Source organism: Aquila chrysaetos, chromosome 19 (genome assembly GCF_900496995.4).
Source record: "Aquila chrysaetos chrysaetos chromosome 19, bAquChr1.4, whole genome shotgun sequence".
Lineage (NCBI taxonomy): Eukaryota > Metazoa > Chordata > Aves > Accipitriformes > Accipitridae > Aquila > Aquila chrysaetos.
Window position 1 is genome coordinate 695,949 of NC_044022.1, and position 288,358 is coordinate 984,306.

Genomic DNA, 288,358 nt, shown 5'->3' on the forward strand with positions numbered 1-288,358 from the left:
GTGGTCCCACCATAGCATTGATGGAAAATAAACTCTTCTTGTGTAAAACAATCGCCCTTCCCACAGCAAGGGCAGCAGTGACCAGAGGCAGGGAACAGACACAGCAAAGCTGTTGCCCCTCGCTCCCACGCAGTCAGTCATCAAGTGATAAGAGGCTAAAGCTCTGTGCATGAAGACACACCTGCACAAAATACCCGGAGAGATGATACCCTGTACTACAGACGTTCACCAAACAAATCAAACTAACAGCTGTATAACTATTTTATGGTGAGTACAGTGCCAGAAAAAGATACTGAACTGAAAGAAAATACTGACCAGCTTCTCTCCTTTAACAAAAAATACCTACAAACATACACCCACATATGCAATACAGATTTTTCAGTAAGATCGTGCATGATTTTTGTTGACTTTGAATTGAGCATGAAACTCTACAAAGTGTGTGAGATAAGAAATAAGAGAAGGGTAGAAGCAATTCTTTGTGAGAGCCTATGTCATGCCTCACGCAGATGTGTGTGAGTACAAGGATGTGCACCTTCCACAGCTGTGCAATGACTGCAAATTGTCTCCAGAGCACCATCTATCGGTGCATCATCCTAAACTCTAAAACACACTACAGAAAACACACACCTAGAAACTCCACACCTCAGGACTGAGGCAATGTGGCCATATTCTCGGTATGCTTGTTCTTCCCTCTGCCCTGCCCAGCTTCTGTCACTTCTCTTCAGCTAATAATCATGGGCACAACACACTGGAGTAACTGGGGAATATAACGGTATCCATTTATTTTAGGATAAAAACAAGCTCACTCTCTCAGAATTACTCATTAAGTAATGCTCTGAAAAATCTATGCAAAAAATTATCTTGCTTTTCTGTTACATATAATCAAATGTGAAGTAAATGTCCTTCCGAGTTTAACATCTCTTGGAGAATATAATATCAAAAATGTAGCTAAAGACTGCATTAAGCAATTTGAAATCCAGGAAGCCAATTTCATACTGTTCCATCACACACACACAAAACAAATTAAAAAAAAAAAATCAGAAAGCTATGAAAGCACTCTAAAATTATAATAATAAAAACATGAGTCAATTCTCTTTTAGTTTATTTCTGCCTAGCTATATACAAGAATAAAAGATCTGGCAAAAAAATTTGTTTCTAACCATTAAAGGAAAGCAACTTCAATCTTGAAACATCCTTTGATATCTTCTTGATACCCTCTGCCTCTCTTAATGTCATCAGTACGAACTGTCATAAAAAAAATATATATGATCATTATGCTTAACTATTAGTGAGACGCAGTATGCATAGCAAGACTGTTTATAAGCAATCCTTTATACACAGAAACAATCCTCTTCCAGCACTTTACATTCATGAACACATCTAAAAAAAAGATAACTATTTTTATCTAAAATGCAGACTCAGTGCAGCATCCATTCTAGGCAAATCTCTTACTGTTACTACTTACAGGGCATTTAATGGTTTTACAGGTATTTATGATTTCTTCCTAGATACTGAGTGCACAGTCATAATGGTGTGATAAAGAAAGGTGATTGCCACATCATAAGTAAGAAAACCAAGTCTCAGAAACAACACAAAAGACCTATTTACAAGGTAGAGAGAACTGATGTCTCAAGCCTGAATATTTTCCATCCCCTACTTGTTCTAGTGTCTGTCTGCAAACTGAGTGAATTTTATACGCTGTCTCAGGTTCTACACACTTTCAACACAACCCACCACCAAGCTGAACTGTTGTTATTCTGCAGATTTTAGGAAACAGATCATTAATATACTATAAAAGTGATACATTTTTAAAAACATCTCCCTTTCTCACACATTAAAAGCATTACTGATGTATTTGTCTGGTGGAGAGAGGAGGAGAATTATGGGGTTTGTAAGGCTTGGGTAATTAGCCTATGATTTGCATTTAAAACACAGTTACAAATAGATTTTAAAGGAAAAATTTGTATGCTTTATCAAAAAGTTAGTTGGAAAAAATATGAAACTGCCAAAAAGCACCTTTAGGACAGGATTCAGCTGCCTGGTGCCATTTTAGGCACCATGGAGCATGCGGCCTGTGGGATATTCCATCTGCTCATTCGGGTGGGTATGGATCTGCTGTCAGGCTGAGGTTACACCTGCCGGCCCTACGTGGGCCTTTGGGATACCCTAAGGAATCTAAATGGTGCCTGTGGTTAGGCAGTTGAATTCCTCATACAAAGTCCTATTGTCTCAAACCACAATGGGCACAAGCCAAATTCCTGTGCTTGCACGCACTAGTGCCCTGCTGGCTTTTATGGGACTCTGCCCAAAGGGAAGAATTCCCCATTTTCAGATGTAAAGGCCAGGACAGAAACTGTGTTTGCTCTCTTGAGCTACATATGCTTCCAAAGTTGAATCACGCTGTTCAAATGGCATCTGAGAGTGCAAACAGATTGGCTGCATGTCTTTCTTAAAAGCACGAAAACTCAGTTTCCCAAAATATCATCTGTAAAAAGGGGTACACTAAGTTTTGGAGAAAAAATGTCTCATTACAGCCACTTAGAGAATCCTAAAATAGGAAAAAAGCTACTCTTAGAAAAAAGTTCACATGTTTCAAAGATATGGATTCCACAACTTTCTCATGTGAAATCTTCCAGTAGTTAACTCTTTTTATAGTTAGAAATATCCTACTTATGTATAGTTTAGGTTTTCCTTGCTAAGACAAAAAATTCATTACTTCTGGTGAATATGTTAGCTGTCTCTTTACAACTGCCTTTTACACAACTATGAACTATATAACTATAGCTTAAAGGTATCTTTTCTTAGGTAGAACCAGCCCAGTTGAAATATTTCTAAAAGGTCACATTACCTTATTATCCATGATGCTGACCTCTAAGCTCCCTGCAGGTTTGGTTTTTTTTTTTACACCACTGTCAAACATGATGTCCGAAGCTGACGTAAAGTGCTGCTTAGCTAGAGAAAAACGATTTCTCGTGTGTTACACTTCTGCTAATACATTCTGAATGACTATGGCTTTCTTGCAACTATTTTTTTTTTTTTTTGCAACAGCTTCTTATGGCTGACTCTGTCTCTGAATATACGTTCCTCCAAAACCTCCAACCTTTCCTACCAGCCATCTAAGTTTGTCACCACCTTCCTTTTTTGAAGTGCTGTTCTCTGCTGTTCTAATTCCTATTATTTCAAACTCACTTTTATCAGATCTAAGAGGCCTCCACCTTTACATTTTCAGCTGCTCCACTCCATTAGGACAGAGTAAAATCTAGTTATACTCTCTACCTGTTGAGTGTGTAAAACCACATTGTGACAATTCCAACAAAATTTTCCTTTTTCTTTTTTTTTTTTATGCTTTAGAACATGTTTAAGATGTCCAACCACCTCTTCTCCCAAACTGATTTGAGGTAGACCTCTCTTATGAAACCCTGTTTTTTCTTCCCCTAGAGACTTTTGATGTATCTGCCTTCTCTTTCAGAAGATCATAAACACATTCTTGGTAATATAATGTTGCCTTCTCCTTTTCCCAGACTTTCTTTCCTGAACAGCCTGTACCCTTCTATAACAACACTCCAATCCTTTGATTTATCCTACAAAGTCTCTGTCTTGCAAATTAAGTTATAGCTTTGTTTGTGTAGCAAGACACCTCGTTCTTTCTGTTTATTCCACATACTCTTAGGGATACCTAAACTGTCTGGCTATTTTCCCTGGCATCCAGCCTCTTGTTTCCTTTTATCTCCCAAATGAAAGATCCCATTTGTTTCCAGGATTTCAGGTCTTTTACCAGGTTACCACCCTTATAAACACAGGTGAAGGTTTAAACTCTTTCAGAAAATGAGAAAGGGATTGTTGTTTTGGTTTATGTTCTACTCTTCTTCAACAAAGTTTGCTTTGTCATCAGTCTTAATGCTTTTGCCATGTAAATGTAAGGATCATGATTCAAACATCTGATTTTGTGTGTCTATAATCTTGGTGTTTATACATAAGATAGGGGGCTGATCTCCTATTAGAGCCAAAAGGATCTAGCGTGGATTCAGGTGCCTGTGCATAGATCTCCAATGCCCTGTGAGATGTCACAGAGTATCCGGTCCAACCTCCAGAAAGGTACAGGTCATTTATAAGACAAGTTCCTTGGCAAGGCAAGGCAAGACAAAAACTATCTGTTCACCTTTTGCAGGTCTCTTGGATAGCCTTGGGAACCTCAAACAGCACGAGGCACCTCTTTGGTGTTTGCCCCCCTCAGTAGAGTGCTTAGAGACTATCTAGCTCACAAGGAAGTCAAAACCCACATTCAAAGCTAAACTTTTCTCTAAGCTCCCATGACTGTGTTGAATAGATTTCCATTGCCTCTAAAGGGAGCTTAAGACACTCAGCAGTTCAAAGGTGTACACCTAAATTTAGATGTCTCTAATCTGGAGCTGAATCCCACTCCAGCACTGGGTTTGATGCGTTAGACCTGTGCCTTCCTAAAACCCCTACACTGAAAGATTGTGCCAGAAAAATCTCAAAAATGTAACAGCTGGGTATTCTGAAAGAATGTAAGTTTTTACTGGGAAGCACAGACACCTGAAAATAATCATGGAGGACAAAAACTAAACAGCTTTGAAAAACACCAAAGATTTAAAGAATGTCATTCTACTATTCATTAAAAAAAATTGCAAAAGAAAGCAGTGAACCTTAGTGCACCAATTTCCACCCTCCGATGTCAGAAAAATAAGCTTTAATAATTAAAAAACTCTGGGTAGAAGAAAGGAGAAGGAGTTTGTAGCATGTCAGTAAAATTAAGAGACGTGACTTCTGGAGAACTGACAAATGTAGGTAGGTAAATGAAGCTTAACTGCTTGCTGTCCACTAAAAATATGAACTGTTGGGATTTAAGTTATAGTAAAACGGGAAGTCTTCCTAGAATTCTGCATACTTCTAATGTAAGCTTCAAAAATAAAATTAAACAACAATTTAACTGTCAATAAAGCTAAGGGACCTACTTCCGTCTATTAAAATACAAACCCCAAATATCTTCTCACCTGAATAACTTGGAGGTCTTGAGAAAGTCAGACAAGGACCTGCTTGTCATGACCTGAAATTAAGGTTGAGCAAATACCAAAATTCGGTATTGGAAAATTTTTCCAGTCCTTCACTTGTGTTTGGCCCTGTCCTGTTGTTTTTGTTTTGGTTTTTTTTTTCTCCCTTTTTGATGAAAACAAACTAAAAAAAGAAAGAAATACAGTTCAAGATTCTAGTTGACCTGGCGTAGAAAAAGAGCCTGAGTCCAAGGGTCCCGCAGCTGAGGTCAGTACTTGCCTGCTTTAAGAAAATTGTTACTATTCATTTGCTTCCCTGGATCAATGTCTTTACTTCTCCCTTTCCTTGCATGTTCCTGTCTCTCTCTTCACTCACAACCCTCTTCCCCCACTAAACCTTCACAAGAACAATTCTTCCGCCAATAAATGTTTCACAAAAATTGAAAGATTTCTGCTCTTTCTCCCCTGCCCCTTTCTTTCACAAATTCCTCATGTTCTTCAATTATTCAATAAAAGGAATCTCTTTTTCTCAAGTCTTGGAAACTTGAGTGTTTACTAATGGTATTTAAGTACATAAATGGCAATACACTGAGTTATGTGGAAGGAAAGACTTAATAGTATGGAATGCCTGTTGTGGGCTGGCAAGAACAATTTACTGCTTGCAAAAAGTTCTGGCTGGGAGAAGTGCATGGCCTGTTACAATAGAACTAATGGAATTAACTTGTAACAGATTTCATAAATTAGATTAATACAGAGGAAAAAAAATTATAATCCTTGTTCTTTGTAACAATGTAGTCTCCAAAACAAACACAGAAAAAATTCTAAACTGCAACGAGAGATACTATTGTGCTGTGTGATTTCACATTTTTGCATCATTCCTAATGAGTAATTGATCAGTACAAGCATATTTAAAATCACATGAAAATAATAGAAAGCTGAGGAAATCTTCCTCTATTATCCTAAATTAATAAAAAATTAATACAATTCATGTTTTAATTAATTGACTAAGACTATTCTAAATAATTGCACTAAATGTCTTTCCTACACATGTAAATCTCCATCTTAGTGAAAATTTCATAATCCTTTAAATTTTCATGCTACTAGTAAGAAAAGCTGTCATTAATACAAAAATAAAAGATGCTGAGACATAGGAATATTATGGCACCTATTACCTAGTACTAACTGAGCAAATCTGGTTAAAATTTCTGTATTGCTTTTTCTTTCCTCATTCAAGAAAATGAGCCATCTCTCCAGGTGAGCCAATTCAGCTTCACTGATTTGGGTAAAGTTAAACTGATTTAGCACCTGCTGCAGATGTTCGTATCTGTACCCATTGATGTTAGAAGGTGAAATCAATTAGTATTTTCTAAATGCTCCAACTTTCTCCTAGTTTTCAAGATGCCTTTAACCTTTGTTTTTCTGTTTGTAGCAGTTCATGAAATAAAACAAGAGATACACCCTAGTGATTTTTGCACAAACAAACTGCAGAGACAAGGGAAAGATTTAGCTGAACTGCAAATGGTCAGCTGCTGGGCATGCGTCAGTAGGTGTTCTGAGGAGAATGGTGTAACATGGGGGTGGAAATGGCAAGATCCCAAGGAGAACCTAATTCGGTGTGACACTGTGAGCAGATTAAAGGAAGGCCCAGTCATGCTGTTACCATATAACCTCAATATGTGATGCGGGTTTCACAGAATGTTTAGTTTTCCCCCTATACCTCTCTCTCCCTGCCACAGTACTTACTGCTGAGAAACATTTCGCAGCTAGCTACGTGCTAGGAATAAAATATACTAGCATACACTCAGAACGTTGCAAAGACCCAGACCCCACTGTCCTGAATCAGAGATAAAATTCTATTTACTTCATTTTCATCTGAGTAATACCACAGAGATTTTATCTGAACATTAGTTTAATTGGGAATTATAAGCATTGGCAAGACCCACAGGAGACTGCTAATGGGTTATCATATGTAAAATGCCAGAAAGCGTAAAGCACGTTGACAGTGCCATGTTGCTTTCACTCCTGAAAAGAAGAAATGTCACAGTGATACACATAAAAAGACAAAGGAAATACTGTTAATCATAGAGGTATTTGCTTGTTAAACAGTTAAAGATTACACTCAGAACTTGGCTTCTCCAGACCTACTAAGGAAATGTATGGGGAAAAGACCACTCTGCTCTGGGAAGTGAACGTCAAATACCTCTGAAAGTAAGTCTTGTCTACACTTCCAACCTGTAGTGACGCAGTGCCATCTCAGTAGTGCTGATAGCATGCACAAGGGGTACAAATACTCCAGTGATAGGTAGATGAGCTCACACTAACAATTCCAATGCAATCTAATGGCATGGCCTTTGCCATATATCCTTGCAGGCTCTCAGGGTGTCTTTGCACTAGGGTGCCTCTGCTCACCCAATTCTCTCGCCTTGCCTTGGTGGGGGTGTGCATGTAAGGGTCTACGTGTGTATACACATACATGTGCATGCACACATATGCGTGTATTCTGGAATGGCTGGCTCAGCTTCCTGAAACAGCTGCTTTTGGCATTTGATCTGTATCTGAATCAACATGAGTCGATCTCATGGGTTCGATTAGCACCTCTTCGGAAGAGCCACCAGGCCGGTTTCCGAGCAGCTCCCCAAAGGCACTATGTTTCTGCCGAAATCTTGACAGCAGCTACTTCGGGGCACGTCTGAAATACGTGTGCCAGCAGTTCACACGGTAGTCTGATGCAGAGGCGCGGTGCCGCAGCCGTGGAAGTCCCAGACCAGAATCCGCCCGGCGCCTTCACCGCTCGGCTCCCGCTGCGCTTCAGGCAGAGCCGCCGCATCCCCGCTTCCTTCGGCTCTGCTGCCCGACCAGGTCCGGTGCCGGCACCGTCGGCTGCCACCGAGAGCGGCTGCAGCCGGCGGCTCCTCCGCATCTGCCGTCACGGCACCGCCGGGCTCGCCTGCCTCGCCGGGCGCTTCGCGGCTCGGTGTGCGCTGCGGTCTCTTTTCCCGGGAGGCGGGAGCAGCTCAGCCCGACGGACGCTGTCGCCCTCGGAGCGTTTCGCCCGCCCGCCCCGGGGGGCCCGGCCCCGGGGTCCGCAGCGAGGGGCTGCCGGTGGCCGCGCTGCCTGCGCCCTCCGCCGGGGCTCGGCCGCGGCCGGCGGCTCTTCCCTGGGCTGCCCGGTTCGCCCCCGCCCTGCTCCCCCGGGACCCGAAGGTGGAAGCTGTTCACCCAGCGGGAGTCGGCCTCTCGGGGGGGGGTGCTGCAGGCAGGGATGGGGCCGCTGGGGATGCTCGCCCGGGCCGGGGGCAGCACGGAGGGGGGCCACGGCGGGGTCTGCATACGGTGGCAGGTGCCCCCCCCCCCGCCCCAAGCTCCGTGCCTGCACCGTGTCCAGAAACCCCAGCACGGGGCCGAGTCCCAACAGGTCTCAAAAAAAAAAAAAAAAAAAAAAGGAAGAGGAAAAGACATCCTTTGTCGCGCATCTCGGTCTCCGCACGTTGCGCCTTTTCCTTACTGTTTCTAAGCTCGTGCATTTACGTTCTGTCCTAATTTCTTAGGGAAAGGAAAAGTCAAGTGAGGAAATGGTGTCTAGCTTCATTCCTCCCGCTCCTCTGCCACGAATCCCGGCTGCGGCTCGGCCCCGCACGGCCTCCCGCTAACGTCCAGGCCGGCCCGACCGAGCCGCGCCGGGCGAGGCTGGGGCAGCAGAAGGGCAGGGACCGAGCCCGCCGGACGGGGCGCGGAGGGGGTGCGCAGCCCCAGCCCCGGGCTCGGCGGCCCGGTCAGAGCGTTCGCCGCGCCCCGGGAAGGAGCAGCGCCAAAGCTACCGACCCCAAACCTCGGCTCCGGGCTCGAAGGGCACCCCGAGAGGTCCCCGCGGAGGTGGACTGGCAGACCTCCCCCCCCCGCTGCGATTGCACGGAGCGGTTTCGGCCCTTCCCAGCCGCGGAGAGATGCAATAGCAAAACTTTCTCCGGAGTCCACCGGTGTTCGCTGGTGGATCCTGCCCGGCAGCGGCACCGGGCACCGCACCCAGGACCCCAACTCCGGCTCCAAGGGGGTGTCTCCTCGCCCCCTCCTGCCCCCCTCACCCCGGCAGACGTCCGGGTGAACCCCGCACGGAGACACCCCCCCCCCCCAAGGGGCGCAGAGGCGGCAGGCCAGCCCGGCACCGCGGAGGCGCAGGGCGCGGAGCCCCCCGCGGTAGCCCGGCGCGGAGGCGCAGTGCGTGGCGCGGCCGCAGGGGGGCGCAGGCGGGCGGCGGCGGCGCGCAGGGGGCCGCCGGGCGAGCGGAGCGGAGCGGAGTGGGGCGGCGGGCGGACGCCCGCCGAGGAGAGAGCGCGGCGGCGAGGACGGGAGAGGCCGGCGTTCGCCCCTCCGCGCTCTGGCTGCTTCTGCTCTGGGGTCTGTCTGCCTTTCTTCGCTCTCTCCCCGCGCTGCGCAGCCTGCGCTCCGGAGGGAGCCGTCGCATCGGAGGGAGCCGTGACTTTTTACAGCCGGCATGAGGCTCCCCGTGGGAATAAGGAGATGCCGCACTGAGCAGCCTGGGAAGAACCTGCCTCTCATCTGTTGCACCGGAGCCCGGCGGCAGGCGCGCTCCCCCCGGCTAGAGGAGGTGGTGGTGGTGGGCACCCGCTAACTCGTGGGCGGGTATCCGAGAGCGGCTGCACGTGTGGCAAGCATGGAGAGAATAAAGTAAAAAATGGGGGAAAGTGGCTGAGGTGGACGAGAGCCAGTGAAATAAACACCTCTTAAAGGGATTTAATTTACAAAAGGGTTTGAAAAGGTTGCTTCCGAGAGAAAATGTGACCCGTTAAAGCTGTTGAAGGAAGATGCCGGCTGTCAGCGCACGCACCTAAACCAAGTAAGTTCTCGTCAACTTTGATATATTCTCTTTCTGAATCTTTGATTGCCTTCTTGTTCCTCTACAAAAAGAAAGTCCCTAGGACGGTCTGAGGTAACTTTTGCGCCGACACAAGCGTCAAGCAACATCGCGCACCTCCTCGGTCACAGCCCGGAGGAGCGCTAAGATCCCGTTCTTGCGCGTAATAAACGTGGTTTTGTGGGTTTTTTTTCCTGGCAGCCGTAGGAAGCGGCATCCCTCGGCGGCCGGGTGAGGTGTGACACCTGCAGGAGAGCGGAGGGGCCGGGGGCGGCACCACCGCGGGGGAGAAAGCTCCGCATCTGCCGGCCGCTGCGGGCGAGAGGGAGGGCGGCCGCCGCTGGGGTGGGAGCCCCGCCGTCTTCCGCACCCGCGGCCGCTGCCGGCCCCAACGGGGCTGAGGGGGCCGCCGGCGGTGCCGTAGCGGGACTTCGCATCTCTCGCACGGGGGCTGCCTGCTCTCGGCTCCCCCCAGCCCCGCCGCCGTGCCCCCCGCCCCGCGGGCCGCCGCTGCTTCCCAATCCCCCCCCCCGCCTCCCCCGGTACCGGGAGCCGTAGCTGGGGAGTCCCCGCTGTCGTCGCCCCCGGCGCCGAGGGGCCGGGGCTCCCCGCCGGTGCAGTTCGCAGGGACCCTCCCGGGAAGGCTGGGGTCCTGCCAGGAAGCCTCCGGGGGGGGGGGGACCTGGAGGACGGCGACCCGCAGGTATATCGGGTGTGTGGGGGGAAGCAGGGTGGAACGAGCCGTGGGGGGGATCGCAGGGTGCACGAAGCGGCTGGTGGGATTCACCCCTGCCTTGGGTTTGCCCTGGCGAGATGCGGGCACTTGCGGTGATGGGACAGAAGCCGTGGTTCTGTTGGAAGGGAGCAGCTGAGGCTCTGGAGGCTTAAAGGCTGGCAGAACATCACACTCTGCAAAGGGGCAGAAGTGTGCAGTTGGCTGCAGTTGGCAAAACCCGCGGCGTCGTTAATCTAATATTTCCCTGTTTTTCCAAGAAAACGTCGTTTGTGCAGTTTTGTTTCACTGGACTCAGTTGAGTGATTCCCTGTTAGCATGGCAACCAAAACTTCTATTTCTCTAAGTGTTCCTTGTAAGTGAGATGGCTCTTCCAAGGCTAAAACGCCTTTTAGGTGGAAGTAAGCATTTTCCAGTCTGTGTCTTTTCTTCCAGAGAAGGGTACTTCTCAAAAAAATGAATGAAAAATGGTAAAACAGACATTGCACCTTGGTTTCATCTGAGAAAGAAATACTTCTTTTAGTAAGAGTCCCTGCACATATAGGTTTCCTACAGAATACAGTATAGACAGAACGGGAAATAGTTTAAGTCCTACACACTAAACTCAATGCCAACATTGCAGCACCTTTAAATCCAATCTACTTCAAATTTCAAATTTAATTGTACTGCAGTGGCATAGCACGTTTCAGTGTATACCTTACTTTCTCCAAAGCCCAGACCTGGATAGCTTAGCAAGGTTACCTATGCAAACATACAGATTTTTCCATAATTTAACCTCAGTTCACATAGGCAAGAGTTCTATGTGCAGTCAGAGAAGCCAGGCACCAGTGAGACTGCTTTAGAACTGTCTTAGAATAGCAGAAATTCTGGACTTACAGAAGATCTGAGTTTACACCCCTTTTTCAGGCAAGACTTAGAAATAGGCTTTGTCCTTCAGTATCAAAACAGCTGAAACTCTCGTGGCACAGTTTGGTTTTCCTTTGGTGTTGCTTTCTATACTGAAAAACCTGGGGTTTGCTCGCAGAAGGATGGGGTTCTTTGCTATAGTTTTTCTTCTTTTTCTTCTGTTGTTCAGACTTTGGAACAGATGAGACTATATTTGGAAACAGCAAAACAAAAATATGTCTGTCTTTTAAATTCAACTTCAGCCACTTACTCTGACTCTCTACATAGTAGTCATTGCCCTTAAAATAGCTCCAGAAAGAAATTCCATTTCTTCTTATCTCATCTTATTTAGAGCCAAATACTGCTAGTTGAAATTTAAGTCAGTTGAGGTCACTACAGATCTGGTATGATTTTGCTTATCTGAGTATGCCTGCTGAAAATATTGGGTCCTGAGCAATGTGGCCCCACTCTTGGTGAAAGTGGATTTGCATTACTCCAGTGTGGAGAGCCCACCAAGTGTATGTTGAAGGACACATGTAGAGAAAACTCTTCAAGGTTTAGCTTTCACCTTTGTATGTATGTGTACATTGCCCTGCATAAATGACAAGTAAAAATGAGCATGACTGCTTCTCCGAACACCTGAGACCTGTCTCCATGCCAGCACGCTGTTTAATCTGTCAGCTTTTTCTGGGACGTGATTCATTGGAGTGAGGTGGCAAAATCAACAGGGAAAAGGCTGTGTAGCATCTCTGCCTGCCTCTGGTGATTCTGCTAATCAGTGCTAAAAGGGACTGAATTCCTTTTGAAAGTGATGACTAAGTCAGCATGGCTTGTCTTACTGAAAGGCAACGTAGAAGCAGGAAGAAAAGACTGTTATAACCTGTTTTAAGAAAAAGCAGACAAGAATAGAGGAAGCATTGTTCTATTCAGATGCTTAATGGCTTTATGAGTGTCAGATTTACCATTACCTTTTCTGTTCAGATTGAAGTTGCATCGGGTTATATTCTGGTTACTTTATCAAATATAATATTATAAATTACTGAAAGCAGGTTGAAGATAAAACTTTGTGTATAAATCACTCTTCCATCAATGTGTTTTGTGACAAACAATATTTGAGAAACTGTCCCTGAATCCGTTGAGGAAGATAAAACAGACTTGCCCTTACTTTACTACACTGACACTACTTTAAGTAGTGTAGCATAGTGTTAGTATAACACCAGCAACAACTGTGCCAGGATCCTCATGTCCACTGTGATTTGTTGCTGCAAAACAAATTCACCTGTCTAAAATTATTCTAGTTTTATATAGTGAACACAGAGGAAGGTTGAGCAAATGAAATCTTTTTTTGTAACAGATATCCATGCAGAAATCCTTCATAGGTCCATTAGCTTTCAATCAAATAGAATTTGAAACTGTTGAAAGAGGAGCATCTGGAAATAAGATGTAAATGCTTTGCACGGTGAAGTTTTCAAAGAAATTAAAGGCTTTTAGTGTACCACAGACAAAAGCAACAAATAAATTAAAATTATTTATTATAGCAGGTTTTTCTTAGAGTTGTGCGTTGGGTTTTTTTCTCCCTTCAGACTGTTTTGGTTTAAAATCTCAAAGTACTTCTTCCACTCTTTTACAACCACTTACTGCTAATTTAGATAGCGACTGGTGTGAGATAAAAAATGAAACGAACCTTGGGTAAAAACTACCTTTTTTTACAGCTAAGCTATTTTTCAGCAAATGTGGACTGAAGTGGGACAGGAAAACTTCCTTAAATTTGAGTGAATTTTACATACATCTAAGAGTATGAACCACTGAAACCTAACCTCTGAAGTCTATGGCAGCTTCTGCAATTTCTTGGTCACTGAGCCTGTGCTCAGTACACTCACCTGAAAAGCTTCTCACATACCTCTGCATGTCAGATGAACCATCTGAATGTTATGATAATAATATTATATCAGGTATATTATGCAATGGGTAGAGAGGGGAGCAGTAGATTGAGAAAGATTTTTTTTCACTGGGCTTCCCTGTGACAGATGTTACGGGATTATTCTGGAGATACTTTCCACATATCATCGAACACTTCTGAGGAGCGAGCAGCCTTTCCCCAGGAGGCAAAGGCCTCCGTCCCACTGCCGGTGCATGGACAGTCGGTGAGCAGCCAAGCCCTGTGGTGGTACCCCTAAGCTCTTCCAGTCCTTGCTCAGCATGTGCTGCTTTTCCATGACACACAAGATTTTTTAAAAATTTTTTTTTAAAGCGATTCCTTCCAATACCAGTTTTAAGGGGCAAAAATATATCCTTCCTTGGCTCAGAGAATTGTAAAGCTTATGCCACCTGCATTCACACTTAAGACCAGACTGGAAAAACAGATACTAGGGTCCTTATGTCCTCGTGCCAGCTAGTCACGTGAAGCACAGTTCAGCTGGCTTACAGCTGCCACTCTGGGAGGACACCAGTCTGCTATAGGTCTTGTAGCATACAGGCTAGCCTTTGGTGGCTACATCGGATACCCTGAACTGACATGAGATACCTATTTGTCAGCTATTGAGGTGAACCTGTAGTGCGTCTCTGCTGGAAAGAGAAAGGTAGAAGCAAAGATTGGACCATCCTCTGTGGCTGTCTCTACTAACTATGCAGCAAGACCCAGCACAGAAACCTTCCTTCTTAAGCTACGTTAGCTGAATCCCAGCTGTGCAGAGCAGGCTGTGGTAGTACAGCATAAAGGTTAAGTAAGCACAGAGGTCAGTAGCTCCAGGACAAATGGTTGCTATAATCAGGCTAAAGTGCGTGTTTAAAAAAAACCAAAACAAACCAAAACATGCATACACATGCACGCGCTCCAGGCTACTGTACTAACTTTAAAACAATCTGTAAATAGCATGAACTCACAACTGCCTGTTGGATGTACACTTCTGGGAGTTTGCCAGCTGCCACCTCTGCGATCCATTTTCCTTACACAAGATTCTTCAAAACATAGAGTTTTATGCAAACTGTCAATAACTACCTGAAATATTTGTCACTTTTCAACTCAGGTGTCTGGTTCTCATGTCCGTCAGAGAGAGGCAGCGGCTGCAAAGAGCCAACAATTTTCTCGGTGAAGGCCAAGTAGTGGGGATGATTATTAACCCAGGTCATAGAGTAGGAGAGGAGCATTAATACAACTCTGTATCTAGCCCAAAATGGATGATGAGAAGTTGGCCTGGCCTGAGAGCTTTGCTGCTCCTTATGACGGAGATCTGAGCATTCTTCTGGTAAGGACCTTCCTGCAGTAGACTCCATGTGGGATCGACTGAGAATTCAAATTTCTCACTTTAACCATCATTTAATCAAAGTACCCGCTCACATCGGAGGAGGTTAGCAGTCCTAGGAGAATCAATGCAGTCCTGTGTTCATTAGATTAACAGACACACTTTGCCTGTGTTCCTTCTGTGTTGCCCTAAATCAGGGGAAGAGTACTAATGGATTCTATTTTGAAGATGAAATCTGTAATATTCCCTAGCATACAGATGTCTTTAGCAGATTAGCAGTTTGATGTCAGACCTGAGACTACTGGACTAAGAAGAGAGAGCACCAAATTTACTCCCAATGAAAACTCCATTGTCTCCTGTATTTATTTTTTTTTCTTCTAAAATTTGATATGCTTTAAATTTAGTTTGTCTTTGCTAATAAATATTTTATTTCATGCATTGATTTGCTACTATCATTTCCATTATAAAAAGTAGAACAGGCCATTTTATTTTTTGAGCAGAGGAAAGAACAGTAGGATTGTAGCAGAAGATACAGGGTCATATTGTGTCTGATTTAAGATTACCCCCAGTACATCTGTATATAGTAATTTATGTCAAAAACATTTTTGCTGACAAATCTTGAAAAGCTCTAAAAAGGGATTTTTGCACCAAAGGTCAGATTTTTTTTTCACCTAGCCACCACAAATTAGATTGCCAGTTGTAAACCAACCATCTATGTTCCTTGTGTAGTTACTGGAGGAACAGAAACCTTCAGTGCACAAACTAATCCATCTAGTTCATACACCTGACAGAGAGTGGGAGGAATTAGGTATTTATTGTTGCTGATTGTTGTTGGATTTCACACAGCTAAAGTAATGGAAGATGAATCTCACCCTAGTGGTATCAACAAATAAACAAACATACTCAGAGGGGACAGAAAATAGACGTCTGTTTTCTTCCAAGGTGTCTCAAGGTCCTGTTGACCTTCATGGTATTGATGCAGACATCATAACAGTAACCAGATGACTACAACATAATTCAAATATCCTGTTGTCTGTTCTCAGAATTTTTAGGAGTTTGTGATCGGATTGGGTAGCTGAAATACAGCTTGTAGCTGTGCCAAGGGAAACAGGAGTGTCAACCGGACCCTATTAAAAGAAGAACACACAGTTCTGGGCGCTCATGTCCCGCCTCCCGCGATGCCTCTCTTCTGGAGAGAACGTGCTGTATCTGCAGAGCAGGGGAAAGCAAGCACAGATTCTCTTCAAACGCTCTCAACATTGCCATCTCCGCAATGTACCTTAGTCTACTGAATACGTAATTACAGCAGAAATTATCTTTCAGTGATGACATAGGTGTTTTAATCTCTGTTCATGTGGAAATGTTCGTTATTATCAAAACACTTCAAAACAAATCCTTCTGCTACGCTTCAGCGCTGACTGCTACATACATCCTGCCTATCTTGCACTGGAAAATAACTAAAATATCCCATTTGTGTTTTGCTTATACTGACAACATTTTGGGTTAGATTGGGAGAGATGTTTGCCTTTCATTTTTGATGGTAATCACTTAAAGTGATTAGAGCTGCTGTCAATCCCTTGAACTTGTTTATGCTGGCATGGTGTTTGTTTTTCAGATTTGTTGTGTTCCGTAATATGCTTGTACCTGCAATGCCGTCAGTTTCAAAAACATATGCTTTCCCTATGATGGCTTTAACTATCTAGCAGATATCCTACAGAAGGAATTTTGGCCATGAATAAAACCAAAACCAAGTTGCCTACAGAACAGTTGTCTAATTTGACTCTTAGCTACAAAACTGTCATTCTAAAGGCAGCAACTGCTTGTCTTTGAATTCATCTAGACACCCTAACGTCAGACTTGAGAGACAAAGCTAGTCTTTATAGCTTTTAGAAGGAACCTAGTAACTTCGTAGCGTGATTCATGTGACCTGTCTTGAAGGAAATTAATTGTCCTGTGCAGGGGGTGCATTTCTTCCCATTTGTAATAAAGAAAGATTGGGATGACAAACCAGCCTTGGATGTCAGTGTTTTGGATTCCTAGGTTAGCGAATATGAACCTCGCCTTTATTTTTCAAATGTTTTAACTCGAAGTACATCATTGTGCCACATAATGATTAATAAAGCTTCGTAAGTCTAATATGAAGATTATGCTATACTAATTTTTTTAAAACTAGTTACGAATGTGGCGCCTATGGCACAGAGATCACATGTTGCAAATTGATGGCATAGGTAGGTATTTCTACTAAGTCCTGGGCTGTGACTACTCTTGTATTTTCTTGTAAAAGGCATCAGGCTTAGTACAGAGCAAATGCAAAATAATATTTTGGTCTGCCTACTTACGTAAAGATATTTTATTCATGATTGTTTAACTTAATGATATTAACTTTGAACATATTTGTTTATGCACTGAGGGCAGTTGTACCAAATACTGACCTGATTTGGGATGATTACTTTTATTGCTGTAGTGTCTTTGCATAGAACTAAACTTCCATATAGCTTTTTTTTTCCATGCCTTTTTTTTTTTTGATTGAAGATTTGCTTCTTCCACAATACTTAAAACAAGCACACTGAGCAAGGGTTTGAATCTCCCTTCTTTTGAGTTTGACTTTGTCCGCAGGGGAGGAAGCAGGGGATGCTCAGTAAGCTGGGTTGCGTTTCAGTGGTCGGGCACTAGTCCAGCCTCAGAGCTGCACTGACTTACTGAACTAACTGACAGCACAACACTGGATTTTGTAGGGATGGGTTAGGATAAAAGAAGGATTTCTGACTCATCCCTAGCGTGCTTCCTCTTCACTCACTTCCTAGAAACCACCCTCATTTTGCTACTGCTTCTGCTGGCTTTAGGCCAGGTGGGAGCTTTCTTCCATCTGAAAAATTCCTTTGGGTTAACTGCAGACAGGATCTAGCTTTTTAGATCTTTATAATTTAAAAAAAACACAAACAAAAAAACAGTGCATAGGATAGGATCTGGATGTAGGCCTTCAATCCGTTCTGTCATTTTATTTTGTTAAAGGAACATTACTCTCGTAACAGGCTATTTCCTTGCTGAGCACCTTCAGTGAAGCACCACACTGTTTTACCAGTGTCTTCTTACTGATGTGCTCTTGCGCATTCACCCTTGTCTCTTATTAATGTCGGATTCCCACTCACTTGGTCAGTGTGTGAAGTCCAGAAATGGCAGGTGAGCACTCAGTGGCACTGAAGAGGATTTCGTCTGGCTTCAGCGTTATGAAGCAGCAGAGTCTCTGGGGAAGAGCCAACCACCTAACCCTGAGGAGAGGTTTAGGCCAGCGGTACCCACATGCAGGTCTGCGGGTCCGTCTGACGAGATACGTTCACAGAACTCGTCAGCTGGTCAGCCCTCGAAGCTCCTGTAGTTCTTCAGGGCACTGCTGGCAACACCCAAGAAACGAGTAGCTTAGCACTATGTATCTTGCACTACCCAAAGCCCACATATTAGGGTCCTTATTTTCAGGAAGAATCATTGCGGATTAATAATTCTCCTCAGTGATAATATAGAAACAGGCTTCTCTCAAAACCAAGGTTTTGCTGACTTTGGGCAAGGTAGCAAGGGCATGAGTGGGACTTTGAGGAGGAGAGAAATAAGTTGACATTTCAAAACAAAAATGGATGAAAGAGTAGGTGTTTTTATTTCAAAGCAGTCGCTTAAATAAAGGACAATGAAGACCATGACTCTGTTCAGAGACATTAGAGCATTCAAAGAAATCAGCTGATGCTCATATCTGCATGATATTCCCATTGGCAGTTAGATAATAGACAACTTTCAAGGATTGATTTCCTTCTGGAAACATAGTAGTTTGGTAGACAAGTATACTGGGGCAAAATGACACTTTAGTCATCTTATTCCATTAGTGTTTTCTTGCCTAATTCCCTATTTACTGTTATTTTAACATTCTTTACTTAAACCCTTTGCTGAAAAACAAAGCCTACTATAAAAATTACCTAAAACACTCAACGACTCATAATAGCAAAGCTTTATGGTCAGCTCATGATGGAATTCGTTTTGAAGAAATTCATTTTGTGTTTTGTAATTTAACCTTAATTCAAGGAAGTATTCAAACACAAAGAAGTCTTGGTGTTCTACTGAAAGCAGTGCTTCAGAGGATGCTTCTTGTTAAGCATCAACTTCAGTCCTCTCCTCAGTACGAGATATTTGCCTGAATCCAGGTTTAAGGAGTATAATTTGAAAGTTCAGGTGAACATTTTATATATGATAACAAAGAAAAACACCAATACTACACAAATTCCTATAGAGAATCCAGCATCACTTTAGCAATTTCACATGTGCTAGAGTTCTATTAAAGATGTTTCTACTATGCATGTTTGCATTCTCCTTTGGAAGTGTTACTTTGGTTCACAGAGATGCAACTCATTATTTGATTTTTTTTTTCCCATTCCTTTATCATAGCTGTCTGAGAAAACTCCTTTTATTACATACTTTTATTATACAGATAGCTGTCATTTAACAAGCCCATTTTATAGCCAAAGATGCCATATTCAAAAACACTTTCAGCGGCTTTTCCATATCTTAAAGCTTCCTAAAATCCCACAAACTGCCTACTTTTTGATTTACTTGCGTACTTATTTGTTTTAGATTGCAACTGTATGTGCTCTTTGGGCTCAGAGAAATATGATGATCACAAGTGAATTTAAAATGATGGTAATGGTCAAAGTAATTTGAAATTCTAGCACCCTGATGTGAAATTTTATAAAATACAAGATGAAACAATTGTGCCTTCTCATCAATCATACATGCATTGGTTCAGATGCAAGATGTAATTTTGAAAATTTGCCCCCTTGGTTCCAAGAGAATTGTAATGCTCTGGCAGCTTCTTGTTTCTTCTCAATAATTTAGCAGTTTATGAAAAATATATTGTGTCTACTTCTCCACTCCAGTGCAGTCAATGCAGTTACAAGTTGTGGAGAATCTAGTCCAAAATCTTGCTGCTGTTGAGTATTGTAGGAAAATATGTAGGCCTAAACCATTAATCTGTTTGCCGTCATTGCCATGGTTGCAACCTGCATCTGCCTCTGCCCTGTATAATGTTGGGATGGCTCTCAATCATTTTCTCCATTCTCTATCTAAATAGTTTTTTGTGTTGCAGTTACAGACTCATATATTGAACCTTTTCATGTAAGGAAGCAGTGAATCTTTGATTTAAGTGTACTGCTGTAGTTGACAAGGACTAAAATCTCACTGCATCTGGTTATAAGAATTCCTGCATCTTTCCATTGCTGAGAAATTGGCTTTAAGAATGAAAATTAAGTAGGCAATGACACATGTAACAAACCTCTTTTTTAATAGTTTGTAAAACATTCAGGAACCTTTCTGAATAGTTTTTTTATAGAATTGCCAGAAACCTGATTGCCATTTCAAGATTATAGCACATCAAAGCAAAAAAAAGTCTTGGAAGTCTCTGTTATAAGCAGAACTCTAGTGTACTATTACATATTCAATATGTTCAAGCTGTTACTCAAACTTCCAGTAGATCACATATATTTCATTGAACATATGGTAACACGGTTTTGTTTCAACGTTTTGTCTACTTGCATCAACTGTGAAACCAGGTGTTGTGTATGCAGGAATCATCAAAATTTTTGTTCAGTTTCCTCAACTTTGCTTAATTTCTTGTAACATCTCAATAACTCTTCCAAGTAATAGCTCAAAACACTGCAGTGGACCTAATTTCCAACATGGGCATTCCACTACAACGTTTTATAGGTAAAGTAAATAATTCTGTTCACATTTTGACAATTTTGAAGGAAATAGTAGTGTCCACATCCATAATCTGAAAGATTTACAGATGTATGGATCCCTAAATTGTATTCTGTGCCAAAATATGCTTATAGATACTTACATTTTTGTGTGTATATACATATAACACACAGATCTTTATATACACACATAACAGAAGAACACATATTTATACTTACATATGTAGAGATACTTATGTGCACTATGTGACTGAGACACATTAAAGGTTAATTTTTTCTCTGGGGAGTGAAAGAGAAGAGCTATCCAGAGGTCAGGAATACAGCCCATTAAAGTGTCTCTCTTGTGTGTGTACACGCAGAGTTATCTGTATCTCGTGGGCTGGGAATATTTGCCTCTCTCTCTGCACTTGCGTATATGATTTAAATGCTAAGTGTTTGAGTCCAGTTCTTGGCCAAGTATGGCTTCTTTGCCACCCCAAGCAACTAAGAGCTATGAACTTAACTGTAATGGCAACCTACCAGGACATGGAAAATTTGTAGCTGTCCAGAGGCAGTTCCCTTCCTCAGGAGTTCAGAGACTCCCAGGAGGTGGAGGCTTCTTAACAGCCAGCAGCTTCTGGGCATTGAGCTGACAGCCCTGACACTGTGCGAACTTGGATGCTGCTCCTACTAAGGAATTTTTTTCTTAAGTCTAGTAGCAAATACAGCTTGACTAGGACTGACCCAGTATCTTTTACTTTGCTTATTATCCAGAAGGAATTTTTTTGGTATATTTCTATGTAGAAATAATAACTCATCCATTTAAAAACAGAGCAGTCTATTATCAGATTCAGGTAACTCTAACAATAACATTTTTAACTGTTTGATACTTAAATGAACTGCACATGGCAGCTGTCAGGGAAAGCTTCTGAAAGGAGGCAGGATACTCTTGTGCTAAGCTGCTTCAAAGCTTCCTCAGAAACCTGCTTCTGAGTGTACAGACCACAGTGTGCATGATATAAAAAGAAAAGGTGGTTGATCCTTCCGGATCCTGCTGGTTATTTCACAGAGAGTCATTGCAGCAGCAGAAGCCTGGGAGCTGATTGTGTTTTGTGATCTCCTGCACTCAAGTGTGAGAACTGTTATGAGAATAGAGGAGGAGGATACAGGCACAATGAAAAAGGGGATTTTCGAGTAAGCGGTGTATATCATCTAAGACAATCTAGAAAACATCAGCCTGGCCTGACAGTTTCAGTCCCCCTGTGAGATGCACCTGAATATGGTCCTTGTTGATGGGTTCAGAAAAGCAGTTATTGAGTGAGAGATCCTAAGTAATCATAGCTTATTATCTTTAGACTGCTGACAATGAATCTGTTCCTAATCAGAAGGCTGACATTGCAAAAAGAGTGACAACTGCAAGCCTCATCTCTCCCGTTTTTCTCTGCTGCCTTTCTGGGTTTCAGTAGAGGTCAGAAACATGACTGAACTAAAAGTAGCTAGGTACAGGCACCCCCAAGTTTCCTATAATGCTAAAACCAAGAAGAGGACATTTCGAAAATGTCTGTATCAAGTTTTATTTAATAATAATAATAATTAAAAAAAAAAAGAATTTGCTACAGGATTACAGGTGTAAAGTGGATTAGAGAACAAAAAGCAGTAGTAATAAGTCCAATTTAAAAGAACGTTTAACAGCTGTTCAATTCCAAAAGATTAAGAAACTGTTTAAATAAAAGACACAGAATAGGAGGAAGCACACCAGGGAATAGACAAATACTGAAGAGATTTCAAAGAGGTTTTAAGAGTAGATAAAACCACGGTTTGCTGAAGAGGGAAGAGAGAACTTGAAGTAGAAGGTTGAAAGATTGAGTGGTACAGTAAAGCCAGATCACAGTGAGCCAAAAAGCTAAGAAAATCACTTGCTCTGTCATTTGCTAGTGTAGGTTACTGAAATGGGTAGTAGTAATTTGACAAATAGTAGTTTTTAGGGTATACAATAACCAGAGCTATTGAACTGCATTTGTAGCATAGCAGTACTGTTGTACTTATACACGTGTATGTCTTCATTGCTTTCTGACCTATAATATCTGGCACATTTAAACAGAAATCCTAGATTAATGAATTAATTTATCATTTCCTTAACCCTAGCCCTGCAAAGATTTATTTCATGCACTGTGAGTGATCCCCTACCCAGCTAAATCAGTTTGCTTTGCCACTGACTTCAGCTGTGATACTACTTCAACTACTGAGTAGTCATAATGCCTTTGATATTTTAGCAACAGTCAAGATTGAAAGATACTATGAGTGGTGGGACAAACTGGCTTACTTGGGTGTTGGCAGTAGAAGGTGGAACATTTTACCATATACCATCTTGGAGATTTCACATGGAAGAAATCAAAGGGCACAGGAGAATGTGCTTAAAATTGCCTGGGAAAGCACAAAAAGCCCCAAAATAAGGTAACACCACTGGAACCTTAAATAACATTATCTGAGTGACAGCAGAAGTCAGCTATGTAGTATCATGGATATAATTGCTGAACTGTAGCAGTGCTGGCAGCTTTTGAAAATCAAATGAATCATGTATTTGGGTGATACAAAATTCTTAATTGTATTTAATTCTCAAATTATTCTCTAGCTGCTGAATAAGAAGCAACACAGACCAAGATCTACACCGAGTCTTGGCAGCCAGGTAGGAGAGACTCCAAACAAATGAGGAGTTGTAACAGATGTCTTAAAATGAATATACTGTACTTGAACAGATAGATGAAGCTGGGCAATGGAAACAGTTCTTTTTTCAAATAAAATCCACTGAAAGTGAAGGATTCCCATTTCAGCTGTCAACTGATCTTGACAATTTGTGTTTTTCAAAGTGCTGTAAAAATGGTGGTGTTAATTTCTCTATAAGTAAGTGTTGATTTCCTAAGTATAGGGTATGTAAATCTCATTACTTGCGTGAAGTAATACAGTGAACTCGTAAACTGTGGTGGATTAAGACCTGGAAGATAATAACTGAAATGAAGAAAATAACCTGTGTTGAAGTTAATGGAAGTTTTTCAACTAATTCTAATACAGCCACAGCCTTACTGCCTCCATCAAAATTCTTTGAAGCCTAGTAGCTTAAAAGACAGTTTTGTTTGACAGTGGCAAAAAGCATGTTTCTAGACAGGAGTACAGGAACAGAGGAAGCATATGCTATCATTTGTTGTAGTACTCTCCCAGACTCCAACCACTTTCAGTGCATGGTCTTTCTTTGCCAGATATGGTTTCTCTGTGTTTTGTAATCTTCTGCAGGTTTTTGTTTCATTAACTCATCCGGTCTTCTGTGTTACCCATATATACTTTTAGCATCTTCACATTCCTTCAGCAATGAATTCATCAAGTAACTGCCTGAAGACTCATCAGCTCTTGTTTTTCTTGAACCTGACTCCTACTGCCTTCTTTTGATCGCTCCTGGATCTTGTACCTGAAAAGCCGGTGAATAGTTAATCCATGTCTGTCCTCTTCTTCACACCCATAATTACACAGACCTATATTATACCTTCCATCTGTCATTCTTTTACAAATCTTCACTCTGTAACTTACTTAGTAAGTAACTAATGTAACTTAGTCATTCCATTTCTGGAAGCTCTTCTGTAAGTTTAATCATTCTGCTGCCCTTCTCTGAATGTTTTCCAGTGCTACTGGCTCCTTTTTTGAGATAAGGAGCCTAGAAATGCATGTTCAATCCTTTGTGCCACTCTGAAACTAAAGACACATATACATTTCCGTTAGTGTTACTGAAGCAAATTCTGTTTGACAGGAAGGGGGCATATTAATTAGAGAAAATTAATCTTATCTTTTGGGAACCATGACTCCAAATTCTTTGTCTTGCCCCTTGTTATAAAAGAAGAGATACTTTCAGAATACTTTCTTTTTCCTGAAGCAAACTTGGCAGAGGTAGCTGAGACATGTGGGAATATAACTGGTCATGACTCATTTAGGCTTAGACAAGAAAGGAAGATTTATAAAATATCTTCTATTTTGTTTATGGAAGTCTATTTCAATGCTGGGAGCATAACTTCTATTCTTCTATTTGAAATAAAGATCAAACAACTCTGTAAAACCTGAATCATTATCTTGTGGAAATGCTTGCTAATACTAATAATCAGTCCTTTTAATTCCTGTATGTGTGTTAAAATTCTGCTTATTACTCACTGTAGCATATGGATCTAATGCAAATTGTACAAGAACTTTCATTATTCACTTGAACTTTCACTGGTTTTGCACTCTAATGATTCTCTGCCCAGCTGAACTTGTCATTTTGCATTTGTTAAAAACATATCTCAGGCTGTGGAACTGTAGAATTTAAGAGAATAGGAGTTTACTGAGTCATTTAATACTGAAAATAAGAGCAGGGAGACTACCCACTGAGCCATTCAGAATCCACCGTTCTTTTCTGTCTTTTGCACTCTAATTACATTTATCACAAAGTTACAATCCCTCTTTTTCTTCAGACTTGAAGTATAGAATTTCAGTGTATGTATTTCTCTTCAAGACATACAAGGAAAATAAATCAGAGATCCTTTAACAAAATGTTAACAGTTAATTTGTTTTTCTAGTTTGCACGTTGAAGGGAAAGGAGTCATCATTCAATCTCATTTCTCTCACATCTACCTGGAAAATTTAGAATTTATATTGTAGTACTGTTGAGATGCATTCATAGCCAAGTTCCCACTCAGTTGGCATTGACAGAAACATAACCCAGCTGTGGGCTAGAGCGATTCTGATTTTCACCAGAGTCGTGTTTGAAAACTTCACACATGCCAAGGAGTGATGTCAATTCTTTAACACTGCAGGGTGTTGTCTTTGTTATTGTATATGAACAGCTGAAGTGGAGGATAGGCTGAGCAGGCAAAAGCCACACAGAAAGCCCATGGCTGAACCATTTCCAAACTTTGAGGAACCATTAGCCTTGGAAGTGTTTCACTGTCTACCTTCCCCAACCTGTCTTATAATCAATTTTCGATTACAAACAATACAAAAGTGATATGACTCTATCATGCATATCTGTCGCAGAGCATTAGGGATGATAATCTTGTGGTTCAGAAGTGCCACGAAGTCTATAACTCAAGTCCCTGCTATGTAATCTGAATAAAACACCCCTTTGCGCTTTTCATTTTGTTGCATTGCAACTGCATCACAAAGCTTATTCTGGTTTTGATGTGTTTTGATCTGGAATTCGGATACTCACTTGATTCCAGCAGTACCCGGCATCTTGCTCTTACTGACATTGATCACGCTGTTTGACAACATTTCTCCATGCAAACCTTTGGGACATCACACATTTGCATTACTCTTTCAAAAGGAAAAAGGCTCAGCCTGCAATAGCTCAGTTTGAGTTTTGCTGAAGATCTTGACAGGGTTACAGAACACCGCAGATAAGCTTTAGTCATATTTGACTAAAGGAAAAAAAAATGGTGAAAATAGAAATGAAATGGCGACATGTACAGCATCCTTGAGGTCCCTCAGTTTTCTCTCTTGGGCATTGATTATGAATAATCCTTACTGTTAGAGGTGGTCAGCTCTGGTTATAGGACCCAGGGGGATTCCTCCTGTCCCAACCCACTGGATGGGAGGCTGCAATTACATGTTCCCAGGTCCAACCTGTCGCCATGCTGAGCATGTATTCCCAAAAGACACATGTGCACGTGGGCGCACACACATACAGAACATGGCTGGCCATGCAGACCAACGCAAGCACAACACAGTGCCTTTACCAGCACTTGTACCCAGCACTCACGTAAACATGAACGCCACAGAAGGCCTGATCCTGTTGCTCTCTGTATGGAAGTCCCTCTGTTTGCTGGCCCTAGGCACTCAGTGTGGCCGGGAGCTGGTCCCAGGTCCCCTGAGCTCCCCGTGCTGCTGGCACCTGCACCTCTAAGCCCCTTAAGCTCACTGTCCCACTCCAAGTGCTGGTACTTCTTACCCTACTTGCATGCTAGCTCGCTTGAAGTTGGCTGGCATTCAGTCCCACACACTCAGAGTGGAGAACACACCTACGCAGAAGATGGTTAGGATTTAATGAGAAGAAGGGTCAGACTGTGGTGATCAAGTGCAGGGCTCAGTCAGACAAGTGTACTGACCAGCAACCTGCCTAAATTTGACCAGCTCCTTTTATCCCACTGTCTCTTTAGTTTCCCTATTTGTTTCTTCCCAATCCACCACAATTCCTTCTTTTCACTGCTTTTGATCATTTCTCTAGACATCCCACAGTACGTTTTGCACATTCCCCAGCCCACCCTAAACCATCCCATAAGTTCTAGACAGTCCCAACAATCTCTTCCCCCTGCATCTCACAAGAAGTCCTTTACCCTGTAGGGGATACCCCCCTCTAGTTGGCATGGCTTTCTGGGGAAAGTGTGCTGCCTTGACTCTTCTGAGTGGGTCTCACACTGCACAGTGATTGAATCATTCCCCTGCAAGGATCCCGGACAGCAGCCAGGTCCAGGTGCTTCCTTTGCATCAGGTGGGCTACTGGGGTTCCTCCACCTGACACAGTTCTTCTGGCCCTCATGGGTCACCGTGTTTACTGCCATTAGCCTTTAATCAGATAATTCAACACATGCTGTCTTCATGGTTAAACTACTAAATGAGCCAATTTGTTAGGAGTCATCCTAGTGGCTGATTTCACCTTTTTAGTTCTCTCTGTGAAGCAAAGTCCTGAATTCCCACTGTAATTCGTGCCATGTTTGGATAAAATCAGCTCACTAAAACTGGACAATGTGACAGCAAGTCTTCATTTAGGGACGGGCAAACTGAAAGAATGCAAAGCAGAAAAAAATTTCTAGATTTTGTCCTTTTTACTTCACGCTGATGCTGCTGGCCTTCTGATGACATCGGTTACACACATGGTACTCCTTTGCTTTCTTCACTGCGTCATGAAGGAAAGTGCCAGTAGAACATACCTAGCCTTTTCTCAGCAGTTTTGGGGTAGGCAGAGAAGTAGCTCTGTACTGTAGTTCAGCATAGAAGTGATACTGTTTTCTTTCAGCGTACGTTATACTAAGAGCTAATATTGTGCTCTTCACCTTCCTGGGCAGAAGATAACAAGTGCGTCATTCATGCTCTAGACGAACATCTTTGTAGCTTAATGTGTTAGCTTCCCTGATCCAGTCAGACAATTTAAACTGTCTCTGTGCCACTGATGCATCCAAGACTGTTTGGTATTTTATAAAATTGTGGTTTACCTGGAAGAATCTATTAGATGCCAGATCTTTGCTTTCTCCTCTAGTGAATATAAGTTGCTTGCAAAGAATGTTGCTGCTTCATTGTTTAAAATCTTGTGATCTTTTATTAAAATTCATCATGCCTACTGTGATGACAGCTACACACTCCAGCTAGGGCTCTGTTGAGCCCCAGACTAATCTAATGCTTGGCCCACTAAACTTATGATACTAGTTCAAAAACAGCACTCCTCACATTACATCTTAATGTCTCTACAATTAAGAGGTCTCACTTCTGATTAACCAGTTTCTCCCTTTTCTTCTTGATGTCATTGTACTTACCTGCAGTGGTCCAAAGCAGATGTTGTTTACCATGAAGAATCAAATTTCCTAATGGCACAGTTATTATGAATAATAGCACATTATACGACAGGGTTCGGTCAGTGATTAGTTAAATTTTATCTAGTTTTACAAAGTTGAATAAAGAAATAGACATCCAAAATTTTAATTATTCGTTGGTGTAAAATAAAAACTAAGCATATTTCCATTTTAAGGCTGATGGGCATGAAAAGTATTTACAAATACATTTTTGAGGTAATTATCAACAGAAATTATTATCTTGTGTATGAGAATTAAGATAAATGTGTCATTCTGAGATTCGAGGATGAGTCATAGAGAAACAGGGGAAGAGAGAAGTCCTATCAGCCAGCCCAGATAGACCTCTCTGCTCTATCAGCACTGCTAGAAGCGTAGCTAATGAAGGAACAAACCACAAAGGCAGACATTGGAAATATATTCCCAAGCAAGGCATCTGGATCTTGCAGTTGCCAAGTATGGTCTGTTTATAGTCATCATAAATGTTAACACTGTGACTAGAAAAGAAGAAGGAGGCAGAAGGCAGGACAAAACAGCAGGAGTCGTAGCAATAGCAGAACGTGGTAGTAAGTCATCCTTCCTGAAATGGACTGCTTATGTTAGGGGAGGTGAGGCCGTATTTCATTCTAATCATCAGGCTATGCATTTGCAAGGTGTGGATAATAACTACTGCCTTGGAAAAAATGATCATACTTTATAAAGGGACATAAAAATTGCAGATGAGTGTGGTTGGACTGTACATTTCTCTTAGCTGACTGTAACATGGAAAAGTACCTAAAGGAAGAGTCATGATTTGGATTTTTCATAGTACTTTTAGAGTGCAGTAGGAAAAGTTAAGAACTAAAAGACAATATATATCAAAAATATTGCCAACAGTTACTTCCAAACCAGAGACTGTACTAGACTTATAGCAGTGAACTGTATAATAAACACTGTAGTATGTGGGTGGTGCTACTTCTGCCATTCATATACAGTAACTGTTTCACTTTTGCTTGAGAAAGACTACTTAAAATCGCAAAATAAATGTCATAGTATGACCAAGCAGTGAACTTTTAGAAATGGTACTATATGGCTTGTTGTTTATACCTAGAGAAACTAACATTAAAAGATTACTTTTTAGGTACAAAATTTCTAGACCTTTCAGCCCAAGACATATTTAAATATGCAGGAAAAAAATGCATGCAATGAGAAAAAGCTTAAGAAGGTATACACCTTTATTTGAAAATAATCACATCTCTGTTGTTCACACAGGTGATACTAAGTACCTGAACACACCTGCAAATGCCAGTGAAATTTTTCATATATAACTGCCTAAGGAAAGTGCTGGCCCCTGAATTTGATAGCATCCAAATAGTTTGGGAGAAGAGATTAATTTTGTGTAGAGCTTCCTTTTATTAATGATTGTTAAGAGAAAACCATCATTTTTCTTGCATAGAGAGGTCACCTTTCAATAACTCTGTTGATCTCTGAACATTTTAACTTAATCTTTAGAAGGTGTTGCAAATGTTTCATAAGACAAGAACAGCTGTTCTGTAGTTTTGAAAAGCTCTGTGTGCTGGGCAAAGCAAAAATGCAGTAACCACATACATTTTTTAAAATTTTTTTTAATTATCTCAAAGTATTGAGGCATATACAAATACCACACAATATACATACATGTATACAATGACTCAACAGTTTAGTCGCTTAAGAACAAAATATTGTCTTATAAAGTGGGTGCCTCTCTCATTTTTTCTCAGTCACAGTGGGTGGGCTCATATGAGCACAAACATTCATAACTTAACAGAACCTTCAAACTTCAATAACTTCATTTCAGGCTGGTCTTTGCTGTGAAAACAATAAAGATCCTCATCTGCTACATGCTAAAGATGAGGGGAAAGCATTGCGGGGAACAGAACAAACGAAGACCTTTAATTACCTGCAGCTGTATGGGCCTCTATGTATTGGCATAATGGCAACTGTATGGGCATAATCTATGCATCTGATTATGGCGTAGTGAGTGCCAGATAGTGTCCAAAATTCTTCCTGTGGTATTGATCCAAAGATTTCTTCTGTCTCAGACAAGCCAATGGTTTATTGCCAGTAGGAGTCTATGTGCCACATGAAAGTTCCCTGGATGCTGCAAGATGCTGCAATGATTAGTCGATAGTGGAGAGTGAACATTTGCAAAGTACTCTGTGATATAAAAGAAAGAAGAAAAATGTATATATTTAATTTCCAGCTTTCCTAACCATCACATAGACATAAACATGTGATGGATATTTCTGGCCTGATCTAATAGCAGTCAAGACTGCTAGTGCTATTTTGATTGCCTTTAATAAGAGGAAATTGTTTTAATCTGGTGGTTTTATTTTTTTTTCTCTGAATAAGTATGTTTTCTCACTACTATTTGTTCAACTTACGGTCTTAGTTCAGTTCAGTTTCCATGAAAATTTTGCATGACAGGGTTTAAAACTAGTTCTTCACAGGTGCTCCTGACTATATGAGCTAGGATTCCTTAATCAAGGAACAGAGACAATGCCAATTGACCACAAGATGTATATTTACAAAAAGCACGCCTCCTACTGTACCTATGTTGCTAATGACGGTTGTTTATCTAAAACGTTTTTAAAATACTTTTGATTATGGTGATTCCACAACCTTTTCTTCACTATGCTTACAATTAAAAAGTTTTCTGTTGATGTCAGCTAAGTTGAAATGAGTAAATAAAAAACAGAATAGAAGTGAGGAGAATGCATATAAGTAGGTTTTACTAAAAAAGGTATATTTAAAGTAATTGCTACCCTGTACATAAATCTTTTGCAAGCAGGCTGAGAGCTGCAAATGAAGACTCTTAGAAACTTTCTGCTGTGCTGTAATGAGGATATGATGTCTCTCATTGTGGAGGCTTTCTCTATTTGAGTCTAAAAGGAATTTTAAAATATATTAGTTTTAGTAGATGTGATTTCTAGAGCTCTTAACATATTTTTTTGGAAAATGGGTAAAAACAGTACTTTTGAGCCTGTCCAGTATGCCTGTGTGCATTTTGGATGCATGTACAAGTAGGTCCAATAGCTTAATCCTAACTTCATTATAACTTGTGAATGTTGACTTGATTTTGAGTTTTGAATCAGGTTGATCTGCAATTTCTTCATTAAGTTCAGTAAGGGCAGTATTGGACATTCTTCCCCCATCAGGAATGAGAATAATAGCTCTTCTGTAAGCAGTGCTTGTCCCAGGTAAAATCAGTTTTACAATCCTAATTCTGTGAGTCACTGGGTGACATGACTCACCCAATCTCACCCAGTATCTTGAATTCCAGCCCGATGCTTTGCTCACCAGCTAACTGAACAGAAGTACAGCTATTCTGAAATCTTTTGTTCCTCTTCCTAAGTGTCTCTCCTAAGTACATTATATAAGCACGATCAGACTTCTCACTGATACAAGAAGAACTGTGACTATATATGAGTGTATATATAGTTCTGCAATGTGGAAATGCATGCATGAGTTCTTTTATTCACTCTTGTGATATCTATGGCTTTTTGTCCCTTTGAATGGAGGTGATTGGTTATTTCCACCATTCTTCTGGAAATAAATAAAACATATTTGCCATTCCTAAACAGATGCTTAGGATTTAATTTATGTACACAGTGAACTCAGAGGCACCTTTACTTTCAAAGGTGCAGGATGAACATCTTAGGGAGGAGAAAAAAAAAAAAACCGTGGGAAAATGATCTGTAAGCGGAAAAATTCCATAAAAATTTTGTTAGAGAGGCCAAAGTTAGATTCACTGACTACACATTTAATTCCTTTTAATTGGCCACACTGCTTGCATTTCAAATGAAATTCGCGTTTTATTTATATTAGCAGTTGCTTTTATACAGTGGCTCTATTAAAAAACAAATCTCTGCATGTGCAGGAAGAAATTCTCCTCTGAATACTTTATATCACCTGGCATTTAAGGATCTGAAAATGTGGCACATTTCTTGAAATCCTATACATAATCTTGTAGCTAAATTCTGGCATGTATTACGCAGCCTAATCCAGATTTTTGTGTAGCTTCCTTTCTGTCTTGGATTTTTGCTTTTCAGGATATGGTGGACAGGGAGAGATGTAAAAGTAAAACAGTAAAACAGAAAGCTAGTAAGTAAATGTAGGCAACGAAATGACCTGAAATAATGGTCTCCTTAGAGGTTCGCTTCATGTAAAGTGGTACAACTCAAGGAAAGATGAGAAGGTTTTTGTAAGCCAAATACATTCAATCTTTTATATGCCCTGTGCATTCACAACATCACTTGTAATGGCTGTGTAGTGCAAAGCCTTCAGAGTACCTTTAAACCCCATTAAACCCCACTGAGAATTAACTAAGTGCCAGAGTGCTTTCTGAATCAAGGATAGTCTTTTGCTAGCTCTGTTTGTAGGACTGTTTTTATGAAAATACATTTACTATTTATATTCATGTCTCACCTCTAAATTTAAATCCATCACAGGTGCCATTTTAGAAAAAAACCATTGGCCCTACTCGTAGCAGCTATGTGTGAGCAAATGACAGGAGATGGGAGAGAAGAGCTAAGCTTGAGTGTTCATTTTGTGCAGTGTCCTCTGTGATGCTTCAACTCCACTGTCCCTTTGCCCTTCTCTTGTCCCCAAGGTCTTGGTGCTAATACACTGCCCCACAAGATTGCACAGAGATAACTCAGGCCACAGATCTCCTGCTTGTGCGTAAATATCAGAAAGGCAACTGAGAGATGTATACTGCCCATACCTCAAGGATACAGACAGTATAAGGCTCAAGCTGTTCCTGCTGTGCTCCCATTCAAAACCTGTCAATCGCTGGCCCTGCTTTTGCAGACCTAGTTTAGATCAAGTAGGAAACATGGAAACACTCACTCAGGCAAATGTTAGGCTTACTGGCCTGAAAAAGGACCTGTTTTTTTTTCCTTTTGGGGGAAGGTGGAGGAAGGGACTTCTCTCTGCTGGGATGGCATTTCCTTTTGTTGCTTTCTCCAGTGTTCTTAGCATCTCAGCAAGTCTTGACTGGTAGGGCAATCTCTAGGGTGCCATTTGGCTTTTATGGATGAAATTCTAGTTAGGATACGATCAAATGCTGTTGACATGGTAGCACAATTATTTTGGAGGAGTTTTAGGGAAGTCTGTAGTTGGAGAGCTTTTCATGACTTGTTCAGTCTTTCACTGGTTCTGTGCTTCGTGATCCAGCTATCTGAAACCCAGCTCCTTCACTAGAGATCATTTGCAGGGTTTGTCTCTGGGCAGTGCTGTGAGTGTTTTCTAGATTGCCATGGGCATTGTGGTCATGGGAACTTGAGGAGATGGCAGCCTCACTGAGTACGATGAGTAAAAGCTTTTACCGTCTGAGTTGGTAACCATCAATGTTCCTTTATCACGAAAAAACTATATGTCAGTCCATGCCTGGTGTCCCACATTGACATTCTTTCTCAAGCACATATGCTCCTCTCTGCAGCACACACAGTCATGAGAATGGTTTCCTCCTGTCTGTCACAGTTAGTCTGCGTCCCCTCTGAGCCAGCTTGGGGCTCGCTCACTGGGGTAGTTCCCAAGTTCATGCTGACAGGCCACCGCAGACATAATGAAGATTTATAAAATCACGTTCCACCTAAAATACCAGAGGGCTGGATTTTTATTCTAAGTACAGGTCTTAAATATGCAATCTTAAATTCTTCCATAAACTGGCGAGTCTGGACAATTAGCCTTTTACGCTTTTATGTTCTCCTTTCTGAAGCTGCTTTAGCTCTGTCTGGACTGCATTGCCTTGTTTAGTGATAGCAATTGAGTTGTTGCCTCTTGTAAGATGACGTGTTTGGCAAATTTCATGTAGTGTGGCTGGTCCGATCTTGTAATAAAATATAATTTGGTCTTCTGGGCTAATTCACAATTGGAGAAACAGATCTTCTCAGGTAATAGCTATTTTCCTTTGCTGTTGCTGCCACTACTGCTAAATTGTTTTCCTCAGCACTGCATGCCCAGAGGTGTCTGTAGATCTTAAATTGAAGCAGACTTTGGCCTCTTCAGGGATCTGCTTGGAAGAGTACCATGGGCTAAAGCCCCGGAGGGAAGAGGGGCCCAAGAAAGCTGATTAATATTCAGGGATCACCTCCTCCAAGCTCAGGAGCGAAGCATCTCAACAAAGAGGAAGTCAGGCAAAAACGCCAGGAGGCCTGCATGGATGGACAAGGAGCTCCTGGACAAACTCAAACACAAAAAGGAAGCCTACAGAGGGTGGAAGCAAGGACAGGTAGCCTGGAAGGAATACAGAGAAATTCCCGAGCAGCCAGGGATCAGGTTAGGAAAGCTAAAGCCCTGATAGAATTGAATCTGGCCAGGGACATCAAGGGCAACAAGAAAAGCCTCTATAGGTATGTTGGTGATAAAAGGAAGACTAGGGAAAATGCGGTCCCTCTCTGGAAGGAAACGGGAGACTTGGTTACCCGGAATATGAAAAAGGCTGAGACACTCAGCGACTTTTTTGCCTCAGTCTTCACTGGCAAGTACTGCAGCCACACCGCCCAAGATGCAGAAGGCAAAGGCAGAGACTGGGAGAATGAAGAACCAGCCACTGTAGGAGAAGATCAGGTTTGAGACCATCTAAGGAATCTGAAGGTGCATAAGTCCATGGGACCTGATGAGATGCATCCAGGGGTTCTGAGGGAACTGGCGGATGAAGTGGCTAAGCCACTATCCATCTGAGAAGTTGTGGCAGTCTAGGGAAGTTCCCACTGACTGGAAAAGGGGAAACATAACCCCCATTTTTAAAAAAGGGAAAAAAGGAAGACCCATGGAACTACAGGCCAGTCAGTCTCACCTCTGTGCGCAGGAAGACCATGGAGCAGATCCTCCTGGAAACTACACTAAGGCACATGGAAGGTAAGGAGGTGATTGGTGACAGCCAACATGGCTTCACAACGGGCAAATCGTGCCTGACAAATTTGGTGGCCTTCTATGATGGGGTTGCAGCGTGGGTGGATAAGGGAAGAGCAAGTGATGTCATCTACCTGGACTTGTGCAAAGCATTTGACACTGTCCCTCACACCATCCTTGTCTCTAAATTGGAGAGACATGGATTTGACAGGTGGACCACTTGGTGGATAAGGAATTGGCTGGATGGTCGCACTCAGAGTTGTGGTCAATGGCTCGATGTCCAAGTGGAGACCAGTGACGAGTGGCATTCCTCAGGGGTCGGTGTTAGGACTGGTGTTGTTTACCATCTTTGTCGGTGACATGGACAGTGGGATTGAGCACATGCTCAGCAATTTTGCCAACGACACCAAGCTGTGTGGTGCAGTCGCCACGCTGGAGGGAAGGGATGCCATCCAGAGGGACCTGCACAGGCTTGAGAGGTGGGCCCGTGTGAACCTCATGAAGTTCAACAAGGCCAAGTGCAAGGTCCTGCACATGGGTCAGGGCAATCCCAAGCACAAATACAGGCTAGGCAATGAGTGGGTTGAGAGCAGCCCTGAGGAGAAGGACTTGGGGGTGTTGGTTGATGAGAAGCTCAACATGACCCAGCAATGTGTGCTTGTAGCCCAGAAAGCCAACCATATCCTGGGCTGCATCAAAAGAAGCATAGCCAGCAGGTCAAGGGAGGTGATTCTTTCTTTCTACTCCACTATTGTGAGACCCCACCTGGAGTTCTGCATCCAGCTCTGGGGCCCCCACCATAAGAAGGACATGAACCTGTTGGGCGAGTCCAGAGGAGGGCCACGAAGATGTTCAGAGGGCTGGAGCACCTCTCCTGTGAGGAAAGGCTGATAGAGTTGGGGTTGTTCAGCCTGGAGAAGAGAAGGCTCTGGGGGGACCTTATAGCAGTCTTCCAGTACCTAAAGGGGGCCTACAAGAAAGATGGGAGAGGGACTTTTTACAAGGGCATGTAGTGATAGGACAAGGGGTAATGGCATTAAACTGAAAGAGGGTAGATTTAGACTAGATGTAAGGAAGAAGTTCTTCCTTCCCTGTGAGGGTGATGAGGCACTGGAACAGGCTGCCCAGAGAGGTTGTAGATGCCCCATCCCTGGAAGTGTTCAAGGCCTGGTTGGATGGGGCTTTGAGCAACCTGATCTAGTGGAAGGTGTCCCTGCCCATGGCAGGGGGGTTGGAACTAGGTGATCTTTGAGGTCCCTTCCAACCCAAACCATTCTTTGATTCTGTGATCCTATGAAATTCTACCAAATACAGCAAAATAACCTCATCACTATCTTGTAGGCTTTGAGTGTGAAGTAAGCCAAAAGGCCTGTAACTCTCTGTGGAGATGCAGTTAGTGAGATTCTGGATGGGTGTGGAAGGAAGGGAAGAAGAGGACATGGCCTCTTTCATGGTATATGGAGAAGCATGGGGCCCAGAAGGTGCTGTTAATGGGCAGCTCCATGACACTGACAGCTCTTCTTGCCCTCCCCTTCTGCATGTAGCAAATCCATGACTGACTCTTCATCAGAATGGCAGCAAGCACTTTCAGTCAAATAAAAGATAGTCTCCTCTTTCACACTTGGACTAAGTTGTTAGAGGCAGGACTTCACCTCCACCCGGACCATCAGCTGCCTTTGTGGCACTGTGCAAGTCAATACAAATGCAGCCTCAGACTTTGTAAAAGAGAGATAATCTCTCATTCACGGAACAATTTCAACTGAGGTTTGCTGGCTTATGGACACCAGAATACAACAATTAGCTGGCAGTAAGACTGTTAGCATCGTGCCTTCTGGGGTGAGGGATGTCCTGTTGGCACTGCTGTAGCAGAGACACAGTACCAAGCACTTGAAGACAGAGCTGAAAATAAGCACATTTTGTCATTTTTATTTCCAACTGTTTTTGAAGTAACACTTCTCACAGGGACTGTGAAGCCCAGAATTGTACCTTCTAGACAACAAAGTGCTATAATTCCTTCATTATTTATCATGTTTTCTTGATTAATAACAGCACAAACTGTAGAACCTCTCTGAACGCGTGTCTTGCAATGACTGTACTTTGAAGTCATCACTGTCATGTTACTTCAGTGTGTTACACTTGAATGTCAGTGCCATGTATCACAAACAGGAAAGTAATTTCCTTTAAAAATAATTAAAACTATAGAAATGAAATTAAAATGAAAGCTACAGGCTTTCCCTTTCAAGCATCTAGCTTGTGCCTCTTCTAATATCGTTAATTAAGGGAAAGTGTTCCAATAAGTGTATCAGGAGTTTCAACATATTACAAAATTGTACCTTTATTTGAGCTGCAATATTAGACTAAATGAAGGAAAACGTAGCAGTTTAGTCAATATTTCTAGATTTGCTTTTCTCTGTGATTGTTCCTCAAGATGTAATATAAAAATGTGTCATTCATAATTAACTTTTACAGTTAAATAATGTTTAACTGTTACATTCTTCACAATAACTTGGAAAGAAAACCTCTGTCTTTTGCTGACATTTTCCCTGTCAAAAGACTTTTGTATTTACTGAGACTGTTTATTATTCCTGCTTTCATTTAGCTAATTTGCAATTCGCATCATCATGCAGCCTCATGTATCCTTCAGGCAATGAAAACCAAAGTACAACTGAGATAAATTTTTACCAAGCAAACCAAAACCACACAACCAAACAAAAAGTAATCTTCCCACCCAGGCTGTCAGCAAACACAGTGTGAAGACGCTATCCTCAGCTCAAGCTGCTCAGCACTTTGTGGATAGGAAAACTCATTTGTAAAGTCATATTAGGCGTGTGGCACCTGAGTGCTCCCTCGCCTGACGAGAAGTCTCTTGTAGAGCAGCAGGGTGTGCATTGCTTCTTGTGGGGAACGTTTAAGAGGCATTTGGACAATGCCCTTAATAATTTGCTTTAACTTTCGGTCAGCCCTGGAGTGGTCAGGCAGTTGGACTAGATGATCGATGTAGGTCCCTTCCAACAGAAATATTCCATTCTGTTCTGTTCTGTTCTAAAGACCCAGCCCAGGCAGGCTGGTTGCATCTCTTTGCCCAAAGGGAGGAATAGAGAAAATAAAATAGTATATCAATTTTATGGTGCTCTGTTACCTCAGTACAAGGCTGAATATGGCTGAAGCATGTTCTTTTACCTGCCTCTGCAGACAAGACACAAAACACCAAGGAAGATCAAGGCCTTATTTGTGTTGTAGAGGTCAAGATGCCCAGGGAGGAAGAGACATGCAATTCCTCTGCATAGGCAGGCAGAAATGCAGTGTGACACAGCCGTGTCTGGCCAAAGGTGGGCAATGTGGTCCTCAGCTCCCTCCTTGTCCTTCTGTCCGTGTCTTTGGAGCCCAGGACTCAGGAGGAGGTTGCAGATGGGTTGACTCAAGCCTCTTGGCATGCGCGAGTGGGACAGTCCATCACCAGCTAAATCCCCTCGAAGCACGAGGGCATCCTCCCTTCTGGCCTCGGCGGGTCAGAGGCTCCCGCGTCCCACAACAGGGTGGTGTGTTGCCTGTGAAAGCATTTTGCAGCGAGCAACGGCTGTCGGCAGATCTTCACAGTCAGAGGGGATGGTGGCAGACCAGCATAGTTAAGGCGCAGTGAGGATCGGTAAGCTCCAGAAAAAGGCCTGAACCGACATTTCTTGCTCTGTGGAGATTCTTCAGTGATGCTGCTGTGGTGCCTTTTGCAGTGTATCCTAGGTTCTTGCTAATTCTGTCTTCTTTATGAGAGTCTTTACATGAGCAAAACACCTACTGAGGAAATGAATTAGCATTGCACGGTTTGGCTCTTGGTCTATTTCAGGCAGTTAAACATGGCCACATGGGACTTTTTTTCAAATTTCTAGTTCCATTAAGGTGTAATGAACCTTGCCTGAGGGCGCTTTATGCAGATCACCTGAATCTTTTATAGCTGCTATTTGCATATTTTATATAAAGAACCCTGAATCTGAATGTGGCGTTCCTCTAACTTCATGAAACAAATATGAAGATAATAAGAGGGAGGCATCAACTTCCTTGCAAGAACTAGCGAATTTCCCCACATGCAAACACACAAACACACACACACACAAATCAGAGGTTTTCATTATTTAATTTTAATTTATAATGGAATATTTCTATGAAAATAGGTACCCAGGTTGCATTCCTGTTATGTGAAGTACAGACATGTCTTTTAATATAATTTGGTATCTACCTGACTTAAAGACTATGTGAGCGCTCTTAATGAAATCACATAAAATGTTATACAAGCCATATTTGTTACCTTATTTTGGTCCAAAAATCTGCTTAGTGTCACAGAGATTTGGATCTATTTCAGTCTTTTATAACATAATTGTGATTGATTGTTGTCTTTAAATATGTAATCCATAACAGAAATTTCATCACTTTTAATAGTGTATATAAATATATATGTAAGTATGCAAATATAAATATAAAAAATATAAATATCCCAGTAGGAATGCAGACCTGTTATATGGTAAGAGCATCTCCAGTAATAATATTTTTTGCAGATCGTTCATGTTACAGTTTGTTCTGTGTCCACAGATTTGGTAAAGTGTACTTAAATCAAGAGTTAAAAAAATTTACATCACTGCCTCTGAAATCTGAAGTAAAAAGTAATGAATGTAATTCATTCTGCTAATGAGATTCATGAGTTGCCATTCAGTGTAAATCAAAGTCAGTAAAACTTAGAGATGGTAAAAATAAGAAGACAGATTAAAATTGCATCCAACATTTAGCAGAATAGTTGATATCAGAATTATATTTTGGATGAAAACTTCAGGGAAAGATTAATGTTTTCAGAATGTTGAAACAATCAGATTTGATATATTTGGAAGAATGTTTCAAAAAGTTTTAGTGATTTGATTTTTTATTTCATTTTTAAATTATTTAAATGCACTATTAATGTCAAAATTGTAACTTTTTTTTTTAAGCTTTTGTTTCATCAACGTATTCTTTCCCCACACTTCCTTTTCTCAGCATTTTATCTTCTTGAGGAATATTGAAAAGGTCTCATTTGGAACAAAGCCCAGTTTTGAAACTTTGAAATCCACTGTAAAATGGCATTTTTATCCTCTGCAGAGCCTTAGTCTGTCATTAAGTAATGTCCCCAAACTATAAGACTTTGTCAGTATTTCAGCATGCAGATTTGATCCTACTTTTTGGCAGCACATTGTGTAATACTCTGTAAATTTTAAGAGTTGATTAGCACATTCATTAGCTGCTTGGACTATTGATATGATGACAAAGTTTTAATGTAATTTGGGTTATGAATTATTAGCATAAAACATGTTAAGTATGGAAGTCTGCAGAGAAGAGAAGGCCCAAATAATACACTCAGACTAACTAGCTATTACAAGTATCGTGCATTTCAGGCTGGCTTTCTGGGCAGCTGGGGCAAAGCTATCACATCTGGCATGGTCTTTGCATGTTATTAAATTTTCCTGCAAAATCGCTTTGTGATAAGTAATAGAAAAGTTAAACAGAGTAGTGAGGGACAAACTGAATGCACCTTGCTCTAAATTTGCATAAATTTCCAAAGAAATGCAATGCCTGGGGCTCTGTGCCTCTGAGTTGAAGGGTTTCTGTACTGAGAGCGCAAAGGAGAGGAGAAAGTTAAGTACACAGGCAGTCTGTTCACATTAGCTTTATTTTCCTGAACGTTTCCTTGGGTTGTTTCTGTGCTGGGGAAGAGAGTGGAGTTTACGTAGTACAATTTAATTGTTATACCCTCTCTCTGCTCTGAGCGGGGTTAAATTAAATGGTTTATGGAGCTCTGTCTGCAGCAATATTCCCTGCTTGGAGCTACACCAAGGTGGAACAAGTAGCTACACTGGGAAATGTAAGAACAAATTCTCTAATGAAAATTTAACTTTTAAATTATATGAAGAAGGAGAAGGAGAAAAAGAAATACCAAGAAGGAAGTTTATTTTTATTGGCAGATTTGACAACATGGTATCTGGGCTACAGTCTCCACAAGCTGGAATTGCATTGATAACCACCCTTTATTTTTGCCATTTCTGTTCAAGCTCAGCAGGTTCCTGCACCACACCATAAGGAGCTACATATTCACATCACAAGCTGGAGCTCCATATGTAATTCACTGACAGCAGAAAAATCCGGCACCAAACATAGCTCTGATCAAAATACAGAGGAGGAAAGAAGACGTGTGTCTACGCACTGGTCATCTGACATGTACATACACTACATAGGCACTGATACGATCCCTGGGAAAGGACCGTGCAGCCATGTACTGGCATTCACACCACTCAATGCAGGGGCACTAGATGCTTCCTGGTATTAATGAAGGACTAAACCCACCCTAAGCCCATCAGCACTGCTTTTAGTGACACAGCTCCTGAGCATGTCCAAAGGACAGGAGTAGGTTATGTTATCATGTGTCAGCACAGCACACTGTTTTCATTCTGGAAGGCTACAGGGAGCATAATTTATTTTAGATGATAATTGCTCGGTTTCTTTTCTTCCATACAAAGGAAATCAGCAAAGCAGAGATTATTACTCCAACTTTAATTAGATATTTCCACACCCTCTAGCTTTCAGGTTATTTTTTTTCCCCAGTAACTTTCTCAACCTCTGTTCCTCTTCTGTTGAAATAGATGTAGTATGTAAAAACTACTACAGAAGCCCTTTAAAAAAATAAATTCTCATCTAAACTATTAGTGCTTGCTACTAGTAGTTTATACTCTTAGTTCTATGTGAAAAAACTTTGATTTTTTTTCAAATTTGGGTGTTCGGTTTAGAACAAAAATTATACAAAATGAACACAACCTTATATAAGTAGAAAAGAATTTCTTTGTCAAAACCTTTTTGTCATAAGCTATTTCTGCAGGCAGAAATATGTTCATGCTTGTGGCAGTGGAATCAACACCTTGCACACCTTATTTAAAAGATACTGCAGCAAAGAAGAAACGCCAGTTGATTCCCACCTTTTAAGACAAAAGTTTACGATCATTAGTTTAAGGCAAAAATTAATCTATTTTACTTTTGGACTAAGACTTGCACTAAAGACCGGCTATTGGAACTGTACATAATAATATCACATTTGGTGTTCTGTGTTAATATATTTTGACTACTTACAAAGAAATTTAGTAATCATTTAGTAATCAATTTAATAATCATTTCAGCCTTGTGTCCTATTGCATTAGTAATTAAGGTGGTGCCAGTAACAGTCAGTCAGTGTTTTTAGTTGTAAGATTGTATTTTCAAGACTGCCTTCAGTGATGTTCATTTGGAGAGGACGTACTATATCCAGTCAGTGAGTAAATGTCACTAATCCATTAAAAAAAAAAAAAATTAGCAACAATCTCAGAGCAGTTTCTTAAGTATAATCTCTAATACAGATGAAAAGTAAAGAATTTTGACATGATCCAGAGAGAGGGAAGAAAAACCTTTAATTAGAAGCCTTCAGTCATTCCGCAGACTTCTTGCTTAACTTTGGAGAGATGTCATTTAAAATACTTTCTTTGCATATTTATGTCATTTAGCTGGATGAGAAAGGCCATACTCACCAGAAAACACCACTATACTTGTAAAAATGCTATGGCAACAGACAAATGCTTTTGTTGGCATGGAGTAGGTCATTTAGGGAGGTACTGGAATTATTTCGGATGAAGAGTCCCCTGAAACGTGAGACTTATCCCACATGCCAGTCTTCATGCAGCGTATTTCTATCCAGGGTGCAGTCTTCTAAGGGAAGTTGGTGATGGCTCTGGTGCTCTCCTCCTACACCATTGTCGTCTTCCTTCCTGATAGCAAAGGTTTTCTTTCTCCACACTTTCTCCAGTGTGCAGTGGATTGCACCCTTTTTCTGCCAGCTTTCTGCAGCTGGTTTTCCTGGGTGCTGGCATCTGAACTTCCCAAGCCATTGTGCTGGATCACCTGCTCCGTGCTCTGCAGGTCTCCTGGATCTCTCCCTGTCCCCTTGCAGACCTGAATTAGTGACAGCTTCCCATGTGAGCACATTTCCTTTGTCTGTTTGGACTCATCCTGATCATTGCCTGATCCCAATCCATTACTGAATATATTGTAATTTAAACTAGCAGTTCAGTAGAATTTCATCATAAAATCAAAGGTGGTTTTGCCTCCTGATTTAATAGAGGTAGATGCTTCCCACAACAACGTTACTGTCGTTGTGGAAGAGCTTTCTATGCTTAAAAACAAACAGGAAATATGCAGTGGATTAAGTAATAAGCAAGCATTTTCACAGCTTACTGTCAGGGTGCACGTCATCTGGTTGACCGTGATCTTTTTTTGGAACCACAGGGAAGAATCTGTGATATACTAGAGGTGTTGAGGTTCTGTTACATGGCAGCTCCACTTTGTGTCCATGCTGCAAGTGTGGTTGTTTCTAAACATTTTGTTTCTGTCGTTTCCTATGTGGCCTCAGTGTCTCTTTAAGGCTGTTGTGTGGGAATGAAATGTTTAGTGCTGAAGATCAGATCCAAAAATAGAAAAGAAATAGTTCTGAACATAAACAACCATCTGAAATACAAAGCCTAATGATGCATATCATTATTAAAAATAGGAAATGGTGGTAGAAGTGCTACTGAAGTATTCATTTCTAGTAACAGCTTATTTCTTCTGTCTCCAGTAAGGTAAGTGTCCTGGAGAAACTATGGAAAGATGTGAAATTTAAGGTAGTAAATTAAAGTTTCCTACCACCAGGTTTTAAAAGCTGTAGTGCACACTTCATTAGAGTAGAAGGTCTAGAGAATCCTTCCTTCTGGCTACTCTCATGACCAAATTATTTACAAAAATAAAAGCAAAATCTGCAGAAGCTGACATGTCCTGGAATTTGCTTTTTCAAAGCTATACCAGCTGAAAACCCTATTAATAAACGTATGGGTTTCTTAAATCCAATTAATTATTTATGACCACTGTCATGGCTTGAAGATGGCTCTTCCTAAATAATATGTAAGAATACTTCTGATGATGTTTCAGCCTGTGTGTCCTCTTTCTGGAGGGATGGTATGTGGGGCAGATGTTGATGTTTCAGTTTACAAGGCGAAGGGTCGTGGAATGTTTTGAGTCTTGATTTAGGCCCAGGAACGAGCCCTGCGGCTGCTTGGGAAGAATATTCTCAGCTGAGAAGCAAAACATTCCACAGTCCTTAACCAACTCAAACATCAACATCTGACCTTCACACAGTGGCATGAATGAAAGATTTAAAATCCAAGAATTGTACTGTTTTAGATCTGAGTTCTCCAGCATGCCTGGCATTGTCATATGGTGACTCCGTAATTTTAAGTTACATGTTGTACCGGGGACATTGTGTTCATGTAACAAGAAAGAGAAAAATAAGTTTTCCAAAGGGTCATCATTCCTTTTATATAGCAAGGGTGTAAATGGCTACAGGGTTTTGGGTCAAAGAAGGTAATAGGAATTTATTTTATAATAGGTGAAAATTAAAAGAAAGTTTCCTTAAAGATACTATAGTACAGTCTCCCAAAACTGATAAAACTTGTCAAGCTTCAGAGTAACTACTTCAAAACATGAATTAAACTAAGACCTATTTTAATTAAGGTTTAAGGTACAAATAATTTAAGTGTTAAAATTTGGTATGTCACACTTTTTTTACAAATATAATTGTTGAAGTTGTTGTTAATGTGAATTTCAGTATGCAGAACAACTCTAGAACTATAAAAATGTGTACTACAGATCTAAATAACCATCTGTCCAAAACACATCTTAATATATTATTAAGCCTTCTCCTGTTGCCTTTCATAACTCTTCTGTGTCCCACATGGAAAGAGTTTGTGGGCTAAATCCATTTTCTGGATGACACACAAAGAGTCTTTCTATTTCATTTAGGCATGTCTAAATCTAAGCAAATCAACATCAGCATCCCTTGTAGTCCCCAAGATCTCCAGGAGGAATTAATCTGATCCTAAAGGAAGCATCTAAGATATTATGAGGAATCTCCCTCTGTAGCGGCCTGTTTCACTACACTGACTGTAAAGGAGGACTCCCCTTAGTTAATCAACTAAATTTAACTAAGCCTGCTGTAGACAACTAAATTTAGACAACTAAACTTAGGTGGGAGGAATTCCTCCACAACAGTTTACATGCCAGTTAGAAATTACGATCTCACTGTCATGGGCAAAGATGAAACTGGCTGTTTGTCTTGGTGAGGGTGAAGGCATAGTATCAGGACATGGGGAAGCTTTCACAATTGCCCCATTCTATGTTTGTTTTGAGAAGCTACTGGAAACAGGCATCACTCCATTGTGTTCCTCATGCAATTCACTTTAAAACTGATTGATAATCACTTCATTGTCATCTTGTCATGATTAAATGATTTTCTTTGCCTGCATCCTTTCACTCAGGGTGAATAGTTTGTTATACTCAAACTGCACAGCCCTGGGTACACTTGCAGTGTGAATTAATGGCCAGGTATCAGGAAAAGTACAGAAAAATCTCAGTTCTTTTTTCCCATTATGTTACTGGCATAGTATGTGATACTGGGGATTTATAGTTCCGTTTGCTTGCTCATACATCATCTATTACATTCCAAAGTAACTTTCGCAATAACTACCATGATGGCTTTGCATTTCAGGTATTAGCTTCTAGGTATTCCAATAAGACATATTATATATTTATATAAGTAATGAGGTATTTTTTATTTGTCAACTAGACCGCTGTGGAAGATGTACTTCAGAACATCTTATTTTAGCTACATTCTTTCTTGATTTACAAGCTTGGAATGGAGGAGGTAGAAATGTTCACCAGTGGCTGACAAAAGCTTAGAATTTTGCACTTGGCAACTGATCTGTTTGAGATGGAGAGTGGTGGTCTTACAGGAGTGGTAATTATTTGTAGTGCATTAACTTGATGCAAGATGACAGCCTTTTCCCTTTAACACTATATTGCAAGTTTGATGGAATAGTCCTTGGAGTTTCATTATTCTCCAAATGTCCAGCTATTAAAAAAGTCATAACTGGATCCACTTTAAAGGTTGTTTAAGCAGCAGGAAACATCTCACATCCCCTTTACGTGGCAACCTGCCAGACTGCTTGACATCTCTCTCTCTATCCTGCACCTGCATTTTGCAAACTATGCAAGTAGAAGATTCAAGTCATATGAATGTATTTTCAGAGGAAATGTCCATGCTGAAGATGTGTTTGATCCATACGATCCCTGTAATTTTGAATACTGCCATGTCTGCTGAAGGAAACATTAAAAAAGAGCAAAGCTCTCTTATGTGAGGAGCTTTTTTTAGATTTCTTTTAGTAATAATCAGAAATAGCATCACAATACAATGTAGCTCCATTTAGGCATTTGTAGGTGGTGTGTGAAGAACATTATCTTCAGAAAAAGAATATACAAACAGTCTTTATTCAGACTCAACATAGCAGCAACAACTAAGCAGATTTGCTTCTAAGAAGGCCACATGGTAATTAATTCAGCAACTCTTATAGTTTTCTAGATAACAGAGTTGGTTCTGACCTGCAAATGAACATAAGCAATTGGAAATCTCTCAATTATTGTTCCTAGGAGACTTTTCTGGAGATATTTTTAAGCATAAAGTAGTTTTGCCTTGTCTTACCATCTGAAGCAATTTTTCACTACCAAGGTTAATTTGCAGAATTTCTGAAGGATAGTTAAAAAATCCAATGAAACTTTCATAGTATTCTGCCCGTGTTGGTCCAATATATATAAACATTTTACAAAATTAAAAAAACACCAGTGCAGAGGTTTGTTTTCAATCAAGAAGGAAAAAAAAAAAATAGAGGTAGCTAGTGACAAATCACTCTTGACTTGTTCTGGAGGTCAGTGCAAATGGTGGCTAGAATTTAAGAACTGTAATTTAAAAGTCTGTAATGCTATCCAAAATAGAATGACTTTTCCTTGTTTAATGATTATATTCTGTTTACTTGATCTATACTGTAGAATGCATAGAAAGCATAAATCCAAATTCTTTTCAATGCATGTTCACAGTCAAGATTACACACTGGCAGAGCAACATTTTGCTATGGCTAGTTATGTAATTAGCCATATAGAATTTATAGGGCAAAAATTACTTTATAATTTTCAGTTCATTTTCTCTGTTTGTAGACCATGTCATAAATTTGAACATAGTGTGATTACAGTCCTGCTGTAATTCTAACATCATGCTTGGTAAAAGGCATGTTTTGAAATCCTCCTCTCCCTGAAAGGTTTCTATTTTATGTCCTCACCCTTTAGGACTAGAGAGTCCTCAATGCAGGCCTGAACACTGACTCTTCCAGCCAAGTGCTATAAGCACTAGTCTTTGGCATCACGCTCTTGTCCCTTCTCCCTACTCTAGTCAATTTTGAATCTCTTCTTCAGTGACAAAATTCAGAAGAAATATTGAAAAACATGATCCTTCGGAACAACATTGTGATTAGGAGATATGGGTATGAACCATCTTGGGATGCTTCTTTCAAGATTTGACCCAGTGCTCTGAAAACTGAACCACTTTGTAAAAAGCAAGAATCACAGATCCTTCTGGTTTGAAAGCAGTGATCCCAGCTCATTTTCCTGAAAAACAGATTACAATGTCTTACCTTCAGGAGAAAGACTGTGAGACTTATCTGAAGAGGAATAATTTCCTCTACATCAAGGGCGGGGAGGGTGGCAACTATCTCCCCACAAAGGAGAGGGGTTTAAATCATAAAATCATAGAATCCTAGAATCATAGAATGGTTTGGGTTGGAAGGGACCTTTAAATGTCATCTAGTCCAACCCCCCTGCAATGAGCAGGGACATCTTCAACTAGATCAGATTGCTCAAAGGCCCATCCAATCTGACCTTGAATATTTCCAGAGATGGGCATCTACCACCTCTCTGGGCAACCTGCACCAGTGTTTCACCACCATCATCCATTACCCCTTGTCCTATCACTACAGGCCTTGGTAAAAAGTCTGTCTTTGTCTTTATCATAAGCCCCCTTTATATAATGAGAAGCTGCCATAACATCTCCCCAGAGCCTTCTTTTCACCAGGCTGAACAACTCCAACTCTCTCAGCCTTTCCTCGTACGAGAGGTGTTCCATCCCTCTGACCATTTTCATGGCCCTCCCCGAGACCCCCACCAACAGATCCATGTCTTTCCTGTACTGAGGACTCCAGAGCTGGATGCAGTATCCCAGGTTGGATCTCACCAGAGTGGAGTAGAGGGGCAGAAGTACTTCCCTCGACCTGCCAGCCATGCTTCGTTTTCTGCAGCCCAAGATACAATTGGCTTTCTGGTCTGTGAGTGCATATTGATGGCTCATGTCCCGCTTTTCATCCACCAGCATCACCAAGTCCTCCACATGGCTGCTCTCAATCCCTTCATCCCCCAGCCTGTATTGATACTGGAGGTTGCCCCAACCCATATGCAGGACCTTGCATGTGGCCTTGTTGAACCTCATGGGGAATTCACATGGGCCCACTTCTTGAGCTTGTCCAGGTCCCTCTGAATGGCATCCTGTCCGTCAGGCATGTCAGCTGCACTGCTCAGCTTGGTGTCGGCTGCAAACTTGCTGAGGGTGAACTTGATCCCACTGTCTATGTCATTGATGAAGATATTAAACAGCACTGGTCCCAATATGGACCCTCGAGGGACACCACTTGTCACTGATCTCCAGCTGGACATTGAGCCATTGACCACTACCCTCTGGATGCAACCATCCAACCAATTCCTCATCCACCGAATAGTCCATCCATCAAATCCATATATCTCCAAGTTAGAGAGAAGGATGATGTGGGGGACTGTGTCAAAGGCCTTACAGAAATCGAGATAGATGACAACTGTGGGTCTTCCTTTGTCCACTGATGTCGTCTCTCCATCACAGAAGGCCACAAGGTTGGTCAGGCAAGATCTGCCCTTGGTGAAGCCATGCTGGCTGTCTGGAATCAGCTCCCTGTCCTCCATGTGCCTTAGCACAGCTTCTAGGAGGATCTGTTCCATGATCTTCACAGGCACAGAGGTGAGGCTGACAAGTCAGTAGTTCCCAGGGTCCTCCTTTCTGCCCTTTTTAAAAATGGGTGCAATGTTTCCCTTTTTCCAGTCACTGGGGACTTCACCTGCCTGCCATGACTTTTCGAATATTGTGGAGAGTGTCTTGGCAACTACATCAGCCAATTCCCTCAGGACTCTGGGATGCATCCCATCAGGTACCATATGTATGTTCACGTTCCTCAGGTGGTCTCGAACCTGAATTCTTACAGTAGGAGGGACTTAGCTCCCCCAGTCCCTGCCTTGAGGTCCATCCACTTGAGAGGTGTGGAAAGAGAGGTGGCCAGTGAAGACTGCGGCAGAAAAGTTGTTGGGTACCTCAGCCTTCTCCTCATCTGTTATTACAAGTTTGCCAGTCATGTTCATCAGGAAGGTACACTTCCTTTGACCTTCCTTTTCTGGCTGACATACCGGTAGGAGACTTACTATTCTTTGCATCCCTTGCCAAGTTCAGTTCCAGCTGCACCTTGGCCTTCCTGACCCCATCCCTACACAACTGGGCAACATCTCTATACTCTTTCCAGGATACCTCTCCCGGCTTCCACTGACTGTGCATTTCCTTCTTGCTGTTTAGTTTGACCAGCAGGTCTTGACTCATCCATGCTGGTCTCTTGCCTTCCTTTCCTGATTTCTTACACCTGGGGATCAAGAGCTCTTGCGCTCTGTGGAAAGCATCCTTAAAGATCTGCCAGCTCTGTTCTGCTGCCTTGTCCCTGAGGGCAGTTTCCCAGGGGGTCCCACTGATTAACTGTTTTAACAGCTAGAATTTTGCTTTCCTAAAATTCAGGCTCCTGACTTTACTCTTCACCTGTCCCATATCCTTCAGGACTGCGAAATTCACCAGTGCATGATCACTGCAGCCCAGGCTACCCCCAGTCTTGATGTCTCTGATTAGCTCACTTGCGTTGGTGACCAACAGGTCCAGTAACGTATCCCCTCTGGTAGGGCTCTCTGTTACCTGGCTTAAGAACTTATCCTCAATGCATTCCAGGAGTCTCCTGGATTGCCTACAGCTCGCTGTGCTATTTTTCTGGCAGATGTTGGGGTGGTTGAAGTCCCACAGCAGGACAAGACCCTGCGAGCATGATGCCTCCTGTAGCTGGAGTAAGAAGGCTTCGTCAATAGGCTCCCCTGGATCAGGCGGGCAGTAGTAAACACCGACCACAAGGTTCCCTTTGTTGCCTCGGTGTCTAATTCTTACTCACAAGCTTTCAGCCTGCTCGTGGCTATTCTTCAGAGACAGCTCTTCACACTCTATCCATTTCTTGACGTAGAGGGCCACCCCTCCACCCCTCCTTCCTTGCTGGTCCCTTCTGAACAGCCTGTAGCCATCAATAGCTGCACTCCAGTCATGGGATTAGTCCCATCAAGTTTCAGTAATGGCAACTAGGTTGTAGCTTTCTAGCAGCATGGTGGCTTCCAGCTCCTCCTCTTTGTTGCCCATGCTGCGTGCATTGGTGTAGAGGCACTTCAGCTGGGCTGTCAGCCATGTCACCTTCTTAGAGGAACACCCCTTAATTCCACTGAGGTATTTCACTGGTGTTTCCCTGTTGGCTCCTATTACCTCAGGAGCCGCTGGCTCATCTCTATAAGACTTCAGGTGGGCTCCAGTGTGCTCAGCACATCTCAGAGCAACAGGTTGAGCGCTTTTGCTAGCAACCCATCCTCCCCCTTCAAATCTAGTTTAAAACTCTGTCAGTCATCCCTGCTAGCTCATGAGCAAAGACCCTCTTCCTCCTTTGAGAAAGGTGAATCCCATCCGACACCAGCAGGCCTGGTGCTGTGTAGACCATCCTGTTGTCGAAAACCCCAAATTCTGGTGGTGACACCAGCCACAGAGCCATGTATTAATAGACTGGCTTCATCTGTTTCTTGCAGTATCGCTGCCTGCAACTGGAAAGATAGAGGAAAAAATTATCTGCGCTCCAGATTCCCTTACCAAACATCCCAAGGCCCTGAAGTCTCTTTTGATCACCCTTGCACTACGCGTTGCGGATTCATCGCCACCCACATGGAAAAGCAGTAATGGGTAATAGTCCAAGGGCTGTACCAGGCTAGGAAGTTTCCTAGCGATGTCCTTAACCTGGGCTGCAGGGAGGCAGCAGACTTCCCTAAGAGGGGGGGTCTGTCCGGCATATTGGACCCTCTGTTCCCCTCAGAAGGGGGTCACCTATAACTATAACCCGTCTTTTCTTCCCTGTGGAGGCGGTTGTGGTATGGGGGTAGGCCCTTCTGACCTTGGCGATGCCTCTCATGTAGATGGACCATCATCCACATCATCAGCTGACTGACCTTCCACATCCAGAGCCTCATACCTGTTGTACAGTCACACCTGAGAAGGTGAAGTGGGCAAGGAGAGGGTTTGCCTGCTACCCCCAGCATAGACTTGCCTCTGTTCAGTCCTTTCCTTTAAGTTACTGCCTTCTGCTTGGCTGGGGGAGGATACAGGTTCCCCTTGATCTTGTGGGTTTTTTTTTCTGGTAGCTGTTCCTGTCTCAGAGAGGGCAGAGCATAGTTCCACCAGTCTATATCTTTCTCAGACTCCCTGATGCTCCTTAGCCTTTCTGCTTCCTCTTGTAGCTCTGCCACCCAGCTGAGCAGATCATCTACTTGGTCACACCTCACACAGGTGTTCTCACTACTGCCATCAATTACTAGTGAAAAGCTCTGGCATGCCCTACAGCTTGAGACCTGGATGGCTCCATGTTTTCATGGCAGCTCTGTCTGGGTTGCCACATCAGTTCTGGTGAGGACATAGATTTCTGCCAGGTAAATACCATAGCTAAGCTCTTTCTGGGAGGGTGATGGCTATCAACTGAACTCATCTTTTGAGCTGGTAGGGTGATGATGCTCTTCCTGCATGCTGTTCCATGTATGTGGTCTCCTTGGCTATATCTTTTTTGAAATGCTGCCACTTTGAGACCCCATCCTGAAGGATTTAAGCATTTCAACACATAGAGTAAGAACCTATTCATGCACTAAAGGCCATGCTATAGGTAACTGAACCCTTCCCTTGATCAAGCCAAGTGCTTCTTAGAAAATAACCAACACCATGTACCAGCCACCAGAACCTATGAAAATAAGTGCAGTACTCTAAAGTATCAATGAGCTGGGGGAAACTTTCTTAGGTACTTAATGATCAGAGAAATTTATGTCAGCAGTAGAGTTTTAACTCTGAAAACAATAGATTCAGTTATTATAGCTGCATCTACATTAGTCTGGTATCATATCAGCAGAGTATCCTCTATATGAATCTCCTGATTTTCCTCCTACCATTCTTCATTTGGCACTGGAGCATGTAGATTAGTTTCCTCCGCAGGACCCAAAGCCAGAGCATGCATTCCAGGAGCATGCCTACTACACTCTAGCTGCTAACACTCAGCTCGCAGGACCAGGATAGAGCTCATCTGAGGTAAATCTCATGAAATACAGGGCACTCAGCAATTCTTGTGTCACTCTAGAGGTCCTCTCCTGTTGCACTGCATTATTTGCTGAGGCAGGTACAGTCTTAAGAGTGTCAATTCCTCTAGGCATCACAGCAAGAAAAAAGAATGCTCAAGCTCCAGTGCACTCTCATGACCCACTGAAGGCTTGCAGATGCTTTCAAAGAGTCCAGAGCAAGCCTCAGTAAGCAAACTGGTGCCTTCCTTATGCCTTGGTTCTGTCACATACAGATCTGCAGTAGCAGGTGGCTTTCTGAATATAGCCGAGACAGCAGGGCTTTTGTCATGGAAGGCACAGGTACACCTGCTCCTGCTTCCTCTTTGGTGGTTGCTCTTGATCAGGCTTGCTTTGCACAGTTAAAAGCAATGTTGCAGTGTTTAGCTATTTTAGCAGTCACTCAGCTGCTCTCATCAAATCAGATTGGACTGTAGAGTAGAAGCAGAGCTGGTCACCAGCCAGCTTGATTCTTCACTTATACCTTCTCACCTGACACAAACTGAAGTTTGGCAGATACGCTGCTAACAGTTTTCTCAAGAAGGCTGGCTTGTTGTCCTTTACACTTGCTATTTTTGGTTTAGTCTGGTTTTGGGTTTTTTGGGGAGGAGAAATGTGGATGAAATGAAAAGTTGATTGAAGAAGTGTGAAGGTAAGGGTAAGGATAAAGACTCTTGCTTCAGAGGTGGCACATGATACTGAAGTCATCTTATGCTGTCACCCCTGAAAATGTGACAGCAACAAGTTGTGAATGCAGTAGAAAGCTGTACCCATTGTCCCCTAGCAAAAGGCAGACATATAGCCAGTATACCCCAAACCCTTCCAGTTAATAGATGTCAGATGAAAACAACTTGGATGAATGGTTGTCAATAAGCAGGCTGTTAGTAAAATTTACTTAAGTAGGTCAGTATGAGTATAATTAGAAGTAATGGGGTGAAAGTTAGCAAAGTAAAGTATCAGCTAAATATCTGGAAAGCATTTTGAATACTGAAGTGTGTTGGACTGTGAAACTTTCTCTCCTAGTGTTGAAATACTTGCATATGTATTCATCATTTATATTCTATGCTGTTTTGCCTTTCTAATGTGGTATGATAATCATGTATCTATGAAAATTATTGGGAAATCTCTGCGCCTCTGATTTAATCCTAGCAGTATATGTCTCTAGTGGGGCAAATAGCGAGCCAAATATCATAGATCAGAAATAGCCAGATGGCAGCCCAGAAGGGCTCTGACGTCTGCTCAAATGTGGAGTAACAGGGTACCAAACTGTGGGATGATGACACCTGGTTGCCTGCTAGCACTTTGTGTCAAGGCAAAACTTTAATTGCCCCAAAAGTGGAGCAGTGCCTGCAACAGCCTCATACGTGCCAAGTGATGACTGCTAACGTATTATATCTTCATTTTCTCATTGGATGTGGATTTAATGGGAGGCATTCTTGACCTCACTATTAGTAACAACAAGCGCATGGCAAACCCTAGATCATGCAAAGAGGTGCAACTGTAGAGGCATCTCCTATCCACGCCAGTATGTTGTCAGCATCTTTGAAGTTTCAGTCTTTGCTGACCTTCTGACACCATGGGGAGAAGAGATATGCTCCTTTCCATCCCTCTGACCCAGTGTTTGGCTTTTTATAGGCTGCACAGCCAGGGAGCAGTTTGACAGTAATGCCGCTGGCGTTGCAGCTGCCTTGCTGCACATTGCGTGCATTCCTCCTTCCCCAGCAGACGTCTAAACTCAGTGTGCTTCTTGGCTTTTACTAATGAGTAACCTGGCAAAGGATACCTGCTGTAGAGGCAGCCAGTTTCCTGTCTGTCATCACTTTCACCTGACCCAGTTCAGGTGAACTGACTCTTCTTTCCCTACTGATGTTTTGTGTCCAGCTGCCATTAATTAGAGGTGACTGTGGGCAGCCACAGGGAGTCTGTGAGCTAGAGCTTGCACTGGTGATCTGAGACACAGGATGGCTTACCAGCATCACTGGTTCTTGGGCAGAGCCACACTCTGGATGTGTGCTGAGCAGAACATGCCTTGCCTGTCACTCCAGACGGGCATGGGTCTTCCACAGGGTTTGTGTCATAACTGTTAGTTCCCTTTGGACATCTCTGATACCCTAATGTATCATCTGATGCCCCTACGCACCAATATTCAGGCAACTGAATTCTGCTCAGCATGTGGGATTTGCCTCCAGACCCACACAGGGTGTACATGCAGGTGTCCATAATTATGCTAGGTGAGAGCATAGCCTAGAAAGTGTTGCAGCTGACTGTCGTGTAGATACCCAAGGTGAGTTGAATCACTTTGCAAGTGCTGCTAATTCTATTGACTAAAGCTGTGATCAAGTTGCCTAAAGGTAGGTGTCTGTTGACATCTGAGATGGTATCCTGCTTGCCTTCTGCCTGTGGACAAAGAAAGGTATACTCTTTTTGGTCAGTCTGCAGGGATGTCTCGGGCACATAGGATATCTTAAAGGTCGTTAGAATCTCTGCTTAGAAAATCTAATCCCATCCTGGCTATCCACTGAGAACAGAGGGAGTTTAGGGACTTGCCTCAAATGTCGATGTCTACATTTAGACATTTAGCGTAGGTGTATTAACCCTAAACTGAATCCCACCCACAGTTTTACCCTCCAAAAAGAGGTAGTCTAAGGACATGAGATTGCCTGAAGCAAAATGCCAAGAACTTGCCGTAAACGATCATCAAATATATGCAGCACTTTGACACAGCTCTCATCCAAACAGTTGTTTGCTTTTCAGAAATAAATATGAGTATACTTTTCGGGTCCCCTACCACTAGGTGTGATTCTCAGTTCTGTGTAATTTACTGTATTCAGATGGACACATTCTGTTGTTTGATCCACTGCCCTGTTGTTGTTTTGTTACAATTTCTTTTCTGGCCCAGTCCTGCCAGTTGCTAAGCCACTGCTAAAAATGGTGAACATTTTTTACTCTTACTCATCTCCACAACATGCAGGATCAAGATACCCTTGTTCAGTCAAACCGAATAATTGTTTCTGAGAAGAGGGGTTTACTACCAGCTGGTTTTTCTACCTTGAGGTTGACCTTATGTTTTCAGACAATTAGCTTGATTAAGTTCTTCCTGACATGCAACTGTGCAATGAGCAGTGGAACTACTCTGCAAAGGCAATGTCCAAATTATACTACCCTTGAATTAGTCCCACTTGTCTCACTGTCTAAGCAACCAAGTGTGATTAGTCTAGAAACAGTTCAAACTCTGAAAAACAAAGTCGCTCATTTTTACCATGAGAATGGTTACTGCAAACAACATTAAAACTTCTCCCAGCATTTCCTTACTCAACTAGAGTTAAGTAAGCACTCAAGCAGAGCACATACCAATGGCAGTTGCGTTTTCCCCCTTGTTCCAAGCAATGAGTATAGAGGACTGAGAGATGCGTGCTTCAGTAACGTGCTATCCCAAGCACCTGATAGCCTTAAATTTTTGCTGCTGTAAAAAAATAATTTTGAATATTTTAATTCTTAGTCTTTCCCAAAGGGTATCTTCTTTCCATTCACAAGCCTTAATTTTAAATGGGATTATTCTAATTTTTTTGTCTGCTTTTCTCCTCAGAGCTCTGGTAAAACAGTATCAACTATTTTTATGGTGGATGATGTTATGTTAACAGTTCCTGATTATTTGTTAAGGGCTATTGCATGTCTGGAACTGTGGGTCTTGATGGAAAGTATGTCATTACATAATTTTAGATTTCCTTGAATAGAAACCACTGGTGTTGGCCAGAACATCAGGGCACTTCCCCACTTCAGCAGCGTGCAGTGTTCAGCACAGCTGGCTGTGGCTGGCCTGGTGGTGATGTATGTCATGTGGGGCAGCCCAGCCCAGCAGGGACCGATGGAGATCACTGCCGGGGACACCAGTTCGGTTTTAGGGAAGCAATTGGCTGGAGGGCATGTTGCTATAATGTAATGTGCTAGCTGTGCTTTCAGGGAAGATGTTACTGTCAGGCCAGAATAATCTGTCCTTGTTTAGTTAATGCACCTCCTACACATGGAATTTCTAGCAGAGTCATCATTAGTTTTTCAGCATTTTCTCTGCAGTTTCATTTGTGCCCTGCTGTTCTCCCTATATATCTATCCTGGATACTTGTTTTTCTTTTGTCAGGTCCTGATATGTCCACTCCTACCTACTTCATAGACAATTTTCTTTCTCGCTTTGCTTCTCTCTTTTACCCTACCAAGTTTTCCTGGCAACTGAAATTCATCTTGTCCTGGGTCTTTGTCTTCTGTCTTGCACTTACTTGGAACCTGAAATCAATTTATTTGGTGTTGATCTCCTATGTTCCAAAATCTATGTATAAACACTTTGAGATGTGTTCTCATTTTATAAAATAGAATTTTCTGAGAGCCTGCACTGTCTTGGATGGAACCTGATGTTATTTTTTAAAAATCATGTTAAAAGGTGCTTAAATGGTTTAGAACCACGATGCTTTGGAACAATGTGCTGATTATTGAAAACATTGACCTGATCTCATATTAACATGGCAATCTAATAAGTGAGAAGATGAAATATAAAATGCTGCAACTATTAGATAGTATCTAAACATACATTGTCTTTAAAAACTTTTTTTTTTTTTTTAATAGCTAAACCAAACTGTTCTCATTCATATTAGTAATACTCTCAGGAATAAGTTTATTTCAGAAGTTCAGTATCAAAATAGCATTATTTCAATTTCTTCCTGTTCCCTGAAGTCAGAAAGAAAGCTGGATTCCTTCTTAAAGGGAAAGTGACAATGCAGGTAGTCTATCTGTTTCTGCTAAAGATAACTTTAATCCTTCATTTAAGATGAATCCCAGAGTGACTCAGAAACCCAGTCAAAGAGCCTAAGATACTGTTTTCTACAAATGCACCATGAAGGTATATGTTGGGAAATTCAAAAAGTTATTCTACAAGCAGGTGCTAGAATGAGAAAAAATGCATATGAATTTTCTATGAGTAATTTTAGACTGAAAATTAGGATTTTAAAAAAGTGTATTTTGCAATGATATTCTAGTAGATGCATAGGGTCAAGAAACTAATTACTTTCAAGACAGAGCATGAAGATTACTCAGTAGAAGTACATAGCAGTGTTACTAATATCTGGTTTTACCTTTGGTTTGTGTGGATTGTGCTCAACTTCATATATTAAAGTCTCATCTTTAGAAGAAGAAAATATTTGCAAATGGAAACTCCATCACTAGTGACTGAGGTTGAAAGAAATTCATACATTCAGTATGTAACTGTGCAACATTAGCAGGCAGGGGACTACAGAGGATGTAGGATACATTTGCACAATGATGATTAATTGTAATAGCTTGCACATATGTATTTGAAGGTAATCTTCTTTATGTAGCTTAGGGTCAATTTCACCTCATAGAAAACTAATTTCAAGGAAAAGTAGGTATTACTTCCCTTACCAGGTATAGTGGATTGTACATATATACCCCTTGAAAATGGGTGAGCTTTAATCATTCAGGTAATTTCATGAGATTTCTAGTGGTCACCAATGGTTTGGTATGTTGGTTTAGCACAGTATCTGAAAGGGGACATGTGCCACAACTCACAGTGCAGTCCATCACCTGCTGCTATATGTATTCATACTTAGAAGGGAATTAGAGTGAGAAATAGGTTTCCTGCAAAGGGAAGTCTTTCCAAAACAAGATTGGCCCATAGCCTGCAGTTAGGTTATTGCTGTATCTGATTTACAATAGTGACAGGAACCTGCATATCCCACACATCAGGACATATTCCAGTCAAGGTAGGGGCATGTCTTCCTTTGTACATTTGTCTTCCTTTGGTTTTGACCAAATGCGATTTATTTGCAATATTTTCTTTTCAAAATGAACTTTCTGAGCATGTTTGGTTCAGAAACTTCTTCAAATGCAGGTGTTCAGGCCTACCTATGCCAGTCAAAAGAAAGAAATGGAGATTTGACTGAACTGCTTGCAGCAGGACTTTCCTTCTCTTTCTCCACTAACTCTAGAGGGAGTCCAAGATAAATACATTCCAACTTAGAAAACTTAGCAAGCTGTCTAAATTTAGGTTTGTTGAATCTCTGTACAGCACCACTGAATGTGGTTAATATCTACAGTATTCACCTCTTACATTCACTAGTATGAGATGGATGTCATTTTATTTACTTGAAGAAAACAGTAAACACTATAAACCTCTCTTTTTAGCCACTTGATGATGGCCTCTGTCTTGTCTCACTGGCAAATCTGATAAATAAAATGAAATAAAAGAAAGAACAAAAAAAATAATGGCTCATATTTATGTTCCACCTATCCTACCCAATAAAATAAAATGGTGGCAGGTGTATTTAGAACAAAGTTTTCAAGAATAAAGTTCATGTAGTTCACAGGGCACATTTGGCATTCATAACTACAAGACATCACAGAGCCAAAGACTTACTGAGTACTAATGGAGGCAGAGACCTGTGCGATGCACTTACATAAAGAGAAAACTGACTAAAACTCAAGAACTGGGAAGGAAGCTGACTGCTGCAAGGCTGGAAGAAAAAAATTCTTACATATATGCATCACTGGAGAATTGAGTACACGCATCATGAGGTTTCTTTTGCTTTGCCCTTGAGACCAGTTATTTCATTACTGCAGAAAGCAAAGTACGAAAGGTTAGTCTAATCTATCCAGCAGTGCAAATTACAAGGTTAAGCATTTATAGAGCAATAAAAAAAGGCATTTTTTTTTCCTTACACTGGAAGCTTATTGACTGAAAACAGCTGACGAGGAACAGAACACGAGTTACCTGCAGACTGAAGGTGATGATTATGATACAGCCTTGAACAAGTAGATTGTATGTCTAGAACTTAATCAAGCAAAATATCTAGGCATGAGGTAGAGAAGCATTGAAATTGTACGAGAAGGCAGGGAAGTGTGTCTTGGAGTAACATATACACTTTAGGTCACTCAGAAGAAGTGATATGGGAAAGAAATAGCGCAAATGTGGAAGGAGACTGAAGATTCAATTTGGCTGCCCACTTGTAGGCACCTTTTACCAGTTGAATGCCTGAGGGTATGAGGGGTTGGGGTGTGACACAAGAGATGGAGGGGACCCATACCCTTTCAGGGCAGCATCTAGGGCATTTCAGGTGGCATCATTGTGTGAGCAATGGGCTGGAGCTGTCAAGGACCCAGGTCTATGCAGCCTGGCAAAATGAAGTCTAAAGGAATGACAGCTTTTCCTCTAACTATTCTGGAGGAGGGATAATCCTGTCAGCAGCCCTCAACAGCTGAACCTAATTTAGGATTGAGGAAGTTATCTTGTCAGAGAAACGAGGCTTTGTCCACCACCACTCAGAAGCAGCAGAGGGGAAGGTGGGTCAAGCAGGGGGATGCCCACTACTTCTAACAGGCAGCCTGATCTGTTTGAGGAAAGATTGTCTGAGAGAGCTTCCTGTGATAAAGAGACTGGGTTTGGTGACCCAGGAAGCCTCTTCCAGTTCTGGGTTCTCAGGACTAGGAAGCAATGCTGATTTTCTTTTGACCTGCCTAATGACAGTGTTCAGATCAGGTATTTGCAGTAATCCTTAGGTCTGTGAATCTCTCATAACATCTCATCTTCTTGATAGCTAAAATAATATTTCAAAGAGCTCCTAGGATCTAAGTTTCATTTTACTGAAATTTTAATAGCACTTCCTGTTGCTTCAGCATTTATTTTATTGTCTTGCCCAGCAAGTATTCCCAAATTGAGAATTGGTTGCAGCTCTGAGTTAGTCTAGTTTGCGTTTAGATGAACTTGTCCCCTCTGGCTCTAGCTGCGGGAAACATAACACAGATGCTTCAAAATGAAGTTTCTTACTCCCAAGCTCCAGAGATAAATCTGAATGATTACTTTTTAGACTAGATGAATGAAAACCTGGCCTAAAAGAGTGCAGAATTAATCCTCTGCCAATTGGAAATCATGACAAGATGCATTTTCCACAGTGCATGTTTTCCATATTAATTGTTTCCTATTTCTGTCTCTGTCAAATATATTTTTCCTGTGAATAACCAGCTGGAATAATTGTATGTTTGAGAGAGGAGTCATTATTTAGGAGAAAAGACTTTACATAATACTTCAGAAAGCAGCTCATAAGTGAGTGTTGAGGAGCTAGCTTTGTTGTTAAGGTTTTCGGGTGATCTGTTTTTAAAGTTTTTGTGTTGTAATATGGTGATGTACATTCTTCTGACCTTTTCCCACCCAAGGAAGAAAATATAAACTTCCTGAAGGGTGCTCAAAGCATTTGAGCTATTACCAAGCTCACATAATTACTGCTAGGTCAGGAATCTATAGAGCACTACAATAGACATGCCTTTGTAAGCCAGGGAATCCACATGACAGCTTTCTGGTTTCACCACTTCTGGCAATGAGAATTCTCTTATTGTTACTATTTATATTTTTCACTCCTGTTCCCATTTAGCAGGAGACTTTTTATCCTGAATTGTGATTTGGGCATATGCATAAATGACAATTTGGCCATGCAGGCACATTTCTGGAAAGAAATGTTCCCCTGGATATAAGCAGCCTTATATAATAAACTCATCAAGCTACTCATTAGGGCATGTTCTGTGCTATACATTTAAAGGTCCTGAGTGACACAAAGCTGTCATTTTATGACTTCTGATAAATAGGAGTTGTCAGACTACTGGTTTCCTATTCTATTCTTTGAAGTCTTTATTGCTACAAGGGCAGGAAGGGGTTAGTCATCACATAAGAACAGAATTTCTTGAGAAAAAAATTATCATTATTTTTGTCAGGCTTTGGTCCAGATAGTAATTAGGTTTTGGTGTTAAGCTAGTTAACTAACCAAATTATATATTTGATTGATTTCAATCAAATTCTTTTGTTGGGGTTTCTAGCCAATGAGTAACCATCTTTTCTAGACTTGTATAACTACATTTTGTGTTATCTAACTAATTAGGTTGTGGAATTAGATTAGATTGTCTACTATGGAGTCTAACTGGTTTGCTTTGATATCAATTTGATTTTTATTTGATTGATTGTTATTATTCTTTTTACTTGAGTTAGTGTGTTATTATTGGTAGCCGAGCTTAGGTAATAAGTTTTCCTGATTTCATTTTTTTATGAAGTCTTACAGTAGAATATATTAAAATGCACTGAATCACCTGTCTCTGAATAAGCAGTGTGAGGGCAGAACCATTGAGTATCTGGGTGGAAACAGGCCAATAAATTCCAAAGACTGAACAGTTCCCCCTAATTACTTTTTATTTCTTGACAGCTTTTGTTTTATTTTAGTTCAGCCTCTTTCGAGGCTCCCCACAAAATACATACTACTCTGAGGGCAGCAGCCAGTACTAAAATGTTTACGTAAGCGTTTATGTTTGTACACAGATCTCTTCACAGCTGGCTTTCTATTGGCCCTAAACGCTAGGAAGTGTTTTAACTTATCCTCGGGGTGGCTTAGCTTGTACATCTGAAAATGGACCCACATTGGAGCGTTTTTATTAGAAAATCTTTACAGAAGGTATTTGGGCAGTCTGCGCAAAACCTCCCTTTTCTGGCCAAACTGCATGCTGCCTGGAGCTTCATCACGTGAAGCATGGGAAGACGTGGATCTGCACGTAAACGGATCCTGAAGCATAGAAAAGTCGCTGCCACTTGTAGCGTCACTCCCACAAGTAATGCTCCTCTCCTGTATTTCCCAGGCTACTTTGCCTCCCCTCCCCTTTACTCCTCAAGTGAACTTGTACAGTCAGACCCTTTCTGCCCAACCATAGTTTCATTTCTCAGCAGAAACTGTGTACTTGTTCCTTCTCCCATGCTTTCCTCATTTGGAGAAAGACCGCCCTCCCTGTGCGTGAGCAGGGGACAGCCTGCTCCCTGTGTCCCCTGAGAAATGTTGCTGTGCTGTATGAATACTGCAGGATTGCACCCACAGAGCATAAGGTCAGCACTACTGTTGGCAGTGCTGGAAGAAGGGCGTCTCTGTAGCCAGATGACACTGATGTACGTTCTCTTGAAAATTATTTTGGAGAGCTCCTTGAGTTTACCCAGGAGAATAACACCAGCCAAGGAGACAGCCAAGGGAAGTCAGCTCAACTGGATGGTGCAGTCGCTCATTAAGATCATTATCTATGTTATTGCCTTCTCTGTCCTTCCCACCCCAAACTGGCTGCCTACTGCGTGTAGGCTGGGCTGACATCATTCATGCTCCATCATTTCAAAGAACAAGTTCACGTCGGTTAGTGGAAATCAGTCTTTCTATCCTTTGCTTTCGTAGCAGGCTTAAACGCTTCAGTATTCCTGTCTGAGCAAGAACAAATAGTTCAGGCTTCAGGGTCATTCCCACACTTTCCCAAGGATATTTGCATACTGCTACCCATCAGCAAGAGGTAAACATGCATGTCGTTTTTTTCAGTGAGTATCTCTTTCTAGTTTAAATAAAACTGGGACGATGAACTAATTTACTATGTACTAGAGAGCTATAATCATTTAATGATACTTCTGTGAGCTTGTGGTGCTCATTTTTTTTCATGTGTGGAGCTATCTGTTTTTTTCGCGCATAAGGTAAGTGAAATTAGGCTCAGTTTTAGCTGCATTTGAAGAAGCAAGTTCTTGAATACCTCTGATTTTAACAATTATGCAGATTTTCAATACTGCGTACCTGGGCCCAAATAATCCTACCCCTATATGATCTGTTAATAATTTCTGATATCTCTCAACAATGTTTTTTCCATAATCTCCTAAACCTGATCTTTTGATATTTCTCAAACCTCAGGCTGATACCAGTCCTGACTGTAAAGGTCACTGTTAAAAGAAGAACCTGTCATTCTTAACTAAGATCTGATGTGATGTCAGCCCTAGAAGATGAAAGTTTCCTCCCATTCGGTGTAGCCTAAGTGAACTTACAGAACATCCTTACGCTATATATGAAGCACAATGCTTTAAACCCCCAAAATTGCTATGAAATTGCATCCTGTCTTAAAACTGACAAAAAAACATCTAGGCAAGTAATCGGTGTCACCGCAGTAAAGGTTTATCACATTCACTGAATGTCAGCATTTGTACTCTCCTGGGACTTGATCTCTTAAGCTGCTAATGTGAGACGGTGGTAGAATTTAATCTGTCATATATCCATTGTGTCTTGGCCCCTGAAAGTTGTTCTTTCTAGCTGATGACCTGCCTTGCTGATTGTGAAGCCAGAACACATATAAGCAGACAACATGACAGCCTGCCTCCCGTCATGCACTGACAGCTGTATACTATGTCATGTTCTTTGCTATACTGCAACTTGGATTATAGGGTACTTTAAACCAGAGCACAAACGAGGTTTAGCTCTATTCAAAGTTAATCAACAGCCTCATAGGGAACGTACAACATATTGTGCTTTTCAGTTTATCTCCTGCATGCATGACTCGGTGTTAAAGTCCAAATTGCTACTTTTGCTGCTGTTAGCTTTCAAGTCTGAAGCTGATCATAGTTGTAACAATGAAAAATGACTTTCAGGTGAGGACCGCATATACTGTATTGCCAGCTATAACAATTGTAAAATAAATAGTGCTAGAAGGCATGCGTGGGCAGTGGAACACCATCACCTGCAGCTGAAGGTGTTAGAACAGTTCCTGGAATTGTGTTGGCTCAAGGCAATTAACATCTTAACTGTGCAATTTCCAGGCACAGTTGAGGAGTTAGCATGGACCCCAAATTATTCCCAGTAACAGTTCTCATTCAGCTGTCCTATTTTGGGACCAAGAGGGTTTAATGGTATGGGCACAGCCTATTCAGTTGACCTCAGTGTTAGAGGCACGTTTAAGTTACTTGTCTAGACATTTGGTTATACACCAGTATCTGGACTGATGCTGGGTTCAAAAATCAAAGGTTTATCTGCATTTCTTTTGTTCTTGTTCAAATGAAACAGTCTGTCCTGGTGGCTGAAAGTGAAGGAACCTTATGCTTCATTTGGACTGGGATTTATCAGAGCTAGAGTCTTGCTTTCAAAAATTCCTTTTGAACATCATTTTTACTGTGTATCAAATGCGATTCTGTGTCAGATTAAAGCTGGTATGTCACAGATCTATTTTAGAAAGAAAATTTCATACTTTTCATGAATATAACAAATGTCAGAAACTTTCCTTTGCCATGAAAAGTGCATATAAAATAGTTTCAGAAGATCACAGAGAAATCAGCATGTTATTCACTTGTCATAAATGTTTTGGTTTCCTGAGCAGGGTGCTTCCATAGTAACTTCTTATGAAGTTTCACTTTTTTTTTTTTTTTCCACACAAATAATCTGAAGAGCAAACTCAGGAGCAAAATCAGAAGTGTACTTTTGATGACATCATAGAAGAAGCTATATAGTATAATAATGCTATAGTAAGTCTGACTGAGTGATCAGTGGTGGAAATGAAGTATTTTTAGAAGGGTAGCATCAATGAGGATTTCAGAAGCGGCACATGTAGATACTGTGGAGCACATCTGTGTCCATCCAGCTGCCCATCTGCTGAAGGAGATGTGTTGTCATTGGGTGTCTTTGCCTGTCTCTGGAAGGGTTACAATACGCAAGCACAGTTTCTGTGGCTGGCTATAGAAGTGGCTTGTCACAGAGGCCCTTGGTGCCTGCTGGTGGGTCACTGATATTCCTCTCTCTCCGTTGCACACAGCTACAATAGTGTTTTGGGGTAGGGGACAGCATGCAAGGGAAATGCAAGTCAGGGTCCCCTGGAAAAATAGTGAGGATATGATCATATATGTAGGGGAAGCAAATAAGGCAAAAGCAGAGGTTGAATAAAAGCCAAGGACTTCTGGTTGCATTTTTTTTCAGCTTTAACTTTGATGGGGAAACTTCTGTGTACCTGTGGTTATAATAGGCATGTATATACACATAGGATATAGCAGCAGAAGACAATTTCCAATTATTTATTTTAGCATCAGTAAAATTAATATCAGCTTTTCTTAAAAAATATTGAATTATCAAATAATGATAAATAGAGTGGAAATGTTAAAGGTTTGCAAAAAAGGCAAAATGTTTCCATGCCATCCTGAAAAACGGTGTATAAAAAATACAGTCCCATATAATTTGAAATAGTGGTCTGTAGCAGATGTAAATGAAACTGCCTGTTAAGAAAGAAATCTTTTCGCATAAGAATCCATTTTCTGTCAAAGTATTACAGTTTTCTTCTTTTATATATTTCTTCTGCTCAGGTGCTGATGATATTTCCCTGACATCTGCAGAGAGCAGGAAGCAATATATATATATATATAGTGGGGGTGTGTGCGTGCACTTCCGTCAGTACATCTGCTGTAGGCCAATGATAGCTGACTCTCTTAGTCAGTATCTTGTCTTCAAGTATCATAGGTGCGTTTTGGTTGTTTTTTTGTTCTGGTTCCCTTTTTTTTTTTTTTTTTTTCTTAATGCTGCATTTCTGAGAGAGGAATTGATGCTGGGAAATCCAATAACTCGGTAATTAGCAGACCCTCCTGAGAAAAGATTTAACTAAGATTCCCCCTCTTTTCAAGCAACTGTTCTTAGCTCTAAGCTACTGGCTTTTTCAGGTCCGTGGAAATTTTCTGATAAATGAAAGAACTGCTGAAAAACTGGCTCTATTGCTGAGCCTATTCACTATTTATAATTACCAGTGTATATAAAAATATACGCTTTCTGAACCTCAGTATGCTCTCTGACACTGGTTTGCTTACTTTCATCTAAAATCCACCCCAAATTTAATTTGGAACAAAGGTTAATGCAAACGTGTCTTAGACTTTTTTTAGGACAAAATATAATTGCGACTTGCTTCCAAAAAGATGTTTAAAAAATATATGGAAAACGATTCTAAACCTAATTGACTGAGTTGTCAGTTTAGAAAGGAAATCAGGAGTAACTGGAAGCCTACAGACAAGGGAGAAAGGACTGATCAATACAGTAAGCTAGGTTTTAGAGGTCACAATGTCCAATAATGTGAGAGTAGCCATAAATCAAGCTGAGGAGGCCCTTGAAAGGGAAATTAAAACCAAATTCTTTTTTAATCATGTTAATAGGAGGGTATGACTTTTCTCACCCTAATGTAGCTGTCTAAAACAAGGCAGACAAATTACGCTCAGGAAGTGCCTTACTCTCAGCTGTAAACACTGAGGGCAGCAGTCAGTTGCTAAAGCAGAATTTGGGTGTTTGGGCCATTTGAGATGCCCAGGACATTGGCACAGGGCTTGCATTAGCCCAGGGCTGGCAGGTGTGACATGGGACCCGTCAAGGAAACCTGTGCCCTTTGGTAGAAACAGTGGAAGGTGGGGTGAGGTACCCTAGGCAATGTGAAAATATGATGATAAATGTCAATATTTAAATAAATCAGCCATGCTTCTAAAATTAAGTGGGATGAATCTTCCATAGGAGGTTGGCTCTGTGCCCCATTTGGACACACCTCATGCCACCGGAGAAGCACTAAAGCATTCTGGCTAGTTTTGTGACATTGCAAATTGCTTGACTGTAGGGGTCAATAGATCCATATATTTCATGTGTTATAATTAGCTCATAGCTAAAAATTTTACCAATGTCAAGCTGCAATGTTTTGTAGATTTAATATTGTATTTTCTAAAACCTCCCTTAAGTTCTTAAAGTGTAGCTTAAAGTATATAGTATATAATGTGGTCAGACTAATGGCATGAAAGTAATTGAATATCTTTTATAATTATATAACATTATTCAATATTTTTGTTAATATTTGTTCTATCATTTCTACAGCTACGTTGGTAATGAATAGCATATTTGCAAATACTGATAAAGAAAATCATAAAGACAACATAGAATCATGGAATGGTTTGGGTCGGAAAGGAGATTAAAAGATTACCTAGTCCAAACCCCTGCCGTGGCCGGGGACACCTTCCACTAGTCCAGTTGCTCAAAGCCCCATCCAACCTGGCCCTGAACACTGCCAGGGATGGGGCAGCCACAACTTCTCTGGGCAACCTGTCCCAGTGCCTCACCACCCTCATTGTAAAAAATGTCTTCCTTACATCCAATCTAAACCTGCCTACTTCCAATTTAAAACCATTGCCCCTTGTTCTGTCACTACAGGCCTTGGTAAAAAGTCTCTCTTTGTCTTTATCATAAGCCCCCTTTATGTATTGAAAGGCTGCTATAAGGTCCCCCCGGAGCCTTCTCTTCTCCAGGCTGAACAACCCCAACTCTCTCAGCCTTTCCTCACAGCAGAGGTGTTCCAGCCCTCGGACCATTTTCGTGTCCCTCCTCTGGACCCGCTCCAACAGGTCCCTGTCTCTCCTGTGCTGAGGACCCCAGATCTGGACACAGAACTGCAGGTGGGTCTCACCAGAGCAGTGCAGAGGGGCAGAATCCCCTCCCTCGACCTGCTGGCCACGCTGCTTTTGATGCAGCCCAGGGTACGGTTGGGTTTCTGGGCTGCAGCTGCACATTGCCAGGTCATGTCCAGCTTTTCATCCACCAGCATCCCCAGGTCCTTCTCCACAGGGCTGCTCTCAATCCCTTCATCACCGAACTGTTTGACCCTGTTTGATGCTGGTTTGTTTTTTCTAGTTGTGGGAAAGTTATGCTAAGTGTTTTATTAGTTTTTAACTGTATTTGGAGAAACATGCACTTTCAAAACAGATAATTTTCAGCTGTGACATAGTTATCTAGTGAAGGTTATTTTGAAATTAATACCTCTTGCTTTTGCACGCAGTGAGGCTTTTTTTCTAGCATAAATCTAAATCCTAAAACATTTCACAGCTGGGTTTACAGTTAGTCACTACAATTTCAAAATATTCTGTGCATCATGGGGTCTAGTTATTCAGGTATTCCAGAGACATAGTATCTTATATTATCTCTTCATATGAAGTGTCTTAAACAGTAAGTTTCATCCTTGCACAGCTTGATAATATTTTTAGCTCTTTTATTGCAAGTGCTGTAACTAAGTCCCTTGTGTAGATTAATAGAAAGCATGCATTAGTAGATCAGAATACTGATCAATGTACTATTACTTCTTAAAGCAATAGTAATTTTCAGTGCTGTCAGTTGGGTCAGAGGAATCGTCAAATATCTTGCAAAGCCAGTTGTAATAGTTTGTTTTGCCTTTCAAAAATACAAACCCACCTACAGATTATGTAGAAAAAGGATATTGTGATATTTCTCCAAACTGATCAAAAGAATTTATTTTGCTTTACCAAGTTCATTATATGTTCTTTTGCAAGTCAGAGAGGGTTCCTCCAAATGTTGAAAAAATTGCGTTAGTTATGGCACGTCTTAAACACACCATCAGGATTATGGGGATGACAGGCAAGAGCAGAATAATATTGAAGATCAGTTCTTCTCTTTGTCTTGAACTTCTTTCCCAGTCCCTAATTCCCCTCACCAAGTTCAATAAAGAGACAAAACGAATTCCTCTGAGGTATGAATTTGAGCCCCATGAGTCTGAATGTTTGGATGGCTCAGATACAATCTGTCACGTGGTGTTTATTGGCTTGTGGTTATAATGAGTTTCTGATATGTGATTATACTCTTATTTTCAGGGCAAGTTTTTTTGTCTTTATCTCTTCTCTGAAGTATTTTTATTATGTGTCAGGTTTATGGACTCTGTGGAAACTATAATTCCACTTTTGCTAAGTTTTGCACCACAAATGGTTTATTGTCTTTTATTACCCTTGCACTGGTCTAGTGTACTCGACCACTTGTTTCTTTAGACTCTTGTTCCTGCAGAGGAACTCAAAGCAAATGGATACTTCCTTACTGCTGCTGGCTACTCTTAGCTCTTACAGCTCTCATGTTGTAAATCTGTCATATGCATATATTTGCATGTGACAGCACAGTACCTGTTGTCACACAACACTATTTACCTGTAGATAAAATCAAAATAAAAGTTTATTTTTGTAAACACACATGAGCCATTATCTTTGATGTATATATCACCTTCCAGGAGTATACTGTATCAGCAATCAATCTCTACTTTCTAATTGCATGTAAACATATATTTTTAGTTATGACAAAACTTTACTTATGGCTGATTATTTTCAGGAAGTGGTACAGGTGAGAGAGAAAGACTAGCAGAGGACAGCTATTTAGAAGAATGTGTGTTTAATGTGTCTCTTCTGAAAGAGACAAACTAAGCTTAGATCTAATTTTCCCTATTCCAGAATGATGAAAAGGTAAACCCAAGAGGTTCCAGCAAGTGTTTTCCTTAGGGCTTACAGTGAAGCAATAATAGACCTTCCTCAGACTTATGATAAAAACAAAGAAAGAACCCCCCCAAATCATCCTAATGAAATCATAATAGATCCCATCTGTAAATCACTGTACTCTTCTACCATAAGCATCTCTATGATGCCCAATTTCATTGATACAAGTTAATTGCTGGTTTAACTCCCAATAAATGGGGAGGCAATGATCCGTTTATTCATTTCTGTGCTTTTAAGAGAGAGGAGCTTTTAGCAATAACCTCCCAGTTACAGTCACTCGATTTTCTCCAGCGGTCTTGAGGAACTCTTTGTACATCTTAAGAAACCGAATAATGTTTGTGCATTGTTGTGGGTTAACCCAACATCTGCCTGACATATATGAAACAGACCTCTTGTGAGACTAAGTCATTCTGAGGTGGCAGCTGGAGTCAGGCAGGATGCCCTTTAGCATCCAGCACCAGATGACAATTTGTGAGCCCTAAATCTCCATGGCTGTAATGGGAATATAGCAACCCACCTTTCTTGTAGATATCTACTTGTGAACATCTACATTTAAGTCAGTTAATTTGGAGCTGAACATACACGAAAATTTTTTCTTCTTGAATTGAAATTGCAATTTTGAAAAGCAAGAATGAAAAGCAAACTGGTAAAACACAGTGCATTAACAATAAGAATGTGGTATCTCTGTTCCAGGGGTACAAAACTGTGCAATGGGTATGTACTTTATTTTACTTAGAGTGAGATTAACAGAACATAATCCACAGACTGTGCAACCTCTAGTAGCCCAGACTGCAGACTGATACCATCTTGGAGGGAGAATTGGGAAACATCTTGCAAAGGATTGCAATTGCTCAGCTCCTGTATATGGATCTGGAGAGGAATTCTTTCTAACGTGTCTCCTTTGCTGTCTCCTGCCTGCCTCAAGCCCTGTTGATCTGCCCTGGGAAACAAAGAAAACAACTTAGTAACAGCCTTTGTACTTAGCTCTCATCGCACTGCATAAGGAGACTGGAGCAGATGAATTACTATGTTCCTCACAGTGTTTAGTGAAATTTTTGATTGATCAAAACTTCACAATAATAAAAATATGTATTATGTTTTCCAAACTAGGATCTCAACAGAAATAGTTTTTTTGTTTAATTCCTGAAGGAAATGGAGGAAAAGGCAGTGGGTTACTGCAACTTGCATTGTCAGCTAAGAAAGTAACAAGAAACTATAGTTCTTTGGCTAGTAAGCTGTTCAACCTCTAATTGAAGTGCAGAAGGAAATATTTTTTGTGTACCTTGTTCTTTAAAATCAAATATTTCTCTTCCATCTTTCCATCTTCCATCTTTACCTGAGCAGCAGCAGCAACTCTGTATGAGAATACTCTTAAACTGTGGGAAACATGAGGCGGTGGAAATTAATGAAGAAATTAAGGATAAAGTGGAGCAACAGGTTTGGTGCAAACTACGTTGTATCGTATTACCTCATGCTTGTCACAGGTTTAAGGGATACATACAAGTGAATGGTATGCTGACAGATATGCTTTGAGTTGGTAAGTTGCGACAACTTGGTTGTATGTTTTGGTTTCCACATTTTACTGGTGATCTGACAAGCTCTATTGATAGAGATCATTTGTACTTGTTTCAACATCACTTTTTAGTATGAGTTTTAAATACTTACATATTGCAGATATTAATTTGGTGCACTGTACCCCCAAAATATATTATTGATTTAATCTTTCTTTTCATATTGCAGAGACAAAGTATTAGAATGGCATAAAATATGGCCCAGTTCTACTACAAAAGAAGTGTCAATGCTCCCTACAGAGATCGTATCCCTCTTCGTATTGTACGGGCAGAATCTGAACTGTCTCATTCAGAGAAAGCCTATCTGAACGCCGTGGAGAAAGGAGATTATGCCAGTGTAAAGAAAGCTTTGGAGGAAGCAGAAATTTATTTCAAGATCAATATTAATTGCATTGATCCCCTGGGAAGAACTGCACTCCTTATTGCAATTGAAAATGAGAACCTTGAGCTCATTGAGCTGCTCTTAAGTTTTAATGTATATGTGGGAGATGCTCTGTTGCATGCCATACGAAAGGAGGTAGTTGGTGCCGTGGAGCTGCTGTTAAACCACAAGAAGCCCAGTGGGGAGAAACAGGTATGTGCAGGATTTTCTCTAGGTTTGTAGTCTGCTCTAATGAAAAGAGAAGAATTGTGCAAGGGGAGTGCGCAAAAAGAAAAACAAACCCAACTGTCACAAGTATTTAAAATCAGAAAATTAATGACTTTGCTGTATGCATTGTATTCATTTGTGTTTAGACATCATAGAATCATAGAATGGTTTGAGTCAGAAGGGACCTTTAAAGATCATTAATAATTAATTATTTAAGATCATTAATGCAGGCAACACTGGGAGACATGACCTAATTGATCAGAACTTCAGCCCTGTCTCCAGTAGTTGTCCATCCTATGAAGTACAGCTAGAAAGGTACAAACTCCTCTCCTTTTCTCCCTGTCTTCTCTCAAAGGAAAAAATCATTACATACAGTCTCATGATAAATATGATACCTATGCTTCCCCTTGCACTGCCTTGAGACATCTCTAGGAGGTAACTAGCCTCTTGCATATCTTTCTCATTTTAAGAAACTAGTGGAGACAGGATAACATAGCCCAGAAATTCTGATATTCCTAGGAATCTTCCAGGAAGAAAAACCTTAAAAATAGTTATAATATTGTATTCTATTTTAATCTATTTCAATTTTCATGTATTATAGGTACTGTATTAATGTATTTCAATGAACAGTATGTTGAAATGATTACAGCCCTTTCACAGCTAATGCATACAATATACTTTAATTACAGTATAGTGTACTTGCTATGGATAGAATTGCAGATAATAGGTAAAGAGTATAATTTTTGCTGATAAAATAACATGAATTCTATGCTTTTTTTGGTTATGGAAAGAAAGAAAGATAGATAGTAGGTCTTTGTACAAATGTGTGTGTCTGCCTTCTCTTCTAGCAAGTAAAAGCAGAGCTCCTGTATAATGACAACAGATTTATGCCAGAGAAGGGGAAGAAAACTAGATTCACTATGTTTGTCTTGTTTCATTATTTCTCAACTGATAGTGCAGATGAGAATACAATGTATGGGAATTTCTCAATGCAATGTACCAGGACCTAGAAAGATCAGTGCATGGCCCTGTGCCAAGCCAGTTAAACCACCTGTGTCTCCATTCTCCAGCCTCTATAGTGGAAGTTGCCATTTGCAGAGTGAAATTCATCTCACTTGACAGTAGCCATCCAAAGCTGTGTCTCATCTCTGATCTGGTATATGCCACATTTTGGTATATGCCACATCTACTGTAATGGAAACGCGTGAATACAGATAGTAAAACTTGGTTTAGGTGAGCTTCATGCTATAGCAGATGAAAGATAGGCTTACATTTTGGGTGCATACTACAGTGTTAAATTAGCCACAAACTTCTTTGCTCCAAACTAGAAGTTAGCTCTCTGGGCTGGAGCTTAAGCGTGTTGTTTCAGTGCCAGACTCCACTGCTGGTATGACGAGTGCTGCTTCTCCTTCTCTTCCTTGGTTTCTCTGTTTGTACTTGCTGAGGGTCTTTCCATTACTGTAAAGCATGAAGAATAATCATGAATCATTTGAACAGAGACATCTCCTTTTGTGTCTGTCCAAGGCTAGGCTTCCCTATTGCCAATGCAAATATTGCTTGCAAGCCAGTGCTTGCAAAAAATGTTCTTTAGACAAAAAGATTATTTACATGCGCGTGCTGTTGTTTGCACTGGGGACCTCAACAACCATTAAGCTTCTGTGGGTGTCGTATGTGTAGATAATCACATTGGTTCATTTTTAGGAATGGGTCATGCTGAAGAGAATGTAAATGTGGATTACATTTTTGCAGTAATGCTGCAATGAAGCAGATACAACTGTGCGTATTTAATATAATCAAAAGTACCTGCTGGCTCAGAAATCATTATAATAGGCTAAAGATATAAAATCTGGATGCTTAGAATTATATACTAAAATTTATATTTTCAGTGTTTAGACAAAGATATGGTTTTTCCCTGGAGAATCCAGTTCTTTTTGAAACTCTATTTCAACCTACAACTTGACTTTTTTTGATTACTTTTATTTGTAAACATTTGCCGTATTGTTTAGATGATGATTCATTTTCAGACTCTGTGCTTTTAATAACATGGTATCTTTGCCTGTTTGGTTTTCTGTCTTTGTATAAAGCTGGTCATGTGTGGTAAAATCCTGGCCCCTTGAAGTTAGCGGGAGTTTTGCCATTGGTTCAGTGAGGTCAAGATTTCATCCTTCTGCTGTTTTTTTTCTACTCCCTGATGAAAAGCTATGCACAGAGGAGACAGATAATAAGGAATAAGAAAAATACACGTGCTAAATACTGCCAAGCTCATGAATCAGTTTAGATTCCCAAATATTTCATTAGTGATGAAAGTTATGAACATTCAAATGCAGAAAAAACCTGATACAACTCATGATTTACAAGTAAATGAACTTGCTCTCACTATTTTTTTTTATATTCACGGGATAATATACTATGTATGATGCATAGCTAATTTCAGCTTCACCCTCATAAAATGTAATTATATTTGTAAAACAAAAGAATTTTTAAGCATAGGATTTCCTACATAATTCAAGAGCTCACTGACAATGTCAGAACGCCAGAAGAAAATGTCCTCTTGTATCAACAGAAGCTACAATTCTTCAGGACAGCTGAAATGTATCTTCTGAAATAATTGATTCTTCTCCAAAGTTTAATTCTTTTAACATTTAAATGTTTAAAAAGAAAAGGGGAAAAAGTGTAAAAATATGTTAATGCTGACCAAGAATCAATGCATTTAGTTAAAATAATACATTTTTGCATTTTTTGAAAAGTTTTCCAACCAGTGTCTTCAAAATTAGGAGGTGCTACTGAATCTTACTCTTCAGTACTTCCTTCTCAGAAAAAAACCAAACAAAACCCAACAACCCCAAAACCAAGTCAGATCTTTCTTGTTAAAGTTATATCTAAACTCTCTAGTCTGCTGACCACTCAGCTATTGGGCTCTACCTAATATTCATACATGATGTGCTTTTCACTTCAAAGACCACTTGGGTTACAGTAGGTTTAAGCTAATTGTCAATATATGGATACATCTGCTGCCACCTGGTGACTACAGATGAGGCACGTGTGTATGTTTAACAGCTTTGAACTGTATTTGACTCCTTCTGCTACTCAGTTTGTGAGGTTTTTGTGGTATACAGTAATACAACTCAGGAAAAGGTTATTTTGTCACTTGCATTATATTTTCTACACTGTTTTAGCTGTACCAGCTGCTAGGGGACATGTAAAAGAGAGTAACACAAATTAAGGTAAATAAGTTGAGGAAACTTGTCCAAGTACTTTTAAATTACCAGTTCTTCAAAAGCCATATGTCCTGAATTATCTGCCAAGTCACTTGTTGCTTACCCTGATGGATAGTTGAATGCCAAATTAAGGGGGGAAAAAAAAGCTGTTTTTTAAAATTTAGTATCTGAAGAAAACATTTTTATCTAGTTAAATTGCATGCAGCATCCACAGATGGGATGGGGGTTAGGTAGCATTAAAAAAACAAGTAGAATACCTTTATCTAAATCACAGCATGCTATACTGCTTGAGAAACCCAGGCATCAATTTCTAGCTGGGTGGTTGACTGCCTAGATATTAATGTATATTCAGGGAAGACTGAAGCAGAGGTGTAGCTGTCTTCTAAGGATGCTGCAAAGCACGTAAGTGAAGCTGAAGTCTCAGTTATTAAACTTCAATCTGTGTAGCATTGTATTAGCTGACAGTCTAGATTTAGGCCATGGGAACTTAAGTGCAATGTTTACAGGCATTGCCTGGCTAGCAAAAGTACATGGTAGTGCTTTTATGCCTCCCTGTTCACTATTAGAAGTCGATCTTGTGATGCTGTGGGTATTTTTATAGGTGGACACCCTAGGGACAGCTTTCTGCAGATGTCTGAAAAAAAATACCGTACTAAGGCCAGACTGGCATTTGCAAACCTAAGGGAATTGCTAGAGGAGGGAGAACTTCAGGACAGGGAGGGAAGTGATCACAGTGATATGTCCCTGGTTCACTCCTTCTGTGCTGTGGAAGTCAATTAATGTGAAAACACTGCTGGGCATGGTGGGAGGGTCATGGTAAGAAGGTGGAAGCTGGCAGACTCCAGCCCTGCAGCTTTCTTCCAGTCAGTTTGGAACCAAAAAGTTAGTAGCCATCAAGGCAGTTTGGGAGGTAAATCTCCTATATAGCAAATTGCTCAGTCTGTGGGTGCTTTGGATGCACAGATCAAATGTCACCCTTACACTGTCTTCCCCAGAGGTGCTGTGTCCTCAGTGAGACTTCTATCCCTGTCTCGTGTCCACTGTCCAGACAGGTTTCTCTATTAATAGGAAGATCTTTCTGCCTGTAGTGCGTCAATTCCTTGTACAGCACCTCTGCATTTTCAGGGTGTCCTAGCAAGGTACACGATATCTAAATTTTTCCATTGTTTGGTCAAAATTAGCAGAATAGCCAATGCATAACAGTCAGTGCATACTTTCTGATGCCATGGCTTAGGAAACCTTTGTAAGAATTGCTTCAATTAACTCCACCTCTGCAAGAATGCTGTGAAACGTGCATTTCATTTCAGCTTGACTCCTCTCTCCTTTTGTGTGCTGTGCTGTCACACCACGTGCAGAGAAAAGAAGAAATTGCTGGCAGTAAGAAGCTGAAAAGAGATTATATCCACCTCCTGCAACTTTCACAGCCTTTTTGCTCTCCTGGGACAACCAGTACAATCACATGATAAACTACTTTATGCAAAATCCCTGTCTTCTACTAATTGTGCTAAGAAATGTTACACATGTTGAATTTCTCCATCTCATACTTGCAACTTCTGTTTCTGCAGCTTGCCCGCCCCCACAGACTCAGCTGTGGTCCCTGCCAGTCAAAGTTGAACCAGGAAGCCAGGCCTCAGCTTCTTCAATGTGTTGGCCTCTAAAAATGCAAGTCCGTGGCATAGATAGGTTTTTTTTTTTTTAATCGATTTTCATGGATTTTCCTGGCAGTGTCTCAAAGACCCAAGAAAGGATAAGTTCAATGTGTTGCCTAAATATTGGGGAAAAAAAAAAATATTTATTAGGACAGACAAAACTCAAACCTCTGAAACCTAAAATGTACAGATAGACTGAAAGACGCAGCATATTCCTTGGTGAAAAGCCAAGGGTGTAAGAGTCTGGCAAGTGGTTAGGAAGTGGTAGAAGATACTGATGCCTGAATTAGCATCTCAGCACCTTCATGAACTTTTCCTGCCTTTTCAAGGCTAGAAGTTAGCTAAGATGGAGATGATCACAGCAGGGATTGTCAATGCTATCTGGTTACAGTGGTCCTGTAAATGTCCACCTACACCAAAGTAACATACACTCACTTTGTAAAGTCCTCTTCCACCATCTCAATTCTCACCATAGTTCACATGCAAACAAACCTTGTTAGCTACCATTTGGGTTGCACTCAGAACTATGGATTCAAGTTTCCGATTTCACTACCAGGTTCTGAGACTCCCTCAGGAAGAGCATAAGGATAATTAACCATTTTGTCTCTAGACAGACTGAGCAACCCTTCTTCGTGAACATTTAAGGGCCTTTTCAGTAGTCTCTCTGGTCACGGTAGGCTTTACAGCTGGGATATTGATGCATTTAGCTGATTGATAATTATTTGGAGTATGGGAAGGTAGAAGAGGAAGTGTTGACAATACAAGTTGTCTTTCACTTGAATCTACTGCATGCAAGTCTCATCAGAATAAACAATGATTGATCTTATGCCAAAATGTGTCTCAACATCCGACTCTTTTTTAGCAGTGTTACCATGTAGTTTTGGAGAGAATGAAAGAATGTAGGGGAACAGCCAGGAGGAGGGAATGGTCCTGTGTGAGGATGTGTCAAGGATGTTGTACAGTAGTTTCTAGGCCACTGGGGCAGGCTGCTACATGGATGTTCAGGCACTCACCTAAGCTGTCTGGGAAGGGATACAGACAGCAAGGCTAGACAGCTTTGCAGGCAAAAAGCCTTCAGTCTGGCAGCATTCCCAGAAATAGATAAAAAGTCTAAAGGTGAAAAGTCAGGAAACAGCATGAAAGCAGCACAGAGCCTGAAGAGTCATTTTCCATTCCTGAAATGCTGGCAGCATAGATTCTGCTCTTCTGACAGACGTCCTATCAGGTCTGACAGAGTTCCTGTCTCCTAGGTAATTCCCCATGTGTGGCTTCATCACCCACTCTGTTGCTTTCATGTCTCAGTATCTTTGGACTTCTTGAAATTGCTCTTTGAGGAGTCCCAGGGTCCTGAGATGAAGCCAGTGCTCTTCTCTGGAGCTGCGCTCATAGCCCAGCTTCAGTCTCAGTCAGGCTCCTCTTAGTACGTGCAGAGCATGTAGTCGGCTTCGGTCCATTATTTTCCTTCTAAGCCTCATGGGATGGTATCATTTTCCCAGCCCTTCATTGCCCCACAACCCAACAGTGTACATGGGGAAGTTGCTATGTCGGGGTTGTACCTCCTCCTGGTAGCAGTGTGGGTCATCATGGAGAAGACCAGGGAAAGTATACAGGTTGTAGGCCCAGCACACCTGCGGTGGACTTTTAAGTACAAAGATGTTGGACCTGTTGTTTTAAGATGTTATTTTGAATGTTCACGTAGTTACCGAACTGGGACTTGTATTGGTGAAACAAGGGCAGAAAGAAGGAAAAGATTTTATGAGTACTGCATGATGCCTTGTAGTTTTTCTTATCTAAAACTTTCTCCGGTAACTTTGGAAAATATCAGTCATAATCACTTGTGTAATGCTCTTTGTCTGTTGAGATTAAAACATCAATTTTGTTTTGAAAATGTCTCCCACAGAAGTTCATGAACTAAGTGCCTTTTTTGAATGTTCTGATTAATGACAGTCTAGCTAGTAATGAGTATGGAGGAGGCAATGCAAAGCTATTTTGTCGGGCTTGAAGTACGCAGTCTTGAAGTGGAATGTGAGGGCACAAAGTTGGTTCTTCCCACTCCTAGCTGCATGAGTGGGTAGCTGAGTATATTTTTCCCAGTGGCAGCTGATTAATTAGAATTTTCTGGCAGGTTTTAACATACTGATAGAGAGATATGAACGGGAGAGGCTGTGTAGGGGATATTTCAGTTTACTGATGAAACAGATGTAGTAGCCTATCCACATGTTCAGTCTTTCATATAATCATTTGGGCACGTGAAAACACATAGCTTTTAAGGAAAGGTGTACCATAAGGTGGAGATGACTAATTGCATATGAGATGGAGACATGGATTTACAAAATATTGTTCTTTGATTTTTTTTTTTTTTTGAGGGATGCTGACTATTTTCAAGTTCAAAAAAAGCTTCACATAAGTGTCATTGTCTTGGCAATAAACCCAAACTGCCTGTGTTTATATGCATCGGAGGTAGGGTGGGTGGCTGTGTAGAAAAACCTGTGACAATTACTGAAGAAAGACTCCAGAAGCTGGAATGCTGGTGCCATCAAATTTCAATTTTGAGATAGGCAATGTGTACTACAATATGCACCCATCACCTTGTAACAAATGCTGAATCATAATATTCCAAAGTTGAAGCAGTGGCAAAAGAAGCATACCAAAATATGTGGAAACATGATAGTTTCTTGACCTGTACAAAATGATGAGCCATTTTTTATTGGCAACATAAAAAAAATCTGACTAGAAGAATCCTTACAGATAGATTCCTGGCAGGTAGGCTCATTGATGATGACTTACACCAGCTGTAAATCTAGTCCTCCGTTTTAGCAGTTTGCAGAAATTCAGAAAATATTGATGATGACAAATACAGATTTAGTTCAAAGACAATTGGTGAACCAAACTTCTACCTAAACTTCAAGTGTTATAGATTCAGAAAGATTAAGCGCTTTTCTGTCATTATTTGCTGGCTTTTTCACACTTCTTTTCAGCTCGTGGAAATGAAAACACTTTTCTACCACAAGGAGATGAGTGCAGATTAGCAATAAACATTTGAAAATCTAAAATAAATCAAAATCTTTAGAAAAATCTAAAATAACTCTAAATCATTAGAAGGTTAATGCAAAAATGAGGTCTTTGGAAAAGTCAGATTTCTTCTCGGGAAGTCACATTTTCGGTGCTGATTTCTTTTCCCTTCTTTTTATATTTGTTGAGCCCCACTTTACAGCACTCACCCAAGTTTACAATCAGAATAGGGAGAGGATGCAAATAAAAAAAAGAAAATGTCCAAAATCTCTGCCTTATACAATCAGTGGTCCTATACTGTCATCTTCATAAGCCTGCATGCTTGGAATCCTTTTTGGCAAACCTATCTGCTTTCACTTCCTGACAACTCAACAACTGCAAAGACAGTTTCAGCTGAAGATTTTAACAGCCTTTCAGTGCTTGAAAGCAGGTTAAGAATCAGCTCTGAAGCCAGTAGTATAAATCTATTAAGACGACCAAGAGATTCAACAAATAGAACCATTTTTGACTGAGGTAGTCTTGTCTTCTAAAGCCTAGAAATGCCTGTAGCCAATTATCTTTACATTTGGCTATGCAGTTTAACTTATGAACTTAACAAATTTGTAAACATTAAAGGAGCAATATAAACAAACCAGTATCTCCTCTGCCTAGAGCAGCCTCTGGGGACAGTTAATGATTTTGCCCTTGATAAAACAGATTGAGAAGATCTGCTCTGTGTATGTATGTAAGGGGTGGGACTCAGCTCCTGATTCAGATGCCTGAAGTTGAATGCAATGTAGTGGTAGAGGCAGGGGTCTATGCAGAGGTGTCTCCTGCGTCAGGGCAGCCTGCCTGTCCTCCATCTACGCTGCATAGCGGTGAGACCCTCCAGTAGGTCTTGTGTCATATCTGTGTAGATTGCTCTGATTCTCTAGGGTACCTTAAATAGTACTAGATGCCTATGTCTAGGTACCCGAATCACTCCTTTAGTGCTCACATATAAGCCAGATATCAGAGCTCCCAATAAGGTCAGTGAAGAGCTAGATGGTCTGCTGACCAAATGCAAGTGTCTACCGTAAACTAAGAAAAATAGTTCTCTGGATTCTACTGACTACATCAACCAGGGGCCCGGCTCAGAGGCTCACGTGTAGTGGATAAGTGAAATGTGAGGCATCCTAGTATACCTGTGAGACATATATGGGCATGGCAGTTATGACACAGGACCTGTGCGAGACCTGTGCCTGTGTGGGGTGGTGGCTGGAGTTCACACAGGACACCTGGAGGTATCTGAAACAGCACTAGGCACTTCCATGGGGGCAATTGAGATGAACCCTAGATTTGCACTGGGTATAACAGGAGCTTAAAAACCTAATTCACATATAGAGCCTATAATTAGGTGTTTAAATCTGGAGATAAATCCCATCCTGTAAGTTCATCTACAACATATCCTCTCTCTGACCATGTCCAATGCAGAAACTCCAGGAAGGATTTTAGGAACAGAACCACCAGAGCCCTATTGTTGAAAGAAGCTCTTTCAAAGGCACAGAAGGTCCTTTGATGGGCACAAACTTTCAGGCAATACAATGCTGCAAAGTGGTCCACTGAAAAATATTTTCAGAGTTCTTCCTTGTCTGTGAGCCACTGTGCTGAAATGCAGTTACCTGGAACTTGATTGTGGAGATACCTCTTAAAGAAGTTGTATGCAAGGAAGAGTAGAATTTGAAAGACTTTTTCAAAGTGAACATTAGTCTTTGAGGGTCAAACATGCAATCATACCTATTGATCTTTAAAATTAATTGCTTTCCAAACCTTCAGCCATGGGAAAAACCTATGAAAATTTAAAAAACCCCACACGCTGCTGTCGAGAAACTTGCTCATGTATGGCCCTCAACACTCCACCATCAACTTTGCTCTTGTCATCCCTTGTCAAATTGTTCTGTGAGCAGTGAAATTTATGAAATATGATTTCCACACAGCTATGTGCATCATGATTGAATTTCCTCTGGTTTTAATGTTATGAATGTTTATCAAAGCTTTTTAAGAGGATGACGCACTCATAATATCCTCTTTTTGTATGGGTTCCCTGGTATCTAGTAATATAGTTGAGCTCACACTCCAGAATTTTTTTCAGATCTCAATCATCCATCTCTTTTAGGAAACTTGTAGGAATTTAGTATCTCTAATATTCCTTCCTGTTAACATCCAGCTGGAACAGCCCAACAAATTCAAAAGTCACAATGGGGTGACTGACAGAGTCCATTAACATGATTAGAGAGGCTTACTTTTCTTACGAGACCACCAATTTAGCCTGTCAATTTACCAACTGTTCTCTGGATAGAGGATATGCATGTCACATACTGTGCTGACAGAAGTGTTCTAATTGTCCTTTATGCCAGTGCCAGGATCCATATCTTCCATATCTTCACCCCAGACTGGCAGGACGCAAAATTATTTTCCCTTTAAATTCAGCTACTAAAACATTACTCAGGGTTGGTAATAAAATATTATCTAAGTTTGCAGGCTTGTCACAGTGTGTGAGGCCTTCTGGCAGGAAAAACAGAAACCTGAAATATATACCTTCAAAGCCTTACATTTCATATTATGTACTGCCGAGATGCTGCTGAATATCTGCAGAAAATGCAAAAAATTCTGCCACCATTTTATTTGCTACCAACTAGCTTTATGACATCAACTGTAAGTACAAACAAGCCGGCTGACAAGATGAAATTTCTCTTCCCTGCTCATTTAAACCTCTGCTTATTAAGCAGCTGTTACTACCATGCACCGAACTGAGTAAAAATATACTTACATAAGCTCAAAGAAAAAAACTTTCCATATCCTAAAGCACGTTAGGACTACCTCTTTACCCATTCATTACTAGGATGCAGCATGTCTATAAGATGTGTACAGATCAAGATCTGCAATCAAATCAGTAAGCTCAGAAGGAATATAACACTAACATAAGACTAACCTGAAACAAGGAGAACTCACAGTATTAAAGGTTTTGAACCAATCCATTCCCCTTGGCACCAGTTTCAAAAGCTTCTTTCTAGCTATCTACCCTTAAATACCTCTAACTAACTATTCTGCTCCTGGTCTCTCCCTGAATAGGATAAGTTATTAATAATGCACGCCTCTCCCATTTCTCCTTTGATCTCTCTGCAGTAGAAATTCAAATGGAAATTTGTTATTTCTAGCAATCTTCTATTGTTTGCCGCTACATCTTTCCAAAACCTCACAAGCAGTAGGATTGTTCAATTGATTCTTGCATGCAGGGAGGATCTTAAAGTGTCTATCGTTAAGGAATTGAACAGAGCTGAGAATATCATTAATCTGTAATAAAATTCAATTGCGTATCCATTGCCTCTCAAAGGAACTTCCATTTTTCACTCCCAGCATGTCCTAGTGTAGTTGTGTGAGCTTTGGTCTCCTCTGTCTACTTCTGAAACAAGTTCTGGTTTGCGTCTGTGAAATATGGAAACCTTATAGCATGGTTCAAAAACTAGAGCTGCTGCTAAATAACAAACCACTGAATAACATACCAGGAATAATGTACTTATGAAACAGCTTACTATGACACTTCTTTGCATCCTCTGCAGATTTATGGGGTTTCTATGTCCCCGCCATACTCTTTTGTATTCCTTTCTCATAATATTTTGAAAATACATAGAACATTTTTCTTTAAGTGTTTTGAAAATTTGTGATTCCCACTTTGTTCTTTGAAAGTATAACCCTTTTTTCTCAGACACAAAATTTACTTACCAGCCATGAAGATATCTCAAATTACTTTGCAATGCTAAATAGTTACAATCAGCTGTAAAGAAGTTTAGCTTCCCTCTGAGACGCTCATATCTCCTAAACAGTTTGTTGATACCTAGAGAGGCCACCAATCTGTTCTTTTTCTTTCTGCAAAAGCTGCTTTTCAAAAACCATCTTTCTCATTCCTTAGCCAGTGGAATGCCTTTTCTTGTTTCTAGATCCATGAAGCTCAGGGAAAAACAAAGGATCTAGCTCAGATTCTAAGAACTCTTTTTTGCTAACATCTCTGTCAAGACCTCACTGGAGAAGCAAGCCAATTTCCTCCAACGTCCCCAGCTAACTGTTGGTGCCATTTTGGGAGAAGGCAAAAAACAGGGAAAAGCAAGAGCTTTTCCACATTTTTCTAATCAGAGCAGAGACATGGGTTGTCAGGAAATGGAATGTCAGACATAAACTTCACTAAAATGATTTTGCCTTTATGAACCATTCTGTGTTTTAGAAAAGTATCTATGCATCCATTTAAAAACATTCAGTTGGGAAGGACCCCACTAGGTCTACTTTGAACATTCAGGAAGTTTCAATATTGGCTTTGCTCATCATGTAAACATTGAGAGAGAAATATATGAGCTTTATTATGATGGGACAGAAATAATTCGAGCTCTCCTTTAATCATTTCCATAATAAGATCTTTTTTCTTTCTTAGCTCTCATATTTTTGCAAAGCATTTTCATTATCTTCTTTCACTGTCCCTGAGTGAAACCACCACTGTTTGCTTGTCATTTTTCATTATGAGCACTCAAGCAATGCCCAGAATTCTTAATTGAAAAACTCCTCTACCTAGTTTCAAAAAGATAAGTGGTGAGAGAGCAGGTATGAGTTTCAGAGCTGGAAACAAATTCAAAATATCCTGGCAGTCTTTTATTGCGTGTCTACTTTTAAGTCGTTCCCTGCTCTTGCTCAAGCTATTGACATTGACTGAGGGAAGGGCATATCCATCCACTAATAATGCTCACAGGAAAACATTAATTGAAAATGACCACTTTTGTGCATTTTGGATCAGCTACCAGAGATACAGGGAGGAGAAAAAAAAAAAAGAGAAATAAAATGCTGAAGCGTTTTGTCATCAGTCACACCCAACAAGTGCATGTCCCAAATCTATCAAATCAAGTATCTTTTCCTCTGATTCTGTCTGGAAACTGTTATAAATTCACTTTACAGCATTTCCTTTCCATTCTCTCTTCTCCTTTTTCAAATAAAAGAAATCTATACTTTCTCACAGCAGGGAGAATCCTGAGGAAAATAATCAAACGTTCTGCTTGTAAGCACCTAGAAGAAAACATAGACATGAATAGCAGCCTACCAGGATTTGTCAAGAAGAAATCTTGTCATAACAATATAGTTTTCATTCATCACCAGATAGTAAGCTCTGTGTGTTGGGGAAAAGCAGTAAGTACGTATCATATAGCTTGAGTTTTGTAAGATTTCATAAACTGTCACCCAAAATACAGTCTAGGAAAACCACTCAGAGTAGTTGCCAGCAGTACTTGGTGAAACAGGATGAATGAATCAGAGGGATAAAATGAGCAATTCTGCAGGGGTCTATCCCAATCAGTATATTCATTCCTGACATTTAAGATGAAAGACAGGGTATGTTAGATCTGTAGGCAGCACAGAGCTGGGGAGATCACAAGGCTGTTGCAGGACACAATTAAAATTCAGGATGATTTGGGCAAACAAGAGAAATTATTTCCGTAAAAAATAAAACACTAAGAAAAAGTGTAAGGTTCTAAGTAGAGCAGAAATAATCAACCAAGTATATATTGGAATTGAAAACTATGAAGATAACAGTTCTGCAGGGGGGATTCCAACAAGACTAATAGAAAAAGACTGGACAATATCATATTACTGTGCAAAAGCCAGTATAATCATATTTGGTCACATCAGGATGAGCACAGATGATAAGATATACGTGCATTTGTCCTCTGTTATACTCAGAAGCAGTAAGGAATGTGCAGAAAGAAATAAGAAAGTTCAGAAAATTAGAAAATATTCCCCATAAGGAAAGTCTGAAGGAATGAGTGTTTAAAAGAGAAAACTGAAACTATAGTAAAGAAATAATGTATTCTCTGTATCCACATTTTATAGAACAAGGCCTTATAGGCTTAAACTGCACAAAGGTGAAACAAATTAAGTATCAGAAACATAGTCTGAAAATGGTGCAACATATCCACCCACCACTGCAGGACTCTAAGAACAGATTGGTCAAATATCTATGGGGATTGATCTAGGTGGAGTTACCATACTTTGGGTTCAAGGGGGCAAACAAGACCTTCTGACAAATTCCTTCCTGCTGTCCAGTGCTCCTATTGCTGAATCCTTCTACACTGTTTGGCTTGAATGTTCTGCAGATGTGTTAAGTATATACTGTTATTTGTATCATGTGGTTATGCAAGTCATCCTCATTGTTTAGAAAAGCGATGTTGGTTTCAGAGAATTACTAAATGCTAATGTAATTCTTTTTCTTAATATGTAACATTAATGCCTTTTGTGCAATGTGGCTGGCACAGAGACTGGAAGTCATCAGTCCATGCTGTGACTATTGTGACACACAAAATTGATTCAGCTATAATAGGATGAGCATGAAAAAGCATTAGAAAACTATAGGCTCACATCTTAGGGTGGGTTAAGTGTAACTGATAAAAAGAAGATAAAAACTCTGAGGTTTTGAAAACTCAGCTTCTACTTGGAAAAAACAGAATGAAAATAACTCAAACTTGTAAATTTAGCTTTGCAAAATTCCCATATACACAAAAAGGCAAGCACTGAAGCCTCCTTAAATGTGACAGGGATTTTGTATTAGCTATGGCAACATTCCTGTTCCTTGTCATGTCCCAGCAAAGCTGGAAGTAAATTTTCAGCAAAATAAATGGACATGATATTGCATAACACACTATTCTAACTGGGGGGAAGTTATCCTTTGCTAACAATAATGCACATTAGCAGCAAATAGGGACATTTAGGCCTAATCCTTGGAAATACTTATGACGTGGTGTACACTGAGAAGGGCTTGCAATGAGGCAAAAATGGCAGCTCCTTGCCTTACCAATAGGAGATGGACAAAAAGCAAACTCCTAGAGGTAACACATTCAGCATTAACTGTTCATACTTTCTTCTCATAAACCCTGGAAAATTGGCCAGAATGACTATGCCAGTACTTTTGAAAAATACCCATCTTGTATCTTAGCGGTGCAGGTTAGGAGGCATGAACTACGATTAGCTGTGGGTTAGTATTAGCATGAGATAGCACAGCCATCAAATTTTAAGTGAGTTCAGCATATGGCTTGTGTCTGCTGAATAAGTTCTGTTGGGCTGTATGCTAAGGGGAGTGTTTACCTTGCCCAACTTTAGCTATCTAAAATTAGATACCTGTTTTGGGTTGCTTATCAAAGCTTCTCTCTGTTAGACACCTTTCTTGGCTGACTTGAAATACTGTATTTTTGTAAGAAAATATTAGGGACATTTTATAAAATTAATAGTTAGAATTGTTATAATAAAATAGTATAATCACAATAATTTAATCTGAAACAAAATGTTGGGGGATTGGTCCTTCTTATTGTTAAATTATAGGCAAATTTTGGAAAAAAGTAAGGTTTAAAAATAAATAAAAAAATAATCCAGAATCTTTTGTTCAAAAATGTCCACACAAAAATATCTGGGGTTTTAATTATTATTTTTTGCTATATCTTCCTGGCATTAATTCATAACTGGAATTACATCCTGGGTTGATAAAACATTTGCTCAAAAAAGTATACCCAACTGGGAAAAGCAGCAGAAAGAGATGGTCTGCCTAGGCAACCTAGACTTACTGGCAGAACTAGTAACAAAACCCAAGTCCTGAGTTCCAGATAAGTTGTCCAGCTGTTATTGCCTTACGTCACATTTATGTGTTTTCTTCCCCTCGAGGAATCCCCCACTTTTTCCGTTCATAACATAATTTGGAATCTCACAAAAGATATTTCCATCTCAAAGCTGCACCCAAAGAAACCTTCCCACCACAAAGTCTCAACTTGTGGCTAGGATTTCATTTTGGCTAGTCAGTCCTTTCATTTTGCTGTAAACCACATCCTATAATTTAGCACAAGAGGGATGTTTTATGGCCTTATGTGTCTAGCGTTAGAATTTTAGTTGGAGGTCTTACCATATTTTATATAAGAACCAATATTATAATTTTTAAGCACACTTCATTTAAGAGTCAATATTTTATTTAAGACCCCAAAAGATAAGCATCACTTAACCTCAAATATGTACTGTCCTATTTTTATCATCTCTGTTGCTTGTGGTTAGACTCCAGAGAAGAGAGATCTGGAAGATGAGCATTAAACACCTTGACAGCATTGAGCTGAACTGTGGGTGTGAAAATGTTAAAGGACACAACTTGTGGTGAAATTTTATCTGCTGAACTTAGGCAGCTTTTCAGATGTTTAATTAGTATTCAGAGTGTGCATTCTTAAGAGGTTACAGTATCTCTAAATTGCACATTCATACATTTACATTTAGTCCTCAGACTGTTGTCAGTTAACTTACAGTGCCGTAGAGCAAGGGTGAAGTTTTGTGGATACATCCGTTTCCTACAAAAAGAACAGACATGGAGACAATATTATAAAAGGAAAGAAAATACTTCAGTAGCACATTAAGAGTGTGGTACTCACCTGTAGGAAATGTAATGAGTCCGAGGACAATAAACAAGTTGAACCCTTTCCAAGGAGGCCAAGGAAGCTGCCTATGGAAAGCAGAAAATGACAATATACCAGATGGGTGTTGCATGGCTAGCATCAACCACGCTGCTCTGAAATGATGCTGTCCCTGAGCTCAGCTTGGCAACTTCCATCCACTTGGCTGCCTTACATGCTCGATGGCCAAACAACATGCCCTGGGATGGGGAAAAGGGCTTTTGGCCAAATCTGGGGCCACCATTGCAGGCCTGCAGTTTGTGCAGTCTTGTGAGGGTAGTTTCAGCATGGCTTTCAGGATAGTCTCTGTACAGACCCCTTCAGTGGTGTGACAACTGAATTCAAGTTATCTTGAAGTTACATCTTCAAGTCATTCAAATTATCTTGAAGTTACACCTTCAAGTCATTCAAGTTATCTGGTAGTTCATGAGTGACTTCGTGCATGTGAAAGGAGTTGGGGTAGGAGGATTTTCTGAATCCTTCCTGGTGGACCTAGTTCTATTATCATAATCAGGATGTGTTTCAGCTGATATAATAATATGAAACCAAAGAAGAGAACTCAACAAACCAGAATGTAAATCAGAAAACTGTATACGCATAGGGATATGCTGTGGGTTGTACTGAAATGTGGAGTTCAGCATTTTCAAGGTGTTTGGGTGATGACAGCTATAGAGCAATAGTGCTGAAGCAACTGATGAGCTTGATGACACACCTTTATAATATTAATTTCCTTATATAATGTGGTACTGTATAAGATGACATATGTATTAATCTTGTTATCTGTCATACATCCTTTTTGTTTGCTTTAGGTTTTTCCTCCAATCGTGCTGTCATGATTGACATGACTCAGAAATTTATTCACCTAACTACTTGCAGCCATTGCAGGATTTGTTCTCCTTTACAAGCAAAAGGCAAAATATTTGTAAATAAATAAGCAAAGACAAGAACCAGGCAAGCTATCCATTTGCCCAGGGAAATAGGTTGCTTTATGTAGATTCTGAGCTCTTGCACTTAAGGAGGAAGTAAATGGGCACTGCGGTTTTCAGTCTCCCTGTTGAGATACTGCAGTAATGAGAGCCATTATGAGAAATCTAGATGGAGAAATGGACGCATCTGGGGTTTTGGTTCCTCCTTTTCCAAATTGACTGTTATCTTTTTCTGTTTCCTGGGTATCTAAGAGATCATCAGCAATTGGTCTCTATTTTAATGTCATAGGGACAGAAAATGTCTCAGACCTAACTGGCATTAATTTAGCCTAGATTTCTCTTTCTGTCATAACAAAGGGGCTTCTCTTCACACAGACCATACAGGGAACTTAAACACGTATTGAAGAGGGCCGTTCCACTTAGTATCTAAAAAAAATTGTTAGATATCTAAGTCAGACTGACTCATTCCCACTTACAGTAAGTGCAGGGTAAAGGAATACAATGAAAAATCTCATGTCCTTGAGCAAGGAAGTGTACAGACTTTGAACTATGCTTTCTTCTTTTCACCTACTCATCCCCATACAGATATGCATACAAGTATACACAATCACCAAACTGCTTAGCTCAGCCCTATAAATAGGGTTGAAGTAGAAAATTTTCAACAAAATGTAAGAAGGCAAAAATCATTTGACTGTTCTAAGTTTAAGCAGCTTCACAATTGACATATTAGCTCCAAAGTGTATAATATAGTTACACCACTGCTAAGTTTTGGGAAGTCACAGTCAGTGACTGTAAGATCTGGTTGCTTCCCATCCTCCCAGGATTTAAGGAAGATTCACATGTTCTCTGTGAGTGTTCTGTCAAAGCTTTAGTTTGTGTGGCTAATATCAATGTGTGCTGGTTATTTGTTTTGGCTTCTTTAAAGAGAATTATTTTGCAGTAGTTTGAAAGTAAAATACATCATAAGTCTTGTGGCTTCAGAGCAAGTACTCTGGGTCAACAGTTAAATGCTGAAATATTCTGAGTGCCATGAGAGCACTCAGAACTTCAAAAGATAAGTACTTCATTATGTTGCAGATGAGGGAATAATTTGACCTTGCTGCTTTGGCATTCTGTATATCTTTGGTTTAAATGAGTAGGAAATCTTAAAATAGGAGGTAAAGGGTCAGAGGTTAAACTCATGCTGTAATTACAATTGCAGTCTTAGGGTTTGCTCTTTAAGTTTAACTGTTTCTGTAAGCTAAGGCTGAAATGATTTAATACACACTTCTATATTTAGATAAATTCTGATGGTATGAATTCCAAAATGTGTGCATTAGCCATATAGCTGAGTTACCTTAAGATGAAAGGTTTTGATAAGCTATGAGAAAAACAAGCAGCTTTTGAGTTAATGGACCCCATGTACAAGTCAATCATTATAATGCCATGCTGTTTGAAGGCATGTCTGTTAATTTTTCAGAGAAGACTGTGGTTAATGACATGGTCAGATAGCCTTCAGTTCTGGCAGGGCTCGAAGCAAATACTAGTTTAGTACTGTCAGAAAGTAGAAAGATAATGACATGCTAAATGACAGAGGAATACTCTGAGCAGTCAGTTTTGAGTTATAGCTTTGTACCCTTGAGTTTTCTGCCCTTGCAGCTCTCTCTTCTACTCCCTGGTACCCTGACCCTGGGGCCAAGAGGGAGTCTCACTAGTTGTGGTGGACACTGTCAGAGCACAATACATCCCTCACTATAAACCTTTTTCAGACCTATGATAGCCCAAAATCTCACTTCTAGTAATGCAAATTTTGAGCCTCTACTGCCATTTTCATCTCTTTCTAAGCCTCAAAAGCATTGGCCACAGTTGCAATTGAGAGAGCAGGAAAAGTGTGTGTATGCACACGTGCTCTCTTATTTTTCTCTATAATATGTAAATAAAAGAGAAGATAAATCTAAGACTACAATAACCAGTGACGTTTGGGGTTGGAAATGGGTCTCATTTTCCCCACTGATACCATAGACAGGTGAGAAAACAAGCCCCAGTCCATACTGGACAGGAATAATGAAACGATCTGGGCATGTGGGCATCCCTGGGTGGGCTCTGCATAGTGTTCAGCCTGGAGGTGACAGATGACCCAGAGGTGTCCTGGAAGAGACCTGACAGAGCAGTGTGGACACAGCCAGAGAGTCCTCTGAGAAGACATATGCCCAGGTTGTGTTTCTTGTCCTGACCACAGCTGAGATCGGGCACAGTGCACAGACTTTCCACTTGTTCTTGTACCCGAGTGTGTCCCCCATCCATATGTACCTTCAGTATATTCTCAGCTTGGTTCCTTACCTCCTGAGTGATTTTAAACCCATATTTCTGTGTATGCCTGTGTCGTGGCTTAAGCCCAGCCAGCAACAAAGCACCATGAGGCTGCTCGCTCACTCCTCCCCACCAGTGGAATGGGAAGGAGAAAATATAACGAAAGGCTCATGGGTTGAGATGAAGACAGGGAGGGATCACTCACCACTTACGGTCACAGGTGAAAAACAGACTCAACTTGGGAAAAAAAACCAAAATCAATTTAATTTCTTACTAATCAAATCAAAACAGGATAATGAAAAGTAAACCCAAATCTTAGAACACCTTCCCCCCACCCCTCCCTCCTTCCTACATCAACCCCACTCCCAGTTTTCTCTCCCTCCTTCCCCCCAGCAGTGCAGGGGGATGGGGAATGGGGGTTGGGGTCAGTTCCTCACACTTCATCTCTGCCGCTCCCTGAGGACTCCGCACTCTTCCCCTGCTCCACCGTGGGGTCTGTCCCACAGGAGACAGTCCTCCATGAACTGCTCCAGTGTGGGTCCCTTCCACAGGCTGCAGTCCTTCAGGCACAGACTGCTCCAGTGCTTTGGGGGCATCCCCCTGCTCCGGCGTGGGCTCCTCTCTCCCTGGGCTGCAGGTGGGCATCTGCTCCCCCACTCCCCTCCATGGGCTGGGGGGGACAGCCTGCTGTCTCACCATGGGCTGTGGGGGCATCCCCTCTTCCTTCACTGACCTCAGTACCTGCAGAGGGGTTCCTCTCACATTCCAATCCCCTACTCACTGCAGGTTCCCCTCCTTAAATCTGCTCTCCCACAGGTGTTACCACTGTCACTGATGGGCTCGGCCTGGGCCAGAGGCGGGTCCGGCTTGGAGCTGCGGAAGCTTCTAGAAGCTTCTCACAGGAGCCGGCCCTGCAGCCCCTGCCCTGCTACCAAACGCCCACCATACAAACCCAATCTAGCCTGCACACACTACACTATTTTGTTTGTACCTCACAACAACGAAAGCAGAAAGAACTTGCTCAGGAGCTGTTTGGCTCACAATCGCTGTTTGTAAACATCTCCTGTAAGCCTGTGGGGAGGACCATGAGGACGGCTGCTCCCTCTGCAAGAGGTCGTGAGGGTGGGTGGGCTACCTCAGGCATCCCACTGTCCTGCTCTAAAACGGACTCTGTGCTGTCCTTACCCAGTGCCAAGCCAAGCGTGCGTGTTTGAGTGCGTGAGAAGGGAGAAAAAGGGTTTCTGCCTGTTGATTCCACATAGCTTCTCAGAATTTGGCACAGCTACTCGAGGTCAGCAATATGCTATGGCCAGGCAGGGATTGTTTCCCTGGGGTTGTGTGATTACAATCCCAAACACCAGATCTCCAGTCTTGACTTTCCACCGCATTTTATAAGAATAAAAGTGGCCACCTCCCAAAGTAATTCTCTCATTCAGCTAATTAGTGCTTCAGGCCCCTGTTTTACAGCCCACACACATAGTCGCTCTTATACATGGCTACAGTGCCATTGAACAAACATGAGCTGTTTTACATGCAGAACAGCTAAAAAATATACAAAATACACAGTGTCTTCATTAGAAAGATGGAGAAAAAAATCCGTGATTATGGATTTAGATCCACAGACTACCATTTCTTTTCAGCTTAATTTCATTCTGGCTTTCTTTTCCACTGAGTTTCTGTCTGATTCTGTGCATTTCAGGTTTTTGCTCTGCTTCTTTCCCTCCCAAGGCTCTAAACATAGCTCATTTCAACTTATTCTTAGACTTTTCTCACATGCTTTACCTGTTTTCTATTAACTTCTCTTCTTAGCTATTTGTGTTTTTTCCACCTGGCAATGAGTTCATTCTGCTATCGTAGGACTTCCATCAAACATTTTTTCCTCCCTCCAGTTGCCGTATATTTCCCTAGCCTTTCCTTTTCTTCTTCCTAAAGGAGCATCACTCAGAGCATCTTGTTGATGTGGATTGAGTTTGTTCTTTGTTATTGAGCTATGGACCAAAAGCGGTCCATAAGTGATGATGCCAATACCATTTTTTTGATTGACATTGGCTAATTACACTTATATGGCTTCATCATACTAGTCTAATGATCTGTCTTGATCTGGGAAAGGCTTTAGAGTCTGGTATTGTAAAATAAACAAGCTTAAAATGAAAGAGCTTGTAGTCTTCTGATAAAATATAGAAACACACTAGAAGACTGAAAATACAGAAATGCACACCAGAAGAGGCTTTAAAAATGCTCTCTTGGAGCCCTTGTTCTACCACCTCCCCCATTTTCGTGTAAAGAGTATCTTTGTTTGCACAGGTGAATGTAGAACTGAGCCTTATGACATTAAGCTTTCTGCAGCAGGTTATCTTTGTTTCTCTACACAGTCATATTTCCAACCTTCTGTTTAAGAAAACATGTCTTTTCTTTCTCATTTACTTGCCCATTTTATTTTATAACTCTAACTTGTCTGCATCCTGTTCACCACTTCCTTCAGAGAATCACTATTGTACCCCCATGAATCTGTCTTCCCTATAAAACTGAGATTAACCAGTGAGAGACAAGAAAGCATTTCCATCTTGCTCACAGCTTTGACTTCAAGGGACCCCACAGGAGCATATGTGTCCGACTCTTCTTTGTTTATCTAATAATTTGCTCTAATTAATTGTTGCCCATGGGTTGTTTACATACAAACAGGTTTTATGAAAAATCACACCCTGTTTGTAGCAATTTATTAACCAGAAAGAGGCTGTCTTAGCTAATTGAATTGTTCTAAGTGTTTCCTTCAACTCTGGCCAGAAGCAAAGATCCATCAGTAAGTTAGTACCCGGTAAAATATTTGTAGCTTAATTTTCTATAGCTCTTGTTCAATGAAGAGGCCTGTAAGTGTTTTTTGCCTTTTTTCACAGGTGCCACCAGTGCTTCTGGACAAGCAGTTCTCGGAATTTACGCCAGATATCACACCCATTATTCTGGCTGCCCACACCAACAATTATGAAATCATAAAGCTCCTTGTGCAGAAAGGGGTCTCTGTGCCCAGGCCACACGAGGTCCGCTGTAACTGTGTCGAATGTGTCTCAAGTTCAGACGTGGACAGCCTCCGCCACTCTCGATCTAGACTCAATATCTACAAGGCTCTGGCAAGCCCGTCGTTGATTGCTTTGTCCAGTGAGGATCCTTTCCTTACCGCTTTTCAACTGAGCTGGGAGCTGCAGGAACTGAGTAAAGTCGAAAATGAATTTAAATCAGAGTACGAGGAACTGTCACGGCAATGCAAGCAATTTGCAAAAGATCTCCTGGATCAGACACGGAGTTCCAGGGAATTGGAAATTATTCTTAATTACAGAGATGATAATAGCTTGATAGAAGAACAAAGTGGTAATGATCTTGCAAGATTGAAACTGGCAATTAAGTACCGTCAAAAAGAGGTGAGTGTGCTGGAGAATATTTAAGCATATTTAGCAGTAGTAATGTGATAGATAATAGCCTGAAATACATCCTTTTAACTGAGACTAATTGCTGCTTATCTTTTTTTGTTCTACAGGGTCTCTTCTTTTTTTTATATTTTTAATTAGATAAATTGAGTAGCTGTTATAGTTTGATAGTATCGGAATTTAAAATGTTCTGTTATAGCACAGATCCAAAGAAACTTTTTTTTCTTTAGCACCTGAATAGACATAGTCTCCAGTAGTGTGCTCTGAAGAGGTCTTCAATAATAGGATGAGAAATATATACAGCATGCTTCAAATTAGCTTTAATTGTGTCTGACAGAAAAAGGAGGCTATGTGTTTAAACACCTATAAAATAGTACAGGTACCTCTATAGGGAGGTTTCTTCAAAAAATGGCTATTATAAATAGCTACTGAAACATAAGATTAATAGCAATGCATGACTCCCCAGAATTCTGACATTCAGATTCTTTTTCATAAAGAGTCCAAAATGGAGATACCTGGGTATTGGTTTGCATGACAGTTAAAAATTCATGAGTTTGCTTCACTGATATAGATACTCAGTTGGAATCAGAGGATGTCTGCATTTCTTTTAAAAATACTCAAGTTCTTATGTGCATGGAAAAGCAAAAGAATCAAAAGAGAAAAATGAGTCAGGAAGACATTTCCCCTGATATTTCCAAAACTTCACTTGATCCCTGCTCATCATCATGTCAGAATGTGTTTTATCATCTCATTTGGAACCTGTACATACAAAATCAGCTGAACTGTGGAAGTGTATAGGCAAGACAAATGCTGTTAATAATTAAATGTTACTTGTTCATATAAAATATGGCAAATGCTTAAGGAACTTCTGTGTTATATTGAACTAGTCAATCTATCACCGCTAAATCTCTGTTCTGCAAAATATAACAGTAAATGCATTAATATATTAAATATGCTAGAAAGGTTTGCAGGAACAATAACCAAACATTTAATGATGCTGTTGTCAATTTGAAATACAATTTAGTAATGAAAAGAAGTTATCATGAAGGTAGGGACCTACTGAAGTACTGCTGGAAAAATATCTCAATTGCTTCATGTCTTCATGTCTTCTAATAAGTATTTTTTCCTTCAGGAAATTTATTGCATAATTTTATATTTGATAGTATAATGTTTTAGGCAGCGTATTCACTGCCTTCATAAATTATTTTCAGATGGTACTGTTCCAGACTTTTCTTAACAACTACTATTTCTATTTCTTGAAATGCAATCCTGTCTTACAGTCATTTAAGAAATTCTAGCTTGGACTTCTGTTTTCCAAAGGATTCACAATAATGCCACAAATTCAGTGAAATTTTCAATGAAAATATCAAATCATTTCAAACCTGTCATTTCATGGCAATGTCTAAACATTTCATTTCAATTAAGTAAAGCATTTTGTTTGACTGCAGTTTCTTCTTACTTCACTTGGACTTCAACATTTTTGACAATGCAGTGCTTATACCTAATATCATCCATATCATACTATTATACAAAGAAGTATAAATGTGATAGAAAGCAAAAATTATTCCTTATCAAAATTGAATATCTCAACAATACCTAGAGAAAATAACTTTAAAGTACTGAAATGAAAAGTTGCTGTGTTCTTAATAATGTTTTAGCTGCCATTCTGTTGGGAACATTGGCTTTTTATTCAGATATGGAATATAAAATATGTCTGGAAATGCTGGAAATTTCTGCTTCTCTGGCGGCAATACAGTTTAAGAGTCTAAGTGAAGCTTTGTGGCTGTCTCATAGAGCAGAATTTTCTTTGGAACCACAGACTGATTTTGAGTAATTTTAGTAGCCATTATAATGAATTTCTCATTAAAAGTCTTCCAGATGCAAAAACCTGAATTATTGACTCTGAAAGCAGGAGTGACTTTGGAAACACAACATCTAAGAATTATCCTGTATTTAAAAAAAACCACACCTGAAAGATAAACAGAAACATGGCAGCCATGTGTTAGCAAGTCACTTTGTATGTGAGTCTTTGTCAAAAGACTGGGAAGGTGCAGTCAGAAGTGTCCATGTAAAAAATAACAAAACCCCTCAAAAAATGGACTCTGATAATATTTGGACATTTTTAACACCAATGGAAGATGTGTTTAGTCTATGAATCCCATAACTGAGAGGAGTGATGTATGCACATTTGGGTCCATGTCTCCAAAAGACCCTTTTCTGCAGACTCTCAGCCATAGTATTAAAAAAGTTTGATAAACATTTTTCCAGGCAAGAGCCAGGTACTCTAAAACAGCTCATATGTTTGCTTTGTAAATCACGTAAAAGTCTCTGTGTTTATAGATAAAGACTCCACAGACTGTTAAATAGCATAAATTATGTAAGTAGCTTATCTGCTACACATACTTAAAGTCTTACTCTAATTGGTTGTCTACCTCAGAACGGAATGAAGTGTAGGTGTCCCTTTGGAAGCTGTACTTACTGCTGCTAGAAAAAAAATGTTCTTTAATCACAGGGTAGGAGCACATCTGCTTAATACAGCATTTAATTGTGCCTACATTTTAAATGCGTGGTGAAGCAATCCTCCTAAAGTATGTGAGCAAATTCCTTATACAGTCAAAAGACAGAGGTATGCACAGAGGGAGATCCTGTCTGCTCAAGATAAGACATCTAAGTTAACTTCAGAGACATCTCTCTCTTCTCCCTTGGCTGGGTAAGGAAACAGGGCGCTTCAATTAGAAGAATTACTTCACTAGGCATTGAAAATGTAGATGCAAGTTACACAACTTACTGCTTCAACTGCCGTTTCTACCCTGTGGTAACAGAGATTTCAGATTCTGAAGGCTCAGAGCCTGCATAAGGGGAAATGAATCTCAGCACTAACTTTTTAATGATGTCTCAGAAGGCATTGATAACCTTTGAATGCTATATGCTGCACACAAGCTGCTACTCTCTCATCACAGTTCTAGTTAAACTATTCATGAACTGACAGCAATGTCTTTTTATTTTGAACACTTGCTAGAGTTAATTAACTCAAAGAGGAGGAGACTTGCTGTTAATGAAATGCAGTGGAAATCTCTCATTTCCGTTCCTTTTCTGCATCTTTCTTAAAAGAAATGTTGCTGGGATGTCTTCCTCAAGCAGGTACAACTAGTAGTGCATATCCCTAACCAACAGTGCATAACCCTTCTGTTAGGATGTGACTGGCGGCAACAGAAGTTGGCTTTTGGTTTGAAGGAGTCACTACTAATGCACCTACAAGCTTCCCTATGAACCTGGGGTAGGTTTAGCACCAAGAGCTAATTTTTTCTACTTACAGTAACATTTACTTAACAAACAAAATTCTAGAGAAAAAAAAATCTTGAATGAGGTGAATAAATAAGGTAGCACACAGGATTTAATTTTGAATGTAAACCTATAATTATAGGAATTTACAGCCCTCTTTCCTCCCTCCATATACTTGCTGGGGATCTGGCTGTTCTTCCTCCCACCCCTGCAAGAGCACCTAACCCACAGCTCAGGTCAGTTAGTTTTGGTGGGTGATGAGCCCCAGACTGAGCTGTGGTGGGATTTGCATCTGCTGGCTGCCCCCATTCCTCCCATGGCTGCCATCAGCAACTTCTGACTGCTGCCACCCCCTCCGTTGTGCTCCCCACACCTTCTGCCATAGCTGCACCAGCAGCCATGCTTCACTCCTCACTGCAGGTAATTTTGGCAAAGCCCAAGAGCTTCAAATAATTTGTATTATTTCGGCTCCAGTAATTGCCCTTGTAGCACGAAGAGCTCATACAGGCATCTAACTCGTAGAGGAGCATTTAACTCCTTTCTGGTTTTTGTGTTTCTTAGCTCCCAGGACACTCTTAAGCAACCCCTTCTCTCTCACATATCTTGTAGGAGGCTCTTGCACAAAGCCTTCTGTCCTCCTGTCCAAGATCTAACCTTTCCATGCCTGTGCTAGGTACAATTGGCCTAAGACAGAGTGACTGCTTAACCAAGGCACATTTGAACATGCTGGCTAAAACTTCTGCATGCTGTTGCAGTGCGAATTCTTCCACTGCTTGGCTGGACTCCCTCCATTAAGATAAACGTTTATTGAACAATAAAACAAGACAGCCAAAGCAAACTTGTCTTAGGCCTGTCTGCTGGTTCTTTTAATCTACCTCCTTTTTGCTTCACCAGATGTCCACAGAGCACTTTTCCTTCCTTACCCCTTGTTTTTGCTGTAGCCTTAGCTATCAAGATTAAAATAGCAAAGGGTTTCTTCATCCATTGTCTCCATCAATATGTACATCCATTATCAAACAAGAGATTTATGAGAAAAACAAACTCCTGTTGTATGAACTCACTCTTGTGCCTCCAAAGAGATCAGATCTTTATTCAAATTTTTGAGTGGAGAATAAAACTTCTGAACTTTACAACTCCAGGAGTTAAAGTAGAAAAATGAAGAGAGGTGTTGAGTATGGCACTGGTATGACAAACAGGAGCTTATGTTTGTGAAAGCCATATAGCTCTCAAGTTTGACTGTTGGCATTTGAACTCCTAGGGTATTTTTCATACTAAAAAGAAAATGTTCACACAAAACTATTAACAAGTCCTCCTTACAGAGACACTTGGCTTTCTTCTGCAAATAATAGGATGACCTTATTCCACACTCCATTCCCTCTTCATTAGATCATCATCAGTCCATCTCATTTGGCATGGTCCAGCAGTGTCTCCCATTTTCCTTTGACCCACTTCCTTCTAGCCCAAGACTTGATAAATTCTGATGCACAGTGGAGGTATCACAGGTAAGGGGAATTTGCAGCACTCTGATAATGCTCATTTGAACTTTGAGCTTTCACAATCTATTATCTCATGGTTAGTCCAAATAGTAGAATAGCTTTCAGTCAATAATTTGGATTGAATAAAACAGCTGAGAAAATAGGAACTCCCTTGGTGGTTACTTAGACACATAAAATACACCGGGAGACTCTATATTCTTTTGATACCATCTCAGTAGATTTCCTTGTGATACATTTAAACATCCTTTCCCCTTTTTATTGGCACACTCAGGAACCTCAAGATCCATATTTATTTCTTTGTTACCCTTTGTCTCCTCTTTTTTCTAACACTCTCTTTTCTTACTGAATTGCAGACACCATTGCCCATTGCCCATTCTCTATTGCCCTATCCACAGGGCCAATACTACTGCAAATATTCCTGGGCCCCATCCACTGCCACTGCTTTTGCCTCCCAAAGAGGAAGGCTACAGACAGCAGGAGGTAGAAGGAGCTTGAGGCTTAGATACAGTCATTCCCTAGGCTGAGCACCAGTAGAACGGTGTCCCAGACCCATGCAGCCTCATGCATTTCTGTTGAATCTTGTTTTCCCTAATATAATGACTCTACCTTGGGAGACAGAGCAGATCAAACAGGACTCCTAGGACTAAAAACCCTTGTAAATACACACAGGTCGTGAAAGGAAACTTCTCTCGTTTCCCAGACTCAGTTACACAAGAAACAGTATGGTTAAGTAGACAGAACAGTGGATTTTAGTCCTTCCTTTGCCACCAGCTTGCTCAGTGATTTTGGAAAGTTGATTGCATATTAGCTTCACAAATAAAGTACAGGTATCTGCAGCTACTGTCTAACTTTGTAAGTATGTAAACTCCCTAATCACTTAAAGATTTATGGAATAATCACTTGGGTTGCTATCAGTGCCTCTTGGCTATTCATCCAGTCACTGCAATCCATGTATGTTGAGTTTCCTGGTGCCTTACTCATAGCTGAGACCCAAAAGGATTCCCAAAGGGGGACATGAATTCCTTCCTCTGTCTGAAGGGGTGCTTCTTGAGGGTGCCATAACCATGAAGAGTGCCCCGATTTACCCTGCGTTGGGATTGTCTCAGCCCTTTCTGATGAAGTTGACAAGTGTGCTTCAGGTCAGATTGCAAGGTGGACTTTGGGACACAGCTAGCCTGAAGTCTATACGTAGCTTCAACATCAGTTTCCATTTCAGTCCAACTGGGCGGATCTTTGGTCTCTTGTCTTCCCACAAGAACCTAGTGCTTTGATCTGCGTGCAGTGATGTGCCTTCAACCATTTATCACCCTCTATTATGTATTGGGATTATAGGATCTTCAGGATACGTTTTGCCTGTTGTTTATAGGTTGTGTGCTGTGCTCAGCACAGTCAGGCCTTAGTTACAGATAGGGCCTGTTTGTGCTATTGTAGCACCTTGAGAGCAATAATTACATTGTAAGGCTGATTGCAGCTCCTGATGATAAAGGGTAAAGTAAATACAGCAGGAATCACTTTTTTTTTTCTTTTCATTTCTTAAGGCTTGTATTTTACTTGTTTTTTGAATAATGCACTCATGATGCTGGCAAAAGAAATAATCTAATGGTTCATTTCTGCTTAATGAATGAAACTAATCCAACCTACATCAGCAGAAAGAGGGTACGGCTAGAGCAGCCTACGGTACTCATTGACTCAGCTTCTGCTTTTGTGTTACTTGATAACGCTCCTGCTTAGACCTGCCACAGAACTGCTCTATTTCTTATGCTTCAATGAAATTTTGAGGACTTTCTATAGTTTTTATGTGCCTAAGAGAATGTCTTCTTGGGACAAGAAAGGGAATTTTACTTTGTTTCTGTGAGTATAGTATCATCCATTTCTTCACCTTAAAAGAAGTTCTTGACTTTCTTTTAAAACATGGCAACAAAGTAAAGATTGTGCCTTTTGAGGGCAAAACTCCAGAAGAAATTGCTGTTGTTAGTCACAGCTTCAGTTGTCTGGAAAAACACATCAATATCTGCTAAGTGCTGTTGTAGGGAATGAAGGAAAGATTGGAGGGAAAAAAAACCATACTGAGTTTTTATTGAAAGATTGTGAAAAGCTTGCTAGTTTTGTTGCCTAAAGAAATCAGTATTATTTCATTATTATCTCTAATGAATATAGAATATAACCAGTCTTTCTTCTGTGTTGCTTAACTTTCCTGGTAATATCACTTACATTTATATGGTGCTAAATTTACAGAACCTGACACAACTTAAAACCAGTGCAAAGGCATGCTGAATGACAATAAACAGAAGAGAGAACTGAAAGCACATGGTTTTTTTCAATTATATTTTTGTTAAATTTGGTGTCACAATAATGGAAGTAGACCATTTAGCAGGTTATATGTGCTGAATGTTGTGCTTTGCAGACACACTCAGTAACTGATCTGCTTATCTGATATGTAACCGCTTTCAGTTGTGGGTTTTTTTCTGCTTAGGCAAATGCTTAGCAAGCCCCGGACAAAGAATTGAGATTGCAGACTCCTCCTGTACACATCACATCCTGTACACTCCATGTTAGATGGTATTTCAGGGATTCAACAGATCAACAGTTTTCCTTCCTGCAATAACCTGTATTTCCTGTGTCATGTATCTCAGTCTTCTGCAGATGTCTTAGATACACTGGGGCATGTCAAATGGTAGGAGAGGTGTAGGAATTGAAACCTCTTAAGGTCTACCTGTTGTTTACAGGTGAGCTAGGTGGGTAAGCTCCTTTTACAGTCAGTGGGTCCTAGAGCATGATTCAGCTGCACAGGCACTAGCGAAAAACTTAGTTTCCTAAGCACAGCTGTCTAGTGTTATTTGAGATAACTTAAGCTATTTGAGATGAATAAATAGAGCTGGTAGGTATGGCACAATACCTACAGGGGATATGGGCCCTGCCAGACCAGGAACCACAGGCCGGAGTACTTCAGGACATCTGAAGCAGCACTAGGTGTCTGTATGTAGGTAACTGAATTGTATCTCCAGATGTAAATTTCGTTGTAGGATCCATCGACTGTATTAACTAGATAGTCACTGATGATGGGAACTTCATTAAGTAAGGCACACTACTTACATATACCTAAATTTAGGTGTTTCAACCTCAAACTAGATCCCTAGTCTGTGGTAGTCATTCATGGAGAGGAATAGACACTTCCAGAATATTATTTTGTTCATCTAATCTAAAATGAGATTATTTACCCTTTGCAGCTACCTTTGGCTGGTGAAGAGAGGTGCTGACAACTGTCTTAGACCTCATTTTCTATAGCTAAAGTTATAATGGAATTTATTTCAACTTGGGTGTCCAGTTTTGCAATATTCAGAGTTTCTCTGGAATGCTGTCATCTACTAGTGATAGCACAGGAAGGAAAATGCCTTCTGGCATCACCATTTTATACTGTCACTTGCCCCTCAATACCATATACAACAGCAACTGGCAGTGTTTCTTAGAGAACGTAAGTCACACAGCTGTGTGATTTGGTAGGGACTGTTTCTTTTCCTTACTATCCAGTGATTTATCACTATTCTTGACCAGTTCCATACGACTATGTGCCCATTCTAGAGCGGCGGATTTCCCTATCCTCTGCATATGTGATTGAATAGCATCTTGACAGTGTCAGCTACTTAAGTTGCTGTGTTTCTTTGCATCCTTTCTGTTCTCCCCTGACACAATGAATCATCCATCAGTATTTCCACTCAGTTTTTAGTTTCATTCTTGGCTTGAATTCTGTGATCTCTGTGGAATCTCCAAATAAGTTTATACTTTTTTTTTTAATCTTTGTTCTTTAATTCAGGTCCTGCCATTGTAAATTGATATTTAGTGTTTCCATTATTGTACTCATATCAAATACTCCTCTAGTGAAAGATGCGAAGTTTTAGTGAGGCAAAAGGCTAGAGATATTTTGCAAAAATAAGATATTTTGAGGAAAGATTTTAAGAAAGTGAAAACTCTTTTCCTAGGGAGACAATAGGCTCAGCTGTTGGTAAGCACTTGCAAACAATCAAGGACTTGATAAGGAAGGATTTTACAGAACGTTTTGAAGAACAGGGGAAAGCCAAAGGTGAATGCGTATGAATAAGAGAAGAAAGAAATCCAGGACTGAACATCCTCTGGCATGTTCTTTATTACATCAAATTATGGCTTTTATACTTTGAATGTGTTTCATTCCTGAATAATGTTGGAAAAATGTGAGGGCCCTTAACATCTGTGGGAGAGAAAAAAACAATGCAGATCTTCAGCAAGTAGAAGTTGCTGAAGATCTACAAAGTGCAACATTCCTATGCTCTGTTGCCCAAGTGCAGGATCTGGCTCATTATTTTTTTAGGTAGATGAAGAGGAAAAGGAAACATTTTACTTTGCCTGCTGTGCAGAAAAGATAATAATATTTAATTGCCAGGGTAATGTAGCCATTTAAATTAGAGGTTGTTCTAAATAGCTAACCTTAAGGGCTTCATTAGCAGCCCTGTTATGGTCACAAAAAGACATGACTCAGTTACGCAGCATTTGACATTAAGACAAGCTGAAAGTGTAACAGAAGGGAAAAAGGTTTGACACATTATTAATAAAATTAGTTGAAGGCTTAGACTCTTTTTTTCTGCCTTCTTAATAGCATGCAGAAAGAAACTAGAAATAGCCATTCCTGTAGTATGTTTGTGCTGTGAGTCCCTGACTCATATCACATAACCTCAGGTATTTAACTAAGGTACCTATGTCAGCAGCTTAGCCTTGGGTCCCATCATAGTCGATGGGAAGAGACAGACATCTCCAGACAGCAACTCGGGCCATCTCAGAGGAAAATCATTCTTGTCACTACCTATGTTACTTACACTTATTGCAGAGGAGACATGGGTAGCTAGATGTGTTGTACAGGCTAAAAAGAAGGTAAAATCCTTTAAGAAAAATAGCATGTTATTTCTGGAAGGTAGGTAACGGTGGGCAAAAGCTAATTTTTTGAAGTCTTGATATTCTGTTGTTCTGAGAACTGAAAAAGCCCCTAAACTGAATTAGATGAACCTGTTTGCAGAAATCCCTTCTAATGCATTGTGTGATCTAAGGGTCTGCCTTAGCAGGTAAGTTCAGGGAGAAACCTAGTTTCCCACAAAGACTTATCTGTATTGTTTTTTGTCCTGGTTTCAGCTGGGATAGAGTTAATTGTCTTCCTAGTAGCTGGTACAGTGCTATGTTTTGAGTTCAGTATGAGAAGAATGTTGATAACACACTGATGTTTTCAGTTGTTGCCAAGTAATGTTTAGTCTAAAGTCAAGGATTTTTCAGCTTCTCATGCCCAGCCAGCGAGAAAGCTGGAGGGGCACAAGAAGTTGGCACAGGACACAGCCAGGGCACCTGACCCAAACTGGCCAATGGGGTATTCCATTCCATGTGATGTCACATCTAGCATATAAACTGGGGTGCGGGGGGGATCACTGCTCGGGGCCTAATTGGGCGTCGATCGGCGGGTGGTGAGCAATTGCACTGTGCATCATTTGTACATTCCAATCCTTTTATGATTACTGTTGTCATTTTATTAGTGTTATCATTATCATTATTAGTTTCTTCTTTTCTGTTCTATTAAACTGTTCTTATCTCAACCCACGAGTTTTACTTCTTTTCCTGATTTTCTCACCTGTCCCACTGTGGGGGGGAGTAAGTGAGCGGCTGCTTGGTGCTTAGTTGCTGGCTGGGGTTAAACCACAACATTTATTTACAGTTACTTATTTAGACTTAGTGGGCTTAGACTCACTCTACAGTTTGTTGGAGGGGAAAAGCCTAAACAGATCATCTTCAAGGTCCCTTCCAACCCAAACCATTCTGTGATTCTATATTAAAAGTTTATCTTGCTTTAGGGACAAGGCCTCACTCATGCAGTCTGGACAGGTCATGTTTGTATTATAGATATGGTCAAACAGTCTCAGATCAGCTCGTCCTAAGCAGTTTCATCTTTCCAGACCTGAGCTACACACAGATTAAGAGCCAGCAATTTGAAGAGAAGTATGCAAGCCTCAGAGTTCACTGGACTAATGTCAAGAACTAATGTTCTTGAATCTGCTTTTCATTTTTCAGTGAAATGTAACTTCTCTTTGACCACCATTATCCATGTATCCACCTTACAGAAGAGCTGGCAATGTGTCCTTGGAAGACAGCTTTATAGGACTTGTACTGTTGGCACAGGTGGCACCTTTGTCCTAGAAAAATCAGGCATTTGGGAGCCCCCATCATGCCATGCTGGGACTTTTTTTCACCAACGTACAGAGATTGGGTGATGATTTCAGATTTCACCTGGAGGAGTAAGCATCATGCAAAGCTGAATTTCAGAGGTTTGGTCTGAGGGAAAAATCCTCAATTTTACATGAAGATTCTCAAGATTAGATAGAACATTTTGCAAGGATAACTGTTGTTAGAGCTATGACAGCCTGCAGGGCTTGTGTTGAGCCATTTCTTCATCATTATTTCCAAAGCTGGAAACCTGTAGTGAACTTATTCAAAATCAGTCCAAATTTTGAAATAAAAGACAAAGCTTTTATATGCACTGAAAAAAATATTTTCTTTCACTGCATGTGGCCGTAGTGTCAATACAAATATATTAGTCAAATCACATTAAAGGTGAGTAGCATAATCACACTTGGAACGAAGAGAGATCATCATTTTCATTACAGTAAATTAAGGTTAGGTCTTCCTAACCTGGCTATGAAAAATTGCTCTTTGCTCTGTAGTCAACCTTGGCAAAAATAGTCTTTTTGTTTTCAATGACGGAACTTTCCAGGTATAATAATTGCAAATTACAGCATACAAAGAATGGTTAAACAAGACCTTGTCAATAGTGAAGACTATACTGGTTTGAAGTTGGCTTGCTTTTCTGTTGCAGCTTTTTCAGTTAGAGTATACATACCTCACCACAGAAACACTGCTTGAACACTCACTAGATTTGTAGCCAAAGATATTTCATTTACCTTGATTTTAGCAAGGCTTTCGACAGCATTTCTCACTATAGTGTTGTATCCATGTTAGGATGTTGCAGGCTGGATGGGAGAATGAGATAGCTAATGGTGGGATGGTCAAGCTCAGAGGGTTGTGGTTAATGGGTCATACTCTATCTGAAGACAAGTGAAAACTCTGCAGTGCTGCAAGGATCTGTAATGGCCAAGATTTATCAGTGACCGGGAGAAGATCCACTCTTGAAAAGTTTGCAGACAACACCAAGTGAGAGAGACCAGCTGATATGCTCAAGGCAGGGCTGCCTTTAGAGAGACCAAGACAGGCTGGAGGAACAGGCTGACAGAACCCTAACTGAAATTCAGAAAGGACAAATGCAAAGTCCTGAACCTGGGAAGGAAGAAGCCCCTGCAGTGACACAGGCTGGGGACTGACTGCCTGGCTGCAATGCAGAAAAGGAGCTGGAGGTGTGAGGACCTCCAGCTGGACAAAGGCCAGCAGCAAAGAAGGCTAGCCATAACCTGGGCTGTACTAACAGGAACATCAATAGTGTATTGAGGTAAGTGGTTTTTCCACTCTAATCAGCACTCATTGGATCACATCTCGATACTGCATCCAGCTTTGTGTCCCTCAGTACAAAAGACGTCAGTAAATTGGAGCAAGTTCAGGGGAGGGCCACTAAGATGGTGGGGGCTGGAGCACTTGCTCTCCGAGGAGGAACTGAGGGAGCAGAGCCTGTTCAGCCTGGAGCAGAGGTGGTTTCAGGGGGAACCAACATCACCCCCCAGTGACTACAGGGACGTCATCGAGGATATGGAGCCAGGCTTTTCACAGTGGTTCATGGTGGAAGGACTATAAACAATGGTGAAAGAAGAAAAGTTTGGACTGGATATAAAGAAGAAAAAAGCTTTCCCCATGAGGACAGTCAGGCGTGGAACAGGTTTCCCAGACAGGTTGTGCTGTCTCCATCCTTGGAGATTTTCAAGACTTAACTGGATAAAGCCCCGAGCAACCCAGTCTGATCTCATAGGTGACCCTGGTTTGAGCAGGAGGTTGGACAAAAGACCTCCGGAGGTCCCTCCTAGCCTGAATTATCCTATGATCTGATGATGGGAACTGAAGAGCCAAATGCATTGTAGCCAGTGTGCTTGGAAGTCTCTGTGAAGCTGTCATCAAGTGTACAGAGGATGACAGATACTTGCCTCTCTCTTCTTCTGTGGTATTAAGAAATCTGTCCAGGTTAGTCTTTCTCAGACGTGTTTGCTGGTATATGCCCTGGCATTTCAACTGAAAGCATAAAGAGAGAAACATTTTTGTATCTTCTTAACCCTTAACACCTTTTAAGGGCACAGAAGGAGTATTGCTGTTGTTATTAATATTGCAGCAGTGCTCCAGGGATATTTAACTTTACATCCAGTTCAACGAGTTTGAAATAACCAAGTAATATGAATTTTCAAATGATTAAGGAAGGAAAAGGGTGAATCAGTATAAAATTATTTATTTATTACATCAGAAGATAGAGTATGAAAGTGTTCAGTTCACAGATGTTTTTCCCCAGGAACAAAACACAAATGCTTAGTATTAGAAGTAAAAGTAGTAAAAACAACAACAAAAAAATTTGAACAATGGACTATTTAGCAATTGTGTATTATTCTTCCTCTACCAACTTTTCAACAAATATGATGATACCACCTCAAAACATTTAGGTAAAAATTATTATCCTGTCATTTTCAAAAGAAAATTAAGATAAAGAAGTTCCCTTCCTTTCTGCTTTCCTTCCTTCACAAATGTAATTAATGTGAATTGACCATAGTCATAACACTGCCAATATAAATATTCTGCCAATACAAATGTAAATATTATTCTCTCAGCCTTGGGTCCTTTGGCTTCTATCCTCCCTCAATTTCTGTGGAAAAGCTGGGTTCTGTAACAAGTCCAGCAAGTTCAGTACTTCAGAAAAAGAACAACATTTTCCCAAAGCAGTACTGAGATACATCTGCCATCTAGTCTTCTTTTCAAAACAGGAGGTGAGTTTTTGCCTTTGTGAGCTGTCAAGGTTAGAGAATGAAGGGGTTTGTGGCAGATCCCTTGTTGGGGTTTCTAAAATTCCCTACAAAAAAACCCTGATGGTAGATTATCTTTGAAGTTCTGAAATGAAGCACTAAAGGAGCTCGCAGTTAAAACTTCGAGTGCTGCTGCTGCTGCAGTTCCCTATTGTTTAGTTACCAAGCATGGATTGTTTTGGCTGCAATCCTCCCTGCCTCTCACTGAAGTGTTTGGATGCTGAAGAAATCACAATTTTGTTGTGTTGATGGAGGCTGGAGTCAGGAGCACTACAGCTTCTGGGGGGGTTGGAGCAGACTGGCACAGTGTAGGGCAGCGGTAAGTAATGGAGAGGAACGGGGGTCTCACCACCATCACCTCAGTAACAGGGTATTTTGGGAGTAAATTTGAGAGGGGTGTTTGATAAAGAAGATCTCTTTCTTCCCTGAATACAGTATTTGATGGTATTTGCATGAGACCTTTACAGCTGCAGGCTGGATATTGTGGAGAAAAATAGATACTGAACATGACTCTAGCTCAAGAGGCATCACCCAGCCTGCCTGTGGGTCAAGGCAGAAGTCCTTCAGCTGGCTGATTTTGTTAAAGCCTGTACGTTTTGTATAAGTGCAGGGGATGGGAAAGGTACACGTGCAATCTACATTTAAATTGCACGTCACATAGGCACTTCAGTGTTTTTGTAGGTTTGCTTGGGATTTTTTCTCTGTATTCACTTATCTCTTACTATAAAATAAGTTTCTTTATTCTTAATTATAACATAAGTCTGATTCTTGAATAAATTTCAGATTAGGGAATCATGATTTCAGCATATGATGAGGATACATCTGCTTAACACCACAGAAGACTGCAAAGGAAGCAGAAAATATTCCTTCAGAGTACCAGTGAGCTATCTTTCACAAGGATTAAAGACCAGCTCGCTCTTAGAAATGTACCCTTTCTGACTTGCTGGAGCAGAAGCTAGGGCATGCATGTCATGCAGGCAGTGACAACAGCCTATGGAGTGTTTTTCTCTGTCAGTGAACAAATTGTCTGTGATTTGTTGAGGAAGAGTGTAGCCTCAAACCTTAGGGACTGAAACACAGCCTTTGCTTATATCATTCCACATATGCCTCTTCCACCTCTAGCTTTTTGCAAATGATATTTTTCCTCCACATTTTAAAATAAAATAATTTCCTTTCCCTGGAACTGTAAGCCAATGTGTTCTACTCCATCTCCATAAGAAGTAGCTATGGAAGTTGGGCAAACAAAAACAACGTCCTGAGTTACCCAATTTCTAGGAGCATGCAGTGAGTTTTAGAAACACCAGTCTAACTCAGAAATGTATGATGTAAATCGGTAAAATATTGTGCAAGGAACTGGTCTTTGAGACATTGTCTGTACTGCTAAATGAAAGCAGACCATAGCCTGACCCTAAGACCGAGGATACTGAGGGATCTGTATGCAAACAGGCTACAGCAAGTTGCAGATTTGCCTTGCACAGAGGCAGCTGGAGAGGTCAAAATGGGAACCAGGCAAGACCAACTAGGTTGTGGGGATGACTGGGGTCCCGTGCTCAAACTCAGTCACTGTTTGATTTCTGCAGTGTAAGTGTAGCCTGAACATCCCTAAAAGTGACACCTATGTAAAACTCAAGTAAAACAGGCTCTTTATTGATTCCTTCATCGCTCTCGTTCTTCACCATGAAAGAAACCTGCAGTGTTCAGACATCTCTCTGTACAAGAACAGTGAGAGTAGCTCCAGGTTTTCGTTTGAGATACCAAACTCTAATGTTTTGCCACAAATAGAAGAGCTTCATAAGGGGAAAGAACTGCCCAAGGACTGTCATTATTTCTCCAGGCTGGCAGATGCTGGGTACACAGAATTTCATTAACAGCTGTTGTAGGTATCTTTCTGTTATGGGAAAGCACGGTATTTCTTAGGTCTGTTCACAGGAGAAGGTCATTTTCTTCAATCACAACCTATTCTTAAGTGTAAAGGAGCTTTTGGAGAGCAAGGCCTTTGAGCAAGCAATTATACTCCCTTTCCAAGAACTCCAAGTTCTTCCCAAGATTCATATTCTCTGTTTAAACCGCAGAAGCTGCACATGGTGGCTGTCAACCAGCCATTCAAGAGCAGTGCCTCTGAACTCATTTAAGGCAAAACTGGGAAGAAAGGTGAATTGTACAGATAATGAAAAAATTGAAAAACATCATCTCTGAAGGCCAGAAGGAAGCTTCGCAAAGGCCACACTTGACTGATATAATTCATGCATCTCCTACAGACTCACATGCATTTCTCCTGCAAATGGTCTCAGAATAATGCTCACTGAGCATCATCGCCAAAGACCTATCATTTCAGCTTAGTCTTTATGCAGGAACTGGGTAATTAATCTGATTTCTCAGCCTTTAATATTCTCAGATAAACACACAGCCAAGTTAAACAAGAGGAACTTAAAGATGAAAAACATTAAAGTATTTGAAGAGAAAGAAAAGCAGATTGAGTGACTATATACATTCTGTTCCTAAGTATTAATGAAACTACAAAGCCAGACCTCCCTACAACATGTTAACAGAGAACTTTCAAGAGAAAAATCTGCAGTTTATTGCTTTATTTAGTTTGAATGCCTTTGTAATCAGTCTGTGTTTATATTTTTCCCTCATCCCTCTAATTCTGCATTCAGTCAGCCTTCAAATGAGTGTTATGCTTTCCAAAAACTGGATTCCCACTGATTTTGGGGAACTTTGGCAACTTCAGTTCCACACAAGCTTCACATAATAAACAGTCACTTCTAAAGAAAGTGGGCAGCCTTGGAGTTCAACATGACTCCATTGTTGGCTCTCTTATCACTTGGCTACAACAGCATAAGCTTGCAGTCAAGAACAGTTACGCTTATATCCATTTTTCACATCAGGATGCAGGATGGCACCTCATAAAGCTAAGCTAAGAGAGTGAAACCTAAATTTTCCTGGTGCTAATGGAAGGTGATTACCATTGTCTTTACAGAAAAAATCAAATAATGTGACAAAATATCACTGCTCCAAGAAGGTTTCTCTTCACAGAAACAGGCAAAGAGCCTGAAAATGGAGAAAAGAAAGAAGAAATAATTTTGTAGTTAGGTTTCTTCCAAATAGCTCAATACCCTGCTCAAATCTGAAAGGACATTTTAAAAGGGAATATGGAGCTAAGAATGTCTCTCTACCTTGTTTTGGCCTCTGCAATAAACTTCACAAATGAGGAACAGGGTGGTCTCCAGTGATGCCAACAGAAATTCTCAAATGAGGAAGCAATGCCCAGAGGAAGAATCCAGCTTTTCTAGTCGCTTTCCTGCCCTCCCCTCACTCAGAGCTTTTCCCAACTAATTTTTCTCCAATTACTGTGTTCTGTGCTTCAGTTGCTTGCAACATATTTGCACCTTCTTCATGAATTTTGAAAGGTTGGTTTATTAATTTGTAACTTTTCCTTCTGGCAACATGGCAGCTACAAAAGTAGACAAAATGGTACAATGAGCTGGGTGTGAGGAAACTCATTGATTCTGTCATACAGTGGGATTGTAACTAACTTAAATTCTAACCCCTTCTGGCTGACCAGTTAATGCTTACAAGCCTTACCAATACAGGACACAAAACCAGCTTGGATGTAAGAAACATGCTACCGGTAATTGCTCACTGGTCCAGAGGTGTGGGGTTTTTCTTTTTACAGCCCCTGGGGCTGACAACAGACTATTCCTTATACAGGTGGCTATTTGTTTCCAAATCAGTTTGAGTTGATAGCATGATTGTCCTGGTTTCAGCTGGGATAGAGTTAACTGTCTTCCTAGTAGCTGGTACAGTGCTGTGTTTTGGGTTCAGGATGAGAAGAATGTTGATAACACACTGATGTTTTCAGTTGTTGCTCAGTAGTGTTTAGTCTAAAGTCAAGGATTTTTCAGCTTCTCATGCCCAGCCAGCGAGAAGGCTGGAGGGGCACAAGAAGTTGGCACAGGACACAGCCAGGGCACCTGACCCAAACTGGCCAACAGGGTATTCCATACCATGGGACGTCCCATCTAGTATAGGAACTGGGGAGTGGGGGCGGGGAATCGCCGCTCGGGGGACTAGCTGGGTGCCGGTCGGCGGGTGGTGAGCAATTGCACTGTGCATCATTTGTACATTCCAATCCTTTCATTATCGCTGTTTTCATTTTATTAGTGTTATCATTATCATTATTAGTTTCTTCTTTTCTGTTCTATTAAACCGTTCTTATCTCAACCCGTGGGTTTTGCTTCTTTTTCCCGATTTTCTCCCCCATCCCACTGCGGGGGGGGGGACAGTGAGTGAGTGGCTGCATGGTGCTTAGTTGCTGGCTGGGGTTAAACCACGACAATGATTTACATGAATTGTATGCTATGAACAGTGCATGTGATTTCTACCTGTGTTAATATATGAAGTTGCTTAGAATATATATTGATTTTGGTCTCCTAAAATGAACTTGGACTTTTGAGATTATAAACAAAATGTGTTTATAGTCTCAATGTATTCAATTTTAGAATGAATACTGGGAGAATGATCAGCCACTATTTCTGTTCTCTTTTCAGTTAATTTATTTTGTACAAACTATTGGTGCAGACAACAAATTTGGTATCCGAGGTATCTGAAGACTGCTTTTGGAATAATAGGATTGAAGTGACAGAGACCGAAGGAAATATTTTGAGTATTATATCTTTTTCCCGACACATGATGCACAGGTTATTATGGCACAAGCGTTTGGAACAGCTGAAATTATTTTAGGTATTGTCTGGCAATAACATTGTTCAATGATATGAGAGAGACAGGCTCTGCCTCTTTCAAAGGGAATAACCAATGGTGAAACAGATCTTAGTAATACCTTATATTCCTAGAAAAGTAATTCAAACCTAAATAAATAAATGCAAACCTGTAAACACAATTACTATGGCTCTTACTAAGAGTTTTGTTACCCCAGAAAACACTGCTTGGCTTAATGCAGTAGGCTTGTTGGATCATAAAAAATACTTGGTTGAAAGATATCTCTCAAGATCATCTGGTCCAACCCCCTGGTCAAAACTGAGCTAACACTGAAGATAAATCAGGTTGCTAAGAAATTTGCCCAGCCAAGTTCTGAATATTTATGAGGATGGATATTCTGCATCTTCCCTGGACAACCTGTGCCAGTGCTTAACTACTCTTGTCAGGAAGAATATTTTCCTTAGATCAAACTAGAATTTCCCTTGATGCAGCTTATGATCATCCTCATCCTTTCATTATGCTCCTGAGAAAAGCTTGCTTCTATCCATAACCTCCCTTTCATTTGTGTAAGACAGCAAGCGAGTTTCCACCATGAATCTCTTTTTGAGGCTGAGCCCACCCAATTCCCTTCTTCTGTCCCTGTACATCACGAGAGCCAGCCATGAGGCTCCCTGTTGGACTCCCTTCAGTTTGCTCGTGTCTCTCTTGTAGTGAGAGACCCAAAACAGGACACAGTACTCTACATGTAGTCTCACAAGTGCCAAAGAGAGAGGAATTATCGCCCTCCTTGACATGCTGGCTATACTTTAGCTACTGCAGCTCAGGCTATACTTTTGCACTGAATGGGCCCAGTCATATTCAGCTTCTTGCTTACCAGTATTCCCAGGTCTTTTCTGCAAAGCTACTCCCTAGACGGTGAATTCCAACCTGTACCTTTGCACAGGGTGGTTCTGTCCCAAGTGTAGGACTTTGCATATAAGTATCAGTCTTATTTTTTGTTCGCTATCCATGGAAACACATCAGGTAGGTGTGTAAAAACAAGGATCCAATATAACAGAAGCAAGTTCATATTGTATTGCCTCTGCAGATACTTACAGGAGTTCTTTAATTGTTTTTCCCTACAAAAAATGTTTTGAATTATGGTGAGTCTACCACTTGCCCAGAATGGGAAGCAGAAGTATTATACCAACATCCCAGCTCTGAAGTTTGGAGCTGTTTTACACACTCATCCCAAAGCCCAACAACTGATTCACTTTTCTTTAGCACTAGGAAGTCTAACAAGGCTATTCGTGCATAGCTGGTTCCTAATAACTGCATTCTAGTTTCAGTTGCTGTTGCCTTTTCTAAGCAATTAATCAGAATCACTGCAGTTATAGATAAGTCTTGACTTGTTAAATAGATATTTAATAGTTTCCTCTGTGCTGATTCCTTTCACTGAGAAGGAGCAATGGATCAAATAAAGAGCTTCTGCTTGTGTTGATGCAGCAAAAAGGAAATTTAAAATGTTAACATTAAAAACTGCAATGTCATTGTTTGTATAATAATGTTCATTAATCCTTTTAACAAAGCATTTCAGTCTTCACTTTTATGTTTTCCTTTTCTTTTGTTTTCTTCCTCCTCATATTTGAAGTTAAACAATAGGATAATTACAATTAAAAAACTGTCATTGTAGTCTGTTGTTGGTGAGAGCAGTGTAAACTCTGGATTTTATGATGAAGGCATCTATGCTGTGAATTTGTTTTGCTGTAGGGACCTTATCTGAAGCAGGTTGCCCTGATGATATAGAAGCTGGTGTGCTCTGGTGCTCTGATCCCGAGTGAGCTCGCTAGTTCCCTTAATAACACAGCTGCAGACAGAGCTGAGGAAAAGTTGACCCAGTGGTTTGGGTCCAGCAAGGATCACGATTATAATGATAGCCTGCTCCAGTTGGCACTAGGCTTAGACAGGATAGACATGAGAAGATTCACAGTAATTGGCACAGGGATCAGGGCTTCTGGCCTGAGGCAGAAAACAGTATGACTATACCCAAGGGAGTCCAGAACATGGTCCCTGGCTTTTAGAAAGGAGAATGTAGTGCTGATCCAGTAAATAACATTAAAACATTTAAATTGCAATTAAATGTTATTTGTCTTAATGAACCAGTCCTCACAGAGTAAGTGCCAAAATCCACAAATATAATCCTTGGGGGAAGATATAGAAAAGAATATGCAGTGATGCGTCTAGAGGGAGAAACAATCTAACAAATTTAGGAGTCTACTTAATGAGGTTGGGACTTGAATCTGTCATTAGTGCCAAGCGAATATACTTTTCACAGCCAGTAGATAGAGAATTTTGACATCTAAATTTGAAGTTAAAATAACTAGAAGAGCTTGGGTTTTCATTAAGTATCTGGGAAAATATGCAAAATATGAAAAGTAAAATGTTCTCAAGAAAGAAAAAGTAACTGGGCTTAATTCTTGTTGAACTGGAGCACAATCATTGGAAAATGTGTGTGACAAAGCAGCAGACCTCAGAGCTAACATTTCCTATCAGCTTGGCTGTAATGGCAGTAGAAAACAGCACAACAGAGAATCCGACTGCAAATTTACAAAAGTATTACTAAGACAGTTTATGATAACCATTTTCTTTTGCTTCCTCCCCCCCAAAAGATATTTAACATTTATCTGTTAGAGAATGGTATCAGGGATAGTTCTTTGTGTTACAGCACAACTCACTTCTACATAAGTCAAAAAGGAAATCACTTTCCTTTGACAGCTTTCATTCCTAGGTCACAAATCACATTCTTTTTCTATGTAACATATACTAAACGACCTACTGATCTCAGAACAAGAATTTAATTTGGACCTCAGATTTTGTTAGATTGCTTTGTAAGTGTAAAAATGAGCACTCTTACAGATGGGTTACAGAATATCTTTGCGTATTTCCTAATGCAATGAAATTAATACTTAAAGGTAATATTGTGCTACAGTAAAGAATTGACTTGACTTTGATGATACATTATTTATAAAATAAGTATTTTTATAAAAGTATTATTTCTGTAAAGACAATATATAGTTAATAGTATCACTTTACAGTGTTATTTCTTCATCATTTCCATTGACTGAAGGATATGTATTATAGCAAAACTAAAGATCAGATTTAATCAGCAGTGAAAATGAAATCCTGGGCTACGTATATGCTTGGATATCACTAGAATCAGGCTCTGCTATTATTTATACCAGATTAGTTTTGCTGGCACAGTGAATAATTTTTGATTTTCACCAGTCTCGGGGAAGAGCCAATTCCCAGCATGACAACTAAGAGAATGAATACCAAAACATTTTCAGATGGGCAGACTCTGTGAAGGAGCTAAAGATGTGCAACCAGGAATAATCATTACAGCAAAATCCCTTGCGTAATTACAAACTGCTGGAAGCTTTTGGAAGCCATTGTAATGTGAAAATATAAACTTGGTGATTGCTAATTATATGGAGACAATGTCAAAGTCAAATAACATACAACATAATACTGACAGTACAAAAGATACTTTGAATACCTCAGAATGTAATATCTCCAATTAAGGAAGAAAAAATATACTACAGCAAAAATATTTTGGCATAGGCAATGCAGAACTGGCAAATTAGTGTCACAGAGTATTTCTATTCCTGCTAGTCATAAAATATTTGTGTAAAATACTTTAACAAAAATTTTTTTTAGCTCCCAGTTCAGCAGAGGACTTAGATGTCTACTTAGCTTTACTATGTGATCATCCTAGATGTGATTCCATACATTTATACAGGAAATGTCTTATGGCTTGGAGCATGTCTTTTTTGCATCTACTTCTACTGTTCCTTTCTAATAGAAGGTTTTGTAATAGTTAGAGTATAAATCTCATTTGACCAGAGAATTTTGCCATGAAGCCTTTTTTTTTTTTTCTGTAGAGAAGGGCTTTTTAGTGGATAAATCAAAAAGTCAAGTGTAATAAGGATTCAGGATCAGTAATAAAATATATTAATCACAGATAAACTTACTTGACCTATATAACTGTATGCAACCTATGAGTAATGTGTCTGAGACAGCCTATATAGGTGGCCTTTACACTGTGCGTCCCAGGAAGACTTCCCTGCTCCCAATTCCTGTATGTGCTCAAATACTCACTTATTACACATGAAGACATGGTGTGGGTACACAACATCTTCCCCTCATTTCCTCTGGAGGAAAACAGGTCCACAAGGACAAGCAGGGAGATGCAGTCTGCAGTAACAAGCTCCCCTTCTCTGAGCAGCTGAGGAACAAGACTGTAGTGTTCACCATTGAGTACGCTTTTCTTCCATCAGGGTACCCCAACTGTTTCCCATTCAAGAACTTCCTTCATTATTCAGCTAATGTAATAAATGTAGGTATCACTACTGAACTTATTACACAGCATATGGTGACAATCTCTCAACCACAAAAATGGAGCAAATAGTCAAATTTGTGAAAATTAGTTTGGACATTTTTAATAATGTCATACAATTCCTTGATAAATGAAGCAGAAAAGCATAACTATAAAAGAAGTGTCAGCAAGAGATTTAGGGTAATTTTCCAGTTTTCTGAAGAAGACACTTTGGAGTTGTTCACAGTGTATATTATATGGGCAATGGAGCTCAGAACCATAAAGAAAAAGCTGCAGTGAAGAGACAGATATTTTTGTTGCTTCAGGACATTGTTAACTAACCTTGCCAACAGTGGTGTTAGATAAAAATGACAGCATGAAACTGGATATCTAGACCTCTCCGAAAGGCAGTATATCATCTATAGACACTGTGTTGTGGTTTCTGTTATAGACCTTTGCCTGCAATACTAGAAATGCTTCCCTATGCATACGGCTCTTAATAAGCTACATAGTGTTTTATATGCTTGCTCCATACTACGGTATTAGTTGCTTCTTATGTGTTTAGGGTCTAGTAAGTTATTTAAAGTACATTACTAATGGTGCTCCCCCTAACTCTAGCCACATCAAATATATAGTCTATGTTAGTTTTCTCCTATAGTCAGAGGATCCAACCAATGCTAAAACTGTCCTGTCACAGTCATAATTTGAAGAAAAAGTATGAGAGCTAATTTCTTGAGAAATAGCAATTTAAAAAATTGTCTCTTCAGTGTCTGGGATTTGAAAATTTTCTGCACTTACTGAAAAACTTCCTGTGACTCAGAAAGCAATCCTTGTCTTTAACACATTGTACCTTAGCAATACAGTCACAACATGACAAAATCTAATATGGGTATTAGGAGACAAGAAACAATTTTTCAAGCCTGCTCAGAAGTGCTTTCTGTATTAACATTGAAAGTTTTGCATATTAATCTGTTTAAAGAGTAGAACTGTGTGGCGCACCCTCCAGATGGTGCAGTCAGCAAGCATCTTCTCATGGCATGAGGTACCTCGGCATCAGTTGTGGTCTACCCAGCCCCAGGGCAGCCCAATACTTGGTGCACATTGGAAAATAACCCCTCCTTTTACTTAATTTCCTCCACATTACAACAAGGAAAATTAATTCCTTTTTAGCCATGCTTGGCAAGGAGTAGGCCCCTTTCGTCTACCAGCAGCCTTTGCTAGCCACTGGAAGTTGTTCTTCACCTGGGTCCCTAACACAATGAGGGCAGCCCAAAGGGGTTGAGAAAGGGGACACAGGCAAGACTTAGGAACCGATTACTTTTAGGTGAGAGGATATGTAATGGGAAGATATTAGGAAGAAAGGGAAACAAACATGGATGTGGCAGACTCTGGGGCAAAAAAAAGGAAAATAATTCACTCAGGAATTAGTCCATGAGTCATACTTTTTCACTAGTCAAGCAAAGCACTAATCTGTACCTACCCAAGCAAATTGAGGTGAAAAATTTTGTAGGGAGTCCCCTGTTAAAAACTTCTCAAAAACATAACTTTGAAACCATCTGCTCTGACTGCACGCAGTATTATTCCAGACATTTCTATCTTGAAACAAACACTCTGAAACCTTGCGAATGCATTTTTCCTGATGGAAGAGAACACTCTGTTACTTTTCTTTAAGGCTATTTTCAAGATGCTTATGGTATGAGTAAATTTTCTTGTCTTTCACAACAGTCAGAGGCAGCTTTAGTGCTGGTGTCTGGTAGGCAAATACCTCTCTGCTAAGGACAGTGGCATTTCATTAATATACACGAGGTTTGAATTTGGCTCAGGTTAATGTTTCTGACAAGATCCAGATATATATATAAAAAGATGCATGCTGCCTCTCGTTTCATTCCAAACTAAATAGCATTTCCTACCAGTAGTAATTCCAGTGATTTCATCAACTATTTGAGAAGTTACCTATTACTTATCCCCAAAAGAACTTAGCTCCTGTAGTTATAAGTATTATCAAAATAACGTAAAATCCCAAACTAGGTGCATTTGATTAGAATTATTTGGTGTAAATTAAAAATTTTATTATTTAATAAGATAAAGAAGTTTGTACATAGCTTTATTAAGTCTTCAGCTAATGGTTTAATCCAGTATATGTATATGTGCATGTGTGTAACTGTATTGGGTTTGCATGGCAAGGTTTTGGTATTGGGGGGGCTACAGGAGCAGCTTCTGTGAGAAACTGCTAGAAGCTTCCCCCATGTCCGACAGAGCCAATGCCAGCCAGCTCCAAGATGAACCCACCACTGGCCAAGGCCGAGCCCATCAGCGACGGTGGTAGTGCCTCTGGGATAAAGATTTAAGAATGGGAAAAAAACCCTGTGCAACTGCAGCCAGGAGAGAGGAGTGAGAATATGTGAGAGAAACAACCCTGCAGCCCCCCAGGTCAGTGCAGAAGGAGGGGGAGGAGATGCTCCAGGCGCCGGAGCAGAGATTCCCCTGCAGCCCGTGGTGAAGACCATGGCGAGGCAGGCTGTCCCCCTGCAGCCCATGGAGGTCCACGGTGGAGCAGATATCCACCTGCAGCCCAGGGAGAGAGGACCCCATGCTGGAGCAGGGGCATGCCCGAAGGAGGCTGTGACCCTGTGGGAAGCCGGCGCTGGAGCAGGTTTTCTGGCAGGACTTGTGACCCCGTGGGGGACCCATGCTGGAGCAGTCTGTGCCTGAAGGACTGCAGCCCGTGGAAGGGACCCACACTGGAGCAGTTCGTGAAGAACTGCAGCCTGTGGGAAGGACCCATGTTAGAGAAGTTTGTGGAGGACTGTCTCCCGTGGGAGGGACCCCACGCTGGAGCAGGGGAAGAGTGAGGAGTCCTGTCCCTGAGGAGGAAGGAGCAGCAAAGACAATGTGGGATGAACTGACCATAACCCCCATTCCCTATCCCCCTGCGCCACTGGGGGGGAGGAGGTGGAGAAAATCAGGAGTAGAGTTGAGCCGGGAAGGAGGGAGGAGTGAGGGGAAGGTGTTTTAAGATTTGGTTTTACTTCTCGTTACCGTACTCTGATTTGATTGGAAATAATTAAATTATTTTTTCCAAGTCGAGTCTGTTTTGCCCATGATGGTAATCGGTGAGTGATTTCCCTGCCCATATCTTGGCCCATGAGCCTTTCATTATATTTTCTCTCCCATCCAGCTGAGGAGGGGAGTGATAGAGCAGCCTGGTGGGCACCTGGCATCTAGCCAAGGTCCACCCACCACAGTAACATAAGGAAAATGCTGCTTCTCTTCTTTTTTTTTTTTTTTAAAAAAAACAAAATGCAACAACTCTGGCTCTCTCTGATCCATATGTTGCTTCTATTCTATATCTCTTACGTCAGGTCTAGCATGCTGCTACTCTATGTCCCCTTTATAAAAGAAACCATTACGGAAAATAGGAACTAGTGATCAAATAGAAATATGACTTAAAACACTGGAGTAGACTTAAAGTTTCTTTGAAAAGCTATTTCAAAAATATTAAATATTTACTGGGTTTGGGGATTTTGGGTGAAATTCAGTTTTAAGGAACATATTTTAAAAACAAATCCCATCATGAAGATGGGACCAGAAGACCATAAAATATTGTACAGGATAGGAAAATAGCCTGACAAGGATTAGTGAAACACCAGGGAATGCTAGTGCCTAGTTCTTATTGTGCAAGCATTATGTAATGTATCTGTAAGAGTTTTGTCAGTATAAAAGCATGTAAGCCTGATTTTTAGAGAATTAGCAGGGAACATACTAAGTATCGTTCATTCATGGCTGTGGAATTCAGTTTCACTGTTTACAGAGCTCAGTCATGCTTTTCATTTTCATAGTGACTTCCACCTGTGTTCTGTGAATTCTCCACAAATGTTGCTGGTTGACTAATGGAAGTATTTATGAACTTGTTTTTCAGTTTGAAATCAGCTTTTGAGGCACATGTGTTTTACAGTCTCTTGGCTCCTTGTGTACTCAACCGACAGGGAAGTCAAGCTTTATTGTGAAGAGTGAATTTTAATGGCTTTGTACTATACTTCTTGCATTGAAGGAAGGGCAAGCTGACCCAGCCCTGTCTTATTGGTATTATCAGTATGAGTCGGCTTGCCCAGGCTGTGGATTTTTTTTTTTTTTAATCTCTATCCAAAAGTTATTCATCGTAACATACATGGCATGGAAATAACTTTACAGAGGTAACAAGGAACTAATCGTCTTCCTTTCTTCTTCTCTCTGTAGTTTGTTGCTCAGCCCAACTGCCAGCAGCTGCTCGCATCCCGCTGGTACGACGAGTTCCCCGGATGGAGGAGGCGACACTGGGCTGTGAAGATGTTGACATGTGTTGTGATAGGACTCCTTTTCCCGGTCTTCTCTGTGTGCTACCTGATAGCTCCCAAAAGCCCATTAGGGCTGTTCATCAGAAAGCCATTTATCAAATTTATCTGCCATACTGCATCCTACTTGACTTTTCTGTTCCTGCTGTTGCTTGCCTCTCAGCACATTGACAGGTCAGACTTGAGCATGCAGGGACCACCACCAACCATCGTCGAGTGGATGATATTACCGTGGGTCCTGGGTAAATGTATTACTAAAGAAAATATAGTGAAAAGTGTTTAGACCCCTCTGGTTTTGCCAAGCATTCCTGAGGCAGGAAATACAGTAGAGAGTTCTGCCATTAGTTATTGACCTACCAAAACAGGCAAATGGTCCATCTCCTCCAATACCTAGCAAGAGTAGTAGACAACTTGGGAAGAGTTTAAAAATCCAAAGTGTCACCACCTGATATAGTACAGTGAGGGAAAACAAAAGGTATCGAGGGTTCCTTCCTGTGATTAAGCAGTGCACTGAAACATACATATTGATATTCTTTTTAATATTTATTTTCCTCAGGCCAGAAGTTATTCTGATTCTTCTAAGTGTCCATTTTTTTTCTTTGTTCGTCTGCTTTTAAAAAAGGGTCCCTTTGCCACAGTGATTATTTTTCATGTATTAGAATGAGGCACAGTGTCATTTCTGGAGTGTTATCGTGAACCTTAGTTACCTTAGTATGCTTCTTTCTAACATAACAGACCGACCTATTGCAAATAGTGCTGACCAGCTTTTTTAAGTGAGTATTTTCATTAAAATACACATGCAGAGTATTTTTGCTGTGCAAAACCATTGATGAGAACTTGTCACTCAACTTCAAGCAAAATATTTTACATCAGAAGGAATAAGAAAATCCCCTAGCATTTTTAAAATGAGGAAAAAAATCACTACTCTGTCTTGATAGTTTAAAATAAAAATTTTGGTCTGGGATTATTGAAAGCCAACTTGGTGTGGGCCATGTTGACCTTAAATGTCTTCCTGTGTGATTACTCAATCCTATTGAATTGGACTGTCCTAGGTCCTCCCTGCCTTTGCGTGTCTGCTCTGCCACATGGTATCTCTCTTGGTGTGCTGTGGTCTCTTACCTGTTTCTTACTTTAGGAACGAGCACAAGTTGGACCAGGTCAGTCCAAATATACTTGGTCTTGACTGAAATGAAATTGTAGAAGGAGGGACTTAGTAGCCTTAACTGCAAGAATTTAAGTTTGATATCTTCATTTAAATTGTCATCACATAGACAAGTTCATGCACAAACTTTTCTGAAATATTTTGGTGGGGTTTTGATACTGTTAGCTCTCCCAGAGCTTCCCATTAACAGATGCTGTTTCTCTTCACTTTTGCAACTTCCCAGACACCTGGCTTTTTTTAGAGCAACCAAATTGACAAGGCTTTTGGCATCATTGATCATATATCATTTACAGTGCAGTGTTTAATTTATAATACACTAATTGGCAGTGCCTGATATTCCAGAGAAGAACAAGTCAGTGGCTTTTCCTCTTTATGTTCCTTGGTAGAGCACTGTGGGAAGCAGGAGGCAGGGCTACATCTGTCTTTCACTTAAGAAAACAAGCATGCGTGACTGAAAACTCTGCGTACACTTACTTGTTGGGAACCTCTCAGAAGGACCTGCCCTCCATAGATGAGCTGCTTTTTGAGATTTCCCCCATGATAGCACAGCATAAAACAGTCCTCATCACCAGCCTTCACTGTAAGGTGTGTTGTCCTTTGCTGGGTAAATGTTGCTACTAACGTTAAAAAAGCCAATATCTAGTATTATTGCAAAGCAATTAATCAATCTGGCAGGCTGCTTAGAATAGAATGACATTTTCTACGGACAAGTCAGACTAACTTCAGTGTGTAAGTTTCACATTTAAATATTAAAAAAACAAATTCCTCCAGTAAATTTTCCCAGTTTTGTACCATCAAGAAATAAGAAACCAATATAAAAATAATTAGGTTGATACATTACTTCCTTAGGAATAAATGCTACAATGCTGAGGAGGGGCAAGGGGCTCATCTGTGCTGTCCCATGCCCAGAGGAGATATTAGTAGCTTTTCTGTCCGGCCTTCCAAAATAGCAGGTGGTCAGTATCTATCCAGCTTTCACAGTATCTCGAGGCTGAAGGATAATAAACACAAATGCATAGCTGACATACAGACCTTGACATGCCAAAGTGGGTTTTATCATTAACCTATCATTTTAAAAAAAGAAATTAGAGCCCAGAGAAAAGGCACAATTTGAGAAGGGCAAGGGGTAGTTTCAGCTAAAGGCAGTTCTAAAATTTTGGTGACCAACTCCTCTCTAGAAAACATGCAGTGGGAAGAGGAAGAACCTCCATTGCCCTCAACCTCTGACACTGTTGTTTACTTAGGAAAGGGTTTAATCCCAAAGCACTTGTTTGAAGAAGCCATTAACCCTGAGAATTATGACTATCAAGATGACTATCATTTCTAAAAGCAGCATTAACACTTGCAGTATAGACTCATATGGCCAGATTATGCCAGTACTGCCTGTGCTGAATAAGCCCTTCCTCTGCAAGCAGTACGGGTCAAGGCAAGGGAACTGCTTGCACAAACAGATATTCATGAGCATGGATAAAGATCAATAGTCAGATACCATGTGGTCAAATAGCTTGTGGTTAACCTAGACTGTAATGTTCAGAGAAACTGTGCCTTCCAGAATCTCTTGCATCTAAACCGATGTATTTTACACACTGGTCTCTAGTGGTTTCTAACTAGTGGTTTCATGTAGTTCCAGTTTCACATTTGCTGGGTTCAGGTTTCAGACTTTGGTTGTTGCAGTGCCTTAGCCCACCCAAACAATAAGGCCCCAGACTAACCCACCGTAATCGCAGGCAATTAATTAGGTACCTGAATTCCCCCTGTCATTGAAAGAGACAGACACACATCTCCACAGGACACTTTGGCTCACAGCATGTGATCAACGTGTCTACAGCTTTTGTTTGTTTGTTTGTTTGTTTGTTTTAAAGGAATGAATCTCAGCCAAAACCTGCTGTTTTCATATTCACATATATACAAACTGTGGTCTAGGCATCTTTTAATAAACCAAATGGTTTTATTAAGTCCTTATTAATAAGCTAAGGTTAGTTCCAGGCCACAGTTTAGTCTGTCATCTCATCTTTTCAAACTATACAGTTATGCAGTATCCTTTAAAAGGGTAAATGCAGCACTATTGAGTTACACAAGGGAGCCTAAATCTAAGGTACATAGGTATATCTTTGCATTTTCTGGATGTAAACAAAAAGTGTTGACGTCTGACACAAAACTAATGTGGCTCTAGGGTTATAGTTTTTCTCTGAAATTGGAAACGTGACCAAGTAAACCCTTCTCCCAAAGCAAAGGCTGTCCTTGCAGCTACAGCATGTCAGAACTGTTAACATTTTAAACAATATAATTCTTTGTTTGTCTTTCACTTAATTCAAATAGGTCTGTGTGTAGTTTACATTTTAATAGCTACCTCCCTTAAAATTAAGAGCGTAAGAGGATCTCTACTTTCTAAGCTTCTCATTGACATGAATTTCAGCATACATATATTTCATAGAACTTAACAAGTTTCAACATTGTCCATAACAATCTAAGCTCTCCAATGATCAAACAGTAATTAGCATTTGCCTACTACAATGTAATAGAAGGCTGAATGTGCATAATTAGGGCATATTAAAGGTGTCACTAGAGTAGGAGGCTCAGAGGAAAAACCTGTATTGGACTACATTTCCATGGAGACTATCAATTTTACATTTAAAAAGTCTCTTAAGGAAACTTCAGCATTAATTTTGTCTTTTACGTGATTAGATGATTACACAAGTGCTGTTACAGTATGTGGTGATTATCCGTGGAACAATAAGTCAGTATAACAAGGCTAATGTTCTAGCTTTAAGAAGCAGTTGTGGAAAAACCTCGTGGTAAGAGGAGTCAGAATCTCCTGTCCTTGCATTTAAACAAATAAGAAACAAGCTTTTGCTGGTAAGGAAAATTAATTTTGTTCTTCTTATTAGCTGTTGATTCAGATCTCCCAAGCATGCCAGATGCTTCACACTACAGAAACATAGGCCTGTTTTCTATACTTGAGAATCCATCACCACTGAAAAAAGGACAGGAAAAACAAAAAACCCAATCTTGTGAAAAAAAGTGAGGAAGAACAATATTTTCCATCATCAAATTCCCCATCCTATCGCTGAGTGGCCTCTGAACATGATAACAGTGATGCAAAGGGGAAATCAAATAAGACCCAGCCTCACCCTCTGTGTGCCTTGACTGCAGCTCCTGTAAGGATCATATTGATCCCTATAGACTTGTCATACCTGTTCTTCTTCCCTGCACCTTAGCCTCAAACCTAGCAGTGACCATGCTAAATGTCCTCACAGTGGGCATTTGGCTCACTAGGGAATGCTACAAAATTCAGAGGAGAAAGCCAACAGCCAGACAAACTTGGTGCTTAGTAGATACAGTTAAAAAGCTCCCTGCCAGTTGTTCTGGGTGGCTGCAGCAAAAAGAACATTTTTTTAGGCAAATTTGTTTTGATGAGTTTTTTGCTCTTTTATGGTCATCTTTAAATGTTCATCGTAATTGTGTTGTTCAGAATACTGCCTGGAGCAGGAATGCAGCCTTACTGGATTTAACAATGCATTCCCCATCCTTTCTGTCAGAGTGGTTTATGCTATTGGAGTACGTGAATCTATAGAGAATGTGGATGTTTGGGAACTGCAAACTGTAGACATTTGTGGTCAGCAAACTGCTGGTGGGATGTATGGGAGTGTACAGTCTTTTCAGTACTTAGTGCTATGTACATCCAAACCAATGGCACAGCAAGTCACTTCAAATGAAGAGGCCATAGAGGTGGCAAGTATACTGTGCATCATCTTCTAAATTTGGTCAAGAAAGTGTTGTGTAAAAAATAAAACAGTTAGTACAAAATGACATGTTCCAGGGAGCAGATATAAAGGATAATGTGGCCAGAAAGATGAAACAGTACATAACCAGTAGTGACAAATAAAGTGCAGAAGAGGAAAATAATCCCAGACAAAGCTGAAACACAACTTCAGTCAGAAAGAAGGATAACGCACATAATGAGCACTCAAGGCCATTTAGTCCAAACTACTGCTAGACACAGGCTAACTGCAAAGATAGGCCAGATTACTCAGGTTCTTATCCAGTCAAAGCTTGAATTTCTCCAGGGACAGATATTCCGCTGCCTGTCTCAGCAACCTGTGCCTGTGTCTAGCCTCTGGTGAACTTTTTTCCTGATATCAGTTGGAATATCCCATGCCACAACATACAGTCATCACCTCTTCTGGTGTCCTTCCAATGGGCACCTCTAGGACAAGTCTGGCTCCGATTATTCATAAGCAGCAATTTCATTAGTGGATGACTGCAGTAATATCCCCCCATTAGTGTTCTCTTCTCTAGGCTGAACAAACTCAGTTCCCTCAGTCTCAGCCTCTTCTTGTACATCATGTGGTCCAGCCCCCAGTCAGCTTGGTGGCCTTCCAGTAGGTTCACTTCAGTCAGTTAATCTCTCTCTTTTGTTGGGGATCCCAACACTGGACCAACTAATGAGATTATTTATTTAAACATCAGGAGAGCCACTTCTTGTCAGGACTGCCTGAATCTTGCTGTAATTGGACCTTTTACTCAGTCACTTGTAGGTTTGCCAGGTTTTAAATATTTAAGAAGAACATTTTCTGTGTAGGTTATTTTATCTTATTCTTTGGTTGTTGGTGGTGTTGGCTGATATGTGTCTTCTTGTTTTAAAGATTTAATCTAGAATGGTCATGCCATTTCCAAAACTGAGGCCAAAGAAAAATGTCTTGTTTTGATTGTGATAAAAAAAAGTCAGGAGCCTTTTTCTTTGGGAAAACACTTTCAATGGTGCCACAACCTCCAGTTAAATATGGGTAGCCGTATGTATTTTTGGTATTCTAGTAAAAATCCATCCTAAATTTGAAAAGCCTTTGTAAATGTGTCTCCGTCTAAAATGGAGCTACAAACTGTGCTTTGGTTCCTGAATCCCATCCATAGTGTCACAATTAGCCTTAATCAGTGGCTCCTAGTCACAGTAGCAGAGATGTGACCTCTGGACAAGGGTACCCCTGAACTTAGCAAACCTGGAACCTTTTACTTTATCCTGTCTTCAAATCCTTTCCCTAAGCATTCAGGATCAGCCACAGTTTAGGCTAGATGGAACAGTGGTCTGTCTTATCCTTACTGGCCTTTCACAGTGTTTAAATAGAGTACAGAAAATAAAGGGAGTTCTCTTCCTTAACAATGACTGTCTGAATGTTCATTTTACATACACTTTTATTAGCTAGGGAAAACTTCCCTCCCACAGGCGATGCCTTAGAACGGCAAACAAGGAACCTGCTTTTACAAAATACTATAAAATAATCATATATGGACAAGTATTCAATGCAATCAGATGTTTTCTTGCAATCACCATACTTTGCTGATGGAAGCAGGTTTTGGCAGGATTCTGAGATACTCTTTGGACTTCAGTCCTGTTTTCAATTGAGTACCATTTTGCTTGCTCCTCTAGCATTCAAATATTTCACATTTTAACATTACAATCACATAGCTTGAGGATAAAGAAAACAGAAGAGGTCTGCAGTGGGTGTGCAAAGCCTAGCCTTGATGCCTTTGCTTCCTAGTACGGGCCTTTAGTAAGGAGGCTAAAGACACCTGTTGGGTTTTTTTGTCGTCTTTAATCCTCTGTCCTCTCCCATTTTTAGCAGAAGTGGTGAATGTTTCACCCACACACCGTTATTCCTGCCCTAGTACTCTTGTGGGATAGAGGTTCAGTCTTCCCTCAGGCTGAGAAAAGGCAGGTTTCCTGTTCCCTGTGCAAGAATTTTAGCCATAAAGCTGCAGTGCTAAACATTCACACTACTCTTGGGGGATATAGTTTAAGCATTTCAGGAAAGGAAGGTGTTTTGGATGCTGAAACTCAGTCTCATGTAGACATCCAACTGAAGCCCTGAGATAGGCTTCTAAGTGCTGGTGAGACGCAGTGTTTGCGACTCATTCCTCCTTCCAATTCCTGCTGTTCCTCTTGTCCGGTCTGTCTTAGCACTCAGTATTCGTAGGCTGTGGACCTCAGCTAGGCGCTTGAAATTCAAAGTGAGCATAAAATGCAATTTACAGGGAATTTAGGTCTCTTGCATGGTGAATTTTACTTTCAGTACTGTGTACTTAATTTAGACTTTGAATCATGGAATATTTCAGTGACTAAACCCCTTCATGGCACTGGACTCCCAAATACAAAGTTTAGATCCTCAGTATTGTGATGTTCAAATCCTTACATGCCTGTTAATAGGAGAGAAGGGGATGAGCAGTTTCCTACACCCCTAAATATCCACTTCTGGCCTTGCCAAGAGCTGCACATACAATGCCAAGGTGGTCTGTGCAGGACTGTCAGAGCCTTTGAGCAATGCTATAAAGGCCTGTCTGTGTTTCATAGACAAGTTATACATTCATTTATTCTGCCTGCAGGTCTTGTATCCCTTTGTGGATCTAAGCCTTGTGCACACCTGAAAACTGTATTTCTTACTATTAACTACCTGATAAGAATATCTTCATTATATTATTCTAGCAACACTGAGGGAATGTAGTAAGTGCTGGCAAAGATAAGGAGCATGCAGATGTTTGGAAATAACACTTTAATGAATATTAGATTGCAGTACTGTACACATTGGATACATGTTGCTTTATAAATTAAGGCTGTCTATGGTAATAGTTAGGATATAAGCCTTGCTCCTTACCTTGTCCACAATATTTTTGTGAAAGCAAGAAACTATTTTCTGTATTAAATCAATTTTGATAAATACATGCCACAGTTTCAATGAAGCCGTGGAGATTAAAGGATAATGAGTAAAATTATGCATGTTTCACTCCTCATGTAAACCTGTTGAGCTTAATAGAGATTTACAAGCAGTAAATGAGGATATACTTTTTCTTTAAAGAGATTTATACATGCCTATGCAAAAGTACCTGAGAGAATGGACCAATACTTTTGGCTGGCTAAATTTCTGTCTACAACATTATTGTACAGCAGAGTTCAAAAGCAGAAATTTACAGAATTTCTGTACTCTGTGGCCATATTTAGGTACCTGTCCATAGCCCCTTACTCCAAACTCAGGCATTTAGCAAGTTTGGTTGTTATAAATTAGGATTTAATCAAAGAGACTAAATCAAAGTAAACATAAAGAAAGCAACTCAGGTGCCCATGAAGAGGCACTTGGTCCCATTTTTGAAGTGTGATATACTCACAGAGAGGTTGTACCCATGATAAATACCCTACAGGAAACCTGTACCTTTTTTTGGCAATGCATGGGGTGGCCAGCTTGGATACGTAGGGCATCTAAAATGGCACTAGACACTTCTGTTTAAACATGATACATTCAAAAAATACAGTATCTTTCATGTTTCTCTACATCATGACAACTACACCATCACCATCTAGAGTCCATTGGTATGGAAGGCTTAGGTGCACGAACCTGAAATGGTTTGGATGAGCATCTTTGATTAATTTGAACTTTATTAACCCCACTAGCCAACTCATATTGAACATAACAGTCAGTCCAGGGTTACAATTTATTTTTGCATACACTTCAGGACATTAATCATTTTTTATTGGCTTATATTCCTGTTCGTTACCAAAACCCAGTTTTACAGAGGCAAAAAAAAAAAAAAAAAAAAGAAGAAAAAGGACCAATAATGTTAAGATAGATATTAAGTAAGTTAAATCTCCTTTAATCTTCCACTATGATGATGAACTACAATTCATTTGCATTTCAGAACATTTTGCAAAGAAAATCCAAAAGACTGCTTAAAACAATTTAACTGATAATTACATATATTTGCTTTTGGCATTTATAGGAGTACTGTGAAAGTCAGATTTCTTGCTATTCAAGTTATGAAAGAAAGTGTGTGATCTAAAGATACTGCCTACTGTCCCTTCTAAAGATACTCAGTTAAGGGAACAGCTATCCCACTTATATGGATGCCTTACTGCATAAATACGCAAGCAACTGAACAATCTGATGCTATTGGACTAGGTGGTGAAACTAAGCCATAAATATTTGAGGGGCTGTTCAATGCTGGTTGTCCAAACTGTTTGCATCTGCCATTCCATAGTGGGTAAAAAAAAAAAATATATATATATATAAAACACCATAATTCATAATACCATGCCTAGACCAGTTTCATTTGCAGCTGATGACTGTTTCTTAGAAATTATACTTTTCCTTGAACACAAGAGTAAATGCACTGCTGGTACCTAATCAGCACTGAATACTCTCAGCTCTGATGGAGTATAGTTCATCCAAAAGGCTCGAATGCTCCATAATCCTTGTATTGTTCATTACCTTTTCACTGCACTGCAGAGGCATTACTAAACTCATCTTCAGTGCTTCTGTGGGAGAGGGAATTAAGTTCAATTGCAGAGATAAGAAAGTGAAGACAGAGTGAATTGAGGTTAGATATTAAGTATTCTCAGTTTGAGGTGTGTCCACAGATAATTTAAACCAGCAATTCCCAGACTCAGCTTACTTAAGTATAACTGTCCTGGGAAGAGAGCTGGGACATAAATGATGCCTCTGGCCATGTCATTCCCAGCTCTTTGCCTGACCTGACACAGGACCCAGACACTGTGCACAGTTGTTCCCCTCCCAGACAGCCATTTCCCTGTCCCCAGGGGAAGGCAGAAGGCATGCTGTTGATTTTGTGCGTGTTCCTTTGAAATAGCTGTATTCTGTTAACAAAATATGCCCCAGAGATTGGGAGCCCCTGAATTATGCCAGGATGCCTCTCCTCTCTGTTCCTCTTGTTTCCTTCATATACCTTCAGCAGAGATCAGTTCATCAGCCCAGGTGTAAAACAGGAGAGATATTTCAAGCCTTATCAATGCTCACTGAATTCCCTGGAATGGCTTTCCTTTGCTTCGGAGAGCTTTAGATCATTAGCAGCTTGTCTCACTTGTTGTATCTGTGAAAAACTCTAGATTGCATAGTAGAGCAAAGTTGAATTTGTCAGTTAAATGGTTTCACAGTCCAGTGGAAATATGTTCTCCAAGAAACATATTAAAAGGTTGTTGTTGAATTTGGCATGCAGAGATTGACCCTGAGGAACCTCTTGCTTCCCATCACTTAATGCTAAGGAACAAAAATAGCACAGAGCAACCAACCTTTTGTGGAAAGGTAGGGCCAAAATTAGCTAGGGATCCACAAATCTTTTTTAAAACAAAAATAGTTTGGGATACTGCCTTTCATATCTTTCTTTGACAAATCTTAATGTTATTATTGACAGTGAGACTTTAACCATATTTATAATCAACAAAAGGCAGTGTTGTGGAGATGGCATAACATTTTTGTGAATTTCCACAGTTGCTGGAAAATGATTTTTGTAGTTGCTCAAGATTCAGTACAAGATAGAAATTTAGACAAGGTGTATCTAAGATTTTTTGTCTTAGAACTTAATACACGTTTGAATCGATTTTATGGGTGAGTTATTTCTTTGTTGTTTGTTTCTTTTGCATGGGAATGGGAGACATGTTCCTTAGGACTAAAATTACAGGTCTAGGGAGCTGTGACTTGATAATGGATCTATCAGGATAGATCCAAAATTTTTACGATCTGAAATTTATCTGCCAGCCCGCACAAAAAGATATTGTGTCTAACCCAAGGCTTTATCCAAAGGGACAGAGAACATTCATAAGAGTATTGAGCTGCTGTCCTGCTCAAAGTTCCAAGGTTTGCCAATGGAGTCTTACTTTAGGAACAGAAAAGTAGGTCCACATTTTTTAAAAGGCATTTCAGTGTTTAATATCCAAAGACTTGAAGACTGGAAATACAGATTCAAAATCTAAGTCTATACATAAATTTATAAAATAAAAGCTACTCTTACCAGTGTGTATGTATTGATGTATCTACATATACAAATATCTACACATTGATCATAGGTAGTATGTCATATCCATTACCTAATTCTTAAGGATTTTTTAAAAGTGTTACAAGGTAATATTAATGAAAGATGAAAGAAGAAAATTCCTATTTTATTTCAGTGCCTTTTGTTCTTCAGTAAGAAGTATTTTAATTTCTATCTGTTTTGTTGGATTGGATAAAATTTATTTTCACAATATGTAGGGTTTATTTTAGAAGAAAGAACTTCTTTCATCAATGTTCAGAAATGTGTACTGCAAAAAAGAAAATATACCTAGCACACAAATTCCATTTTTTTCCTCCAAATTTATTTTATCTGATCTATTTTAGTTCCTTTCTTGCATCACACAAACTGGACTTCAGTCAAATGGTTGCATTCATCAGCTTGCATGTATAATACTTCACAGTGCTATACAAAACCTCTCCATGGCTTCTGTCATTCCCAGGGCCTCATGTGGTCTGTGGGATTCCTGCCCTGAATTTATGTCTATTTCATCCCATTAAAACCACGGGGCGTTTAATGAAATTTGTTTCTATCATCTCAGCCTGTTTCAAAATATTCATGCTGTTATTTCTATTTTACTGCTTCAGTATCTAGTTATAAACAATGCAACAAATGCTTGAAAGTCTCACCTTCAACTTTTCAATTTAAGTCCTTGATTAATGAGGTGGAAGAGCTGCATAATGTTGATAATTTCCTTGTAAGCGGCAATAAATGATAAAAGCAGGTTGATGGCGAATGTATAGGTGAGGGTATAAGAGGCAGGTATGAAATCTACCTGGTGTGAAGAGATAGGAAGGACACAGTAGAAGCAAAGAGACAACCAGAATATAGCAAAGATTATCCAGCTAAAACAGTGAAATCTGCTCTGTGTGGACTTATTTCAGCTAAATACAGGCACCTGGAAGTTAGACATCTGTTTTAATCCAGCCTGATCCTCCATGACTCTCTTTTCAGTCAATGGGAAGATTGACCCACCTGCAGATGACAGGATTATTGCCTTGGAGATGCTTGTTTCCTCCGAGGGAGGTAAAAAGGCCTTGGGCAATGAACTTGTCCCTGCCCTAACTGTCTAAAGGTTCTTGCTTTTAGATCTACCCCTTGTATCTGCCAGATGGTTTCTCTTAGCAGTTTTTTCCTCAATACCTGTGTGATGTCCCATCTGCTTTGTTGAGATGTCAACTTTCTTGCTGCTGAACATGTAGCACTGACATGAGCTCTGTCACCACGGGGTAACATTGATGCTTTGGCACATTAATAAGCAGGCAATGCCTGGACTCTAGATCTCTTTCCCACCTGTAACAATGCACCCATTAGACAGTCTTGTCACTGCGTGTCTTCTATCATGTCAGATTGTATTTTGGAATTGCCGAAAAGTCTCCTTAGATAATAAAGTCAGGTTGTGTCCAGCTATCTGTAAGTCTTCTAAATAGAAAAAGGAAGTGTGCAAGGTCACAGAGATAATGCTGCCCTGATCTTTGGATGTCTTTTTCTTTTTAGAAAAAAAAACCCATAGATTTTCCTAGCCTTTTCCTGATTCTCCCAATGAATGTAAAAGAACAAAATTGGCATATTGTATCAGAACCTGTGAAGATAAGAGCTGACTGGCTTCTGCCTCCCCCCCAACCCTTCCTTCTTGCAAAAAGATATGATCTACAACAAGATTTCAAGACCTCTGGCTATGTGACTGTAAATTACTCCTAAACAACACGACTTTAAATCCCTGAGGTTTGTTGCTCAGAATAGCTCCATCATGTAAGCTCACCAAGCCTTAGAGAAGTCTTCAGCTTTGCAGAAAGGCTCCGGGATTTCAGAATACACTTTTCTAGGATAACCCTTCAGGCACACTTGGGAGGATTTACAGAACTTCAGAGATCCCAGTTCTTCCAGCATTCATTGCTCCAATTGAGAATCCCTCAGGATACCTAGCCATAGAAACCTGGTACCTGCAAAGACTCTGATCTCAGCTTTCATGGTGAGATTGCCCTGGAGTTGTGGATTTTGGCAGTCAGCCTTAGCATCTTGTACCTTCAAAGATTTGCCTTTAAAAAGACATGTCTGGGAAGCTCTACTGTGCATACATGGATTGTGTGTCTGTCACAAATATAGCATCCATCAGTCAGCCTAGTTTCAAGTTCTCTGGAGTCCCGTAAGATCTCAGTAACTGTATTTATACATGGATTTTGCACTTAGATGCTTTGGCTGGCAAGAAAGACTAAACTATCACACCTCCATTACAGCCAACAAAAATGTAGGTTTTCCAGTTTTTCATTATCATTTGCTTGAAAAGAACAAGCCCTGCATCAGGATGACCATAAAAGTTGTCTTGAACCAAGAAAAAATTTAGAACCACCACCATTACGATGTCAAAGTATACTCAGAACTTTCAGCTGCCAAGTGACTTCAACATTGCTGGTAGTTTGGATTAGTTGTGTTTCTAATTCAAAATAATCAAATTTACAATAGCCATATACTCTCTTCCACTATGCAATAATAGGTCAGTATTTCTCTGTTGGTGTCAACTTTACAATTACATTTCATTTTCTGAAGCCCAAGAAGTGCTTGGAAAAACAGTCTGGCTTTTCACTCACAGAACAAACCAAATGCAGCAGCATTAGTCAGCATTCCTTTTTCAATCTGTACATAATTCTGCTATATTTTAGACAGTGCTATCAAAGCATATGATGCTGAGGAACGGTCTTACAGAGAACAGCTGTGTTGTGTTTGTGTCAGTTCATGTCTTTGGCTGGTTGTGAATCATGGAACATCGTGGCAGAAGAGTTTAATGTACCTACAGCCTCTCACTTAAGCATTCATCTTATTAATCATCCTAACCTATTTCTGCTCTGTTTTTAAAGCGTATTTTAAAGGTAATGCTTAACTGTGATGAATTACAAAAGTTTATTTAATTCTATGAATGTGTGTATTGATTTCTGTAAAGCCTTTTTATTTGGGGATCTTCCATCAATGCAACTGTCTGCTTTCTGTGCCATAGCCCAGTGTCAGGATCCTGGGGCTACATCTGTATTATTAAATAAAAAAGAGCAAGGAACTGTTCTTTAACACTGAGGCTGTATCCATATTACACAGCCTTTGGCTCCAGGTCTCCTCCGAGCCTGGAGCCAGGTCTCCTCAGGCTCCTGCAGCACAGTGGTGATTTTTATGTGCTGTTCTGCAGGTAGAGCAGGGGTGATTCAGAGCAGTGTCTGAAATGTGAGGGGTATATTGCAGCCCACAAAACAGCTGCTTTTATGACCTGATGATGCTTAACATGTTATGCCTAAAAGGTAGTGGAAGAGCAAGCAGGGATATTGGCAAGTACATTGACTGCGTGTTGAAGGTTGGAGGGGACTGTGGAGGGAAGGGAGAGCCAGACCTGCTGTTGTCCTGTTCATACTGTGTGTCAGGAGTGACCAGCTCTTTGAAGAGTAAGTGGTTAAGTCATTTCACAGACTGAAATAAGCAGGCATTTAGGAGCCTGCCAAGTAGCCCTGTGAAGGGGTGTTCCCTTTGTGATGGCACTTGGGCAGTTAACAGCAGCAGTGGATGCGGTTAGTGGATAGTCACCCCTGCCATGCAAAAATGTTCAGCTGTTTTCTCACTGTGACTCATCAGAATTGATTGCAGCTTGAAAATAAATGTTAGCTTCTTAACAGTGCTACATTTTGTGTATTAGTTTTATCTGATAATCTAAAGACAAGAGTTGCAATGAGCCTGTCTAGGCTGTTGTAGACACTAAAATGGGCATATCCCACTTTCCTGTCTACATGTTCCCACCATGGTCCTTTCTCAGAATGTGTTCCCCCAGCTCTGCAGAATGCTGAAGTAGTGATGGTGGCTTGGGTGAAAATGAACTCTATGAAAATATAAGTTGCTGGACAAATCAGATGATTTGGATACTTCTGAGACTCGCGATTACTGATGATGACACACAGAAACAAGGTGGGAACATCTGGCTGAGATTTGAGGGGAGAAGGTAGTGAGGAAGGGAACCTTTCCTTTTGAAAACAATCAGGAGACAGAAAGACTCAAGCCAAAACACTACAAAATGAAATTGTACTCTTCCCATCTATTCCCCTCCTGTCTTCCAAATCACTCAAAACCCTATCTGGTACAAATAAGAATAGACCAGGAATTACTCCTTAGGGATCATGTTTGAGAGAAGACACAAGTTTTCCATGCAGTCACCTAGAAGACCACTGAGACAAATGTTAAAGTTCAAGGTGAATTAATGCCAGACTAGAGTGATGCAGGACTCTATAGGCCCCTGCACGCAATCTGTTCGACATTTTCTAAAGGGACATGATAAGCAGGTGGAGAAAAGCCATGTTGAATTAACTGTATCTCAACTTCTATATGTGAGACTGGTCTCTTTTGTGGTGAATTTTGTCCCTTTAATGAGCAAAAAAGTAAGAAACTCCCTTAAGAAAATAATTAATTTTGAAAAATTAAAAGGTCTTCTGGTAGTATTATTAAATAAGGTCTGTAGATAATAATATGAAACATGCATCTACATGTTCCATGTTGTTTTATTATACCATATTATACAATAGTGTGGAGTATCTTCAGAGAGGTTTTAATGCTTATAGTATTAAAGAGTCTCCACACAGTTGTCTCTGGAGCTGTTAAACCAAGTTTACGTCAGACAACTTGCAAAATTTCCCACTGGGGTTGAATATTTCTGTATCACTTTGTGTCCAGTGCAATGCATGCTCTGCACACCTGAAAACAGTTTCTATTGCTTTATGTCTCAAAGGAAGGAATCAACAAAAAATATTCTGCTGCAGACACTACTCTTCCCTATGGAAAAGGGAGACTTTAGTTCAGCATTGACAATAATAATAGAAATTCTCTTCCTTATTGTGTGGCTTCCCATTGAAATAAATTAATGTGTTGGATTGACTCTCGCAGTCATATATTTTCCAGTTTGAATTATATTGCAGCAGATACCAAGGACAGAGTTGGCAGTCGTGATGGATTTTAAGACCCTCTTTATACCTATTGGGATACGATGGGAAAAGAGATTGAAGAAAGGCAAAGAAATTGCCCTTGTACAAGCAGATGATTTTTTTTAGTTTTGCCTATCAAATTAATTCTGGAAACATTAATGGGAAGATAAAATTTCACCTAACTAGATGTGTAATTTAGAGCACTGATCCACTTTCCCTTTATAAGTAATGTAAGGAGAATCAATCCATTGTGAGATAAGTGTCTAGAATAGTCACAGCCTTTTTTATTTAATATTCATGCTTAATGAATTATGTTCTATTTACAGGTTTTATCTGGGGTGAAATTAAACAGATGTGGGATGGTGGACTACAGGACTACATTCATGATTGGTGGAACCTCATGGATTTTGTAATGAACTCCTTGTACTTGGCAACAATCTCTTTGAAAATTGTTGCATTTTCAAAGGTAAACTCTTTTTAAAAAACTAAGCAAAATATTTAAGATAAATGAAATTAGGCTTCTTCAAACTTTCTTCTGTATCTGGAGGTTCTCAGTCTTAGCAATGCAAGAGATGTGTGATGTGCTCATTGAATCTTCTGCAGCTATGACAAGAAGCTAGACCAAGATAAGAGCAAATGAAACATTGTGATATATACTTTTTTCTTCTTGGACCTGGCAATCTTTTGTTATTTGATCCTGAACAGTCATACTGTCATTTTCTTGGGAAAGGAAAATCGCTGGTAATATTTAATAATGTTTTGTGTTAGTCTTTGCCTATTTTTCAGAAAGAAATTATTTCCCCTAAGACAATTTTATGCACCATGCAAAACTTGCGGATAGGACTACAAGAAAAACATTTACTCAAAATTAGGGGTCGGGGGGGGGCGAGTTAAATAGTAAGATTTTAATTTTGTTTTTAAAAGTAAAGCTGAAGGAGACAAAATGGTCACTTAAAGCTGGTTATGTTCATTTTCTTATCCTTTTCATGGACTTTTTATGAATAGTTTTATATACCCACTGTTTGAAGTATCTTCCAGCAAAACAGCCCTTCTTTCCAAAGCCATGGAACATGTTACATTTTCTATGTATTCAACATGATCCGTAATATAATAGAAATTCCTCGTAAAACGAAGTATTTTAATCAAAAGGTTGTCTCAAGCACAAGGAAACCACATCTGAAAGGAAATGAAAGCATTTCTTAGCATCTGTCATGGAGCTCTTATCACATCCAAGTAAAGATAACAAGCCCATTTTTACTGGCCACTGTGATCAGGATTGTATTTCAGCTGTTTCAAGTTCCCTACCACCAGCTACCCTGTATGCATAGAAGGAGAGTCTCTCTTCTGCCAAGATCCTTTTGGCTGGGAAAAGGAGACAGCCGTCAAGTAGCTGGTTACAGCACCCTCTCCTCAAACAGCAGCTGTTCCTGCTGCAGCCCTGCCATAAGTATAGAGGAACATAGGAACCGCTAATTTGTGTCATCTCGTGTCTATTCACAAGGGTCCAAATGTCAGCCCAGCAGGGGCAGGGATGAGCAAAGACCTGTGATCTGTTAACACACCAGCCTCCTCCTGTGACAAAAGGTTTCTGGCTGCAAACCTTGGGAAGTCTTCTCACTCAAAGAAATTTGGAGCTGTTGCCTGAAAGAGCAAGATGCTCGGAAGTGTGAGGACAGCTGTCGTTTAAAGCTGATGAAATGCATTTTTACACACAAGGATGCCTTATCATAAAGTGAATGGTAAAGAAAGTCATTTCACTGTCCCATGTAACAAAGCAAGCAGTTCATTGAAAATGCACATTTCAAAGCATTGGAGATGGCCAATTATTCACTTAGAATAATATTAATTAGAAGACATTATAATCGTTTCATCTCCCAGACAGCTTCTGCTTACAATAATCAGATTCCAAGGTGACAGTATCTGGGATAATGTGCATCCATTACTCTCCAAATTAGTGCTTGCATGCCAGTCCTAATCAACACAGTGCATAAAGCACTATCTTTGGTTCTGCAGCTATTATTTTTTTACTGCATGTGCAATGTTGCACCCAAATACCTTTTTGTTCCTTAAAAGACCCTCAATTGTGGTAGTCAGTTGAAACACATGATGGTATAATGAGCAGAGTAATACAAGTGTAATTTAATACCCAGCCACATTTCCTTCAAATACCTACAACAGAGTTCCTCACATCTATGCCACATGAGATTGAGAGGATGCCATATGTAACCAGTACATTTTGATTAAAGCTTTTATTTTCATTTCCTAAACCTTGCAAGACAAGTTTTTCTAAAATGCAGCTTTTCTGTATTTATTGAATCAAATATATAAGCCCTGTTCTTAGATGTATTCTACCTTCTATGAATCAGCTCAAGCCACCTAAGAAAACATTTTAACCAACTCCCTTGAATGAAATTATGAGAGTGTCCTCATACTACTCTCCTGTGTGTTAAAAGTTCCCAGAGAATAACATAGTGTTTATGGCCCATTCAAGGCTCTCTGACTGACACAGTATTTAAGCAGATGATATTATTTACAGCAACTGATGGGATAGTGTAAAATACATGAAAGAGTATAATTTCAGGATGAGGGAACTGCTAAGATAACTCAAAGTTATTTGTTTCATTGCCAGTATTCAAATAAAATGAGTACATCTCTTTTTTCAAAGGGCTATGCTTTTTGCCTCTGATTGTATATCAGCATGTGAGGTCGCTTTAAATTATTCAGTATAGCCACTGAAAACGCTCTGTCCCCGACAAATAATGTCATTATAAATAGTGTATTGTCATGTGTTATAAGAGAGTACAAGGTGACAGATTTTAATCAACACAGCTGTTTTGATGGAGGGTTATAAACCTAAATAGAAATCGTTGTGCTCTAAGAAAATGGTTCTTTCTATGTTTTTTGAAGATAATCTATTTTGTACTGATGCATAAAGTTAGGTGCAGTGCCAACTTATGTGCAGACCCTGCTTGCTTTATCTTAAATATTTGTTAAACAGGGCATTGGACCTAGTGCTGCTTGTTTCCAGTTCTGCTAGGAATCGCATGCAAGTTCATATTACTGATTATGTGTCTCAGCCACTGACATGAAAAGCTAGCAGGGAAACAGAACTCTGAAAAGTAACTAAAAATACATTATTTGTCTCAATATTTACTGGCTTAATGATCACTATGTCAGATCTACTCTCTTTAGTAGTAAATAAGGTTATATTTCTCTTCTGCCACCAGTTCTGCAGAAGCTAACATCTTCTTCTTATATGTTTGCATTGTAAAATGGTTTGGGTTGATGTTTCACCAGATTCACAGACCAAATGTCCATTTGCATATGAGTATTGACCCCCCTCAATTCCTGAAAAATTATAGACTCGATTCCTCAGTGTAATTACTGTTCTACATCTGTTTGCTAGGCCATCACCCTGCCCTCTTCCTACTGCTGCTCTGAAATTTGTCATAATGAATGCCAAGATTGGGATTTTTTAATTTTAAAATAGGAAGAGTTCACATTTGCATATGATATTTCAGGAAAGGATTTAAAGTACTTTTCCTGAAATGGATATTATTTAACTTTTCTTTTTGTTATCAGAAACAAGGGGACCAAGGTCCAACAGTCCATTAAACATTCAGGTAGCCTGATCTACATGTCTGTTTGATCTCTCTTGGTGCTTTCATGAAATCTACAGTTCATGACTTTTGTTTTCATGGGAAAACAGTGAACACTCAGCTTTTTTTCTCACAAATAGTTCTGTTATTAGATTTGCTTTTTAATTCCTTTGAGTAAGGATCAAGAATTATTAGCTTGTATTCCCTGCGTGACATCGTACAATCATCATATATTTGCCTTGAAACTCTACTGTTTATATGCTACTCAATTTGTTTTCCACTATTCTTAATTTTCCATTGATGTGCCATGTACATTTCCTTCAACTAACAAACCAGTGATGGGTATTAATCACATTAAGTGATGGTTGGCTTTGTTACATGTCAAAAGTTTGTGTTTGCATTTGAAGTGGAGACAGAAATTCAGCAGGGTCACAAAATTATAAAAGACAGACTGCAAAGTATCAACAGCATGATTTACAACAAGCTCAGTGTTGCTATATTTGCTCTTACCATTTTCCATTCCCTAGAACAATAACCATTTATTTATTCTATATAGAACAGAAGAACATCAACAAGCATGAGTGAGAGAACAAATAGTTCATTTCTGTGTGTTTTGGGTTGCTTGGTCCTAAAATACAGTTTTTAATTTTTTTCATGTTTTCACTGTTTCTGGTTTTAACATGCCTAGTCTTTTCACTCCTTTGCTTTCTTTTTATTTTCACATGTGAGCTTCTTTGTTCTCCTGGTTCTTCTTTGATATTTCTAGATTTCTTTTCAGCTGTAATCAATAGGGTTTTGTTGTCAGAGCCCTCTTATACTCTTTATTTTCTTTATATTTTTTGCTGTCTTCTTTCAGCTAGTATATTTCACAGACCATTTCCAAACTTACTTCTCAGGCCTTCACCTTTCTCACTATTTTTCAGTCAAGTATTTCCAGTCTCTGAAATCATGTCTCTTTAAATAACAGCCCTCACTCTCTGCTTACAACCATGAGACCTTTTGCACTGTATCCACAGATGCAGGAAGCACTTGGGCCCAAGAAAGGCAGCGTCAGTTAAGATGAAGTAACACAGTTGTGCCTTTGATTTCCCTTTTACAAATGAGAGGTCACTTGATATTTTTCTGACTGTTTTAACACACCAGTTTTGTGTCTCAATACAGAACATCATAGATAAAGTCCTTTCTTCTCACCTTTCTCCTTAACCTCATCTCTTCTAGAAAAGGTGATATTGGATACATCTTGTCAGACTGCAACTATAAGATAGCCTCTCCCCTACCCCAGTAATCAGTGAGGAGAAACAGAGAAAGTTAGAGCAGCTCATCTGACCTGTTTGGGATATCTGCTTTCCTACTACTCTAGAAATACCCATTTTCTTTGCTGACTATAAAAGGAGGTGACGGAGAGCACAGATGTGGCTGTCCACACCTGATTGGTTTAACTTGATCCTTGCTCTCTTACTATATCGTATGCTATCCTTATTCAGTGTCCTGTAGTTCCATGTTTTTCTCAGAAGAGTATTTCCTTAGATTCCCCACCCCACCCCACTTGTTTAACTTCCTTGGAATCTCCCATTACTTGCCTTCACCTAAAATATGTCTGCAGTTGGATGCTTTTGATTCTCTACCAAAAATTCCATCTCTTTTTAGTTTCAAATATCTTCTTTAAATTTTTTCATGAATATACTTTCCTTTGTTCCCCAACACACCTTGTGTACTTTTCCCTAATCTGAGCATCTACTGCACTGTTCAGCACCTAGTCTTTGCTTGTACTGACAATTGTTCCTATTTAATAGGTGCAAGTTTTCACATACCAGGGTTGTAAAGTGCCATCAGAATTCACAGTAATATATTGTATAATATTATTCAAAGAAAGACATTATAGAAAACATGCTGAGGAGTTCTCACCTCTCTTTTCTCAGTAAACACTGAAATTTTTTTCTTCTTAATTTTCTTCTTGCTTTTATCTCTTAGCTGATATCTCTGGTAACTCAGTTCTGTTTTCTACTGCCTGTTACTTTGTCACCAATCTTGAATCAATCAGAATTGGACTGAAGGGCTATAGTGGATGAGGCATCATAGCATCCCTCTTGGAGCTACAATGTCAAATGCAGTAAGATTTGATTTTACAGTGTGATCATTAGGGAGAGGATAGTCTAATGAAGAGAGTCCTGACCTATGACTCCAGCAGGTCTGGATTTAATTACCTACTCTGTAGAGAACAAATATCACTGGTGGTTAAAATGTAAGGCTAAGTGATTCTTAACTCTTCAATGGACTACTGTTCTCCAGTTTTGCAGTTCTCATACCCAAATCCACAAGTCTGTCAGATGCTATGGCTGGTTGTATATGAGTAAATAAAACCATGCCAGGGATTGCTGTCAGGCACTGGGACTGTCTCACCTGCACTACCAGTTGGTTAGAGCAACCCCAGTGTGGTGGGGTCCTGTGCCAACTAGCACTGTCCAAAACAATGCCCAAACTAGCACTGTCCAAAACAACAAGTTTGAATCACAGAATCACAGAATGGTTTGGGTTGAAAGGGACCTATAAAGGTCATCTAGTCCCCCCACCCCCTGCAATAAGCAGGGACATCTTCAACTAGATCAGGTTGCTCAGAGCCCTATTCAACCTGGCCTTGAATTTTTCCAGGGATGCGGCATCTACCACCTCTCTGGGCAACCTGCACCAGTGTTTCACCACCCTCGGTGTAAAAAATTTCTGTCTTATATCTAGTCTGAATCTAACCTCTTTTAGTATAAAACCATTACCCTTTGTCCTATTGCTACAGGTCCTACTAAAAAGCCTGTCCCCATCTTTCTTGTAAGCCCCCTTTAAGTACTGGAAGGCTGCTATAAGGTCTCCTTGGAGCCTTCTCTTCTCCAGGCTGAACAACCCCACTCTTTCAGCCTTTCCTCACAGCAGAGGTGTTCCATCCCTCTGACCATTTTTGTGGCCCTCCTCTAGACCCGCTCCAACAGATCCCTGTCTTTCCTGTACTGAGGGCTGCAGACCTGGACACAGAACTGCACGTGGGTCTCACCAGAGTGGAGCAGAGGGGCAGAATCCCCTCCCTTGACCTGCTGGCCACACTTTTGATGCAGCCCAGGATACGATGGGCTTTCTGGGCTGCGAGCACATGTTGTCGGCTCATGTCCAGCTTTTCATCCACCAGTATCACTGAGTCCTTCTCAGCAGGGCTGCTCTCAATCCCTTCATCCCCCAGCCTGTATTGATACTGGAGGTTGCCCCAACCCATATGCAGGACCTTGCATGTGGCCTTGTTGAACCTCATGAGGTTCACACACACAGGCCCACTTCTCGAGCTTGTCCAGGTCCCTCTGATTGGCATCCTGTCCTTCAGGCATGTCAACCACACCTCTCAGCTTTGTGTCAGCTGCAGACTTGCTGAGGGTGCACTCTATCCCACTGTCTATGTCGTTGATGAAGATATTAAACAGCACTGGTCCCAATATGGACCCCCGAGGGACACCACTTGTCACTGATCTCCAGCTGGACATTGAGCCATTGACCACTACCCTCTGGATGTGACCATCCAGCCAATTCCTTATCCACTGAATAGTCCATCCATCAAATCCATATCTCTCCAAGTTAGAGAGAAGGATGTTGTGGAGGACTGTGTCAAAGGCCTTACAGAAATCGAGATAGATGACAACTGTAGGTCTTCCTTTGTCCACTGATGTCGTCTCTCCATCACAGAAGGCCACAAGGTTGGTCAGGCAAGATCTGCCCTTGGTGAAGCCATGCTGGCTGTCTGGAATCAGCTCCCTGTCCTCCATGTGCCTTAGCACAGCTTCTAGGAGGATCTGTTTCATGATCTTCACAGGCACAGAGGTGAGGCTGACAAGTCAGTAGTTCCCAGGGTCCTCCTTTCTGCCCTTTTTAAAAATGGGTGCAATGTTTCCCTTTTTCCAGTCACTGGGGACTTCACCTGCCTGCCATGACTTTTCGAATATTGTGGAGAGTGTCTTGGCAACTACATCAGCCAATTCCCTCAGGACTCTGGGATGCATCCCATCAGGTTCCATAGACTTATGTATGTTCAGGTTCCTCGGGTGGTCTTGAACCACTTTGAGAGCAGTCACTTTCTTTGGAGGGTGAGTGTGGTGTGGAAATGTGATGCCTGCTTATATAGTTTCATTTGGCCCTAGTGACACAGAAGAGGTCCTTTCCTTACTACTGAGGGCATGCTCAGCAGCTCTGAAGGATGCATCTGGGTGGCCTAGAGTCGGTAAATATAGACCATACCATAGTCGCCCTTTGAAATATTCATCATATTATATTATCCCATCAGTTTAGAGTGCTTCGTAGCATAGATTCTGTCCTCTGATATGTTCTGTAAAACAGATTAATGAAACCATATAAATAATAATGAGTCTGCCACAGTAGTTAAGCCTCAGTTCAAAGTAACATCTTTCATCTTCAAGAAATTTTTTGGTAGAGCTGGAACAGTAAAGAGTCACAGTTCCAGGGATCAGACTCTTTGATAATGAGACACACAAGCAGTTTTCCATGGTTCATTAATAAACAGCTTTTCATCATTGGTCCAGTGTTAGTGATTAAGCGATATACTTACACCTTGATTAAATGTTTTCTTCCAACTTCCCAAAGTTTTTGCGGGTTTTTGTACGTCATTGTCATATCTGCACTGTTCTCCAAAGAAATAATTTACCTTATTTTACAGCTGAAAGTTTCTATAATTCTAAAAGCCCAGGTGTTCAAAAACTGTTCCTTTTACTCTCAGTCAGAATTGTTAGACTTGCTTCTGCTGCTGTGAAAATTATAACCAAATGCAAAACACAGGCAAAAAACTTGAAGGCATAGACCATCCTGCACATAAAAATGAAGGACAAGTATATGGGTACTGCCCATTTTTTGTTTTGCTAAAATAAAAAACTCTCCTGAAGATATGTTGCATTCCAAAAACTGTTTAGTTTTATTGTGCTATCTGCAAATTAATTGAACAGCTTATAAAGAAACTGACATACTTTTTTATGCATAAAAATAGAGGAGTAATTTCTTCCCTTCTGCTTGTTTCCAGTATAGTGGGTTAGTTCCACGGGAGAGCTGGGACATGTGGCATCCAACCCTGGTGGCTGAGGCCCTGTTTGCAATCGCAAACATCTTTAGCTCCCTACGCTTGATCTCATTATTCACTGCAAATTCTCACCTGGGACCTCTGCAGATATCTCTAGGAAGAATGTTGCTCGACATTTTGAAGTTTCTCTTCATATATTGCCTTGTGCTGCTAGCTTTCGCAAATGGATTGAATCAGCTGTACTTCTACTATGAGACAAACGAACCTGGCAACTGCAAAGGAATACGATGTGAAAAGCAGAATAACGCATTTTCAACGTAAGTGGCCGATCTATTTCTATCGTCCCCTTCTGCCCCCAATATTTTAATCACTTAGATGTTGTTTACAGGGAAGAGGCTGTCTGTCTTCTATTGGCATTACAGCGGTGTCCTGACAGATACATCTAAAGTTACCCTAATAAAAAAAATAAACATTAACATTGCATGACTCTGTAATAATATTCATCCCATACCACAGTGAAGTCTGTACAATTGGAGATATCTCAAAAGATAAAAAGATAAAGTAAAGAGGAGGGGGAGATTATATGAGATTAGAAAGTACATATTTAGAATTAAGGGAAGAAGGGTCACCAGACCAGAGCTTGCTTATCCAGGCAGCTGTCATTCTGCATTTCTTCCATGTCTGCTTGTGGGCATTAAATAAGTTTGGTGTTCTAAAACATGAAGATTCCTTGTAAATGTGATAAACTGAGGTAGGAAAAAACATTCGGTCCAGGCTTCTACTGACCCTGAGTCTACTCCACACAATCAAATACTGTATTCCAATTTCTGTTTTAAAGTTATTTATTTTTCTTTCACTTAAAAATCGATTTTACTTCACTCTGTTCTGTAGTTCATCTATAGCACCAAACCACTACCAAATTAATCCTGCTTCTCTATCTCATCTTTCAACTTCCAGTCTGAATCAAACTCCTGCTATAAATACCTGTTCCCTATTACCTTCTATGAATCATATCTAGGCTGTTTTTAAAAGATATTTATTACCAATGGCTTCCTTCTCCATGTAAATAATTTTATAATAATAGCACCTTTTATATCATCTTAATCAAGTAACTTTGCTCAGGCACAGCGTATTTCTCTTGCATATTAATAACCTCTTATGCAGGTCCAAACTTTGTATGATCTAAACAGAAAAGCACAGGGAAATTTTTCAGAGCTGAACATTGAGAGAAGCAATATTATTCATCTGGGAAACAGTTGGGACTACTGGTACTAGTGCCAGAAGATGGTGTCAAGGCAAACTGCAATGCCTTATGAGCCTTTTCTGCAACCGTGAGCAGGGGAGAATAGTGGTTGTTCAATTTGTGCTCAGACAAGTATACACCATACAAGACACTCCCAAGCGGTACTTTACCACTCACATACACTGTATTACAGGAGCAGAGATTCAGGACCTAGAGTTTCTCTAAGTAAAAGCGTACTGCCCTCTCGGGTGTCTCTGTAGGACAGCACTGGACTGGGTTGCATGACAGTTACGCTTCACGGTGGGAAAGGGGCTGAAGGGTGAAGATTTGCCCAGTTCTGGACAGCGGGTCCCAGCATGCAGAACTGCCCCGGGGTGGTGGAAGTCCCAGCAGTTCAGCAGCCTCCCTGCTCCAGGTGCAGTGGGGAGAGCGCTGGTGGCCCACGCGTCCTGTCTGGTTAACTGGCTTCTGGTGTCAGGGCGAAGGAACAGGACGGAGGCAATGGGGAAGACTCACTCCAATTCACCTCAAGATATGGGACCAGACAAGCAGAAAATTTTGCTCCAAACTTTTGGGCCCATGCTTATAACACTGTACGGTAGCTGAACATGGTACAAAAGGGAAATTATGTCAAGCTATCTAGTCACAGAGGATTTTTTTAAAGTTGGTTATTGTTATTTAGCTTCCTAGCTGTTGTCCCAAACTTTTCTAAGGGAATATCTTATAATTTAGTTATAAAAGCACAAGTTTCATTTGAGAGTGGCATGTTTGTCTTTTTAATGTCTTCATTCTTTGCAAAACAAAACATATGCTAATGATGATAATGTCTTTCTAATTATACACTCCTTTTATCTCAGTGGCTCTCAACACAAACGAGAAATTGCATAAACTGACAACGCCAAGTAGGTATGAAGATACCATAATTGTTTTAACATCTTGGTGAAACACAATCATTGAGTTACTTCTGGATCCTTCTTCTACCCTCTGCAGTCAAGGCAATGGGTTGAAATACTTAAAAAGGAAGGTGTCCAAAATAAGTTCTCTAAAACTATATTTATCCCTCAGAAGTTAGAACGAAATCAGCCTTTTACTTGCAGGCTTATTTATAGATTCAGTATTATATATCTAGAGGCTCAGATTTGAAACATTAAGCCATTGTTTCCCTAGAATGATACTGCATATATGTTGCTTATATTGTGATAAGTATCGTTCATCTCAGTCTAGTCAAGGACTTTTGTGAGTTTGGGGAAAAGCTGAACCATCTGAAAAGTGCATGTATTGTTATTATACAGCTATTCCTTTCTGGTTTTGTTTTTCAGATTATTTGAAACATTGCAGTCATTATTCTGGTCTATATTTGGACTCATCAATCTCTATGTGACCAATGTGAAAGCAAGGCATGAATTTACTGAATTTGTTGGGGCCACCATGTTTGGTACCTATAATGTAATCTCTCTGGTTGTTCTACTCAACATGCTAATAGCCATGATGAATAATTCTTACCAACTTATTGCTGTAAGTTGTTCCTTATTCTTAGATCATTTATAATATATACCTTCTCTCTGTTCCTACATCCCATTTTTCTGGCAGTAAATCTTTCTTACAGACAGGATAGTGGGACAAATTCTCTGATTCATTTCAATTCTTTTGCACTGTTCTGGAAGGACACAGAAACCAGACCCCAGCTGGATTGGGCAGAAGGGAATTTCCCCACAGCTCTGAATGGGGAATGGGTGGCCCTGCTGCAGAAGCCAGCTCGTGGGTTGGGAAGGGTGTCCTGAAGCTGCTGGCAAGTGACGTGGGCTCCAGCCCAGCCCAAGCTGCGCTGTGCAGCACCTCTCCTGAGAAAGAGACTCTGCCAAAGTTTGTTCTGTCTCTGCTTTTTTTCTAATACGTTATACTTATTAACCTTTAAAAGGCTGTTACTTTTAGATTTTTGTATAGTGGGAATGTACAGTTAAAAGAAATTGGATGTCCATGTTTCATGGACAGTTTTGGACCCATTAGCAATTCAAACAAAAGGTCATGAATTCTCATTCAGCAGTGTCCTGTCTTCTCCTTCAATGAAAACTGTCTTTATCCTTATTAGAGCCATTGGCTTATTTTTATTTCTCAGCTGTCTATTAAGGAGACTAATGAAAATAAACACTGATTCATCATATGATAATTAAAATATGATCATGCAGAAAGCAAACAAATAAAAGAAACCTTCACAGTCTTAAGGTTTTAAAATGTGCCTTTTTTCTAATCTGGAAATTACAAGTTTTTCCACAAGAGAAATACTGACTACATGTGTTTATATAATGCTAGTTGGCAAAGTCTGGTACACAATATCACAACACAATAGCATTCTTCAAAACTCAGACTGCAGGTAGAATACTTTTCCTACTACAACTTCTAAGTTACTGTTTTGATTACTGTGTATCTGGCAAAATATTAAAGACTAGGGCTAGACCTGTAGTTTAAGTTCTTGGCTACTATGTTTGTTGTCCAAATCTAATATTAGCAATTTAAACTTCTTGTTCAGCTGCTAGGATTTAGCAATCTTTCCATAGACTTTAGTTTTGATTTTTTTCAAAATTTTCAAAATTATACAATATTATATAGAATCCAAAAGAAATAAAATTTCCAATAAAAATAAAAAAATAAAACCCCCACAACCTATTCCAAATATATAATACTGAAGTAGGAGGAAAAAAAGATACTCAACTCAACAGTTTTTTGTAGCCTCGTGATTTGTTGGATAACCTATTTGTGAATTTCTGGGTCTGGCAATTGCTAAGAGAGTGCATGAGACTTACAGACTTGTTGAAGCTGCTACACAGTAGAGTAATTAGGGTGATCTATGTGGAATAATGATGAGCTGCTATTGTAATAAAACATCTCTTCCAGAAATGTAGCATTTTTCTGCTTGTAATTATCCCTTGTTGTTTGAGACTTCTAATCATTTAAAAGCCTGTAGCAAGGAAAGAACGGTTGAAAGTGGATATATACTGTACATAACTAACATCTCTTTACTGAAGTAAAGCAGCTTAGCTTTGCTTTGTGTTAAAGACCTTCTGTCTAAAGAAGGTGCCAGTATTTTAACAAGAAAATTCATTAGTATTTCAGGGTTGTTCTAGTTTTAGGTTTTTAGATTTTTATAGAGTTTGTTTCACCTCCTTAATTACAGCAACATTTGTGCTGGTGTTGTGTTTCTTGTGTGCAGGATCATGCAGACATTGAGTGGAAGTTTGCTCGAACGAAACTCTGGATGAGTTACTTTGAAGAAGGAGGAACTCTGCCTACTCCTTTTAATGTCATACCAAGCCCAAAGTCTCTGTGGTATCTGGTCAAATGGTTATGGAGACACCTTTGCAAGAAAAAAATTAGGAGAAAGCCTGAAAGTTTTGGAACAATAGGGGTAAGTTCTGTGTTTTACTCTGGCTGTAGTCCTCCTCTTTGCTATATAGATGAGTCTTTCTCAGCCTTACAGAGCATCCAAACTGCCAAATAATGTGCATATGAGTAGAGAATAATTCTAACAGAGAATGTTTATTTTTTACTTTCATGTCAATGTATTTGACTGAAGAGAAAGCATCATCATATTCCTGTGCAATGACAATATGAACCATGACTGTGCCTCATCTACAGATAATGCAAGAAAGATTAAAAGCAATACAAATATGAGAGATCAAATATGTATACTTGTCTGCCAATCCCAGAGATGTGGCTGATGATCTCTAGCTCAAGTGTCACAGTTCAAGTATCATTGACATATCATGAACCACAGACTTGTATATGAAGTATTCATCATGCAATATTCTCTGTCTCTCTGTCTCTCTCTCTCCATGTAATCGAATGAGTTTACCATAAAAGCATTCTTACCAAAAGTTGTTCCATTTTGAAAACATTTTGAAAGGTAACAGCATTTACTTGGAATTGCTTACTTGAATTTACAGGTAGAGTTATTTCAGAATCACATTGGTACCCTATTCTAATAGTGTTGATTAGCAGTGAAATTGCTAAAAAAAAGAGAGGAAAAGAGACACAAGGGGAGCAAGAGTAGTCCTGCATCTGGATTCAGCAGATGCCCATGTAATATCTCAGCCACAGACTTTCTCTGGTAGCTGCAGTGGGTAAAGCAGATTTGAATTTGTCCCTCCTAGCTTTATCCAGTTGAGATACTGCAATCAGCAGCACAGTTTTTCTGTATTGTCAGAGGAAATATCCAGGCAACAACCTAACCCACCAACAACTAAATCTTTCTAGTTATGTTTTCTGTATTTCCCATAGCGAGCAAACCAGAACCTCAGTAACTAGACTGCTTTTAGCCAATTCCAACATAAAGAAAACTATTGTGGGTAAAATGTGGATAATGGCACTGTCCCTTAACGATAGGGATTTGGTGAATATAAATGTTTTCAAGTCTGTTAGGAACTCCAATAGCAAAGCATTAAGTGAGAGTATGAGCGTATCATGTGTGGGTAAGGGGAAGAAGAAAGGGTTACAGTCCTCATGCTGTTGACCCTGGTAGCAAAACTTCCATTCATTTCAAAGAAGCCAGGGGTTACGATACAGTTCTTTGCTGGACCATTACTCTATTGACCTTTTCTTTGTATTTCTTCCCAGTGTCTTGAGAAGTGAGTAATAAGGATAGGCTTTTCCTACATATTCTCGCTGTCATATCCTGGCATTCAGTTTAATCACCAGATATACTTGGAGGAACAAGTTCACAAGGGTGTACAGATGTATGATAAAGAGGAAGAGTGACATATAAAACTAATTCACAATTCCTAAGCTGATGAATGGATTTTGTCCTCTTTGTGGAAAGCTTCTAATCAGGCTTAACCAGTTGACATTGTGAAAGCAAAATATGCTTCACTTAGCTGTCATACTTGTGGATAGGAAACAAAGGAGGATGACATTGAAACAAACCCATAATAGACTACAAGAAAGAAACACTGAAAAAAAAAGCATTAAAATTAGTATTAGAAAAGCAGTAGAGACAGTGATTCAGCTAGAAATAAAAATAAAAGACATGAACTAGCATGAATGGTGAAGAATTTCAGGAATAAAACATCACTGTGTAACCTGGCAAGGGAAAGAAGTAAACGCAGAGACCAACAGGAGGAAAAACTGTGAGATTTTGTTAGAAAGAGAATATCAAGGAAGTGGTGTACTTGCGTGTGTGGAGAGTGGGCAATGCTTCTAGGCATTTGTTAAACATTTGGTAGGGATGATTAGCTAGTGTAAACTGATTGAGTGATATTAAAATTAGTGGAGTGATGCCAGCGTATAGCAGCTGAGGATCTAGGGTTGGTTAACACAATATGCCTGTTTGACTGAGAGAGATCCAGAATACCCTTATACATCCCAGCAAAACCTTCAGGACAGTATTTTCTGTCAGACTTCTCATCCACAATGAGGGATATTTTTTCCCTCTCAAATGGCAGCTCTGGGACTAAACTCATTCCTGGCTCTGTGGAACAATAAAATAAGAAACAGGGTGCTCTCAGCCCCCTGCTGAATGGCATGGTGAGGAAGGGGGTTCAGAAAGGTCACCCTCTGGTTCCTGCACCTACCTCCTGCTGGGGTACATAAATACCACCTTCTAGAAATTAGCAGCTTGAGCTTTGGAAAACTGGTGCAGCAAAGGGTCAAAGGGCAGGGAATCTATACACAGAGCTGGTTGGGAATTTTTCCAGACAGAATTTTCTTTTTTTTAATGAAAAAAATACAAAATCCTTAAACTCCAAACTTCTTCATTAATATATACCAGTTTCAAAGAAGCTTTTGTTGGGAAAAACTTTTCAGCTTCAGGATGAAATTTCTGTTTGGAGAGAGGAGCAGGTGCCAAGTAAAGCAAATAGCTTGGGCTAAGGGAGACCCAGGTTCATTTCTATTCTCCAGTGGATATTTAATTATTTACCCCAAGCAGAACAGCTCTGACAGGAGAGATTTCCATCTCAAAATCATTAAGACCTTGGAGGGGAAACGTACTCTCTTGGGAGAACAGGAAAGAAGGAGCTGAACCTGGCTTCCTTATGATTTGAATGTGAACCACTAATTACTGAACTGTTTGGGAGCAGAGGACATAGGTGAGGGAGAAATGTAGGGCATTTTTGGTTAATTTCTGTTGAGTAAATTTAAAAAAAAAATGATGAAAGTGGAAATCCCAAAGTCTGCGAGACAATAGGACCATATCCATCGCTAGTTTCCGCTACAGAATAAGTACTTAGCTGCAAGTATAGCTGAAACCCCTCTGAAGCAGGGGGCTCATGGCAACAAGACTTCCAGCTGCCTGGAAAAAGTGAATGGCTGTGTCTGACCAGGGAGTCATGTCAGTCCACACATCTGGGCATCTCATAAAACTACAAAGTTCTTCAGCTAGCTCCTCAGCTCTAACAGAAGACCCATTAGGGCTATCTGAATTTGGAACATTTTGCAATTTCTAGGCCCAGTTATGCACCCAAGCTCCACAAAGGGCCAAGATGTGGGTATGCACTATGCGCTCTGATTTCCACATTAAGAAAATCTGTCCATACCCATCAGAGTGTGAGAGCCACTATTCACTCCAGTGGTCAGGTCTACACACAGTTTGGGTAGATGTAAACCAGATGCTGTTAACTGGATTTTCCCCAAGAGGTTAAGTCATTGGAGAATGAATGGGCATACCTAGGTGATCTCATAGTTTGTCCTGGGGCAATTCACTGCTTTCTGGTTTTGAAAAACTTATTCCCATCACCCACAGCTCAGCCTTGGGTTCCCAGAACTTTTCAGTTGTCCCAACAAACTGCATCACAAATTAAATTTAGAACCTCTATGCCCTTTCAACCAAAGGGAAATGAAGAGTTTTCTCTGGCTTTTGTTTGAGGATCTCAGATGATGGTTCTCTGACTCCAGCTCACTGGAATCTCCTCTGTAATAACTTTGGCCTCAGAGCTACAAGATACTTCTTTTCACTGAGTCCTGCATTGTGAACTCTGATTCCTTCCCTATGACCAGTACTGGGAAAATAACCCCACTATAGACTCAGTTTCAGGCTCATTTTCTTACATTGGCTGTATGGATGCCATGTTCTCTGTGAGGCAGAACTCAGATTTCAAAACATTTTGTTCTGCAACCTCTAAATGCTAACTTTCCTATTAGGAAGCCCTAATTAGCAGTGACGTACTATGGTGTTTCCCAGTAGAAGAATCAGTAGTGTGCATCCAAAGGCTGAGTCAGTGCTAGAGGATACAAAACAGATGATAGACATAACAGAGCTGTCTTGTTAAAGCCAGCATTTTTCAAGGATCAGGCATGATACCTGCATAAGAAACCTTAGTACCAAAAAGCCAGGATTCATGAGCTAGGAATGAATCAAAGATGTATTAAATGTGTCACCAAAACACCACTGTATATATATATATATACACACATGTATATATATACATATACATGTACACTTGAAAGTTCATTATATGCAGGCAGAACTCATAAAGAAAGGGTTCAGAGTCAGTATAGTTTACGGCAGACATGCTAGGAAAAGGATTTATATGAAGCTTTTCTTAAGGGTACAGAATTAAACCTATGCATTTATTTCACATTTCACTGTAAAATAAAGCAGAGCAGACAGCAACTGCAGAAAGTATTGTGCGAGACAAGAATCAGCATTTGTTTTATTTATAGGAGTTATTAGCTTTACCTGAACTGAAGTGCGTTTCAATTACACCTTGAAGTGTTTTTCCCTTTACCTGTGAGTCAGATCTATTATTGAGAGCTTTCTTAGCCACGGACTCCCTTAGTGCTTTCTCAGCAGCAGTGGAACATCTCCATCTTGTGGTCAACTGCGAAAAATCAGATTTTTTTTCTAAAAACCGGCTAAAGACGGGTGGTGCCAGGGTCTCAGCCTTCCCACGGCTGCCTTGCCCCCTCCGGCCCCGGCGGTGGGCACGCTTGCCCATCCCTCCACCCTTAAACACAAGGAATCTCTGTCTTCTCTTTGGATGAGGCACAGATACAGCAACATGATCGGGAAAAACACTGAAGACAAGATGGTTATGTATAAAACCCTACACCACAGTGGCTGTTCAGAGTGATTAGGAAATAATGCTTTTCATCTTTCTATTTTTTTTTGCCAAACCCAACCACACAGCTACTGCCAACCTCAAATGAATTACAAACAAGAAATCAACCCTAAAGTGTAAACTGATTCCAAGTACAGGGAAATTGTTAATCGTAAATTGCCAATTAGTTTCAAATAAAAGGAGATGACAAAATACCTTACTGTGCCTGCCTCATTATGCAACTGAGGTCAATTTTAACAAGTCCCTTGGATGTCCTTTTATCCTGTTCTAAGATGCTGTTAAGTGTTCTGTTTTGTAGAAATACAATCAGTGCTCAGACACTCTTTTCTCGCCAGCAGCAGGTATAAAAACCGAAGTTAAAATTGTAAGTCTTTCACCAGTCAGGGATAATTAAAGATAGAGAATATGGAGATGTGACTCAGTATGCTATTGAGGACAACAGGAATTCAAGGACTAAGTAATTCAGGCCTTTTTTTCCCTCAACTTCTTGTGGACAGCCCTTAGATACAGCAGTATAATCTAATGCAACACTTGCTTGAAGCCTGTACCATGCTTTCATCCTACCACACTTCTTTTTGCTGTTCCTCTTCAGAGTTACTACCCCTCTTACACTCCCTCATTATCAACACCAAACTCTGCATTGCTAGCTAAGTTTCTTATCGTCCATACCCCTCTCTGTGACCAAGTGTTATGGGTTTGTGTGGCGCAAGGGTTTTTTGGTAGCGGGGAGGGCCAGCTCCTGTGAGAAGCTGCTCAAAGCTTCCCGGGCTCCAAGTCGGACCCGCTGCTGGCCCAGGCCGACCCAGTCAGTGATGGTGGTAGCACCTCTGGGAGAACAGATTTAAGAAGGGGAACCGGTAGGAGGCGGGGGATTGGAACGTGAGAGGAACCGCTCTGCGGATACCGAGGTCAGTGAAGGAGGAGGAGGAGGGGATGCCCCTGCAGCCCGTGGTGAGGGGGCAGGCTGTCCCCCCCAGCCCATGGAGGGGAGCGGGTGTTAAAGAATTTTCAAACATGGATTTCTCTAGGTTTGCTTTATTAACAACTCAGAGTTGGGCCACAACCGCAGTGAATGGCAACCTTCCAAAAATTTCCCAATCTTATATACCTTTTTACCACCCATTGTCCCAGTCCAAAGTGTTTGTAATTTTCCAGTCGATCTCTGTTCCCATGTCGTTACCATTCATCATCTTATCTCATCAATTCTCGTGTCCTGGTTCTTCTGAAGTAAGTGGTTGTAGGCAGAAGGTCTTTGGTCACCACAATCACTTATCTTCTTGCACATCAAAGATCACCTTTGAATTTCTGAAAATCACTCAGGCTATTCTATTAATTTTTCTTGTTCTAAAGTTAATCACTTACTCCCATGTCTTAGGTCTAAGATGTGTGATCCTTCTTCTGTTGATTCAGCTTGACTGGGTTTCAAGCCAGCCATGGAGGGGGAGACAAATAAGCAGCTTATGCATATTGTTTTATAAGCACCTGCATTCTATTAATCATATCTAAAACAACTTCTAATCATTAGTTATATGTCTAATATGAATAGTCTTAGAAACAATAAGGCTTAAGGCCTAGTTCCTTTTACAGTGGGGGAGTGGAGACCCCTGAAGATGGCCGTGAGTCCCTGGGAAAGCTGAGCAGCTGCGTGGTGCTTTGTTACCGGCTGGGCTTAAACCACGACACCAAGTGGTTTTAACAGGGAACTAAGCAGGAAATTTTCTCTTTAATATGGTTTTATAGTGCAGGTTTTGGTTAGCTCTGTCTTAAAAGACACATTAGGAGCCATATTGAGTGTCTTGCTACCACCATGCTTATGTCAAGCTTTTCTCCATTCAGTAAAATACATTTCAGTCTCTGCAAGCGAGTGACATGATCACATTGTTCCTCTTCTATCTCAGATCAGTGACTTTGGGGCTCTACAAGCAGAGACCTGGCTGCCCCACCACATCCATGCCAATGCTGTAATAGCAGCACATTGATGAAAAGGTAGAAAATCCATTTTGCCTTCCCAGTAACACCATTCTTCCTTCTGTAAAGCTAATGACAGGCTTTGCTCCAATACTGCCATTTTTCACCAGATTTTGAACCATGTCTCTCAGCTTGCTAGATACCACATATTGCACAGACCTGCTGTTTTTCTATGCTGTAAGTATTTTACTACCAAAGAGGGATTAATGTTTTTTTGTTCTGTTCTTTTCTTTTCCTTTCCTTTTTTTCAGAGGCGTGCAGCTGACAATCTGAGAAGACATCATCAATACCAGGTATAGGCCCATGTTTATTTTGGGGGCAATTATTTTTTTATGCCTCCAAAAGGTCTTCATGAGTGGAAAAAAAAGAAGTACTTAATGAGAAAGCAGAAAAAAAAAAAAAAAGAAAACCCACAAAATGCATACTTATTTCATCCTCAGCAAATAAGCATAGTATTTTTGGTGTTCAAACAACAGCATTTGAGAAGTAGGGTTGTCTACTTTTGGGGTGCAAAATGATATTTCCTAGAGCAATAATATCCTAACCAGTATTTTGCCCACTGTAACATGGATTGCCTTTAAAAAAGCAAACAAATAGTCCCACCTCCCTGCTGAGATTCATCAGGATCATATATGCAGCTCACTGACATGTTCCATCAGAACCTGCTCTCCATCTGTCTGGCTCTGGTCCCCCATAGACAACTTTCTGTCCCTTAATAACCCCTTTGTCTAGATCCCCTGTAAGTTGTTCTTCTTTTCCATCCTTCCTGCTTCAGCCTCTGATTTTTTGAGATTATTGTAGCACAAGGAATAATTTTCAGATTTATTTTCAATTTTTGTTGTGTTAAAAGGCCTGCAAGTTAAACGAGATGTGGGCTGTAAACTTGTAGGTTTGGTAATTAATTGCTTCCATATGGGAAATGACTAGGTAAACTAGGGCTTTTCCAACCTGAAAGGGAGACAGCTGTGGGAAGTACGACAGGGATCTATAAAATCATGGGGAAGGTGAACACAGAGCAGCTGTTTACCATCTAGCCACAAACTGAATACCAGACACGTACTAAACTGCATTAGTAAGGCTGTAGGCAGCACTTTGAGGGAAGTGATTATTCTCCTCCAGCCCACACTTTCAAGACTTTATCTGGAGCAGTGTGTCCTGTTTTGGGCCCCCCACTACAAGAGAGATATTAACAAACTGGAAGGAATCCAACAAAGGGCCACCAAGATGGTTAGAGGGCTGACATAAAAGGAGAAGCTCGGATTTCAGCTTGGAGTAGGTTAAGGCGAATCTAATGGCTGTCTTCAGTAACATAGTGGGTGGTTAGAGAGAAGAAGGAGCCAGATTTTTCTTGGAAGTGGACAGCAAATAACAGGAGTCGATGGACACAAGTTGCAGGAAGGGAAATTCTGTAAGGAAAATCATCACAATGAGGGCAGTAAAGAATTTGGAAAAAATGGCTCAGGGATGCTGCAGCATCTTCACCCTTGGAGATATTCAGCACTTGACTGGACATGGCCCTGAGCTGGATCAGACAGCCTCCAGGCAACTCTTCCAACCTAAAAAAATTTAGGATTCTTAGAAGTAGAAGGCAACAATGGAAACTATCAGAGAGCAGGTTAAAAATAAAAAAAAAATCCCAAATGGAATCTTATTCCAGCTATACTGTGGAATTCATTGGCAGAGGATTTGTGGATGCTGAAAGTTTACATGAGTTCAAAACACATAGGAAAACCTGTCACAGCCCATTAAACCTAGAGCTATCATTCCTGATTCAGAAAGTCTCTGAATCTCACATCGCAGGAGGCTTGGGAGAGTATAGCTGGAAATAACATTATACAACTGAACTAGACTTGCACTACTTATGAGGCATCAGCAGCTGCTCACTGTCAGACTGCATGTTACTGGTATGAGACATACCTTTGATCAAATCCAATGCAGCCCTTCTCAGGATAATTAGTATCAGCACTTTCCATTGAAAAGCAGAACAAATTTTAAACCAGATCTAAGGTTTGTACATTTTTTGTCGTGTTCCTAAGCACAAAGAAATCCAGACAGGCCCAGTGAGCGTAGGTTTAGTAACTAATACCAAGAAAGCTAACAGAGTATTTCATATTTTTAGGAAGTTATGAGAAATCTGGTTAAGAGATACGTTGCAGCAATGATAAGAGATGCCAAAACTGAGGAAGGACTGACAGAAGAAAATTTTAAGGTATGCATTTATTTATATGTTTATAGGTGTTTTATTAAGATATTATAAGACTGTGAACCATATTTCTCACAATCCTCAGTTGTTCAGGTAGCATATAACTTGCTTCCTAGAGTAATGTCTGTGTCCTGATGAACCACACACAGATAGTACTGTACATGGACTCCATCAAGTCTCCTTCTTTCTTTAGCTGGAGCAATAATCAGTTTTATCAGCTGGTTTGAATTGTGCCCATGTAAGGGGACACCAAAGTGGGACGAAGTGCGTGTAACAACATATTTGCTAAAGCAAGATGCAAACAGTTTCAGCACCTTAGGAAATAGAATTTTTCTGCTATAGAGTGCTGTTGTGCACTTACTTGTAACGGAACACCTTTTATATGACTTAAAAGATGGAAAACTTAAATAAGCAGTCAAACATTAAAATCCTTTGACACAGATAAAGTGAACAGGGCCATATATATCACAACACTTACATCCTTCACTGTGTATTTCTAGCATCAAACATTTTTGTTACTATTGGCACCTCAAACTCCAAACGTTCAAAATGACATTCATCTGCCTCAGCTTACAAAGATACAGCCAGAGCCTGAGCTAATTGCTTCATTACTGCTTCATTCAGATCATCTTGAGTGCCATCACGTGGCACATACAGGACAACCAGGTGATCAGGCCAGGTCAGCATGGGTTTATGAAAGGCAGGTCCTGCTTGACCAACCTGATCTGCTTCCGTGACAAGGTGACCCACTTAGTGGATGAGGGAAACGCTGTGGATGTTGTTTACCAGGACTTTAGTAAAGCCTTTGACACCGTTTCCTACAGCATTCTCCTGGAGAAACTGGCTGCTCATGGCTCGGATGGGTGCACTCTTCACTGGGTAAAAAAACAGCTGGATGGCCGGGCCCAAAGAGTTGTGGTGAATGGAGATAAATCCAGTTGGTCACAAGTGGTGGTCCCCAGGGCTCGTTATTGGGGCCAGTTTTGTTTAATATCTTTATCCATGATCTGGATGAGGGGATCGAGTGCACCCTCAGCAAGTTTGCAGACAACACCGAGTTGGGTGGGAGTGTTGATCTGCTTCAGGGTAGGAAGGCTCTACAGAGGGATCTGGACAGGCTGGATCAATGGTGTGGTTTAACCCCAGCCAGCAACTAAGCACCAAGCAGCCGCTCACTCACTCCCCCCCACAGTGGGACAGGTGAGAAAATCAGGAAAAGAAGTAAAACTCGTGGGTTGAGATAAGAACAGTTTAATAGAACAGAAAAGAAGAAACTAATAATGATAATGATAATACTAATAAAATGACAACAGTAATCATAAAAGGATTGGAATGTACAAATGATGCACAGTGCAATTGCTCACCACCCGCCGATCGACGCCCAATTAGGCCCCGAGCAGTGATCCCCCCCGCACCCCAGTTTATATGCTAGATGTGACATCACATGGAATGGAATACCCCATTGGCCAGTTTGGGTCAGGTGCCCTGGCTGTGTCCTGTGCCAACTTCTTGTGCCCCTCCAGCTTTCTCGCTGGCTGGGCATGAGAAGCTGAAAAATCCTTGACTTTAGACTAAACATTACTTGGCAACAACTGAAAACATCAGTGTGTTATCAACATTCTTCTCATACTGAACTCAAAACATAGCACTGTACCAGCTACTAGGAAGACAATTTACTCTATCCCAGCTGAAACCAGGACAGTATCCACCCCTTATTCTATACCATTGACGTCATGCTCAGTTCCCATACCTTCAGTTACATCCCGGTCAATCATCATCACCTTTTCCATCCCTTTGAGATGGGACAAGGCCAATTGTATGAGGTTCAACAAGGCCAAGTGTTGGGTCCTGCACTTGGGTCACAACAACCCCACGCAGCGCTACAGGCTTGGGGAAGAGCAGCTGGAAAGCTGCCCGGTGGAAAAGGACCTGGGGGTGCTGGTCAACAGCCAGCCAAATATGAGCCAGCAGTGTGCCCAGGTGGCCAAGAAGGTCAACGGCATCCTGGCCTGCATCAGAAATAGTGTGGCCAGCAGGAACAGGGAGGTGGTTGTTCCTCTGTACTTGGCACTGGTGAGGCCGCACCTCGAGTCCTGTGTTCAGTTTTGGGCCCCTCACTGCAGGAAAGACATGGAGGTGCTGGAGCGTGTCCAGAGAAGGGCAACCAAGTTGGTGAGGGGTCTGGAGCACAAGTCCTGTGAGGAGCGGCTGAGGGAACTGGGGTTGTTTAGCCTGGAGAAAAGGAGGCTGAGGGGAGACCTTATCGCTCTCTACAACTACCTGAAAGGGGCTTGTAGTGAGGTGGGTGTCAGTCTCCTCTCCCAAGTAACAAGTGATAGGATGAGAGGAAACGGCCTCAAGTTGTGCCAGGGGATGTTTAGATTGGATATTAGGAAGAACTTCTTCACCGAAAGGGTTATCAAGCATTGGGACAGGCTGCCCAGGGAAGTGGTTGAGTCACCATCCCTGGAGGTTTTAAAAGATGTGTAGGTGTGATGTTTAGCAACATGGTTTAGTGGTGGACTTGGCAGTGTTAGGTTTATGGTTGGTCTTGATGATCTTAAAGGTCTTTTCCAACCCAAATGATTCTATGATTATGCCTTTAGAGAAAATGAGGAGAAATAGGGACCTCCTGAAGGCCAGGTGCCTTCTCCTAGACAGGCCTTTAAGAGACAGAGGTTGCACTGGCTGAAAGCAGCCTCCAATTATTAGCTCTGACTTAGCTGCTAGCTGCCAAACATTTAGTCGAAATGCATGAACTCCTACCTGCACTGCTACTCACAGGGAAGCGTACACACATGTGTATGCCTTGTGCATGCATGTGTCCCCATGTGTGTTTGTAAGGGATGATGTTAAGAGCTGATCAAAATGCTGTTGTTACGATGGGATAATACTGTCTAGCAGATTGGCTGTAGGTCTTCAAGCTGCCCATGCTCCTTCCTCCACCACTGTCAGTGATTTCCATGAGTAGTCTAGGCTAAGGTACATTTACTCTGACGTTTCCTCTGATAAAATTGCTAATCACTTTTCTGTCTCACCTGGAAGATCCGTTAGACAGTCTGCAAAGCACCTTTAAGATGCCAGGTATTATCCAGATGGTGAAGTTTATTACTGATCCCTAGCAACAGCCTTTTTTTTTCTTTTTTTTAATTACAAGAGGAAAAGTCAAATTAGCTTTCACGTTCTGATGTTTCATCTTCCTAATTTTTAGGAGTTAAAACAAGATATTTCCAGCTTTCGTTTTGAAGTCCTGGGTTTGTTAAAAGGAAGCAAGCTGTCTAATTTGCAGACTGAAAAGATGAATAAAGATGCTGCCTCTCTGTCAGAAAATGAAGAAAATAGTGAGAGTGAAGGAAACAAGAAAGGAAAGAAAAAGACCTTCAGCCTTTTTGACATAACAACGATGATTCACCCAAGATCAGCCACTATTGCCTCTGAAGCACACAATGTGAGCAACGGCTCAGCGATGATGGTGTCAGAGTCCACTAAGGAGAAACAAAAGCGTGTGAATTTTGTAACAGACATAAAAAATTTTGGGTTATTTCACAGACGATCAAAAACAAATTCTGTGGAGCAGACTACAAATAAAATATACACTGTTTCTGAAGAAGTGTCCCGTCAACAGGCAGAAGAACAATGTGAGAAAACTGCTGAACTGGAAGAGGGAGAACTGACCATGAACTGTGAATTAAACATCCAAAATCCTGACGAAAAGTGCGTGTTAGCTGAGTCACAAAGTAACAGTGACTCTTTGGATTCACAAGAAGAGGGAAGTATTTGTGCTTCAGAAATGGAGAAAATGGAGTTAGAGAACTCAGAATCAGCCACACCACAGGATCAGCTGGACAAAGAGTTGGACATTTGCATTGACTGCGATGGGAAACAGGAAACAATTGATCAGGGTGATTATGTGATAACAAGGTTGTGATGCTTACAGGAGGAAGCATTCACAAATATATATATTTTCCATAGTGCTTTTGGGGGGGAATGTTTTAAGAATTACATTAGCAAATGCAGAATTACACTTTATAGTACTCAACTGTGGCACATGATCTTGTAACATAGTAGTCAAGAGAAAGATAATACGGGGACCTTCTGTTTTGTAGCCTGCTTTAGCTTTCACGATTTGTTTTACATTTTTTAATAAATGGAAGCATCTTGTATTCTTGTACTGTTGCAATAACCCACAGAAACTTTTTAGCTATCTTTTTCAATTACAACAAATGCAATTTCTCTCATATGATAGTTGACTCCTATGATGAATATTTTTCTATGCAAATAAAAAGTAGCTTAAGAGACTCGTAAGCCTTTATTTAACTTTGTAGTTTCTTAAAAGATTCTGGGCACCATAATAATCATAAACGGCTCTTGTCAGCATAATTCATGTCAAACTATTAGAATAATTTATTTAAATTGCTAGAAACTTGATTTGTTTCAAAAGCTATACAGGATCACAAGATAAAGTATATTCTTTTATTTATTGAAGGAATATGAATACCTGTAAATTATGAACGATCAGTCTATTTGATTATTTAATTACAGCTTCTCCCTCCCAGCGAGGATTATCACTGTCCTGATACCATTGTTAGAAATGCATTTGCAGGATTTGAAGACTGTAAAAAAATGTTTCTTACAGTAAAAGAAATATTTGTGGCTTGCTAAAAAGCTGATGATGGATTACTCCCCGGAAATCTGTAATCACAACAGCTACTGCTTCTTCAACCATTCATTTTTCCAAACATGGACAACCTATGCACTTTAATATTCAACTGCTTATTAGCTTTTGCCTTCACAATACACTCCTATTTCCTAAGAGAAAGATACTTCAGGAATAAACAAACATACAATGATCCCCTGAGTACTTGGAAAAATATGGCAATTTGTTGAGAAGTTTTTAAAGGCAAGCCTTAAGAGAGTTTCTTTGACAATTTCAGAGTTTGGGGGAACCTGTTTGGAGGTTTTATAAAAAATAGTTAGACATTTAAATGTATAAAGAAAATCTAATAGTATTTTTCATAACTGATGAGTGACTTATTGTGTTAGTCAGAAACAGTATTTTTAAAATTAAACAGTCTGTTTCTTTTTAATCAGTGACTGGTGTCCTACATTATTAAAAATGTAATTTTACAACTGACCTAAGAATGACTACCCTCGAACTCTCAGCACCATGCTTCTCCTCCCTTGGAAACATGTGAATATACCACATCAGTGTGGTCATTTCATTCTTAACTTCCCTAGCCCTGCCATGATAGATTTTGTAGTTCGTATTAGCCTGTATTAAGGAACCTCCAGATGCATAGAGTACACTTACATTCCAGATGGAAACCATCACATGTAACTCCCACGTTGTAGGACCTGACCTAAAGCCATACCATTCTGGATCTAAACTATCCTGGTACTGAACTGAATTTTGAAAATCCAGACAAACCCCTCTCATCTCTATACTTCTAGGTGAGTTTTCCAGCTCTACTTTACACATGTGCTACTCTCTCTGAGCTCACATATTGAAAGCTTCCTTTCTGCACATCTATCTGTGCCATGGCACCTAGGAGTGAATTAGTTGAACTAAAATGGAAAATATGAGCAGTAATTGGAAAATAGTTTGTATAGCTTTGCAACAATGCGTTCAAACCAGATTTGATTGCTAAGATATGGTTGATTTCCATCTTGGCCTCTTGACTTCTCTGTGGACTCCGTCTCCTTCATGTCTCTCTCCTTGTCCACCTTTAGATTGTGAGCTCCTCGGGGCAAGGCCTGTAGCTTTTCTGTTTGGAAAGCACCTGAATTATTACAAGCATAACAAGAAATAAATAATAATAATAATAATAGTGGAATACCTTCATATCATTTTTACTACGTCAACTCTTTTAGAGAGTTCTCTTTTCTACTGTAACATTTGTGCTAAGAGTGACATAAAGCCGATGTGTCACGTTGTCACAAAGTTCTCTATATCCCCGTTCACAGCTCTTCTCCACCATTGATTTCATTGTCTCATTCTTTATCGTGGTTTGTAGCACAGCTTATTACCTTTCACTAGCCAAATTCAAAACAAACAGTCCTTGCTCCGAAGAGCTTTCAATGCAGCCCAGCCACATGGTTTCATTCCAGACAAAATGTGCCTGAGCAACGTATTTATAATGCCACCAGCACCATTATGAGAACAACTACCACAGCTCTAAGAGCCCTGCATGTTATTCTGCCATCATAAGAGCCTGTTTCTCCTGTGCATGAATTTCCCAGCAGGGCAAAACCACAGGACAGTTAACCTGAAACATCAGCCATGCTGCCACATCATGACCCCACTGTGCTGGGAGTCGGTCTAAGTCTTGGAGTAGATACAAGACAGAACAGCAAAGACAGCGTAGGTGGGCAAGATACTTGGGCATAGGGCCATGACATTGTATTGCATAGCAATAGGTGGTCAGTCTTTTGCTGTCTTTTTTCTTTCTTTTACAACCAAATGTTGAAATGAAGGTCTATTAAATAAAGCGTACTTCAAATCAACATTTGCTGTATTTTTATGTGATTCTTAGGCATTGAAGCCTGACACCAATAAGGACCTGATCCCATCTGATTTAAATTTAATGGCAAATAAGCACCTCATTCTGTGAAAACAGATAAGAGTCCAAAATATGTCCAAATTTGAAATGGTGATGGACTTTTATTGCTTTGCAGGCAGCCAAAAAAACCCCACTTCTCATTGGATGCCTCCAAGAGGACATCTGTGCCAAGAAAGATTTAGAGGTGCACACAGCAAGGTTTGTAACACAACAGCAGAGTCATCATTAAGCTTTGCAAAGCCGAGCATACTTTCTCCTCAAGAGAAATAAAAGGTTCAAACCTACCTGTCTCTGCCTGCAGCCTCTATTATCATCAATATAGGAGGAACACAAAAAAAACGCAGGATATAAACCCCTATAAAAGACAGTCTTTTGAAGCAGAGCTTAAAATCACGAAATGTTTCAAGGAATTAGAAAATCATCTTAATACAAAGGGGTTTAATCCTAATATTAGGTCGTTCAGAATGTTCAGAAAACATTTTTTAAATTTATACTTTTTTTTTTTTGGTAAGGACAAAACCTGACTGCCCTTTGCATTTTCATCAGCCCCTGGAGCAACAGAGAGAGTGGAGACAGCACAGCAGGACTCTTCTACCCTGGCACAGCTGGGCAGGAGCCAGCTTGAATTCTTGCAACCCAGGCCTCCCAAGCACAGCAGGTCTGAGCCAAAACACACTGCGCAGTGGGTGTCTTTATCAAGGCTGGTTTGAATTCCACTCTCCACAGGCTGCACATTGATTCACAGTCAGAGGTCAGGGATGCAAGGACTGCATGCTGTACCTTCAAAACAAAATTGCAAAAGCTGCTTCTGACTCTGCATGCTTCACTGGCCCTCAGGGGCACTGCAGAGGTTAGAGCTGTGCGTCCGAGCGTTCAGACTGCGGCCCCGTCAGCCGGCTGCGGGCCACTGCGCTACCTGTGTGTGGTACGGTATCGCCAGGGAGCACGCCAGGTAGCTGTCCCTCGGGAAACCATGGTACGCAGATTGAGACCATTGACTGGTGTGGGCCAAACATCTCACACATACAGTTTGTATGAGGCATTTGGCACACAGCACCTTTTTTTTTGTTTTTTTTCCCTAATATGTCAGGATTTAATGAGAAATTCTACCACTTTCCTAATCTGAATTTTTTCTGTAGTAGTATTTACTCTGTAGAATAAGTAGTGTCTAGTTCCAGGAGAAGGTCTATCTTCATTATAGCTACAACTGTTGAGAGCTGTAAAAGGTGAGGAAATTTCTGGTATTTGGGCACTCAAATATTCTTCAACAGAATGTTTGAAACAAGAATATCTTTCATAACAGCATCCTTGGACCAATCTTTCAGGAGAAGAATTTTTGTGTAGCTTCCTCACAGGAATAAAGTGTGGACAAAAGACACAAATTATCATATGTCCATCTCAAATTCTACTATATATGTATAGCAGGCTATAACATCCCATTTCCTCTATAAACCTCAGATGAGCATTTAATCAGATTCTGGGAAGTAGCATGAAAGAGGAAGGAAGTGGATCATGCTTAAAGATTGTGATGAGGCAATGAACTTTTGAACACAGTTCAAAACATTTGGTATCAAGTTTTCTTCTGAGAATCTAGAGGTACAAGTTGGACAACAACATAATCCATCCTCATTTTAAAGTCTCTTAAGAGATACCAACAGCTTGATTGAGTAGGGCAACCTCACAAAAACAATAGTACTAGTAATGGTAATTGTAGTGGTAGTGATTGCAGTAGTAGTAGTACTGGTGGTAGTAGTAATAATAGTGGTAGTAAATGTAATAATAAGAATCCTATGCATTTACCCCTGGGAAGTGTCACTCCTCAGTTCTAATCCCTGCCAGTTCCACATGGTGCTTCTCCATTATCTTTCTCTCACCTCTCTTCTTTAACAATGCAATTGATGATGACCTTGTTGGTAATGCAGTCTCTTTAAGGGAACATACTCACTATTGCATTTTAAGAGTATCAGAGCTGTGCTTGCAATAAGGAAAGAGGAGGTATTCAAGATATAAAATAGGAGCTTCCATAAAGACTGAACCTCTAAAAATGCTAATACTTTCTAATTACTAATTACCATTACTAATGCTTTCTAGTCTGGAAATTAATAATGGAACCTCACACATGCAGAACTCATGGGAAACTCTTCCACTGCATGGAATCAAGAGTTAATTCATAAGAGCTTGCATACTTTTTATTCAGTGGAACAGAAAAAGCAAGAATAGCCCCATCTATATTTGTTTTGTATGCTCAACTTTTAAAAAACCCAAGGCATTCACAATAAAATTATGCCATGAATATTTAAACAGGCAATAAAAGTCCATGGTTAGTGAGGAAGATAAAATAACCTTCTAGAAATCCATGTGTTTCAATTTAGCAGGTTAGTAAAAAGCCTTTTTTCTCCTGTAACAGAAAATCTTTACAGATTGCAATACTATATCCCAAAACTCTAGTCCCCATTAAAAAAAAAAAAATATCCCCAAACCCCAAACAAAAATACACAGATTTTTCAGACTTCAGAGATTCATGGGTTTTCTTAGTATAAATGGTACCCTCAGAATATCTGAAAGCATTGAGGTAACCTTTCATAAATTTAATAGACAGCATAGACTGCTCCTTAAATGTGGCCAAGTGAGAATAGTAACTGCAGAATAACTCATTCTGGTTAATGACTCATGTTTTTAGTATACAAAATGAAATTTACAAGATGAGAGATGCATACATCACCATTTTCTGAAAGTGTCAATTATATCTTAAAATAAATACAGTAAGTATTCATACACATTCAGAGAAACTCATGAAGTCCTACACAAATGCTCATTTCTGCAATAATTTTCATTCCTTTTTCTTCCACTCATCTTCCCTGTCTGATGATTTGTTTTTACAGGGAATGTGTTGCTTTCCCAATAACAATAGATATCTTACACATTTCCACTACATGTTTCTAAAAGTAGACAGTAAGACCCAATAGTGCAATATTTCACATTGCATCATCTGAAGTATAACCTGGGACCTTGTGTCCATAGGTTTACAGGATAGTTTACTAGGGAATACTAGAAATATTTTTGTTTGGATTAATTACATGTGGTACTGAAAGATACCATTCAGCCATATCACAAACATGACTACCCGTATCCAGCTAACAAAGCATGGAAATAGTCTTTCTCCGTGACTAATTAACTGAATCCAGTTCTACCCCAAGAAAAAGAAGTAAACAGAAAAAAGAAAATTGAGAGAGATTTTTTTTTTAATTAAATTAGGCTTAGAGTAGTAACCTTGTTAGTAGATTAGTAACCTTAGTTCCCTTCACTTTTATTAAGTAAAATTAAAGGGTTTGGTTTTTTTCAGCATCTATTTTTTTAAACGATACAGTTGCTTCCTTGGTTTGCTTTGCAAGACACCCAGACTTTGTATTTAATAATTAATAAGAATTTCATTAACTGAGAGATTGTAAATCAGGAGACCATTAAGGAAGACCTCATCTGAGGACTGGTTCTACTGATTTTATTTTTACAGGTTTGCAACTTCCCAAGATATAAAACCCCCTGACCATTTCCCAAATGAATTTACAGTCCTTGAATTATGTGGCTCTGATCTGAAATCAGATCCACATGGAGGAAGCATCAGGATTTCAGCCTCAGCAAAATGTGCTCTGCTCATTTTAAGAGTCTACAATAATGATTTGCTTTCAGGAGCGAGGCCCATTGGGTATGATTTATAGTCATTTAACAGTCATGTCTAAAGAATAATAACAATAATACAAAAAATAGACACACACAATATAAGTTGGAAAAACAGAGAGAATAATCCATGTTTCAGTATTTAAGCAACAGACTTCTGTCTAAAACAGGCCAACCCAAAGCATCAGTCCAAACATCCAGACTTTTACAGTGTCACACTCAACCCCAAATCTGGCCCAAATATCCCCAGAGAAATGAATACTGACAAATTTTACTCATTAAGGACCATGTATGGTGGGGAAAGAGTACTTCATTTTGGGAGCTACTTATTTGTTTGTTTATTTTCTATTTCTGCTGAACACAAATAACCTCTGAAACCTGAAATATCCCCACACGGTAACACCCTGGAGCTGATGAAGTGAGAACCAGATGTATGATACTGAGCCAAGATTTATCCAGTGTGGTCAGGATAAGTGATGAAAGACCAAGTGAAAGCAATTATAAACCTGAAACTGGGTGTTAGTATTGCAAAATACAAAAATTTTTATAAGAAACTAGGAAAAACACAATTTCCCTGGGAAATCAATTTTCCACATAGAGACAGTATTAAAATTTCATTTGAAGTATTCTCATTAGTCAACTTCTGAAATCACACCTGGGATTTGCTTACTGATCTTCTGTGACACTGTCATTAGTATCAAAGAAAGCATAATAAGATTGACCTGTGTTATCTCCTGACTGTGCCAAATTGGTTCTTCAATCTAGGAGCACCATTTCAGGCTTTATTTTGGCTTATTTTCCTCTCTGGCCTGTTTCTTTCTCAGTTTAAAAAAACAGAGAAGGAATGCAAGTGGAAGACAGACTTTTAGTTCATATCTTTATACTTCAGACAAGAGTAACTATCCCATTGAACAGAGATAATGGTTCATCCCAGGGATAGGTACATTACAGAGCAAGATGGAATAACTCCTCTCTCTACATCTGTTTAAGATAACAGATGTGCTGGAAACTTTAGAAGTACATTACAACAATGCTACTATGTATTATTGCTGCATCTCCAGGCCAAGACTGCTGCCTATTCGAAATATTTATACCTGCAGCTGCAGCAGTCTGATGCAAGGCTGAGCTGTATGGTAGGAGTAGGAGGGCTATACCTCAGTTCCCACGCCATCTAAGTGGGAATAGCCATAATGAACAGAATTTATGAGGAAAACACAGCATGCTAAGACATGTCCTCAGCACCTGCTTCAGGAATCACACAAAATCATTCAGTGAATGGTTCTTTGAAATCAATTCAATCAGTGAATGACACAGATGAACAATATACGAACCTCTATGTTCACTTTGGTCCTTTCTTTTCCAGGCTTGTCTCTGGTATTCCAAACTCTCTTCCCTTCTGTTTCTACCTGTATTTACTATTGACTCTCCATCTTTCTAAATTCAGTCCTTCTTTATCTCTTGCTCTTCCACCATTCTTTTCCCTGTTCTCACATCTCCTAGTCTTTTTGTATACTTTCTTTCCCTCCTCTGTCGTTGATGTTCACTCAGTCAAGTCATACGATCACACACAATTTCTGAAGTAGTATATTCACTCTTCATATATCACAAAAAAATGCAAGCAATCTGTCAACCTGATTAATCTATGCTTCATCTCACGTGTTGTGTGACCCAAAATAATTTTTTTAAATAATTTAATCAATTGTCTGTATTAAGCATGAGGTGGAACACCAGAGAACACTTTTTGTGTTAGGGGGTGTCCTGGTTTTGGCTGGGATAGAGTTAATTTTCTTTCTGGTAGCTGGTGTAGTGTTACCTTTTGGATTCAGTGTGAGAAGAATGTTGATAACACACTGAAGTTTTCAGTTGTTGCTAAGTAGTGTTTAGACTAAGTCAAGGATTTTTCAACTTCTCATGCCCAGCCAGCAAGAAGGCTGGAGAAGCGCAAGAAGTTGGGAGGGGACACAGCCAGGGCAGCTGACCCAAACTGGCCAAAGGGGTATTCCATACCATGTGATGTCATGTCCAGTATATAAACTGGGGGGAGTTGGCCTGGGTGGGGGGCGGATCGCTGCTCAGGAACTAACTGGGCATCAGTCAGCAAGTGGTGAGCAGTTGCATTGTGCATCACTTGTGTTGTATATTCCAATCCTTTTATTATTGTCATTTTATTATTATCATTATTATTTTCTTTTTTTCTGTCCTATTAAACTGTTCTTTTCTCAACCCACAAGTTTTACCTTTTGTTCCCTGATTCTCTCCCCCATCCCACTGGGTGGGGGGGAAGTGAGTGAGCGGCTGCGTGGTGCTTAGTTGCTGGCTGGGGTTAAACCACAACAGGGGGTCATCATACTACATGACCTTTTTCCAGCTGACTTTGCATCATGATGCATTAAGCAGACACTACAAATATTGAAGAGTACTCTGAAAGCTTAAGCTGAGCATGAAGAAAACCATATCCAGCTGAAAATGCAGTTGGAATTTACCTCTAATACAGTTTGGCTAGGATATTTAGTCTAATACACCTACTTACACAATAGAGACATCTGTTTTTTAATGAGGATAAGCAATGAGGAATTAGGATTATATTTCATCATTCTAATTTCCAGCTTGGGGCCTATTTTGTGTTTTACACATTTCCATCTGAGATTCATACTGATGCTTTCAGACAGAATCATTTCAGTTAATGGAAGGAGTAAGTAAACATAAAGATGACTAAAGCATTCTCACCATTTGCAGGAAAATCTACTAACTGATCTTTGTTTCCTTTTTAACCTTTTAAAATACTAACCAATTTTTAAAAATGAATTGAAATAACCTACTCTTTTTTGTTGCTGTTGTTGTTTCATACTTTGTTTATTGGCTATGAAACAAAGTTTTTGCTTCTCAGCTCTTTCCCAGAAATGTTCTATCCTTCCACTCCCTGGGAATATCTTGTATTCAAGTAGTGTATTTTCTGCTGTTAATCATGTTTTGTTTGCTAATCGTGACCTTGTGATCTTTGTATTTTTCCAGTAAATGACTTGGACATGTTTAGGATGTGCTTTTGATTTGGCATCAAGGCAGTGAACAAGCATATATTTTTAATATCCAAGCATGCTTCCTAATGCCTAGACCATCTCTTTTCACAGAGGTTCTTGAAATGATCACAGCAGAGGAGAAGCCAACATTTGCTTTATTGCACTATGACCTTGTTAACTAAATATTGAAAATTAAATACTTCACTGCTATACCTGGAAGCAGACTTAAGCATTTCTTTTAAAAAAAGGTAGATACTTTGTTATCTCTTTGTTTAGCACCCAAGCTTCTTTCACAATTTTTGAGGATTAAAAGAAAACCTCGGAGTATCAAGTCACTTCAGCTACTCTGGGAAAAACTGAAGGAGGTGTTTCCCTCTGGCTTCGACTCCTAGGTGAGAAGAGGACTGGTCCTCTTTTCAAAATATTGGTAGACCTATTTTAAGGGACACTCAGCTCAGAAGAACAGGTTCCAGATCTTGGTTTCTTGCTCTCTCTACAAAAAGATATCTCAAGGATCTTAGGGAGCCTGGAGGAAGCTTCCCACTCTTAGCTGAAATATATACTGTAAAAGAAGCCTGGATGTCCCAAATGCCAGCTAAGCACCCTGAACTGTTTCTCCATTTCTTCTAATCAAAAAAAGGTATTTATAAAGTAGAACAAGTCTAACAGGAGAACCTAAGAAAGATGCTTATTAATATAAAAGTCTGGTGGATTTGGCATTTGTCCTAGCTACAGCACACTGTCTGACGGGACTTTACCACGATATCATCATCAGCAAGTAGCTAGGTCTCCCTCCAGACTACTGGAGTTTTCTCAGCATTAACCTATTCTGGTATGAAAGGCTAAGCATAACACAGACCTAGCTGGGAAAATGCTTGGCTTGCCAAGGGCTTGTGTCCCTCCGGCACGATGGACCCGAAGCTGCACCTTAGCCCCGGCTGCAGAGCATTCTTCATTTGCAAAGAAAGGCAGCCACCAAGCGGCTGCTGTGACTTTGTCAGCAACATCTCCACCATGAACTTGAGCCTTCCAGTATTTCTGGAAGTGTTCCAGCCCCACCTGCTAAATCCCTGGGAACACAAATATATCAGATGCTGAGCATTCATTTGAATCCCATAGCAAAAAAAGCTAAGAGGTGGCTTAAAATCGTATTATTTCCCTTGTCCTTGTTTCTGCCTTGAACAAATTCAGGGGACTGATGTCTAATATTCTGTGAAATACAAGGAGCTGGTGTTTGCAGGATTATATTACTGGTTTGACCTTGCCTTTGAAAAAACAAATCTAGGAAGAGATTTTGGTAACTACCTATTGCTGCATTCATTTTTTAATTCTCCATTAGTTTTTGATGGCTTAGTCTTGATGCTTATCAAGAACTACTTCTTACCTATTTTTATCACTTCAGTGTTGTAAAATCTCAAACTGAATTTTCAAACCTTTGTAGAGAATGTACAGACCCCAGGTAAGATTACAGTTTCAGAACACCTAACAGTCTTGAATATGTTCACAATACAGGAAATTTTTTAAATTAGATAGGATAAAAAGATTATAAATTCAAATAAATGGTTTATACATACCTAAAATGGCAGATCCAGGGGGAAAAAAATGAAACAAAACCAAAACCTGAAGCATTGGAATACCTTTATAGGTCTGAGGCAAAAACACTTGGAAGTCTAAGACCTATTTCCAAAACAGTTTTAGGACACAAACAGAAGAATAAGATACTTGGAATAACTTAACCTGAAAAACATGTCTTCTCTTTACTAAAAAAAAAAAAAATAAAAGTAAGAATTTGTAAATTCTACTCTTATTGACTCGTGTTTGTTTCAGAGAACTCTTGTTGTTTCAGAAAACTTTTGGCAAAAAGAATTTTTTCTGCTCTTGAAAGGAGCTTACTCTTACCAAGAGTAAACAGTCCTTAATCTACAAACACCACCATGCTTAACTTTGCACATACAAGTATGCCCACTAAAATTGAAGCTGGATTGAAAGTACACATGCAGCTTCCCCTTGCAAAATGACTGGCCATCTTTCATTTTTATATTGCTATGTTGACACTGATCAGTCAATGAAGCAACAGAAGTCTCTCTGCACTCTAATGCAGGGTGCTATCAACTGCTCAGCTGATGGGGTTGAAAAATACTAGCATCGTCAGGAAAAGGGCAGTACATAATTATTAGTTTCTGATGTCAAAAGAGCAACATGATTTAGCCTCATGTAATCAAAGGCAGAACACATTAAATCTCAAAAATACTTTGCTTTGTGAAACTCAAAGGGAATATTTCCCCTCAAAAATTGTCTGCAGTTTTGATAGAGAGCTGCAGGCTTCAGCTCTGATACTCAGAGGCTGTCATGGATTTGTGCTAAATAGTTTGTTGTGATGTTTCTGAGTTTTTTCCTTTTGCACAAAGAGCTCCCCAAGCCTCTGAGGAAAGCCAGGAATGTGAAATATAGTCAATCTTTACAGATCCAGAAATTTCTGAATACTGTTCTATTTGTAATTTCTGACTAACAGGACTTAATTCTACCTTCGTAATGAAATTCTTCACAACTTATTAGGTCTCACATCCCAAGGGACATATAGAACTCTAGAATGATGGTGATTTGGGCTCTTTTTTGTTTATGTTGCATTGCACAGAATTCTGTTCCTTCCTCAGGGCCTACTTTTAGGTAGCTATTAAAGTAAAATGAGATCCATCCGTGGGCCCTGCTCAGAATTCATCTTTAGATCCAATATGCTCTGCATGGAAAATAATATCATCAGTGTGAATGTCCCGTACTGCTCAATGTTTCAAATACATAAATGCAATATTTCAGCTTTTAGCAACACTATTTTTTTATCCATTTCCTTCTTCTCTATTTATTCTTTCCTCTCAGCTTACAAGCAAATTATCTGGGACACCAATACTGGGACAATATTAAGGATGACTCTAGATTTGAACTCAGCATCTACCTCTTCTCCTAGAATAAGTATTTCCGATTAATATTCAGATGTTATGGTAATATTTAAAGCTTTCCTTATGTGTAAGAAAAGCAAGTTGATGAATTTCCCAGTCAGGGTCTTGCTTGTTTGTTTATTTTTTGCTTTCTTCTGATCACTGATTTAGTTTTGTGTAAAAGATTGCAGAAGAAACTACGCTATACTATACATAGCAAACAATCACCCTTGCGCATTTTAATTATATCTGGTTCCCATTGTGAGTAAAAAGGCATGAGTACAACCCTGTAAATATGAAGTATAGGGCTTACCACAGAATGATCCTACTGTTAAAATGGGGAGGAGAACAAGAAGACTTTATTACAATAATGTCTCCATGACAGTCATTACATGTCATAGCTGTGGAAAAAATCATTACAATTGGGAAAAGGATTTCAGGGAATTTTTTTAGAAATCTATTAGATTATCAGTTCCCCTGTATGACAGTGGTAAGGAAAAAAAAAGAGTCTATAGTGTTTCTGAGTGATATAATGAAAGTGTTATTTTCTATTCATCAGGCACTGTCTGAACTGTTACAAGTTTTTGAGACAACCATGCCATAGAAAGCCAGAGCAGGTGAGATGCTAGTTTAAATATAAACCCTCTAAAAGTATTGGGTTGAGAAGACAGACAGATTTAGATGACTCCATAGAAATTTTTTTTTCAAAAAACATAACATGGACTTTGAATTGAGGTTTTACCAGTTTACATGCAGCTTTTTAATATGGGCATCTTAATTTACCGTGTAATTATAATTCATAATTCATAACATATACTTAAATGACTATTTCCCTTATTGCTCAAGCCATACATTTCCTATTAGGTTATTTAAAACTAACCAGGTTACTAAATCTGGTGAACACAATTCAGGCTGTAGATAGTATATAAGCAGTTTCTTCTGTGTACTCAATATCCAAATCTGAACTGTCTGGTCTTGATTAGCTCTGGTGAGTCACAAGATTCATAGCAGCTGATCCTTGTTAAGCTTTCACCTATCTAAGTCAAAGCAGTCGATGTGTTCCAAGCAGCCTTTAAAGTTCGTTCACATCTACAAAGTATTTTAGTGAGCCTGTTTTAAATAGTTCATTGGAAACAAATGAAACAAAATTTTGATTTTGTTTTTAAAAAAAGTGTTTGGATAATTCTAGTACTTATTTATTGGAATGTGTTTTGCTTTAGCTTAAGATCCATGTATGCTCTTTGGACTTCGGAAAAAGATTATGTAGAAGTAACACAAAAATAAGCCACAGCAAATTAAACTTGCTTAAAACACACTTGCATTTTGATCGGCTCTGCATGTAAGAATCTGGAGTCTGCAATAATGAAAGGATAATTTAAAACACTTTAAACTGAACCATTATAGGAGCAATTATCCTAGCTGAAGGTTTATGTTTTTATATCCAAGGTTCAAAGGGAGTGTAATGTGAAGTACCCTTTGCTACATCTGTAAGGGAATAAAAGGTCCATTATAGGCCTTATAGCAATATGGCATTGGGCTTAAAGCTGCCAAGCACCAAGAATAATGGTTGAAATGCTTTCAAGCAGATATGTTTTCATGCTCAAGTCTCCTGGGTTCTGTTGCCATTTGTTTAATAATAAAATGATCGCTGAACTTTTACATCCTCGGTTCATCAGTTCACAGAAACAAGAAAAATCACATTCTGCTCTACACATGAGTCAGCTGAGTCTCTATAGGTATTTTTGGAAACAACTTAGATAACTGTTTTTTTAAAAAGGCATATATCTAATGGGAGGGTGTAAAGACAACAGATACCCAGTGGTATCTAGTGAATAGAAAAGAGACAATGAGCAAAAACTGAAATACAGGAAATTCCATTTAAACATAAGAAAAAACATTTCACTGTGAGGGTGATCAAACACTGGAACAGGTTTCCCAGAAAGGTTGTGGAGTCTCCATCCCTGGAGATATTCAAAACCTGACTGGACACAGCAATGAGTCACCTGCTCTAGCTGACTCTGCTCTGAGCAGGGGACTGGATGAGGTGATCTCCAGAGGTGCCTTCCTGCCTCGTTCTTTTCTAGCTCTATCTTCAGATTTAAAAGAAATCCGAAGAGCTTGAAATTTGAACAGTACAGCTGGAAGAACTGCCATATGAACATACCTTCTCCACTGACAATTTCATTACTGATTTTTTAGATTTACAATGCAGTGAGTTCCTGGAAGCCTCCAAGAAGGAAAACTTGAAAAATTGAAGAGTTTGCTTGTAGACAGCCCAGGAGTTAAGTTCTCAACTCATTTGTCCACCTACAATGAGAACTGTATAGAGCTTGGCGATGCAGGCTACTTTGTGGAAGACGACACCAGGGGGTAAAGCCTGCCATGTACCACTGAACAGGGTGCACAGAATGTACCTCCGAGGTCAGGGAAGCCACACGACCAGTCCTAAGCTTCTCCACACGCTGAAGCCCATCCATCCTTGAGAAGTCTGTGTCCAGTATGATCAGCTCCCCCTTCCTGAGAACAAACCCTCAATACAGGAGATGGGAGGGGTGGTAGCAAAGCATATGATTTCTCCAGCCTGTGGGATCCTTTTAGATTGACGTGCTTTTTCTTATAAGGAATAAAAAGAATTTTGTGCATCTGAGGAGGTTAAGATGCATACAAAGGTTTTAAACTCCATGGTATTTCTATTGCAGCAGACTATATTTTCCAGATAGTCCGTAATCATTGCCATGGACAATTATATAGTAACTTGTTTGTTAAAGTAACTATTATTTACTTTATAAATTGCAATGACTCCTTTAAAATCTTTGCTATTTATTATGTCAGAGGATATTTATTCGCTTCCTAAAGGACCCCTGCCACAGTTAACTATAGTTTCTTTGAGTCATTACTCTCATTCCAGCATCTACAGTCCTTAGAGAAATGTTTACTTCACCAACCAGTAACTTGATAAGGCTATAATGTATAAAACAAATGAAGGAAAACTCTCTGTTCTGGAACATAACCTTCTTTAGTAGAGTAGGTGCCTTTGAAATTCCTTTTTAATGTTTATGTGCGGTCACTTATTTTTAATCTGAGCCAATTACGACTCAGTCATAAAGCTGAAGAGCAAAATAAGTTAGTTTATTTTTTAAAAAAACTTTTTGCTAAAATTAGGGTTGTTTATCTGAAAATAATTTTAAAATACTCAAGTATAAAATATATAACCATGAGGCTTCTTTTTTTTCCATTCAACTCATATCAAACTGCCGCTAGACTTAATTTTTTGGTAATGACAAAAGGAACTCCTCTCATTTCTGTTTGGTTCGTGTAGTAGGTTCATCTTTAGATTTGTATCCTCCTTTCCATGACACTTATAAACATTTACAAACTACAGCAGTTAGATAAAGGGTAAATGCAAGACATCTGATTGAAGTGAACTGTTGCATTCAGTTTCCATTTACAATTTCCTGATCCCAAGCCATAGCACTGTCCCAGACTCAAGGAAGGGCAGATTTATTGGTTCTTGTTAGTCCCAAAGGGCTAAGCAGCACAATCTGAATACAGCCCTCCACAGACATAGCTCCTTAGCCACAGCTTTTACTCTGAGGGCAGTAAGAGTAATGGCAGCAGGTCTGTCTGGTTGCTGTTCTTTGCAGTCCTTTGATGCTTCCTGGGACAGGAATGTTTTGCCTTCTCTGGAAGAACTGACTTCAAAGTTAGTAAGCTCCATCTAGCACCTTCAATTCTATGTCTTGTGTAAGACAAAAACATTTAGTCACGTAAGGAGGTGAACATGTTGTTGCAACCACATCAACACTTCTTATTGAAAAGAATAACTCATTAGCTTTAGTTCATATTTTCTTTTGATGCTGGTCAGACTGGTTACTCTTGAATAGTAAGAATACCACAAATAATCTTCCATCTTTTATTTACTTTATTTTGCTCTCAAACAGCTTTGCATTTTAGGTGTCATTCACTTAGAATAGGGGTTATTTACTTAGCCAATAGGTTTTCAAAGCTTAAGATTTCTGCAGTCTCTTAAGCATTTTCAGGCATGATATATTGTTCTGCTGCTCTGTGGTCTGCACATCAACACGAACACACACAACCCCACACAACCTGCCTCTGCAACAGGTGCCAACAATATCATCACAACCCAGGACCAGTGCAAAGTTCTTTGGGTCAGCTGTGTTTACAGGATGTGTTCTACCAAATTTACTTTCCATAATCATTGTCTGTGTCGTGGTTTAACCCCAGCCAGCAACTAAGCACCACGCAGCCGCTCACTCACTCCCCCCCCACCCAGTGGGATGGGGGAGAAAATCGGGAAAAAGAAGACAAACCCACGGGTTGAGATAAGAACAGTTTAATAGAACAGAAAAGAAGAAACTAATAATGATAATGATAACACTAATAAAATGACAACAGCAATAATAAAAGGATTGGAATGTACAAATGATGCGCAGTGCAATTGCTCACCACCCGCCGACCGGCACCCAGCTAGTCCCCGAGCGGCGATTCCCCGCCCCCACTTCCCAGTTCCTATACTAGATGGGACGTCATATGGTATGGAATACCCTGTTGGTCAGTTTGGGTCAGGTGCCCTGGCTGTGTCCTGTGCCAACTTCTTGTGCCCCTCCAGCTTTCTCGCTGGCTGGGCATGAGAAGCTGAAAAATCCTTGACATTAGTCTAAACACTACTGAGCAACAACTGAAAACATCAGTGCGTTATCAACATTCTTCACATACTGAACTCAAAACATAGCACTGTACCAGCTACTAGGAAGACAGTTAACTCTATCCCAGCTGAAACCAGGACACTCTGAAATCTACCAAATTAATATTTGCTGTTTCCAGAAGCTGTTTCTGCAAAGGAACTTTGCCTGTAGAAATAACCACGGCTGGAACACAAATCTTATGTCTTTAGATATTCAGGACCTATAAAGATTGGCAAGTGTTAGTCCTCAATTGCATAAGAAAATAAATAAAACAATGTTTGGGAACTAAATATGCACCATAACTTGATTGATTTATTTGCTGAAATACATGCACATGTTTAATTTTTCATTTCATAAACCATATAGCTCCAGGCCAGCTCCTGAAAAGATACCTAGTGAGAACCTCTGTACTGAGAAAGTCAAATTAATCAAAATCTTATGGAGAAGAAAAACCCTTGAGACACCTTGTGATTTAAATCCAAACAAATCCACTCTCGTTTTCAAATGCAAATAATTAAAAAGAAAGACTAAAAATTTTATGAGGAGAATCAGATCTTTCTTATAGTGTAAAACATTGTTTCTTGAGACAGGTAATACTATACAAATCTTGGGAGGGAGAATTTGACAGTTCACCATGAATACTCAGGAAGACAAAAGGATGCGTAACTCATCCCACCCTTCACCTTGCTAAACAGGTATTTAAGATTCCAGTTCATCACACCTTGTCTCTGCCGCTCCTTCCTCCTCAGGGGGAGGACCCCTCACTCGTCCCCTGCTCCACCGTGGGGTACATCCCACGGGAGACAGTCCTTCATGAACTTCTGTGGCATGGGTCCTTCCCACGGGCTGCAGTCCTTCAGGCACAGCCTGCTCCAGCGCGGGCTTTCCCATGGAGACCCGGCCATCTCAGGGGGCATCCCCCTGCTCCTTCGTGGGCTCCTCTCTCCCCGAGCTGCAGGTGGGCATCTGCTCCCCCGCTCCCCTCCATGGCTGGGGGGGACAGCCTGCCATCTCACCGTGGGCTGCGGGGGCATCCCCTCCTTCCCCGCTTCTCTTCCCCTCCTTCTTCACTGACCTCGCTGTCTGTATAGGTGTTCCTCTCACATTTCAATCTCCTCCTCCACTGCAGGTTCCCCTTCTTAAATCTGTTCTCCCAGAGGTGCTACCACCGTCACTGATGGGCTCAGCCTTGGCCAGCGGCGGGTCCAACTTGGAGCTGGGGAAGCTTCTAGCAGCTTCTCACACAACCCACCCCTGCAGCCCCCTCCCCCGCTACCGAAATCCTACCACACAAACCCAAAACATGCCCTCAGCAAAATGCTACCCCTCGCTTCCCCAAAACATAAAACCAGGAAGGCGGCGAGGGTTTGAATATGCCTTCATAACAAACTCCACCCCTGGTCTTTACTGGATGGGCTGTATAACAAAAACCCAAGAAGGGTACAAAGTTTCAGTGGGGGTGGTGTGGGCAGTGGGTTGGTTTTGTCCATTGCGGAGCTGTTTGGAACCAGCTGGAACAGGCTGTGACTGGCACAGGGCAGCCCCAGCCTCCTTCTCCCGCACAGCCCACCCTGCAGCCCTGGGGTCAGACGTCCATTGTTATTTAATGACATCTGCTCAAGATGCTCCCAAACATTCCTTCTGGAGATGAAGAGCAGCCATGAGCTGCATAAGAGCTCAGTTCCCCAATGTCCCTTTCTCTTAAATCTGTCTGAATCCTTAGCTGTGGAGGGGGGGTCTGCAGACTGAAATTAGACATTTCAAGAGCCTTTGTATTTGAACCTCTGAGAACCAGACCAAAACCAGGTACCATTTCTGATGGCACCTTCAGCAAAGAGCAGTTTCCTAAACCCTGTATGTACGTGGCTACCCAGTACACAGGGTTTTAGAGGCTGGGTTGTGCCCTTTGTCCCCTAACGCGTGTCTATACTCACTTTAAAAGTCCAAGGCTTCAAAGGGGTTTTTTTATCCAACTTTGATGGCAATGGCCAGAGCTTTAAGGCAAGTCTTGGCAAGGCATCAGCATAAATGTGCACAAATGACACAAAACCCACATGCAGTCACAGCTCTCATTAAATGTTAGCAGTATGTTTAGAAGTCTGGTGTGAACTTTATAGACAGTTTGGACTGATTCTAATTTATTTTGACAGCCTCATTCTCATTTATATGTCTTCCTTTTTGCTTTACTTTTCATATCTTAAGAGCTTCCTTAAAGTGCGTGCAAGTTTATTTCCTTTCCGCTTCAGTCATTCTTATCCTGCCAGAAGGAGATGTGTGAAATAGAAGGAGGCCTTAAGTGGTTTTAAGCAATGGTGTGACAAAGGACAAAGCATTTGGAAGCATTGCTAAAAATGACAGAGCAAAGCATTACATTTTTCACTATTAAGCACTATGACTACAATATCTGTTAGAAACAAAGATCAATCTTAATATCCCCAGGGCTGCTCTTCTCCCATTTTTTGCTCTTCATCCTCCAGGTTTTAATTACAGATGGGAGGATTATCATATCCAAATTAAGGACTGTGTGAGCAGAACATAGGAAGAAACTCTAAATTAATTTAGACACAACCTTATACTAAAAAGGAAACCTTGGAACTGATGATTACTCATGCTATAATTATCTAGTATTACTCAAGCTAGAACTGGAGATTATTATTCAGTTAGAAGTAACATAAGACATAATATTGACCAAGTATTGTTCCATACAACTTTGATGACATGTCCACATCAAGGACAGTTTGTGTCAAATTGGTCAAATATAGAAGTCTGAAAAAAAAAATATCCAGACTCACTCCCAGGAGCTCTGGGTGCTCAGCTCAGGAAAAATAACTTTTTACAGAAGCATCTGTACACAATGTTATTATTCTCCAGTCAACTTTCTGTAATATAAATTCTACAGAAAGAACCATCTGATACATGTCTACCAACCACAGTATGCTTTGTGTGTGATGCATATCACAGAAAATCATATTATACCTTGGATGAATGGAAGTATGTTCTTTGTAACTTGCAGTGCACTGCAGAAGTGGCTTAAATTAAGCTTGGTGGCTTAAACTTTACATCTGGCTTCTTTCTCCCATCTATCCTTATGGTGATTTGTTTCATGGGCTCCCTGATTCATGTAAGTGGCAAGAGTCATTACAGCAGAATTTGTTAAATATTTCTATATCCATTTCTTGTGACAGATACATCTGACCTGAAAACTGATGACAGTAAAAACCAGTTGCAGATGGAAGGCCATCATACACAGTAGCCAGGACTCATTCATGACCTCCTTCTTTCTCCTTCTCTCAGTCTAATGGAAGAGTGTCTGCTGTAGCCTTAAAATTTAAGCAAACAGTGTTGTTAACTTAATGTTTAAGTGAACAATCCAGGATTTCCTAGAAGATAAGGCATTTCCATTATTTTGAATGTGAACTGGAACACGCATTAAATACACAAGTGCTATTTTCTGCTAATTTGAAAAAAAAAAAAAAAAAAAGTGTTTTCCTGCAGTTTTACAGCTCACATGAAGTAATTGTCAGGGTATATTTTGCACTGGGTACATTTTGCACTATATACCTTGCATGATATCACTATAAAATTCATTGCCTCATAGTTCAAAACAATCTGAATTTTTATTGGGGTGTATAACTGACCTGTTAATTAGCTGCAAAGAGCAGGAGCACAGTACCATTTATTCTTTCTTATTTCAGAAAAGAGTCCAAGATTAAAACAAAATTCAAGTTTCCTTCCCATAGTATTATTTTTTCTTAATTCCAAAATCTCAGGTTTGGATTTCCTATTAGCACACTTTCTTATGCTTTATAATATCAGTTTCCCATTCAGTGTTCTCACCATCATTTATTTTGTTGTAGAGTATTCAAAGTACATGTTCATCCACCCTAACTTAATTGATTAAAAGTTAAATGCCACCTTAGGCTTCTTTTGTACTCAGTGGAAATAATCATAGAAAGAATCATTTGGGTTGGAAAAGACCTTTAAAATCATTGAGTCCAACTGTAAACCCAACACTGCCAAGTCCACCATTAAACCATGTCCCTAAGCACCATACCTACACATCTTTTAAATACCTCCAAGGATGGTCACTCAACCACTTCCCCTGGCAGCCTGTTCCAATGCTTGATAACCTTTCCAGTGAAGAAATTTTCCCTAATATCTGATCTAAACCTCCCCTGGTGCATCTTGAGGCCATTTCCTCTTGTCCTAGCACTTGTTACTTGGGAGAAGAGACCAACACCCACCTTGCTACAAGAGAGGTGTTATTAGAGCATGATCCCTCCCAAGCTAAATTAGGACCTCTGGAGAGGCTCATTTCACTTCATTAAATGTAAAAACCCCAGGGGATTTAGGTATCTAACTTTAAATGTCTAAAGCTAGATGAGGTTAATGCTACTTTTTTTTTTCTCTAAAAACCGTGATTACCCTTTTACCACATCAGACACTAAAGTCATCAAAATTGTCTAAATTTTTTTACTTTCCAAAAAATATATTTTCTTGTTCTGTACGTACTTTTTATCCAGACTTGTCACAACAGCCTATCAATGCAGCTCTAAATAGCAATTATTTTATGTCCTTGTCTTATCTAATCATCATTACCACCTCTTTGCCAATAATGCATTTTTCCATTTGAAATTTTAAATATATTTATGACAGATAAAATCAGCACACTCAGATTAGGACATTTTGCATGCTGTTTCAGAAGTAATAGACTTCAGAATCCTTGGATTTTCCTACCTGTGTTTGAAGAAAAAAACCCCAAGGCTATTTTAATTGTAGAATGATTATTTAACTATCTAACTTGCCCAGTAAGGAATCCAGACTGTTTGTATCATTACTGCTGAAGGACTATTTGTATCTCTTCAGAAAATTTGCACTTCTTCAAAACCAGGCGTCTTTCCCTGTTGCTAGTTATGGAGTAAGATAATTGACTCACAGTCATATTTGCATACCAACTGCAGCTGTTAGTTTCTTCCAGATTTGGCTTGAGTTGGACATTGACCAGCACTGTGGCTAGGTGGGTGCATTGTTCAAATGAGCCCTTGGCTATTGTGTTGTTATCTGTCTCCCCCAAATCCACTTTGAGCCAGATGCAGCCGTCATGGCCAGATGCATCCGTTAGGACCACCACCGGTGGTTATCACTTGAGAAGGGTTACAGCAAATACAGATCAGCTTGCAGGGGTGGGAGCACGTGGCCACAACTGGTTATTTGCTTGGATAGCCTCAGAGTGAGTCACATAATACATACATTTTCTGGTATCAACACTCCACAGCAGTCAGCAGCACTGAAGTGAGAAAGTCACATTTTAGTTATTTAAAGAGGTGGTTGCCATGTGTCTAATAGTTTATTAGCTATCATTTAATTAAAATTCAGCATATTCAGTGGAGTTAATATTTATTTAATGATCAGCCAGATTTGTGCCATCTGTAGTATATTCTTTAGCACTATAATGGCATCATCTGTACTGCAAAATGTATAAATTTACCCAATCACTCAAACAATCTGGTATAAAATTTTATGCATGATTGAAAAGGAAATGCTATCCCTCACACAAAAAATGCATCTGCTTTTGCAATAGTTATCTCCAAGGAAGGTATTTCTGGCATCCAAGATATATAGTATAGTTTTTGGGCTTATACTTTACTCTTGTAGGTGATATGAGAAATCATAAAACTTGCTTTTTCAGAGCCAGAATAATCAAACAGCAATTCTGTTCATCAGCAAAACAATCCAGTAATTTTATACATAGATCTTTCCATGAACTTTCAAGAATCTGATTTTTAATTCACCAGACATCTGATCTATGGATGTGGATACTTGTTTTGTTCCATGGCTTTTACTCCTAAAAGCCAATTATTACAGTCCAATTCCTATGAATTCAGCTTTTCTGCAGCAAGAGATTATCTGATACCGAAATGCTTGCTTGCAATGAATACTGCCTGCTAAACAAGTAAGCCGTGTCACTTAAAGATGCATCAGGCAGGCCCTTAGTTCACCTATTGCATCTGCCTCTCACGAGGATGGTGTTTGAAACCAGTGTCAGTGCCAAACCACAGCAATGGGCTGTGTCATGTAACTGTAACTTTTAGTGTTCTACAAGCACCACAAAACAGGTAGGAATCACAGAAAGCCACGGATAACATCCTTATAACATGAAAAGTGACCACTCGAGTGATTTACTTTTGGTTGTTCACAATATATTCATACATTAAGTAGTACAAGCAAGGATGATTTCAAAAGACAGATCTGTAAGTAAGCAATAAACATATTTTGTGAAGCTCTGGGCTGTTCACTGTAGTTATGGGGAAAAAAAAATGATTCTGCCATTTTGATTAAGCTTGATTCTGAATACAATAACCCCTCCACCCAGTGATTAAGCTAAATAAAGTATTTCAAAAGCCACTGGGTTGTATTGCTATGGTAACCCACTGAACCACTGAAATAATAATTGTGTGCCTGACATTACACATAAAATTTCATTTTCCCTCCAAAATACAATACTGGTATACTTAATCTTTTCCTCAACCCTTTCCCCACGTCAAGGAGAAAATCAGTTTTCTCTAAGCTGGCAGCATTAAATCTACCGATTTGTCAAGGTAGATTATATTATGCATGATTTTGTTTGTGTAATTTTGCCTTACCAGTCATGATCTTTAAACTGAATGAAGTTTTGGTTTAATAATAAAAGCTACAGTAGATGTCACATCCTATGAAAAGTCACATATTCTAGAAAGGACCAAAAATAAAACTGATATACAAATGTTGAATTGCATCCGGACACATACAGTACAGATCAAGTCTGACTGTGCATGCTTTGAAAAGTCTAAAATGCAATAAACATGCTCATATGACTTGCTGAATTGAAATCTAAGTCTGAAACTCACATTCATCTACCAGAGCAACACTCTTCCTCTGTAAATGTGTTTTACTGAATCTATATGGAGTCCAGTTAAAGGCAGAAGTTTGATTTCCTTCAAGCTAGTTTATATGATCTGCTTTAGAAAGGTGACATTACTCTCATTTTCATACCATCTCAGCTCTTCAGAAGACAACTTGTGTATTTTAAGATATTCATGGTGAAGACAGTCTTATGATTTTTGTCAAAAAAGTATTTATGTTTTGATTCACCTTATCACATTGTGTAGGAGATCTACAGTCTGGCCATAGAGACTTGAAATAGATTTTTGATGTCTTTTTCATTGTGCTTTGTGTTGTGCACAAATGTAAACCCAGTGAAGGGTCTCACTGGTGTGAGACAATGCCTCTGCACTGAGTTCTTATTAGCAGGACTATTTATTGGGCTTATTGGGTCAACCCATAATTTTTAAAAGTTAAAAACCTAAATGCTTCCATTCCTGGAAGAGGTAGGTTGTTTCCTGGAAAAGCTTACACATCTTAAGCCTCTTCAAGGCTCAGACGAACTGCCTACTTTTTGGAATGAATATTTATGAGAAGAAAGCCTGATTCAGAACTGATACTGGGTTTTTTTTATTCTACACTTACAATACAGCAGCCTAACCACATACTGAGAAATCCCTAATATTTGTGCCACATACTATAGCTGGTTTTAGGGAAGGGACACCAGACAATTGTCCTGTCTCCCAAAATTATAGAACCCCAACAATCTAGGTAGGAATGTGAATGGAAAGAAGGAAGGCAATGTATCTTTCCATGTCTGGAATTGGTTCCCTGAATTTAATTTCAGCTCTGGGCAGTGAACACAAACTTGAATGTCAGACAAATAGAGATGCCTGATGTTTCACACCCATGTGGGAATCCAAGGTCGAATCCCTCCCTGCTCAGTTTGAGTGGAAGCTATGGATATCCGGTAACTCCTGAAACTCAAGATTTTCATGTGTTTTATAATCAACCTTGTAAATAGAATTATATTAATTTTCATTAATCTTTTGAGATATATTATTCACTGAAAAATATTTTAACCTATTTTTAGTATTTATCACTGCCTTATCAGTGATCAATCTTGTGTTCAGTTTATACAATGACTTCTGAAACCAAGCCACATTGCTTCCAGTTCAAAAAATAATCTGCTAACAATGCTAACAATATGAACGGTTGTGTTTCCTGAAATCTCTGAGAATCTGACATAATTCTCAAAAAACTTCATCTAGATGCCTACACCACTTCTCTTCTTCCACTTTCAGTTGACACTACTACATCCTTTACTTAGCAATAAGGCTAAATTTATTTTGCTATGGCATGTTGTGCTGCAGTTTTGGCTGGGATAGAGTTAATTTTCTCCATAGTAGCTAATATGGGGCTATGTTTTGGATTTGTGCTGAAAACAGTGTTGATAAATCAGGGATGTTTTTGTTACTGCTGAGCAGTGCTTACCCAGAGCCAAGGCCTCTTCTGCTCCTCACCCACCCCACCAGCGAGCAGGCTGGGGGGGCACAAGGAGTTGGGGGGGGGGACACGGCCAGGACAGCTGACCCCGACTGACCCAAGGGATATTCCAGACCATACAGCGTCATGCTCAGTATATAAAGCTGGGGGAAGAAGAAGGAAGGGGGGACGTTTGGAGTGATGGTGTTTGTCTTCCCAAGTCACCGTTAGGCGTGACAGAGCCCTGCTTTCCTGGAGATGGCTGAACACCTGCCTGCCCATGGGAAGTGGTGAATGAATTCCATGTTTTGCTTTGCTTGCGTGAACAGCTTTTGGTTTACCTGTTAAACTGTCTTTATCACAGCCCACGAGTTTTCTCACTTTAACCCTTCTGATCCTCTCCTCCAACCCACTGTGGGAGACTGAGTGAGGGGCTGGGTGGTACTTAGCTGCTGCCTGGGATTAAACAATGACACATGTGCACTTGAAACTTGAGAAAAAAAAAATCATTAACGAACATGCATTTTAATGTCAAATCCATTTCCCTTCCATACATTTCACGATGAACAACTCAACTTGAGCAAGTTTCACTCCACCTCAATTTTGGTAATCCTTTTTTCACATCTTCCAGAATGCCACTTTTCCTTGTGTTTAACATCACTACCTTATAAAAGCTGAAAGTATTTGTTTCATTTGGAGCCACTGCTAAGTCTCTCTGCATAATACTCAGTGCACAGCAATACTGGTTCTTTTATCATTATAGTCTTATTGATGTGATCAAAGGCCTAACTTAAAAGTTCTATTTCATCTTAAATGCTTATTATTCCCATTCTTTTCTTGATTTCTTATGCAAAGCTTTCTCAGTGACCACACGCTATCCCCCCACATAAATTCCAGGATCTTCCTTACAGTTTTGATTCATGCCCTAGAAGCTGTATATTCTAGGTCACAAAGGCAGGCTGTAACAGGAAGGACTCATGGCAGTCAGGATTGCACAGTCTATAAATAACAAGAAGCTTAGAATTTTACCTTAAGTTGACAGTAACCATCACAAAATTCAAAACAGATGAAACAGCTACCGTTTTTGTAATAAATATCCTGGGGACCCCTCCTTAGTGTTCTTGACAATGCAGACAGTGTAATAAATGGCCTTTTGATTAACTAGAAGTGTGGTAACTTTTACCTACACTGGAGTAGATTAAATGACCTTTGAAATCTGTAAAAGCTTTCCAGAAGAGTAAATAAGCATTTAATTGGGCCATTTAGAATGCATATTACTGACAATTTGCTGCCATTTCAACCTCAACCAAAAAAAAATTATTTGCAAGGAGACATGTTAACTAAATAAATAAACTGGATAGTACTGGCTGACTCGTAGGAATTTTTTTTTTTGTTATCTGTTTTTTTCCTTTAAGCAGTAAAGAATAGAGATTGTGGGCACACAGCGTAGTTCACTGTCATACCGTCTACTGCCAGGGCAACCTTGAAATATTAGTGGGCAACAGCACAAGCACCCTTGCATGGCAGTGTGCTCTGCCCACCCCACCCCTCACCCCTGCAAGCTGATCTGTATTTGCTGTAACCCTTCTCAAGTGATAACCACCGGTGGCGGTCCTAACGGATGCATCTGGCCATGACGGCTGCATCCGGCTCAAAGTGGATTTGGGGGAGACAGATAACAACACAATAGCCAAGGGCTCATTTGAACAATGCACCCACCTAGCCACAGTGCTGGTCAATGTCCAACTCAAGCCAAATCTGGAAGAAACTAACAGCTGCAGTTGGTATGCAAATATGACTGTGAGTCAATTATCTTACTCCATAACTAGTGGACAGCCCAGGGCCCGTTGAGCTCTCCTGCACAGCAGTGGGTTGCACGCCAGGATCTCCCCTTGAGTACAGATGCCTCTCAGGGTTACTCCTCAAGGTTGAGAGAGTCCTTGCCGCAACAGATTCTCAGTAAGTGATTAATAGCATGCTAAATTTGAAATTTTAGTTAAGTGATGTAAAGGATTGATTGTGCATATATAATCCTCTAGACATAAAGAGTTGACCAAGTCTGGGACTAGGAGTGGATCCAGCTGCACCTAGATTCTTCTCTGAGAAGGAGTTTAGAAAGCACAGGGGTCCTTTCTGAAACCGGTGTCTCAACAGGAGGGTCTCCCTGACAGTTTTGTCCAACCCTGTCCTCTATGCAGTAAATATCAAGTGAAATTTGCCATCGAATCTTGTTAAACCACTGTTGCATTTACTATCAAACTTTGTTAAATCGCTGTTTTAGATCAATAAATATATTGCTACTTGTCTCTTATGAATGAAGTGCATCACTCCATCCGCAACATGTTGATGTAGGCTTTTGCTGCTTCCTCAGGGCATTGTACTACACTGCACTGCTGCCTGAATCACTTATTAACTCCTATTGATTGGTTCACTCGGCTCTTATCTCAGTGTTGTGGTGACACTTACCGTGTGTTGTATAAGCACAAGGACTTGGTAATATGGATCTTACCTCAGGCTGCATGACCGGATGATGTGCTCATTCTCTAAGGAAGATGAGAACTGTTTGTCTATGGCAACAGCATCACCTGCTGTTGGATGAAGAATTAACATTCCCATTTCCTGAAGAGTTTGCCGAATGCTTTTTTTTTTTTTTTTTAGGGTAACTGAGCTGAATAGGCAGATCAGGATTGAGGAGTAGGACCATAGAACTTAGGCTGAACTGTCATTTCTTTATAAAATATTGCTATATGCACATAACTTTTTCAGTAAATAACAATTCATATCTTGGGATCTATAGTGTCACTTTGACACAGAGAAAGCAGAATATTTTGATGTTCAGGGCTGTAGATTTTTCCCAAAATACATAAGAAGGCTCAGGCCATATTACAAAAAGATTATTAGGGACTTGTTAGAAATAATCCTTCCCTGGGTTTGTAAATCAACATTAAAGATGGTTTCCTAAAGGAAAAAAAAAAAAAAAAAAAAAAAAAACAACAAAAATTGGCATATTAGATACAATAAGTCTTAGTTTAGAATCACATCTAGGAACACTACATTTAATCATTACGTATAAACATTATAGAATAATTTTACAATACACAAAAACTGTAGTATGTACCATGATACTTTAAAATTTAGCAATATCTCTTCTTCTGTCAGAATATGATTACGAAATAACAGTTTCTGAGGGATCAGATTCATTTTACAACTTCTGTTGACTTGCCTAAAAATTAGACACCTATAGCTTCCAAGGATATCCAAGGATGGGTGTTTCCTTGCGTATTGCAGGAGCCAAAGTATTGATTGGTATCTCCAGCTCTGAGTCACAATAATGACAACTTTGAGTCTTCCTTTCTCCTTCCCTTCTCTCCCAAATTCAGAGGGCTTGGAGCTGTCTTTGTGTTTCTCCATCCAGCAATGCTTTCTGTCATTTAATCCCCATATACATACACATGCTATGTCATGCATTCATTGGGGGATGTCATGGAGAAGAATAATGCCCTATTACATTTCTAAACACCTTAATTAATATGTTGATTAAGATTGTGAAGACAGAGTAATGTATAGAATAAGATGTTAGTGAAAAACAGTGGAAATACGAAAAGAAAAACCATTTGCAGAGGTGTGCCAAATGAAATTTAAATTTTAAAACAGAAATTATTGATATTTAGGAGCAGAGTCCTTTGTCTAAGTCCTGCAATAAATGACCAGATAGAAATTAATCCAGAATTAGTAGTGGCTTCTTTTGAACCATTATACAAGCATGACTGAGATTTGGTTTCACTTTTGTATATCTTGTTGACTGAGAGATTTTTGACAAGGGAGGCTAAGTTCAGACAAGAGCAACGTAATGATCGGAAGAGTTGCGTAATGGGGAAACATTAGAAGATTCAAATTGTATAGCTTGGCGATGAGAAAACTAATGAGATTTATGAGAAGAGTCTAAAAGATTTGAATAAATAAACCCAACAGGAGGAAAAATAATTAGCTCCTGCAGGTGTGGTGTAGCTATGCTTAATAGGGTGACCTTAGTAAAAGTGAAAATTTAGGCAGAATACCAGCAAGAGGCCCTGTGGAGCTAGTCATTAGGTTGGGAAATAGCAGAGGAAAAAGGTAATAACCCACCTGATCACCAGAAAACATAATGGTACTTGTGAGGGCCTGAAGGAGTTAATGTCTCAAACACTGTGGTGGGCCAAGTTCTGCTCAGTGGTGCGCTCTGCGTAACCACGAACCTGCCCAGCAACGAACCCAGCCGCAGGCTCAGCTCACCATACATGGCCAAAGGTCCAAGAACGGTTGTACCTGCGGGGAGGGAGAAGTCACTCCCCAAACGACCCCAAGCCCACCGACCCATTTCCAAAAGGTTCTGGAAGCACTAACTGTGAATGACACCTAATTAGCCCAATGAGTTTGAGGGCCCGCCGGAAGGAGGGGCAAAGAGCTGATAGAAGGACACAAACTGAAGCCCCACGTGTGCATGCCCACCGGAACTGGACCCCTGGGCTGACTGGACCCACACTGGACCCAGGACCGGTGAAATCTTTCTCTTCTCTCTCCCTTTGTCTTGTTTCTCTCTTTCTTTTTCCTTTTCTGTAATCCCTACACCTCATCCCTTTAGACATAAACTGTTGCCAAAATCTGGGACTAGGAACGGATCCAGCCACCCCTGGGCTCCTCTCTGAGAAGGAGTCTAGAAAGCGAGGGGGTCTGCTCTGAACCTCATGGCTCGACGGGAGGGCTCTCCTTATTGTCTTCCCTGAACTGATCCCCAAATAAACAAGGCTTGTAGTTATATGTTTGGTGACATATGGTTAGAACATGTTACACAGTTTACCAAAATAGTTTCATGGCAATTCTTGTTGTAAGCATGCCAGCTGTTGTGAGCAAATAAAAGTTGAATTTCATGAGTTAAAGGATCCCTGGTGTCATTTCACCTTAATCCTGACCTGGGAATCAGCAAACCTGAGTCATTGTCCTGAGAAATTGGGATGTGACAGTACTCTAAAGTAATCTTATTCAACATAGTATATTTCTAAGTGTCTATTCCCTGAAAAATAAACCACCCAAGAAAGGATGCCAAGGGTGGGGTTCTTCTCACGTGACACTGGACTGTCTAAACATTAGGAGCCTAGTTCAAACTAGTCACTTCATCTGTTCTGCTGTTACAGGAGAGAGGCACTTACAGAACACAAATCAGCTGCACCTAAAATCTGAATTGCCCTCTCTCCATCTAGGATAAAAAGGGAGCCAAGATGACTAGCTTTGACTCTGAGATGGCTAAATTTAGGTGATATGAACCCTAGTTTGAAAATGATTACATCAAAAATCATCAGTTGTGTTGAAACATCATGATGTTTCAGAAGTGAGTCGGGATACCTTAAAATAAAACCCTGATGTGACAAAAAAATGAGTGGGTAACTTAAGAACGTTTATTAGCATCTAAATACTGGTGATAGTGGAGGAAAAAATTAGGAGCTGCCTTGGACTATTTTATTTTAATTTCCCAACAAGACTGACTATTGACTATCAATCCATGCACTCATGATCATCCTCTTCACAGGACCCACCATCAAGTCTTTCCTAGTTACTTCCTTGAGGTTCATTTCCATTTCTCGTTTGTGGTAATACTTATATATGGATTCATCTTCACTAAAATAGCTATGGAAAGGAGAGCAAGCTGACAGCAGCAAACCTTTGCCATGCAGTTACGTCAGAAATCCTGCAGTGAATGTTTTGGTGATAATCCATCCACTTGCAAACACACTTCAGATTTGGAATCTTGCCTTCAGACAAACCAAGCTTGATTTTATTCCTTTATAAACTTTCTGTCAAGGTTTGTTGTTGTTGTTGTTGTTGTTTTATGCATCTACTTTACAACTCTGGGTTTCTATGTATCCATGTAAACATCAAGCCCTCTTCCCTCTATCTGATATTTTAAAATGCCACATATTAAATGAATTTGTGTGGAAACCAGGCTGCATCTTTTCTAAGCATTGCTGGGTCCTTCACTACACCAGGGTAACTCCCTTCCCTTGCTAGTTTGTGTTGGTAGCCAGGCTTAGCTTGCAACATGTGCCCTGCACTATTTTTTTTTTTTTAAAGTCTGATCTAAATCTCCAGAAGGTACAAATTCTTACTGAATTAAACTGATTATGTTTTACATCTTTATCCCCAGTGGCTCTCTGTTAGATACTCTCAAAGAAACAGAAAACTTTTTACATGGTGTTTTCATGCTTTATTTGACTGGGTTTTTAGAGTGGTGCTGCAGTAAACCAGCAGGTGTTAAATATTTTTTTCCTTGACTGCAGCTCCCTTACAACACTCTTATAAGGCAGATATGTAAAGAAGCCAGATACCCCAGCTGTGACTGGCAGAGAACTCTTACAACTAAATCCTTTACTTCTAAGGTGTATCACCTTGCACTTAAAAACACTAAATTTCTTATACACGTGTTACTGTCAACCTCTTAGTTTGTCCAGAAGGACAATGGGTTGCTTGGGTTCTTCTAGTGTGTATCAAGGCATTCCTAAAGACAAACTAGTTTTTAAGAAGAGACACTGAAGGTTACTCCAGGTGCAAATTGCTGATCTAAATGAAGTTAATGACAAAAATCCCAAATTTGCTGAATCAAGGTTTCTAAGGAAACCTAATGATTTAAACAACCTCAGGATAGAGGTAGCCTCTCCTTTAATCTTAAAACTTTTTTACCCATTTGTTCTTTCCACTGAGCACACACACTCACTCAACAAAAAGTAAACACATAAAGTAGTTATAAAATAAAAAGCAGAGTGTGTATACCACATGACACACATTGTAAATGACCTGAAACATCTGCAGGTTTTAACTGGGAAGACAGTATTTGAAAAACTTTTAATTTCCTTCCATTCTTATGTGCTAAGTTTCTGTACATCATCAGTAGAATTAGCCACAATAGATAGATGCTTCTGTTACTTCAATTTGATGTAAAGGCACTTATTCAAACCCCTAATTATTTGAATGCAAGGATTCCTGCATCATACAGTTAAACTAATCCTCTTTAGGAATAATAAAACAAATTGCTTTATTGTACAATAAATTCTTAGCGTAAACATGTAAAGCAGCTTTGAGAAATCGACTTTTACAGAGGTCTCTCCACTAGAGGTCTCTAGAGAAATACAAGAAACAATTCAGAATAGCAGATACCTTAGACTTTTCTTCTTGACACTATTTACATTTCGTGGAAGATGAAAATCAGCACTCATTCTATACTTGTTCCAGGTATTTCTTTGGATATGATGTTTCTGCTGTGGATAGTAAAAAGTCCTATTACTACAATAATAATTCACATCCATGAGGTGCCTTTATGCATTTTATAATTAGATTTTCAGCATTTATAATTAGAATTTCAACATCACATCCCCTAGGAATAATAACATTGCACAAAGTATTTAGACAAAAGAAGAAAAAAACTAAGTTTTTTTTCTACTTGGTGGGGTAGCCATCTTGCTAAATAAAGAACAAATTAAAATAAATAAAGTAGCAATGAGCACAAGTGACTAAAGTATTGGTTAACCAGAACAGTGTTTTAGTTGGCAGATTAGAAAATGATTACTCTAGTGTGTTGTTCAGCACACCATTATATCACAGGCAAAACAGAGCCTGGCTTCATTATTTGTTTTTATATCTGGACTAATGTAAACATAAATGAGGAATAGGATTCATGTAGTTGGACTGGTTTTTCTTCTTGATGCTTTTTGCTGTTTGGGTTTTTTTGTGGTTTGTTTGTTTGTTTGTTTCATTGTTTGTTTTTACTAGAAGTTTTTAAATTATAAGTTTGTGCAATTTCCACTGGGTTGATGATTTTCAAAAAAAGTAATTTCCAGCTAAAGATGAGCTTTATCCATTTTAGGATCTGTGCAATTTTACACCACTCACCAGAACAACTCATTCAGTGATTTAGAGATTTTTCAGAAAGTCAAGCTTATGATCATTATTTTTTTCCTCATGCTATTTTATTTTAGTGAACTTCATGTCTGCATTGACTATTTTTTACTAACATTTACCTCATTAAATATAATTATGTCACCAGCATTGCTATAAGGTTTAATGTTGATTTTCGTTTAATTTGGTTAATTAACATGACTTTATATTTACATATTTCTTCATGACCAGTTTCTGTGCTGCCCTATTACCTCTGACACCATGTTTGATATTAAAGTTGACATATAACAATCCTTAAGATCTTTTCTTCTATACCTCTGAAGTGGAAAGGGAAGTTTTATAACATTAATGTATAGAAGTGGGAAGATGAATGATCTTAGGATGACTATTTTTTCCCATTATGTCCAGTTCCTGTCACAATCAAAGGCAAGTGGAAACAGAGAAGAGTAAGGTATTATTAATAAGAATTATCAGTTTAAGAATTATAGCCTACTGTACACAGAACAAGGGGGGGTTCTCTGCTATTTAACATTAGGTCACTAATCAGAAACCTGGAAAAATCTGGAAATAAAAATACTTGCCCTGCTCAGATTGCTCCTTCTTTAACTGTGGTGGATAGCTCTGTAAATGACAGGAGCTCAGTGCATACAGCAGCATTAATTTCTACTCATTTTTTGATGCTGCATGGTAAGTGTGGAAGAGACTAACATGAGTTATGCTGAGAGTTGAGAGACTCAGGAGGGAGGCACTCCTGAGAAGACAGGTTACTGAGACAGTTCTGGGACTTTCTGAAGTTTGTCAAGTTACTTTAACAGAGCATATTCTAATTTTTTGATCTGTAGCTTGAGAACTACAAAGGGTAATCAACTGAGGCCAATTAGAAGATTGAAATGTCATAGCTAGACATTTAAGAGGTGATATTTGTCGCTCTATTTCTTGCTGCAAAGACCAGGAAGAGATAAAAAGCTCGGAGAGGAACAGGAATGCAGCAGTGACATTCTCCTAAACTTGTAATATTATATCACAGAGCTGACCCAGCACCTCCATCAGCTGATCTGACAGTGATGGTTTCAGGCATGGAGTTATATTGAGTTCATACACGGTGAGTCTAGAGATGCTGATGCTTCCATGAGCTATCTCGAGTCATTTGCAGGTAGGATGAGTACAGGTCACAGCAGAAAGGAACTCCACCTACCATTTCACCAAATCCTTGTCCCTGCTGTTAACCTTAGAAACCATGAAGTGCTATGGTTATGTGAGACATTACCTTAATCATAAAATGTCTATATACCTATGCCTAGTTATAACCTTTACCTATGATGATATATAGGAGATAGTCATTGTCTCTGCCTGTTTTTATTTACCTCATTTGTGTCTGTTCTATAATGAGCGGTTGGTCCCAGGTTTGTCAGTCCAATACTGCATCCATTTCCAGTGATTCACCTCACTACTCGCTCTGGTTTGGAGGAAGAAACTACAGCAAAGTACTGCCGTTAGAAGTCACCTTACTTTCCTAAAGATCTGAAATGATCTATAGACTATACCTTGAAATTGTATTAATATGCAAACACTTCTATATAAATGGCAGAATTTTTTCCTTGACATGAAAATTGCAAACTCCTGGATTGCAGTCCCAACACCAACTGTCCCTGGAGCCTTAAGACTGTGACTTCACCAGAAGCTGAAGCCTGTCACTTCACCCTTCTGCCTCAGTTCCCTCATTTACAGCTCGGAATTATGTTTTCCCTTTACTTCACAAGAGGGTCCCAAGGACCGACTAATAAGTATAGAGAGGTATATATTAAAATTTTCAGATGGTCAGTGGTTTTTATGTGATTATGTAAAGCTCTGAATAAAAGCATTATGTAATAGCTACTGTTATTATTAGAATTAAAATGAATATTTAAGCTAATACTGCATTTGATTGTGTAACTACTTCATAATCTGAATATGTGTTAATACAGCTTTTTTTTCTCAAGACAAAAATGTTATTCCAGGTTCTTGACAACAGTATTGTTTGGAACTTTCATCAACTTCACTAATTAAACAGCTCATAGCTGATAACTGTGAGGACATGGAAAACAAAGGAAAGCAGTGCAGTTCTTATGGGAACAGACAACATCTTCCTCTGGGTTTGAACAAAACCACACGCAGTGATCACGACCTCTGGATGCTTCAGTGCTATAAATATTAATTCATAACTCAAAGTCTAACTTCTCAAACTTTCTCTGCTGTTGTGTCAGCAGAATAAAATGCTAAGCCTTCTGTAACAAGGAAGAAATTAGTCAACTGGGGATTAAAAAAATGTTTTATATAGTTAATGTATGGTACTAATTTAGGTTACTGAAGCTGGCAAAGAAAGCTGCTGTTCTAAGGAGGGTGGTACGAAGTTTCAGGTTGATCCTGTGGTTCCCTCCCACCACCTTCCAACATGTATATAAATTGTCAGCTCTCCAGACACTTTGCCAGTTCTCTCTTCTAGCCTTGCCAGAAGCAACAGAGGACTAAAGATGAAGGTCTTTTTCTTATTCACCTTTTCCACTTTTGTTTGGTCTCCTTTTGAACAAACAGCTGCTTCTGTTCACTATGACAAGATTTTAACTCACAGTCGAATAAGGGCACGCGACCAAGGGTAAGTAACTGGAGTTTATTTCTATTTTAAAAGGGAGATTGTTAATCTTTTTTCTGCCCTTTCTTCTCGCATTATATTAAACGTGATTTTTCACTATGAATTCTTACTATCATTCAAGTAGAACTAACTTTCTCAATTAATTTTACAAGAACTGTTCCTAAATAAAAAGCTTTCTGGGGAGTTTCAAAAGGAGACTGAATACTGTTAAACTTCATAAAATGTGAAAAAAACCTAAAGTCATCACTTCTCAATGAATAAAATACATGCATTTTAGAATCACTGAAGTTAATTACAGTTCATAATTAACATAATGGGATGTCAGATATGTTTAATATGTTTTCAAATGTTTGAATAGAGTTGACACCTATCCCACCATATTTTCTCTCTTTATCCATCCTAATGTAAATCATGACCTCTATTTAAATGCTTTCTAAGATGGGAATATATACTGGGAGCCTTTGTAAAACTTCTATTCCCACTAGAGCAATGCAGCAAGCCCCTCAACAGGGTACCTAAAAGACAATGCTTACAAGCCAGGCTGCTCAGAGACACAGAAATAATTTGAACAGCTGGTGTCAGGGAGACACATATGTCTAAACTTATTTTCCTTCAGTCTTCTTAAGTAAAAAATGTTCTGTGAATAGGAGTTGTTTACCATCCTAGCTTCCTTTGTTGAATTCCCTCTGTCTGCTACACACACAGCGCTATTCAAATAAAAAAGTTCACTGGCTTCCAAGTAGATGTAACATATATGTTCTAACTTTTTAACTGATGATTTTTTTTTAATTTATTTTAGAAGTATAAAAACTAGTGACAAAATGCCTTTGCTCCATGGAATTTTCCTTTAAGAAATTCCTCTTCTGTACACTACCATGCTAAGGAAAAAGTATTCACATTTGAAAACTGTGACTCCTTTTATTTACATGCCAATTTACCCTTTGGTCCCCAGTAATTCCCAGAATGTTTACTTAGGTGCCTGCGGTACTCCAAAAGGTTGGTAATCAAAACAGCTGATTGATTTACAGAAGACAGGGTTTCCTTCTACATAAAGAATGAGGCACTTTGCTTCCCCATCTCCCCATGACCTGCACAGATGTGTACAAGACAAAAACCTTAATGAAAAGAGCCTGATGGTATTCACAGCTCAGTCCCTGCTGGTTGGTAATTAATTCACTTTGCAGGGGGAAGGGAAAAATGTAAGTCATATTGAGACTTGATTAGGCACAGCTGGTGATCACTGCCCATCAGAGACAGAGGGTCAAACCAGAATGGAGGGGAATCTTCTGTCCCTGCCTGGAGGGTGGGCTTGCCAAGGAACTCAGCTGGGCAGTCCCAGGATCTTGCACTGTGGTTGCTTGAAAACACACCTGCCCTGGAAACTGAAGCCAGATGTTAATTTCTTACATTTCAAGAGAAACAGTATTTGCCACTGTTTTATATAAAACTTTTCTGAAGATGTACAGAAGCTTCTTTTTAAAATGTTTCTCGCTCCCACCCACAGCCAAAATGTCTGTGCCCTTCAGCAAGTTATGGGAACAAAAAAGAAATACTTCAGTACCTGCAGAAACTGGTACCAGGGAGCCATCTGTGGAAAGAAAGCGTAAGTATGCTCTGTTTCAAAACTCTTCCCCATTCATTGAGATAATCCAATGTAAGATTAGAAAACTCTCCTTTTCTCAGACATGAACTCTTTGTTTCAAATGCAGGCACAGGAAGAATTCGCTTCATAATTTTACAGGGTTACAGCTTCTCTTTAGCTGCTTCTAAAACCTCCTGGATAAGTGATCCAATAATCATTGCCAAAAATAATCACAAAAGGAGTGGAAAGTCTGAAAATGACAGCATAACATATATTCTTTTTTTAAGTTTAAGAGGTTTCAAAGTATTAGTTTCAGCAATACTTCTCTAAGTTAAGTGTGCATAGCCCTATTTTAAACACAAAGAGGTATGAGGTTAAGTGACCTACCCAAAAACACAGAGGGACCTAATAGGCCAGTTGTGAAAAGAACTCAGCACTACCTAGCAGAGCTGTGAGCTCAGACCACACCTCTCCACAAAGCAAGAAAAAAAAATCAGTTTATGGTTGTGGATACAGATTATATCTGGGTGAGTTTGGCATTCTTTTGGAATCTGTGTGTTACTTCTCGGAATGCAAGTCATTGCCTTCTCCGTGACAAAATGTCAAAGTCACTATTGTTTTGTCAGTCATAGAGCAGCTTCAGAGTGTGAAGACATACAAAGTCCCCAGTCCTGAACTTGGTCTGCCCCACTTGTCTTACTTAGAATTAAGTAATTTAACAGAGACCATAATTTTTTACCCAATACAATAAACTAATGTTTTTCTTGTGTACTATTCTCTTGCTATTATGCAATTACTTGGATAAATTTCTCAGCAGTCATCACAGGAAATCATTATTCTTATGGTCTCATTATTCTCTTACAGGGTACAAATAGGTCTGGGGTGACATTTTCAGAAAGGCTTGAGTGAACAGGGAGTCCTGGCTTCAATTGCAACTCTGTCTTAGGGTATTAGGAGACTCTTAGTGAAAGCCTATAAAACTCTTCAAAATGCCCATGTAATATTTAAGTACACAATTTGAATAGTCACTGAGAGATTGCGTGCCCTAAGACATAAAGGTGTCAAGTTATATTGATACATGGTGCAAATTATATGTATGAGGAACTTAACTCCATTTGAAGTAAGATTTGTATTTACAACTTTCCTAATGAACATCAACCAATGTTTTAGATGTTAATGTAATGTGGAATAATATTTTGTTTCTGTGCCAAAGGCTTCCTTAACAGAGGTTAATATGGAAGAAAAATATCCACAGTGTTAGCAACATAAGCCAGTCAAAGATGACTCCCTTTGTAAACAAGCTCTTAAATCTCTTGAAAGTGTTTTTCTGATCAACAATAATTCACTAAATAAACTAGAAAGGAGAGCTTGAACAAGAAGTGACTGATAATTCCCAATTGGTTAGTCATATTTTTTTTCTCTTGATTGTCAAAGTCATGAGTAAATAGGATTCATATTTTCCAGTCCATTCTTCATGTTTAAAAAAATGTTTCTAAATATAGAAACAATGATAAATTCGGGGGGGGGGGGGGGGAAGATATATTTGACTTTAAACAATTACACATAGCTGACATTGAATCCAAGCAAGCTTTTACAAAAAGAATACTTTCAAGTTAAAAGTGCAACTGTAAGACTTCATAAATTTGTATGAAATTAATTGAATGGTTCTTTACAGAAAGTCAAAGAATTCCATGTTGACAAAGAATTAGATGCAGATACAATCTGGGTTTGTGCTGGGGAATGGAGGGGCACAGAAAATGATGCAGAGTGTGCATGCATCACTGACAGTGCTAATATGGCTACACTCTCTCATGGTCTCTTTAGTGCATCTACATATATGACACTTTCATAATTAAAAAAGTATCCTTTTCCTTTTTTTTTTTTTTTTTTTTCCTCATTTTTCTTCAAAGCCAGCTTTACATTTTGTTTCATTTTTTGGCTGGTTGAGCTGTCCTGGCTGACAATTATATTCATAGTTCTTGAGCATGATCCCTATATTTACTAATGTAAAACTGATTAAGACTCCCAAATTATTAAAGTGAGACAAATGCCTTCAGTAATGATTTTTGCACTGTTAAGATACGACAAGTAAATCAGATAGTAGTCGGGCAAGGACCTGAAATGGGCTTGGATTGTGGTTCCTACTGCTCCTGTTGGGTGTCAGAGGCTTTGCATTTTTTGAGGTTCCTGAAAGATGCTACATGTCATAGCATGGTGTTGGAAAGGATCCTTAGGAAAAAGACTGAAGGAAGATGTAGCAGGAGGAAGTTTTCCTCCATTTCCTTTCTGAGAAAACGTTTTTAGTGCTCTGACAGCACATCATAAATTAATGGACCTGAGTTATATTTCCAATACAGTGAGACACTGATTCCAACACATAGTCTTGCCTTTCAAGCACTGCCATGGCTTTGAAGTCTCAACTCTAAAGTCAGTATAGACATGAGTTATGATACAATGGCCCCACCAGAGCTGAGGAAAAGACCTGATTATCATGGGCCAAGCTGTCACCCTAAGCTTTCTGCTATGGTAAACTTTATTGGTTACTAATTACTTACTTCAGGAGGTGAAAAAAAGTAACAGCAGTAAGTTAAAGTGGACATAGCACAAATCATAATGAATATCCTACCCAGACAAGCAATCTGGTTATTCTAAATCCCCAGAAGTTTCTTTGAAACGTAATTGACTGTCTGGAATCCTAACCAGTTTCTCCCATTTTTATTTTGGCTTTGTTTTTATAAGCAGATCCAGACAGGTTAGAACTCATTTTTCATATAAATTGCAGATTTGTATGCATATGATGATGGTAATAATGATCAATTTCTAGTCAAACTAGACTGTGTGGTCATTTGTTCCACCTCTACCTTCAATCTTTTTAGGACCCGTAGGTTTATAGTTTTTATCAGAGTCTTTCCTTCTCCTCCAGGTGGCATTATAGTACTGACTTCCCTTTTCCTTCAGTGGACATGCTGCAAGTCATCCAAAATACTTCACCTTTTGAGTAAAGTTTGCCATACCACTGACTTCTTTGGCACTACATTTTATTCCACTGCAGACACATTGGGAAGAAGGATGTTTCCTGAACATAACTTTAGACTGAAACTTGGATATTCTCAAAGTCAGTTTGGGAAAACAACCTACTCCTGTGGTTTTATTCCTAGATAGATGTCATGTCTTCCCATGAGACAAAGTCTGCTCTCAGCACAAATCTGACAGGGAGCTCATTGCTTTGCTGAGCTCCAGAAGTAAAACAACTTATGTAGTGATAGATACCTTCATGTGCCAGTAAAAACTGTTTGAAGCAATAGGCAATTTGTACTCATTGAACTAAAGTCAGGTGGTGACTTTATTCTCTTCATTGACTAGAATTGAGAGGAATGTAAGCTGTAAAACATTTTACAAAGCCTGTGTAAGGCCCTAAGCAAGAAACCTGCTACAGCCAACGAGAGGAAGACATTGAGCAGTGGGGCTGGGTGGAACTGGGCATGAGAGTCTACACAAAACTACGACCTACCTTCTCCCTCCTAACACTCCTACCAGGCTAGAGGGGCAAAACAGTGTGTATGAGAGTAAGTTAAGTGATAGAACTCCTGAGGGGTTTTTTGTGGCTGTAACAGAGCATCTGTTATAACTTAGTCTTAGCTGTTAATGGGAGTTTTATATTCTGTGCACTCAAAACAGAAATGCAGACGTTACTAAAGAGGTTACTGTAATAAGAATGCTAAACCAAAAGGACGGTGGCTCTTCTCATGCTAATATCTCCATGCTAACAAGTCTTCCCTAACTTATATATATGATCTACAAAATGATAATTTGAGAATGCTTTTATTATTTATACTTCCTATCCACTGCTCTAAATTTCCAATTGGGATGCAACTTAAAGATCTGCTAAAATCAAAGTCAATTGGACCAGAAGTCTTTCCACTGTTTCTCTGCAGTATTTTAAATCCATGCCAGCAAGGAGTAGAAACAGATGAGTCACAGAGCTGATCTGAATAACTGTAAACTGGCTCTGTTAGCCAAGAATAACAAGGACATAAGGTAGTGTTGCTCTGCCCTTTCATCCTTTGGATGAAGTCAGAACAACTTTGTGCTAAAAAAACCCCCCAACAATCAACCAAACACCCCCCCCCCAAAAAAAAAAAAAAACAAAACAAAAAACAAACAAACAAACAAAAAAACCAACCACAAACCACCAAAACCTCCAAAAAACTCAAGAATGTAGCATTGCTTATTGTCTGGGTAACTGTTTTCTTCGCTTGGGCACCACCTTATATTGAACTAGTAGGGAGATACAGATGAAGGTAACTAATGGTGTGAGATGGTACTTCCCCTGTGTACTGTGTCTATACACGAGTGGTGCTGAGGAGCTGCATCCTGCACTGAGTTTTATCTGGTTCTAACCTTATTGTGGGATCCTCCATACATAACCCATTTCTCCCATTCCACTTTCTAACTACATTTTGAGCACAGCTGATACATGGACCTTCTAATTGCAGTCAACTGTAAGGGAACATGAATACTGTAAGTAGGAACTTACACTAACTCTTGATAACTGAAAAAAAGCCTGGGCTGTACATAACAAGTTACATGGTAAAAAAGGCACTGATCTTGTAATGTTTGGCTGAAGAAACCTTTTCTTTCTTAACCATGTTCTTCAGCCAGTTTTCTGCCTTTCATTAATTGTGTCATTGTTGGATATGGTAAGAAGACTAAACTTGCTGTGTCTTATTCTATGCTTATAACTCAGCTTCCTTTTTCCTTTTTCCAAAAGCTAATTAAGACCGCAATCTTTCATAGCTACTCATGGGGTGAGGGGGAGATAATATTTTTTTCCTTCCACAGAATAGAAAATTTCTCATGACAAAGGAGTTCACACAGTTGGGAGAACATTCTGACTCCTATTCTGCTACACAGTTTTCTTTAATCAGAATTTTTTTTATTAGCTTCTGGCAGGAATGCAACAAGGAGGAAGATTATAAGGTTAATTTCCTTATTAGTTAGAAAATCTGTAGCCTAAACTGTATGCTATTCTTGCATTCCCAAAAAACAGCCATTCAGTAAATTGTTTTAAAGAAAGACATGTATTAAAAAGAACTATACAAATACTTTCGATATACGGCTTCTCAGTTGAAAAGATGCTCATGGCAGAAGGGTGAATATGTCATGTGTGTCTATGTATGTGAGGAAAGGAGACAAAGTATTCTCTTAGCACGGAGAAATGAAAGATTATGTGGGTTTTTTTAAAAATCTTTAATCTTCACCAGTTCTATCAGTTTGCTAATAGTTATGGAATTACAATCCTCACTTTCAAAATCATGCTTTGTAATGCTATTGTTCCTCCAGTCTACTTTCATTTTTTAATCTCTTCAAGTAGTTTGGATGTTGAAAGTCTTAAGTCCAACTTTTCATTTGAATAAGCTATTCATTTTAATGTGTTTGTGGTTAATGTTTTGTCAGCTTTAGTTTATGAAAAATGAGAGAAGTGTACTCAGCTGCCACCAAAGAGTCTACAAATTAAAAGCTGGAATGTGGTGGTAAAGACTCAGCAAAAACCTTCAAGGAATTAATGTTCAGAACTCTAGCACTGCCAACATCAGCCACACCTATAAAAATAAATCTATTATGTAAAACCATGATGGCAATTTTTCCTTGTCATTCACAGTGTACCATACTTTGCAAAGTAATATCTGAAATCTAATGTCTTAAAGTTTGTTTTAGACTTTGGTAAGATTATATAATTTGTTGGCATTCCCTCTCGCAAGGAGCCAAAATCAACTCTGTGATAACTTTAGTGAATTTGCACTTTAATGTAAGAGAGGAGAGTTTGTCAAGCAGATCTGTGGTAGAGCTTTTATGTCTGTCATATGAATTAAGAAGACATTGTATCTTCTAAGACCATCAATGCTAAATTGAATATTACAGAATTATCAGAATATTATAGAATTATCAGTTAGCCCTGCTTTGCTGTTATTTATAGTTCACATGTATTCAAGAATGAGAATATTTTATTGACATCATTATATAACAGTTCCTGGTCCCTGGTATTGCTAAGTTCTATGTATGATGTGATGACATACTCTTTTAACTCTGTTTTTGATTTATTGTAGTCTGGTTTTCATCCTCACTACATTTACTAGTGAACTTTCCCTTGTGTCCATCCATCCAGTCTTTAGTGACTTCCTTCTCTAGAACATGCTTTATGTCTGTTCTTAATTAGTTCTCTCCCTCATTCCTGAGCTTCTTCAAAGTCTTCATTGAAAAACTGAGGCTCTGCTATCCCACTTTCTATCACCATACAATCCACAGGACCTTCTCCTAAACACCTGTTTATTTCCTATATCCAGTATGGTGACCTCATGTAGTTTTGTCATTTTAATTTCTGTTCAGTTTATTTAATTTTTTCTTTTTCCTTTACAACCCTGCTGCCACCAGTTTCTCTCAATGTCCTCACTTTCTTTATGTCTCCCTTTCTTCAATCCCATCTAATCTTTTCAAAATAGATCAGTTAAATTTTCTTCAGCTGCTGTTCTAGTCACATCATCTTTTAATAACTCTATATAGGTTCCACATCCCCTCCCATGTTCCTTCCTAGCACTTAATGATGTCAGTCATTCCATAAATTCAAAAGCCCTGCATTTAGTAAAATACAACCAATTTGTAGTCTATACAGAAAAGGTTGAATGATAAAAAAGGGATGAAGATCTGGGGACTGCATACTTAGCAATGAAAAACTAATAATAATAATAATAATAATAAATTAGACTCAGCTAAAATTAGTATACACTTGTCCTGTATATTATTTAATTGTGCTTTTGTCTATATCCCACAGAACTGTGTTATATGAGTGCTGTCCTGGCTATATGAAGATGGATGGTATGAGAGGATGTCCTGCAGGTACAAGCTTATTTTCATATGGATGAGTCAGTATATGAGAAACACTACAACACAAGAGACTTTCAAAGGTGGTCATCCTGAGAAATGATTGCCCCTTTTTAGGAATTACTGCCTGAGAATACACAGCTTCATTTGCATACAGCCAACACAGTTAAAAAACAGTCAGCACTGAATTTGATCATGCACTTTAAGTTGAATTCCCCAGCTCCTTCCAGTTGCTGAATTGGAGAGGAACAATAGTGCCTTCAGTTCCCAAAGCTGCTAAAGAAGATTTTTTATTCCTATTCCCATCACACCCCAGAATAACCTAAAGCATACCAGTGAGGTCAGAAACCCAGAACATGAGGTGTGACATATCTAAATTCTGTTTATTCCTTTTCCTGAGAAAACTTGAATCTTATTTACTGAAAGAGTATTATAGGCTTTAAATAAACTGAGGAGGAGTGAAAATGAAGACAGGAATTCTTGATTTCTCCTATTTGTGTTATTCTGTTTTGCATAAATAAAATTAATTGCAGCAGGGAAGAGTAATCTGAGAAGGAATATACTTCATAACTATAGGTCCCTATATCTGAACTAATCCTTTTACATTCAATAATAGTTAGGCATGCCTAAGGCAGAGTTCAGCTTGTTTAGATGAATTAATCTCACTTCAGATTGCCTGTTCCTCTCCATGACCATAAAAAGAGCCAAGAACAACTAGCTCACATGCAGATGCCTCACCTATAGATACCTTGAATTAGGAGAGATGAAGCTTGTTCTCATGTAGCAGGGTTTTAACTGTGGGACTATGGCCATTCTTACTCTCTGGATGAATCAATACATGCACAAACCAAACACTGGAAGAAGAGCAGAAGGTCTCACAAGAAGAATTCTGGTCCACCGTGACTAAATGAGACCCACTCCATTGAAATTTTTGTAATTTCAGATGGAACTCACTCCTGTCCTCAATGGATAGCTTCCCATTTCAGGTTGGGTTGGCACAAAACAAGACAACTCTTCTAAAGAAAACATTACAATATTGGGGTTTGTCTGATCTAATTTTTCATTAAGCAAACCAAAAAAACTAAATAACAAGCAGATGTGTTTGGATGGTTTTTGAGTATGTTGACAATGGAATTTTAATCCAAGCACTTTGTTTTAATATTGATTTAAACAGTTTCAGAAAGGCAATACTATTGTCCAACCAAAAGAAACAAAGTAGATTTGGTTGTGAGAAACTGGATGACTGAAGAGTTTACAGTATTCTTATCTCATGTTTATTTTAGTTGCTCCTATTGATCATGTATATGGCACACTTGGTATTGTGGGAGCTACCTCCACGCAGCACTATTCTGACATATCAAAGCTGAGAGGAGAGATTGAGGGACGAGGATCATTCACTTTCTTTGCACCAAGCAGTGAAGCCTGGGAGCAATTAAATTCAGTAAGTGTGTGTGTGTGTGTGTGTGTGTGTGTGTGCATGCACGCACATGCATGTGTTAAAGTGTATTTCTCTTTCAGCTAATGTTGTTTTAGCTGCAACAGGTAGTCTATGATAAGGTAGACTGGAAACTATTGATATTTTAGATATTAAAGGACATTACACAAGTTATAATAAAATAATTTGAATGTTTAGCATGCATTGCTGAAGCTAGAGAGTCTGAATTTATTTTCAGGAGTTCTAAGTGACTGTTAAGTGTTGCTTATATAAGCACTTGCATGACAAATATTAATATTGTTAGTTATTAGCATAGTTTTGGAGAAACTGACAGGAATTCCAGCAATGGCATGATGTAGAGTATAATTGTACTTTGTCAGTGAATCAGGTGTCCTTCTTTTAGTAATGTTTTTAGTTAAATATTGAATCAAAGCTCCTCCAATGACTTGTCTGTGATGAGACCTCTTATCTTCCATTTGTGAGCAAATCAGACTAAAGCATCATTTAAATAGAGCCAAATTGATAGGTAACAAAGTCATGTCTCCTAACAGGAAGTACCCATTGTTGAATATAGTGAAACCATATGTTAAAGGTAAAGCAGTATGTACATCTTTCCATCTGGAAGAATGTTTTGAAATTCTAATTAATTAAATGCCTTTCTTCTTCAGGAAATTCACAGGAATTTGATTGATAATGTAAATATTGAACTGTATAATGCTCTCCGCCACCACATGGTAAACAAGCGCATGTTGACAAAAGATCTTAAGAATGGCATGACTCTGGTGTCTATGTATAATGACCAGAAATTGCTTATTAACCATTATCCTAATGGGGTAAGTCTATTCTCTTTCTTTTTTGTTCCTAATATAATTATTCAATTATAGCCATTACTCTTTCCACTTATTTCCTTCTATAGCTAAGAAAATAGGTTATAGAAAGTTTAACATCTAGCAAGTCAGTTGCCACTGACAAAAATAAATAAAGTTTCTCTTGAAGAAATTTTGTCTGCTGTGTAGACTAATCACTAAGAAAGAATTAATGAACATATGCCATTTGCTGTTTAGAAATCAAAGTTCAAAAGAGAATGAACTTTCTTCCTAAAAGACAAAGGCTTTTGTGGCCAAAATATATGATCATAATAAATCTGAGACAAAAACCTACTATTCATGTGTCTACAAAATATTATTAAATCAGATCTTTTATTTGAATTGGAGTGCATGGTAGAAGCATTTAAGATTGTAGGAGGGTTACATCCATTTTTTGGCTGGAAAAAAATTCATTTTTATAAATGCTAGAAATCTCCCAGTTAAGTCACTCATCTTTGTTGCATCAAAATGTTTATGTTGGACTACAGTTTACTTTGGTAAAAAATGATAAAATCAATGTAGCCTGAATAAATCTGCTGCTAGGTTTCCAGAATCTTAGTCAGCCTTTTAAATCTTACAAGGTTTCACTTAAAACTTGAAATAAAAACTGAAAGAACAGTGAATACATAATGTACAGTACATACATTGCCAAACTGTAAGAATCAGATTCCAAGTATATGATCAAATTAATGCTTAATCTTCTACTGCTTGATTCTTCAAATATAGGTTGTTACTGTTAACTGTGCCAGGGTCATCTATGGCAACCAGATTGCTACCAATGGTGTTGTTCATGTCATCGATCGTGTCCTGACCGCTGCTGGAAATACCATTCAAGATTTCATTGAAGTCGAGGATGATCTTTCATCTCTTAGAGTAAGCGGACAAAAATAAAAATGCTTCTCTGGTCTTTTAGTTTTTTCTTCTTTCTTTTCTATTTGTGTATCATACCTGGAAGTAAGAAGGGTTAGTTCAGTAAGAGACAGAAATAAATTATTAAGAACTCCAGCTAATATTGCAAATCTAGCTATATAAAAAGGCAAAGTATATTTTACATAAGGAGTCTGCTTCTGCTCTTTTGTGGATCAAATAAGACCATATCAATAGGACAGAATGTGTCCCTGGACATAAAGTGTGTCTTCTCTTCAAGCACTAAGGTAATGAAATGTGTGAGCATGTTACGGTGTCTGATGCTAGATAAATGAGAATAGTTTTGAAATGGATGACAGAAAATGGTAAAAAACCCAAATAAATTCCAGAACCTGGCTCATAGCAAGTTTCAGAACACCTCTAGATACATATAGGAAGGATTTTTCCTGCAGAGAAGCAGCAGGGTTTTTTTCTGCCCAAGTTTCTAGTTTCTTCTTCTTCTAGAATATATGTCTGCCTAGTGTAATGGGATTTCATGCTGCACATGTTTAAAAAAACATGTCATGGTTTTGCAAATAGCTGTTGTCCTCCCTCCTTCGTCTCCTCAATAAATAAAATAAAAAAATAAATAAATAAATGCAGAGGCATAAAGGTGGAAAAGACCTTCTGAATCCCTCAAATTCAGTCCATGAAAGTTATAGGTAACCACATTATTTAATCCCTTTAAATAACTGAATATAAAAGCCAACCCTTTTGAGTTTCCAGTTGAAAAAGAAGCCCTCTCTATTTCATTTTTCCCTGTGCATTCTTTCTTGTATCTCTTCTATTTTGGTTTAACTTTTGTGAAATCTAAGCAGATGATTTCACCTAATCCTAGATAAGGTCTCACCTATTCCTTTTATATTAACTTGCATACCTCCCTTAACTCTGCTTGAAAAAAACTTACTGGTTTCCAGGATAGATGCTAGCATCATGCTTGTTTTTCTTCCAGTTGCATCACATTGCACTCTGCCTTTCTGACTTTTCAAAGGGTGAAGTCCCTGTTTATAGCATATACACCTGCTAATTCCTGTGTGCGTACCTTTGCACTTCATACTGCTTTAATGACTTTGGCTCCAAAAGCAAATGTCCTAACAAAACCATTAAACAAAATCAGCCGTGAGACTCTAATATGACATTTCTTTTAACATGGTCATTCCCATCTTCCAGTTCACCAGTTTCATATGCACTTTATCTTTCTATCTTAATATTTAATATATAATATCTATAATATAGATATTTCTATAATATTTCATATTTGACAGAGGAAATTCTTTACTCAAGTCCAGATTTGTTCAATTTTACATATGTTCTTTTTCTAGAAAATCTGTTCATAATTTATATTGTCATACTCTATCATATTATCCTTTTAATCCATCATATATTCTCACAATATCTTTAATTACTTTTCCTGTATTGTTCTTTTTCTTCAGTCTTTGATTCTAATGAGGACAAGTTGCAGCCACCAAAGAAATATATATTGTTATAGTATTCTCTTTTAGGATTAATCCAATAATGGAAACACCCAAATTGTGAGGTTATACAGAGGAGATTTATAAGCAAGTTAAGAAGGTTTATTTAAGGAATAAAAGGGAAATAATACTTTTTTGAAAAAAATATTGAATGGGGTTTTATTTAGTTCAGACTGCTTACCTTTTCCTCATCACTAGAAAGTAGAGAATTTTTCATCAATTGTGTTTAACTTTACTTTTTTAATGTCCAGAGCTGAGTAACATTTTTAGGGATTAAAAACCTGGAGATAATTTTTCCTGGCCTCAAAGCCTGAGATGGAATAGAATAATTTCAGTTGGAGGGGATCTACAATGATCATCTAGTCCAACTGTCTTACCAATTCAGGGCTGACCAAAAGTTAAAGCAAGTTATTAAGGGCATTGTTCAAATGCCTCTTAAGCACTGACAGGCTTGGGGCATCAACCACCTCTCCAGGAAGCCTGTTCCAGTGTTTGATCAACCTCTTGGTAAAGAAATCCTTCCTAATATCAAATCTGAATCTCTGGCACAGCTTTGAACCATTTCCAGGCGTCCTGTCCCTGGATCCCAGGGAGAAGAGCTCAGCACCTCCCTCTCCATGTCCCCTCCTCAGGAAGCTGCAGAGAGCAATGAGGTCACCCCTCAGCCTCCTGTTGTGATTCAAAACCTCCTCCTTGCATTTAATCAAATTAGTCATACACCCGTAATACATTTTTTATTATTTCAGGGACAAATTATCAGCTTTGATAGACTATTGCTTTGATCTAATTTGTCAAAACCTGCATGTTCACATTTTTCATTTAAAAATTCAGGCCATAATACTAAAAATTTCTGCCCTGTTGTCACCTCTATCAGAATTTATTGATTACTGTGTGCTAAATTAAGGAGGTAACTTGGTATATTGACATATTTTCCCCCCCAAATCAATTATCTATTCTTTTTTGTTAATTCATTTTTTCATCTTTCTGTAACACTGATCTCAGTCTAGCATTAAAGTGCCTGTGGGCACTCAGTGAAACTAGACATATAATGTATTTTGGTAATACTTTAAATAACCAGTATTAAAAACAAAATTTATTTTCTAGGCTGCTGCTATCACATCAGATGTCTTGGATATTCTTGGAAAGCCTGGTCATTACACACTCTTTGCTCCTACTAATGAAGCTTTTGAGAGACTTCCAAGGGGACTCTTAGAAAGGATCATGGGTGACAAGGTGGCTTCTGAAGGTATGTAACCTTTTTTTGCAAATGAAAATGCAGGTTAGTAGATCGGGAGGTAGAAACTACATTATCCTGGTAGCTCTGAAATTAAGCACCTGTACTTTCATACATATGGGAGGAATTATTTCTTCTGTTTGATTTTTCCAGTTACCTAAGGATTCAAATTCACTGAGGACTTAGTTTCCAAAACAGTTTAAAGGAAACTGTGAAAATACAGGCGCATTGATGTTTCTAATAGCTCAGCTGCATAGTTCTGATAGAGATTCCTGCCTCTAGAAATGCAGGGCTATATGAATGTGGGATTCTGTAATAGCTTTCTCATGAATAGCTTTTTCATACAAAAAGGCCATGTTCTTGTAAAAGAAAAGTTCTGTCTGTAAGTTGAATTGAATTTAGACTATATATTCTGACAAACTATAAGTCAACACATTTACTCTTCGGAGAACTACAATAAACTTAATTAATAACTGAATCAGTCTGTTATGTGAACAGTAATGTAATAGAAGGTTCCATTTCTATGGAACCACTAAGAAATGGAAGGTTAAATTTCTATTCTTATTTATCCACTGCACTAAACAAGTTCTCCATCATTTCATTATAGCCTGATTAAGTCTCTGTGGAGTATCTCAATGGAGGATCATGAAAAGAGGGATCTGGGCTAATTTTAATTTGAGACAATGACTAAAAATGGAATCCTGAAATAGCACAGCATTTTTGTTACAGTTTTTTTGTTTGTTTGTTTGTTTTTCATTTTGCTTTCAGGAATTTTTGGCTGATTCTTTTGTTACACGCAGAGGATAGTACAGTGAACCTCACGTAGTAAGGCATAACAAAATATAAATGTGGGGCTGACTTTGCATAGCCTATAGAATTTTGTACTCAGAGGTCCATTTGAAGCATATCGTTTGCAGTCACTGAGTTATATACTCTGTTACATGCAGGTTGCAGCATAACCAGTATAGTTTTCATAATATAATGGATGCCAAAGCTTTTTGACCATAAATGTTGTTTAGAGGCCCATAGTATCAATTCTTATATAAATAACTTTTAATAAAGAATCTATGAGTGCAAATAAGCAAATATGCTACATAAGCTAGTAAAGTATTAAAAATAGTGTGGATGTAATTTATTCCACACCTATATGTGAATTATATATATATATATATGAATATATGTGTCCAAACACCTATGCATGAACTTCCTGCTCTTTTCTCCACAGCTCTCGTGAAGTTCCATATTTTAAATACTCTGCAGTGCTCTGAAGCCATCACAGGTGGAGCTGCCTATGAAACCTTGGAAGGAAACACAGTTGAAGTTGGTTGTGATGGTGAAAGTCTGACTGTGAATGGAGTGAAGATGGTGAAACGCAAAGATATTGTGACAAGCAATGGCGTTATCCACCTCATTGATGAAGTGCTAATTCCTGATTCCGGTCAGTGATGTGTATGAAAAACTTGTTACACTGATGATGTTTTTTGCAATATTACCTAGATTACCTCAGATATATTATTATGGATAAGCATGGAGAATCCAAATCAGGAAAAGGAATAAATTGTGTGTTAAAATACCTTTTCTTATTCCTTTATTTGCAGCCAAGCAAGTCATTGAGCTTGGGGGTGCCCAGCAGACTACTTTTACAGACCTCATGATACAATTAGGACTGGCATCTTCCCTAAGACCAGAAGGCCAATACACTCTCCTGGTACCTCTGAATGGTGCTTTCTCAGGTTAGTAGCTTTAAAAGATTATGCTCTGAATGTCAAAATGAACAAGAATATACGCTACCCTGACAGTTTTCCAAATAAACCCCAGTACTTGTTCTAAGTGCCAAGGAAAGAGAGCCATAGAGAAATAGAGATACTTCATCCTTTCAAAATACATACCATGCAGAAAGACAAAAAAAGCCTAATGACCAGGCTGCACAGTTTGTTTTTAGCGGCATCATTTGTTAATGGAAATAGTATCACTAAAATAAGATACAAAATATGCACAGACAGATTGTAGGAAAGGAAAGATATTAATGAACTGCCATTTCCCTTAATCTTTGGGTTACTTGCATTAGATTCACAACTTATTTATTCTCAAAAAATTTATACAAGATTGGTATTTTCCAGTACATTAAAGCAGAGAGAAATTGATACAAATATAGTGTAAAACAGGTGTTTGCATATTTGCAGAAGTGACTACATGGGCATCCTAACTTTTCCCCAAGAATTTGGTTAACTCACCACCACAGAAGCAAATTTGGAAAGGTTTTAAGGTGCACATGCAGAAAGGAAAAGTTGTAATAAGAAGTTCAGCAGTAATTCAGAAGATGGAGCAGGCCCACATATAAATCATCAGCCATATTATTTATAGTAATTAATCAGAGCTATGTCAAAAGTCATTACTGAATTTAAGGAATGGCAATTTGTAGAAACTACTTAACAATTCATTTTCTGTGTACACAGGTCTGTCCAACACTTAACTCAAGCATTTCAAAGAAAGATACAATATTTCCATGGTCTTTTAATATAGCATCCACAGTTAACCTTATTTGAATGAAAATTCACTATATAAATCACTATATATTAATATCTAAATGGCTTTGTAGATGACACCTTAAGGATGGATCAACGCCACCTTAAAACGATCCTGCAGAATCACATTATAAATGTGAAAGTTGGGCTCAATGAACTGTACAATGGACAAGAGCTGGAGACAATTGGAGGAAAACTGCTTAGAGTGTTCTTGTATCGCACAGTAAGTGAACAGGGCTTTCTAACAATATGTATCCCAGCTGTGAAAATGAAGAATAATGAAAGAACAAAAGAGAAAGCTGAATGAAACCTCCAACATTTGCCATTACGACTCTCTAGCAAAATCTTTAAGGTTTTAGGCTAGGAAAAAATGAAAGGAACTTTGGGAACTTTGTTTGCATGAAGACTCCTTGGGAAAACAAAACAGGATTCCAGATCTGGCACTCCATTAATTACAAAGTTTTAAAGCTAGTTTTTTTAGAATCAGTTAAGAATATTCTCAAGGGAAACAAAAAAATCAAGTTTAGAAATATTTACACCATATTAACTTACTCAAGATTTTGCTACTTTTGCTTTCTCAAGCATTACCAAATTTCCTAGTAAGAACACACAATTTGACTGTAGGAAATACATATGAATATTATTTTTAAATTTAGGAGCCTCTTGGAAAGTATGCCTCTATCTCATTTTATCAAATATGTTAAAGTGTATCATTGTGTGAATAGCTACACTTGTTTCTCTTTTAATCAGGCTGTATGTATTGAAAATTCATGCATGGTCAGAGGAAGTAAAGAAGGAAGGAACGGTTTTATTCACATCTTGAGACAGATCATCAATCCAGCAGAAAAGACATTACATGAAATGCTGAGAAATGATAAGCGTTTTAGGTGAGTAGCAGTTTTTTCAGCACTGAGATTTTCCTACAGAGGGTAACTGTATATACAGCACAGCTGGTCTGAGAAATAGTTGTGGACTGTGGGTTGTTGGATTTTGGGGGACAGGAAGGGCAGGGGAGGGGGTATTACCTCCATAAAAAAAAAAAAAAAAAGAAAAAAAAAAAAAAGTCAGGGGATGGGGAATAAAAAAGATGTTCTTCTCCAGCTCTGTGCTGAAAGGGCTCCCAGACTTTATGCTAGAATGGTTGTTAACGGCACATAGGAGTCAGTAAGACTTTCCAGAATGAGAAGAGTAAGAGGACAAAAGGGATTGGATGATGAATCCAAAGCTATAAATGCAGTGGAGTCTGGAGGTTTAATTAACAAGTAGTACAATTCCAACATGATTGCATACACTTCCCAGTACCTATTCTGTCCCCTTCCTGCAAGTATCTCAATACTCCTAGAGAAAGCAACTATCCTTGGCATCCTCCCTTCATCTCTTCTATCTGTGGGGTTTATATTTGATGAATTCTGCTCTGATCCAGGCTGCGAATATTTTTTTTTTTTTTCTCAAATCTTTTTTGCTCAGTCTGTTACTCTTAAGACTCTTTTTTTTCTCATTTTCCTCCTCCACTGTCTTTATTTCCGGGAAACAGGGTGAGTGTTTGAAAATTGATGCACTATCAGAAAAAATGAGGGAACTAAGTGCCTGGACCCAAGTATAGTTACTACACTTCAACAGAATGTATCTGTGTTTTGTCTGTTTGCTGTAAACAGCGTTTTCCTCAGTCTGGTGAAAGCTGCAGATTTAGATGATGTTCTGTCACAGCCTGGAAAATGGACTCTGTTTGTTCCAACTAACGATGCCTTTAAAGGTTTGACTGATGATGATAAGGATATATTGATAAGTAAGTAACATAAGAAAACTAGAAATATAAGCAAAGGTAAAAATCGGTGGGAAAGGTGGCTAATGCATTTCTTACAAAAAAACATGTCTGATAAAACAGTTTACCTTTTGCGCAGAGCAGGTCATAGGACTTCCCTAAATTAATTCCTTCTTGGGGGTTAGAGAAAATGTCTTTTTGGAAAAAAGCATCCAACCTGAATTTAAATTTAAATTTACATTCTTGATAAATTATTCCAAGGTGTAATTACCTTCCAAGTCAAAATCTGCCTTCATTTAATTAGCTTCAACTTTTCATCATTCAACCTTGCCACAGATTCTTTAAACTGAAAAGTCTCTTCTATCAGGTTTCTTTTCTAGTTGTGACCACTGCATTAAAAGATATGTAGTATTGACTTTCCTATCTTTCCTTTCCTCTCCCTTCTCTGCCTCCACCCAGTGATCTCTGATATAACTTGTGCTCTACAAGTTAAATATTTAATATATATTACTAAATGTGAATTTATGTAATTTCTTTCCATCTTATGCCTTTAAACTCTGGAATTACATAAATTTTTCACATGATTTAAAAGTAGTTTCTTTAATGTCATGTTTTATTTCTGTAAGAGAAGAAATGCACAGTGAATACTTCAAATCTCCTGCAATTTCCCACTAGAGGAGTAGACTGTGGCCACAGCACTATAAATGTTTTTAGTTTATTTGAGAGTAATGTGAATCTGGCCTGTGCCCAAGAGCAGGAGGAGTGATTGTCTTGAATCCCGTGATTGCCTTGAATCCCACATCCAGAAGGTCAGTCACATTTTCTGCTCCTGCACTTTTCAGATCAAAGTTCAAAGACATGAAGCCAAATCCTGAGAATCCTTAATGACTTCAGAGAGTCCAGCTCGGAGCATAGAAAAGCAGCAACCCTAGCTCTATACAGCCTTTAACTCACTGGAATTTAAATTATCTCTTCAGCCATTTGATGTTATGATAGTGGTCTAAATTACCTTCTAGTGTGGTATGTCCCTAGTGACTAACACTAAATAACAGCCTAAATGACTAATATTAGATAGCTATAAAATGAAATGAAGCTTGTCTCAAGGCTGTGAACTGAAGTAACTGGATAAATGCCATTGTTCTGTTTTTATTGGACTACATAGTTATTTTATTAACTAAGAGTTTATCAGGTCTATTATTTTTGTCTTCAATTCACAACTTGACATGTACCCAAGGCCCATGCCATTTTTGACTTCTATAATTAAGAATACAATTATGCGCCATTCTGCTTTTCAAGGGGCTTTATGTACTATGTTTTCCTATCGTTGTGACTCAGTTTCTACTTCCTTTCCTTGGCAGATGAGATTTTAATTTACCCTTGTTATTTTTTTGCAGCAGAATGTCCATTTTTGTGTGTCAGATTACTTTCTGTAGTACTGTCTTGGCTTTCTTTAAAGACATTATGTTGCTTTCTCCATAAAAATTAAACCTTAAAATATGTAATTTTTTTAAGGAATATAAAGAAATACTTTCTTTATCTGTAAAAATGACAGAAAACAAAGATTATTTTACCCAGTAACCATTGTGGCATAGAACAAAGGTAATCTGATAGTTTGTGAAAACAGCTTTTGAATGGCCATTTTTAGGCTTTGTATATAACTTGACGCTATCTATGAATGGTCCAGTCACAAAATCTCACTGCTAATTTTAGTAGGAAGAAAAAGAGAATTTAATTGCATTTCAGTAGTAAAGTGAATTGCATTAGTATCAGTGATCAAAGCAAAAAGCAGAAAAAGGAAAATATTCACTGAAAGAGACACCAGGAAAAAATGATAACCACACAGTATTTCCATTGCAGTTTCATCAAGGCTGAAACTCCTAATAACAATCAATATCAGCCTGTAATGCTAACATAAGACTTGTAATAGAATGGTCAATATACCATGTAGTGGCAAGCAGATGTGTTTAAAGACTGCTCTGCTTGGTACCCTGTCTCCTGGGGTAGTTATGGGTATTCCTACAGCCCATCCTATGACTCTGAACCTCCATGGACCCAGAGCACCAGAAAGCCCTGTCAGGACACTAACTTGAGCTCCAGAATCCATTTCCTTTCTAAGACAGTCTTGAAAATGTTGGCTTTTTTTGCTTTCTTCCCAAATAGGAATGTCAAACTTTGAAATATGGAAATCATCCCTAGAATAGGTTTTTTTCCCCCAACTTTTCCAAGCTGTGTCTGTTCTCTGTAAGTACAGTCAAAACCAGCACTCCAAATGACTCCTTCTTTTCTGCCTGAAGTAAATAGCAACTTTCTCCTGCCCCAGATGGGAAACACTATATTTACATGTATAGATGTGTTTTTATATAAGGAGTTGCGAGTTATCCCCAGTCATCTCAGAAGGGTGTTGCCACAAGAGAATGATTATATTAACTGTTAGCTATGGTTCCCTTTAATTGCAACAGTGTTAAGGCTGGTGTTTATTTAGTAGCTTGGTGAAATTTGATATTACCAACTGCTTAGTGGTCCTGAAATTACTGTGTTTGCGAATGATTTGTAGACCATATTTAAGAAAAGGGCAAAAAAAAAATCTGATTAGAGGTGCAAGCAAGTAAGAGAAAATAATACAGAAAAATAGGAAAATGCTGGCCACTTTTCTGTTCTTCTGTATAGGAGTTCTCATAGCATCTTTATGATTGATTGTGTTTAGCTCTGGGGCCACCAACATAAGAAAGACATGGACCTGCTCAGTGGGGGCCAGAGGAGGGCCACGAAGATGATCAGAGGGCTGGAGCACCTCTCCCATGAAGACAGGCTGAGAGAGTTGGGGTTGTTCAGCCTGGAGAAGAGAAGGCTCCAGGGAGACCTTACAGCAGCCTGCCAGTACCCAAAGGGGACCCACAAGAAAGCTGGACAGGGACTTTTTAACAGGGAGTGTAGTGACAGGACAAGGGGTAATGGCTTTAAACTAAAGGAGAGTAGATTCAGACTGTATGAGGAAAAAATTTTTTACTGTGAGGGTGGTGAAACACTGGCACAGGCTGCCCAGAGAGGTGGTCGATGCCCCATCCCTGGACACATTCAAGGCCAAGTTGGATGGGGCTTTGAGAAACCTGGTCTAGTGGAAGGTGTCTCTGCCCATGGCAGGGAGTTGGAACTAGGTGATCTTTAAGGTCCTTTCCAACCCAAACCATTCTGTCATTCTATAATTATGTTCTGAATGCCTTTTTGTCATATGGTTGTTTTTTTCCCTTTATCATCATTTTAACAGATTTAAATTGTATGTGTTCATGGTAGTTTCATTCATACTATGCTTAGTTCTGGCTCAAGCCTGTGTGAATCCTTAGAATTTCCAGAAAGAACTATCCATTACCATTTAATTTTTACTCCTACTTTTCTTTTCTTTTAAAATAGGAGACAAAAATGCTCTCAGAAATATTCTTCTTTACCACTTGACACAAGGAGTTTTCATTGGAAGTGGCTTTGAGCCTGGTGTGACAAACATTCTCAAAACCATCCAAGGAGGGAAACTCTACTTGAAAACAGTTAAGTGTTGAAGAAGAATTCTCCCTGATACAGACAGCCTTGTAACAGGGATTTGGCATTCCATGTCTATCCACATTACAGAATGGGATGCATTTCTCTGAGTGTAACATTAGGGTTTGGGGTTGTTTTTTCATGCCCCTATAACTTATGTTCTCTTTTCATCTTTTACCAGGTGAATGATACTCTTCTTGTTAATGAACTGAAATCAAGAGAATCTGATCTCATGGCAACCAATGGTGTCATTCATGTTATTGATAAACTCCTATATCCAGCAGGTGAGTATTAGTTCATGGAATTTATACACACTTTTCTGATTCTCTTTACATTTTATGTAGGTGCAATAACTTAAAAAAGTTAAGTCCTTTAAAGAGACAATTCCTATGTGGAATAAGAAACAGAAAATTTACCTCACTACTCAACCCTGCTTGAAACCATGGCAATTTTGAAATTCTGTGATAGTCAAGTATATGGAAGACAAGATGTCATAGGCTATCTTTTCCACTGATATGGAAGAATGTATATGTACAAGTACATGCTTGTGTGAGTGTTTGAGAGTGATTACATCCCCTGATCACTGTAAATGAAAGTAAAACGAACACAGATGTATGTTTCCTCTTACATGCCTATTTCTTTTGTCAGATCTGCCTGTTGGAAATGATCAGTTGCTCACAATCCTGAAGAAGTTGATTAAGTACATTCAAATTAAGGTACACTTTAATGATCCCTTCATCTTTTTGGCAGGATCTTTGAAACCATGTACTTTATAGTTCATAAGTGATTCTCCCGTCCCTCTGTTTCTTCAGCTGACAACACATTCAATAGCTCCCAGCTACCCAAGTATAATCATGAACGATATACTGCACTCAGTAGTTAGAATTTATGTTTTTCAACACCAAATAATTGTAGAATATTTGCATTTGGATAACTCCAGTGTGAACTGGCCCAAATCTGCTCTTTGGTTCAGGTACATTGTATCACTCCAGCAAAATAGATCACTTCTAAATCCTTGAGGCAATCCCTCTCTGAAAGAAATATTGAGTGGCTAAATTGCTGTGTCATTAAACCTACCAGCCTCAATAGCCTGTGGAGAAAAATAGGCATCCTTATATATCTCAGCTATCATCTTGAGATTACGTTCTCCCTCAACAATGAATGAGAGGACCTAAGCAAATAGCATAGCCTAACTTTTAGATCAATGAAGCAGTGAATCCTACCCACACTCCTTAGGAAACTAGAAGGCAAGTGCTCTTTCTTTTAAATTTTAAGATTACTTTTCTGTATTTATAGTTTGTTCGTGGCAGTGCCTTCAAAGAGATTCCACTGACGTTTTACAGTAAGTTCATTTTAAGTACTTCCAGATGGGTTTGAGATTGCTTTTTAAATGTTGCCAATTCCAATCTTGAATTGTAGATCTTTTTTTCAATCAAAAAGAAAACAATTTCTGGGAAAGTAAAATGTGCCAATGAAGCACAGGAAGAGAAGGACTCAAAAGTAGAATGATTCTGGCTGTTGTGCTACTGTGTATTTTTTTCCCTTTCCAGATGTGTGACAGGAAAGTAACCCTGAAGTAAGCTGTTCAAACTCTTTGGGGTAGACAAGATACACATGGAAAAGATTGGTTTTCAGTTTTTAGCCAAGGTCCAGTGCCTGGTGCACAGCAGAGTTGTACTGTCTCTCTCTCCAAGGCGTAGCATTGTACTGTACTGACTCTCCAAGATGTAGTATTGACCAAACTCTGCACTGAGATGCTTTCTTTTTCATAAATGCTTCCAGAGGGACAGGGTGTACCTGTTCCACCTATTTCCCATATGTACAAAACTGAGGCTTGTATGGGAGGCAGTTGTTCTTACCATTTTCTTTTAGGGAGTAAGTGTAAAAAAGGAACCTTTTTTGTTCTCTTGCAGTCTTTCTCAGGATTTGCATTTAGTTTCTGCATATAAAGGAGAACCTGTTGAAGCAAACTGTTAGAAGACAAAGATCCTGCTAGAGCTTTGGCTTGTGAGGGAATATGAATTTAGGCAGATGATTAAATTTCTATAGGATTCTACTTAAATTTCTCAGTTGAAATGGAGACTATCACATTAGGCTTTTGAAAATTGAGACTGGACACACTGAAGTTAAAAGACTCTTGAAACAACAAATAGAATAATCTGTCTTAATGGCAAGTTGAACATGAGTCAACAGCGTGCCCTGGCAGCCAAAAGGACCAACCATGTCCTGGGGTGCATCAAGCACAGCATCGTTAGCTGGTCAAGGGAGGGGATTGTCCCACTCTACACTGCACTGGTGCGGCCCCACCTCGAGTTCTGTGTGCAGTTTTGGGTGCCTCACTATAACAAGGACATCAAACTGTTAGAGTGTGTCCCAGAGGAGGGCGACCAAGATGGTGAAAGGTTTCGAGGGCAAGGCTTAGGAGGAGCGGCTGAGGTCACTTGGTTTGTTCAGCTTGGAGAAGAGAAGGCTGAGGGGTGACCTCATCGCTGAGGGGTGACCTCACGGCAGCCTACAGCTTCCTCACGGCAGGCAGTGGAGGGAGAGGTGCTGATCTCCTCTCTGGTGACCAGCGATAGGACACGAGGGAATGGAATGAAACTGCGTCAGGGGAAGTTCAGACTGGACATGAGGAGAAGGTTCTTCACCGAGAGGGTGGTCCGTCACTGGAACAGGCTCCCTGGGGAAGTGGTCATGGCTCCAAGTCTGTCAGAGTTCAGGAGTGTCTGGACGATGCTCTTAGTCATATGGTTTAGTTTTAGGTAGTCTTGCAAGGATCAGGGAGTTGGGCTCAATGGTCCTTATGGGTCCCTTCCAACTTGAGATATTCTATGATTCTATCTCCCATGGCCAGTGAGAATAGCACGACAAGCAATGCCTGTAAACTGAAGCAAGGGAGGTCACTGTCAGACATCAAGAAAGTTGTAACTGTTGATTTATCTGGATGCGGGAATGGGAAGGCTGGGACCCTTACTAGTGAAGGCTCCTCTACCTGTGAATGGATAAGAGTCAAATAATGATCTATCAAAGTTGTTCAATGAATACTTGAGTCTGTGTTAGGTGTAGAAGTACAACTTGATCTCCCAAGGGCACCACAGTCATGCTCTCTGTGACATTCTATCGAGTGTAAGAATAGCTCTGAATGTCAGACGGTTTCCTCTGTTTACGAGGTCAGCTCCCTAATGAAAAGGACAAGATTAGAATTTGATATGTCAGGGAATTGTGCAAATCTTTATGCAGGGAATTGTATGAGCCATTATTATTATTATTATTATGTACCTTTCATTATCATGGGTTTCATGACCAGTGGGTTTCAGAAGGCACAAAGAAAGGCAAACAGCACGCCAGCAGACTCCGTCTGCAGGTGACTTCCATACACCACCATGTAGTAACTAGATCCAAGATCCATACCCTAGATCCTTTTGAGTTACTTTTCCATCCATTAATATCTGTGTTTTTATCCACATCTTTGTGACCAGACCAAGTATAACTGATCGTTACCATAAAGAAACTGTAAGAATGGAATGTGCTTTATATTCCATTTTCTATACTTTCAGAAATTAACATAATTGAAAGCAACGTCCAGCCCATCATCAGAAAGGAAGGTAAATGATGCCCTTAGTATATATATTTCTGTATATGTTCATATACATATACAGAATATATATTGTATATATTTCTTTAACAGGATGCATTTTGTACATAACAACTCGAGGAAGTTCAGGACTTTGCTGGAAAAGCAAAGATACAAATATTGCAATTAGAACTGGCTGAAATATTTTGTATTAAAAGATTTCCCACAGTTGTTTTCCCTAATTGGATTTTCTCCTTTTTCTATGGGCATTTAAAAAACATTTTTTAAACAATCTTTTTTCAAACCATTTCTTTTAAGTGTCCCAAACATTACTATACTTTCAATTAAAAAATTTCCTTTTTTTTTTTTTTAAATTAAAAGTTATTTTTAAAAATGAAGTAGATTTGTTTCTTACACTTTGAAGAAAAAAAAAATCACTTCATTTTTCTATAGTTTTCAATCAGTTCTAAATATCAATATCTGTCAGATGCCTGGAAAGGACGGTTAGCCAAACTTTCTTTTTCAATTTCTCGAGGCAAAAGCATGACTTAAAGATGAGTGGTGGGACTGAAGAAAACAAAAAGTGGGGCTGAGACTGTCAAAATCACTTGTGATTCATAACTTAACTAAAAAACCTAGACCAGGTACACTGCTAATGAGCTGCACTTTCCCATTGAAATAAAAATGCTCAGGGAGAATCTGGTTGAGCTCAACTGAGGAGAAAGGCAGTTAAAAATGTATTACAAAAATTTTATCCAGACTGATTAATCATTGTTTCTGGGAGGGCTTCCTCCCAGCAGAAGTGACATGAGCTTGCTCATTCAGCAGCTTGTCTGTGCTTCATCCCACTTAGGATTCGACACCATCTAACATATATGCTGATATTTGTTGCCTAGTCTCCATCATTAAATCAGATCCACAGAGCAATATAAATAAATCATAGAAATATAATAAAATGAATAATGTAAATATAATACAATAAATAATACAAATAGATTATTCCATATGGTAATTCATCCAAGATATTTTAGAAATCTTCCTATGATGAAGGTGAATCACTCTCTGAAGGTACCTGTTATATGTTAAACCCAGAGACAGGGCATATCGTTTAGGTGATTTACACAATGTTTAGAAGTTGAAAGTTAACTGAAACAAAACCCCCTGTAAAAAACAAAACAAAACAAAAACAAACAAACAAAAAAAAAGAACAAAAGAAATGTCTTGGCATTTCTATAGTTAAACGTACAACTAAGTGTTATTCATCAGAGAGAGAAAAAATACAAGTTAGTGAGTATTGAGGAGTTACTCGCTTCCATTGCCAGTATAGTGTCTCTGCTTCGGGACACACTCCAGGGAGTGATCTCTGGCCAGTACAGCCTTTCTGCTGATGATTCAGAAATAGGCCCAATAAAGCCAACTCTGGCCCTTCTGAGCTTGCTAATAGTAATAGTAGTGAGCAGCAGCTCCCATCAAAACCACATAAGCCCACAACTGTCTGTAGAAAAAAGCTGCAAAGTTGCATGTTAATTTTTGCAACATATGTCAGGAAGTTCTAGTAGATCATGATGGAAAGGAGATTTCAGTAAAAAAAAGACAAACCACCACCATCCCCAGGTTTAGAGGGTGATGTCTGCCCTTTCCTGTCTCAATGTTTTCTACTTGAGTTGTGCTTCCATTGTCCATCCGTAGGTAAGTTAAAGGGATCTAAAGAGTTAAATCTGATTGAAACCCAAATTTTAATGGATTAAATGTTCAGAGGATTGGTCCTAGACTAGGCACTATAGCAAACTATGGCTTTACCTTTGTTTTGTGTATATCTGCTATATCAGTCACATGGGAAGGTACAGTAATTTAAAAATCTAAAAATAAAGAAAAGGATTTATAAACATTCATAAATACACGTTCTCATGAATATTCATCACTTGTATCAATGTATATTGGTATTTAATGGGTTCTTAACATGCAAAAATGCCTCTAAATTTAAAACAGGAGCAAGTGAATGCATCTTGTAAGATTGCTTCTTTAAAATGTTTATGAATGTTTTTCAGCCAGGCTTGTTAGAAAATAAAAGAAAAAGCAATTGGTTGTTCAGCTATTTAAAACTCAGAGTAGACGAATAGAACTCTATAATAACTGGGCATCATTATGATCCTATCATATCATCTCATCTGCAGCAAATAAATGAATTATTTTGCTCTAAAGTCTAACTTATACAATCATATTCTGTTGCAAAAGCAAACAAAAATATATGCTTGGATTTGTAACTATTGAAGGACACTAGTTAGCCTGAATTGTACTGTTTTCAACAATTAACACCAGGAACGCATTTTAAAAAGCTATTATTAAAATCCTGATCAGTAATTTCAAAAAAAAAAAAAAAAAAAAATCTGTGCAGTATTGACTTCTACATATATTCATATAAAGAAAAATTTTTAAGGGATTTTTAAGGCCAGTGAGACAGATGGACTGTGTTAAGTTTCTAACTCTGAATAGGGAATAAGGGAAGTGTGTGTTATAGAAGAACCATGTTATTCCTGTTAATTGACTGTATCAATGGTATGTTCCTAATTTATTTAGTATCTGCTGCTCCAGCATGTCAGTCAGAGATACATTTGTATCAGTGTGGTCTGTAGGGATTGCACAAGATTAAGAGGCTTGTTTTGGCCATTGAAATCAAGATGACCTCTCCCATGCAACTCAAAGAATGATAGCCATTAATGCTACAAATATCCTTACAGCCATTCCAGTTGATTTCTGAAGTTTACTATTTTTTTTTTTTTCTTTAGGCTGGGTGACCACTGGCCAAGTCTTGGTAGCTTAAAAAAAAAATTAAAAAAAAAAATCCCCAAACAACAAATTAAAAAAAAGCCCAAAACAACGTAAAGGAATTCTGATTAAAAGACCTAGTTTCTTCTTGGATATCTATACAGTTAGTAGGAAATAACATTACAAACATTCCTTTCTCTAGTTCTTTTCTAAGTTTTCACAGAATAGTTTGCATGCTGATCACTAGTGGAACAATAGCTATAAGATTTCAGCAATGCTGCAGAGTAGGCTTCTTACCAGTATATGTATAGGTGAAGACTTCCTTTCAGCTGCTGAGGATCTGTTTTTTGCCTGAGACTTGTCAACAAATGTTAAAAATATCAGATACACAGAAGTAAAAAAAAAAAAAAAAAAGCTGTAAGTAGTGTGCAATAAGATCTAAATTTGAGGTAGGATGGGAAAAAGTGCAAGATTGTACAGCATTGCTGCAAATGGCTTCTCAGATTTAAAAAAATCTCCATTATAGTAATCTGGTTTATATAGGGTAGGAGGGATAATGCTAGCTTCATCTCAGCCCTGTGGAATACCATAAATATTTTTATGACTATTTGTAACATGTTGTTTTTTTCCTATGTCACAGACCCATCTATCACACAGCTCACTAAATTAATTGAAGGGGAACCTGAGTTCAAAATAGTCAGGGAAGGGGAGACAATAACTAAAGTGATTCATGGAGGTTGGTATGCTTTCAGCAACTCAATTTGTATTAGTTAAAATTTGAAACATTCACTATTCCCAGTCAGTTTCTACTTTATGTAGGTGATTAATGTTATATGTGAGACAACTGTTCTGTTTTTAACAAGACCTTCTAAAAGTGTTGTAATTTCATTGCATCATTTCATTCCTACTTCTCATGCATTTCAAAAAATTGGCGTTTTTGCCTACCGGTGTCCCATAGCTACAGTCAAGACAGCGTTAGAAATGCTCTGCATGCTGACATAACATGTCTCAGTTAAGAATTATTTGCTGGTTGTTGTCCTGAAGTCAAAAATGCACTATGTGATTCTGTGATAGAAAGGCAATTTTATCAGACAGAGAGGTAAATTTTGCATTCATCTTTGCTAGGGGCACTGGGAAGTTCACCTCTAGGGTGCTTTTAAAGGAAAAACAGCATGTAGCCATCCTAAATTTGGAGGAAGCTTAGTTCCTGGTCTCCTCTGAACATTTTTTTATTTTTTGTAAAATATGCTATGGTATTTCCTTGGGTGCTTCAGTGAGTTTCAGCATCTCAGAAACAGCACTTGTAACACTGTTCATCACTTGATTAATGTCTTCAATTTAAAAATCCTTGTAGAACCAATTATTAAAACATACACCAAAATAATTGATGGGCGACCTGTGGAAGTGACAGAGAAAAAAGTAACAGAAGAAAGAATTATTCAAGGTAAATTATGCTGAGCTATTCATACTTAGTAGAGTTCACCATTACATACAAAAGTAACACATCTTAAGTTCTGTCCTAATGCCTAAACTGCATTTCCTGGAGAGATGAATTTTTCCCTAATGCTTCCCACTGCCTATGTATGGCTCAAATTCTGGCCAAGTGTGCTACACACACGTATACAGAAATGGCAACAATATTTTAACAGCATGCAAAACAATGAAAACTTGTCTTTTTTTTTTTTTAATGTATTTGCAAAGTGTCTGCTTTTGCAAACTTCTTGCTGCCATTTCAGGATAAGACCGATTATATTACATTTTTTTTAGTCTGGCTTGCTTTAGAAAGAAGTTTGTTGGTTTATTTGGTTGGGTTTGTTTGGGGTTTTTTTGGTGAACTTTTGGGTTTTATATCTCCGGGTAGGTTTCATTTGACCAAAGGTAGACCTTCAGTGTGTAGATACCTACTTTTGCATGTCATCCCAGGCTCCCTTGACAATCATTTCAGAAAAAGAATTTCTCTGTAAGGAGGGGCCTCAATTGATCTGACATGCACAAGTTAGACATTTGTATTCAGCTAATACAAGATAAAATTAATGTGCATCTGTGTCCCTTGATTTTCTCCTGCAGTAACTTTCAAACTCTTTGGCCAATTTTAATTATATTTTACCTACTACAGAGATATTTCTTTAAGAATCCTAGAAACTTCACAGAAATTGGAAAGTGGAGTGAGGTGTATTTAAGCAGCCACAAATTCCCTGCTAACACATTTTGATCCCCTTGGTTAAATATCACTTTGAATGCTGCCATTAAAATTCTCTCTGCCAGAGCAGTTGTAAGGGAAAGACAGTGTTATAGGAACACATTGACTTAGCAGAAATTCTTAATATTCAGCTTATTTAGAAAATCTTAAAATTCAATTTAAGAAGTCATTCAAGCAAGAGGGAAATAAAGAACCAGGCTTAAGTTATTCTCATACAACTATTGACTACAATGAAGATAACTGAATGAAAAACATTGGTGGTTTCTGAATAAACTTGGGACTATTTTTCAAAACAGAATTTATGGGGGAGAAAATAAAATACCATTTTCTTATTTCTCAAATTCAAGTTTCATTAATATCCCACATAAACTGGTCAATATAATGTAAAATGCCAGCCTTTCAGACCTGCTATTTCCTTCTCTTCTCTCTGTAGTAGAAACTGATAAAGAATCTCAAATATTAAGCTCTCAAATGATTCATAGCAGTAATAAAACCAATGTCTATTTAAAACAGTGGACCCAGACTCTTTTTGCACTCAGGAAATACCTGATCTATGACCTCATAAAGTGTTTAAAAGTGTGTCTTGCTTTAAGAATGTAAGCAGATATTTACTATAAGTATTTTAAATTTGTCAAAGTACTTTTCTGAATAGCTCTAAATACTATTTGTAACCCTCTTTCAGTTTAATTTGGGACACAGTGAAAGATAAAGTGATCATAAAAGCAGATTAAAGCATGTCAACTATGGAACCATCCTAAGTGTTAAATAGGAAAAAATAACTTAAAAGGCAATCCTATTAGATCTGATTGAAGTCACTGTCTTACACACATCTTTTTTCCAGGTCCTGAAATAAAATATACCAGAATTACTGCAGGTGGTTCAGACAATGAAGAAAAGTTAAAGAAATTGCTTGAAGACGGTTAGTATCCTTGTTTTCTTTCCTTCCTTGAAAAAAAAAAATCAAAAATTATATTACTTAAGTAATTACTGAATGGATACTCCATGTTTTCAGCAAAGGTGCTCATACTGCAAAATTATACCCAGAGATTAAACCTCAGAACCTGAGAAATGTCCAAATCTAACATTCTGGTTTAAGTCTCTGATCTTCACATTTCAGTCAGCTCGAGAGTTGAGGCTGCCTGGGTCTAATATATAGTATGCTATGTTCATCACAAAACATGGTGTTTTCAGTGTTTACATGGAATTTAATATCACAAGAGATGAATTTTCTAATTTAGCAAAATGCTATGACAGGATTAATTCAGTAATATGCTCTTACACGATTGTCAAATGTTTTCTGTAAATCAACTTTTTGCCATAACCTGTATCCTATCAGAGGTTACCAAGGTGACCAAATTTATTGAAGGTGATGGTCATTTGCTTGAAGATGAAGAAATCAAAAGACTTCTGCAGGGAGGTAATTCAGTGTATTATAACTAACCTTTTTGCAACAGGTTATGATAACTGAAACCCCTCTCAGATATGTTGATCTCAACATTTTAAAGACTGACCTAGCAGAAGTGTAATTTTAATGGGAGAAAAAACAGAATGCCATATATGAAGTGCCAGATGTCTGTGAAATGGAAATAAGCACCAAAGTTTGATTAATCAATTTTTTTATTATATTTTTCATGAAAAAAAAATTATTTGGGTTTTTTTCAGTCTTTAAAAAGTTATCTAATTAAAACTCAGGGGAGCAATGAAGATTTATTCCACTAGCAGTGAACTCTTTTTCATCAAATTTAAATCTGTGAAAAACACTTATGAAGTGGAAAATATTGTAATAGGCCAAATTCATCTGACTTATCAGTTCTGCAGAAATGAATATTCATTGCCCTCAAGTTAATAATTAAAGGCATGTTTAGCATCCTTCTTTCAGTGCTTACAGGTGATGGATATCAAGGCATTAACTTTAATTCTCTTCAAATATAGCATTCCAAGGAATGGTTTTCTTTCCTTCTTGCTCTCTTAATTCTAACAGTTTTGGCAATATATAACCAGTAGCTGTAGAAAACTGGTAAAAGAACTTGTGCTTATGAAATTAATCTTCATCTATGAATTTGGAATGTTCTCTGCTTAATGTAGATTAGAAAAACTATCTATAATAGCAATGGGGAATAAAAAAAGAATTCAAGTGTTGTGGTTTTAGTAAATGGTAGTGTAAATCTGAGTCAGAAGCTCAAAAATATGTATGGATGTTTCTTTTGGCATAAATTAACTGAAACCACATCAGTTTATGTTCACTTTTTAGTAAGTTACAAACTTGAATACTAGTGAAGTAGCTCACAGCCAGCTGTGTGTTCACTGAACTAAATCTTGTAGCCCTTCATAAGCACTATTCTGTGGATGTGACTTAAACTTCAGTAAAGTAAAAAATTTAGTGATGTCTGAATGGCTGAACATCTTTTCACCAAACAAAACCATGCTAGTTGAGGGTACGGCTAGTCTTGGAGAAAAGCCAAGATATGCCTATGAATACTGTTGACTGTATTTCTTTCTTCTGTTTTAAACATCTAAATCTTAGTTTTACACATCTAAGCTAGGATTTGCCTGTAATCATTGGGGAGAAATAGGAACTTCCAGAGGCCTTTTCATCTTAGATGTCCCAGCTATGTGAAAAGAGCTGCTCTCTGGAGATGCCTATTTCAATGTTGAATATTTAAAAGGAAAGTTGAAAATGAAAGGAATTATAGCCAGAAAATCCCACCATATACTGGACTATGTTCTATTGGTGTCAACCAGGCAATAAAGAGCGGGATCAAACTTTATCTGTAGAACTGTTCAAAATTCTGGTGACAGGTCTGATGCCAGAATCTAACTACAATTGTAATTGTAATCATTTTCAGTTACAGAGGTATACAATTAAAGAGACATAATCTGTAAGGATACAACTTACAGTGATCCTATAGGTGTATGGAAAAGAGATAAATAGTTTCCTTGTAGTAAATTTGAAAAACACAACATTGTCTCTTGAATTCTTGCTATTTTTCCTTGCTATTATATGTTAGCTTGCATAAGCACCCTGCTTTACAGAATGGACAAATAGGCAGTTTTGTCTGCTTTAATTTTATTTTTCTCTATCTTTTCCATGATTTATCCAGTCAGCTACCCTTGGCTGCCATAATAATACCTTACCATACATTTAGCCAACAAAAGCAGATACACATGCTGCTTTATGGCTGTTGGTGATAATGCTTTATGGCCCTATTGTCTACATCAAATCACTTCTCTTTTACTGAAAATTTCCTAAGCATTTAAACCCAAGTCCAGTCACAAATGAATGTATTACCACTGCCTAAAGTAAAAGAATTATTTCATATGGGCTGTAATCTACTCGTAGAACATCCAGCACCGCTTACTAGAATTGGCAGTCTTTGCTGAAACAGAACTTCAAGCCAAGATTGCAATGAATGACTCTCAGCCCTGGAGAAGGAATCACCTGTGGCAGGGCTGAGAAAATCAGCAGGACCTTATGGCATGAATAACATGGTGGCCTGCGTACACCTACACCCCCAAAATGACATTGTTTCCACTGAAGGCTCCTTGCATATGGAAAAATGCTATGCCAGATTTAACTCATTTGTTTTTGATGCTTATCATAGCTGGAACTGAGTACACCAAGGTTACTAAAGTAATTGAGGGAGAGCCACAGATTATCGAGAGAGAAATCAAGAAAGTCCATCTGGAAGGTTAGTTTGTCTAAAAATCCAGTATCACTAAGACTGCTTTGTCTGAAGTGATCATTCCAGGTGGGGTTTTATAGTATCTATTCACAAAAATTACTCGAGTCTGAAGCCAGTATTTTAGCAAGAAGAGTTTTATAATTATTTTGGAAAAGAATTCTTCCATTGACGTTGCAGAGAAAAATGTTGAGGCTTATCTTGTGGCTAAAAGTAACTAAAAGATTTGGCAAGCATAGTAGACAAGAGGAAATGTCCAACTGCAAAGCTTAGGTAAAACATTTGAAGGAACACGCAGCGTAAGAATTGCCTTTTCTCTAAGCAGCACATCCAGAAGAAGACCACGTGAGTTATTTTTAACTTGAGTTATTTGTTGTCAGTGTTAATGTGATCTGTTGATGTGAAGGGTGAAGGGGGTGGAGGGTGGAGGGAATATAACCTCTGGGGTTGAAAAAATGTCTCACAGGGTCTTGGAATTTCTCTATCCTTATCCTGTTGTTAAATGAGGCAAGCTCTTGGGTTTGAAAAAGCTGAATGGTGTCGAGGTGCAAAATAAATCTCTTAAAGGAGCCCAATACAACTTAGCCTGGCTTTATCCCAGGAATTTGTTCTTCAAGTTTAACAATCTTTTTTTTAATGATCTTCATTCAAATTTAAGTAGTAGCTTGTTCAAGGTTTCTTTTGTATTTGTATGTTTGTTCTTTTCCAATTCTAATTCTAACAATGCAGAATAAGTTATTCTGTCAGCCTTTGAACTAAATTCATAGGAAAAAATATTATGGTTTGTAGAGAATGAAGTTAAATAAATATGTTTCTACTTCTTAAATTTTGAAGTCTATGCTAAATACTGAAGGTATACCGTAGTGTTTGTATAACTTCAATCTTCAGTAGTACAAGGCATGCAGGGAAGTCAACTACTAAAAATGACAGACAGGTGTGATCTTCAACCATGAGGTTTACCTGAAAGCATAATTGTATGGACACCATAGAAGTATGGAAAGCATACTTTGGATGGACCCTGTTCTGTCCTTGTCCGGGCAGCACAGAGCTTGAAATTTTCAATCACATTGGTGCAGATACCCAGTGTTTAGCCTCAGCTGTAATGAGGTGAAGCCTGTGTCTCAGGGCTATGCATTTATATACCCTGTACCTCAGGATGAAAAGACAACTGACTGCAGCTGGTTAAGTGAAGAAGCAAGTACTTTATGGTTGTAAAGAGGGAAAAATACTGCAGTAATGTTTCTGTGACAGTAACAGAATTATCTCTTATGCTTGTGAAATATTTTTCCTCCTAATGAGGAGACAGCTGGTTTAAAAATGTCTCAAGATTGGATGAGAAGGTGGAAGAAGTGTCCATAGCTTCACTGAGTCAGTATTTTGGAAAACAGATGTATCTGCTAATGAGGGTGGTACCTATTCAATAGCCCTTGCTCTGCTTGACCCATTAAAACAGAAGTGTCTGAAATCTAAATGTGGAATCATACCGTGGACTCACAATGCAATTACACATCAAGCCCCAAACACAGCTGGAAATGTGGCCAACATCTTGTGATGGTTGAGTTTCAAGCATATCACTTATAAATAATTCCTAAAGTAATGTCTATACAGCAGACCTGGACATCCTCTTCCAAAAGCTGAGACTGAGTCCTGGGCTGTACATTAACCTGAGCTTGTACGTCCCTGACAGTCTCAGATGGTGTTCGTTGAATGAAGAGCATGGGCAAAACGTCCTGGCACCTGCCTACATCATGTAACCATCTGTAGGAGATCAGTGTGAATAATGGATTAATGCATACTGATAAAATGTAAAAATACTTTTGAAATGTTGGTAAGATTTGGTAGATGACTGCATATGACAGAAATATGTGAATTGTATTATGAACATTCATGTTTCAGGTGATCAAGTCAACATGCTAATGGGACAAATTTCTTAGCTTACCGAAAACCTTAAACAAACTTCACAAATCAGCAATGGGTTTCCAACATTTCTGATGAGTTTTAATTCAAAGGTTCTTACAAATAACTTCTGACTACAACATTTCTATTTTCTAGAAGCACCTGTACGGAAAGAACAACCAACCAGGAGGACACAAGGTAAAAGCAAAACACACATTTAAACATTTTAACGTGCATCAAATACTATTCTCAGTTACATTAAAAGTCAGGAGGGAAAAAATACCCTTAAGAAATCAGAGTTTGAAAAGCAAGAGTTGCATTTATGCTTTTAAAAAAAGAAATTTTAACAAAGCTTGGTATTGTTAATTTCTGGGTTTCTAGATTTTTTTCTTATATATATTTCTATGTGAGAACAACTTAGATTTTGTGCTTTGGTCAAACAGTATTTCAGATGCGAATAAAGCTGTCAAAGTGAGCTCTGACTCTGGAGTCTAGCACTGTGAGATTCCCCACCATGGGATTTGTAATTCACTGATTCTACATTATTTTGATCAATTAAGAAGCTGAGAGATCATTGTAATTTCCTGGCTGTCAGCACAAGAGTGAAAGGTTCAGCATCAGGCTTCATCTTCTTCACATGTCTGTTTCACAAGTAAATACGGTATATAGAGTAACTGTATTATATGTAATTATAGGTAATAATTATGGTTCTTTTTCTGTTTTTCCCAGGGGGAACAGCAAGAAGGAGGACAAGACTAGCTTATCACTAAAAGCTTTCCAAGCTAGAATCCACAGAATTATGAATTAACAGCATGGTCTTTGAGAGGAAGAGAAACTTTTTTAAAAAACAAGAATGTTAGAAAATTACATTGTTTTGATAACATAATGAAAACTGAACCATGAATCCACAAAAACATGTGACGCTGCAGATACTCACTGCTAGCACAGTGCTCACTAGGAGTAGTCGTCCAGTGGGGGTGCTTTAACTGCTCTGAGTAGTAAGCACTATGCGGGGTGGGATCCTGGAACTGCTGAAGGCCATTGACTTCTGTAGAACCAGGATTCCTTCTTGTGCTGGCTAGTAAGTGTTTGCAGAATTGAATTCAAGAAGAGCAGGGAACAATACAGAGTGTATTTTTTTAATTATTATTATTTCCACTAAGTAAGAAATATAAATGAAATCAGATCGTTTCTAGAAAAAAATCACTTCAGGTGACTTTTAGAGTAATCTAAGGAAATATGAGATGTTAACATAGCACTTTTGGTTCAGTAATATTGTATGCTTTTTATAAGTCAAAATTCATGACGTGTTTAATGTCATAATGACACCGGTAATATTACCTTTTCTAAACAAACAAATACGCCTTATATTAAATGTATCCTTTTTTTTTTTTGTTCTGCATTGCATATCCAAGTGCCTTCTAGTAACGTGGCTAATGGAAGCTCTTAAAAAGAAAAAAAGCAAACATTATGAGCTTCTTGAAATGCATTTGAGATCATGTTGACTTCTTTATTGATAAGAAAAATCATTCCCAGTAAAGGAATCCTGTACCAATACATATACTGAGATTCTTAAGTGTTTTCCCACTTTTCCCTAAATGTGTCTTTTGATTATTAAAGTGGATTATAAAAGGGATAAATAAAAATGCATGCAAACAGTTAACTCAGCATGGAAAAAGGTGTTACAAAAATAAGGCTAGGTCTGAAAGCTTTTATATCAAAACATGCTTTGCTAATGTCTGGTACTAATGTGGAGTTGTCTGTAAATTATGTCAATTTTATAACTCTAGTTTTGTATTCATAAAAGTTGTTTGCCTTTATTAACAAAAGTTGGAAAAAAATTAGTCACGGAGTAGAAAAAAATGTGTTCAAAGTGCCTTAATTCTGCAGACCAAAGTTTCAGAGGAGTTATCTAATGTGCTTTTATACTTCTGTTTTGAAACAAATACTCAATAAAGAATTTGGCTGAACTGTGCTTGCTTTCATTTGTAATTATTTTTTTTAATAGTAAAGCAAATTCTAGATATTCTTAAGCTTTTAGTGTAGTTGTTATTTAAAAAATATGCTTTCACAGAAGCAAACCGATGCTTCCCTTTCTCACTTAGCACATGCTAATGCACTTAAACTGTATCACTCTCCTTAAACACAATTAAAAACCTTCCCTAATTCCATAATCACGTACCACGAGCACTACTCCCTGAATGGTAATGCTATCTGAGCATGGGATTGATACATCTTGTAGCCTTACTGGGCTGTCAGACTCTGTCAAAAAGGTGACCTCAGAATCTACTATCATAGTGCTTTGGTGGAAGGACAGCTTTTAACCCTGGTGAGAGCTAGACAGCTTTTAGGTGAGAATGAGAGCTCTTAGGACTGCCTAGAGGGTAAACTGAAGCAGTCGCCTTTCCTTGGGGCCTTTGACTGTCATTAAATCATTAACTTTCATCTGCTTTCTTCACTGCTGTGCCACCGTGAGCTGTCAGTCAAGTAAGATTTTAAAGGACAGTAATTATGATAGGGGAGGAATGTGTCTGTGCTCTCCTCTCCCAAAAAGGAGCAGCAGATGGGGAAGAAAATGGAATGGAACTGACAGATAAAGTATGTGCAGGAACTGGGGAGGAAGCAGAAGGAGGCAAGAAAATGGATTACAACCTATCCTGTGGTGGGGCATTTTTAACTTTTCAAGTGGGAATAAATTTGTGACATATTAATTTTGGTGTATTTTCTGCTTTGATAACATTTTAAAGCCTCCGGTAGTCACTAAAATACCTTTCTGTCCTTCACCATTAATATAATCCAGGTGAAATACAACAATATATAAAAGGCACGCCTCCATGAACCCTTGTTATCCTGATACACTCCATCCCTCTGAGTCCTTCCTTGGCCACAAAAGGTGTCTGCCCAGCTGCACTGTACACTGACATCTCTCTTGATGGAGGGGCTTTTTCTGTTACCTTCCACAACCCAATGTAGAAAGAAAATCAGCATGGTTTTTTAATTGCTTTTCATATAGTTAGTCATTTCTTTCTCAGCACAGGCAGTCTTTTACCAAAGAGCAGATTTGGAGAACACTTGTGACTACAACTCCTCCCACCCCGTTATCTATTTCCCCTCACCTTATAGTAATTTAAACTAATGTAGTGTGATTAAACAAGAGATTAGCATACTACCAAGTCAGAATACTTACTAATAATAGAGAACTCTTTTCTTTGGTGTTTCCTTATGACGTCTTGGGGATTTATAAGCAGGAATGCCTAGTTGAGTTGGTGATGGAATTCTCAAAGCACTTAATTTGCTTCCTTTGGTATCCTGTATGAAAAACTGATGCCAGAGAATTTGTAACTAGCACTGCTCTCAAATCTGTCAGTTTTGCCAGCAGTAGGTGCACATAAGTGATCTATAAGATCACTAAATATTCATGTTAGCTTTGAAAATAATGACATTTTAGAATTACACATTTAATTGTTACCTTGTGATTTCTGGAAACTAAGATTTGTATCTACATGTTTTCTTTGTGAGGTAGGAGGGTGAATATTCATAAATATTCATAATTTGAGAAGTACTGAACAGAGGAGACCATGGTGATTGTTTTTCGTATATTGGATAAGATGAAAAAAGTGGAAGCTACAAGGCAGAGACATTGCAGGTGCATGACAAAACTGCGTTGGAATTAACAATACTTCACATTTAAATATCACATTATACTTAATTCTACATCTTTATTCTTCATTATCAAGGCCTTCATTGTCTGTATTTGTCAGACTCATAACAGTAGTGCTCTCATCTCCATTCATTTAACCTATGCCATATAAGCAATAACACAGCAGGAGAGAAGGAATAGAGGGCATTGATGCCCATGAGAGAAAGCCAATCATACTGTTCCAGGAAGTAAATCCATACCGCAGAGCTATGATAATACATGGTTTGTCCATAGGCAACTAGAACAGAGTGGCTTCAAACTGTGACAGTCCACACAACGGATATCATCGTAGTAGCAACCCCTGGGGCAATGGAGAAGGGCCTCAAAATTGTCACAGCAATAAACTCTTTTTCAATGGCACTGAAATAATTCAACCACAAAACTGCTAAGTGGAAAGGAAGCCCTAAGGAGTAAAAAAAAAAATATTGCCAGAGTTGAGATTAATGAGTGAAGGTTTCAACAAAGTTTTTCAGAAAAAGTTATAGCTGAGGCGCAGACAATGCTTATACAACAAATACATCAGAGAAGACTGAAAACTTAAAAAGAATCTTATGACCATAATTACTCTTGGAGGAGACTTGAGAGATGAGCAAATACTGACCTAGCAATAGCAGAAAATAAGCCTTATTCTAGATCACTGAATATGCTTTTTTTTTAATATAAAATGATCACTTCTGTCCTCTCTTCCTCTTTCTCTCATCTCCCATGTGAAGTGACCAGCAAGGATGCCTGAACACTTCTTTGGCATGGATCTGTGTGGTCAAAACATTCTTAAACTGGTCCTTTGAACTTTGCAGTCATGTTAACTCTGCTTAGCTTAATACTTATAAAGCCCAAATTTGCCTGTGATAAAGAACAAGACAAAAAAACTCAAATTGACTTCTCCAAAACAAAACTGTTTATTCTTTCCCTTAAAGGTGAAAAGTAAATGGATCAAAGACATAAAATAAACTAGCCTTAAAAACAGTACCACAAATCATATGCTGTTTCATATAGATTTCTGTCTTCTGTGTTCAATTGTCAAATTGGTCTGAAATTTCCTAAGAGGTCCAAAATTTAATAGATGACTGATATCCATGTACTAATCTTTCCATACTCTTATACACATTCCCACCAGTGTACCCTCACCCATGACCACAAGACCAATGAAACAAGGCCTAAAAAAGGAGAAGAAAATTATTCTTAATAATGCCTGATTCTCTGTTTACATGATTCAGTGAAAAGTTTCACCCAGTCCTATTTCTCCCTCTCTAGTTTGAACAAGAGCGCTGTATTGTACAGCCTGATATCTGCATCACATGGGTGTCAGCCTTAAACTGCTTATATTACCTTTTCCTTTCAGGATTCATATTTTTAAGCTTAAACAATGTTCTGTTAATCTTGGTACTGTCTGAGGAGAGTAAATTCTTCTATCTCTATAGACATGAGGCTTTGGCTTTTATCTTGCTTTCTTACCATTTTCTTGTTTCTTCGAAGATCCTTAGAATCACCTATTGTGGCATGTTGGTGCTCTCACCACGGATCACTCATACAACAGCTTCTTGACACAACTGTAGGAGTTCTAATAATAAAGGTGCATATGATATTTGTAAAAAGCCAAACAGAGCAAAACTCTCCATTACTTTAACTCAGCCCCCAAGAAATATATAAAAAATATTACAAAATTGAAAAATGTCAATGATGTTGAATTTTTTTAAAAAAGTGAGTAGGAAAAATGCCGTCTGTGATATTATTCTGCATGAAAAAATGAGTAACTATTCATTAGTGCATTTTAAAAACCTACTTCAGCTATGCACATTCAGTGTTGGCTTTCCTTTTTTTTTTTTTTTTAACCAGGAACAATTTTCAAAAATATTACTTTTAGAAAGATTAAAATGACATTTTATAAAGAAATATGGTTTGCATTATCTCATGGACTTTGTGTTTCAATTAAATGCCATTAGTGTAAAGTGGAGGCTTTTGAAATTGGCTATACACCAAAACAATGTAGCAGTTTTTTAGGAAAACGCTAGACCGAATGTTTTCAGGTTATATTTTAACTATAGGAAGGGACAAAATAAAAGAACTCTTATTACAAAACTGTATAGTTACAGTTGCATTCTTCTTGCAGACTCTCTCAGGGCGGTTAAAAAGTATTGGTCAAACTGACAAAAAGCCATTCCTTTAACATTGCTACTAATTGCCAAACAGTGTTTATTACTAGCAATAAAATTGGTTAAACCACTCAAAAATCCCTTTCTCTAATGAACTAATAAACCTGGAAATAAATAATTAAAAAATCTAAAGCATTCTTTCCATTTTAGTACATGTGTTTTGAGATTAATTTTTGGTAAGAGTATTAAGTAAAAATTAAAATAGCTGTTCTCATGCTTGGAAAACACAAGAAAATTAGTTACTGTTTTTAGTCAACAGAGCCCCAAGTATCTTACAAATAAAAAAAAAAAATCAACATTCTTGTCTCAGTTTTACAGATGGAGACAGTTAGTCACAGAAAAAATTAAATCCTCTCTTCTGAGTTCCAGTTCATTTCACTGTTTTCCAGATCACGCTTCTCTGGTTTCCTCATCACTGGCTAACATTTTACATCAAAATGCCATAAAAAAATTAACATCTTGTTACTCTGGTGGTGGTACTTTTTGTGGTTCTATGAAAGCAGCTATACCAATAGGACAATTGGTAGAGATGACGTGCCTCCTGATCTTCTGCCTCTGATCCATCTGGGTGCTCCCTGGTGCAGACTGGTGTGCTTGGCAGCAGATTATGTATATCCTATAGCTGGACATATTGTCATCAGACAGGCCTATTTCCTCAAGTTCTTTGCCAGTGGATGCCAGATAAACATTAGGTACCTGCACATGCCACTCGAAGTGAGAAATATGTTCATATATATAAACTGGAGAAGGGAGATGATACCATGGTAATGTCGGAAAGCTCAATGTATGCAATACTACAGCACAGGAAGGGGAGAGTGCCAGGCTGATACTTACAGTTGTGTCTATGCTAGGAAACTAAACAGAGAGGGGAAACAAGCTGGAGCACTGACCTTTGGTGATCCATGTTATTTAGCTGATAGTGTGCTCCTTGGACTGGGATTTGCCTATGACAACCAGGCAGTGCCTGGACATAGTTGAGGGGATGGTGAAGAGAAAGGACGGTTCCCAGTAGGAAGCACAGACAAGACCGTCTTGATTTAAGCAGGGTGGAGTACTGAGCCCCACAGAGACCCATAAAGTGCTTCTTTCCCCCACAATCAGGAAACAGGCCTTCATCTTTTTTATTGGCTAGTATATGTGGTGTGTATAATATCAGTCTTGTGACCTATTCTGGGCCAGCTGGCCTTCTTCTGTCTCTGTTCCTTTCTTTAATTCCCTGTTTTCAGTGTTTTACCCATATGGAACCTGAAATAGCCTTTGTGCCTTAAAGAAGATAGAGACTGGGTAAGACCTTGTTTGAACTTTCTTACCCCTAGCCATAGGTGCTCATCGCTCTCCTTAGCCAAGTGGAGGAGCCGAGCAGAGTTGCTGCTTCAGGAAGGCCAAGGTGCGTCTCTGCTTCTTGGGAAAGGAGTGGTAATATATTTTTAAAATAAAATCTATCACCTGTGCCAACTACGAATGGAGATTAGGTTCCTCTCACCTAATGTGGAGAGTATACAAGGTATATTTCTACTTCTGAGGTAATTGCCAGCATTTCCCTCCAGCATCAATGGCAACCCCAGCACAGTCAATAGAATTTAGCAATTTAGGTTCATGTGAGTGAAAGTAAGCATCTGGTCCAGGGTAGTAGGATTGTAACCTAGACTGTCTGAACATCCATTGCATAAAAAGAGGTGGTAAGACATGCTTAGACATGGACTACCCCTACATTATAGCAGGTCTCCATTGGATGAATAATGTTCAATAAGTTTTAAGTCTGCAAATCAAGTTTCTTACATGCAAGATTCTTTCTTTTGCAGAAATAACTATAAAAAGCTACCAAGTAAAATCAAATGGGTAGTTTGATTCCTTTATAAAGACAACAGTGTGAAATCTTAAATAATGTCAGGAAAGATTTTTACTATTTGCATTTTGACAAATGAAAATGTGCTATGCAATTGACCATCTTCAATGTAAAACTAGTATCTTGTCTCATGTCATTCATGTGTCAAAAGATCTAGAATAGCAACACTGAATTAATGAATTCAACTTTTTGTACAGAAAGTATTTTAGTAAGATAATTGGTGGAGGCAGCAGTCCTGAGAGATAAATGTGTATTGTGATTCATTCTTTTACTGTCTGAAGCTCAAAATTGCTAAATGCCAATCCCAGACGGAGGGTCTGAGTAGGTATACCAAATTCTAGGCACAGCTCAAATAAAAGAAGACCTGATTCCTTTGAGTACTGAGCTGCAGAAATTCCTGGTGATAGCATGAGACGCATAGGGCCTCCTCTTTGTAATTGGACCATGTGTGTTGTAGAAAGTCTTTTGGACTTGGCTTTTGCCTTTGTTGAACTTCACGAGATCCCTGTCGGCCAATTTTTCCAGCCTGTCTTCTGAATGGCAGAACAGCCATCTAGTATATCAATCGCTCCTTCTCATTTTGTAGTCTCTGCAAACTTGCTGCGGGTGCACTCTGTCCCATTGCCCAAGACATTAATGTAGATGTTAAACAATATTGAGCCAGTACTGACCCCTGGGATATACCACTACAAAATGAAAGACGCTGCTGGTCATGGTGTGTCAGATGTTTAAGCTGTGAGGAGCGCTGCTTACTGCATGCCTGCTTTATACAATTAATTTCATGATAACTCCTGCTGATACTTTTTAGGGTGGTTTTAATCATGCCTGGATTGAATCACAGGCATTTATCCCTCTAATTGCTAGTCCAATTATCTTTTAATTTTTTTTTCAGCAAAATACTTAACAGTTTTTTTAACAGCTGTATTTCCCACAATGGAACATGTGGCCTGAGTCAGGGCCACGTTGAAGCCATGTGATGTGAATGTGATGCTAAACAGAATTAGAACAGCATGTTTATTAATTGAGAAAAATACATGAATGCCAAAACTACTGGCAAGAGATGGGGACATTTTCAGGGGCATAAACAGTAGTGACTTGAGGTATGATTTGCAGAATTTTACCCCAGGTTCTCCAGGCTGTTGACTGTACTGCAAATGAGGTCTAAGTAACCTCTTAATGTCAGTGTCCCCGCAATCCCCCAGAGTTCAGGTGCCTGCCTGGCACTGTCAGTCTGTCACCATGATCCATGGCAAATCCAGACCCTGCAGTTCTCAATGGCAAGTACAGATCCATCTGTCTACAGACACCTAGATGCATTTGTCTGGAGGACTTAGCAGGACTTGTTTCTATCTTTTATGAAGACCTGGATTATAAAGTGCCCGTATGTCGCTGGAAGATACAGGTGGAGGGGTGAGTGAGACTGCTGAGCCCCCTGCTTCCATTGCTAGAAAAAAACAGCTATGATTTAATTGGCAAAGACTGTTCTTTCCAGAGAGGGCAGAAGGATAACTCATTTCTGTATCCCAGCTGGTCAGAGACAGGAAATACAGGAAGTATAATTTTTAAAGAGGAATCCTGGGAAAGAGCTTTTTTAAAATAAGGTGTTTATTGCTGTATTTTTTTCCTTTTGCATTTTCATATGAAATTGGGTATGGATGAGGTTGTCTTTGCAAAGGCTTGTTCTGTAGTGCCAAGACCTTGGCAAAAGTGCATGTGACCACTGCAAGGCACACACCTCCTGTACAAGTCTGCAGAAGCCCCAGGAGCATTTCCAAGATAGTGGATCTTCACGTGTGTCCCAAATACACCCTAACTCTATTGGGACAATACCTGAATGTGGACTCTCCTCCATCTCCAATCTTTGGAAAGGACTCTGAAAACATGAGCAAGGGAGATGTCATGCCACAATCCAAACAGAACCAAGTCTGGAACAAAACAGCTGTACATCAGATGTGTATTTATTATTTCTCCAGCTGCAGATCAGAGACATTACAGATGGAAAAGTCTTATTAGATCATGTTATTGATCTACTTGCCAAGGCTGGATTGTTCCCCACTGTTACAGTCCATAATGCTTTGCCCAGGCAAACGGTACCTTCCCACAGTAATTCTCTCACACCCTCCTCAAAGCCACTTTCCCAGATTTTGCTCCCCTTTCTGGCTTATCTGCCATCAGACTAGGCAGGCATATTCCATCAAGTACTCCTTCAGCAGAAAAGACAGCTGGTTTAGCTATAACAAGGATGAACATCCCTGTTAATGTGACAGTAATGAACTTGCTCATACTTTCCTGAAACATCTGTATGATTGGAGATCTATTTTGGTATTGAACAAACTATTGACTTTGATTTAGTTTGTGGATGGCCTCATAGGTCTGCCACTTTTTTTTTTTTTTGCCTTCTTAATGATGCCTTAATAGTTCAGGATAAGTGGTTCATAGAATCACAGAATGTTTAAGATTGGAAGGAACCTCTGGAGGTCATCTGGTCCAAACCCCCTACTCCAGCAGAGTCAGCTAGAGCTCTAAAAAACACTTAAAAACTAAGCTGCACTTGTGAAAAATTTCTTATGATCTGGAAATGTCCCTATGTGTTTCCTTCCTTGTCCCAAAATTAAATGCATTTTTCAAACACCAGTGCAATGAGAAACTATTTCATGTAATTGTTGGCACTCCTCATGAATCAAGTACAGTTATGTCAGTAGAAGTGTGGCAGCAGATGAGTATAAAATTCAGCATTCTTTTCAGTTTCATCGTTGAAAATCTTACTGGTCTGAAATTCTTCATCTCCTGGCAGCCAGGATACCAGGGCTGCCCCCAAGAATTGGGCAGCAGAAAACCATTTCCAGTCATTTGGTTCTGGCATCTAGACCCTGAGATTCAAAGTTCAGAAAGCCCCTAGGCTTCTGGTTTCACAGCCAGAATTGCCTCTGAGTAGGAGCACAGCTGACTGAAATAACAAGAGAAAATCAGGCTGTATTAGCTGATCATAGACAGATAATAAACCATATGTGTAAAGTATATGCATCTACAGTCTGTTTGCCAGGAATCTTTAGATTTGTGTCTGCCTCATACATCCATACAGACCATGTACACTGTTACCATGAATTTACCATGTGGATAGTTTTGTGCATTTTGTAACCGTGTACTCAACTGTCTACTCAAATGTCAAAATTTGCAGCCCAGTTCTGTAGTAGGATTCAGATGAGCTTAGGACACCAACCAGTCACTCTGAAGTGCTAAGTGAAAAAAAACTCCTCTAAATTTTATATAAGCAACCAGAGTCAGATGCTACCTATGTGCCTGTGGCTTAGGAATGCTAAAGAACCCAATAAATCCATTAATCATGGGCTGTCCTCCTGCTCAAGGATAGTTCAATGGTAGATTCTCTTTCAATCAATAAAATACACTACACCAGCAATGATGACACCTTCAGCACTAAGATCCTAGACCCAGTGCTAAACAGCTCTTTTGGATCTTTTGTCTTCTCCCTATCCAAAATTCCAGGTCAACAAGGATCATGACAGGGCTTAGTTGCTGATATTTATGACTCACCTTCTAGTATTGCTGACACACTGCCACCTAATCAGATTGTGAGGTTATGATCTAACTCTTTGTGGTTTCTGTGTGAATGCTATTAAAATATTTTTGCAGGGGAAAATTGCCAGGTAAGGAGTAACAAATGTTGAAGATACAAACCAGACTTTTGAATGTCTTCTATTCCTGGATGCTCTTTTATTCACTCATGGGTGGTGAGGCACTATCAGAAGCTGACCTGGCTCCACTCTCCTCCCCCTTGGTCACCGTGTCTGCCTCAGGGAAACCACAGGGTGGGGAGGAAATCCCCATATAACCCAGGATCACCTGAACATGAGGGTGATGGCATGACATACACAAGCCCAGCACCTTAGAAATACTCTCAGAACATTGAAGAACATCATGATCAGGTTAACTAGCCTCATCCCTAGTACATGGCAGAGATTCCCCTATGTTCATTTCTCTGCACTATTCAATGTGATAAACCGTTACTTCTGTAATTTAATTATTTATGTTTCCCACTATGATACCATTATTGCTTTTTTATTCTCTTTGTCACTTCCAACAATCTATAGGAAAGCAGGAGATTTTTCTTTGGGCAATGGCTATAGCTGCAAGTAACAGACGAGGTTTCAGGTACACAAGCCCTTCGTCAGGGCTGAAGTGGAAGCACTCATTAACTCACCCACACAGTACCAGAAGAATAGGTCACTTCATAAGCTTAATTTGGGTGATGCAAACAGTATGGCTGGGACAAAGATTTTACCAGCTGTTTGATTAGAGACAGTAGGTAGATATTATCTAGGAGGAGACATCCTACCCCTGCAGACACCGGTGGGAATTTTGTCATTAATTTTAGTGGAGGTAGGTTTACATCAAAGTCTTTTTCCTTTCTTTTTGTACTGTCTCTCCAATCTTAATTTGTTATATTACCTAAAGAGGAGGAGCTGTGACTCTGAATCTGAATAAAACTTTTAAACACATGGTGTCAGTGGGTCGATATGTCAGATAGTCTTGCTCCTAGCACTTCCTAACTACAACAAAGGAAGCTGTAGGTGGGAGGTCCTGAAGGGTGGGTGGTTTGGATCTATGTCACTCTCCTCTTGGACTTAGAAACTGAGGTGGATGCCTAAATCTGTCATCTGCTCTGCAGGAAATAGACAGATTATGGCTCACGGTCTTTACAGTACCCAGGAAAAAGGAAGGTCTGTAGTTAAGACTATCACCTATACAAAGTTGCAGAATTGACTGGCCTTCAAATACCAGTGTGAGAAAGGGAACATTTGAGTTATGGTCTAAGATGCAGTTAGTTAAAACACAGCTTGATGTAAATTACTCATGTTCAGGGGTTTTTTTGAGGGAATGACTGACTGAAACAGCAGTGTAACTGGGGAATCTGATTTACCGATGTTGCTTCTACCAAACAAAGAGTATCTCTTTTGGATAACGGCATTCCAGAACTCCCTGAAACAGGCCCAGCTATTTTACTCTTAGGATTTTTTTTTCCTTCTAACCCAATCATCCTTTTCATCACATCAGATACCCTTAGCAGCTTGGTGGTACGTCACTTCTATGTTTTCAAGGATACTTGTAAGACATTAAGGTGATCATATCAGATTTCAGTCAGGTGACAGACAAGGAACAATTTATAAATACTGGATGCAACCTGGTTATGGTAATTTTTATGGTGGGGTGAGGTAGGTTGAATGAATGGTGTTACAGAAAAAAAAAAGCAAACAATATAGGATAACTGGAAAGCCACTACTAAGAAGACTATAGGCTGATTGTTTTGTATTTCTGTGCAATCATTTCTGAGTTCCCTGATTGTCCATTGCATAGAAGTGTTTGTCTACTCCTAGAGTTTCTTTGGAGCTCCTTCTAAGACAAAAATTGTCTATCGCCAGCTGATAGTTCACTCTGGGTCCTCAGTCTATAAGCACTACTGAGCTGACATACAAGGTGTGCTCCCTCTGCCCTGTGTCCAAATATCCAGTGGGCTTTCCATCCTCAGTACCTCTTACGTGATTTCATACCATATGCAGTGACATTCACTACCTGCCCTCATTCAACTTCACGTTGGTTTTGATACTCTGGACTGAAAGGCACAGACCAAAGAATTGCAAGGTTGAGAGAAAGCTTGGTTTCATGCACTGTATGGATGAGCAATCCACTGTAAAGGAAGCTGTCTCTGAACAACATGGATACAACCACTGTCCCCATACGGTACGGCATCCCTGAAGCGGATTCATTCACTTGTGTACAGCTACTAGCTAACAGCATAGTCAAAAAGCCTACAGGCTGAGAAAACACATGTGCTTAGGCTTGATAAGAAAGCAGCACAAGGCTGTTCAGACAATAACACAAGACCACACGGACCTTCTTCTTGGAGACCTGCCTCGTTAAACATTACTATCTACTACAGCTTTCAACACAATAGATGTTTGTCCATCTATTTTTTAACACTTTTCTCTTACACTAGACCTTCTTTCTGCTCTTAAAATTAAGCAATGCTTTGATTTGGAGAACATCACACATATATCTGAACTGGACAACCTGGGAGAGCTTTCTCTTTCCAGACCTGAAGGCATGTTTGTGACAGTGTTACTGAAACTGGGACAAAACCTGAAGGTATACGATCAACTCACAAGCCCGGGTTTTCCAATAGAAGGAAACCCAAATACACATGCACAAGAACACTGATGCGCTGTATCAGGTAAGCCAGTGTGGACAAGCAGGGGACCAAGACTTTGTGAAGACTGCAGATCCCACCCACACAGTTAAAATCCATCTCTACCCACAAAAGCAGAAAAGGAAGGGTCTTGGGGTGAAACGCAGCTGAAGAAGTTAGGTGACCAGAGCCTAATCTAAGGATAGGTGAATCCTACAAGTCTGCACCAGAAAAGATGAAGACATGATGTTTGCTTGATTAGAGGGGTACTTTCAGGCACACTGTAATGTAGTCAGCTAGAGACATAGTAGAGACCAAACATCCCAGATCATCCAGTACAATCTTCATATGCAGGGATAGTTCCAACATACTAACAGAAAACTCTGGGATAATATTTTGCCCCAGGTTTCTTTTGCCAGGATAGATTTTTAATACTGCAGCAAAAGAGAGGGAGGCAGAAACCACAGCACTGATCCCATCACTCATGGCAGGTTATATTGTGTGATGTATGTCCCTATTGCTAAAGTCGCATCTCCTTTCTCAAGCTTCACTTGGAAAACATTTCTGTAACCTGTAATCTAGCTCAACCTCAACATTGTTAGATTGCTTGTTTCATTATATTTTTTGTTAGTAGTTAGGTTAGACTCGATGCACAAGTTGGTCTCAGCTGAAAATGCACCATACATGGTGCTAGCTGAAATGGCAGTTTTGAGTGATTTGCAGACTGGCATGAATGTGTTCATGTAAGCATTATCTAACACTTTCTGACTATTTCTACAAGCCAGTGGAAGTGCAGCTGCTGGTGTGATCACCCTGTGTGTACTCCGCCTGCAGATACAGCCAGCCTGGACCACAAGAAAACCTTTGGCACACTAAGCTTTGGTAATAAGGCTTTCTGCCGTGCGTAAATCTGCGCCAGAGTGAAGCTCTCTATAGTGAATTCAATCTCCTTTTCAGTAAGTAACAAAAACACTTGAGTTATCCAGGGGATATTTCATGTTTCTAAATTGGGAATTTGTTTTGTCTCACTTGGCCTGAGTGAGTCTTCTTCACCCAAAAAAGGAAGAGGCACTGTAATGAACGTAAGCCTGATGCACAGAGTGAACAGTATTCGGCTATCTTCATCAAAGTCTTTTAAGGTATCCAGTGTCAGAATTAATCTTTAGTATTTAGACTTCATTGCCAAAACATTTAGACAGTCTCAATTTTTAACTAGCTGTAAAAATGTAAAAATGTTTGAAGAAGTGTTTATAATTTGAAATTGTATGCAGAAAGATAGCCAACAGATCATATACACATAATTAATAATAAAAAAGCATTATATCTCTTGGTTTTGGTAAAGAGTATTATCTTCAGTGTAAAAATAATAACAAATCCTCATGGCCTCAAAAAATACTTACAGGTCACAGATACCACTACTTTATATACACACTACATGTGCAAAAATTATGACCATGTGTGGTTCACGCATCGTCCTATCTTGTTAAAGAGGAAAACTATAAAAGACATTGCTTGCCTTCTTATTTAAAGGAAAAGCTGAACGTTTCACAACATATGAGGTCTTCATAATGAGTAAGAGAGTATATGCCACATGCAAAGAATAAGAAAAAGAAAAAAAGAAATCTCTGTTGCTCCACAGAGAGAGGTCAGGACTTTTCTATTATGTTTTTTTAATTGGCAGCCGTGCCGTAAGGAATATTACTTTCTACAAAGATGTGAAGAAACTCCCAAGACTGTATATAGAAACTTTAGTCTAATGCAGATATCATAATGGACCAATTTAGGAAATGTGCCATATTGGTACTTTTCACGATATTATTTCTGGATATCAGCATTTTCCAAGGAGGGAAAATCTATTCATAGCAAAATTTTTAAATTATCCTCATGACCACAGGATTGCATTCAGTATAACAGGAAGATTCTGACATTTGGCATTTCATGATACATGTTTTGAAGGACTAGAGAAGATTTAAGCACTTAGCTCTTACTGACATTCAAATGATGGTCAAGCTCCAAGAGGTGTCTTCATTCCCCTTCAGCACAGGAAGCAAACACACAGACAGTAGAAAAAAGATGAAATTGCTAACAAGTACTAAAAAACAATCCAACCATGCCAAGTGAATATCAGAAAAGGCAAGGCAAAAATCTAAATGAGAGTAATACTGTGAGAGTACCAGGATGCAATTTCTGAGTTCCTAAGCAGCAAACAGAGCAATGGAAGTGTTCGTCTATAGTCACACTGAAGGGAAAAACTGCCAGCCAACCTGATGCTTTTTTTAATCTTTTGCAATAGTGCTCCCTGGGTAGGTCAGACTAGTTGCTATCAAAATTAACTCCAGTCACAAAGAAAAAAGGTCTTTCTCTAGAGTAGAATGAAAAAATACTTTGAGAATTGAATGCTTTCAAATTGGTTGGATCTGATGAATTTCATTCTAGGAGATAAAAGAATCTAACATAACCTTAGAAGAAAATGAGATTATCTTGAAGAATTTTTGGAGAAGGGTGAAGTACCAGGACACTAGGAGAAGTGTTTCTAAAAAGGGAGAAAACAGAAAATACAAATTTTCAGTCCTATTGATTGCATAGAATTCGGTCTGATCCTGGAAAAAGACTTCAATCCTGGAAAAGTTCTGGAGGAAGCAATCTTTTAGCACATAGTAAATAACAAAGAGAACCGCAACTGAGAGCATGGTTAATTATAAGTCATGTTAAAAAAATGTGTTTTTCTTCTAGGTAACAGATTTTCTGGATACAAGGAGAGGTCCGCATTAAAAATAGCATTACCACTAGTCTCTCGTAAGCTCTTTAAATGTTCCTAAAACAATTTGCCTATGTTACATATATAGTGTACAAAAAAAATGTAAGATGGTGTGTTACATAGGAAAAGTTTTTATTGACATGCCTTTGAAATAATCTGCACTCATTCAGTCTCAGACTTACTGTTTTGCTAGGTATTAGGTATTATAAGGGTAGCTAATGGACCATTTGAAAATATGTTTGTTTTGTCAAAGGCTAGTCTTAGCATGCACCCATTAGATCATACACATCCCTCGTACAGGTCAAATATTTTATTCTAAAACAAAAGCTCATCCAAATGTTATATTTAACCAAGTGTCTATTAGTTTACAGAAGCAGATTGTAAATTTCACCAAGTACAATATTTCTTACACATTTTCCGGCACTTTCACTTCTATTCTCAGCTGGGAAAAAGCTAAATAGAGCACCTCATGGTAGTCAAATATTTCCTCTTTTCACACCAATCCAAAATTCAGAGGCTAAGAAGAAAAATTCAAGCCACAAAAACACTGAAGAATTTTTGGTTTAAGTTTGCCACTGGAAAACGAGAATGAGCTCTTGATTTTTTTCTGGCATTCTGGCCCAGACACTGATGGTGGTGGGTGGGAGGGAAATGTATTCCATGTTGTGAAGGGGAATGTTCTTCCATACGGAGACGTCAGCTGGACATTGCTTCTGGTAAGTCTTGGGTTTTTTGTTTAGCTTTTTCAAAGGAGGTCATTTTGTTAGAGGTTAACTGAAGCTCTGGTGCCTCTGTTTATACAAATTCTGGTAATTCCTTGGGAACCAGGAAGCTGGGACAGTCCTCTTCTGTGGCCAGGGAGCCCGGTGTTATTTCAGTCACGCTCTCCATACAGCCATTACTCAGTCGTTCAGCAATTCAGCATTGACACAGATGTGGTCAAGCAAAGCTGACGCAAACTATTATACAAACAGTATCATTGTTGCATTTAGCTGTAGCAGACGATTTACAGCTTTACATAATTCCATAAATCATTCAAAGAGCCTGGAGTTTCTCAAATACAAGGAAGAGATTTCAGCTGCGGCACTTGCAGAGCCGGAGGAGATCCGGTGAATAAGGTGGCAGGTGAGTACTTCAGCAGAGTCCCCCTCCAGCCTCCATCAGTCAGCTGCTTTCCCCTCTGGGCCATATAACTTTGGAGGTACCAACCCAAAGGCTGGACCAGCAATGTCTTCCACAGTGCACAGCTTGCCAGACCACCACCCAGCAACCCAGCATCCAGCTCAAAACACCGGTTATGCGTTAGGTCTCTCATGGGGTGAACAGGGAACCAGTCTGAGTCCTCCTGGTCCAGAGAGGGTTCTCCTTCCCCCATAGGGGCCAGCATCATAACTTCTCATCCCAGAGCCAGGAACCGGACTTTTAGGCATTGTAGCACGAGTACAACAGCAGTTTGTCCAGTTTTGGCTACCAATGTGTTTCTCAAATCACTTGACAAGTCATTAGATGAAGAGGAGGGAAATGTCCGGCTTATAGACTAAAGTTTAAGTGATACGCTACCAGATCGTGCTATTGAGGAAAATAAAAGCAGGAAAGCAAAGAAATAAATATCTAACTTCAATTTTGTTGCTACTAATTTGGACATTTTCTAGTTCATGTGGGGCCCATCAAACTAAACTTTCTTAACTGAAACTGCATTGATTACAAAGAAAGCAGAGGGTGCAGTATGTATGTATGTATTGCCTTCTAAAAAAAGAACCAGAAATCTCAGGTGATCCATTTTAATGGTCAGACCAATAGCTCTGTCTCATTAATTCCATACAAAAGTGTGCTGAGATATAAAAAGCTTCATGAGTCATTTGTCCTACTGCTGCGGATTCTATATGAACCTTGTCACCTCTTTTCTTCATGTATTTACAGTCACATCAACTAAACTCTGCATTACTGATTTGATCTTAAAACATCAAAGGATCAAAATTAATGAAGTTAAATGGTATTTAATGGAAGGGAGAAATGTATTCAAATGAATAACAAATACAATAAACCAAACCTTATTATTTTATTTTGATTAATCCTGTATATAAATCCATATTAAGCCCCCACAATAAATTTGATTGAAAATGGAGGATATGTTTATTTCAGCATTTTCAGATCTTTCAGTTTGTGTTTTAAAACGACATTTCAGAATGAAAAGTGACAAAATTTGATTAAATAACAGCTGAAAATAATGAAGGGTTTTCTTATCAAATATCATATCTTGGACATGCTATTTTTAATTTTTCATTTGACAAAGAAAACAAAAAGAGCTCCATTTTATACTGATTCCTTCCTTAATAATTTTTCAGCACAGCTTATTAACCAGAAGTTAATCATTACACAGCCTTAACTGCATTTTCATAGTACCATGTGAAAAGACACCCAGTTACACAAACTGATAAGAGTACCTGACTGGTATAAAAATATATTATAATGATTGCTTATCCAATAGGTATTGGGGAAAAATCAAGTTAGGTTATAATATGACTGCAAGTACAGTTTTATGTGTTTTAATCACTCAATCACTCACACACCAAGAATTCATTGGTGGTCCCATCATAGTATTAGATACTTTACCTACAGAATAAGCAAATTTCTGGACATAGAGCTGTGTAAACACATTTTAAGTACATCGGCCTCAGCTCATCACCAGAGGTTTCAGAGGCCCTTTAAAAATCTGACAAAGTTTACAAAGTTAGCAAAGATACTGATATTTCATCGTCATTTCACTAAAGGAGGACACAATCCTTTTTCATTTGAAATGATCTGCAAAAAATGTTTAACTAATGATTAATAAAATCACGTGGCTGAATTTTCCAGAAGCCTTAATAAATCAAGATTTGTAATTCAAAATGTACGTCTACATTTAAAAATTCCAAGTTACAAGGGTAGATAAATATTCTAACCTTTCATAAGATAATATTTTTACAAATATTATCACATTCCCCATATCTTAGTAGAAAGGAAATCAGTTCCTTTCCCATTTAAAGAGAGGTAAAAATAGCATTTACCCTTTTCCAAACACCAGCAAAAGAAAATGAACTAATGACACTGTAATGAACAACATTTGCATTACTGGCATTGTCTGCCAGCCTTTTCTAAAACATTAGCAATATAACTCATAAATCTCTATGTTAGCTGACAGTTTGCCAGTATCACTGAACTCCTGATCAACAACCAGGCTTTTACATAAGCGTTCACTTATGAAAAATGATACTTGAGCAGAAATTAAGCCCCTATATCCAGAGTTATCATTCCTACCTCCACCCTAAGTTCCTGCTAAGTATTGAAGGCTACTAAACTGCACAGTAATTTTTTACTTTACAATTTGACAATTCTCCCAGCATGTGAAATTCTGAGTAGGTCAAAAGATGCCCCAGTCTTGGCAAAGTAACTGTCCCACAGCTGACTGCCTGCAATACAGGAATGACATGTTCCTTCTAAACACCCAAAAGGCCAAACACATCTGAGATAGACTGGATTCCTCCCAAAATACCCTGGCAACTGCAGCTCTTACTCAGCAATAGGCATCACCAGCAGGTCAAGGGAGGTGACCCTTCTCTACTCAGCACTGGTGAGACAAATCTGAAATACTGCGTGCAGTACTGGGCTCCCCAGTACAAAAGAGACAGGGGCATACTAGAGATACTCCAGTGAAAGGCCATGAAGATGATGAAGGGACTGGAGCATCTGTCCTATGAAGAAAGGCTGAGAGAGCTAGGACTGTTCAGCCTGAAGAAGACAAGGCTTCCTACTGCGAAGGAAGGTTACTTCTGTTTACTCTGGGTGTCTTACACTGTCAACTTCAGAAAATAAAGACATATACACTTGGAGAGAGTTCAGATGTCTCGAGGTGTCACACATTGAGCTGTGTGATCTTACCAGGATTGCCAGTCCACTGCAAACTGCTGAGGGATGATAAAACCATTCATTTAGTCTTTCCATCAGACAAAGGCACTGCTAATCTTCAACAAGTCTAGCAAAGCAGCAAGCTAGTGAAACAGCAAGATTTTACCTTTTTTTTCCTGACTACACACATAATTCTCTCAGCCATGTTTGACAAGTTCACCAATTGGGAATCTCCCCCTTCAGTTTTTGTCTCTTTCACCTACATTACAGTAAGCTTCAGATGTTCTAATTGTAACTCTGTATAAGAATGAGGTCAGAAGCTTTTTCTGCTGACATTCTTTTTAGAACAATCTCCAGACAGCCCATTGCATAGAAGGCAGCTCTGTGCTTTCTCAGGAATCAAGTAACTTAAATACAGTTCCTTTACAAAGCTGTGTGCAGGGCTACCATTTCTTGGAGTGCATTGAAAGCATACTTAGAGAGGTAACGGTTTGTATCTGGCAGATCACTGCCATATACATGCATCAGAGCCATGCAAACACAGCATGCTGGGACTGGCTTTAGGTGTTAACAAGCTACCTTTTTCCTCCCCATTATAGCTTTCTTATAGTCTCAAAGCATAATCTGTTAACATTTTCTTTAAACATGAATATACATCATTAACACATAGTAATTAGCTCTTCTTTTGCCATTTACCAAAGAAATGTTATGAATAAGCTTGTCAAAGGAAATTAATTAAATTGGGGGGGGGAATCCGATCTAGATACAGCAGTGTAAGTGTAAAAGGGCTTCAGGAGGTTAAGGGAATTTTTCTGTGGATCTGAGAGAACTTGGCTTACTTAATCTGCTTTACAGGGTGCTGATAACTTTTACGCAGTAAGATACCTATTAAACTGCTGGGCCAAACAGCTTCCTAGCCTGGAGGCTGGATGAAGTCCAGGAAAAGGCTTAAGCATCTGACATGACACTTAAATGGAATTTAGCTTCATAAGTCCTAAGCTGTGGTCCAGAAAACCCTGTTTCAATGGTCAGATCACCTAAAACTAAAAGCATGCAGGTTTTGTACAGAATTTACTCCTTTACTCTGAAGTTCTCCAGGTATCTGGGTTCATATTCCCAGAAACACTTCAGAGCTGAGAAAACTGACACCTACCTTATCATGCATTTGAAATCCACATGTTCATCTGCCTAAGCTGCCTGACAGATCTGATCTGTTACGTCGGATAAGTATGAATGTGTTTTGGCTAGAACATGTGAAGGTAGAATAGTGACATTTTTTCTTTTAAAAACTGTAGAAGGAGGTAAGGAAGTCTATGACACTGGCAGTCATCTCTTACCTAGCAACCTGCCCTCATCAAGGGAAGAAAACACCTGGATTTCTCCTCAGTCTGAAGAGCTTTATATCAGTATCTATCTACTATGACACTTGCTATGCTAGAGTGAGACACTCAGCACCTCTCCTTTTGAAGCTTTACCACCACAGAGTAAAGAACACATGGTACTGGAAAGAGAGCAAGCAAGAGAAAATACTCTGGGAGAGGCGAGTCCTGTACACGGGTTCCTGCTATCAAGACCATTTATACATATTTCATACATATTCAGCAAAGCTTGGACAAAATAAAGGAGCGATTCTAGAAGGTCTTCCCTTCCCAGCTGAATGCAGTGCTGATCTACACAGCCTTGCTCCTCCTCAAACTCATCAACTAGCACAGTGGCTCCTCAAGCCTTTGCTGCCAAATATTAAGTTTTCAAAAGGACGGAGCGGGGGGTGAATCGTGAGTCATTACATAGAATAGTTTGTACCCTGGTGCTTAAGACCTCTGTTTAGAAAAGTAAGCATGGTTTTGCGTATTTGTATGAACTGCCCTGCAGCAGCAGCCCTTGGAAGCACTGTAGCGCAAGGCCAGACCTATGCCTGCCAGAAAGCTAACAAGTGCTCTCTAAGGCACCGGGCTTGAACTCAGAAAAAGTCCTTGCTTGGACTCAGTCTGGTATGTTAATTTATGAACTGTAAAGGGTCTGGGAATCCACTGCATAAATCCCAAGCTAGTAGTAGAATATGCATATGTAAAAGTTACATACATAACAAACTTTAAAAATGAAGTACATGAAAACCAGTTTCTTTCACTTACAAAATTCAGATAGCATGATAATTTCATTAATCCCATGTGGTTTCCTCATACCCAGCTGTTGTGGGAACATATTTAGCTAACGGTCACAAGAGCATTCCAGACGCCTTTAGAAGGCCTTGAACAGAATAAACAAGAAGACAAAAATAAGAAAGATACCAATTAGAAAAACACAGGTGCATATTCCACGATAAAGAGAACTTGGCACAAACAACCTCAATTTGGCAGTTTATCTTGACCAATTAGACTGAGATAAGTCTCGTATGTTTAGTTAGTATGACCAATTATATTTTATGTTTATGCGCGTGTGCAGTGTTGATGCAGCCAATCATTGAGTGCAACTGGACGCGTGGACAGTGCATGAATAGTGTGTGTAACCAATGGGAGCTAGTTGGACATGAGGAGGGGGAGATGTAGGGAACACCGTTCGGAAGATCTCGCGATGTCATGGAAAGGTAGAAGGCTAGTCGTCGCCTCCCTATGACATATCAGTAATCCCACCTACCGTTGTTAGTATAAAAGGAATTAACTGCGCAATAAAGGATGGAGTTGGCACTCACACCATGTGTGTTATCTGTCTCTTCCCTGGTCCAGGCCGACCAGTGATCTAATCGCGGCACCTTGATATGTAGCACTGCTACACCCAGCCACAGGGATTTCCCTTTTACTGGTGTTGAATTCAGTAGTAGGAATGTGCCCTTGGTGCTTTTGCATTCTTCAGCAGTCTACCTGGCTCCACTGCAACAGATGTGCTTAGATTGCTGAGAAGCTAAGCAGCATCTTTTCCACATACATTAAAGCACAGAGGTATGTTGTCTTTCCCTGCTGTCCCATGCCCCCTAAAGTAGTTGCTGTACTTAGTGTAGGTAATTTCCCTCAGCATTACAGCTAATGATGTTCAGCACTTTATAAGGCAGAGATATCAGGGGCAAGCATCTTCAGTTTCCCTGCCAACATTTTGTCATCTTGCTTCTTTCACTATGTTATCCAGCCTCTAGGAGATGTCAGGTCACCTTTCAACACCCCAGAAGGTTATTGGTTTTACAAACCTATGGAAGCTTTGATGATTTCCAGAAAATAAAAGGAAATATGTTGCACTTCTTTAGATGTATGTCACAATTTGTAGGCTAATCTGGTCTACAAATATCCTCAACAATATTTAATAAATAATAAAATTAGATAATTAGGTGTCACAAACAAAAAAACAGACTGCGCTGCCATTGCTTAACTGCAGCAACACTACAGCAGAATGGGAGATAAGCAGAACCCTGATTGTGGAACATGATATAGAATGACAGTTCCCTTCTGCCAGCAGCCTGATCTGTTGATGCAGTACCTGGACATTTAGAGGTTTGAAATTATTACTTGTATGAGTGCGTATAAAAAGGGTCCATCTCTGCATACAGTTGGTTTTAGACTCAGAAAGATCAAAATCAGAGGCCTCCTGGAGAAGAAAGGTGAGTGCATCTGAAACAGTGCCTAGTAGAAACAACAACAGCAACAGCAACCAGTGAACTGGTAACTGTATAGGACTTAAAAAATAGGGTAATGAAATACCGTGGAACATTTTTAATGGGTGTTGGAAAAGTTGATTCTAAAAAGAGAAAAACAGTTGCAGAAAAAAAACGAAGAAGCCCTGGAGATTTAATGGTGGGTTTGCTGATAGCTATTTTTGTAAAAAATTATATGAAACACCATTCTAATGTGTGGTTACAGTTAAAGGCAAATAAACTACTGGAATTTATCAAGGGCAGAAAAATGCAAAGAAACATGATGTTTGCTGTGCACAGCAAAACCTGATTGCAGGCTGTACTTGGGTTAAGCTGTGGATTTTTTTGTTTTCTATTGGAAGATTTGCATTGCTTTTAGGACACTATAGCAGTGGGAAATCAGAGGAAGTCTGGAATTTAAAGTTATACATAATAAAGACAGGCTAAGAAATGTTCAACGTAATTTTTACTAGAAGAGTGTTCCTAGTAGCCTTATAGCAGTAAAATTTTTAAAGCAAAACCCAAAACACCTTATGAAAGATAACTTATAATAGACTTACTCTGCGCATGTTTCTGGGAGGAATTACATTCCAGATGAATATTCTTCATAAGATTATTAAGAGTAAATGAAGAAATCATGAAGAATGATTTCACTGTGACTACAGCAAGTGGATGGAACCAGCAGGACTATCAAAGAGACAGCTTATATTAATCAGAAGCATGGAATAGCTCATGGCCTTGGATACTGAATCATATTCAAGTGTTATGTTTTGATTGGCCTGGTATCTAACAGCAGTGTGTTTGCTTCCCAAATCCTGTTTATAGAAGTATTTCAAACTATGTCTACTGGGTTTACAACACGGCCTGTGGGATGCGCAGTTCTGGCTATTTGGATACAAGGCAGATTCAGTGTGGATTAAGCTGAACCGCACCAGTGTCTTGCTGCACCCCAGCTGACATGCCAGGCTGAGGCACCTCTCTGGTCAGAGGCCGGTTATGTTTGCTCAGCCACAGCCTTGCATGCCATACAGGTTTCAGAGCAGGGCTGGCTTTCATTTTGCCAATTCAGAGTATCCTGCCCTTACTTGCGTCTGCAGGTATGCCCTAAGCACCCAGAGATGCAGCCAAGCGTGCACAGGGATCTGGAGAGTGCTGGGACACCCTGCTGCTGGCGGATAGAGATGAGGTGAAAGGCATTCTGGAAAATGGAACTACCTGCTTATCTGCAAGTTCAAGTGTCTAAAAATCCTAGCAATCAAGGTCTTTGGAGTGTATTCAGAGGGGTTGACTTTGGTGCCCTTCAGAAAGTGATGGTGAATAGGCTGTGTCTCCAAGGCATCCCTGCATCTGTCTCCCTGCTCTCGGACAAGGGATGTAGCAAGAGAAGAGGACCGAATGCCTGGAGCACTTGCTCTGGACCTGGTTTCCATTTCATGCTCCATTCCAAACTCCCGTAAAGCATGATGCTACTTTCCAGAATGATAATGATAGCTGTCATTATATTTGCGTCGTCTCTGGAGTCATAGTCTTTAAATAGCAATGTTTTCCTAAATTATTATGATTTATGGGCTGAAAATTCCCTCCAAAATTTGTATCTTGTCATACACCACTGTGTATGAGTGTACTTCTGGAATTAATAGCAGATATTCACACATGGGTATGATCCCACTCAGCTTTATTTTTAAATACTTTGAGGTTCCTGACCTCCTTTGTGCTGGCTTTGGGCTATTACCTGTCTTGCTTTTTATTTTGCTGAGGATAGATTATGAGCTTCTGTGGCTGATCATTCAGAACCCACATTTGAGAACATTTCGGTCTTGAGTTGCTTACACAGTGCACTGAAAATCTGAGAAAATCTTCAGAAAGGTGAGTGTCCTACTATTTTTAGGGGTGGCCATGTACTGGCCCGTGACCTTCTGTTAGATTTTTATGTTGTTTTCAATGACCACCATGCTTTATTTCTTTAGAGCAGCATAAATAATGTTCTGCCTTGCTACCTGCTGGAGTTTATTGTACAGCATACACTCAGACTTCTGGTGTAGGAGATTTCCAGCTCCTTTTTTTGTATCTGGAAAAATTCTGAAATTTCACCTTTTTGCTAGAACCTAACCCTTTGAAGCCTTCAGTAATGGATGTAGAGGTTCAGTGTCATTTACAGTCAGGAAGTTAAAGGATAAAATATCTCATTTGTGGTTATGCAAAGTTAAAATTGGCCTTTAACAATAGAAATATTTGCCAAGCCTAAGAAAAACAGTAAAGTCATAGGGTTTGGCTTGTCAGCAAGGGTCCTGCTAATCCTTCATCACACAAGTAGCCCTTTCTTAGTCTGGGAGCATCACTAAGGTCAACGTACAAACAAGATAGCCACACCTATTAAGAGTTTTTTGGAGTTATAAACACTCTCGCCTTACAACACCATGATTACTTAACTCTCAGTCAATGACAAAAGTTTTTGTGCTGATACACCTTCTTCTGTCACAACAAAAGTAAAATCATATCTGTATATATCTTTCATTTGCTGGTTCTTTTTCTCAGGAAGATGGGTTATCCCTTGATTTAATTTTAGCCCTATGGGAAAACATGAACTTATGTTCAAAGGTGTTACTAAAAGCCTTGGAATTTTTCTTTCCTGTTTTGTATGAATAACTAATTGAATGGGAAAAAACAAACAGCCCTTCAATATATAGCATATCCAGCAATGGCTCTGTCAGCAGTGGGTAATTTTTTTTCCTGAAGAGAATAGTAGACATACCCTGAGAACATATAATCAGGAAAGCCTTGGAAAATAGTGACATCGAACAGCACATTCCAAGAGAGAAAGAATGAGTAAGTTTAGCACAAACATATACTGTATATTTGATAACAAAAAGAAAATTTTTCCTTCACAGTATAGGGAAAAAAAGACATATTTCCCTTTTTCCCATTTTGTGATCCTCCTTTTTCACATCCCTCTACCTCCTTTTGTCCATCCCAGTCTTATCTCAAATGAAAAAAACTGCCTCTAATTACTTTTTCTCTATTGGCTGCAGTTTTTCTATATCTGTCCTCAAATTTGGTGTTTCTGATACTATTACCTATGTGATTTCAGGCTTGTATGTTATTGTGGAAAATACTACCTAGGTGTTGCTGGCCCTGCAAGACTGTACGCCCCAGAAGGTCCCCAAAATTCCCCTCCAATTATCTGTGGAGTTTGGTTGTTTCTCACATAACTCCCCTTTAACCACCTATGAGATCTACCTATCCTTCATCATGCTATCTGTAACTTTTGTTCGCTGCTCACAGTTATTTGTTGTATTAGGCAATTTCTCATGTCACACCCAGTACTTCTCCCCATCCTGTTCAGTTCACTTACCCTCAGGCCAGGACCTAGTCAGCAGTCCAGTCATTTGCCTGCAGCCTTTACACAAAGTTTCACATCTGCAAACTTCACCTGTATTGTTCTTTTGTATATTAAGTTACAAAATGAGTATGTGAAGGAAAATTCTTTGTAAAGAGATTTTGTTGTTAAAATTCCTCTCTCCTTTTGAGAGTCTTAGCCTGCACACTTCACAAGCCAACTGTCTTTTCAACTAATCTGTGCTTTGTTTTAATGTCTTCCTAAGGAGAATTAAAAAAAAAAAAAGAGGGAACATTGATATTAGATGCAGGACAGAGTTATACCCAGTACGGATAGCAGCGTAGCATCTTCCACTTGTGCTTATCAGTTATGGACTTGGATTTAAGATCTTATCTGTAAGGAAGGGCTTTTTGTTCCTGCTGAAGAGAGGATAAAGATGCATAAACACATTAAAAAAAAAGTATAACAAGAAAAAAAACCAACAATCCAACAGTTTTTTACTGATGTCAAGGAAAATAACCCCCTTAAATTGATTGTGGTTTGGAACTAAATAATATTGGGAAGGACTCAGCTAATTTTAAGTACCTGAAAGTTAGCTGTCCCAGCTGAGCTTGTCACGTTAGCTCTCTCAGTCATCAGTTACTCTCATAATACAACACTTCAAAACCCAGGAGAACAATTTAAGAGAAGTAAGATACATTGGAATCAAAAAGTAATCTACCTCTCTTCATAAACTGTATCGATATCCAGCTTGGTTTTCTTGAACTAGATGCATAACTTTTAGATAGCAGGTTAAACTAATTCAGGCCTACCTAACGTGTTTAAGGTTTTACCAAAACTCTGGACTATGGACCTTGACTTCAAATCTTTATTGCAAGAGCAACCTTGCTTTCAAATGCAAAGCTGAAGAAGTCTGAACACTTGGTATGTGCTCATTATTTTAAATTATGATACTATGCATATGAGTTACACATTTTAAAAGATGGGAGGAATAGTGCATGTTACAAAATGCCAAATTTAGTATTAACACAAACATTCTCCCTTACATTAAAAAACTTAAGAAATTGTTAGGCAGATACCTGAACACAAAAGTACAGCTGATGCTGTAACATTTTGGGGGAGAAACGAGCAAGTGTGAACACACATCCTAAAATGAAAAATGTTAGGCTCATTAACAATGCAATAGAAATTTGCACAGCACTATTATTTCAGTGATAGTTTTATGCAAAAGGTAATAAAAATTGCTGTCCAGAATTCCCAGTATTTGGTGGTGAGCACCTTCAGCAATACTGCCAAGAGAGGATACTGTTGAAATGTAGACACTGAGAAAAGAGAAGGGAAGTATTAAGTAGTTCCCAGTAGTACCTGGGAACAAAAGCTATCTATCACAGAAGCTTGAAATGAGTTTGTTTTCATTTACTATCAGGTAAACAAGTTATTGCAGCTTCAAACACCTTTTCTTAGCTGTCATCTGTAACTGTGAAACAATGCTGCCTTTCCACCCTCTCATACAGACCTCAGTCATTACTCCTTTTTTCTTATTGTAATCTGCATGGTGAAGTTTTGCTTAGCTCTGCAATCATCACATGGAAACCCTTTTCTGATTTCATTTGCAGAAGGTTTGTTAGATAAAATTACATAGTATCATATGCAGTCCCCCATTCACAACAAAAATTAGCTGAATAAAGGATTCTCCTGCATGCTAGGCAATAGCATTAGAGTACTCCATGCTGGGTAATATATATAAATATATTCCATTAGGAAGATATTTCCTCTAGTTGAAATTGCTGGTTTACCATAGTTAAATAAAACCGTATGCCTAAGAAATGTGGACAACCTCCCTCCCCAGAACCCTAATGACAGGGCGAAACAGAACACGAAGAGCAACTTGTAAATTATTATATTGTGCTACCATATTTGCCATTATGCTTTTTAACCACTCTGAAATAATTCTCCTTTCTCTCATGGCTGATGGAAAAGGAAAGCCAACACATATGGTATTGTTTGGCAAGGAAACATGGGATAGAGGAAATCATCACAAGGCGCACACGTATTTGAAAAGTGATTTGCAAAGCCATTAGCAATGATTTGTTCCTGAAGTATTCAGGACATTTCTATTAGGATCCCATAAAAACCTATGCTGTGTTTGGTTAATACCTTCCTGAAATACTAGGAATAGAATAGAATATGTAACTATAAAGTTGGTGGGTTACACCAAGCTGGGAGGCTGACAAGCACACTGGAGGAATTAGATAACATGGCCAGGTAGAAGAGTGGCAGAGTAGGATGTAGAAGGTCACTGAGGTTTAAAAAACAAATGAGTAACAAATATAACTTTGATATTAAAAAAAAAGCAGATGTAATTCTGTGATTCATTAAAAAGTATGGACTAGTAAGACATGCAGGATAATTATTTTTCCATTGGCATGGGAAAGGCCTCAGCTGTGCCCTATTTTTGGTAGGAGGTTTTTAAGAAACATATAGGCAAACTGGAAAATTTAAGGGGAAACAGCAAGAATGACAAGAAAAACAAATACAATTGAGAAGGAATAAGGTTTGTTCTCTGTAGAGAAAAGGACAAGCTGAGGGGCAGCTGGAAAGGGAAGGAGAAAGGGAAGACACAATAACGATACTGTAAAGAAGATTACAACCGGTTCTACTGGCAGCTGGGGCCTGTCCTGGTTTCCACTGGGATAGAGTTAATTTTCTTTCTAGTAGATGCTATAGTGCTATGTTTTGGGTTCAGTATGAGAAGAATGTTGATAACACTGATGTTTTCAGTTGTTGCTAAGTACTGTTTAGACTAAGTCAAGGATTTTTCAGCTTCTCGTGCCCAGCCAGCGAGCAGGCTGGGGGGGCACAAGGAGTTGGGAGGGGACACAGCCAGGGCAGCTGACCCAAACTGGCCAACAGGGTATTCCATACCGTGTGACGTCATGCTCAGTATATAAAGCTGGGGGAAGAAGAAGGAAGGGGGGGACTTTTGGAGTGGTGGTGTTTGTCTTCCCAAGTCACCGTTACTTAGTGTGACAGAGCCCTGCTTTCCTGGAGATGGCTGAACACCTGCCTGCCCGTGGGAAGTGGGGAATGAATTCCTGGTTTTGCTTTGCTTGCGTGTGCGGCTTTTGCTTTACCTATTAAACTGTCTTTATCTCAGCCCATGAGTTTTTTCTCACTTTTACCCTTCCAATTCTCTCCCTCATCCCACTGTGAGGGACATGAGTGAGCGGCTGTGTGGGGCTTAGTTGCCAGCTGGGGTTAAACCATGACAGAGCCATAGGCTGGATCTAGGAAATGACTTTGTAATCATCAGGGAGGTAAAGCCCTATAACAGGCTGTCTGCAGAGATCATGGAATTCATTTCATTCCAGGAGGTAGCGAAGACGTCCCTAGCCCTTCCTTAGCACATGACCAGCAGAACTGAGACAAATCTATTTACAGATTTGTTTTCTCCTGTATTTTTGAACATTGTACCCTAAAAGCAAAACATATGAGATAAATATGCTAGTAACACACTTCAAAAAATATATGCTTTGGATGTGCCAAGAGGATTCTTTAATGTATTTGAATTTGTCATTGTTCTAAAACCCCTGAAACATATATGGTCATTGTAACATCAGACTTTCTGTCCGTGCCCACCTGTCAAAGACCAGGGACTATGCTACTACCTCAGCCATAGTAGTAGCATACAAGCTTCTGCTTCTTGTACTCTTCCCTTCACTATTCCTCTTCAACAGCTTTTTGCTTGGTGCATCCTTATGTGCAAGACTTTTTGATGACAAAAGCATGAGAGAAATAACAAAGCAGCCAAGGGCTGGAGTTATGCCACAGGGACCGCAACAGCCTGTTGTACAAGATGAAAGCAGTGTCAGGGAATATAATTTAAACTGGGTTGTGAAACCACCTTCTGACTTTCCATTCCTTTTGAGTGTAATCACAGAGCCGATCGTTCAGTGCCAGGGCTCAGTTTATATGGAGGTGATGTTGCAATTCTACACCAGCCCTGTTCACCTCCCCACACTGTCTGTGGCTGCTAATGGCCTTCATCACGACACCAGTTTTCTAGTTTGTCTCATTTCACCTAATTGTCCTCCATGGCTTTTTCTCTTGTTTGAATCTTTAAGCACAGGCAACAGAAAATCTTTTTCAGTGTCAGTGTTGACCACTGCCTGTGTTGAAACTTTATGAGAATTTTCCATTTGTAGCCTAATGGATTATTAATCCCAGTGAGGAAGATATTGGATTACTTCATTTCTATTTTGTATTGTGAAAGTAATTTATATGACATTAATTAGATATATGTGCTCTATATGCATGCCCCTAGTGCTTTTTACTTAGTAGCTTTATAGAAAAAATAGTGAGGCATTGATTTAATTCAATGTTAAATTCAGAAGTTATTTTTTTCTACTGTTACTGCCATAGTATAGTCAACCTTGGAAGTTGCAAATCTCCTTTGATTTCCAAGATGATAACTAAAAGTTGAATTTCATCCAAGATCAGAAATTGGCAGGATTCGGTACTGTAATTACACAAAGGTACAAAGGTACTAAACTGGAGAAGAACCACAGGAAAGAATACTCAATTCCCACATTTCAGAGCAAGGCTAATTATTTTTCATTGTAAGACCAACCAAAGATCGTTTTTCCTTTCTCTCAACTCATTTTTGTTTGTTTGGGGTTTTTTTTCTGCTCACTCTGAGTGCAGTCTCACAAACTGTAGATTCAGCCCAAGGGACATAAACGTCTGGAAAGGAGAGTGGAAATGAATTGCCAAGAAGGAAGAGAGATTTCTTTCCCCTGCTGAAAAAAATTCCCAGTTCAGAAGTGCCTGAAGGAGGCTTACATTTACATCCATTCCTACCTACCCTCTCCTAGACCATGCCTGTAAATAAACTGTTTATGTCTGTGTCTTCTAAGTTTTGGGGCAGAAACGTCCACCTGACGTGTGTGAAAAAGGGGCAAATGACTGGAAGCTCAAAAGGAGGAAGGTTAATCAGCAAAATAACCACCTAAATGGCAATAAGCAGGTAAAGTGCTTATCAGTAAAGAAATTTTCATGTACCAACTCATATTCATCAGTTTATTTAAGTGGCCTATCACTAAGTAGTGATGAATATTGATAAAGAAATTTGTAGAAGTTATTTCCTTTTTAACATGTGCTTCAATCATTGGGCTCATCCAGTACTGTGACTGTGAGAAACTTCTGTGGAAACGAGGTGGCAGAAATGATTCATGTATACCAATATCATCATCTCCCCACAAGCAGTATTTCTTTTCTTTTATACAAGCAGTATTACCCTAAGGCTAAGGATGTCCTTGCACTGTGCATGAAGATGACAACGTGGCATGCATGAATATAGCCTGTTGCCAGGGATTTTTGCACAGTCAGTCCAAACCCACTGGGATGCTAGTCTATGCTGAAACCTCTGCTGTCATATTTTGCATGGGTTTATTTCATTAAAGCTAGCACAAATTGTAACTACATCTTCTTTTGCTGTGTAGACATGGCCTTCAGAGCAGATTCATACGGTCTGATTTTGGTCATCTAATAAATAGACACCTATTGTAAAATAATTATATGTCTAGTGTTAACTTTACAGATGATAAAACCTGCTGAAGTTTATCAAAGGCAGAATCTGTCTCTGGGACAGAATAATATCAGGCAACAGTGTAAGGTCCAGGTGGCTGGAAGGCAGCTCTGAAGAAAAGGGAGGGGGAAAAAAAATATCTCTCTTCTCAAGAGAGCAGAAGAAATTATATCAACCTTCAGGGAAGGCAGGCTAATCTCCATTTCTAAATAGACAGTTTGTTGGGGATTTGTGAATTGCGGATTTCAAAAGACAACTGAATCATCTGTGATGCTGATTTGCTCAAAGGAATATTACAACTTAAAATTCATTTTTGCAGCAGTATTTTTACTGTACCATCTCACTGAAAAGTAACCATATATAATTAATCAGTTACATCATTAAACCTGTGCTGCCTCAGTTACTCATGACATTTTCTTCAATGAAGCATTACACATTGGGTGAACAGCCCTCAGTAGTTCACAAGTGGGAGAGGGCAGTCTTTGATTACTTTTCTTTAGTGACTCATACTAAAATAAATCTGTGTTAATAGATGGTGCACAATAAAAAAATTGTGATTTTGAAAAATATTTTAAAGTAGCTGCTTCTAAGGGGGTTGAAAAAGGTATCTGAATATTCCCTTTTTTACCAAGGCACATGATCTGTTTTGAACATTTTAATAAGGACTTGGCTTTGTTTGATTTACATTGTCATTAATGTAAATCAAATGTACATTAAGTCAATATTGTCATGAAGTAATTATTTCTGTGGCATTGCTTTCTCAAAGGTTGCTGATACAGCTCCAAGGTAGCCAACTGAAAATTTAGGACAAAATAATCAAGCCCAGTAAATAATCAAGACAGAAGGAGGAAAAAAGGATAAATGAAAAATATTACTAACTTGTCCTTATGTAAGGGTGTCATAGATTAGAAGAGGAAGAAGAATTTGAGACCAAATTCTCAGAGATATTACTTCCCCGCTCCCTGCAACTGTGCTGTACCTTAGATTACAGAAATGGGAAAGAGAGGAAGGAACATCTCTCTCTCAACTTAACCACAGATGTGTCTCAGCTCATAAGGATTAAATGGGTTCTTTCCTGCCTGTCTCTTGGGGAGCTTGGAGATGTTTTATGGCTAAATACCTGACTTAGGGCTGTGCCTGACAGATATGTATTTGCCTTGAACTAATAAAGAAGAAAGTTTTCCGTTTAGTAGCTCCAGACTATGCTCTGGCCATCTGGCAACTATTCCTATGCATATTTAACATTCTATTTTCTTGATTTAATGAAAGGAACTATTTGCATAGTAGATTTCAAAGTACATCAGCAATAAAGCAGGACAAATATTTTAATGTGCCAATAGTATTTCAAAAGCTCACAGGTAGAGAAAAACACCTAGTGAAGTGATCAATGTGCTAGAACTCACAGATTTTTATTTTTTTTTTTTTAACTCTCATATTTATTCCTATGGACTACAGTAACACCAAGATCTTCAACATGATGAAGGCCTCATAGATTTCAAATACACAGTACATCACTAATAAATCAGGACACATATTTTAATGTGCAAATAGTATTTCAATAGTTCATGGGTAGATTAAAAACACCCAGTGAACTGTTCAATGTACTAGACTTTACAGACAGATTTTTAAAATCTCATATTTATTCAGACGGACTACAGTAACACCAAGACCTTCAAAATTTAATATTAAGACCTCATTATGGCAGGTACTGAAAAAGATGCTCAGATATTAGCAGAGAAATCAGACAACTGGAAGTGATGTAACATAGCACAGGACCGTAGAAACGTTGCCTGGAAGAGATCTCTAGATATGACACGGTCTGACCTCCTGCTCAAAGTGGGATTATAGCCAACACCAGGCCAGGTCAGTCAGAGGTTTGTGTAAATTCTTGAAAATCTCCAAGAACAGAGATGCTAGATCCCTCCTGGAATGAAAAGTTTTTCCTTATGTCTAATTTGAACTTCATGTGTTGCAACTTGTCACCTTTGTCCCTTATTCAAGTTATTAAATTAAGTCATTGTCACTACCACAAATTAAGCTTCACAGCCTCCTATCTGCTTATAGAGCAAACTTCCTTCACTGTCTGAGTGCTGATTGCAATACAGCCAAGCATCATGTTTTCTTCAAATTGGGTTTCTGCAGAAGGATATTCAATATCTCACTGGAGGAGCTCAAAACCTCTAAAGATGAGAGCTGAAGTTGAAAGATGAAAAATTGGACTCAATGATCTTTATGGGTCCCCTCCAACTTGAGATATGCTATAGAGAGTTGGCTCTGCCTGTGAATGTCCATCTGCTTCTTGTTAGAGTGTTCGAGCTTTTGCTTTTTCATGACAGCAAAGTATATACAATGGACAGCCTTCCAGCCCACACAATACATCAAGAAACTGAGGCCAGGAGTAGCAAATTTATATATACAGCAGCCTCCTTTACTCTTATGCTAACGCCTGTCATACCATCCTTAAAAGGATACCACTCCAGCCCAGTAATACTAGCAAGACTGAAGGGCTGCGAGTCAAAGGATGTTTCACCTTTAGATTCAGGTTATAGAAGCAAGCGTGGGTTCCTAAACATTAGGTATGAGATTCAGCCTCCACTTAACTTAAATATAGTTGTTTTGATGAGGGTGTCTATCTGTGAGAAGGTGTGCAAGCTCCCAGTGTAGTCAATGGAGACTACCGACTGACTTGATTCAGTTGTTAAAACTTAGGTGCCCAGGCCGTGTCAGATGGCAGTGTATCCCACCAGGCACCTTCAGCCAGCCATTCTTTTCCCCTCCTAAGGGCCAGAGCCTGAGGAACGACTCCACTTGGCAGCAGTGCCTGCTTTATTTCCCCCAGCTTCTCCCTTTCTTCCTCCCACCCTCATGTCTGCCCCATAGCTGCTCCTGTATTGCTGCAACTGTCTGTGCAGCTGCTCAGTGACTCAGACTGGGAAACGGACCCAGGTTAAAAATAACTTGGGTTTTCATCAGATTATTCTTAATCCAGCTCCCTGGGCTGTACAGACGGTGAGAACTGGACTCCAATCCCATACCATGGACATAGTCCCTAGTAGTTTTCATTTTACACAAGAAGTTGCTCCTTTAGTAAACTGCTGTCAGCTGATGTCATCTTAAAACTATGGCTTTATTCCCTTTCTTCTTACAGACAGCACCATGACTGTCAGCATTTTTTCTGTCACTTGCATCCTTTGACTAACTTCTCACAAACATTCATTAATTTGAGCTGTAATTGCCTGACAAAGCCTCAAAGCATCTGAGACAATTTCCTGAGAGAAGGAGCAGAAAGTGAATGCAGTACCCAACTTGTGAACTTACTGGACTGAAAAGCACACAGTAAATTTACACCCAACTTAGTACTAAGCTGAAAAGCATATCAAGAAATGGGCAAAAAAGGAAAAGAAATGGCTTTGTGCTTTTTCACTGCATGTTAAAGGAATTGAAAGACTTTGTTGTTGTTGTAAATTAAGCTTTCTATCAGCTTGCTTGCCATATTAGGACTTCAGTACTCTGTTCTGTGAACTGGAAGCTAAAAGTTGATTCTGGGCCCATTGAAGCAAATGGCAAAACACCAGATGACAGATATTTTAGCACAGAGCCTCTGAAAAACAGTTGAGACAAGATTGTAATAGCTCCCAAGGAAGCTCAAATAGATTTTCCCACTGGGAAATTTCTTAAAAACTTTTTTATAAATGTTGTTTGAAAAGGCAAATTCTGACCCCCAAAAGATGGAAATACTTAAATATCTTCACTTTCCTATATTTTCCTGTGACAGGCTTAAGAGGTGGGCCCGTGTAAACCTAGAAAAAGTCCCTGGATCCATGCTATCTCCCAAGCCATGAGTGTGGAATACCTGGGAGACTGTGAGGTGACCTAGACAAAAAGCTCTCCAGGAAATATTGTAATAGCAGAGTGTGACAAGCACGTGTGTCCTACATGCCTCAGCAGCATTTATTTGCCGGTTTAGAAATCTCCGATGCTTGTTCAACTGATTTTGAGGAAATCTGTGGATCATATAAAAAAAAAAATTGATTTTGTTGGGTTTTTCTGGATATTGTTAACATGTCAAAACTCAACGTTTTTCCATAGACTGAAGTTAAACTTTCTTCACTTCCATAATGTTGTTTTTACCACTGAGGAGAGCAATTTTCATAGCACCTCATAGATCAGAAGCTCAGAGACATATTTTGCACAGGACATGTCCATACTCAGTCTTGGATCTGCTAAGGTTGAGGAAAAAAAAAAAATTGTAATTTCATTCCAATGAGGTAGAAGAACAGAATTTTGAAGTTAGAAAATGAACACGAATTGACATTTAGTATTTTCAGGGCCATCTGAGTTAGTTAAATGTGAGATTTCAACAGCAATATTATGTTTCTATCTTCCCTACAAAGAATTAAAATATCAGTGCTTTATATTGTTACTTAAAAGATTATTCAAACACTGTTCTACAAAGACTATATTAAAGTAACTCAAGCTCACTCTAATACTTGTGATTATTTTTAGCACCCTTTTCTGTTCAGAATTTGAATCTTCTAAGTATATAGAAAAGGACCAGCTTCCTCACATTGCCTTGAAATGTGGCATTCCTCATAACAGTGCAAAGGAGCATTCATAAATCAAATCTCAATTCATTTCAGCAAGGCATTTCATTCTTATTTTATTTTATTTCAAAATTCAAAAATGTGTCTCCCCAAAACCAACATTATTTTTATAGATATTTTTATAGCTCTGTGCAAGCCTGCAGCTCCTTAGATAGAGCTCTGATAATTCCCTAATTTTTATCAGGCATGTTCCACCACCTGGTTTTTGTAAGACCTTTAAGAAAGCAAAATGAAAAAAAGTTATTCAGGAGAAGATTTAGCAAAGAGCTTACCATGGCTAGAAAGGTTTCTAGAAAATCCATTTTCTGGCTAGTGGATGACTCCAATTTACAGAAATGGTATCTGAACTTGGATATAGCAGAGCAATGTAAAGCTGCACTGAAATCTGAGGAAGTTTTGGAGTCAGAAGGCTATTAATTATTTCTGTCAAAGGGTTTCTCTGCTGAGGGGAGAGTGGAATGCAGCAGGGCTGTAACTGATAGGTTAGGGGAAACATGCTAAAGTGAGGCTGAAGTCAGCCTTGTGGGCCATTGACACAGCAGTGGTGTTGAGTGCCTTTCAGCGAGCTGTAAAGCGTCACCTTGCAACTAGGCAGTTCTTGCCCCCTTCCCTTTTGTGTTAGAAGGCTGTCACAGAACCTCCTTCTTCTGGAGGCAAAAAAACCTTCTTCTGTTCTCCAGACTGTCTTTATTCATAGCCAGACCATCCCCAGTGGTTCTTACACTGACATGGTTCATTCAACTCGTATAGTCCTTCCCCATCTTAGTTTATATGAAGAGCAATCCTGTCCCATTCCTGCCTTCATTCTCCCAGACTATAGGCCAAGTTTCTTCTGTCTGCTCTCTGCACAGGCTCTCCATGCCTCCAGGGACACTAGTAGCTGTTTGGTGAACCATTATATTTTGACCTTATTTGCTTTGAAACTCATTAACCAGAACTGAGAACAGGACATGAAATGTGACCTCAGTGCTTCACAGTGCATGAAATTAATATTCTGCTCCACGCATCTTATGGGATACATGACTAAGTCGCAAGGTGCATGCTACTGGTGGATAATAGTACATTTGAGCCTGTTACTCCACTCCGATAACTGTCAAGCTCCCACATAAGAAATTCTTGTCATTAGTTCCTGTGCATGTGAACTTCCATTTTAACCATGGTTTGTTTCCAGATGATGCAGTTTCAACATCCTCCCAGTGAATTCCTGTATCACGGATATGCCTCCTGTGTATCAGTGTGTTCTAACATTTGTTTGCCAGAGGAAATACTGAAATGGTTTCAAAGGCTAGCCATAAGAAACTGGACTTGAAATCTCCTCCCAGTCAAAATGATGTGTTGTTATCTTCTCTTCATTTATCTCCTCACCTACCTCAAAATTCTTGTGCTTATCCCCATCATCTCCACCTAACTAGTAATTTTTCAAGTAACACCCTATAAAATGTGTTGAAGAAATCCAGACAGATAAGATCTCTTATATTTTCTTGCCTAGAAAACAAGCTTTCATATCAGAGAAAGTTATCATATTAGTCTGGCACATACAACTCTGGTAAATCTGCATTGCTCTTTACAACAGTTTCATTTAACATTCATGTTTTAATTATTCTCCCTTTCAAAATGGTTCCTAAATCTTTCCATGCTGCTCAGAACAAATAACTTGTGACAGCAAACGCAACTGCCTGGATCAATTCCTTACTTTTTTTTATGTATAAGCATTACTACTACTTCTAAATCTAACACAGTACACTGTCCCTAGATCTGCTGTATGTTCCTGCAGCCAGACTGAAATTTGATATGCACCTTCACTGACAATCCTGGAGCTGACATTCCCCAGGGAGATGAATGTGGTGGGTTTCAGTCCTGTCTGCTTCCATGCCCTTATTCCCATCAGTTATCATGCCTGTCACACTTTCCTTCCTTTCTTCCCAACATTATCCTCTCCTCCTAGTCAACGTTATCAGTCCTATTGAAAACTCAGTCAAATATTCAGCTAATCTAGGGGTTGTGACTAAGTTATTTTACTACCTATCACGTTCACTGTATGAGGTGAAGTGGTCAATTGTTTTTATGGTAAGGTGACCTCATGAACTGTATTTTAGCAGGTTTGTAATGTTGAATTGGCAATTCTCTTTTTGCACTTCTCAATTTATGCTCTCACATCCTGACCTTGAAGCTGTAAGATTCATACCCTCATTTCTTGTACATTCTCTCCTTTTTCCTGATACGCTTCTTGGCAATCTTAGCTGTCCAGTTAGATTTTCTTGCCAGATTTCCTCCTTGCTCAGTCCTCCTCTAAAATAAAGCACATTAGCTTTATCAGTCCAGGTGACACCATTAACTTGTTCTTCCCGGTCTGCTGTTCTGAAATCCAGAGCCTAAGTCTCATGCCTTAGCTGAATTAACCCTTCCATTTAATTGAAGTTGGATAAACTCACAACTACCTGATCCAACTCTTTTTTTCCTTCAACCATCTTGTATAATTACCAACCCCAAATCAAATCAGTATCATAGTTACAAATCTTAGTTCTGCACTAACCTGTTTTGTCAAGGAATGATGGCATTAGTAAACTAAAGCTAATGACAAATAAATTAAAAATGTGAAATCTGGAGCTTTACAAAGTCAGCCATTTTATTGCCATTATGATAAATCCTAAATCACTGGGAATTTCCTGTGGTCAGCTATAACCTGAATCCTTGTTGTCAGAAGGTATGGGGGGGTATTCATTGATGGCATTAGATTCCTTGGTTTCAGCTGTGATCTGATTGCTAGTCTTCATTTGATCGAAGTCACCAGCATATAGTTTAAGAAGCTACAGGCTTTAGCTGAACTGACAATCCTTACTCCTAACAGAGCACATACTGGTTAACTGGATACAGCTTCAGGGTAAAGTTTGAATACTAGAGGAAAAAGTATTTCCCTCATTCACTTATAAGCTGAATTTCATATTAAATGCAATATTAGTGAAACGTGTCTTCAATTAATGGATTTCTGTTCCTTTATTTCAGAAATATGTGTTTATAACTACTTAAGAGAAAAAGCTTTTCAGACACATAAGAAACTTTAAGCACATTTCAGAAATGATACAGACCTTTTTTTCTGCTTTGGACAAATAACATCATCGTGGTAAAAACTGGCTTCCACTGAAAGAACTGGAAAAGAGAAAAATGTAACCATGAACTTTTTACTTTAAGACAATGACTTATTTTTTGGCAATAGCATTTCATTCTTACAGTATGCCCGCTACCAGCTATGCCTATATTTCCTTCAAGGGGAATTTTGAGTTTTAAAAAAAAATGAAGAGACACAACTACTATAATTTTTCCCTGCATGATGGCTTTCTGCACTGTCGCTTGAGCAACATGCCTGAGAAAACATTTTATTGCTGAAACAAGCAACAGTACTTTGCTTCCATGTTCAAGTAAAAGACATACAAAATGTTGTTCCAAGAGTAATAGTTGTTTTGTTGTAATGAATTTAACAGGTGTTAAAGCTTTTCTAACAGTGCCATTTTTAAAAAATTTTACCACCGGCAGTGGTTTGGTGAATAGAACAAGAATATCGTATGTGTTTCATTTGTCTAAGGCAACCTTTTAATTGCATTTTTTATACACTCCTATTTATATTTTACTCCCATTTCCAGAAAGGAAAGAACATCCCCAAACATGTCTCTTTCTCTAAGCAAAGTGATATTGGACTTTTTGTATACAATTTTTTTCATGTGCATGAGAAGAAAATGTATGGGAACATTCTGAAAAAAAGAAAAGGTTTGCTTTTTTCCACTTCAGCTTTCTTCTTGAAAATCTCTGTGAGGAAACATGTAAGTTTTTTTTATTTAATAACACAACAGTGATGTTTAAAATTATTAGCCCCAGCCAGCAACTAAGCACCACGCAGCCACTCACTCCCTTCCCCCCCACCCAGTGGGATGGGGGAGAGAATCGGAAGGAAAAAAGTAAAACTTGTGGGCTGAGATAAGAACAGTTTAATAGAATAGAAAGGAAGAAACTAATAATGATAATAATAAAAATAATAAAATGACAATAATAATAATAACAATAAAAAGAATTGGAATATACAAAACAAGTGATAAGCAGTGCAATTGCTCACCACTCGCTGACCGATGCCCAGTTAGTTCCTGAGCAACGATCCACACCCCCAGGCCAACACCCCCCACTTTATATACTGGACATGAAGTCACATGGTATGGAATACCCCTTTGGCCAGTTTGGGTCAGCTGTCCTGGCTGTGTCCCCTCCCAACTCCTTGTGCCCCTCCACCTTCTTGCTGGCTGGGCATCAGAAGCTGAAAAATCCTTGACTTAGTCTAAACACTACTTGGAAACAACTGAAAACATCAGTGTTTCAACTTTCTTCTCACACTAAATCCAAAACATAACAATATACCAGCTACTAGAAAGAAAATGAACTCTATCCCAGCCAAAATCACGACAGAGAGTAAGAGTTGGGACCAAAAGTCTGCAGGAATATGGATCAGACCTTACGAAGTCTGAGAAGACTGATGCCAGCCTATGCTTGCAGAGTAACTGTAAGAAGCTGTTATGCACATCTTGCAGTCGATACAGCTGTGAAAGAGTGAAACAGGACCTCATTGCCTGCAATAGCTGGTATTTTAACTGTAAGAAAGTTCCCCATTAATGTGAAGCTTACTGGTGCCAGTTTGAAATCCTGCTGGAAATCATGCATGTTTCTTAGTTGCTTCTGAAAATACCAGTGAAATAAGGAAAGGGAAAGAGGAGAGAGACCAGAGCCCCGACTTGAGGATCAGATTAACTGTCTTTTGGGGAAGTCACGAAGAAGACAGGCAAGTCCAGGCATCCATGTCTGTGGCATCATGCAGCCACCTGTAACTCATGCAGGGAAGCAGCTTCTTCTGTTCAAGTTGTCAGCCTTTATGATTTACATTTGTCCTTACCCCAGTGACTGTGTTTTCTCCTGACAACATGAAAGTACTTTTCTTTGTACTTGCTGCTGTGCTTGTGAAACCATGGCACATGCTTTCTGTCACTTCACTGACTGATTAAGAGCTTTAGGCATATTTTGACAGAGGTTAACATCCTATCATGTGTTAAACAAAGTCAAACTGTCATGAAGTACACAAGAAGACCTCATTCCTGCAGGTCAGATTCTCAAAAGTAAACACAACTTAAAACCACATTATTCCAAAGAGTAATTTATTGGAATAGACTTTGTATTATAAAGTCTTTTAAAGCAGGAGCACTGTTGGTTTGGCTCTAAATATCCACCCACACATCACAGTTTGGAAGATTAAAATAGTGATAAAGTGTCTTTGATGTGCAGATGGTATTTTTAATCATTAAAACAATCAAAATGTATGGCTAAACCCCATTCCTACCGTATGTGGGAGATCACCATTGACAGGTCACTGGACATGTCATGGACCAGAAAACTAATGTGTAGTCCCACCGGGCTCTAGAGAGGCTTCTTCCAAGCCAGCATTTAGATACTACATGGGAAGTATGCGCTTATGTTTTCCATTTATGTATCAGTCCTTGTGAAAACACAAGTCTCCAGCTAATCAATCATTTTTTATAAGTGGAATAACGATTCTTCATAGATCTCCATATGTGCACACATGTCTATGTGTCTCTGTGTGTATATAGCCATATATATGTCCAAAAAATGAGAGTTCTGTGTGCTAGAATATACTGATAATTAATTATTTGTTGTTCTCCTGAACCTAACATATTTTAAAACATCGATCTGAAAGCAAGCAGGTGAAACCGGTCACTTAATAAACTGGTATGTATCACGATGCTGTGACCTCAGAAGCATAGTGTTAGGTTTCTACCTTATGTGTATTGCAGTGTGGGGGGGTGAGCAGTCAGGCCCGATGACGGTGAGACCTTGGACACTGATCCAAGGTGTTATAGTCAGGACATATGCTCCCTGATCAGGAGGCATGCTCTACAGCAAAGCTTTGTTGTGACCCAGAAGTGAAGATGTGAAAACATTCCTCTACCCAAAGGGGCATTTTGAGAGTCAGAGACATGGTCAATAACTGGAGTCATTCTGCACAACTTCATAGCCTGAGACAAAAGCATGGGCAGAAAGCAAGATGAAAATGAGGAAGTCAAAGAAACAGCACAGCAAGCAAGGGACTGGGATACGGAACAGGAGGATACTAGACACTGTTGGGAGCAGGAACCACACTGAAGGCAAAAAAGAGACAGGATCGGGACCTGAGACAAGATAAGAATTAGGTTTGCATTAAGTTAGGAATGGGGTGAGGGAGCTCTATGGGATCTCAAGAACTGTATTGCAGACATATCCCCTTGTCACTGCTGGCTGGCTACAGAACTGAGCACCGGAGTCACTTTTCTGGGTGCACAGCATTCACTGAGTAAATGGATGATCAACATTGTCTAGGCAGTGAGTCATTAAATGCAGACCACCATTCTGTCTTGCATGTGGCACCATTCATATTTTTTTGTTATTGACAAGGATTGTGAAATGGGGAAAGTGCTTACTGAATTCACAGACATAAAACTAACTAAACATAGGCAATACTACCAGTATTTCAGAGAACAGGGTCAGAATTTGAAATTATATTCACAAATAGGCAACGTGGTCAGAAAAAATAAACTGAAATTCAATATGGACAAATGCACTTTGGGAAAGAAGACTCAGACACATGAATTGAGGAACAACTTGTTCATACAAATTCTTCCAAAAAGGATAAGGAGAGAGATGATTTGACTATCAAAGCTGAAAATGAGTCAGCACCCATATTGTTACAAAAAGGCATCATGTCTTGTATTACATAAACAGAGGTACAATCTGAAAAAGATGCATTGAGGAATCTTTCTCTTGAAGGCAGAAAGGATGTTAGCCTTGAGATAAAGCACAGCTGGGAGTAGCAGATTGGAGAAAACATGTAAAGTAATTGCAGAAAGTAATTGCAGAAAGTTCAGAAGAGAGCAGAGGACTTGACCTGAAAAAAAAAAAATGGCCTGTGAGGAAAGACTGAAGAACTATGATTGTTTAGACTAGAGGAAAGTGACAGGAAAATACTGTTGAAATACATACATGGTTGATTCAAAGAGAGAAAGAATAAAACATTTTTCACATTACTGTGACAAATGCAACAATTAATGGGTTTAAATCATGAGACCAAGACTGAACACTAGGAAAAACTTACTAATATGAATAATAATATGTAATAATATGAGTATCAGGTACTGAAAAAGACTGTGGTAGAAGCTTTCCATCACTGGAGACCTTTCAAAAAAATTTAGGAAAACATTTGTCATGAATGATACTCCAGAGTTGATCCTGAGCTACAGCATGTACAAAAGAACCCCTTCAAGGACCCTTCTCTCAGGCTGGTCTTGATTTTCTGTTAGTACTTCCAATTTGAATTTCTCTCTGGAAATGAGTCATTGGCACAGGGCTGAGATCACTGAGAAAGAGGATCACAGGGTGCTGTTTCTGGCCATTTCTGTTTTATTTTTGTTTACTGCATTGTCAGACTACATAATGCGTTTCTTGTCCCCAAAGGAGAGAGAACTTACAGTGACCTTATTTCTGCTATGACTTGCCTGGGAGACTGTAAAATCAAATATGGAACGAGGGCTACATATTTGCTCTGTGACTCTTTCCAGATGCAAGACATTAAAGTAATTTATCAATCAGACGTTTTTCTCAGCTTGTCATTCAAATAATTTCTATATTATTTAGATTCCTGGACATAGTCAGACAAGAATATTCCTAAAAGAGAGCAAGAAAAGTATCTGAAATTAGATTCTAAAACTGCAAATATTGCAAATGCAATTGTAATTTCTCTTTAATGCCAGTTTATTTACAACTAATCTTTCAATAAAAATCTGACAAAAATCAGGTTTTCCTTTCAAATCTTGTAAGAATAAACACCTTTTTAAAAAATTGCTTTAAGTGCATGAAGGAGTCATATGAGTTTCAATGGTTCATATTCATCACAAGAAACATAAGAACACCTTTAGGCAAGGATTTACCTTTGCCTTGTTAAAAATCTTTTTATAATTTCTCAGAGTGAACAGCAATAGCTAATAGTGGAATCTGTTGGAATCCATTTCCAAATTGGTTAAAATCTTACAAGGCACATGTTTCTCAGAATCATTTGGCATCTATGGCAGAGCACTGGGAAGGAAGAGAGGGAGGGAGAAAGGGAGGGGAGGAGAAAGGGAGGGAAGAAGGCATGTGGGGCACGGCCTTCCAATTCCCATAGTTACCTTTTGAAAATGTGTATTCCCACTGAAATTTATTCTGAATTTAAACATGCACATGAGTGTCCTTAAGCACATGTGCAAATGTGATGTGTTACCATATTACCTGTGGTAATTCTATTTTAGTCAATGATATATTTATTCTGTGTGCATCTCTAAAATTATATTTATGGAATACTGCTTAGATAACATTCTGCAGGTTGATTACAACATGGTGACATACTGCAAAAATAAATAATCTGGCTTGGATTGACTTCAGAAATTGAAAAATGATGAAAAAACCAAGTATATACTTGTTAGCAAATGTTTTCCTTCTTACTATATGTGGTTGTAGTGAGCACGAGAGCTATGCAAGCTGGTAAACACTGTGGTTGGTAAGGACTGCTTGTATATTATACTGGACTTCTGCTTGTGATGGCATTTGCTTCGGTCCACTGCACTCAGAGACACTGTCATTGAAAGCATATTCTTCAAGTAGTTAGGGCATTTGCTTCAGATCTATAGCATGGCGGGCTTAGTCATAGCTAGTGATCTCTACCAGTGTGTTAGAGTAGTAGATTCTGGCCCTGACAATGTCTTTGCACTATATTTTGGCAACTGAAGGACCATAACAGCTCCTAAATTAGATATGTGTTCCCATGAGTGTAAATGATGCAGGTACCACTGGATACGTGGAGTTACCTGCACCTATATGAGTGCACAGCCATGGTCCATTTGCTATAGAACAACGTGTCAAATGTCAGCTGGAAATCTCCATGAACAATCAGCATACAGAAACTGTACACAAACCTAACATGTGAAAGAAGTCCAAACCCTGAATCTTTTTTTATCCTCATTCCAGATCTAACAGACTGTGGTACAAAGGCCTACCTTTCAAGCAGAAAAAGAAAAGCACTAGACTCTGAAGGGTGCCCAAAAGCCTCCAACAAGATCTCTCAAAGGATGTGCAATAAAGTCAGAAAAAGGTTGAGCTTACTCTTTGGCAAAATAGAAGAAAAAATACTTCTTAGGGTAAAAAATGAGACAGTTATATAGCATCTTTTGTTTTTCAAAAAGATTTGCTACATACTGAGTATAGATCCACATGTTACTGTTAATACATTTGTGCTCTTACATATGGCTTTTCATTGATAGAGTTCAAAACATACAGAAGAAGGTAAGAGAAAGGTTTACTAAAGTTTCTCCATATAAAACATGGGGAAGCTGAAGCTTAAATAGGTGAAATGATGGCCAGGAAAATACAGGCAAAGCAAAGGAAAGAACCCTTGGCTTTCATTTACAGTCAACACGTGAATTTTACTATACTGACAGTTTAAATAGACCTATGAGATTTGGTCTCACCTTTACCCACTTCATGTAATTCTGAACTAAGCAAAGTTGTGGAAGAGTTACTTTAGCTATTTAAAGGTGTCTTTTGTAATAGTGTAAATGGTAGCAGAAATTCCTCCCAGAATCACACATACAACTTAGTCACCCCTCCTTTTTTTTTGTTGTTTTTGTTTTTGGTTTTTTTAAGCAGTGCTATAGCATAAATTCAGGAGATAGTTTTATGCCTTCCCAGAGACTCCTTTTTGTTCTCTTCTCATCTTCTTATTAGCTGAGTGTGTAGCTAGATATTACATCCAGATATGAGACCAATATAAAATAAATCTACAATGGCAGCCTCTGTGTTATGCATGTGACTTCATCCTTGAAGCAGCTGGAAGTGCAGGGAATTGATTTTCCTTAAAAAAAGAAACCCCACAAGCTGCATTTTTTTTCTTGACTACCAATATAACTATCCATGTCCATGAGGTGGGTTATTTTTGGTTCCTCACCAGCAATATCCTATTTCTGGCGTCATAACACACAGTAACTCCTTGGGTTCTTGACTAAAGAATATGTGCAAGTCCAGTTATTTTGTATTTGTTCAGTACGAAAAAGAAAGAAAACCCCAAACTTCAGGATGTACAGCCACGATCATGAGGGCAGCTTCTTAAAATGTAAAAATACATCAAAATGAGGCAGGAAGTGTCACTGAGACTAGTCATCTCTTCTACCTGGTAGAAACTGGGTTTAATGAGTAGCCTTCATGGGAAAGGAAGTCTTTGTCTTTGTATTTCTGCATTTCCATGCATTCCTCTTATTCCCATGGAAAAGGCCTGCAGAGACAACATTTATATAACTATTATCTCTAACATCCTCTTATTTTTGCCTGAAACCAAGATTACGTCTTCTGTCGAATAAGGCAAAATTCCTTGTCTCTAGGGCCTTTCAGAACATGTTAGACAGAATTAAGGCCAGGTTCAACACTGCATAAATCCTGCAAATTGGGGTTTAATGTTTTATAGCCTTATTCAGATGAGAAAGATGGAGACAAGGTGACATGGACACATAGGTTCTGAGCATGAAATCCTGTAGGAGTTAAAGTCTAACCCTAAGTCTTAAATCTAGGCTGTCCTGCCATGAAACTACCCTGGCTTGTATGTAACCACTCAGTGAAGCTGAATCAGGAAGCTAATCCAGCTGGTAACAGTCCATTTCTTTTTCAGCTGGTCTTTAGCTTCCTGAGCCCACTTATTACTCAGCATGCTGAACTGCAGTGCCAGTACATGGGAAGAGGGGGGAATAAATGGCTATGGGCAGGGGAAAGAGGGGCGAAGCAACATCCTGCCAATCCCACCATCTTTACCCATCTTACGGCTATGCTATGCGTTTATGGCCTTAGATTGAGCAGCAGGATGGCTTGAGCTATTTTTGCCTGCATAGCACATTTCTGCTTTTGCACATCTCTCAGTGCTATATAAGCAGAGGTGGTTAAGGGACCGTAATTTGAACTGGAATGAGGAATGTATCTAGCTGGGAAGAAAAATTGTTTAGTCTTCAGCTGGATCAGCTTCCCAATCCACTTCAGAAAATGACTGTGCAAACACTTATTCTGAGGTTGTGCAGAGCGTGGAGGAGAGAGGGAAGAAATTGCTTAATCAGGTATGGTCACTGAAGAAATTCACATGGAAACACAGCCTCTGTAAAATAAATTTAAAAATTAAAAAAAAAACAACCAAAATGAAACAACTACTACACATAGAAAATACTCCAGAGCACACAAAGCTCTGCAAATACCTTACGAAATACCATGAGTAACTTTTAAGCAAGTCCTCCCACAGTGTGAATCTACTGGGAATCCTCACAGCTGGCTCTTTTGCACTCCTGCTCTTGTAGGTATTTTGCTAACAAATGAGAACAGGGTTATTCTTCTATACTTTAACATATACAGGTCTAATGCTCATCTTCAGCAATGATTTCTTAGACATTCATCAGCATACAAGATATACAGGCTATGCCACCTGGACTTCTCAGAGCACATAGAGATGGGACAGTATCTCAGGGATTTTCAAAGTACTTCAAAGCCATTAAGCAAACAAGGAAATGCAGGGAGGGGCTCCACAGTCCCAGTTCATTAGTTAATAATTTACTGCTTTCCTATTACTGCTGAGACAAAAATCTGTTCTTCATAACCAGAAGGGTGCAACAAATCTGTTTGGCTTGTCTTGACCCATCAAAACTTCACCTGTGTGTTTGCTACTTTCGTGATGTCTCCCCTTCTTTCTCTGTCCTTACGTTTGATCTATCATCAGTACTCAAGACTGTGACCGCTGCAATCTGCAAAATAACTTGCACAGTATGAGAGATCTGCTGAATACAGCTGATGTCAAACACATCCTATTTTTGGATATTTCTCTTCCTTCTGTTTCAGTTGCCCTACTCTGTGAACACATACCATGAGAAAGAGTATTACAGCTAATACCTCTGTTTCCTTCATGCTGTTCCTGCTCTTCTTTGGGACAAGCGTCAAAATGCTTCACTCTAAGGCGGGTGGGTTAACCTGCATCAGCCCCACTGTCTAAGACAGAAAGTGTAAGGTAAGCAGAGGCCCTGATTATTTAGAAAATATATCCCCTACTAGGTATTTCTATAGCATCTGGTTTTATAATCTATGCTGGTAAAACCTGGAGCATATGAGATTAAGTCCATTCACGAGCCCATCGAGGCCTCAGAGGAGACAGGTGTGGAGGTGAGGGCAGGACATGGCATTAAAGAGCCAAAGATTTACTGTCCTGTGTATGACTGACAAATCTCCGCATGCTTGTGGAAAAAGAAATTAAAGTTTGAGTATGCATGGAACTAACAAGGATAAAATATAAACTGAGCTGCTCCACAAATCCTGTTCTAGTATGCCATTTCGCTCCATGAGATGCTGTGACTGTGTCCACGCTCACTGCGAGGATGGATGTTGGAGCCTGGAAGGCAATGCGCAGCCCCACCATGGGAAGGGCTGTGACACCAAAGGCAGAGAGCAAACACCCCGCAAGGACACAGGCTGTCCTGCCTCCTTCATAGTCTCGGTTGTGTTCCTGTTGCCTGTGAATTACCAGACAGCATCCTGAACTCTTTTCCATGTGTACATGTACAGCTTTTTAAGGAAAATAACCTCTGTTTTTCATGAACAGTGGAAACTCTGTGGTTGCACTTCTGTGCCAGTGTAAAGCTTGCTTTTAAATGAACATCTAAATTGAAATCTAAATCAAAGTTTGGGCAGGCATGCTTTGAGGAGTGCTGTATAGGAGGGGGTTTTTGGACACATTTACAAAACTCTAAGATAAATAGCAGTACCTTCAGGAAAGCTGGACACAGACTTCTGTTTCCTGGCTGACCCAGAGGAGCAGTAATGTTTTGTTCAAGTTAACTTGAAGCACACACATTCAGTGAAAGAGTGAGGTGACATGCAATAGTTCGCCAAAGGAAGCTAGAAAGTTGCTGATTTGGGATTTCTGCTGCTTTAAGTATGTTTCATGTCATAACATTTGCTATACTCCAAGTAAATAAACAAAGCAACTGAAGAGACACGGACAAGTCGTGCCTTCCCTGCATAAACATGTTTCATGATGTGATCTATAGTGATATACTAGTGAAACCACAATCTGTACCTAACTCGGAGTGAATTCAGCATTTCCTCTGTATTGTCTAAACTCTGGGGGCTTTTAAAAGCTTGGAGAAATTCCAATTTAGGTCATTCAGATTTCCACATAGTTATATCTTTTCTAATATATGGCACAATATCCTAATTAATACACTGCATGGTAAAAAAAAAAAATATATATATATATATGTATATATTCTACACTACCCTACCAACTATTGATGAATGGAAGAATGTTTCATATCCACACTGCTCCTTAGCTGTATATGGAGTGCAGATTCCTTGCCCAAGGACCACAGGCACAACAGGCTAGTTGACTGCTTTTTTTCTGGCAACAGCAGCTCTGAATAATATGTTCACTGCAGCTGACCTTCAGGGTGGAGGAGTTTTTCGTCAGTCCAGCAGATATCTCTCTAAGCACACAACTCCTGTGTCAGTCTGTGTTCTTTCTTCGAAGACCTCGTTTTGCATGCAGTGGCCCTCCTGAGCGGTGGGTGTTCTCTTGCGCTGCTGCTATGAATGAAATCATTGACATTATGCTGGGAACTATTTTTATAACTTTTGGCAACAAAGTGGGAATTTCAAAATGTAAACTAGTCTAACAAAATATTTTATAAACTAATAGAACTGTATCACCAGCCCTGAAGGGAATAAAACAATTCTTCTAGTTTCCAGGAACTTTCAGTGACATTATTAGCATTTGTTTTCACTTAGGTTATCCTAAAAAACCTAGTTTTGTTAAAAAATTATCAAAGATAGATATAAATATACATAGCTTTATGCAGCATTTTAGGCATACTAATGATGGTAACTGAAAGGTCAAATGATTTCTTTTCTAGAATTGTTTGTATTTTTCCATACATTATTAGAATTAATTGGAAAAGAGCAAAAAAAAATTTTTTCTGTGGAAAAAAGTAGTGAAAGGTACTGTTTTGAAAATCTAACATTAATAAATAAATGTGTCTAATGGTCATGCTTAAATTGCCCCTCTGAGAGAATGACAATGATATTCAGTGGAGCTGAAAATCCAGACATGCTTTGTCATTAAACTTCACTAAGACAGCAGCTCAGTTCTCTTCAAGTCAGTATGGACACTTCCTTTATGGCAAGGAAGGACAAAAGGAAAGAAAACTGTGATACCTCTGATCAAATGAGGGATGTGACCCTGGAGGGTACCCCTTGCTCTTCAATAACTACACAGGGAGCCCAAACAGCAAGGCTATACTAGATAGCTAATTTTCAGATTGATAGAGGCAGGTGAATTGAATTTCAGTTTAAAGGTATTCTTACCTCACTTTAGTAATATGAACCCTATGTCTCTAACTTTTGCAAAACTTTGACCAAGGAAATTCTTGATAAGGAGACACCATCTAAGTGTAGGCATCATTTGGCTTCACATTTGTCCAAATCCCACTTGCAAAAAATATAAGGCTGGATTCTGCTGCTCTGCCTGCATTAACCT

The 288,358-nt window shown here is 39.4% G+C and overlaps 2 protein-coding genes across 23 annotated transcripts; both read left to right on the top strand.

The window, feature by feature from the left end:
• The first annotated feature begins 9,362 nt into the window (after positions 1 to 9,362).
• On the top strand, positions 9,363 to 164,207 carry TRPC4 (transient receptor potential cation channel subfamily C member 4). Of its 2 annotated transcripts, XM_030043124.1 has the most exons (11): positions 9,363 to 9,867; positions 71,259 to 71,663; positions 94,135 to 94,653; positions 121,758 to 122,094; positions 138,115 to 138,254; positions 146,447 to 146,760; positions 149,006 to 149,201; positions 150,895 to 151,089; positions 157,957 to 157,998; positions 159,825 to 159,914; positions 163,120 to 164,207. In XM_030043124.1, exons 2-11 carry the CDS (start codon positions 71,286 to 71,288, stop codon positions 163,834 to 163,836), a joined length of 2,928 nt encoding a protein of 975 aa, XP_029898984.1. In that variant the 5' UTR covers positions 9,363 to 9,867; positions 71,259 to 71,285; the 3' UTR covers positions 163,837 to 164,207. The 2 variants fall into 2 exon arrangements, with proteins under 2 accessions (XP_029898984.1, XP_029898986.1); XM_030043126.1 differs by lacking the exons at positions 9,363 to 9,867; positions 71,259 to 71,663; positions 94,135 to 94,653 and having other exon boundaries at positions 122,014 to 122,083.
• A 35,159-nt stretch (positions 164,208 to 199,366) lies between these two features.
• Positions 199,367 to 237,980, top strand: POSTN (periostin). 21 transcript variants are annotated; one of them, XM_041118551.1, is made up of 24 exons: positions 199,373 to 199,700; positions 201,202 to 201,300; positions 208,109 to 208,173; positions 209,442 to 209,599; positions 210,262 to 210,426; positions 211,186 to 211,332; positions 213,942 to 214,083; positions 215,297 to 215,509; positions 215,670 to 215,804; positions 216,671 to 216,819; positions 217,347 to 217,483; positions 218,252 to 218,382; positions 221,767 to 221,897; positions 222,071 to 222,173; positions 222,538 to 222,605; positions 223,186 to 223,231; positions 225,447 to 225,494; positions 228,870 to 228,965; positions 229,584 to 229,673; positions 231,271 to 231,348; positions 231,766 to 231,846; positions 234,032 to 234,118; positions 236,165 to 236,203; positions 236,735 to 237,980. In XM_041118551.1, the coding sequence occupies exons 1-24, from the start codon at positions 199,579 to 199,581 to the stop codon at positions 236,773 to 236,775; spliced, it is 2,571 nt and encodes an 856-aa protein (XP_040974485.1). In that variant the 5' UTR covers positions 199,373 to 199,578; the 3' UTR covers positions 236,776 to 237,980. The 21 variants fall into 21 exon arrangements, with proteins under 21 accessions (XP_029898896.1, XP_029898905.1, XP_029898895.1 ...); XM_030043031.2 differs by having other exon boundaries at positions 199,376 to 199,700; positions 236,162 to 236,203; XM_030043035.2 differs by lacking the exon at positions 228,870 to 228,965 and having other exon boundaries at positions 199,369 to 199,700; positions 236,162 to 236,203.
• The last annotated feature ends 50,378 nt before the right edge of the window (positions 237,981 to 288,358 follow it).

Bases quoted from the DNA above. Each gene is read 5' to 3' on its own strand.
- TRPC4 (XM_030043124.1), top strand. From the start codon at position 71,286: ATGGCCCAGTTCTACTACAAAAGAAGTGTCAATGCTCCCTACAGAGAT. The intron at 138,255-146,446 runs GTAAACTCTTTT...GCTTGTTTCCAG, and splicing joins AAATTGTTGCATTTTCAAAG to TATAGTGGGTTAGTTCCACG. The intron at 149,202-150,894 runs GTAAGTTGTTCC...TCTTGTGTGCAG, and splicing joins ATTCTTACCAACTTATTGCT to GATCATGCAGACATTGAGTG.
- POSTN (XM_030043031.2), top strand. From the start codon at position 199,579: ATGAAGGTCTTTTTCTTATTCACCTTTTCCACTTTTGTTTGGTCTCCT. The intron at 218,383-221,766 runs GTAAGTAACATA...CTTTTAAAATAG, and splicing joins TGATAAGGATATATTGATAA to GAGACAAAAATGCTCTCAGA. The intron at 222,606-223,185 runs GTACACTTTAAT...CTGTATTTATAG, and splicing joins TTAAGTACATTCAAATTAAG to TTTGTTCGTGGCAGTGCCTT.